At 39.6% G+C, this 288,358-nt stretch overlaps 1 protein-coding gene across 1 annotated transcript; it reads right to left on the bottom strand.

Annotated features, from left to right (window-relative positions):
• Positions 1-179,505: 179,505 nt before the first annotated feature.
• Positions 179,506-288,106, bottom strand: LOC124722955 (RNA-binding protein with serine-rich domain 1-like). Its single transcript, XM_047248121.1, has 9 exons — positions 288,042-288,106; positions 263,876-264,010; positions 254,703-254,909; positions 239,134-239,271; positions 235,624-235,767; positions 215,762-215,923; positions 201,710-201,954; positions 191,796-191,922; positions 179,506-181,670 (listed from the first exon to the last, which is right to left on the bottom strand). The coding sequence occupies exons 1-9, from the start codon at positions 288,089-288,091 to the stop codon at positions 181,532-181,534; spliced, it is 1,347 nt and encodes a 448-aa protein (XP_047104077.1). The 5' UTR covers positions 288,092-288,106; the 3' UTR covers positions 179,506-181,531.
• Between the last annotated feature and the right edge of the window lie 252 nt (positions 288,107-288,358).

The following is a 288,358-nucleotide window of genomic DNA, read 5'->3' as shown; positions in this document are numbered from 1 at the left end:
ACTGGAATAAATACATAACCGGTTAGTGCCAAGTATTCAGCTAGTCTACAATAAATTTGGCATTACATACATACTAGCTTCTCAGAAATTTATCTATGGAATAGAACCAGTTGTCAAGGGGAAATGATTTCAGTTTGTTTCTGAAACTTAAACTATCTGCCAGCAATTTTAAATCACAAGAGAAATGATCCAATCTGTTAATAGTTGCATACTTTGACACTTTCTGTGCAAGAGTTGTGGATAGTGTAGACTATTTTCATTCTCACAAGGGAACCTCCCCATCGCACCCCCCTCAGATTTAGTTATAAGTTGGCACAGTGGATAGGCCTTGAAAAACTGAACGCAGATCAATCAAGAAAACAGGAAGAAGTTGTGCGGAAGTATGAAAAAAATAAGCAAAATATACACCTGAATAGTCTATGCATATGATATGCAACATCAAGGACAGCCTGAGCTCATGAGCGCCGTGGTCCTGTGGTTAGCGTGAGCAACTGCAGTACAAGAGGTCCTTGGTTCAAATCTTCCCTCGAGTGAAAATTTTAATTTTTTATTTTCAGACAATTATTATCTGTCCGTCCGTCCGTCCGATGTGATCACTTTTTTGGGAGTGATTATCACATCCACAAGAAAACCTAAATCGGGCAAGGTAGAAGAATCTTTTTACCCATTCGCCAAGTGTACAAGTTTGGTGGGTCGACAACATATGCCGTCACCAGTGTCGTGTAGAATATATCAGACGTGTTTTCCTGTGGAGGAATCGGTTGGCCTATGACCTTGTGATCAAATGTTTTCGGTTCCCATTGGAGAGGCACGTGCTTTAGTCTACTAATCGCACGGTTTAGCAGTGCAGTCGCAAAACACTGACACTAAACTTATTACAGTGAACAGAGACGTCAATGAACGAACGGACAGTTAATAATTGTCTGAAACTAAAAAATTAAAATTTTCACTCGAGGGAAGACTTGATCCAAGGACCTCTCCTACTGCAGTTGCTCACGCTAGCCACGGGACCACGGCACTCATGGGCGCATATTCTCCGAGATGTTGCTTATCTTAGCATGGACTACTCAGTTTGTATATTTTGCTTATTTTTTTTTCATACTTCCACATGACTTCTTACTGTTTTCTCGATTGATCTGTGTTCAGTTTTTCAAGGCCTATCCACTGTGCCAACTTATAACTAAATCTGAGGGGGGTGCGATGGGGAGGTTCCCTTGTCAGTTTTATATTTATGAATGCTACTATTAATTTTGAACTGTGCCTAAGTCTTCACAAAAAACAGAAGAAAGTAAATGCATTACGAAATCTTCATTTGTACGTCTAATTTTTTAATAGTTGCCTACATGAAGTTCAAGATGGAAACCAGATGATATCCTTGCAACACATTTCTGTGCAATGAATACTTTGTTTCTAAGTATGACATTGCCCCAGAAAATTATTCCATATGACAATGAACTTATACCTGTTAATAGATACTGATATAACAAGTATTTGGGAGTGATGTATTGAAGAGGCACATAAAATTGCAATTTAAAAATAATTTCATTTGTAACAGGAAACAAACTGACACTTTCTGTTGTTACTGATCACTGCATGAAAGACGTGACAGGCAGTAATTGTATGGGCTGACTTCAGTTATGCAGTCCAAAAACAAAACTGCAAATATTGCTGAAACACCAGAGAAAATGCAACTTATGGCTCTTAGGAAATAGAGCCAGCATAGTGAGAGGGGATGAAGAAAAAAATCAATATGCATAGGAGGAAGAGGAAGAAAAGAAAATAAACAGAAAGGGAAGACATGTTTTTCATGGAAATATTCCATCAGATTAAAACCTACAGCTGTGATTTCTGGCACTTGTACAGTAATTATAAGTAGTAAATGTCTGCAAACAAGAACACTTTCAGAGAGGAATTACAATATTTCAGTACTTTATATATATATATATATATATATATATATATATATATATATATATATATATATATATATATATATATATATATATATATATATATATTATTTCACTGTTCACTGTTCACCTGGGTGGTGATCGAGACCAACAATGCACAGGTCTGCGGGGAGGACAGGGGCGAGGTAGAGATGGTCTTGGTTTGGGTGGCATCAGCACCAGAGCAGCTGTTATCTCCTGGCCATCTATCTGCCCTGCAAATTTTAAAATACAATCCACAAATGAATTACACAATTTACAGTCAGTCACATAAATACAGTGATTGACTGTTCTGGCAGTTCATGATAGAATATATTATGCAGTATGAATAAATGCCTACAACACTGGTGTAATATTCTATAATATTTATTATTTGTTACACGAGCCAGTTTTTATCCATCATCAGTCTGTATTACAAATAATAAATAGTATAGAATAATTCCCCAGTGTTACATGTGTTTCATTCATAATCACAAGTAGTACTGATCTAATAACAATTTATGATATAAATGGAATTCAGAATGAAAAAGATGAAAAAAAACAGGAATTGAAGCATTATAAACAGCAACAATTACTAGAGATGATTACTGTAATAACAACAACAATGAAGAGGGAGGAAAAGAAGGGTATATATAGTGTGATGGGATGAAGAAAGACATTAGAAGAAAGAAAAACCTAAGGAAAAAAAGAAATAGAGATAAAAGGAAACCAGAAAAAGAGACGATGATGATAATGACAACAATCATTCATCTTCATCACCACCATCATCATCAGTTGCTGCTAGTGCTGCATAGAGAATTGTCAACTTTTGGACAGCAAGTATATCTATGACACAGCAATGCCAGCTCCTTAGGCATCAGCCCTAGTTCGCAACATAACTTGCATTAGCCACAGCTGCAATTTTGTACTGTGCAGTTAGGTAGATTCATATATAGCTTTCATTAGTAGATATGGCTATAGCTTATGACCCATTGTGGTGTCTTGCTGGAGGAGTTAGCTGTAATCTGGGAGCTGTGTTGGCAATTGCATACTAGCTTAATAAGCAACTGTACCAGTGATGGAGTTGTAGGACTGGTCCCTTGTTGGCACAAATTGACCAATGAGTTTACCATTTATTCTTGTTGCCAGCTTAGTATGTAGAGAAACCCAGTTTAGCAAGCATTTGTGACCATTTCATGGAGAATACTGTAAGCTGAAAATGCCCATAAGGACAGCTCCATATTTGTAATGGATAAGTTCTAGGGACAACCTTCATTTGATACGAGACAGATCCAGCAAGACTTGCCTCTGACAGTCAGACAACAGTCTTTCTTCTGTCAAGATGTGGACAGTCACAGAAGAGACAGACGGGGCTGTTATTTGTTGGTAGTTCAATTGTTAGGCACATAATGGCCCATCTTAGAGTAATAACACAGGAGGGGAATGAATCAAATGTGTTCTTGGTGAGTACCTCAGGCTGAATAGTCCACCAGAGGGAATGGGCCTTCCCAGAAGCAGCTGAGAGAACATGTTACAGTCAGCTATGAATCATTGCCCACATTAATACTAATGACATCCTAGGGCATGTGACCATTCTTGGCACTTTCTGGAGACTGCCATAAGTTGTGATGATAGCTAGCATAAATCACGCAGTGTCAGCACAGCTATAGACATTCACCATAGTTCGGGGGACTCATTTGGGAGCATCTAAGCCAAAGATGGTTGGTTCTCTACAAAGCTCAGCTGTAGAATCCTCAGCCTGTGCCACAGAGTACAGACTAGCCAAGTTATACTGAATAAGTTAAGCATGCACTAAATGCTAAAAAAAGTTACTCTAGTGGTGAAGTGCAGACATTAGGTCTACCAAGCCGAAAATAAATCTGACTGCAGTATCATATGGATAAGACTAAATAGCTTTTGTTGTTATAGATTAATGATCAGATGTTTCAACCATCCACTAGATTCTAATACAATTGTTGTAGAGTCATTTAAAAATAACCTAATCCCAATAACATGAAACACCCTGATCATACGGTAATGATGACTTTCATTTGCCTAGTATCAATTGAGAAAACTGTGCTTGCTATTGATGGTATTGACAAACATTCTCACAAAATAATACTAAACACATTGTTATACAGTTACCTTCATGAATACGTCTGCACCCCACATATGTAAAGGAGCTTCACACGCTCAATATTTATTGTGCAATACTGAGTACTGCACAATAATATTGACTGTGTGAGATCATTGTTAACAGTTTGCGCAATATACTGAAGATGAAAGATGACTACGAAGCTTTAAAGATATTGATACAAAAAAATATATGGTACTTTGAAAAATAAAATTCCTGAGTGATCAGGGAACACCAGATACATTGTTGTCCACAATAGCAGAGGAAACTGAAGACCATGGTATCATGGCAGTAAGCAGACATGTTTATTTGACTTGTAACTTCTCAGAACTGACAGGTAAGATCAGGTTAGCTACCCAGTGAGTGTACATCTTTATTTCTGCTCGAACAGTCCACTGGTATACTGCCGGTTCATAATAGGAGGTGCTAATGATGTTTATGGGAATGAGGGCAAACTTGCCACAAGAGCTCTAAGAAGTACATTACAGAAAATTACAGATGTTAACTTCAACATTGCCAGTATCCCACAAAGACATGATCTTATAGAACAATCACAGTTACTAATAGGAAATTTGAGAAAATCTGCCGAAGCCTCCCAAATGCCACATATGTGGACGTACCATCTACAGAGAGAAGTCATTTTACCAGGCATGGGCTTCACAGAAATAAAATCAGAAAATCATTCATTAGTCGAGAAATCCTTAATGCAGTGAAGGCAGTTAACGACAAGAATAACATGACCATACCACTTCCACCACCAAACACAGCAACTGAAAATTTCCAACAAGAAAATGAAACTGAATCACTGACAACAGGTCCAGCACTAGAATCTCCACTTTCCTCAAAAGCAGCTGAAATAAATGATTCAACTAGGACAGAAGTTTCCAAAGCAGCTTCAGCAGAAGCAGCTACATACTACGCAACTGCATCATTAACAAGAAAAAAACGCCTGATGTGCCAGCAGCCAACGACCTTTCATCAGTATTGGCCCCTCCTCAGTCTTCAACAGTGAAAGACCTTTCACCAGCTTCACCATCATCAGCAATAACATAAGCAAACAGAAGAAGCACAAGAACCAGGAAACTTACAACTCTGCAGGATTTTTGGTACCCGGCCTCGGTTACAAGACTAACATAAGGCAGATACCTTCAGATACGCCAACTTCCAAGTCTAACGTGCAACCAACTCACCTCCACTGTCATCGACAGAAGAATAACTGTGCCACCAGCTCATCTAAAGGATTTTTTAGCATCGGGTCTAAAGGGAAGGACGCCACCAAGATAAGTGAAAACAAATGCCTAACAGTGTTTCACTAAAACATTCAAGCCATAAAGAACAAAGCACAACAGCTAGAAATAGAATCGGAAACTTTTGATAGCCAAATTTTGTGTACTTTTGATAGCCAAATTTTGTGTATCACCGAACACTTGTGCAAAGGGAAGGAAATTGAACACATTGCATTAGCCTCACACGACCTTGCATGTTACTATAGCAGAATCTCAATGAATTGTGGAGGTTCACGTATCTATGTAAAAAAAGGTACACCATTTAAAGTTAGATATGATATTTTAGATCTAGGTGAGGACAAACATTTTGAACTTTCTGCTGTTGAAATAATAGGACATGGCACAGCAAAAAAATTAGTCATATTTTGTGTGTACCGCTCACCCAGTGGAGACATTGATATATTCTTCTCAAAACTGAATCAAAGCTTAGACAAGGTTTCTGGACCAAAAGCAAATGTAATTATCTGTGGTGACTTAAACGTTAATATGATGAAGCCTGATAAGGGTAGCAACATATATGTGAATATGCTAAGCTGTTATGGAATATCTGCCCTTGTTAATTTTCCAACTAGAATAACGAAAGGATCTTCCTCATCTATAGATCATGTAGCTACAGATACTGATAGTAAAAAATGTCATATAGTTGTCCAAAACCTGGGCCCATCAGACCCCTCTGCCAGATCTTAAAAATACTAACAAAGAGATAGAGGGGCTGGCCAGTACTTACCTCAGCTCAGTACAGCCGATATATACACAAAACACAACAGAAAATATACGTTCCTAGCTTTCGGAACAAATGTTCCTTCATCAGGGAGGAGAGAGGGGAAAGAAAGGGAAGAAGGGAAAGTGGATTCCGTTACACACAACCCAGGTTATGAAGCAACAGGGAAAGCCCCTTCAGGAAAGCCTCCTCCATGCGGCCCATGAAGAGGTTGGCATAGGACGGAGCCATCCTGGTTCCCATGGCCGTTCCCCTGATTTGTTTGTAGGTCTTGCCTTCAAAAGTGAAGTAATTATGGGTGAGGATGAAGTCGGTAAATGTGATAAGGAACGAGGTTTTTGGAAGATCTTCGGGTGGGCATTGGGAGAGGTAGTGCTCAAGGGCAGAGAGACCATGGGTATGTGGGATGTTTGTGTAAAGGGATGTAGCATATTCTACTGTAAGTACTGTGCCAGCTTCAAACCAAAGAGGATGCATACAGAAGTAAAGAGGTATACAGTATAAAGATAAACACAACTATGTAGGATGAAAAGATGCATTAATGGCTAAAGAGGAAAGGGAAAGAGGAGAAGACTGAAGAGTAAATGGGAGTGAGGTTGTTTAACGTAGGTTCAGTCCAGGGGGATGGCGGGATGAAAGGATGTGTTGGAGTGCAAGTTCCCATCTCTGCAGTTCAGAGGGACTGGTGTTGGGTGGGAGAAGCCAAATGGCACATACGATGTAGCAGGTTCCTAGGTCCCTAGAATTATGCTGGAGGGCATGCTCCGCTACTGGGTATTGGACATCTCCTAGGCGGACAGTTCGCCTGTGGCCGTTCATGCGCTCAGCCAGTTTAGTTGTTGTCATACCGATGTAAAAGGCTGTGCAGTGCAGGCATGTCAGCTGATAAATGACATGTGTAGTTTCACATGTGGCCCTGCCTTGAATTGTGTATGTTTTACCAGTAGTGGGGCTGGAGTAGGTGGTTGTCGGGGGATGCATGGGGCAGGTTTTGCAGCAGGGTCAGTTACAGGGGTAGGAACCGCTGGGTAGAGAAGGTAGTCTGGGAATATTGTAGGGTTTAACAAGGATGTTACGAAGGTTAGGGGGGTGACGAAAGGCAACTCTGGGTGGTGTGGGGAGAATTTTGTCAAGGGATGATCTCATTTCAGGGATTGACTTGAGAAAGTTATATCCCTGGTGGGGTAATTTGTTGATGTATTCGAGGCCAGGATAATATTGGGTGACAAGGGGGATGCTTCTGTGTGGTCTGGGGGTAGGAACATTGTTGTTGGATGGGGAGGAATGTATTGCTCAGGAGATCTGTTTGTGGACAAGGTCTGCAGGATAGTTGCGGGAGAGGAAAGCACTGGTCAGGTTTGTCCTCACCTAGACCTATTTTAACTTTAATTATTTAATTTCCCTACCCACCAGTTATGCACTATGTACCCTAATCCTATACCACATTATTTACATTCATTCCGGAAACATCGGTATGACAACAACTAAACTGGCTGAGCGCATGAACGGCCACAGGCGAACTGTCCGCCTAGGAGATGTCCAATACCCAGTAGCGGAGCATGCCCTCCAGCATAATTCTAGGGACCTAGGAACCTGCTACACTGTATGTGCCATTTGGCTTCTCCCACCCAACACCAGTCCCTCTGAACTGCAGAGATGGGAACTTGCACTCCAACACATCCTTTCATCCCGCCATCCCCCTGGACTGAACCTACGTTAAACAACCTCACTCCCATTTACTCTTCAGTCTTCTCCTCTTTCCCTTTCCTCTTTAGCCATTAATGCATCTTTTCATCCTACATAGTTGTGTTTATCTTTATATTGTAACCTCTTTACTTCTGTATGCATCCTCTTTGGTTTGAAGCTGGCACAGTACTTACAGTAGAATATCTTTGTCTTCCCTCTGACAACCATGCCTCCATCCTTGCTACCCTCCCTGTTTTCCTTTCCCTGTTGCTTCATAACCTGGGTTGTGAGTAACTGAATCCACTTTCCCTTCTTTTCTTTCTTTCCGCTCTCTCCTCCCTGATGAAGGAACATTTGTTGCGAAAGCTAGGAACGTAAATTTTCGGTTCTGTTTTTTGTGTATCTATTGGCTGTACTGAGCTGAGGTAAGTACTGGCCAGCCCCTCTATCTCTTTGTTAGTATTTGTTTTACATCTTTGTATGAGATTTTCCATTAATCATTTAGATCTTAAAAACTAACAGTCATGTAGAAACTCCTCCTAAACTGTGTACATACAAAAGAATGTTTTCCAAATCAGGACTGTATGAGTTTAAATCCCAGCTAGAATATGAAGATTGGGGGGAGGTCTATGCAGAAACTAATGCAAATCAGAAATTTATCAAGTTCATGTCAATTCTTAAACTCAGATTTGAAGAAATGTTTCCCAAAACTCTTCATCAAATTAAAACTACAAAGAGAAATCAATGGGTGACTACAGGTATCAAAAAATCCTCAGAAAGTATTAGATATATCAACTCCATAAAAAATAATCAATCTAACCAAGAAGTTCTGCAATTCTACAAAAAGTACAGGAAAATATACAGAAAGGTGCTGCTAGCCGCAAAAAAACTTTCAAACAACAAAATATTACTTCAAGCTGGAAACAAGAGCAAAGCAGCCTGGAACATTGTCAAACAGGAAACATCTAACTCTGCTAAAAAGGACCTCAAGTCACATATTAAAAAGAAAGATGTACCAGTAGGTAACGCTAAAAAATTAGATGATTTTGTAAACTCATATTTCAGTAGTATTGCAAAAAAATTACAGCAGAAATTTCCAGATACCTATGATTTGCCTACTCAGAACCAGCCAACAAACTCAATGGTGCTCTTGCCAACTACAGAAAGGGAAGTGGCACTAGTAGTACACCAACTAAAAAATAAAACTTCAGTAGGACTTGATGAAATCTCAGTCTGCGTAATTAAAGAATGTATAGACTCCATAAAGGGCCCATTAACAGACATAATTAATGAATCTTTCGAATCTGGATACTTTCTGGAGTACCTAAAACAAGCAAAAGTTATACCTATCCTTAAAAACGGAGATGGGGAAAATGTAGAGAACTACAGACTGATTTCTATACTGTCTATCATTTCTAAAATAATAGAAATACTAGTCAAAAAGAGACTGCTAAATTACCTGAATAAATATAACCTTCTTTCCAATACCAGTTTGGTTTTAGGCCCGGAAAAGGCACACAATCTGCTATAGCACAGTTCACTAAAGTAATTTTAGATGCACTGGACACAGGTGAAAATGTAAGTGGTATCTTTTTAGACTTGTCAAAGGGCTTTGATACAGATGACCACAAAATCTTACTTCATAAATTAGGGCAAATAGGAGTAAGAGGTGTGACAAAGAAGTGGTTCAAATCATACTTGGAAAACAGAGCTCAACGAGTTGAGATATCACAAGTTTCAAAGAATTCCCTTGTAAAACACCTGTCTGACCCAGAACATGTGAATATAGGCGTCCCACAGGGAAGTGTATTAGGCCCAATATTGTTTCTTATATACATTAACAACTTCCCACAAAGTGTCAGACATGGAGAAAAAATACTTTTTGCTGATGACAGAAACATAGTAATAACAGGTGAAAATCCAACACAACTGTCAGAAAGAGCAAAGGAGGCTCTCAACGAAGTCCACAACTGGTCATTAAAAAATAAAGTAACCCTGAATGTAAACAAAACTAACTATATTAACTTCCAATTGAACAAAAAACACAATACTACTAGAATAAAAGTTAATAATAATGAATTAGAATGTGTAACAAGTACCAAATTCTTAGGGATGAATGTTGAGAGCCAACTGAAATGGATAAACCATGTCAATATTTTGGCAAATAAATTATCCACAGCATGCTATGCTCTTAGAATCCTTGCACCGGTATGCAATAATACTTGTCTTAAAATAACATATTATGGATATCTACACTCAGTCCTCAGCTATGGGATCATGTTTTGGGGAATATACAAACAAACTGTGTTCAAAGTACAAAAAAGAGCCATAAGGACAATAACAAACAGCAACAACAGGGCCCACTGTCTAGAATTATTTAGAAAGCTAGCCATTCTAACTGTTTCTTGTGAGTATATCTTTCAGAACATAATGTTCATTAAGAAAAATCTCAACATGTATAACACAAACAGCCTAATACATGACCATGAAACAAGATCTTGTCACCACCTCCATCTAGATAGAAAGAACAAGGCAAAGACACAAAAAGGTATATTTTATAATGGGATAAAACTGTATAACAAATTACCACAGGAAATTAAAGAAATAAATGAGCACCTCACTTTGAGACAAAAGCCTAAAACCTTCTTAGTAAGTAAAAGTTGTTATACTGTAAAAGAATATTTAACATAGATGTAGATTATTAGCAACATATGACATTATCACCAAAATATGATGTAATTGTAAATGTGTGCATGACTAGTTATAAAAACCACACCAAATATGAGAAAGCTGTTTCACTGTAAATGTAAATGTGTGCTCTTGTATTATAAACTGATGACATCCACACAATATATATTGTTCCACAGATGAATAAATAAATAAATAAAATAATAAATGAAATTAAAACCACAGTGAAAATCTCGTGAAGTCTTATGAGACATGTTGCAGTATCAGTGGCATGCCCATCAATCACATCACACCCCACTTTTCAGTTATGAGTGCTCAGTGAACTTGTAAGGATACCTAGATAATAGTGTCTCCTGCCAAGTATGAAGTCCTGCTGGGGAGTTTCACCTGATTTTAGGCGGCCCATATAATATAACTGTTATGTGTTTCCTTCTTCATGACAATTTTCGGCCACATACTGCTGGTACAACTGAGATGCTCCTATTATGTTTTCAACTGGAAGTGTTTGATTTCCCAGCACACAGCCCAGACTTGGCTCCCTGTGGTTTTCCTCTCTTCACTCATGTGAATCGCTGGCTATGAGGACAGCATTTTGGCACAGACAATGAGCTGCAGACCAGTGTAAAGAATACATAGAAATCACAGGTGGCTGGCTTCTATGACAAGGGCACTGAAAAGTTGGTACCATGCTACCACAAATGTCTAAGTGGGAGTGGTGACTATGTAGAGAAGTAGCTAGAAGGTGTAACTACATTTTGCAAATGAAACATTTTTGATTTTCATTGTGGTTTACATTTCATAAACTATCAGAAGTTGAAAAAAAAGTAGTCCTCAAACAATATTATTGTGTCAATAATACTGAGCAAGTGGGAGCTACTTAAGAAGCATTTTATGCCTCCTGGCTAAAGACAGACATATTTAAGACAGTGTTGACCAATGAGAAAACTATGAGTATTATCGATCATGATTTTATTGGAGAGATGATGGTAGCCAAACATAAAAAGGACATCAAGGTAGTAAAGGGAGTATTTGTGCTTGAAAAAAATTCTTAGCAGACCAACTAAGAACATTTAGTACAAATATGAAAAATGAGGGACAACTGTGGTTAAATATAAGTCTGCATGCTTTTGTGGCCTTTGCCATTGAAACTAGAGTCTTCCAAGTTATAAGGCTACACTATGTTCCTCTTCAACTCTTCTTCTTTGATATTCAGCATTTCAGTCGCACTGCTGGGATCTTCTTCATGAATCTTCATGTGTCCAATAGTTGGCTGAAAACTGATGAAAACTAGTGTGTGTTCACTTATAAAAGGAAGTCTTTTCTCCATTTGTTCCACAGAAGCGTAGTTACTTGGTAAAATTATTGAGTCTACTGGTTTTAGTGTCTACAATGCTGATACAGACTACCAGGCAGAGTCTTTAGTTGTATCTGAGTTAGTACCTTCAGCTTAGTTCCATGTGATGCACCAGTGGTAGGTAAACTGGGCTTACTAGATAGAGTGAGCCATCACAACCAATGTACAACCTCTGGCAAGTGGCTTTTAAGTATCATGCAGCCCACTAACCTATCACTTGCTGTCTATGAAGCTACTGATCATGCATAATAACAGAAAAAGTATAATGACCCAGCATTATTATCCTAGATTACACCTTCAGAATTCTCTCTTGGTACTATGGATTTGGTTCATGACAACTTTTGCTTGTTTCTGGTTTATAGTTCTTTGATCAATTTATGTCATCACTCTACTTGCTAAATGGGCTACCTCACTCTGGCATCTTGTGCTAGTCTTCACCACTTCAGCTTGTGATTTACACAGCATTGCTGTTCTACACAAATGTTTGAGCCATCTTAAACAACGGGCCTTAAGTAATGTAGCATCTACGCCTTATTGTGGATGACACATTTATGATATGGCTGCACAGTAAAAAAGAGCTACAAAGATCCCACATTTTTTTTAAATGACACTCATCCCAAAATCAACTTCACCTTTGAGATAAGAGTGAGGTCGGTATCCAATTCCTTGATGTGTCTGTCTATACAAAACTCGAAAATACTCTGAGGCACATGACATATAGAAAGCTTACCAACACAAATGCACTGATGGTCAACAACTATGATAGTTTTTCCATTTAGAGGATCTTCAAATAAAGTAATATTGCTTATGTAAACAAGCAGAACAAGAACTTTCTAATCAATCTGTTAGGTTACCATTTGTTACAAGAGTTACTGACTACGTAAGGATAATTCTTTTGAAAAATTTTATAAATACAACATTTTTAGTCAGTACAAAATAAGACTTTTTCTGGCCTACAATGGAGGCACCTGATCACCTCCCCTCTGAAAGAGAATTGACATGTTGCTGAAGCAACTGTGTATAGGCAAAACTGGCAGAGCAATAAGAAACAAATTAAAGAGAATGAATGCTATACACATTTAAAACAAATTGTGGATCTACTTTTGCAAAATACCAATGAGAGCTGCAACCGGTGTCTAGATTTTAATAATGTATGACTGCTTGCCAAAGAATATAACATTTATGTCAGCAGACTCAGAGATACAGCTGAGATCAGCAAGAAAGAAAGCAATATGAATGGAGATGTTGGCTTAAGCTTCATGGATTCTTGTCATCATGGAAGGAGTTGCACAGCCATAGTGTGCAACAAATAACAAACAGTTACCAGAAAGCCATCTTGGTAGCATGACAAAAATATTTTGGTACCTATACCTGTTCTCCTTTACTACATGTTATCATAACCTGTCCAGTGATAATGGCTTACCAATAGTAGCTCTTTGGGACAAGTGTAGAAAAACACCTTTTTATAAGTGAACACAATGCTGGTTTTTGTCAGTGGTCAACCAGATGTTGAACACCTGAAGATTCCTGAAAAGACCCCAGCAGGGGGGTCGAAATGTCAGATACTGAAGAAGTTCTAAAAGGAACATGATGTAGAATAATGACCCAGTGGACTTCAACTATAGTTAAAGCTCAAAGATTCATAAACTGTGGCCTAAAAAAATATGTAACAAGCAAAGTAATAAAAGATGCTAAAGAGTCACCTTGACTTAAAGCTACAGGAAGGCGCACGAAATGTGTTACAAATTGTTTCTTTCACAATTTACGATGCACATTAGATATCCCCCTGGGATCTCTACAGCAGTACCAGCAGAGCTTGGAAAAACAAATAAGTTATGAAATGACGTGTAATTCATGATACTGCCGCTAGGAGACTAGTAAGCAGCAATGGCTGACAATGGAAAACTGACGACACAGCAACGATCGGCAATTGTGTTACTTTTTCATGAAACGAAAAGCCTTGTTGTGACTCAGAGGCGTTTTCAACAACAGTTTAACACACGATGGCTCCCTTGCAAGAAGACCATCCACAGGTTGTACAATAAATCTGTGCAGGAAGGAACAGTATTGGAAGTGAAGCAACCTCGGCCTAAGCCTGTTTGTTCGCCGGAGAATATTGAAGCGGTACGAGTTGCTGTACAGAAAAATCCTGAGAAATCGTGTAGAAAGGCAACAGTGCAACTGGGAATATCCAGACGCTCCGTTCAATGCATTCTTAAAAGTGACCTCCATATGTACCCATACAAGATGACCTGTGCACAGAAGCTCACTGAAGAACACAAGCAGCAGAGACTACTGTTTGCTCAGTGAGCGGAGGATAGGGAAGAAACTCTCAACAACGTTTGGTTTTCAGACGAGGCGCATTTTGATTTAGACGGTGTGGTTAACAAACAAAATGTATGCTTTTGGGCCACTGAAAACCCACGAGTGCCTCATGAATGACAACATTATGCTCCGAGGATTACAGCGTTGGCAGCAATTTCCAGTCACGGACTTATTGGACCCTTTTTCTTTGAAGAAACTGTGAACAGCGAGCGTTATTTGAGCATGCTTCACAATAGTTTCATTCCACAGCTTCTTGCTACTGCCATGCCCTTCAACACGCAGTGGTTCATGCAAGATGGAGCAAGGCAACATACTGCAAACACTGTGTTGGAGTTTTTACACCAACATTTCAACATGCAGATCATTTCACTCAGGTTTCCAGGTCGCTTCAATGACAGACAAAATTGGCCCCCCAATAGTCCAGACCTCAATCCATGTGACTTTTTTCTTTGAGGGTACCTAAAGGAAAAAATTTTCCCAAAACATCCACATGATTTAATGGATCTCAGAAGACTTATTCTTCAAGCTTGTAGTGAAATTACGGAAGACGTGTGCTGTAGGGTAATCACTAACTTCAGTTAGGAAACGAAATGGTGGACATATTGAGCATGTGATGAGTTAGAACAAATCTCCATGGATGGCTCTTCATTGTCGTATATGTTCCTTTCAGATTGTATTGACAATAAAGTTTATATTCAAAAACAAAATAGTAACACATTTCATGTGCCACCCTGTACAGTCTGAGAATGTAGCAAAGATAAAGACACCTACAAATGAGAATGTAGTGATACTGATAGAGGAAAGCTAATGGCAATTCATGCAACTGCAAGGGAAGCTATGCGTGAATCCCATAACTTCCACAGTCAGATCCTGATGAAAGATCTATATGAAAAGACTAAGAAGTTCTGCTTCTACATAACATAACTGAATGGACTGAAACATTCCATTCAATAACTTATGGATCAGTCTAGTGTTGAACTGAAGATGTGAGGTGTAAAGATGAAATATTAAGTTACACATTTAAATATCATTCACACATAAGCACACCTTCATACCAATGCGTGACACACTCTCATGCACGCATGCACACACTATTAGAGTTTTAATATAATATGGTATTATTAAGAACATCTCTCTCTCTCTCTCTCTCTCTCTCTCTCTCTCTCTGTGTGTGCGTGTGTGTGTGTGTGTGTGTGTGTGTGTGTGTGTGTGTGTGTGTGTGTGTGTGAGAGAGAGAGAGAGAGAGAGAGAGAGAGAGAGAGAGAGAGAGAGAGAGGGAGAGAGAGAATTTACTTACCACCAAACATATGCTTCATTGCACGTTGAGCTTCAGCCAGCGTTGCATATTCAACATATGCAGACCTCGTACCACAGCCTGGATGCAGTTTATCCATTGGAAATTCCACACTTTTTACATTTCCAAATGCCTTAAATATTTCAAAGATATGCTACCTTGTCACATTCTTTGACAGCTGCCCTATTTGCAGCGTTGTGGGTTTTGGAGTGGATGAGTGCTCTCTACAGTTATGCCTTCCTAGTGACCTGCAATGGCATGTTATCTTAAATAGGTAATCAGAAATTGCAAATGACTTGATTTGCTTTCAGAGTTAAAGATCGACAAAATATCATATTTCATGAAATCATTTTCAAATTTTCTAAAATTTTTCAAAAACCAGTAATGACCCAATATAAGTGCCAACTTGGAATGGATAAAAAAATGACAGTATAAGTCCATGATAATTTTCTAAGGTAAGGAGAAGGAAAATTTGGTTGTTACAGTGACCTGATGGTGGACTGCATGAGAATGTGAGGGGAGACGTTCTCATTGTCAAGGTTCTGGCCGAGTATGTATGAACACTAAAAAGGGGGTCACCATATCTTGTACCAAGCACATCATAACTCCTTCACACCTGCAACTGCCATCTGAAAACCAGTAATGGACTCCCTAAACCATTCCCTGTCATCCTCCACCACTGTTCAGAAACTACAGCAGCCAAACTATGAAATTAATATCCTGTGCATCGACTCCCATTAACACTTCAACACAAACTGCTGCCTCTGGAGTGGTGTTGTGGCCAGGAAGCATGAACTACTGATGAATAGCACTGCATTGTATTCAGCAATGAATTGCAGTTCTGTGCTACCCTGAATGGATGGCATGCATGGCAGCAACTTGGAGAGAAGTCCCATTGTTCCTATGTTTTGGACAGGCACAGCAATGTTAATTCTGGAGTCATGATGTGGGGAGTCTTTGGGATGTAACTTCAGGTTAGTGTGGGTAGTGATTTAGGGGACTCTGATAGCACAACTGTATGTGACAGACATCCTGTGTTCTCATATCTAACCTCTTACGTGACAGTATTGTACTGCCATTTTTCAACAACAGGACAATGCTTCTTGACACATGGCATATATCTCTATGGGCTGTCTGCTGATGCTGAGGTATTCTCATGGTCAGCAAGGTCCCCAGATCTGCTCCTGGTAGAACTTGAGTTAGACCAGCTCAGACATCAACTCAGTATCAGTGCCAGTATCCTGGATATCAAGGATTAGTTACAACCGTTGTGGTTAGCTTGCCTCAGGAGAGGACACAATGGCTTTATGATACCCTCCAAACCCAAATCAGTGCTTACATCCATGCTAGAGATGGTGCAACATCATATTGGTATGTGGGCTTGTACTGCCAAGGTCTGAATAATCTGGACCGATTTTGTAATGCTGAAGTAACATCATATACGCTCTCAACCCATGAAGTTTCATTTCTTTCTTCCTCCTCTTCTGGGTGGTTCACTTTTTTGTCAGGTAGTGAATAGAAGAAAATTTCAAATACAGACAAAAATAACGAAATCTGAAAATGAAAATCAAAGTCTCTTTTACTTTCATTTACAGAATAGAAACATGACTGAATATAAACACATACATCCATGCACTGACTCACAGTCTGAGGAAAATCCTCAGACTCATTCCAAGTTTCCTGACGGTTTGGCACGGTTTGGCCAATTTGTTTGGCAGTATGACTGACTGACAAACTCACACACACACACACACACACACACACACACACACACACACACACACACACAATGAGAAACAGGATGGAGGGAGTGAGGGGTGGTGTGGAATGTGTATGTATTCAAAGACAATAGCAGGACAGGATACAGTAACGATAGAAGGAAGGCAGAGCAGAAAAGTGTAGAAGAAAGATGGAGGACATGGAATAACAGAAAGAATGAAGGAAAGGTTAAAATGTGTGAGTTATGTTGGGTTAAAAAAGTAACTGTCAGAGACTGAGGTGGGCCTAGGGGCAGGAAAGTGGAATGAGTTGGGAGCAGGATAGAAAATGAAGCAACTGTCAGTGCCATGGCCTCTATAATAACCCCAATTCTTTTGGTCTCTCCACCATCAAAAATTACCTCTCCCACTGTTTGACTTACGCCAAACCCACAATCTCCTCCCAAATAACCGTGACTGGCTACATTGTCAATTGCAAGTACTTTATTCATGATATCACCCATCATTCAATTCATAAAATGATCATATGCCAGCCTATTCAATGGATAATTTGAGTACCCTTTCTAGTTACCCAGTACATTACACCTGTCATGTGGATGCCCATGTGTTTCACTTGTAATCTTGGAAAACACCTCTATGATGGCTCCACAAGATCATCCATTCACATCTGACGTGCCTAACATCAGAATATATCCACTGCAACATTTGCCAGCGAACTGACACCAGAAAAATTGCTCACATATAGCATGGCCATCCATGGACGCCACATTTGCAATTATAAGTAGTCCCTCTCCTAGCACACTGAAAGTCTTGGTAAGACCTTTACAGAGTGAAACTTCTCAACCACTCAAATGAATCTTTAATTCCCCCCCCCCAATCCATATTTAGCAGTCCTACCACTTTACAGGACACAAACTGAATCACTGAATACAGATTGCCACTGGAAAAACTGAATAACATTCTCTACCACGGTTTTGACTACATCTTATTGTACCCTGAAATGGAGAATATCCACTCTCATTATCCCCTGTTACCACCCACTTTTCTTAATTAATCAAATGGGAACTCTCCTCATAACATAACTTCCATTCCCATAATCATCATCAGGTGGCAGCTGCTGTGTAGGAGCACAAGAGCACGTGAACACCCTCGCTTTTGATACCTTGTAGATTTATTGGTTATTTTCCTCTGAATGCTGTTAAACATAACATATATGCAGTAATCTGAACTATACTGCACTTAAATCTACCATTCTATGCTACATTGCTACTCAACTAGACTCTGTGAAACTTGGCATCAGGGTCACAAACACAATTTCAGTTGTGCACAATTTAAGGAACTTTAACGCATGCTCAACTGGCATGATGTAATTGCCTTATGGATCAAATATAGACAGATTTGGTAAACAACATGCACAGTTCATGGTGTGTGCAGCGAGGCCTTACCCCTCAACTACAAATTTATGTCAATGCCATTACGTGGTACCACACTGTGGCTGGTGTTTATCATAATTCATTTGGCAATTGATATAAATCCTGTAAGATGGTAGCACACTCCTTAGATATGACAATTCACTCACTATACAGTAAAATTAGATCTGATATTAGTATATGTTATAGTTATACTGACAGAAAAACCTGGTTTGTGGGGTGCTGAATGAGCTATATTACACTAAGTTTTGGATTTTATAACACAGTAATCCTTTCATATTCCTAACAGGAGAGTGCGCCAGTTTAGTGGATTTCTTTTATCTGTAGTCAGGTGACCATGTTGGTAGACATTACTACATTAATTTAATCATTTCCACAAAAAGGCAGTTTGTTTCTCAAGTTGATTGTTTAATGGGTGGGTCACAGTACAAACACAAAACAGTGAATCAGATTCTGTGTGCAGTGTCAAGATGAAATTTGTTGACTCTATTTTATGTGCTAGCAGAAAATTAAATTACCAGAAAAAGTTAGCTGCAAAGGAACTGGAACCTACCAGTCCACATCTGTTGATTGAGAAAGTGACAAAATCAAATAAGTGTGACTACAAGCAAACACTTAACAAAGAAGTGTACAATAAGTTTAAGACATTGTGTGGGTGCAATGTAAGAAATGGAATGTATCGTTTTCCAGGTCTGATTTTCAGCTTGGAAGTTAATTTGTGGGCTGATAGGGATCTTGCACATTTGTCTGAAAAAATAAAAAAAGTACAAAAAGTCCCACTTCATCTACATCTACATCTACATGGATACTCTGCAAATCATACTTCAGTGCATGGTAGAGTGTTCATCAAACCATTTTCACACCAACTCTCTATCATTCCACTCTAGAACAGCATGCAGCAAAAACAAACACCTATATCATTCTGTGAGAGTTCTGATTTCCATTATTGTGTTATGATGATTGTTTCTTCCTATGTAGGGCAGCATCAGCAAAATATTTTTGTATTCCAAGGAGAAAGTTGGTGACTGAAATTTGATGAGACAATCCTGCCACAACGAGAAAAGCCTCTGTTTTAATGATGTCCACCCCAAATCCTGTATCATGTCTGTGACACTCTCTTCCTTATTTTTTCATAACACAAACATGCTGACTTTCTTTGAACCTTCTTAATGTACTCTGTTAATCCTCCCGGTAGCTCAGTGGTCAGCGTGACAGACTGTCAATCCTAAGGGCCCGGGTTCGATTCCCGGCTGGGTCGGAGATTTTCTCTGCTCAGGGACTGGATATTGTGTTGTCATAATCATCATCATTTCATCCCCATTGAAGCGCAAGTCACCGAAGTGGCGTCAAATCGAAAGACTTGCACCCGGTGAACAGTCTACCCATCGGGAGGTCCTAGTCACATGACATTATTATTATTTAATCCTGTGTCATAAGGGTCCCACGACACGCAGCAGTACTCCAAAAGAGAATGGACAAGCGTCACTTAGGCAATCTCTTTAGAAGATCTATTGCATGTTCTAAGTGTTCTGTCAATAAAACACCATCTTTGGTTCACCTTCCCCACAACATTTTCTATGTGTTCTTTCCAATTTAAGTTGTACATAATTGAAATTCATAGGTATTTCATTGAATTTATTGCCTTTAAATTCGATTGATTTATCATGTAATTAAAGTTTAATAGATTCCTTCAAGCAGTCATGTGGCCCAACACGCACTTTCCATTATTGTGGGTCAATTGACAATTTTCACACCGTACAGATGGCTTTTCTAATTGATTTAGCAATTTGTTTTGATCTTTTGATCATTATACTAGACAATAAATGACAGCATCATCTGCAAACAACCTAAGCTAGCTGCTCAGATTGTCTCCTAAATGGTTTATATAGACAGGGAATTTCAGAAGGCCTATGGCACTACCCTGGGGAATGCCAGAAATCATTTCCATCAATTATTAAAAACTCTGACCTTTCTGACAGGACACAACTGAGAAGATATTCCACAAGCATGCAAGGTGATTACAAGCTACTTGTGAGGTATGGTGTCAAAAGCCTTCTGGAAATCTAGAAATATGGTATCAATTTTAAATCACTTGTTGACAGCATTCAACGCCTTGTGTGAGTAAAGAGCTTGTTGTGTTTCCTAAAAATGATGTTTTCCGAATCCATGTTGACTATGTGCCAATAAACTGTTTTCTTTGAGGTAATTCATAATGTTTGAACACAATACATGTTCAAAAATCCTGCTGCATATCGACATTAGTGATATGGGACTGTATTGCCTTTCTTGAATATTAGTGTGACCTGTGCAACTTTCTAGTCTTTGGATACAGATCTTTTGTTGAGCAAGCACTTTGATTGTTAAATATGGAGCTATTGTATCAGCATTCTCTGAAAGGGATGCAACAGATATACACTCTGGACCAGAACACAAGCTTTTATTAAGTTATTTAACTTGCTTCACTACTCTGAGGATATCTACTTCTGTATTACTCACTTCATCTTGTTACGTGAAGGAATCTCAGAAGACTGTGTTTAGAAACATTGCTCAAGCAGCACTGTCATTGACAGAATTGCCATTGCTATTGCACAGAGAAGGCATTGATTGTGTCTTGCCACTAGTATACCTTACATGCCACCAGCATCTCTTTGGATTTTCTCTTAGGTTTTTGAGACAAACCTTTGTTGTGGAAACTATTATAAGCATCTCAGACTGAAGTATGCCCTAAATTTCAAGTTTCTGCAAAAGATTGTCAATCTTGGGGATTTTGCATTTCTTTAAATTTGACATGCTTTCTTCATTGCTTGTGCAACAATGTTCTGAGCTTTTTTGTGTACTATGGGGGATCAGCACTGTGGTTTGTTAATTTATTTGGTATAAATCTCTCAATTGCAGTCAATACCTGATACACACTCACATTGTTAATCTGGAAAAAGTGGAGACTGTTCTCAGGCAGGCATCAAGTGTATTTTTATCTGAGTTTTTGAATAGATATATTTTTCATTCGTATTTTGTGGCTTTGGGAGTTATGGTATTCAGTCTTGCTATGACAAACATAGATTCCCTAATCCCTGTACCCACTTCAATGTTTGTAATTAGCTCAGGATTATTTGTTGTTAAGAGGTCAAGTGTGTTTTCATGACTGTTTACTATTCGAGTGGCCTCATGAAATAATTGCTCTAAACAATTTGTGTTTAGCACATACACAAAAATGCAAACATTGAACATGCTTGGTAAAGTGGACATCAGTACTCTGCTTGACAGTTTATACCATGCAGAGAGTCTGTGAGAGAATCTAATGAGTAAGTGGATAGGAACAGACATATCAATATCCTCTCCATGTTAATAGACTGCAAAAATTTTGCAAGGCGTTTGAATTAGCTTAATGTGATTACGATGAAAGATAAGATTCAGAAAATCTGCGAGTGTTTCATGGGCTTGTAAAATTAAAAAACTGCTCTGTGTTTAACAGTACATCCAAAACAGTTCAAAATGAACTTCTGCACTATATGCTAACTGTATGCAAAGAAATACACTACTGGCCATTAAAATTGCTACACCACGAAGATGACATGCTACAGACGCAAAATTTAACTGACAGGAAGAAGATGCTGTGATATGCAAATGATTAGCTTTTCAGAACATTCACACAAGGTTGGTGCCGGTGGCAACACCTACAATGTGCTGACATGAGGAAAGTCTCCAAGCGATTTCTCATACACAAACAGCAGTTGTCCGGTGTTTCCTGGTGAAACGTTGTTGTGATGCCTCATGCAAGGAGGAGAAATGTGTACCATCATGTTTCCGCCTTTGATAAAGGTCAGATTGTAGCCTATCGCAATTGCGGTTTATCGTATTGCTGCTCACGTTGGTTGAGATCCAATGACTGTGAGCAGAATATGGAATCGGTGGGTTCAGGACGGTAATACGGAACACTGTGCTGGATCCCAACGGCCTCGTATCACTAGCAGTCGAGATGACAGGCATCTTATCTGCATGGGTGTAATGGATCATGCAGCCATGTCTCGATCCCTGAGTCAACAGATGGGGACGTTTGCAAGACAACAACCACCTGCATGAACAGTTCGACGATGTTTGCAGCAGCATGGACTATCAGCTCGGAGACCATGGCTGCAGTTACCCTTGACACTGCATCACAGCAGGAGCCCCTGCGATGGTGTTTTCAATGACGAACCTGGGCGCATGAATGGCAAAACATCATATTTTCGGATGAATCCAGGTACTGTTTACAACATCATGATGGTTGCATCCGTGTTAGGCGACATTGCGGTAAACGCACATTGCAAGCGTGTATTCATCATCGCAATACTGGCGTATCACCCGGCGTGATGGTATGGGGTTCCATTGGTTACATGTCTCGGTCACCTCCTGTTCGCATTGACGGCACTTTGAATAGTGGACGTTACATTTCAGATGTGTTACGACCCGTGGCTCTACCCTTCATTCGATCACTGCGAAACCCTACATTTCAGCAGGATAATGCATAACCGCATGTTGCATGTCCTGTACGGGCCTTTCTGGATACAGAAAATGTTCGACTGCTGCCCTGGCCAACACATTATCCAGATCTCTCACCAATTGAAAATGTCTGGTCAATGGTGGCCAAGCAACTGGCTCATCACAATACACCAGTCACTACTCTTGATGATCTGTGGTATCGTGTTGAAGCTGCATGGGCAGATGTACCTGTACATGCCATCCAAGCTCTGTTTGCCTCCATGCCCAGGTGTATCAAGGCTGTTATTATGGCCAGAGGTGGTTGTTCTGGGTACTGATATCTCAGGATCTATGCAGCCAAATTGCGTGAAAATGTAATCACATGTCAGTTCTAGTATAATATATTTGTCCAATGAATACTCGTTTATCATCTGCAGTTCTTCTTGGTGTAGCAATTTTAATGGCCAGTAGTGTAATAATGTAAGAAATTTTAAGAGTGCATTATTTGGCTATAATTGTGGACAAAACAATGAATGTGTCTACCAGACAACAACTGGTGACTGTGTATAGATATGAATTTTGTGGTTCTGTTGTGGAGATATTTTGAGGCTTTTTTAACGCTGATGCACAGGATGCTGAGATGTTATTTAGGATGATACATTATGAATTGCAAAGGCATATGGATTCATAGAATGAAAAGGTGATCTGACAATGCTGTGACAGTGCTGCTGTTATGAGCGGAGGCATTAACAGTGTTCAGGCAAGGATTAAGCAGGTATATCCTGTGGCTTATTATATCCACTGCTATCCTTATCAACTTAATCTTATCCTGCAAAGAGCTGCATCTATAAACAAATCTGCTAGATATTTTTTCTAAGTTCTCCAGCATTCCAGAGAGAACTTGATGTTACTGTTAAAATTTACTCATAGTTATTGAAGGCACAACTGAGAAAAGAGCTAGATTAACTCTACAGCAGACAAGACTCTCAACAAGCAGGTGGTGTTGTTGAAATGTTGCAGCTTCTACTAGACAACAACTTAGTTCTACACACATTTCCAGAGTTAAGTGAACTAATGAAAATAATTATAAAAACTCCTTTAACAACAGTTAGACCTGGACATTGTTCCCCAACAATGGGAAGGATAAAAGCCTTCCTTCAAAACACAATGACAGAGAATTGGCTTTCAGTATTGGCAATGCCTGCAATTGAGAAAAAGGTTGTGAATGATAGTAAAGACATCAACCATAGAGTGATGAAGACATCTGAGCAACTGAAAAACAGGTACATGGATTTTCTTTAAAAATAGGCAGAATCAGTCATGCTGCAGTACAGTTTTCTCTGTTTAAGATGTACCTTCACTGCAGTGTAATGTATACGAATATTAACTTTTGTGTGGACTATGTGGAAGAACAAGGCATTTCATAAGAAGAAATTATACCATTTTTCATGCTTCAGAAAATGGGACTTGGTGAGTGATAATACTTTAGAAATATTAATATTTGGCTGACAGAATGGAGAGTAGCAAAAGCTTACACATTACTTCATTCTTACTCTAGACACTACTTAGTTATGTACAAAACAACAAACATTCACAAAAACAATGCTTTCTTTTAGCAGACAAATTATGCATGCTACTGTTATTATTGTTATTGGCTGTGGCTGCAGTTGCATAAATTTGTTCATAAGCATAACTGTTACACAGGACATACTGTTTCACACTTTCAAGTTGATCTCAGACTAGTAATTTGTGAATGCCCAAAATGTATACTAATGAGACGCGACTGATCCCCACAGACTAAATTTGGCTGCAGTTGCATAAATTTGTTCATAAGCATAACTGTTACACAGGACATACTGTTTCACACTTTCAAGTTGATCTCAGACTAGTAATTTGTGAATACCCAAAATGTATACTAATGAGACACGACTGATCCTCACAGACTAAATTTGCATTATTACCTGTTCTCAACCTGCCTCCAGGCTCTCTCCTGTTATCACTCCAATCCGTCATCTTGCAACCACTCCAGGCTCACATTTTAATTATTAGTTTTGTACTCCCTCTTTAGTAGCACTTTACCCCTTTTCACTGTACTTTTTTCCTCAATGTTTCTGCTCATCTTTCAGTACCTACCACTTTCTGGTACACACCTATGTGCACCACTCTAACACAATCTTTCCTAATCCATCTCATAATTTGCATCCCTTTTCCAACTAAACACCCTTTTTTCTTGCCATGTCCATATTATACTGTCCAAATACTTACATGTTATACATGGAGTTCAATGTCTTGAATATATTTATAGCCCAAATGGAGTGTTAACATGATGCCCACTGAACCTTACTAAACACAACATGCAGCAAAATGAAGTAGAGGCAAGGAAGACAGGAAACATGACTACTTATCTCAACACCCTAGAAGAAGGAATGCAGTTATAAGTTTTATGTTGCATTACCAAAGGCAAGAATAGAGAAAAATACACTGTCTAGAACAATACAACTGACTCAAGGATGCTGTTCAGTGCCGGAATGGGAAAAACCAACCAGTTAAAACTGACATTCTGAACAACAAATATTTTTTGGTATTTGCTTGGTATCAGATATATGAAGTGTCTATTTTTTTTATTTTTTACAAAATCAAAATATCAATTATCCATAGCAGCAGCACTAAAATTTTTCGTTTTTAAATAAAATATTTTTTAAAAATGGAGTAATTTTTATTCATAGAAATTGTATTGTTTTGAAATATTGTCTTGTTATAAAAATGGGAAAAATGATCAGTGCTATTTTAATAATGCTGACAGAAATGAGTATGAACCATGTGGCACATGAACCAGTACAGCATTTCTGATACAATAACTTCCTGTTGTTTTGTGACGTGGCTTAAGATATGCTTGTATGTGCAGTGTGCAAGATTTGTCCCCACATGGTCTATATGATAATTTCTCACTGTTGTCATCAGACATCCACTGAATTTCAGAATGACACCAACCCCAATCTAGATATATCTTTTCTAATTGATGTAGCAATGAGGTACAGTGCTTCTTATGCTTTACAAGATTGAAGATTTGTCTGTCATTTCTATGAAATAATAAAAGATGCTATAGATGCATGCTCAAAATAAAATGGATCGACAAGGTCACGAACGAAGTGGTTCTGGAAAGAGCAGGTGAGACAAGAAGCTTCTGGAGTTTCGTTGTTAAAAAGAAGAGTGCAATTTACAGGCCATCTATTAAGACATAAAGGACTCCTGAACACAATCATAGAGGGATATGTCGAGGGAAAAAGACCAAGAGGAAGACCACGACTGAGGTACATGGATCAAATCGTGAAAGATGTGGGCTGTAACACTTATAAAGAAATGAAGAGAAAAGCTGAAAGACGCACAGAATGGAGACAAGCTGCCATTGTAGCTGTTGCAAACCAATCCTTGGATTGACCACTACAGAATAAGAAGAAGAGAAGAATAAAAGAGGAAGTAAATTATGGTAACAGTATTATATTACAGACTTAACACAACTCAATCATAGTATACAATAAAAACAGAAAGTATACGATCCACTGCCTCTATCTACATAATATGCCTTTATCTGCTCTTCAATCTCAGTTATCACCCTTCAGCACTGACTATTTGAAATGCCCAAACAGTGGTATGATCTCCAATTACAACATGATTTTTGAGCAGTTTCAAAAAATTAGTATCGATACGAGAATACTGTTGATCTTCTTTTTGTAATATTCAATCATTTACCTCTTTTCAAGAAAAACAGTGAATGGTGAATTCTTTTATTTGCCTATTTAAATTAATATTTTGATCCTATGTATGATGAAACTTGGATAGTCAAAATATTTCATTCTTTGTTTGACTTCTACATTTATTACAGGAAGTAATAGAAACAAAAAAATGAAATTTGGTTATTTCAGAAACCAATTATTCTGGGCTGTTTTAATTGTCAGATTGAACTGGCATGGAAGGAAAAGATATAATCAAAAATCTGTTCATGCATTTTCAGATTTGACTCTGCGGGCAGTAACTATGTTGAGTGTAGAGGTGAACAGTGTTAGTAACAGCCATTTGAGGGTATGATCATGCACCACTGATGAATACGCACTCCTGTTGAACTATTCCAGCCATTTGAATGGGATCCCACTTCAGACTGGGGAAGATGAACAAACATATTGATGGATTGCTACACTTGTTGGGCGCAATGTATCACTGGTGAGTCTGCTTTCAGCAGTGCTCTGTAGACCAGGTTCTGGATGTGTGCATAGTGCAGATACATGTCAAGATCGATGGATTGTGTGAGGCTGGGTGACCACACATCATCCAAGGATGAAATTTGGCCACATGTTGCACCTGTCGTGTCATCAAGGACCACTGGGAAACATTTGCTTGCAGAAAGTGTTGACTAGAGAATGGTATGGTGCTTTGTTGTCTTCAGTGACTATCCCAGGTTCTGTTTGTATGAGAATATGGCTGAGACCAGTTGAGCAGCTTATTCACGAGAGCATTCACCCCCTTCACACAGTCCCACCCCAAGTATCACAGTGTGGTGTGGAGGTCATCACTTACAACTCGCAGTCACATTTGGTGTTTCTGAAGGTTAAAGAAACTGGTGCACACTATACCGCACAGGTTGTTATCACCATGCTATTGCCATTTCTTTGACACAAAAAGGATGTGGGTTTTCAGCAAGAAAACACGTGTTCATATATGGCTGCTATTACACAACACACTCTTTGCACTGTACAGCAACTGCCCTGGCAAGCAAAATCCCAGATCTCTCACCATCTGAACAAGTGTGGGACATGGTGAAGTGACACGTAACTGATTCTCCAGAGCAAGCAACTGCCTCTGCCAAATTACAGCAAAAAGTGCCACATGCTCGGAAGAATCTATCGCAGGATGCCACTTAGTACCCTTGTGATGGTTTTCATGCGAGAATACATGTCTGCATTGCCACCAGAGGGTCTACTCTGTGTATTGATGTGACAGTTTGGGCATCCTTTACTGTGACATATGTGTTACTTTTGGTCTGAATTTGCTATCAGACACGTCTACAATGATATACTACCTTTCACATCACTTGTCAATAAAGTGACCCTGCCCTTGAGGGCATTTTGGATGATGTTGCATTTTTTTCCCACAGAGTATTAAAGACAACAGAAATGGTAATTATGGTTCAGAACAAGTAAAATCTCAACATAAGAATGTTAAAGAGGAAACAGAGTATAGGGCAGGAAGACACATACGAAGAAAGAAAGAAAGAGGAAACTGAAAAATGAAACATATAGCAATGTTAAGGATTTGTTTGTCATTAGATTCACCAACAAAAATGTAAATGTATCTATATACAACCACACAAAGCAGATGTGGGATGGATTTGCGGTACAAAAATGCTTTCACTATATATGATAGCACATGGTTTTAATTGCGTAACTGCTTACAGATTAGTGCTTACAGCTACAGACTGAGCAATTAGGTGCAGAATGGTGTTCTCAGTCTATCATAGTACCTGATACATCACTGGACCTTTGTTGCCAGCTCCCTGCAACGTGAAAGGAGTGTGATGTTCTGAAATTACCACACAATCACCATGTAGGGAGAAACAAAAGATAATTTCATTTTATGAAATCGATTGTGGATCCAGATGGAATAAACCTCATCATGTGTATTGCATCAACAGAATTGTACCCTCTTCTCTTGCCATATGGCAGGGAGTGCCATCAGTCTGGAAGTGTGGCAGCTGCCAGATGAGATGCTGGGTGGGCGGTAATGGTTGCATGCAAGCCCAAGCAATAGTGGCTGGCAATTCAGCACTCAGGTATGTTGATTTACATCAACTGATGGACATGATTTCCTTTTTACCCTTTAACCTGAGGAATCAGTGTAATGACACTCCATTCTATGTGGCCTAGGTAAAGGAGATGCAAAGTCTTATATAATGGACCCCAGGGGGGGGCAAAAAAAAATCATTGTTGTCATATCTTTTAAAACAAAAATGACTCATTTGTTGTGGTGCAAGGTAAGAGAGCAGATGAGATCCACATGCTGGTGTGCAAACTGTGTGTTGGGAGTAAGGAAGTTTCCAAGTGGTGATAGCACATGGGCACATGGTGTGTCATATTGTACTTCTGGCATTTGGTGCCTATCTGGATCCACAACCAATAGTCTTTTAGCACATCGAGCCATTAAAAGTGTTATCACCAGTGCCTTCATAACATGGATGCCTGGAAAACTTAGTCAGTACAAGGATTCAAATACACAATTGCTTAGTGATGAGGTGCGTCAATTGGGGAAAAATTGAGTAGTCGCAAATTTTTGCACAGTACTAGGAACAACATACTAAAAAACCTGACTGGTGAGGTGTGAGCATTGGGATGGGAGTGGGATTCTAGGTCACTTTTTTATGTTTTTCTCAAACAACTCTAAAACTACGGCTTCTAGCAAAAACGTTTCCCTATACACAATTAAACTACATTAAATTTCCTATACATTTTTTCTTTAGGCCTAATAGTTTCTGTATTCAGGAAATGGAAAAAGTACAGATTATTAAAAGTCTTGTTCTAGCAGTGTAAAATTAATATTTATCTTTAAATGAAGTGAGTCAAAACAAATATCAAATACTGAATGTATGCAAGACATCTGAATGCAGTAGAGCCATATTAAGGGATAAATTTTGTTCCAGGGGTGTAACAGGGTGGAGGGGGAAGTTATGGGGGATGAAAGAGCAAGGTAAGGTAGGTTGCCAGATTGTGTTCGTGCACAGCCCTCCTTCACAGGTGTGCAAACTGAAGGTCAAGCATGTGATTCCCCACTCTAACTCCCCCACTATGTCACAAGAAGCAACTACAGGATGTCTCATAATGTTATACAGACACTATACAACATGCCTTTGCAAATCACTGGTGATGCATTGCCTGAACATGACCAGGAAATGTTTATTTTGCACAAAAGGCTTTTACACTACATGGAATGCAGATTTGCATTATTAATAATACTAATGCAAGTAACATACATGGGCAAAAACTATGTAAATCTCTGCACGCTGTTCTATACTGCTAGAGGACAAATTGATTTTTAGTTATACTGTATGGCAGCTGTAGTGTTCTTGCTGAAACGGGAGCTTCCCATACCATAAGTTCTGCTCACTTTTCAGTCTACAAACTAATTATATCTTACCAGCATTTCGTGACCAGTACTCTTATGCGAGTGGACAAAATAACTCCACTGAGCTTGTGTTTATACTTATTTCCTAAGTGTTTAATGAGTAGTGTGATTTCTGTCAGTAACTTACGTAGTGTTGGTGGCAACAGGATTGAATTGGTAAATGTGACACATTGCTGCTGTCTGTTGTTGACAGCTTATTTTAAATCCAAGGAATTGTGTTTACGTCATTTGGTATTGAATTACTGAATGAACGAGAAGTTTCTGCACTTCTCTTACCATTAACTGTGTTGCTTGTAGACTGCATAAATCTTTTCTATTCAGGAATCACTGTCAATTGTAGAAAGGGCTGCACTGAGTCGAGCCACTTACCACACATGTACAGTGTACCTTCAAAGATAGGTGAGAATATATCTGGTGGAGTTGGCCTGATCATATTCAGGTCTAGAACAGAAATCTGCTGCCAAGCATTTCTTGGCTTATGTTGAAATACCTGAAGTTCTATAGCACAAACGTATGTACATTGTTGCTGGATGAATAAACTACTACTACTACTACTACTACTACTACTACTACTACCACTACTACTTATGTTGCAGATTGAGATAATTTAAGCCACTGGACTTCTTGGTATTTTGGCAGAAATGGTGGAGACAATGAAAACAACATTGTCAAATAGAAATTGACAGCATGTTAGACTTGAAAAAAACTCTTCAGTGTGGTAGAGAGTTGACAGCATCAGCTGCTGAGCTTTTTTTTACATAATAGCTCACTTAATAACCACAAATAAGTACTCTATAAACAGATAAATGACTCCACTTTGTAAACACAGTATCAGTGAAAGTATTTTGCTACTCACATTAGACAACTGGACAGAAAATGCTGCCGTCCACTGTGGCCGAGTGGTTCTAGGTGTTTCAGTCCAATACCGTGCTGCTGCTGTGGTCTCAGGTTCGAATCCTACCTTGGACATGGATGCATGTGATGTACTTTGGTTAGGTTTAAGGGACTGATGACCTCAGATGCTAAGTCCCATAGTGCTTAGAGCCATCTGAACAGAAAATGCTGGTGATTTACAGCCTGTGTGTTAAACTGAAAATTGAGCAGCATTCATGGCGAGGAAGGTTGCCTTTCCTGGAACAATGCTACAGCAGCTGTGCAGGATGACAATCTATTTCTCCTCTTGCACAGATTATGCAGAGATTTATGTAGATTCTGTAAATATGCATTACTGCATTAGTGTTATTAGTAACTCAAATCTGCACTCCATGTAGTGTTAACTCATTTTGTGCAAAATAAACACTCCCCAGACATGTCTGTGCACTATTCACTGTGGAGGGCCCATATAACTTTGTGAAACACCCTGTAGTTGATTCTTGTGATGTAGTTGGATAGACAGAGTGGATGGTCACCTACTCGACCTTCATCTTGCACACCTATGAAAGACGGAGCTGTATGAACACGAGCTAGTGACCATCCTTCCTTCACTTTTCTACACCACACATCTCCTCCTCCACCCTGTTACACCTCCAGAACACAATTTATCCCTTAATAGGGCTTTACTGCATTTAGATGTGGTACAGACATTAACATTTGTTTTTAACCTAGTTACTGTTAGAACAATATTTTTAATAATATGTGATTTCTCCATCCCCTGGATGCAGAACCTATGAGTCCTAGAGAAAAAATGTATAGGACCTTTTCTGTAGAAAATTTAAAGTAAGTTAAACTTGTGCTGGGAATCATTTTAGCTATGGTTTTTGATTACTCAAGATAATTATAAAAAAAAAAAAAAAAAAACCTTTAAACCAACCCCCACTCGAACACTCACACCGCACCAGTCTGGATTTTTAATATGTTGTACATAACACTCCTAGCACTGTGATTACATGATTTTTTCCCCTAATTTTCCTTCACTGACTGGACTAATGGTTTTGTCACTGTACACTGCTACACTGGTGTCTGGCGGTGTCACATGCTCCAATTGTACAGCCGAGAGTCCTCAACCTAGGTACTTCTGTTCTGTGTTATCATTGCCAGTTCATTGGAATTTATTCCCTGGAATACTGGGCCATCCCTGGACAGATCACCACCATATTTTCAGCACCAATGAAAGGCAAAATATCAGTTGTGAACTGGGTAACAAAATTCAGTTCAGATGGTTTTAGCTGGATAGGCAGATAGTTGTTCCAGAGCTTCTAAAATAAGAATATCAGTTGTGCATATATGTGCAAAACGTAGCCTTTGACGATAAAACAGAAATAAGTTCTAGCCTCATGGATAGCCAGGAGCTCTGAAAATAGGGTGGTAGCAAAGAGCATTGTTTTTCTGTCAAATTTTTGGAGAAAAATCTATAGTTTCCACTGCGTTCATTGACATTCTACATCTATATCTACATCCATACTCCACAAGGCACCTGAGGGTGTGTGGCGGAGTGTACCTTGAGTACCTCTATCGGTTTTCCCTTGTATTCCAGTCTCGTACTGTTCGTGGAGAGGAAGATTGTTGGTATGCCTCTGTGTGGGCTCTAATCTCTCTGATTTTATCGTCATGGATATATACAGGATGGAGCAATATACTGCTTGACTCCTCAGTGAAGGTATGTTCTCGAAACTTCAACAAAAGTCTGTACCAAGCTACTGAGCGTCTCTCTTGTAGAGTCTTCCACTGGAGTTTATCTATCATTTCTGTAACGCTTTCGCAATTACTAAATGATCCTGTAATGAAACACGCTGCCCTATGTTGGATCTTCTCTATCTCTTCTATCAACCCTATCTAGTATGGATCCCACACCGGTGAGCAGTATTCAAGCAGTGGGCGAACAAGTGTACTGTAACCTACTTCCGTTGTTTTCGGACTGCATTTCCTTAGGACTCTTCCAATGAATCTCAGTCTGGCATCTGCTTTACCGATGATGAATTTTATATGGTCATTCCATTTTAACTCACTCCTAATGCCTACTCCCAGATAATTTATGGAATTAACAGCTTCCAGTTGCTGACCTGCTATATTGTAGCTAAATGATAAAGGATCTTTCTTTCTGTGTATTCGCAGCACATTACACTTGTCTACATTGAGATTCAATTGCCATTCCATGCACCATGTGCCAATTTGTTGCAGATCCTCTTGTATTTCAGTACAATTTTCCATTGTTACAACCTCTCGATATAGTACAGCATCATCCAAAAAAAGCCTCAGTGAACTTCTGATGTTAACCACAAGGTCATTTATATATAATGTGAATAGCAATGGTCCTACAACACTCCCCTGTGGCACACCTGAAATCACTCTTACTTCGGAAGACTTCTCTGCTGCACAACTGCACACACAGGATCGGATGAACCTTTTGAAATGATCACCAACGGTGATTCTGAATCAGGATGGCCAAGCAATGCAACCCACGCCAGATTTGCCTCAGGACCATGTGGAGTGGAACCTGGACTTCACAGCATGAAGTATAAGGCAGCAATAGAAGTTTCTGATGCCTAGGAATCAACAGACTTCTGACACTATCTTTGGGCCCAGGGTGATGTCCCACTCCAGAAGTGGGCATGAACAGGCAGCAGATATTTTGAATTCAATGCAGTTCGCTTCCATAATGCTCTTCATAGGATTCAGTAGTATTCTGTAATCAATGATGCAGAAGAAAACTTCTCAGAGGTGATGTTCATATTCTTCTGTCAAAGATGACACCACCAGCATATTATCAGTGTAGTCTATGCCACTTAGCTCTATTTCATGAAATGTTTGAAATGTCTGAGCAGTGTTGTGCAACACGCACAACATGTAGGGTAACGCAAACACTCCAAATGGTATTGTCATAACCATTTTGTGTTTATCCTTTGGGGCCACTGAAATCTGATTGTAGGCACTGAAACATTCAGTAAAACTGGAAAGATACCAAATGAAATTTCCTGTGTGTCACAATGGACCGAAGTCTCAAAATTGTCTGGTCATTCAGTGCTCTATATTCATGGCATAGCCAACAACCAAGTGAAGCAGCAAAGCTCATGTGCTTTCCAATGACTGTGTTTTTCTTATTTGAACCACCGTGTCAAATTCCAACAAGGTCATTCAAAATTTGTCAGGATCAACATACCATGGTATGCAGAAGACAGTACACTGTTGAATGATGTGGGAGGTCTTACACACAGATGCACGCATGCACACATGCACGTGCACACGGCCACACACACACACACACACACACACACACACACATACATACATACACACAGTGGATGCATAATAGACTAACACCCCATTAAGAGGCAGTCTTGTAAGTGAATGCATGGTCGGATCACTGCACTGAATTAGCTGGCCGGTCATTCCTGCTGAAGTTGTTCAGTCCGGGACACAACAATTCAGCATGTCTAGTTTGAGATCATAGAAGAAAAGAAAACCTGAAATGTGATTATGTGAGTGCATCAGCAATGATAGACCATCATTCGAAAGCTCTCCACAAGCTTACATTCAGATTTTTCACTGGAGATATCTTTTGCTGCAAAGAGATCAAAGATACAGGACTCTGCTATTCACATTTCTGGACCTGGAGTATGGTGAGCTACATTGAATGTTCTGGCTATGGCAGTAACATTTTTCCCAGTCTGGTGAAAGTGAGGATTATACATTGATGGTCATTGAGAAGCAAGACACTCCCTTTCCCTGTGGGCTAACAGTGGGCTTATCCATCCTTCACATTCTCCTAGAGCTTGTTAGCTCTATTTCATACCATATTCACAATAAGGTGCAGCACATTGCTGGCATCATCTGTGTGGAGTACAGGGATGCTGGGCACTTCTGAACTCACCAACAGGCAAAGATGAGACAGGAACTAAGATGGTTTTCTGTCTCTTAGCCACTACTAGTTCAGCAGCTGCTGCAACCATTACATGCATGTGGCTGATAGCTGCCACACAATCTCTTTCTTCCGTCACTTATATCAGTCTGTTGCTTGGTATTTCATGATCATTTTGTTCACTTCAAAGATGATGCCACATTGTGATTATATTTCGTTGTATCCTGGGTTATGCTGTCACCAGCAAAATGCTTCTTGACATAACTGAACCGTAGGGCTCCTCAGTCAGTCCAGAGCATCTCTACTTTGAAAGTTATACAATGCACTTCTGCACCTGGATGCCTTAAACAATGCAGCTGTAGCTGACTAGCATTATCACTGCAGGCAGTCTGTTGTTACTGTGACTGGTCTCACATCTAGTGTCCCGCTTTGTTGTTGGGTTAGCTGCAACCAGGTTTGCTAGCCCAAAGAAAGTTTATCACCATACTGTTTTGGTGATGTCTGCTACCGCTTGTGGTGTTTCTTACGATATCTTGATAAGATTTCAAAGTGGTGCAAAGAGTGGTAACTTGCTTTAAATGTTCAGAAATGTAAAACTATGCAAAAAAAGGTAGCATCCTATGACTATAATATCAGTCCATCCCTGTTATAATCAACCAACTTATCCAAATATCATAGTGTAACACCTTGTGGGAATATGAAATGGAATGATCACAAAGGCTCATTTGTGAGTAAAGCAGGTGGTAGTCTTCTTGTTTAAAGTTAGAATACTAGGTTTGTGCAATCAGTCTACAAAGTAGACTGCTAACAAACCACTCATGCAACCAGTTCTACAAAGTGTGGCAGAACAGACAAAGCAGTTTCTATTACTGGTGGGACTGTTGTGAGTGTAGGCAGTTGCACAAGGTTTGACATTGTTCATTCATTGACCGTATTTCAGTAACCAACATGGTCTGAACCAGTGCACATCATGGTTTTGGCATTCATGCTTATTATGAAAACAACACATCTGTGATAGCTACACAATGAGCTTTACGGCAATAGTTCAACATTCCACGCAACAATGCCATTCCTAATGCAAACACAAATCAGTCCTGGATATGGCAGTTGAACGAAACTGGTAGCACCATAAGAATAGATACACATGGCCAACACAGATTCATCAGAATGCCAGAAAATGTCTAGCAGATGAGAATGTTTCCGAGACACCTCATCTCTTTGAGGCCTGGTGTCGGGTGGACTGCACGGTCACCAGATTTGAGCATTTGTGACTACTTTCTTTGGGGATATCTGAAGGGTAAGGCAATTGGCCAAAACTGGTAGCACACATGGCTAACACAGATCCATCAGAACATCAGAAAATATGCAGTGGGTGAGAACAGCAGTTCAACAATCGCCATAACTTTCTGCTCGACGACATGCTGTTGCATTGGAGATTTCAGACCGCAGTTTGAGAAGGATTCTGCAATGTGATTTGAAGTTCTATCCTTACAAAATAATGATTGCTCAATAATTACACCCAGCAGACTATGCCAACCATCAAAATCTGTGTGAGCAAATGCTTGCTCAGACTCAGATCCCTCTGAGTTCAGCTTTCTTGAGTAGTGACGAGGCACATTTTCATCTTAGTTCGTGTGTGAATAAGCAAAACTTTCACTCCTGGGCTGAAAATAACCCACGAATTATTCATGAAAGACCACAACATTCTCCTAAAGTGACAGTGTGATGCGCCATATCACAACTTGGCGTGGTAGGCACTTACTTTTTTGAGGAAGGAGTGACAGTGAATTCCACATGTTACGTTTCGATGTTGCAAAATTTTCAGCAACCCAGAATGGACGAGATTGTCAAAGAACATCTACTGGGGAACTTGTGGTTCCAACAGAATGGAGCTACTGCTCAGAGAGCTCGAATTTTACTTGATGTTCTCAGAGAAATGTTTCCGGGACACCTCATCTCTTTGAGGGGTGATGTCGGGTGGGATGCGCAGTCACCAGATATGAGCATTTGTGACTAATTTCTTTGGGGTATCTGAAGAAAAAGGTTTTCAAAAGCCGTCCTCACACCCTACCAGTGGATTATCTATGAAGTGAATGGCATACCCAGCAATATGTGTGCAAAAGCTGCTCAAACCTTTAGGGATTGTCTACAACAATTTATTGATGCTAACGGCCGCCATCTTGGGGACTTTATTTTCAAAACTAAATGAATGTAAAATGGTATATTATACTAATTTAGAAAATAAAACATTTTTTCTCTATACATCTAGATTTACTTTTTATTGCTCCTTAAAACTGCTTAGTCAGCTCTGCCGCACCTTGTAGAATATTGCTGAGGTTTGTGGGACCTGTACCAAATAGGACTAACAGATGATATGAAACATATGCAGCAAAGGGCAGCACAAATGGTCTAAGGTTTGTTTGATCCATGGGAGAGTGTTACAGAGATACTGAAGAAACTGATATAAACTATCCTGGGAAAGTCTGTTAGCAAAATTTCAAGAATAGGCTTTAAATGATGACTCTAGGAATATACAACAAACCCCTACATATTGCTTACATAGGGGTTGTGAGGATAAGATCAGAAAAATTACAGTGCACACAGAGACATTCAAAGAACCTAACTTCCTATACTCCATATGTGAATAGAACAGGAAGAAGCCTTAATAATGGGTATAATGTGACATACCCTCTGCCATGCACTTCAAGGTGGTTTGCAGCATATGCATGTAGATGTAGATGTAAGAATGTGGTGACCTCTTCTTGACATACTTGGCCCAGGAGGGATCCTGGCTGCAAATACAGCAGTTGTTTCTGCTCTTGTTGCTCGTGATTATGTAGCTGGTACTGCCATTGCATATCTTACAACTATGCTCTCAGCTGCCCTAAATTTGCAATTCATGATGGAGCGCTAATGTTCACATCTCCTGGGTTGTTGAAGACAGAAACAAATGAGCCACTGTACTGAAAGAACACATCACTCATACCACCACTACTACTCAAATAACTGTACTGTCATCAAAGATAATTAACCTTTTGTAAGCTCAAGTAGAAATAATTGGAGAAGAAGAAAGAGCTCAATCAAGGTTCTCAGTCCACTGCCACATTTAAGTTCAGCAAGTTCAGGTCTTTTTTTCTATATTTAGTTACACAACTTTCGTTCACACAATTCTACTCTCCTAACCTTAGCCTCACAGTGAAATCCAGTCCATTTATTTATTTTTCTCATGTGAGTTTTACATTTAGTTTATTTATGTCAATAGATAATCTTCCTGCTACTGCTCTGTTGCAACACTGTTGTCTTAACCCAAATAGGAAGGAAAATTGTGTTAAGCCACCTGTTGACTATCATGTACATTTTGTTATGTGTGTTTTTTTGTTGCTCATGCCTCATATTTTTCAGGCAGAAATTAAAGGACATAAGCAGCATTTGCCTCAACTCACTTCAGGGCGCCACATAAAAACCACACTCATGTTGCATAGTGTACAAGGGCAACAGTTCTTAACTTAAAATACCAGGACTTGTCTCTCTGTCTCGCACTAAAATGCAGGTCACTTCACTAATTTTCACAAAAATGCAAACACTGGACTCGCAATCGGGAGGATGACGGTTCAATCCCGAGTCCGGCCATCCTGATTTAGGTTTCCCATGATATTCCTGAATCGCTTCAGGCAAATGCTGGGATGGTTCCTTTGAAACGGCACGACTTCCTTCCCCGTCCTTCCCTAATCCGATGAGACCGATGACCTCGCTGTTTGGTCTCTTCCCCAGAAACAACCCAACAACAACAAAAATGCAAAGTTATTTAAAGACAGTAATGCCACTTCCTTGTGTCATATTTTACATTAAATTTTGGTAACTGAATCTGGAACTCTTCATGTAATTCAGCTTGATGTACACTGAAGAGCCAAAGAAAATGGTACATCTGCCTAATATGGTGTAGGGCCCCCATGAGCATGCAGAAGTACCACAACATGACGTGTCATGGACTCGACTAATGTGTGAAGTAGGACTAGAGGGAAATGACACCAGGAATCCTGCAGGGCTGTCGATAAATCTGTAAAAGTACAAGGGGGTGGAGACCTCTTCTGAATAGCATGTTGCAAGGCATCACAGATATGCTCAATAACATTCATGTCAGGGAAGTTTGGTGCCCAGCGGAAGTGTTTAAACTCAGAAGAGTGTTCCTGGGGCCACTCTGTGGCAATTGTGGACGTGTGGGGTGTCACATTGTCTTGCTGAAATTGCCCAATTCTGTCGGAATGCACAATGGAAATGAATGGATGCAGGTGATCAGACAGGATACTTACGTACGTGTCACCGGTCAGAGTCATATCTAGACATATCAGGGATCCCATATCACTCCTATTGCACACGCCCCACACCATTACAGAGCATTCACCAGCTTGAACATTCCCCTGCTGATATGCAGGGTCCATGGATTCATGAGGTTGCGTAAGTCCATCCGCTAGATATTATTTGAAACATGACTTCACTGACCAGGCAACACGTTTCCAGTCATCAACAGTCCAAGGCATAAACCTTTGTGTCACGCAGTCATCAAGGGTACACAAGCGGGACTTCAGCTCCAAGAGCCCATATCAATCATATTTCACTGAATGATTCACATGCTAACACTTTTGATGGTCCAGCATTGAAATCTGCAGCAATTTGCGGAAGTGTTGGATTTCTGTCACTTTGAACAATTCTCTTCAGTCATCATTGGTCCTGTTCTTGCAAAATCTTTTTCCGGCAGCAGCAACGTCGGAGATTTTATGTTTTACTGGATTCCTGATATTCACGATACACTCATGAAATGTCATATAGGAAAAATCCCCATTTCCCCATTTCTCAATACCTCGGAGATGTTGTGTCCCATCGCTCCTGCACTGACTGTAGGACTATGTTGGTCTAAGGCACTGCAGTCATGGACTGTGCGTCTGGTCCTGGCGGAGGTTTGAGTCCTCCCTCGGGCAAAAAAAAAAAAAAAAAAAAAAAAAACGGGAGAGATAGAGAGAAAGACTACGTTCAAGGTCACTTAAATCCTTATAATCTTCCATTGTAACAGCAGTAATCAATCTAACAACTGCACCAGACACTTGTTGCCTTATATAGGTGTTGCCGACTGCAACGCCGTATTCTGTCTGTTCACTTATTTCTCTATTTGAATAAGCATGCCTATACCAGTTTCTTTGGTACTTCAGCATACTCGTATAAATCTGTAATTGCATGACAACGCATTTGTGTCACGAAGTTGGTATTCCATCACTGAAGAAAAATTATGTGCAAAATGTGCTTAATGAAAAGATCAAAAGCAAATCCTTAAATTTCATTTCAAAATTGGTATTATCTTGAACTAAAATTTTATAAAAACTCACAGCAAGTATTCAAGTGTTTCTGAAGGTTTACCTAAATTTAAAACATAGTGGTTAAAAACTTAAAAAGGTAGCTGAATTCCCTTGAAGTTCTATTTATTGTGTAGGTAACAGCATGCTCTTTCTATCTGAAACAACATAACCATTCCTGGCCATTCAACTGTGACACTTATTTCTGTTTGAATTCCAGGCTTCATCAAACAAACAAACATCTGAAGGGGAGTGCTTTGTCGTTTTGAGAAGGAATAATGGAACAACTGAATACAGGCTTGTTGAGTTGAGGCTTTCTGCTGAAAATTCTCATTGTCCAATGTAATTACTGAACTTACAGGAGGAGGAGGAGGAGAGTAACGTCTAACGTCCCATCGACAACGATGTCATTAGAGACGGAGCACAAGCTCGGATTAGGGAGGGATGGAGAAGGAAATCGGCAGTGCCCTTTCAAAGGAACCATCCCGGCATTTTCCTGAAGCAATTTAGGGAAATCACAGGAAACCTAAATCAGGAATGCCAGACTCGGATTTGAACCGTCATCCTCAAGGGCGTACCCAGGATCTGAAATAGGAGGGGGGGGGGGGGGGGCAGGTCATACTAGTCTCAGGAAACAAGGACTTGAGACAACATACAGCACTTCTTATTAAATAAAACAGTAAACCAGTGAAAAACTGCTTTTAATAAACATTTTAAATACAAGAATGCACTTGTACAATCCGAGAAAACATGGCCCCCCGGCCCCTCGCTGGGTACGCCCATGGTCATCCTACCAAATGCGAGACCAATGTGCTAACCAATGTGACACCTCGTTCGGTCTTAACATATACAGAATTTTCCCTCCCCTCTCAACAAAAATGTTTGGCTGTATTCCCATCTGTGCCTCATAAGCAATGTCCAATATGAGTTAAACACAATAATATTTTATTTTTTTTATTTATTTATTTATTTCGTATTCCATTAATCCGTATTGTGATAAATCACAAGGATGTGGAATGAGTCAAGATTACATACAACAGATATAATACACATATATAAAATGACAAAAATGTACCATAAGATTATGAATAAGTTTGTAGGTTAAAATCAAATCAAAGGTATAGCTCAAGTAATATAAAACAATACCTAAAAAGGAAATATAGTACATTTTCCAAATTAAACAAATAATACACATATATAAAATGACAAAAATGTACCATAAGATTATGAATAAGTTTGTAGGTTAAAATCAAATCAAAGGTATAGCTCAAGTAATATAAAACAATACCTAAAAAGGAAATATAGTACATTTTCCAAATTAAACAGTTAATGTGATCTATAGCAAACAAATTTTTATCAGTATAAAAAATCATTGCTTTATCTGTAGATACTCATCAAGAGAATAGAAGGAATTTACCATTAGGTATTCTCTCAATTTACATTTAAAAGTAGGTAAGACATTAATGTGATCTTTAATACCTGATGGAAGGGAGTTGAAAATTTTTGTGGCTGAATAATGAACACCTTTCTGAACAAGACTTAAATGTTTCAGATCCCTGTGTAGATCATTTTTAGACCTAGTATTATGATCATGACATTCACTATTAGTTTTAAAAAGAGATAGGTTGTTAGAAACAAAAATCATCAAAGAAAATATGAATTGAGAGGTAAGTGTTAATATTTGTAACTTATGAAACAGACTTCTGCAAGAATATCTTGGATGAACACCACTCATGATTCTAACAGCTCTCTTCTGTGCAGTAAATATTTTTTTGGCTAAAGGCTTGTTGCCCCAAAATATTATGCCATACGACATGATAGAATGAAAATAACCAAAGTAGGCAGCTTTAGTAGCGTCCTCATCACCAATGGGGTTGATTACACGCAGAGCATAAGTTGCCACACTGAGCCTTCTATGTAGGTCTAAGATATGCTCAGACCAGTTCAGCTTGCCATCAATTAGAATGCCCAAGAACTTAGATGATTCACAGTGTAGTATATTTTGGTTACCACAGTTTAAGTGGCATACTTCATTTTCTTGTTAAGATGTGTGAAATTGCATATACTGAGTTTTCTGAATGTTTAGAGTTAGTCCGTTGCACTTAAACCAGTGTAGGATGTCAACGAGTACAGCATTACATTTATTTTCTAGGTCACTGTTAGTTCGACTTTCAAGCAGAATAGTGGTGTCATCGGCAAAAAGAGTAAATTTACACTTGGTGTCTGTGCAAAGTGGGAGATCATTGATGAAGATAAGGAAAAGCAAAGGTCCTAGGATGGACCCCTGAGGCACACCACACTTTAATGTGCCCCAATCAGAAGAAATGGGACTATCATTGGCACCATTAATTATCACCTTCTGTTTTCTGTTTTGCAGATATGATTCTATCCATCTATCAATGCTACCTCGCAAGCCATAAAAATTAGCCTTATGTAAGAGAATGTTGTGGTCCACACAGTCAAAGGCCTTAGACAAGTCACAAAAAATTCCAATAGGTGACATTTTATTATTTATTGACTCTAAAATTTCATTTGTGAGAGAAAAAATAGCCTGCTCAGTTGATCTACCTTTTTGGAAACCAAACTGGTTTCTGTTGAGTATGTTGTGGCTGTTAAGATGTTCTACAATTCTTGTATACATTAGTTTCTCTAATACTTTTGAGAAACTACTTAGTAGTGATATTGGACGGTAGTTAGATAAATTAGTTTTGTCACCCTTCTTGAAAAGTGGTTTCACAACGGCAAGCTTTAATCTCTCTGGGACAACACCTTGCTGGATAGACTCATTAAAAATGTGACACAGGACTTGACATATGTGGTCACTACAATGCTTCAGTATTTTTGGTGAAATGTTGTCAATACCAGTGGAATTTTTATTTTTTAAGGCCTTGATGGTATTTTTAACTTCAGTAATAGTAACTGGGGCAATACAAATTGGGTCATACGTGTTAGGGTTAGCTCTGTGTAATAAATGCGTAGCAGCATTTAAGGAACCGTTACAACCTACTTGTTCTGCTGCAGTTATGAAGTGATTGTTGAATATGTTGGAAACTGTTACAGGATTATGAATAACCTCATCCTTATAGCTTATCTCTGTGGTATTAACATTCTTGTTACTCTTGCCACACTCTCTCTTTATAACATTCCAAACTGCTTTTATTTTGTTCTCAGATTTATCAATTTCAGACTTAATATACAGGCTCTTGGATTTGTTTATCACCCTTTTTAAAATTTTACAATATAACTTAAAATGAGACCTTTCAAGGGGATCATTTGATACTCTTAGTGAGGCATGTAACTCCCTCTTAGTCCTGCAAGAAATTTTTATACCTCCAGTAATCCATGGTTTACTGGAAGAAACCTCATTGTTCTTTCTGACAGTTTTTTTTTGGGAAAGCCATTTCAAATACAGATATAAATTCATTTAAAAAAAGGTTAAATTTATCATTAACATCTGATGTGCTGTACACTGGCTCCCAATCTATCTGTGACAAATAGTCGTTAAAGGCAGACACAGTTTCAGTGTTTATACATCTATAGGACCTATAGGTGTGGGAGATTTTATTGCACAAACTGATGTTATTTACTTTCAGAAGTTGTCCATCATGGTCAGACAGGCCATAAATTACTTTACTCACACTAGCACTGTTGACTCTATTCTTGTCAATGAAAATATTATCTAGAAGGCTCTTGCAATTTTCTGTAACTCTAGTGGGCCAGGTAACCATCGCAGCCAAGTTGTAAGAATTCATTAAGTGGTCCAGGTCAGTTTTGAGGTTGTTATCAGTTAAGAAGTTGACATTAAAGTCACCTACAATTATTAAATTTCTAGTTTTAGAGAACAATTTGGTCAAAAGAGATTCTAACTTATTCATAAAGATGCAAAACTTCCCTGCTGGAGCTCTGTAAATTGCAAGCACAGTAAGTAACATGTCCTTTGCAGAAATTTCAGTCCCGCAAACTTCAAAATGTTGATCTACACAATACTTACTTAGATCTAAAGATTTATAAATGATTTTACTGTCTATATAAATTACAGCACCACCTTTCTCCTTACTTTTTCTGCAGTAATGAGTAGCTAGATCATACCCATCAAGCTGCAGCCCATCAATTCCAACTGTTACATGATGCTCAGTAAGGCATAAAACATGAGGACGGTCAACAATGTCCATGTCCCCTAAATTTACAGATAAAAACTCTAATTTACTTTTGAGACTTCTGATATTTTGATGAAGAATAATAAGATTCTTATAGCTACCTCTACTGTCCTTCTGCTGGTCTGCTTGTCCATTAACACCGTTAGTCCCCGTTGCACTCAAAACTGTGTTGGATACATTAAGACCTATGTCGCAGCTGGAGATTTGTTCACTAGATGTCGTTGTCGAGGTCGGGTGGGTGCTGGCCATAAAAAATCACTGTTTCTTTTTGGAATTCTTCTTTCTCTCGTAGAAAATCGGGGATTACCTTTTATCCTTGGAGATACTGCATCGGAATTATTTTCCAGTCCTTGAGGTTCTTTGGGTGGAACTTCATCATATGGTATTAATATGTCATTGGCAGTGACAGGGTGAGACACAGCTATACATCTGTTTCTTGTATTCACATTGGTTCCCTGTCTATCTTGGCATGAATTGGTTTCTACAGTACCGGTACAAAATCTGACCTTTCTTGCAGAGCTGGTTGTAAGTGTTTTTACTACATCACACCGTTTCCATGGGTTTGATACTGATGAAGCAATGTTCCTGCACAGTCTGAGCTTTCCTGTTTTGTTCAGGTGTAGTCCATGATTAGTGTAATCAGGCCTTTGCAAGAATAAATTGACATCAATTACTTTCACATTAACAAAATTAGATGACAAATTCATTATATATTCATTAAATCTGTACACTGTTTCGTTGACTTCTGGCTTGTCATAACAGTAGGGAACGGTACATAACAATAGCTTTGTATGATCAAGTGCTGCAGTCAACTTTTCTAAGTCTGGAATAAAGTTGTTTTTCTTCCGAATGTCATTTATTCCTGCAAGGATAATAACTGCATCGTCCAAATTGAAATCACTAGTAAGATCTGATGCCCCTTCAACTACACCACTGAGGCATGCATTTGGTTTAACAACAGATGATGTGTAGTACTTGGGTTTCAAAAATTCATTTAGCAATGATGCACAGTTTCGCCCATGACTGTCCGATAGTAATAAAATCTTATTCGTCTGATAGTAGGTGTACATGGCTTCAGTTCCCATTTGAGGTCAAGATGGTTCTGTGACAGTGCAAAGAGCACCAGATGACAGAAATATAATAGCTGCTGACCCCACATACATGAAATATATACATCATGCTCTGTGCTATTGTTGGGGTGATGTTAGTAAACAAGCAATTCAAATATTATTTAAATATCTATTCAGTCGCATCAAAAGTACAATCAGTTTCTCCATCTCTTCTCCTCTCTATATCCATAAACTTAAGTCACCGTTTCGCATCTGTCTGTATATACAGGCTAGTCTCAGGAATGGCTGTAGAGATTTTGATTCCATTTTTACTAGTAAATACACTAATTTCAAAGGAAGGTTTTTGTGTATAATTTACAAATATTTCGTACAAATCGTCTGAATTATGATGAATTAAATATATGTTGTGAAAACGACGCCATTGTCACCTTGTGAACAGCCATCATAATTCGAGACAGCAGTTGTGCCTCGACAATGCAGCAAGTCCAACCAACTTTGCACATGATGCAGAGTGGTCTAGTGGTAGGTGATGTGGTGGAAAACAGAGATTTGGTAGCCAGTTGGTTTACTTTCTTCACTCTGCTTCTTAACCTAGCTTTCCCCTTTCAGTGATGTGGAGAAATGAAACGAAGCTCAAATTCCACGTTACACAGTAGCTCCCCTTTCCCTGGTTGGACAACTGGTTTGGGACATGCAGGTCACCCAAATGAGTGTAATCTCTTCAGACCAACTGTACAATGAAAAAAAAAGCATGCAAATCCAAAACCCGCGGTTTTCAATTCTTTATCCACAAAGTAAAACTTTTCTGCCAGTCTGCTTCATAATGGGATACAACTCTGCTTCATTTATATTAAGAAAGTTTGGCACCATCACAGCAGATGACTAAACTTCTAGCTTTCTGCTTTCCTAGAATCAAACATAGGTCTGAACACAATTCTTTGCGTGGTGGAGCAAAATAAGCTATATTATTTTGTGTGAGACTTCCAATTTCTACAGAAGACTGGTAAACGATCACCTGATCGGCCCTGCACAAGGCCGCACGTACAGAGACAGAGCTCTCGTGAAAGATAAGTTATTTAGGTTGTAATTAATTGTAGTTGAACACTTTTAACTAATTAAATACGTTCTTTATTGTACTCTTCAAGCTCACCATTAAAAGTTTTTCTCTTATTTGTTTAGTGTTCTAGTAATCGCGAAAAGTTCGTTTGTTTACTTACTGCTGCTTAGGCCTAATCTTTCGAGTGTGCATATTTAGCGTTATACCGCAATTGGAAGTGCACTTGCTGTAGTTTAACTGATTAAATACGTTCATCAGGGTGCCTTTCAAGCTCACCATTAAAGGTTTTTCTTTTATTTGCGTATTGTTCCAGTAATCGCGAAAAGTTCGTTTTGTTTATATTTCCCGGCTTTGCCTTACTTTCCGAATGTGCATACTTAGCGTTATACCGCAATCTTAAGTGCATTTGGTATAGATTAACTAATTAAATTCATTCATTAGTGTGCTCTTCAAGCTTGCCATTAAAGGTTTTTCTTTTATTTAAGTATTCTTCCACTTACCGCAAAAAGTTCGCTTTGGTTACATTCGACTGTTTAGGTCTAATTTTTGATGGTGCATATTTAGCGTTATACCACAAATTTAAGTGCATCTGGCAATAGTTTACTTACATATTAGTTTCCAAAACATATTTAGTGTCCTTTTGCATCTGTATTTAATATATTATCGTTATCACTTAGTAAATCTCTTAACTAATTTCCAAACTACCATGGATACCAAGTGTGTGAGCTGCAGTAGGAAAGTTAGTTCAGGGGTTTTGTGCAGCTGTTGTGACAGGTGGTTTCATTGGGGAAATTGTAGCGGCGTGGGAATTGGGGAAGCAAACGGGACTCTTCCATTCTCTTGCAGGGTTTGCTCAAGAGATACGATTATAGCTGAACAGGAGGAGAAAATTAGAGCCCTTTAGGCTGATTTGGACAGAGTGAGGGAGAAACTGAAGAGGTTAAGGGGGGAGGATGGCAAACAGCGGTGGGAAGTGGTAGCTGGGAACAGGGGCCACAGAAAGAGGACAGTGTCTGACAGTTTCCCAATTGGCGCAACCAATAGATTTGCCTTGCTACCACAGTTAACTAAGGAAGAGGCTCCAGTAGAAGTAGATGTAGTTAAGATGCAACAGAATCTCACTAGGAAACCAACTGTTTCAAAAAAAGTAGAAAGTAAGAGGAAAGTTCTGTTGCTAGGTAGCAGCCATGGAAGAGGTATGGGCCAGATTTTGCAGGAAAAATTAGATGACAGGTACCAGGTCACAAACTTTTTCAAGCCAAGTGCAAGTCTTAGCCACGTGGTAGATGATAAAGGTTCCTTGTGCAAGGGATTCACAAAGCAGGATCATGTAATGATAGTGGGTGGAGTGGGAAACAACATTGATAGGAATCAGGGCTACAGCATTGACTGTGACCTGGTGAAAATAGCCTCGGCAACGACCCATACCATTGTTGGGCTGGCACCTGCTTTTGTGCGGCATGATGAGCCCCAGTTGAACCACTCTGTCAGGAGGGTAAATATGGAGTTGGATCAGTTGTGTAGGGCGGCCATCTGTCACACATTGGATTGGTTCCTGTCGAGGCTATTGATAGGGGGGATTTCACAAGGCATGGCCTACATCTCAATAGGAAAGGGAAGGGTAAACTGGCAGGGTTGTTAGCGAAATCCATAAGGGGGGACAGTCATGGATGTACCTCTTTTTTAGACTAATATCAGTGTCCAATGAGAAGTTCAGGCAGGCAGATGCTAAAGAGGTCCAAAACTCACAAAATTCTCACAACAGGAAAGTAAATAATAATGTTACCATATTTAACCAAAATATTGGTGGATTAAAGAAAAAAGTAGATTCTCACAAAGGTAAAGAAGAAAATAATGTTACCATTTTTCACCAAAATATTCCGGGATTGAGGAATGAAGTAGATGAGCTCCTGGTTTGTTTAGATGACGCTGAATCTGATAATGTAATAGATGTACTATGCCTGTCTGAGCATCACATTGTGTCTGATATGGAAAAGGTTAATATCAGTGGTTATAAACTAGCTGCACATATGAGTAGAGAGAATAATGGGGGGGGGGGGGGGGGGGGGAGTTGCCATATATGTCAAAAGTTATCACTGTGTAGAAAGCTTAGATACAAAAAAGTTTTGTCTAGAGCAACATATAGAAGCATGTGCCTGTCAACTTAAACTGAAGGAGGGCTCTTTTATAATTGTAACAGTATGTAGGTCCCCTTCAGGAAACTTTCATTTATTCCTGGAAAACTTGGATGCCTTGTTGTGCTATCTGTCGGATAGGGGAAAGCAAATTATTATTTGTGGGGACTTCAGTGTTGATTCACTGAAAGAGTGTAATAGGAAGAATGACCTGGAAGTCTTGCTCGGTTCTTTCAATTTGACATCTGTCATTAATTTTCCTACTCAGGTAGTAAAGGACAGCAGCACATTGAAAGATAACACTTTTATAGACCAAGATAGGTTTAAAAACATATATTCTTGTCCAGTTGAGAATGGGCTTTCTGATCATGATGCTCAGCTAGTTACAGTATATGACATTGCTCTTTTCAGTAATTCAAAACTACCCTCTAAAGTTGTGGGTTCAATTAATGACTCAACAATTAGAAATTTTAGAGGAAATCTTCAGCAGTTAGACTGGGATGTGGTGTACAAGGAACCCGATGCTAATTTAAAATATAACTTATTTCATGATACACTTGCAAGAGAATTTGAAAACTGTTTCCCCAAGAAAGTAGTTAAATCTAATTATAAGAAACCATGCAAAAAAACTTGGCTTACTAAAGGAATAAAAATATCTTGTAACCACAAAAGGGAACTGTATCTAACAACAAGAAAGAGTAATGACCCAGAAACAGCCAAATATTATAAAAACTACTGTGCTACATTAAGAAAGGTTATTAAAATGTCCAGAAGCATGTGCATCATGTCTGAGATGAATACCTCTGATAACAAAATCAAAACAATTTGGAATATTATTACAAGGGAGACAGGACAACCAAGAGTACAGGATGACGGCATCACCATCAAAGGGAATGGAAACTTGATAAACAACAAACCGGAAGTCGAAAACATTTTGAATAATCATTTTTTAAATGTTGTAGAGAAAATAGGATCTAAATGTTCATTAGAAGAAGCAAGGCAGTTAATGGAAGAGGCCTTACCCACACCATTTAATACAATTGAAATTCCACCCACCTCTCCTTCTGAAGTTAGGAAGGTAATAAACTCTCTCAAGAATAAAAGCTCACATGGAATTGATGGCATTTCCAGCAGGATAATAAAAGCTTGTTCCCAAGAAATATGTGGGATTCTTAGCTACATATGTAATAGCTCTCTGAAGGGTATTTTCCCAGATAGACTGAAGTATGCGATTGTTAAACCACTGCATAAAAAAGGGGATACATCTAATGTCAACAACTACCGCCCAATCTCTCTTCTGACTGCCTTATCCAAAATTCTTGAAAAAGCAATGTATTGTAGAGTAGCTTCACACCTTTGTAAAAATAAAGTTTTAACAACATGTCAGTTCGGTTTCCAGAAGGGTTTTTCAACGGAAAATGCTATATATACTGTCACTAATGAAATATTAAATGCTCTTAGTAACCAGAAGTCACGCGTTGGGATTTTTTGTGATCTATCAAAGGCTTTTGATTGTGTAAATCATGGAATACTTCTAGATAAGCTCAAGTGCTGTGGTATGAATGGGACAGTGCTCAAATGGTTTAAATCATACCTAACTGGAAGAGTGCAGAAAGTTGAAATAAACAGTTCGTATAATATGCAAAAAAAACTGGGGATTTCTCAAACTGGGAAACAATCAAGAATGGGGTGCCGCAAGGTCCGGTCTTGGGTCCTCTGCTGTTCTTAATATATATTAATGACTTGCCATTCTATATTCACGAAGATGCAAAGCTGGTACATTTTGCCGATAATACAAGTATAGCTATCACATCCGACAGTCAAGAATTAACTGGTGAAATTGTAAACGATGTTTTTCAGAAAATCATTAAGTGGTTCTCTGCAAATGGGCTCTCATTAAACTTTGACAAAACATAGTATATACAGTTCCACACAGTAAATGGAATGACCCCATTAATAAATATAGACTTCGATCAGAAATCGGTAGCTAAGGTAGAATATTCAAAATTTCTAGGTGTATGCATTGATGAGGGGTTGAACTGGAAAAAACACACTGAAGATCTGCTGAAACGTTTGAGTTCAGCTACTTATGCTATTAGGGTCATCGCAAATTTTGGCGATATACATCTGAGTAAATTAGCTTACCACACCTATTTTCATTCTCTGCTTTCGTATGGCATCATATTCTGGGGTAACTCATCATTGAGTAAAACAGTGTTCATTGGACAAAAGCGTGTAGTCAGAATAATTGCTCGAGCTCATCCAAGATCATCCTGCAGACACTTATTTAAAGAGTTAGAAATCTTCACTGTAGCCTCACAATATATATATTCACTTATGAAATTTGTTATTAACAATCTGAATGAATTCAAAAGTAATAGTAGTGTACATGGCTACAACACTAGGAGAAAGGATGATCTTCACTACTCAAGGTTAAATCTAACTTTGGTTCAGAAGGGGATAAATTATGCTGCCACAAAAGTCTTTGGTCACTTACCTAATAGCATCAAAAGTCTGACAGATAGCCATACAGCATTAAAAAGGAAATTAAAAGAATTTCTTAATTGCGACCCCTTCTAGTCATTAGATGAATTTTTGGATATAGTAAGTGAGTAATTTCCCAAGCACCACAAAAAAATGAGTGTCATGTAATATTTTGTCTACTGTAATATCTTGTATAGACACCTTTTATTATCCTGACATGTTCCACATCATTACGAAGTGTCGTATTCATGATCTATGGAACAAGTACTAATCTAATCTAATCTCCACTTGTGAAAACGAAATTTAGGTCCTTTAGAGATAACAAAGACATGGGCTCGATCTTCTTCAATGGGATCCAGAAATTTCTTGCCAGATGAATTCACATGATTTCGAAACACTTCTATAGATGGTCGAGGGACACATTTCGTAATATGATGACAATTTCGTACTGGCAATTTGTGTTTCCCTGAGATTAGCAATTGCAGTTCGCTCTCTTAATTCACTGCAAATGCTTCACACAACAGCAGTGAGATACTCTACTAAATATGATCAACAACGAAATGATAAGCAACCCATGATCAGGGTGTGATGTGAGACATGGTTTGAAATAACCCATAATTTTAACCAGTTGTTTGAGAACAATTGGATATAGAAAAAAATGTGCTAATGTAAAATATGTGGTGTCTTATGTTTTACGCTTCAAGTAAAACCTTTTCTGAAAAATCGCTTCAGCAATGTTGCCTCATTTACATACATTATGTCCTTTCTGCAGCGCAGCAGATGATTCAACTTTCAACTTTCTGCTTGCCATAAACCAAACCTACATGTACACATGATTATTTGCTTAGCACAACGAAGAGGTCTGCCATAAAGGGTCCACGACAAGAAATTGTGGCAATGGGTCCCAACAATGCATCACGTGCTTCACAAGAGGAGTGATACAAAACGAGCTAAACATGTACATTATGCAAGTTTCTTTTCCTTTACTTGTGCCACCTCAGCAAAACCTCTGATACTTACAGATCACTCACACATTATGTACACCCATGATTCGCATACAATATGTACGTTGACTGTAAACGAATTACTTACGGCAAATCACGTTTTCCTTCCATCTTCAGTGACAACAACGCTCCAAGTCTGAAACGGAAGTGACGCTATTTCCCGCCATTTTCATGTTAACGAATGGAGGAATTCACAAGAGATGGCGTGGCGAGAACGCGCTGCTTCGTGGTCTATTTATTTATTTATTTATCCGTTTGTCGCCACGAATGCAGGCGTAGCGGAATGTCATAGTGGTGTGTTGCTGTTTTCATTAGGCTGAACTCATTCGATGTGCCTCAAAAAAGTTAGTTTATATAGATGAACCAAAGCTACATCCACCTCTGTAGAAGGCTTCTCAGTAAAACTCGTACTTTTCGCGTACGAAGTTTGAAACCACTTGTTCGGTAAAAAAAAAAAAAAAAAGGAAGATTTTTCGGCGTCTTATAGTCTCACATCACAGCTGGTTTTATTTCCGGTATTGCCCATAGTTATTGTAATACATCCCAAATAAATAAATCACTGGGCATACTACGAAAAGTTTACGCTGAAGAATTTAGACGCTTGCCAGTTTACGTACTGTGGGTTTTAGAACATAGTTTGCTGCTTACGAAATCTAACTAGTATATCGAGATTGTTTTTAACAGTGGAAGCGGAGCGTCACTACTTCGCATTCCCAAGTAAATAACTGCTATATTTTGAAGTTTGGCCGCTACGATCTATGACGCTCTATACTCTATGATATGGCCGTGCGCTAAGCAGATTTGTGGCTCGTGTTTTTCTTTCGTATATTGTTTATGAAGTCAGTTACATTTTAAGTTAACATTCCATTAAGAGTTATATTCACCTGAGGCAGACAATCGCAGATACTTTATACGTTAATTTTTCTTGTCGACACTAACAGTTTAATTCACGAAACATTTAATAACCGTTTCCGTTCACATAGTGTCGAACAAATGGAGTGTGTTCCAGGGAGCGATGAATAAGAAATGGGATTTTGCTATTGATACAGCTTTTGTATTTTGTCTTCTGGATATTTTATGCTGACCTATTTTATGCTTACGCATTTAGGCTTTCTTGATACAAGCAGTGTATATGAGGTAAATCTCGCCATTTTGCAAATTTTGGAACAGTTATTAACAATTGTTTGTGTTAAGAAATGGTTCAAATGGCTATGAGCACTATGGGACTTAACATCTGAGGTCATCAGTCCTCTAGAACTTAGAACTACTTAAACCTAACTAACCTAAGGACATTACACACACCCATGCCCGAGGCAGGATTCGAGCCTGCGACCGTAGCGGTCGCGCGGTTCCAGACTGATGTTTTTGTTATCTTCGAAATGTAGCACTATCTGTTTATTATTTTCCTGGACAAACACCTTAGAATCTGTGCAATTACAACGTTGTGCTGCCGAAACTCTCTGGTTTTTCTGTGTTACTAATTGCAGGAATCAAAAGCTTATTTTGAGAAAGTACAACACAATGTTTACTGCAATACAAATCCGCATAAGGCGCAGCAGAAGTTACTGAAAAAATTGACGCTATTCCTGTTGCAATTACACTAAACGTGGCAGTTAGCATTACATTTTTTGTCCTCAGTCAATGATTTTTGCAGACAGACGTGCAAATCCGCTATTCACTTGGTACTTAGAAATTCTATTTTTCTGCTGGGGCTATACTGTCACATGTCAAGTAAGTTTTGTTCTTGTCACTTTTATCTGGTAGAATTTTATCAAGCAAGATAAGAAAAACTGTAATATTGTATAGCTACAGATTTCTCTTCTGAGCAACAGTCGGCTTCTTTGCGATGCTTTGACAAATCCACTGTTGCTGAATGTTTTGATTATTTCTTCCCCTTACTGTAGTAGGGTTGTCAGACGAATTGTGTAGCCAGACACACTGTTATTTTGAATGAGCCTCTGAGCAACCTGTGGTCTAATGCGTTATGATCCCTCCAGTTCCATGTTGCACAGAGGCAGTCCGTTGTGTTTGGGGTTAGTAATGATTGGCATCTAGATTTCTGAGAGAAAAGATACTTTATTCCTCTATATAAGGAAAAAATGTCAATCAAATGGAAGGAAACTATGCCCTGTAACGAGGAACTGGAGGGCTACAGAAGTGAAATATTTACGGATGATCAGCTTTTGGAAGTAGTATACTAATGTTTTGAATATATCTCACAAAACCAGCAACATTTACTGTTAGGTTAAAACGAAAATCATACGAAAAATAGGAATTATGATTAAAACATTCCAGTTTCGTTGTTTTTCTCCGGATGATGTCCTTCAACTTGTCTAATGCAATATAGAAACACTTTTGCGACATTCTCTTAAAAAGCTGGAAATGTTTGCGTACATTTTCAGTTCTTTCATTGCGCTCGATTGTGCCATAATTCTTCCCTTTCTTCAGCCACAATGGATGTAGGCCTACACCCATTATCTTGCTCGCTGCTCGACATTTACGAGTTACAAAAGCTCCAGTGCATCAATATTTTCCTCTGATGAAGACTACATAGTCTGATCCATTCGTAGCGTGATCGTCCCCGTCTGTCTGAGCCCCACTTCTGTCTGTATAGCTACCGTCCCATCCACGACACGTCATTGACTCCCCGCCGCCAGGCGGTCGCGCCACACCATTTCTGCGTGACTTAACATAACATTCATAACATCAGACAGTTTCCTGGCGTGCGCTGCTTACATCACGTACGTTATATGAAAGCGGTGATATTCGTTTATTTAACGTTGTTCTCTGAATGTTATTCATTTGTCTACTGCAGTGGCCCGTATAAAAGTCGTGATAAAAATCCGGCACAACCTGTAATATGTATAGACAACCAAAACATTACTGCTGTCAATGAAACTAAATTTCTTGGGATTCATATCCACGAAAATCTTAAATGGAGCACTCACATCACAGCCCTAAATCCAAAACTAGCAAAAATGAGCTATGTAGTAAGAATTCTCTGCAACAATACTAGTGCAGAAACAGTTAGGGCTGTATACTTTGCTCATGTACATTCAATAGTGAAGTACTGTATCATTTTCTGGGGAAATGTACACCAGGCCATAACAGTTTTCAGGAAACAAAAGGCAATTATAAGAATAATGAAACAAGTGAGCAGCAGAAAACCATGCAAACCTTTCTTTAAAGATCTAAAGATCTTACCCCTTCCCTGCATTTATATACTGGAAGTAGTCACGCATGTCAAAAAAAGCGTACTGAGAAAAGAAAACCTTTTTCCTCAAAACAAAAGTGTCCATGATTACAGTACCAGGTCAGACAGTGACATACATGCTAATCATTGTAACACCACATTATGCCAAAAAGGTGTATATCATGCAGGAACAAAACTTTACAACCGATTACCAAGACATATAAAATCTCTTCCTGAACTACAAAGCTTTAAAAAGTCTGTGACATCATACCTTCTGAAAAACTGCTACTATTCAACCTCACAGTATCTTATGCAAGAAAAAATGTAATTTGTATCTTTAATTGTAGAAATAAGTTATAAATATACAGTTTTTCAAAAATTTGTAATTATTAACTGTATAGATCCAATTTGTCATAAAAATTTAAATAATGTATGTTTGACATTTGAAAAAGCAATAGCTAAAAAGGTTTTCTGTCCAATAACCTGTGTACAATATATGTACTGAAAAAGAGATTTATGTGGACAAATAAATAAAGATACTCAATGCTACCCATGCGAAGCCGCTCCTGGTCGCTAGTGTTGTGTAAGTTAAGAAGTAAAAACGCAGTCTCTACCTAAACTAATTAGTCTTCAAGGAGTCAATAAACTTGCTAATAACACTCGTAAATTTTTTTTCATTCACAAGAACAATATAGACTAGACTGTTTCTGGAAAATAATTCGCACCTGAAATCAGATTTAATTTCAGAATTTCTGTACTAGCCTCAGTATTTATGTAATAATGGTTTTTGTAAATGCTTATGGCAGTCTATTTATTATTTGTGCCTCCAAACTTGGCATGTTAACACAACAAGTGTTCCAAGTGCAAATAGCAGTAAAATCTGTCAGTACACGAAGGACTCAAAGATGTAAGTTACACACGAGTAAAGAAAATATTTCCTTCCAGATTTTCTGGGCACTAATGCAGCTTAGGGGGTACATGCGCTGATCACGAGAAAAGTACCTATTTTTGAAGGAAACGCGTATTTCTGAAGATATATGCACGGAATACCAAAAAAATTTTTATTTAAAAAATTATGTGTTACGGTCATATCTGATGCGCTCGTCACCAAAAACGTACATTTTCATATGGATGCAAAAAAAAAAGTCAATTGACTGTCTCAAAAAAAATTTTTTTATCAAAAATGATGTATTGCATATGTATGCACGGAATTTCAAAAACATTTTTTTTTGCAAAAAAGATGGAATTAATAACAAAATTTTCTCAAAAAATAATATTTGTTTATTTTGCACATATATACATTAAAGCTCGAATCACAGATTAGATAAAAACAGCTACCTCAAGTTAATGTGCAGCATTAGGATAGATTGTTGGAACATGTGCAATGAAATTGTGGAATGGATTTTCCCCAAAACGTTGATGCCAGAGAAATTCCTCCAGGTAGTTATTCAGCATAGCACCTATGGGTAAAAAATTCTGTGAAGAAATATATTAAAGTGTCCGAAGCATATTGGCATAGCAACATGAATAAGTTGGTGAAAGCAGACAGTTAATTGATCTTTTTTTTTTTTTGCATCCATATGAAAATAAGTACTTTTTTGGTATTTCATGCATATATATGTTTATATCTTCAGAAATACGTGTTTCCTTCAAAAATAGGTACTTTTCTCGTGATCAGCGCATGTACCCCCTAAACTGCATAAGTGCCATTTTCTGTGACACTTTGCCTTGGAAACCTTACTTCATAAGGGCCGTCAATAGTCGGACAAAAATTTGGTGCTGGTGCACCAATTGCCTTGATAATGCCTTTCCATTTGAGAAATGTCCAGGTAGAACCATTCCCCATGTTTGTCGCTAAAAGTGCCAAGGTTGTCTAGGAAGGACTCCAAGTTATGATTCAAGGAAACGTAGTTGAAGTCACTTGTTACATCCTGTAAGGTGATATGATCTCAGTAGTCTACTGTACTGATTAGCAAGGAGTAGATGGATAGGTTTGGGCATGCCCTCAGTTGTTACAGCTGGGACACTCTTTTCAGTGGGCTTCAACGTTGTCCCTTTGATATTCTCTGAGTTTTTCTCTACATTTTTAAATATGTCTGAAACCAAAATCACCCTGCAAAAAGTATGGTGAATATTAGTAGTAACTAAAAGAAAGAGAGAAAACCAAGGAATGGCATACTCCAGAGTTGGGGCAACTGAAGGATACTGTCATGCTATATTCTGGTCTGTACAAAAAAGTAATTCTGAATTGTATAAAGAATTGTATGCTAAAGCTAAGTATAAGTATAGGCAGGCAATAAATGAACCAAACAAACTACATAATATAGCAAACACTGAAAAGTCCAAAAAGAAATGAAAAAAGCCTGGAGTGTAATCAACTCTATTGCACATATTAAATAAAAAGATGATATTACCATAACTGCAGAAGAATTTAATAAATTTTTCATCCAATCTATTGAAGAGATTAGTAGTACTATAAATAAGCCTCCACTTAGCAGCATGGATAACTGCTTTGAAAAGCCTCCCATGGGCATTTTTACTTTCACAGAATATGTCCAAAGACCATCCTGAAAATAGCTCAGGTTACCATGATCAGTCATGTAACTTGTTGAAAGATGTTATCGACTGTGTAATTTATTCTTTAACTTATTCTGTAAATAAATATCTAATTGATAGAAAGTTCACTGATATGCTAAAAATTTCTAGAGTTGTGCCTATAGACTATATAAAAAAAAGGCGAAAAGATCAGTCCTGATAGTTATGGACCTATATCCATAAACCCTGTATTGTCTAAAATTTTTGAAACAATTATTTACGATCAAGTTAGTATTTACTTGTGTAAATCAAATATAATTAATGATAAACAATTTGGATTCAGAAAAAGTAAATCCACAACTAATGCAAAGGATTTCCCAGTAAAGTTTGTCCTAGATGTGTTCGAGGCTAGGGGCTACGCCCAGGCTACATTCTACGACCTGAGCAGAGCTTTTGTCTACATAGAGCATGATACTTTGTTGAATAAGGTGTTCAGTTATGGTTTTGATGCCAACAGAATAAATTTGTTCAAATCTTTCCTAGAGAACCGCCAACAAGTTGTGTGCATTGGCAGTGAGAAGCCAAATTTGGTTTATGTTAGGTCTGGAGTGTCACAATGGTTAGTGCTCAGACCTTTATTGTTTTTATTAATGATCTGCCTTTATTCACAAATTCTCACACAGTATTATATGCCAACAAACACAAGTTTTCTAAATAAAAGCACCAAAAATACCCTTGCTCATTCTTCATTATACTTTAGAGTGAATGGTTTCCTATTAAATGAAAGTGAAACACAGGTACTTAACTTTAGTGTTGAAGAGATTTCTAACCATCACGAATTAAAAACAGTTAAATTTTGTTGTTCTTATTAACAATTAATTGACCTAAGAACCACACATTAAAAATATATCTGTTAGACTTTCAACAGTTATTTATTAAATTAGAAATTTAAAAAGGTATGTTTCAAATATCTATGTAAGATCAGCATATTTTGCTTTCTTTGAAAGTATCATATCATATGGAATTTTAATGTGGGATAGTAGTTGTCATGCAGATGACATTTTACTCTTTCAGAAGAAAGTAATAGGAATAATATCTGATTCTGATAAAACAGGACACTGTAAATCTCTGTTCATTGAAATGGAATGTCTGACTCTAGTAAACTTGGTCATGTGTATGTTTTACTGTGTCAGAAACAGTGTTTCTAACTTTGTATTGAGAAGTAATGCACGAAGTTATAACACTAGAAATAGAACATGTGAAGACGTGGCACATCACAGATTATCTAAATCACGTAACTCCTACCAAGTCCTTGGACTAAGGATGTTTAACAGGCTAAGAATAGATTTTAAAGAATTGCCTGTAAATATTTTTAAAGCTAAATTGTTAAAGCTACTAGTAAACAATCCTTTTTACATAGTTGAAAAATTTTTTAAAGATGAAAATACTGCTGTCTAACATGTAGTTTCTAGTTTTACCTACTTCATGTAAACTAAATTGTAGGAATAGGATCCAGATTAATTGTGGCCCATGCAGGATCTTAAAACAGCTTTGTGCCTGAAGGACTTTTAGTTTTTCGATCTAGAACTGATGACTATCGTGAGGATATGGGCCACCTACAGTTTCTACAGTGGTTTAAAAATTTGTTGGTCCAGTTTACTGTTCCGACAGTGTTTGTGATGGACAATGCACCACACCATTCCATGATTTTAGATAAAACTCCCACCTCTAGTGGCCGTAAAAAAACTATGGTGCAGTGGTTGCAGGCGAGAGGCATTGCTGCGGACATGAGCATGACAAAGCTGCTGTTAAACTCGTTCGTAAAACAAAATAAGTCTGTGATGCCTAAAATACCTTGTAGATGAAATTGCAAGCAAACGGGTCACTTGGTGATTAGGCTACTGCTTTATCACTGCCATTTTAATCCAACTGAATTGGTTTGGAGTGAAGTCAAGGCATACGTTAGAAGTAACAATAATTCTTTTACTATAACAGCAGTGGAAAGACTGCTACGTGAAGATCTTGCTACTGTAGATGCTACATCATGGAGGAAAAAAGTAGACCCTGTTGCTAAACTCATAAGAGAAGTGCAGATTATAGACAGCATTATAAATGAAAACAGACAGTTAATGATTTCTCTTAATGATGATGAGGATGATGATGATGATGATGATGATGAAGACAACTGTTTTGGAGCTGGTTCTGATGATAGTGGAGGAGAACTGGATGGAACTGCACCGTTGACATTGTAAATTGGTGAGTGTAAATGTATACAGAATTAAATCTTTCTCTCTGCAATCGGATAGACTATGCATGTTTTGCTTTAATTTCTTTCTGTGAGTGTGGATAGCATGTTCTTTGGTATGCTTAGGTTTACATTATTATACAATATTTTATGTGCAGCTATTACAGTAACAACTTGGAACGACTTTTCATAGATATTGTCGTTAACTTCGGGTGTTTTTATTTCCCGGTTTCATATACTATCAAATGCTTAGTCTCTGTCATCATTCTCTCTATTGTTAGAAAAACGTACTTTGTTGTTACGTATAAACGTTGATTGTAGCTTACATTTACAAAACGTATTTCGGAGTTGTGGGTGTGTCCAGTGACAGCTATTCCAACCTCGCAACTGCAATATAGCCAACCATACTGTACATGATCTGTCAAGTAACATGTTTCACCGGACCGGGTATAGGCAACACATCCCAATTAATGATCTATAAACAAATATTCCAGAGACAACAGAGGCTGCTGTCTCTGCCACCATACACACTCTGCATTGTTCGGGTTCAACTAATATTTTTCTGACTTCTTGTAGCTATGATTTCTCAATTTTCATTGCATGAGAATGTAAACCTAGTATCATGAGCAGTAGCATTTCAAGTACTGCATGCTCTGCATACTGAATTCTGTGATTGATTTTCACCATAAGTGAGCCAGGCAAATACTAGTAAGGCAAAAATTTGTTTTGGGCCACCGCATTCCATATACATTAAAAGACATGGTAAAAGTCAAATCAGATTAGTTGGTGTCCCTACAAGTAACTGAACTAGTAAACAGTCAGTCTGTTGCCATTTCAACAGCAGTGCCACCTCAGCTGACTGATCACGAGTTTCAGACCAGCAAGGCTACCAGCCAGCCTGGGCTGACACGAGTGCAGCAACCTGCTTCTGCAGCAGTTCACCACACAGCACCAGAGGCTGCTGTCTCTGCCACCATACACACTCTGCAGATACAGTATCCTGAAATACTAGGTGCAACTTCTGTCAACACCAATACTCACAGACTGAAACCGCCAATGCTGTTATTCACAACTGCAAATGCTGATCCTACATACTCTCGATCACAGCTAACATCATTACAGCATCACATCAACATGGGAATCTCTGACAGTACTAGCTGCAGATCAACTCATATATGACCAGGACACTCCAAGTCATCTTCCGCCTCTGCACAGAAACAGGCTTAAGTTTGAGTTTTTTTTCTATATGCAATATATGTAGAGGGTGAAAGGGGTGGAATGTTGCCTGGCCAGACTGATGGTTAGGCAACTAAAGAGCGTTCACAGATATTTCTGCACAATGAGAGCTCTTGGGAAGTTATTAGCAAGGATGTTAACGAAGAACTATTGCAGTGGTTGAACCATGCCATCCAAGCTGCAGCACACAGTGAGACACTCGTAAGTCTAACTTGTGTACCAGCTGCTTTCAATGAATATTAGTGTCTGCTCCTGTTACACTGCACATTACTTGCTTATATTTACTGGAATTCACTCATGAATTGCTCTTGTGACATTTTCAGCACTTATGGGGTTTTCCTACTTGTTCACTTTGAGTATTCCCACTTGCTGCTCCAGGAACCATTTGTACATGGTTATTCGTAAATACCTCTGGGGTTTCGGAAGACAATTACATGAAAACTACAACATATATAGAAAAATTACATCCATCAATGGATAGAGCATCTCTCCAAATTTTGATTCATACCACACATCCTAGCATAGTTGCAGAGTGCACCAGCAGGGGGCAAGCATGTCAGAAGATGTAGACAAATAATTGGCTCCATAATGTTAAATAAAATTAACTCATGCCTGTAGATAGAGAACCCAATGAGCAGATTTACAAAGCAGGTTGCCATTGTTCCACCTTCCTGGGCACCAGCAGCAGCAAATACAATGGACTGTATGCACATAATGAAACTTCCTGCATCTCAAACAGTGCCCGTATTGTGCACCTGTAGTGTGAGTTACTTGGATAGATACTGTATCCACTTGTGTGTGTGTGTGTGTGTGTGTGTGTGTGTGTGTGTGTGTGTGTGTGTGTGTGTCTGTTTTCTGTATTTCTTACAGTTTTCACACAGTCATCATCCAGATCCGTGTAGGTATTTATGAATAACCCAAGATATTTTACAAATTTATATTCCATTCCAAGGATCCACACATTTTCTGAGACTGGAGTGAACCAAACATACACCAGCCACATAGCATTTCAGATAAATAAAGGGTATTTGACAAAAATAAAAATATATTGTCATGCACTTACAGTTCATGGTCTCTTCAAATGATAACTGAACTTCTTTCTTTACACTACAAAAAAGCATCCTAGTGACATAGTACTGGCAACACTGTATCCACCTCATGAGTAACCCCGTTCTCATATCTCATTTAGTTTACATGGGAAATGTAGTACAATGTTCATGGTAACTTTTGCAATGTATGACTTGTTGTTGTTGTTGTGGTTTTCAGTCCTGAGACTGGTTTGATGCAGTTCTCCATGCTACTCTATCCTGTGCAAGCTTTTTCATCTCCCAGTACCTACTGCAACCTACATCCTTCTGAATCTGCTTAGTGTATTCATCTCTTGGTCTCCCTCTACGATTTTTACCCTCCAGCTGCCCTCCAATACTAAATTGGTGATCCCTTGATGCCTCAGAACATGTCCTACCAACCGATCCCTTCTTCTGGTCAAGTTGTGCCACAAACTTCTCTTCTCCCCAATCCTATTCAATACTTCCTCATTAGTTATGTGATCTACCCATCTAATCTTCAGCATTCTTCTGTAGCACCACATTTCGAAACCTTCTATTCTCTTCTTGTCCAAACTATTTATCGTCCATGTTTCACTTCCATACATGGCTACACTCCATACGAATACTTTCAGAAATGACTTCCTGACACTTAAATCAATACTGGATGTTAACAAATTTCTCTTCTTCAGAAACGCTTTCCTTGCCATTGCCAGCCTACATTTTGTATCCTCTCTACTTCGACCATCATCAGTTATTTTGCTCCCCAAATAGCAAAACTCCTTTACTACTTTAAGTGCCTCATTTCCTAATCTAATTCCCTCAGCATCACCCGACTTAATTAGACTACATTCCATTATCCTTGTTTTGCTTTTGTTGATGTTCATCTTATATCCTCCTTTCAAGACACTGTCCATTCCATTCAACTGCTCTCCCAAGTCCTTTGCTGTCTCTGACAGAATTACAATGTCATCGGCGAACCTCAAAGTTTTTATTCCTTCTCCATGAATTTTAATACCTACTCCGAATTTTTCTTTTGTTTCCTTCACTGCTTGCTCAATATACAGATTGAATAACATTGGAGAGAGACTACAACCATGTCTCACTCCCTTCCCAACCTCTGCTTCCCTTTCGTGTCCCTCGACTCTTATAACTGCCATCTGGTTTCTGTACAAATTGTAAATAGCCTTTCGCTCCCTGTATTTTACCCCTGCCACCTTTAGAATTTGAAAGAGAGTATTCCAGTCAACATTGTCAAAAGCTTTCTCTAAGTCTACAAATGCTAGAAACGTAGGTTTGCCTTTCCTTAATCTTTCTTCTAAGATAAGTCGTAAGGTCAGTATTGCCTCACGTGTTCCAGTGTTTCTATGGAATCCAAATTGATCTTCCCCGAGGTTGGCTTCTACTAGTTTTTCCATTCGTCTGTAAAGAATTCGTGTTAGTATTTTGCAGCTGTGACTTATTAAGCTGATAGTTTGGTAATTTTCACATCTGTCAACACCTGCTTTCTTTGGGATTGGAATTATTATATTCTTCTTGAAGTCTGAGGGTATTTCGCCTGTTTCATACATCTTGCTCACCAGATGGTAGAGTTTTGTCAGGACTGGCTCTCCCACGGCCGTCAGTAGTTCCAATGGAATATTGTCTACTCCGGGGGCCTTGTTTTGACTCAGGTCTTTCAGTGCTCTGTCAAACTCTTCACGCAGTATCATATCTCCCATTTCATCTTCATCTACATCCTCTTCCATTTCCATAATATTGTCCTCAAGTACATCGCCCTTGTATAGACCCTCTATATACTCCTTCCACCTATCTGCTTTCCCTTCTTTGCTTAGAACTGGGTTGCCATCTGAGCTCTTGATATTCATACAAGTCGTTCTCTTATCTCCAAAGGTCTCTTTAATTTTCCTGTAGGCGGTATCTATCTTACCCCTAGTGAGATAGGCCTCTACATCCTTACATTTGTCCTCTAGCCATCCCTGCTTAGCCATTTTGCACTTCCTGTCGATCTCATTTTTGAGACGTTTGTATTCCTATTTGCCTGTTTCACTTACTGCATTTTTATATTTTCTCCTTTCATCAATTAAATTCAATATTTCTTCTGTTACCCAAGGATTTCTACTAGCCCTCGTCTTTTTACCTACTTGATCGTCTGCTGCCTTCACTACTTCACCCCTCAAAGCTACCCATTCTTCTTCTACTGTATTTATTTCCCCCATTCCTGTCAATTGCTCCCTTACGCTCTCCCTGAATCTCTGTACAACCTCTGGTTCTTTTAGTTTATCCAGGTCCCATCTCCTTAAATTCCCACCTTTTTGCAGTTTCTTCAGTTTTAATCTACAGGTCATAACCAATAGATTGTGGTCAGAGTCCACATCTGCCCCTGGAAACGTCTTACAATTTAAAACCTGGTTCCTAAATCTCTGTCTTACCATTATATAATCTATCTGATACCTTTTAGTATCTCCAGGGTTCTTCCATGTATACAACCTTCTTTCATAATTCTTAAACCAAGTGTTAGTTATGATTATGTTGTGCTCTGTGCAAAATTCTACCAGGTGGCTTCCTCTTTCATTTCTGTCCCCCAATCCATATTCACCTACTATGTTTCCTTCTCTCCCTTTTCCTACACTCGAATTCCAGTCACCCATGACTATTAAATTTTCGTCTCCCTTCACAATCTGAATAATTTCTTTTATTTCATCATACATTTCTTCAATTTCTTCGTCATCTGCAGAGCTAGTTGGCACATAAACTTGTACTACAGTAGTAGGTGTGGGCTTCGTATCTATCTTGGCCACAATAATGCATTCACTATGCTGTTTGTAGTAGCTTACCCGCATTCCTATTTTCCTATTCATTATTAAACCTACTCCTGCATTACCCCTATTTGATTTTGTGTTTATAACCCTGTAGTCACCTGACCAGAAGTCTTGTTCCTCCTGCCACCGAACTTCACTAATTCCCACTATATCTAACTTCAACCTATCCATTTCCCTTTTTAAATTTTCTAACCTACCTGCCCGATTAAGGGATCTGACATTCCACGCTCCGATCCGTAGAACGCCAGTTTTCTTTCTCCTGATAACGACATCCTCTTGAGTAGTCCCCGCCCGGAGATCCGAATGGGGGACTATTTTACCTCCGGAATATTTTACCCAAGAGGACGCCATCATCATGTAATCATACAGTAAAGCTGCATGTCCTCGGGAAAAATTACGGCTGTAGTTTCCCCTTGCTTTCAGCCGTTCGCAGTACCAGCACAGCAAGGCCGTTTTGGTTATTGTTGCAAGGCCAGATCAGTCAATCATCCAGACTGTTGCCCTTGCAACTACTGAAAAGGCTGCTGCCCCTCTTCAGGAACCACACGTTTGTCTGGCCTCTCAACAGATACCCCTCCGTTGTGGTTGCACCTACGGTACGGCTATCTGTATCGCTGAGGCACGCAAGCCTCCCCACCAACGGCAAGGTCCATGGTTCATGGGGGGGGATGTATGACTTATAACATCAATAATGCAAGAAATTTTACATCGTAGTGGAAAAGCTTTTATCAGATATGAAAATGGTTGTGAGTAAATTGAAGATAATTGTGCAGCAAGAACAAACACGATTTATGGAACATAGTACTTTATAGAGCAACACATAAGATAAAAGTTGCACATAGTACTAAACACATTGGCTGGACAACAGTAATATAGTGTAAAGAATAGGCTGAGCACTCATTTGCGATCACTTAAATATTGCTATCTCTTTGGTGGTTCACCAGTGCATGCCAGGGGCCCGACCAAGGTGGTCTCTATAAGCAGGCTGTGAACTGTGTAGACATGCGCTTTCTGACATCATGCAAATCATTAGTGAAGGTAAATCACTCCCTTCCAGGGAGTGGGAAAACCACATACATACATAAGAAAACACTAGGCACAGAAAAATGCATGGTACAGAAAAAAAGCACTGGTTCTGAAAAAGCTTTGGTACTGCAGAAAAAAATAAATAAAAATTAAAAAAAGAAACCTCTGATCTCACAAGGCGCTGAGGTAATGAGTAGGGGGTGCAAGTGACAAGGGGGCAGATTGGTGCACTGTTCCCCCCACTCATGAGAGGCTGTAGGACAAGACGGTGGATGGCATCTCCATAGGGGTGTCCTCGTCATGGTCAGCAGTTGGTGATGGAGATATCAGCTGTGGCCTTGGAGATGACAGCCACACGGGACCTAGCAAAGGAGGCAGCGGCAGCTGCGGTGTCAGGTGCAGCAGGGGCTGCTCTGGCAATGACAGTTGACGAGTGGGAGTGGGGTCAGGAAACCAGTAAGCAATCTGTCAGGCAGCGACTGCCTCTGCAGCATGAACCGGACCGTATGTGACACAAGAACAGGCATCGGTGATGGCAGGGGTGGGGGAGGCAGTGAGTCCTCTGGAACAGACCCTGCCAGGCACAGTCACAGTTGGTCAAAGTGATGGGATGACCACACATCAGGAGTGTGGACAATGCATGGGCACTGACTCTGGCAATGCTAGATGACAGCAGGAACCCAGTTCGGCCAGTGGCCGAAACCATGAGCCCAAACAGGCACACCTGGTCAGAACCATCCTGTAACTGGCAATGCCAGTGGGCATGGCATCAGATGCAGCAGGTGAAGGAGGGTCTGTGGTTGGCATCCATGTAGCAGCTATTCTGGGTTCTCATTCCCCCCCCCCCCCCCCCCCCCAAACTGAAACAGTATGAACTGCCAGGTACATTCTTCCACATCTGAGTTTTAAATGTCCAAACCTTGCATTTGGCCTCACCATTAAATTGAGGATGAAACGGTGAAGCTGTGAGATGGCAGACACCACTAGCCCAACAGAAAATTGAAAATTCTTAGCAAACAAACTGGGGGCAGTTATGAGTAACCACGGTATACAGAAGTTCCTCAATTTTAAAATTCTTAGACAGGGCTGAAATAGTGGCCACCACAGATATGGACAGACAGTGTGCCACATAGGGACACTAGCAATAGGCATCCACTACAATGAGCCAATACTGATTTAGGAAGGGCCCAGAAAAATCAGCACATAGAAGCTCTCACAGACGCTGTGGAGTTGGCCAGGGGTAAAAAGATACCCCGAGGACACCTGTTGGTGAACACAGTGAGTGCAATGAGTGATAAGCGGCATAATGTCCCCATATAATCCTGGCCAATCCATGTACTGATGGGCCAAAGTTCAGGTGCGAGAGGTTCCTCAATGACTAGTATGCACAAGCCACAGTACATTACGGTGTAAGGAAATGGGAATCACGACCCAGGGAGCAGTGTACTCTGTAACTAACAAAAGAACTCCATTGAGCATAGAAAGGCGGTGCTGGAGGGAGAAGTAATAATGCAAGGCATGGCCTGGGGGTTTTTCTGGCCAACTGTCCAGCACAAAAGAGATGATAAGTACAGGATCCACAGTGATGGCTGATGCTATTGTAGCACTAGTGATGGAAAAACCATCAACCGTGTTCTGGTTCTCAGTATCTAAATAGGAACAAAGCAAATCATCCTGACTGAATGTTGGGTCATGCCCAATCGGAAGGCAAGGTAAGGCACTGGCATTGGTGTTTGCACTGTCGGCCAGTAATCAATGTGATAATCATAATAGGAGAGGAAGAGAACACATTGATATGCCGGCTAAACCCACTGTGAAGAACAGGTAATTAGGATTGTGGAAAGGGCCAAATTATGTTGGGGTCATTTTCACCTTCTAATTAAATTTTTAAAATTTATTGTAATTTAATAACACATTTACAACCAAAGTGGCACATAGCCGAACCTTTACCAAATGCAACTCTTTCACGGCTGAAGGCCTCCAAACAAGAAATCTTAACAAATCAACAAGATAAAAATACAATTAAAATAGCAAAAAAATAATTTAAAAAAACATCTATCACAGCTAGGTGGAAAGCCTCAAATCAAAGTGGATAGAACAAACATATGAAAGGCGCAATACAAATGGCTGAAGGCCACAATTAAGTTTCAAAATTTTAAAATATATTACCATAATCTTTTAAAGGTGGAAGGCCTCAATGTTTAAGCTTGAAAGATAATTTTAAAAATAAGGTTGCAAGACTGAAAGCCCACAATTAATTTTTCAAAATTTTTAAGAAAAAAGAAAAAAAATTCCATAAACCTTAAATTTTAGGTAGCTGAAAACAGATAATTAACACCGGTGGGAAAGACAATAAAGACAATGGCACTCAGAAGCCTCCAGGGAGGTCGGTCTCCCCTCGTTCACTTAGGCGAGACAGGTGGTGAGCCCAAATACACTTGATCCATCAGAACCCAACCAGGGGACAGCCACGGACCGACTGACACAACGACTTGCTTCCCATCAATCAGTACATGAGAACTCAAACAGAAAAGGCTACAAATGTGATAATCCACAATGGAGTATGTATTAGCTGTCAAAATTACACACCATGTTGGACAGTGACAACAGGTGAGGAAAGGACGCTGCCTGAAATTACGTTAGTGCCCAGGGCAGGTAACCAGAACACTAATGGCCACATGGAAGAAAATTCCACTGGTTCAGGCAAATTATAGCCAACCAAAATAGTTAATTGCACCGCATGGTGCCTAAATTTCAGCAGTAAAAACACTCAGTGTTGCTCACTGGAAAACCTCCCCAACAGCAAACCAATGAAACAAACCACCACAACATGAATGGACGTGTCTTGGGTAATTGAAACCACTGCTCAACTTTGGAACTTTGGCGTCCTGGGTTGGTGAACCACGAAATTCGCAGCGATTGGACAGCTCCACACATGCTCCAACACTGCGCAGGGACTGCCAGCAGACCCAGCCAACTGCACCCTGTGGAGATAAACACCCTCGTCTGCAACAATCAACCAATTCCTCTCAGAATGCCCACAACATCTAAAATAGCCGTCAGTGGACATAACACCAACTACACGCACAAGCTGAGAAACACTAGCACAAAGACCTGAATGATATGCAACAGTAACTAAGCACACACAAAGACAAATCGGGAGTCGATGCACACACACACAGCCAGCTCATGAAAGATGAGTGGGCCAAAACACGTCGTCCAGTCGTCCCGAGTTCGAGTCTCGGTCCAGCACACAGTTTTAATCTGCCAGGAAGTTTCATATCAGTGCACACTCTGCTGCAGAGTGAAAATCTCATTCAGGTTGAGAGAAGCTTGCACATTTCATCAAATGATAAGATGGCTTGTTCTTGTAAAGGCACAAGTTGGCACAACAAAACATGGCAAAAGCAGGAAAGAAAGAAAGCCTTACTCAGGTCTGCATCGCCCACATGAAAAACTTGGAATTGTTGGTGTAACTGTGTCTCGTAGGAGTCCTGATCTTCAGCAAATTTATCATATGCCAGATAGGGTGATGGTTGTAACAACAGGAGAGTTAACTGCCACAAACATGCAGATGCCACTTGACTGGAGCGGTGGAAAGTGCCTGCTGTTGTTCCGTGAAAGCTTGCTGCTGGCCAATGAGACATTGGAGTATTTCTTCCATTGAGATGTTTGTCTGATGACTTAGCACTCACAGTAATGGTAACCTTCGCTCATTACCAAGTCCGTTACAGTGAGAACAAACATGATTTATGGAACATAATACTTTATAGAGCAACACGTATTATACGGATTGTACATAGCACTGAACACATTGATTGGAAACCAGTGATACGATGTAAAGAATAGGCTGAGTATTCATTTTCAGTCACTTAAATAGTGCTGTTTCTTTGGCAGCTCACCAGAGGGCACCAATGGATTGACCCAGGTGGCCTCTGTAAGAGGGCCTATGAATTGCATGAAAATACTCTGAAATTGAACAAGTCATGACTGAAGGTACATCAATAATCTTGCAGAAGCAATTGAATCTCAGTCAGTTAACACTCTTTGTTTGCACTTCATCCCCACCCCTTGATTGGACTGTGCTGTTTGTGTTGTTCCTCCCTTGATTTCTGCCATGCTATATCATGGTACCACTGACCTCGCTGCCTGATCCCCTCCACCAAATCAACCAAACAACCTCAGTTACTTCATATTATGAGGTCTTGACTGAAAGATTGAACAGGTATTGAGTTGCAAAGGAGTTTGTTCCTAATTCAGTGACTGAAGACCAGAAGGAACGTCAGGGGGATGTTAAGTTTGCAGCTGAAACATCACACTGCGCCGGCAAGGGATATGCATGTTAAAAACAAACATAACTATGACAATCCAATCTCAGAGTCAATTCTCTTATGCACATTTCGAATCTTTGCATCAACTTCATACAACCAAACATCATTAGCACGCAAGTGTGCTGAAAAGTTTGCAAGTGGCAATTTTCAAAAAGATACTACTGTTGTGACAAGGCAATTCATGGTTCCTTGTCATGACAATATGCCTGCCTATTCAGCTTTTATTAGTTCATGAGCTTCCTGCCAAAAACCATATGAGTGTCCTGTCAGCCAACCTTACCCCCTTACCTCACTACACCCTACTTTTTCAAGTTTCAGAATTAAATAAAATCTGTGCCAAAAGAATGCCACTGCAATGCAGTTAAAGATATTAAAGAGAATAAATCAAGAACACTGAAGGACTAAAACAAAATAAACTTTACAGGATTCCATGATGAAGTGGAGAAAAAAAAATCACTGGATCAACTATGCTAGTATGAAGAGAGAGAGATGAGGGGATGAAGACCAAACGCCTGAAAATTGAATAACTGTATTATTAAAAAATAAAGTTTGGTATTTTTACTGTCTGCAATACAGGTTACAAATGTCTTAATCAAATTTAACATCAACCACTTTTTTTTTATGTATTAGGGTTCCTTAATTTTAGCCATTTTCTTCTGTTGCAGTATATGATCAGAATACTACTATATAGTCATTTTTCTTGGATTTTCTACTAGTGCAGCTGCTGTGAACTGTGAAACCCTATATTGCACCTTTCTACATCTACATGGGTACTCTGCAAATCACATTCAAGTGCCTGGCAGAGGGTTCATCGAACAATTCCCTATTATTCCAATCTCGTATAGTGCGTGGTGGAAAGAATGAACACCTATATCTTTCTGTACAAGCTTTGATTTCCCTTATTTTATCGTGGTGATCATTCCTCCCTGTGTAGGTCGGTGCCAACAAAATATTTTCGCATTTGGAGGAGAAGGTTGGTGATTGGAATTTTGAAGATTCCGTTGCAATGAAAAACGCCTTTCTTTTAATGAATTCCAGCCCAAATCCTGTATCATTTCTATGACACTCTCTCCCATATTTCATGATAATACAAAATGTACTGCCTTTCTTTGAACTTTTTCGATGTACTCCACCAGTTCTACCTGGTAAGGATCCCACACCGCGCAGCAGTATTCTAAAAGAGGACGGACAAGCATAGTGTAGGCAATCTCCTTAGCAGGTCTGTTACATTTTCTAAGTGTCCTGTCAATAAAACACAGTCTTTGGGTAGCCTTCCCCACAACATTTTCTATGTGTTCCCAGGTAGCTGAAATTAGTAACAGAAGCTAGTGTCTTGGTGTCTGAATTGGACCTAGCCAGTTAGAATCATGGTATTGGAAGAAATTATTCTCACTATGTGTGGCCAATGTATTCAAGAAATTTGCAGGCAGACAATTCCTCATTACTAAATTATGTGTCACTGTCTTGGATTAACTCTGAAACCTCTCCACAGTATCTCATTCATTACATAAGAGCATGTGACACTGGATGGTAATCAGTCTGTCGCAAGGTGATGCTAAACGTGGTGGAACTGAACACCACATGCAAGCATAAGTCATCTCTCACCATCATGAATAATGTATATACATCACAACCCACATATTATAATCTACACAAATCAGTTCTACTTAAAGACAACACTCACATTTGAAGAAGCATAGCCATACTTTCAAAATTTCTGTTAACAGAGTCAAGGAATTTTGGCCACACCCACATTATTTTCTATGCCCACTAACTGGAACTTAATAAACCACTATTTCGCATCATTCAATGAAAAAATTCTCAAATGTGTTACATTACTCCATCATTGCCTGACCAACGTCTCCTACTGTCAAGTATGGCTCAGTACAGCAACTATGGAACAGAATGAATTTTCATTTAGCAGCTGAGTGTAGCTAAGTGTCCACCAATTTGAAACTTCGTAGCAGAGTAAAAGTATGTGTTAGACCAGGACTTGAACCTGAGACCTTTACCTTTCTGGGTAAGTGCTCTACCAACTGAGTTATCTAGGAATGACTCATGACCTGTGCTATATTTCTGCCAGCACCTCATAACCTACCTTCCAAACTTCAAATAAGTTCTCCTTTATATCTTGGAGGAATAGTACTCCTGAAAGAAAGGTTATTGTGGGGACAATTTAGCCTCAGGAAGTTTCAAATCAGTGCACGCTCCACTGCAGAGTGAAAATTTATACTCAAAACAATCCTTAAGACTGTGGCTACACAATGTCTCTGCAATTTCCTTTCCTCCAGGAATACTAGTCTTGCAACGTATGTAGGAGAATTTCTGTGACTTTGGAAGGTAGGAGATGAGGTACTGGCCAAAGTAAAGCTGTGAGGATGGTTTGAGTCATGCTTAGATAGCTCAGTTGGAGAGAAGTTACCCATGAAAGGCAAAGGTCCAAGTTCAAGCTCCAGTCCAGCACACAGTTTCAATCTGGCAGGAAGTCTCAACTACAGAACATTTTATCATGTTTTCTGAATTTCTACTGGTAGAATCAAGGAATTTCGACCACACACACTTTATTTTTTACCCTCACTAACTGGGACCTAGTAAGGTTCTCTGCACTTGATTTTCACCTGAACCTATAAAAATACCCCACACTCTGCCCTCATAGATTGTGACAGACCTCTCTCTACAAGTCAACAAGCAACTTCTTAAGCTTACCTGAGGAATAGATACCTCAACAGTGTGATAAATCCCATTCACAATACAAACAAACTTCACATCATGATTCTTTCTGTCAGTATCACAACAATAAATAGAGTGTTAGCTGGTTTATCACTTGAGAGGGCATGCCATTTCTTTTAATGCAAGCGGGCACGTGGTGTGCTTTGTACATCTGCAAAGAATAGCTGTCTTCACATTACCAAGGTAAACATGTATGACGAAAATCGCAGTTTAATCTTAATTTAATCAAGTAATGATAAAATGAAATTGCATTATGTGAACTATACCACTGTTTAATTTAACGATAATAAAATAAACTTTTATTATGTCACTCTGATGTCACATACAGATGTTACCCCACAGTAATGACACACTTGAGGCATTGAACAGTGCAATTGCCTCTGACCATGGCCAACCACTTATTTGATTGCTGATGATCTTACAGACAACTACTTCATTGCAGGACTGTGCTGCTAGGTCAGAATCTGGGTCAGTTTTCTTTCACCAGTAGTATACTTTTTTTATGTAGCTCACTCTTTATTTTGTATTACTGCTGGTCACTTGGGAATATGACAGCACAACTTAACAGTATGTTAGCTGAGACAATAATGAAAAAATAGTTATGGACTTGCAATTGCAAAACAACAGTGGAACGTTACAAGACAATATTATTTTTGGTTGTCACACTTATAGGGTTATTGTGTCTCCTGCTAGTAAAAATTCCAGCAATCTGAAGTGCAGACCAGAAGCCATCTATTCAGGCACAATTTTATGTATGCTCATACAAACAAGATTCAGCCAGCATTGATTTTTCTGTATTTATGGTGTTTATCTGTAATTTGAGTCCAGTGCTATGTTGAGAAACAGTTATAATACACTCTCCTATGTCACCACTTTTCATGGGGTACTACAGATTACTTAGAAACAAATACAAAACTTTGTTTCAGCAGATGCAAATTCTGACAAATGCATGAAATAACGGGACCGTGTCTTCAAGCAGATAGTTGAAATTGCACTCCTGGAAATTGAAATATGAACACTGTGAATTCATTGTCCCAGGAAGGGGAAACTTTATTGACACATTCCTGGGGTCAGATACATCACATGATCACACTGACAGAACCACAGGCACATAGACACAGGCAACAGAGCATGCACAATCTCGGCACTAGTACAGTGTATATCCACCTTTCGCAGCAATGCAGGCTGCTATTCTCCCATGGAGACGATCGTAGAGATGCTGGATGTAGTCCTGTGGAACGGCTTGCCATGCCATTTCCACCTGGCGCCTCAGTTGGACCAGCGTTCGTGCTGGACGTGCAGACCGCGTGAGACGACGCTTCATCCAGTCCCAAACATGCTCAATGGGGGACAGATCCGGAGATCTTGCTGGCCAGGGTAGTTGACTTACACCTTCTAGAGCACGTTGGGTGGCACGGGATACATGCGGACGTGCATTGTCCTGTTGGAACAGCAAGTTCCCTTGCCGGTCTAGGAATGGTAGAACGATGGGTTCGATGACAGTTTGGATGTACCGTGCACTATTCAGTGTCCCCTCGACGATCACCAGTGGTGTACGGCCAGTGTAGGAGATCGCTCCCCACACCATGATGCCGGATGTTGGCCCTGTGTGCCTCGGTCGTATGCAGTCCTGATTGTGGCGTTCACCTGCACGGCGCCAAACAAGCATACGACCATCATTGGCACCAAGGCAGAAGCGACTCTCATCGCTGAAGACGACACGTCTCCATTCATCCCTCCATTCACGCCTGTCGCGACACCACTGGAGGCGGGCTGCACAATGTTGGGGCGTGAGCGGAAGACGGCCTAACAGTGTGCGGGACCGTAGCCCAGCTTCATGGAGACGGTTGCGAATGGTCCTCGCCGATACCCCAGGAGCAACAGTGTCCCTAATTTGCTGGGAAGTGGCGGTGCGGTCCCCTACGGCACTGCGTAGGATCCTACGGTCTTGGCGTGCATCCGTGCGTCGCTGCAGTCCGGTCCCAGGTCGACGGGCATGTGCACCTTCCGCCGACCACTGGCGACAACATCGATGTACTGTGGAGACCTCACACCCCACGTGTTGAGCAATTCGGCGGTACGTCCACCCGGCCTCCCGCATGCCCACAATACGCCCTCGCTCAAAGTCCGTCAACTGCACATACGGTTCACGTCCACGCTGTCGCGGCATGCTACCAGTGTTAAAGACTGCGATGGAGCTCCGTATGCCACGGCAAACTGGCTGACACTGACGGCGGCAGTGCACAAATGCTGCGCAGCTAGCGCCATTCGACGGCCAACACCGCGGTTCCTGGTGTGTCCGCTGTGCCGTGCGTGTGATCATTGCTTGTACAGCCCTCTCGCAGTGTCCGGAGCAAGTATGGTGGGTCTGACACACCGGTGTCAATGTGTTCTTTTTTCCATTTCCAGGAGTGTAGAAGGTGACTTTACAACTTATATGGTACAAAGCATGTATTAATAATGCATTAATGCAAGGACTTGATGGAAAGAGAATATAAAGTAAGCACTTGAACAGTGATGCAGAAGACAACATAGCATCATTCCTCTGGTCCTATGAGACTCGCCTCCAGCTTTCATACTTCATTCCCTGCCATCTCTGTGAGAGCTGCCCTTCCTAACAAAGATAATGGAGACTACTGCTAGAAGCTTGAAATTTTATCCTAATTTGATGTGATAAATTAATGGAGAACATTTTATTCAATAAATCCAACACAAAATACTTTATGTTTAGAAAGAATCCATGACAGACCTTAGCATGGAAGAAGTATGATGTAGGAAAACAGTTGAAGGACTTGGTCTCTGCCTTTATTTATTTTTTATTTCACTTTTTATCCTTAATGTGTAGAGATAATGGTTAAAACAACAGTACATTTTCTCCTTTCACCATCATTCTGAATTTGAATGGATGTTAATCACAGGTGCATTTCCTCCATATAAAACTTCTGAGGCAGTATGGTAAGCTCTGGGAAGTGCATAGGCCTGCTTATATGCAGAGGAAAACACAATTTTCCAAAACTGTCTCTAAAGAGTCAGTTTCTATGCAAAGTTTGGTGCTGCAGTCAACCATGTGTGCCTACAGTGAAGAATATATCTTATTCATAAGCCATTTTAAGACATAAAGTATTGTGAAGCTAATGAGTTAGACACTCTTTCAAAGTATTCTTTATTCTGCACATGGTGTACATTCCACTGATAAATTTTCTTAATCATCCTCTGTTCATAGTGCATTGTAATGTGTCTCCTCCAAACAGAATATTGTTGGTACACAAGTTCTTCCTCCTCATGCCTGGTTGTTATATGCTAAGGTGCAATACAAAACTTGTAGATGTATGGTCTCACACTGAAACATTACTCCCATTATAAGATATGGTGTACACACTGAGGAGTACATGTTCCCTACACTGACAGGAAATTTGATGCCAATTTCATGTCCTGTATTAAAAGGTTTACTTCCTCCAAATCTGTTGTTAAACTGATCACATGTCATTGAAACATCAGAGCCATTAATGAAACAGGATTTTATATTGTCATGTCTGTCTTCTTTGGTGACAAATGTTTGACATTGGGTGGAGAAGTAGGGTGATGTTTCAATTTGTCAGCATATATTTTCAGTTCCATTTCAGAGTAATCTCCATCAGTTAATGCTCATATGCTAATGATTTCCTGCCTGGTCTCTTCAGATTTTTATTCTTGTTTTGCTGTGGAATTGTATTATTTTTGTTGTAATTCTAGCTACTTGGTAAGGGTTAAACTACCTTGTACATCAAACTATGTGACTCAGTGGCTTCCTTTATTAGCAACCTCTGCTGGAACTGGTTTAGATGTAGCTGCAAACTTATTACATGAGTATCATTCACTTACATTTACACATAGACATGTTTGTGCCAATATCAATTTCCTGAGTTTGCATGACAAGGCTGACTTTTACTAAAGCTTTTAGTAGTGCAATAGCAAATTAAGATGAGAAAACAGGAGGTGGAAAGGCCTTATATTAATTTTTTCTCATATATGATCGTACATGAAACTCTCTTGGTCACTTTGATATCTTGAATTTTGTCTTCTGGAAAAAATAACAAAAAAAAAAGAGGGATTGCATCAGTATTTCACACATAAGTCTGAAGCTCAACTCAATGACCCTGCTTCATTGACATCTGTCCCACATTTTCCACGTGTTTTCTTGCCATTATTCCCTAGTTTGGTGTGACCACATCTTTGACATCAGACTGTGTACAAAAGGTCTTATCTTCTGAATAAATTCAGCTTTGATGTGCTCTGGAAGTATAGGCCAATTGAAGATAAGGATGAAGTTGCCAAGATTCTTGAGCTCACTGTTCACCCTCATGAGATTTTTAAATGCTGATACAACTTCTATTTCCCATTCCTTCTGCAGTTCAGTTGTGCCCAAGTTACGATGGGCATGATAAAATGAGGACAGGGTCCTCTAAGACCTCAGTTCGACGAAACCCTCAGTGATACCTACCCACCTTTATTGAGAATTTTAAAAATCAACCTCTACAGAGACAATCTGTAAAGTAGTCCCAGGCACCTACAGGCAGCCAGCTGGAATCAGTGGTCGAGGATGTGCATGCCTGCAGGCACTTAGGTCTATATTACAGGTTGTTGATGTTTAAAATTCTCAATAAATGTGAACAGGTACCACAAGTTTTTTACCAACCCGGGGGGTCCTAGAGGGACCCTTTGCCATTTTATTCATGTATGTGTCAATGACGCAACACCTCTCCCCTCCCCCAATCCCCACCCCTCCCCATTATCACACCACAGCAGGGATGAAAAAGTATAAACACTGTTTCGTGCTTAGCATCACATCAAATTTGGTCAAATCGTTTTGAACAGCCCCTAGTGTCCACCTGTACCCAACAGCTAAAATTGCGTTCATTCTGCACTCCAAAGGGGTCCAATTACGTTCAATGGGGATGCAGCCTCACAATGTCCTTAGAGAAGCGCTAAAATGGCCGGCAGTGAAGCAGTGTCAAAGATTGTCAAGAATATAGTTCTGTTGCTCATCGCATTGCGAACTGTCATTTCTGATCACAAAATGTGTGGGAATCAACGCCGCAAGTTTGGTGGTTTCACTGACGCCCTTTACACCACTCCCTCAGGCATTTTCACGTCGATTCTGAGCGGCAGTGTGTCTTAAATGTTTTCCTCGTCCATTCATGAGAAAATCGAGTGATTTCAGTGCTGGTCTTCACAGTTCTGACCCTCATCGCAGAGGCGTCAAAAGAAGAGGTGAAATATGAGTAAGAGGGTCTATGACCACCTCCCATGGCGTTGAGCAGAATTGTGGTGAAATTTGGTGCGAATGTGACATCATTAATCCATCTTGCACGTCACATGAATTTCTGAGCTCTGACTTTTTTTCGCATGTGTCGACACCTTGCTGTTTGAATAGTCATCCAACACAAGGGTGACTCCACAGGGAGCCACTCTTTTGTACCATTACAGAGGAAGGCTGTAGCCCCCTTTGAGCCAAATTTGAAGCTTCTGCGTCACAATGTGAGACAGTTGTGGGGTTTCGAAAAAGTTGTCCTTTAATTCTGTTGCGCAGTGTACTATTTTGCCTGGAGAGCCAGCCATCCTATCTTAGAACTGACGTCATTTTATAGCAATTTGCAGCATCCTCGCTATCATGGAAGTTAAACGAAGGCCCCCAAAAACATGACATCCCACCATCACTCTCTGTTATGGTCACCGAGGCATTTTCTGAGTTTATAGTGTAGAGGACTATCGACATTGACCTGTTTACAGCTCAGTAGTTTCAGGTATGCTATCCCCTTACCCAGCCATCATCAACTGAGTACCTGGAGGAAACCTGTATGACAGTAGGACAGTCAGAGTATAAACTTGCAGTGCAGGTCAAAAAATGGTACTCCAAAGGCCCGAGGTCCCATGTTCACCAGTCACGTGCTCACAAGAGAGTTATTAGCCCCCCAAGAAGAGGAAGGAGTGAAGAATTAAAGTAAAATGTGTTACCACTGAACAGTTATTTCTGAGGTTGAAGTTCTAAACGGACATCACAGCAAGATTTGGTGTAAATGTAAATATCATATGTGATGGTAGTTTGAGATATTCCTAGCGGTTCAGCCACCTCAATCAGAGACATTGTTATCTTTTGAAACACATTACGAGCTTTTCTAGTGTGAAATGTGGATGGTGTTTGTCAAGTGCAGCTTTTTGTTTGAGGTGACTGATGAGTGTGCGTAGTGTGTGTCGTCTTCTTTTTGCTGTTGAGGATATCATCTAGTGGCGGCATTTCACCTACATGTCTTGAATAGAGCCAAAGGTACGACCAAGCTTAACATTCACATCCAATGGACAGATCACCATCAACAGTGTATCATGCCATCATTCTGTGATGCATTGTGTGGTTTGAAATTTACCTCAAAATATTGACGGATAGGCCAGTGATCAGGAACTGTGTGTAAACTCATGTCCTCTTTCTGACCAAATGATCTTGAAGAAAAGCATATGCTGGCAGTTTTCACTGGTTCAAGGTCCATCAGACGAATGTATATTAGTGGCTTAGCAGTCTCTGTCAGGTGCAGTGACATGTGATATCGCCACAGCACAAATATTTGGCTGTAAGATATTAGTCAGACAGAACAAAGAGTAACAACATTCTGCTCTTCCATCATTGACGCATATTTATAATAACTACTGTGCTGCTTTCAAGTTGAATTGGCTTTGTAATAACAGTACTAACGTATCTGAGAAATACACACATGAGTTATATTAAATTTAGGGGTCTTATATATATTCCCAAGTATATCCTTAAATGTCAGTAGGAGGGCAGTGGACATTCTGCTCAGGAATCTTGGAACTGATGACTTCACCATCAGTATCACTGACGGTAGTGTACAGCACTCAGGCAGTTGTATCTTAATGACATCAATATCAGCAATCCTGGAATTCTGACATCGCTGCATCCAGACAATTGCACCAAGGCCATGACAGAATCATGGCACTGCCCTGTGAATGTAACCCCCATTATGTGCTGTTCATCCCCCACAGAAACCTCCCCTTCCGCCCCCACACACTCTGGGACACTTATCCACGTCATCTACATTAACTTACATTCCCATACATTTAGATCTAGTTGCCATTCATCACATCAATTAGAAATTTTGTCGAAGTCACCTTCTATCCTCCCACAGTCACTGAACGAAGACACCATCCCTCACACCACAGTATCTTCAGGAAACAGCCGCAGATTGCTGTCTACCCTCTGTAGTAGATCATTTACATATATGTAGAAAATAATAGGGATCCTATTATATTTTTCTAGGACACTCCTGACGAAATCCTTGTCCCTGGTGAACATTCCTCATCAAGGACAACGTGTTGGGTTCTTTTACTTAAGAAGTGGGGGTGAAGCAGATTCCTGCATGTGGTGTCCCTGCATAGGTACTTGAAATAGATTTTCCAGTACTGAACCGAGCATCAGCATTCCAGAGGTACAAGCAAATGATGTCATCTGTTGTAAATAGGCCTTTCTTTAGGCCAAAGTTAACTATACTGACTTTTAATATAGAGGGAGTGTCATCTCCCAAACAAGAGCTTTTGGGTGAATTCTGCCAAACAAACTGCTGCGATGTTCTGTGCCTACAAGAAACCCACAGAGACGATCAAATGTGTCGCCCCAAAATACCTGGAATGAGACTTGTTGCTGAAAGACCTCATAAACAATATGGAAGTGCCTTACTTGTAAGACCTGACCTCCACATTATGCTTTCATCCATCTCTGAACACAATGATATTGAAATACTCAAAGTAGAACTTGATAACTGCATTGTATCGTCTATCTACAAACAACCTAATACGAAGTTCTCTTTTGTAACCCCTGAGAACTTCAACAAACACCAAACCAAGTTTGTAGTTGGAGACTTCAACAGTCACAGTACAGTTTGGGGCTACTCACAAGATGACGACAAGGGGGAAGAAGTGCTGAGATGGTCTGACACTTTCCAACTAACTCTCATCCACAATAGTAAACTCCCCGCATCTTTCAACAGTGGACGTTGGAAACGTGGATATAATCCAGATCTAATATTCGCAAGTGAGCACATAGGGCAACAGTGTGTTAAGACAGTTTGCTACCCTGTACCCAATTCTCAACACCGCCCTGTGATGTGCCAAGTTACTGCAGTATCCCAACCGAGAACAGTTCCATTCTGCAGAAGATACAACTTCTGTAAGGCTAACTGGGAGCTTTTTTAGTACCAACCTGGATAAAATTGTAACTGATCTCCAGGCAACGTCAGAAAACTACGATAAGTTTGTGGATGGAGTGAAGAAGGTATCACGGTCATCTATGCCACAGGGCTGCAGAACACAACACCTCAACAGATTAACAACCCAGTCGGCAGCCCTAATGAATAAATACCTGTCGCTCTTTGAACAAGGTCCATTCAATGAGCAAACCATCTTGGCTGGTCAAGAAGTAATGTCTTCCATAGCAGAAAACAAAAGAGAAAGATGGAGGAAACAGATCTTTCAATTAGTAGCCAGAAGGCCTGGAAACTGCTGAGAAAACTAAATAACGGTCCAACCAAACATGCCAATCATGCTAACATCACTCCAAAGGAAATTGCTACACAGATTCTTGAGAATGCTAAACCAAGATCTCCTATCAAAAAATCGGACTTCAAATTAGAGATTGAGAAACAATCTCAGAATAATAACCTGACTAGACCATTCAACCTAGGTGAATTAGAAGAAGCCATTCACAAATGCAGAAATGGCAAGGCAGCAGGATTATATGACATTTGTGTAGAACAAATTAAACATTTTGGCACCGCAACCATAGACTGGCTGTTAAACTTGTATAACCACTGTCTGGCTTTTTTCAAGATCCCGAAATTATGGCGCAAGGCACGCGCGATTGCGATACTAAAACCTGGAGTCACCAACCAATCTGAAGATCTACAGGCCAATATCTCTCCTTTGCCATCTCTAAAAGATCCTAGAGGGAATGATTCTTCACCGCTTAACTGTGGCAGTTGATCCACTTCTTATCTCGCAGCAAGCTGGCTTTAGACCAGGCAAGAACTGCACCTCACAAATCCTTTATCTTTCTCAGTTCATAGAAGATGGCTTTGAGCAGAGAAAGATAACAGATGTAGCTTTTGTTGCTCTTGCTGGCCAGGGCAGTCGGTTTGAAGATGTAGAGATAATGCTTACACACAGTCTACAACAGCTTGGTACTTACTATGAAAAGAATCAACTCGCACCCAATCCTAAGAAAACGTAAGTGTGTTCATTCCAACTGAAACATAAACAAGCTGACAGGAAACTTGAAATATTCTGGAATGGAGCTACACTAGAATATTGTTCCCACCCCAGGTATTTGGGTGTCACTCTCGACCGTACACTGCCTTCTTCGGAAACTGGCGGGATCGAACTGAGGTACACATCCACAAGCATTAAGAACAACAGCTCTTGCCTTATGCTACCCTGCAGGAGAGTATGCTAGCCCAGTATGGTACAATTCAGTACATGCAAAGCAGGTTGATGTAGCCTTATATGACAGCTGTAGGATTGTTACAGGCTGCCTAAGGTCAACCCCCATGGATAAAGTTCAATGTCTCGCTGGGATTGCTCCATGTGACATCAGAAGAGAGGTCGCCACTTTGGACATCAACCTGCGAAGCCAAGACTAAAGTCCAGGAAGAGTTTCCTAACAACTTCATAGTCCTTAGAAGGATCAGCTGCAGCTACCTGACTCACCATGTGGAAAGAAAGATGCCAACACCTGTCAAACTAGATGACACCACAAGAATCCCTGCGACCTGGACACATGGAGAAGTGGGTCATCTGGAAATCCTTGAACAGACTACAGACCGAAGTCGTAAGATCAAGGGACAATCTCCTTAAATGGAAATTCCAACTGCCAAATGACAACACAACACTGTGCAAATGCAGTGAATTGTAGACAACCTGGCATCTCTTCAAATGTAACTTATGCCCAACCAGCTGTAGCATGAAGGACTTATCGTCTGCAGCACCCAATGCTATCAAAGTTGCCCAAATCTGGGTGAATACTGTATAGTTTTCTTTATATGTATTGTTCATTTTAGTGTACCTCTGACACTAATAAAGGAAGACTTAAGAAGTGTTTGAGCTACTCAAATATCTGTCAACCTATTTCATATGCTCATAGTTTTTGTTAACTGCCTGCATTGGGGCACCATCTCAAATCCTTTTCGGAAATCTATAAGTATAGAATCTGTCTACTGCACTTCGTCCATAATTCTCAGTATGTCATATAAGAAAAGAACAAGATGAGTTAGGCATGGGCGATGCTTTCTAAAACCGTGCTGATTCATGGACAGAAGCTTTTCCATCTCAAGGAAATTTATTATATTTGAACTGAGAATATATTCAAGAATTCTACAGCAAACCGATGTTAAGGATTTTGGGCTGTAATTTGTGGGTCCATTCTTTTACCCTTCTTATATACAAGAGTCACTTGCACCGTTTCCCAATCACTTGGGACTTTGCGCAGGGCGAGACATTCGTGATAAATGAGAGCTAAATAAGAGGTCAATACAGCAGAGTACCCTTCTAAACCCTAACTGGGATTCCATACAGAACTGGTGACTTATTTGTTTTCATTCTTTCAATTGTTTCTCTACACCATTGATCCCTATTACTATGTCGTCCGTGTGCGAGGTGCCGGGGCTAGCAGTGTATTTAACACTAAATTCTAGAATCTACATATGTAAATGATGCTCTAAGCCCCCCCTATACTAACTCCGACTTTTGCTGTTGCACAAGGATTAAAAAATATACACGAACTGACTGTAATCAACCCTGCAAGTGGAGTAGAAAAGAGTTTGGCACCTGCAATAATTTAATTTGATAAATAAGTTAAATAAAGGAAGATTTCATTAACGTAGTGAGAAATGATGGGTTGCTCTACCGATTAACAGAATGAAAGTTCTGTTCAAAATAACAATATGATTTATTAAGACTAAACACAAAATAATAAACAAAAACACATGAAACATTTATAATACATCAAATTGGCTCAAATTGGATACTCAAACAAACGCTGTGAAGGTGAAGTTGTCCCTAAACTAGATTGTGAGGTTTATGACGAAGTGGTATGTGGAGCCAATTCCTTGCCACTCAAATCTTAAGAGAGACACACAGCTAACCCAACATTAATTGCTGCTACTCAAGACAGAACAAAGTTAGAAAAAGACGAACAGGCGCGCTCTGCTGAGCTCTGATTGTCACCTAGGAAAATCCCTATCTGCCGGTGCTGCGGACATACATTACCAAACTGTCTTCTTAACTGCCAGAACACGATCTGGCGTACCGGAGGCGATGGCTGGTTGCTTCGACGTCCTCGACCGAAAAGGCGAGAGCCGACTGCCCTGAGCACCCGTACAGGCAGAACACAGAACATTCCCGCCCCCACGACAGTGGCCGTGGTTAAACGTTCCAATCAGCAACTCGAAAACCGGCGGAAAATTCCACTCCATTGCCGGAGCACTACCATTCCAACAATGGAGATTCTTGGCGCCAATTTCTGCGCTGATTTTGCTACGTCACGGAGCTATGCCCTGAGTAAGCCAATCACAGTTACTATTTTGCAGAAAGCGCGGAAATTTTCCCACCACAACTGCCTGGGTACACAAGTCATTCCCACGCCTCGCTGGTAGCCCGCCAGAAAGTGTTTTTGCTAAGTTTCTGCGAAGTAGCGGAACCTCTAGCCCAGCCGCTACTTCAGGCCCCTCCGGGCGTGTCTTTTGACAATGTCGGCGTCTGGAAAGCATTCACTCGACTCCCTCACACTCGTCGGCTTAACGCTCTCGAGATCCGCAGAGCCCGCCTGTCACCGGACCACCTGGGTGACGAGAGACGCTGCGTGGGAAGTCAGCGTGTGAAGGAATAGCAACTTTTCACCGCATGCAATTAGAGACGAAAATCATAAGATAGAAATATGAGAGGGGGCTCATGCCACCTCTCACATGCAATGGTCAAACGACAGTCTGTTTGTACGATTTCCTGTGTAAATGTCTTCTTACATGCGAAATGTAAAACTTAGGCTTTCCTTTTCCTATGTCCTACTGCCACACTAGACTGCTCAACGAACGACTGGATAGAACCTGCTTAGCGATTTTAAATAGGACCAGAATTTTCTCGGGTTCTCGCCCAGATCTTTTGCTATGGTATGACGTTGGTGGTTGTATGCTTCACCTCTAGATCTTTTTATAGAAGCACGAATCTGTACTAACCTTCGCTGTCGTCATCTGCTCGTTTTCTTTTGAAACGAGAAAGCTATCGCTGCCCGTACATACATCTAGATCTCATGTGTTCAATTGACGAGGTGATTGCGTTGAGCAAAGAAGACTTCAGCAAGCCTATTTTTTTGTAAACGTCTATTGGAGAAATGTGCTTACAGCTTTCTTCATCGAGAATGGAAAGGCATGATAACGGAGGAGCGTATAACTGCAGACGAGAGGAACATTGCCCAACATATTATGGCAGTGCAATGGAATGGTAAGAAGAAGCACTACTGCGTTGGGTCCATCAATACAATTGTTGAATTTGTTGGAATTGTGTACCATTAATAAAATATCTGTCCAGTTTCCCACCATGCAAGAAGTTGTTGTCGGCTGTGGTGGAAATACCCGTCAGTAAGTACGTATTTTGTTATTATTACAGCGCCAAATTCAGTATTCCGAGTTCCACAGTGTCAATAGTGCACCAACAATACCAAATTTCAGGCATTACCTTTCACCATAGACAACAAAGTGGCTGACGGCCTCCTCTTAAAGACTGAGAGCATACAAGATTTGCGTAGAGTTGTCAGTGCTAACAGACAAGCAGCACTGTGTGAAATAATCTCAGAAACCAATATAGGATGTACAATGAACGTATATGTTAGTGTAGTATGATCTCGCGTTAATGAGCTGTTACAGCAGATGACCAACATGAGTGCCTTCACTAAGAGCATGACACCACCTGCAGCTCCTCTCCTGAGCTGGTGACCAAATCGGTTGGAAGCTAGACGACTCGAAAACCGTGACCTGGTCAGATGAGTCCCGATTTCTGTTGGTAAGGGCCGATGATAGGGTTCAAGTATGGCACAGACCCCATGAAGTCATGAACCCAAATTGTCAACAAGTCATTGTGCAAGCTGGTAGTGGCTACATAATGGTGTGGGTTGTGTTTACACGGAATGGACTGGGTCCTCTGGTCCAACTGAACTAATCATTGACTAGAAATGGTTATCTTTGGCTACGTGGAGACCATTTGCAACCGTTCATGGACTTTATCTTCCCAAACAATGATGTATTATGTCACCAGACCATAACTGTTGACGGTTAGTTTGAAGCACATTCTGGACAATTCGAGTGAGTGATCTGGCCACCCAAATTGCCTGACATGCATCCAATATAACATTTATGGGATATAATCGAGGGACGAGTTCATTTACAAATTCCTTCACTGGCAACACTTTCACAATTATGGAGGCTGTAGAGGCAGCATGGCTCAGTATTTCTACAGTGGACAACCAACGACTTGTCGAGTTCACACCACTTCAAGTTGCTGCATTATGCCGGGCAAAAGGAGGTCCGAAACAGTATTAGTAGGTTTTGTAACCCTGTTGTAAAATGTTATGACTTACTGCAAATAGCAATGGTAGCCATATGTTGGAGTACTGCACTACGGGACACACGAAAAATTTGTTTATAAAGCTTCATTCACATCTGGATCTGCTTAAAAATGATGGTTACATTGCATCTAATGTGGTGGACAGCTAGCAACATAACAATCGTTTGCAGAGTTTAAAACCGATGGAATAACAGCTTTTAATCGTAATTCGTTAGCAAAAATACTTAACTTAAAGTTCTGCATGTCTGTATGGCGATGGTACAGCCTGTTGCAATGTTCCAATGGGGACACCAATCATTTAATACGTGATTTCATGTACAAATCTCATCTGCAAACTGCCCTTCTCCTACCCTACATGCTCTGTACTGGCAGGCCGAAGCTTACACAAAGGACTTAGCGCGAATGTTGATGGCCGACTATGCCCAGACCTGCTTCTGTGCAATAGTGCATGCACTGCAAGAACGCACATGCCATCTCCCAATTGTACGAAAGCCATGACATGACTCCAGTTTCCAAAATTAGGCATATGTGGGACGGTGACAGGCTAGGTCTTGCAAAAAGTACCAACGCATGATGTTACTTCATGTTGCAGCCAGCCTGCCACTGGTGCATGTCCATGTAATTTTTGGAGCTGAAGTCACACCACAGCGACTGCGTTGAGAAATTGCAAATGGCTTCTCACAGTACATGCAATATCGCGTGAAAGCAGGCCTGGGCTTCGTCGGCCATCGACACTCATACTAAACACATTGTGAGCACTCCAGCTGCCAATGTACAGCATGGAGACTAGAAAAAAGGGTACACATTCCAAATTGCATACATGCTATCAAATCACATATTAAAAAGGTGGCATACTACTGTATACACAGAGGGTCTCCATTCAGATATGGCAGCAAGTGGTCATGGATAGTTTCCACTTCCAAAGTCGTACAGCCATGTACAACGATAAGTTATCAATTTTTGCAAACGAATTACCGTTAAAAGCTGTTATTCCATCGGTTTTAAACTCTGAAAGGGGTTGTTTCATTGAAACATGTACAACAACTAATCCGCCACATTTAGATGCAGTGTAACCATTCTTTTTTTAAGCAGATAGAGATCTAAAATTTTAGGAAGAATTCTGTAATTGGAGCACAGCGATCGGTATAAAATGCTAAAAATCATATAAAAACTTATTCAATCGCGTTTTCAGATTTTTTTTTTAAATTTGTTAGCCTCCAGTTTCGGCCGTTTCCTCAGACCATCTTCAGGCTTTTTACCGCTACAATACAGTAATAATACGCATTCAATATAGATGGATGTAAATGTAGCTATATGGCTAAACAACGTCTAAAATATGAGCTAGAAAGTACGATGTTATGCCCACTATGGGTGCTGGTGGCGGTACATGGAGCGAGACCCATAGAAGTATGGTTATAACTGCTGAATAAGGCCATTGCAATAAATATGTGGACATCATTTCGCTTGATCTCACAAAGAATTTCAAGGCTGTCGGCTACGCCTTCACTATTTGTACATGATTGTACACTGAAGAGCCAAAGAAACTGGTACACGTGCCTAACACTGTGTAGGGTCCGAGTAAGCACGCAGAAGTGCCACAACATGACGTGCCATGGACTCTACTAATGTCTGAAGTAGTGCTGGAGGAGATTGACACCACGAATTCTGCAGGGCTGTCCATAAATCCGCAAGAGTACGTGGAAGTGGAGATCTTTTCTGAACAGCGCGTTGCAAGGCATCCCAGATATGCTCAAAATCTTCATGTCTGGGGAGTCTGGTGGCCAGCAGAGGTGATTAAACTTCGAAGAGTGTTCCTGGAGCCACTCTGCTTACATGTCACCTGTCCAAGTCGTATATAGATGGATCAGGGTTTCCATATCACTCCAACTGCACATGCCCCACACCATTACAGAGCCCCCACCAGCTTGAACAGTCCCCTGCTGACATACAGGTTCCATGGATTCATGAGGTTGTCTCCAAACCCATACACATTTATCCGCCAGATACAATTTGAAATGGGACTTGTCTGACCAGGCAACATGTTTCTCGTCATCAACAATCCAATGTCGGTGTTGACGGGGCCAGACGAGGTGCGAAGCTTTGTGTCGTGCACTCCTCAGGGGTACACGAGTGTGCCTTCAGCTCCGAAAACCCATACTGACGATGTTTCGTTGAATGGTTCGCATGTTGACTCTTGTTGATGGCCCAACATTGAAATCTGCAGCAGTTTGTGGAAGGGTTGCACTTTTGTCACATTGAACGATTCTCTTCAATCGTGGTTGGTCCTGTCCTTGCAGTATCTTTTTCCAGCCATAGTGATGTTGGATAGTTGATATTTTACCGAATTCCTGATATTCACAGTTAACTTGCGAAATGGTCATGTCGGAAAATCCCTATTTCATTGCTACCTCGGAGAGGCTATGTCTCACTGCTCGTGTGCCGACTATAACACCATGTTCAAACTCACTTAAATCTTGATAACCTGCCATTGTAGCAGCAGTAACCGATCTGACAATTGTGCTAGACACTTGTTGTCTTATATAGGCACTGGTGACCGCAGCACCGTATTCTGCCTGTTTACATATCTCTGTATTTGAATCTACATGTCTATACCAGTTTCTTTGGCGCTTCAGTGTATAAACAGACTTTGCTATGATGACTGTCTTGATGGTTACTGCTCGTTGTAATGTCTTGTCTGCTTGGCCTTAAGCCTAATTACTAACCTAAGATACATATCTAGCATTTTTTGTATTAAGTGCTTTTAACTTTTTTGTAATGTTTTGTTTGTTCTTGTAACTTTTTTGGTTTTTTTATACATATAATCATAGTTAATGTACTTAGTAACTAACTTATGTGCTTTAACGGGCGTGATCGTTCTTGTTTACTTTATATTTGTCGGACGACAGCGATCATTTTCGCTGTTAGGCTACAGTCACAGTGGCTCCAACATCGGTGGATTCCGCAGACGACCGACATCGCCCAGAGACGGCAGAACTTTTCAAATCAGTACGCTACTACGTGCACTGTCACACGATAGCCGATCCTATCTCCTGAACATACAGACTTCGGACGATAATCAGTGAAATTCGGAGCAGTTTGTTTTCTTCGGACAAATCGACTGATGTTCTCGCACACGAAATGTGGAGCGCGAGAAACCGGTAAGCATAGTAAAAGAAAGAGAGTTTGAGGCATTCTGAGAATAAAAATATTGTCGCAGAAGAAGCTGAGTAATACAGTCACTGGATTATAGTGATTGTGATACTAGACTGTTTCAAGGCGGGCCATGGGTTCAAAACTCAACTGTACTGTAAAACTTTAATTTCTATATTCGGTTCGAGTACATTCTAAAAGTATAGAAGTATCCACAAATGTCAAGAATCATTTACTGTATGTGTGCTGGCTGGAGGCAGTTCGCTCCGAGCTCTTGTATGTGCAAGTGCTGAATAAACCTTCATTAAGTAAAGTTAGTGTTCGTCATTCATCTATTTACACCTTCTTCTACGTGACATTATTCTGGTGGAGGCGATGGGTATTGGAACTTGTGATAGCGCACATTATCGACGACACAGTGGCTCCCATCAGACCACGACAGAGCCGCCGTTTACGTGGCGAGAAACTCGAGCTAGAGCCATATTCAACAGATCGCAGTCTATCGGAGACAGAAGAAGAAGAGGACGTTACGATGACAGCAATTGTGTGCCACCACATGAGGCATCCTTCTGGATTCTCTGGTACCGATGACCAAGATCCAAACAAGTGGCTGAAATATATGAGCACATAGCCAAATTTAACAAATGGGATGACACCCTGTGTTTGGCTAACATATTTTTCTATTTGTAGGGCACTGCCAAGTAATGGTATGAGAACAACCAGTAGAAGTTTACAAGCTGGGCAGTATTCCAGACGGAACTGCATAAGTATTTCGGCGACACACTACGACAGAAGTGCAAGGCTGACGATAAATTAAAGTGCAGGGCACAGCGTCCACGAGAAACTACAGCAACCTACATTCAAGACGTCTTGGAGCTGTGGAAAATAGTGGCACCTAGGATAAAGGGGGAAGATACGGTTGCACATCACATGAAGGGTGTTGCTGAGGACATGTATCAAGCCCTACTCCTGAAGGAGCTTTCGACAGCAGACGACTGCATGAAATGGTGCCAGCATATCGAGACAATGCATCAAAAAGAATTACACGCAAGAAGTTTGAACGGCTTCCAAACATCATATCGATGTCTGTGATGGGGGAAGCAACTGATTTCACAAGTGTTCTTTGTCAGATGGTGAGAGAGGCACAGTAGTTCAGAAGGCACTTAGATTGCACTGCGTGCACAAAACCGATACATTCCAACAGGTCATAAGGGAGGAAGTGGAACAGACATTGAACCCAATCTCTCGTTCTTCATTTCCCTTTAAAAAGGTGAAAAAGTTGAGAGCCAGGCAAAGTTATGTTCCTACAATGACGTATGAGGGACCTGTTTTGGCACCAAGGAAGACTGACGTCTGGAGGACCCAGGATAACCAACCAGTATGTTTCCACTGCGGATGTCCGAAACATGTCGTGCGCTATTGTCGAGAAAGGCGGCGGGTGACGCCCGCGCCAGAAGACAGCAGACCAATCTTAGCCAACGCCAACTCCGGGATGACGAAGATGAACAAGAAGATGTGGGTGCAGGACGACGTAGGTCATCATCGCCGCAAGCTGGAGAGGACGCTCCCCAACACGCTGATCAAGAGACCATCGCCGTTTAGAAGCTCAAACCGATCACCCAACCGCCGCAACCTGGAAAACTAAAGGGTGCGACCTTCCTTGGAGTTGAGGCTGCCGAAGAGAAAAATCCTCTGTGGTCGATCACTACAAAAATTATAGGAAACTATGTCGATATCCTCATGGATGACCTACCACCCCAAGCTCTTGTGGACTCTGTAGCATCATATTCAGTCACTTCAGAGAAATACCAGCGCCAGTTGCAGAAAACCATAATCGCCGACAGCAAAACATCTCTGCTGAAGGTGGCTAATGGGAAATATGTAAAAGCTGCATGAAGATGTACCATTCGTATGGGTATAAGTGGCCATACACCGCCCTTAGAATTCATCGTCTTACAAGAGTGTAGTCATGACGTCATTTGCGGATGGGACTTTTTGAAAGCTTCTCAGGCAATTATACAAGTGGTCGCCTGAAGATTATGCTAGATGAGATGACATGCTGCGGACAGGGAGATGCGCATCCTTGTGTGTGGAGACTATGTGTGCTGGATGAAGTGATCATTCCTGCACTCAGCACTAGAAAGGAAACTGTCATGTGTCATGCCAAGCATCAACCAATGGATCTTGTAGAGGAATGTAAAAGAATCATACCACTGAAGAATAACTTGGTTATCCCAGCCTTGCTGTTAATTGCAGAACAGCTGAGCATCATAGAAATCTTCCATGCTGGGTCTGTGGGCGAAATTAGCGCTACCGCTATGAGACAAGATCTTCTAGCTCAACTATCACCAGATCTCACTAAGGAACAACAGAAGAAACTACTTGCCATTCTTCAAGACTTCTCTGAATGCTTCAATCCACAGGTGAAGAGCAAATTAGACAAATCGACAGTGAAGCACCGGATTAGAACTGGAAACCATCAATCATTAAGCCAGAGAGCATACCACGTGTCAGCAATGGAACATCGAATAATTCACAACGATGTAGAGAAAATGATGAAGAATGACATCATTCAGCCTTAACAGAGCCCATGGTTGTTACCAGTGGTCCTCGTCAGGGAGAAGGATGCAGTTGGCGCTTTTGTGTTGATTACAGGAAGCTTAATAAGATAATTAAAAAGGACGTTGACCCCCTTTCACGAACAGACGATACTCTAGATTGTCTGAAGGGGGCTAAGTTGTTCTCAATGATGGACAAGTACTAGGGATACTGGCAAATTGAAGTAGATGAGGCTGATCGTGAGGAAACTGCATTCATCAACCCTGAGGGCATGTATGAGTTTAAGGTAATGCCATTGGGTGTATGTAATGCACCAGCAACTTTTGAACTTTTGAACTTCTAAGTCTCCTGAAGTGGACGATGTGCCTTTGTTATTTAGATGACATTATAGTGTCCTCAGAGACATTTGGCGAACATGTAAAAAGACTGAGGGGCATTCTTAAGTGTCTCCAACAAGCCAGACTGAACTTAATCCAAGAAAGTGTCTCTCTGGAGCAAAAGAAATCAAAATATTTGGAACCTTGTGTCAAAGGAAGGTGTGCGGCCAGACCCAGATGGTGAGATCAGTAGAATAATTTTGCCAGTTCTAGATCACTAGCTCAATATTTCATTTTTACAATATATTAAAATAATTTAAACGATTTTAAAACGTTAACTAAATACCTAATTTTTACAATAATACAACTAAATAGAATAAACACATAATTTCTAACCTTATTATTTCATTCACGACGTGATTTTAACAAAATGCCATATATTAGTTAACAGAAGTAAGTCATTTAAAAAAAAATTATGCTGTCAACATAAGTAAAATAATTAAAATGTATTAGTTTACAGAAAGTATAATATTTTAAAAATTTTACATTGTGAAGGTGAGTAAACAATTGAAATGTTTTAGTTAAGAAAGTACATTATTTTAAACATTTTAGATTGTAAAAGTAAGTAAGCAATTAAAGTGAATTACTTAACAAAAAGTCCATTATTGTCAAAATTTTGCATTGTTTATGTAAGTAAATAAATAAAATAAATTAGTTAACAAAGATAAATTGTATTAAAATTTTCAGTTTTTATTTTTTCTATCTTTGTTAAAATCTTTCAGAAATGTATATCAGCATGAAGTTAACACTTTTATAATTTTTTAAATTTTTTCATTCATTTATAGAGAGACAAACGTTAATAATTAAAAATTTTCAGTAAGTAATCTATGTTCTGCATCATATATAATATTCTTTGAACCATACATAATTATATAATCAAGTGTATTATTTGTAATTTTATCATTAAAAGTTTCACAAAGTTTCATATTTGGTTTTTGTGTAGTTATAACATTCTTTCTATGCATTATATTGCTTACATAAATTGGGTAATTAGTTATAAAACTAAATGGGTTAATATCAATATCTGTTTTTAGTAAAGTTGTTGTTTTAAAATCTAGAAATGCATTGTATGCTCTTAGAATATTATTTGGTGGATTAATATTCCACATTTCTTGAGGAAAAACTTCACTATACTATTTTTTAAATATATCTTCTAAAGTTTAACATGATCAAATAATGATGAATCAACTAATTTATTATTTTTACCATTTCTTTGAAATAAAAAAAAAAACAAAATATAACATAACAAATTCTGAAGAGTTATAATAACTTATTATATCTAGATCACAATTGTTTATACCAGTTAATCCAGCAACTTCTACTCTTTGAGGTTCATAAAAGGAAATAAGAATTTTAGGATTTTTAAAATATTTTCACCTTGCTCATGTTCATAATTTGGTTCATATTTAACAACAGGTACACGAATTTCCTCAGATTCTATAACTATGTTACCTTCATTTGGAAGTGTATCATTTATTTCAACACAAGCATCATTTTTATCAAACCAATGTAGAATTGCATCTCCAGAAGATGAATTACCTGTAAAAACTACAGTTAAGTTTCCTTCAAACATAATCTCTTTATAATCTTAAAAAAAAATCCACCAAGCATTGACAATGAATCTTATTTTTCCTGTATTAAGAATATGCCCTTATAAACTTATTTCGTCAGTAACAGATGAAGTTAAAATAGTAAAACTGTTGATGAAATAAAAGGATATTCAATTCTAAATAATATATTTTTTCTCTTTTTATTGTTTTAAAGTCAAACAATTTAGTTACATAATCGTCAATTAATTTTTGTTTGAATTTTCATCATAAGTTGGATATTTTGTACCATCATTTCTGATAATACTAAAATTAATGTATAATTGTGCATGATTTGGATTAAACCAATCATCACCAATATTTATTTCAATGTCTTTATCTTTGTCAGGAACATTTAAATTATTTTTAGTTTTTTCATTAACAGGAAATGAACAAAACTGTAACTTTCAATTATATTCATGATTTATTAAGGAAAAAATTTATTAAGATATTTCTAAAATAAGTATTACAGTAACACACTGAAAGTCAATTAAATTCTCATTTCCATCTGTTACAATACCTTATAAATCTTGAATTGTATTAAAAATAGGTAAATATATAGGATGATTTGGTTAATAAATTATTGGTCCACCAAACTCTGCATTATGTTTAAATGAAAAAATAACATTAGTTTCTTTATGAAAATGATCATTATGTTTTACATACATTCCACCAGCAAGATTAAAATTTATATTTATAAATTCAAAAGGAATTAATTTGGGAACTCCTTTAGCTACAACTATTTCATTGGCTTGAACAACTTGATTATGAAAAGCAAGTAAACTTCCAATACTATCTGCTATATCCATATCCAATATTTGATCAGTTCCAATAAAAATTCTGTTTAAAATTTCATCTGCTCTAATGTGTATATTGTTTTTTTTTCAAATGTAAAAGTTTTTCTAATTTCTTAAACTATATTGACCTACAGGAATTTCTATTGTTTCTCCATTACAATAAAGTTTATAATTTTCTGTTGTAATATTTGGTGTTAAAGAAGTTGAATAAAAACCAACTAATGAATCATTAGTATAATTATCATGTATTGGAACAGTTTATCGTTTTCTAAATATAAAAGATTTGTCACTAAGTAGAAATCACATACTCTTTTACTGCTGATAAATTATTAATAAATGAAAAATTATAAATAAGTGAAAAAATATGAATAAATGAAAAATTATTAATAAATGAAAACAAATATTTATAAATGAAAAATATTATTAATTTCAAAAAAAAATGAACCAAACAGATAGGGAACCACAAGTAAGACTTCCAGAAAGTAAGTTAAAAAACAATTATGGTAAACATTTACCATATACTAATATATGCAATATAATTGTAACAATTGGTTGTGGACAAACCACATTATTGATTGAAAATTATATTTTAGCTCCAGGATGGTAAAATTGGAACAAAATTAAACATTTGTATGTTTATTCAAAAAGTTTAGAGCAACCAAAATATCAAGAATTTATAGAAATATGTAAAAAAATTGAAGATAAAATTAAGAAACAAATCGATAGATCTATTGAAAATAATGAAGAAATTATTCCATTAGATAAATTTAAAGATAATTCAGATGTTGTATTTCATGACTTTATTCTAGAAAATCAAGATATTGTTAGAAATATTTTTACTAGTGGTAGACACAAAGGTATATATTGTGTTTATTTAGCTCAATCTTATTCAAAAATACCAAAACACTTAGTTATAGACCACTTAAATTATTTAAATATTTTTAGACAATATGATAAAAAATTTAAATAATATTTACCATCAGTTTGTTGGTGGAGGTATAAAGTTTGGTAATCTTAAAGAATTGTGTAGAAAATTTTGAAGGGATGAATTTGGGTTTTTAACAATAGATATGTCTAGTAATCCAAATGAGGGTAACTTTAGAAATAAAATACAACATATATTAACAACATAAACATTAAACATAAACATTAAACAAAAACATTAAACATTAAGCATTAACTCTAACATTAACATTAACTTAAACATTAACTTTAACTTTAACATCAACTTTAACATTAAACATAAACAAAAATGTAAAAATTAACATAAACACAAACATAAATATAAATATTAACATAAATATAATCATAAACATAAACATAAATATAAACATTAAACATAAACATTAAACATTAAAAATAAACATACACATAATTAACGTTTTTCTTCATTAATAAATGTTTGAAAAGTATGATGAAAAATTTGTTAAACAAGCTAAACAAAGTAGAAAGAAATTTGAAGAACTAAAAGAACAATTTAAGCTTTGGAAAAAGCAACCAAGAACAGAATATGAGAAATATATAAAGTTAGATCACCTTGTTAGTGATGCTATTGAAGGTTTAGGTGGTAATGTTTTACAAGCAATTGAAGAAAATAGAGAAGTTGAAAAAAAAGATTCCATATCATCATATAGAAGATTTTGAAGATTTATTACCAATTAAAAAATTAACAGTTTGGTCTGACGATATTTCTGGAAAATATGATTATACAGTAAGTGAAACAGAAATTAAAGATACATTTAATAAATACCAAGAAGAAAAAAAGTAAAAAGATGATTCTTCAGATATTTGTTCTCCTGAAAAACAACAAGTAGGTGAAGGTTTAGTTAAAAAATATACACATAAATCAATCGATTATGTTTGGATGAATGATGTTAGACAATTAGTTGATAGATTAGCTGTAATTCATGGTGAAGAACTAGCTGGAAATAAAAAATATCACAATGAAATAGTATTGCACAAATGTTAACAAATAAGTTTACTGATTTTATAATAGATAATCTGAAAAGGTGTTCTATATTTAATTAGATTTTTAAATTATCTGCCACATACATTTTGGGAAAGTGATAAATATGGAAAAAGATTAGTAAATCCTTTAATTAACGAACAACCATTTGAAATGCATCCTCCAGTTTATAAATTTTGTGGTCCAGGTACAAAAGTAGAAGAGAGATTAGCTAAAGGTGATAAAGGTATAAATCCATTAGATTAAGCTTGTAAAAAACATGATTTTGCTTACACAGATAATAAAGATTTATAAAAAAAGACATATAGCTGATAAAGAACTTGAGTTAGCTGCTAAAGATAGAATGTATGCAAATCATGCTTCATTTTGTGAAAAAGTTGCAGCAACAGCTGTTAAAGGAATAATGTATGGAAAAAAATTAGGTATGGGAATTAATGTTGACACTGATGAAAATGGTTGGGGATTACAGAAATCTTTATACCAGGGCCAGCGAAACGATGCTCAGTGTGCAGACGTGCGAAAGTGCTGCACATGTGGGCACGTGTGCGACAGCGAGCAACAGCAACATCTGCTATTAGACATGTGTCCTAGATCAACGGCGGCGGCTCCACTTCCCTGTTTAAGTGGTACAAGCAAGAGCGCAACATACCCAGTCTCGTTTATCTCTGGTGACCGTAACCTTAACAGAGAAGTACTGAGAAATGGCAAGTACTGTAAAAAAGCAAAGTACAGGAGATCTATGTTCTCAGTCGTTTAAAAATGACTGGGAACTGCAATTCTTTTTTGTAGCTGTTGGCGAAAACTCACAGTGTTTGCTGTGCCGCCAAAGAATAGGCGGCCAGCGTAAGTTTTCAATTGAATGACATTACAATACATATCACAAAGACGAGTGAAGTGTACTCAACAGTGAAGAACGGCAAGCCAAATTAAATATCATTAAGAAAATGGATGAGACACATCAACTCTATTTTACTGTATGCCAAAGTAACTGATACTTCTTGAACTCTTAGTTTCTTGTGTTACATTTATGTTTATTTTACTGTACACTGTACAATGTAATGCTTCCAATTTTCCAGAATGACAACCACACTAAATCTTCACTCCGAGCAAGGTTAAAAATCACATTAAGAATTGCACAATCTGGGACACCCTTTTCTGAAGGGGAGTTTGTGAAAGGGTGTCTGATTGGCGCTGCAGAACTTGTGTGTCCCACGAATGTTAGCAGGTTTCAAGAAATAAATCTATCCAAACGAACAGTGACAAGACGTATCAGTGTTATGGCCGGCGATGTGCACAGCAGCTAATAAATAAGGCTAAAGAATGTTGCTTTCTCTGTTGTACTCAATGATGCAACAGATCTTACAGATACAGTACAGGTTGTGATATACATATGAGGTGTTGATAACGCACTTTGTGTAACAGAAGACGTTTTGGACCTAGTACCTTTGAAAGGGACTACTACAGTCGCAGACTTTCTACAAGCTGTCGAGCAAGCGATTGATGGTGTTGGTGTGAACTGAAATCGGTTAATCTCACAGACCACAGATGGAGCACCATCAAGGCAAGGCCATCAGAGAGGACTCATAGCACGGATGCGCAAAAAGCTACATTGCACAGACGAGACGTTGTATGGAATTCACCGCATTCTGCATCGAGAGGCGCTTTGTGCGAAATCAGTAACGTTAGTAAACATCATGAAAATTTTTGGGTGTACTGTAAACTATCTGAAGACACATGGGCTTACGCATCGCCAGTTTCGGCGGTTCTTGGAGGAATTAGGAGCAGAGTATGGCCACATACCTTGCTATACCGAAGTATGCTGGCTCAGTCAAGGTAAAATCCAGAAAATATTTTTTGATTTACGCTTGGTCATAGTAACATTCTTACATGAGAAGGGAAAAAGTGAATCTATGTTGGAAGTTCCTTGCTGGATATCAGACCTTGCATTCCTTGTGGACATTACAACTCACATAAGCAGCCTGAACGTCTGTTTGCAAGGTGAAAATAATTTAATTTCTGACATGTTGGAAAAAGTAAATGCCTTTGAAAAGAAGCTTGCGCTTTGGGACAGCCAGCTATTGACAGAAAACACTGCACATTTCTTGACTCATGGACTGGTCCATGAAACTGCTAGATTTCAAGAATACGTGTCAATTATTGTAAAAATTAAGGATCAATTTTGAGCATGATTTGCAGATGTTACGAGTTTGTCTCCTGTCATTCGCCTCTTTGCTCGACCATTCCTATCGTCAGTTGAAGATGCTCCAAATGATTTACAGATGGAACTGATCGACCTACATTGCAATACAAAAGTAAATGACAAGTTCTTTGCAGTGCGAAGTACAAAAGATTTCTATGAAAATTTTTTACAACAAGAATTTCCACGCCTGCACCGAGAAGCCGCAAGCATTATGTCCTTGTTCGGGACGACATACGTTTGTGAAAGGATTTTCTTGGTGATGAAAATGAATAAATCAAGGTTTCGGTCAAGCATAAATGATGAAAATCTTCACAACTGCTTGTGTTTGTCAATGAACAGTGCTTTTGTGCCTGATATTAATTATATCATTTCTCATGACCAGTATAAACGTGTTTGGATTTATTCCTTTCATAATTAAAAATTATTGTTTACTAACTGTGTCTTATTGCCTCATTCTGCTCCATGTTACATTATTATCAGGAAAATTGGTCATTAAACCGATTGTTCCAATGTACAATTACATTTAGGGGTATTTTTTTAATGTGTGAGAGGCTATGCTTAGCTGAAGTCGATAAAACATAACATTCATTATGCAGATTTGAGACAGAACTGATGATATATATAGCAATAATGGTATTGAAATAACAGGTGATCATTGAGAGGTCTGCAGTTACCATTCTGTTCAGAGGTCAGTGAGACAGGAATTATGTGGGTGTAACTAAGGGCACAGAGAATTAGTTATAGGAAACCTTGCATTAATTTAATGTTATGTGAAATCATGAATAAGGTTTGTTGGAAGTATCTAAGTGCTGTCTTTCTTAAATACTAGATCAAAAACATTATGCGTATTTACATGCTGTCAGTCAAGCTGCATTAATAGAAACCCACTTTTCTTAACTGTATTACTTGTACTACTGGGATAAACTGTTAACATAAAAGTAGACGTCTCAATGAGTTGACTGTGACAGTATTTTAAATATTTAATACATCAAATACCTTCCCATGGTTGGCTTGCAAACTGTGGAAAGAACACTAGAATGTGACAGTACAGAGTATCCCAGCAAGTGGATAAAGTGACATCTATGTCTAGAAACAAGCACTACATGAATGCTAATGGCTGTGGAGTGTACGCTGTGACCCAGAAGTTGCATATGTGCAGGAGCACTGCATGCATGCAGAATTTCTGGCTGGCCCTGCTTTATACATTTTTAACTATATAAAAAATCTTTATAAATTTTTAAACTATATAAAAAATCTTTATAAATTTTAATTAATATAAAAATACTTAAAAAACTTAAACTATAAAAATAAATCTTTATTAAATTTTTAACTATGTAAATTAATAACTTTACAAGAGATTATACTTTGCTACCCAGTGGTAAAACTAAACCAAAGTCAACTAAATTCAAGTTAAATAATGAACAATCAAATGCAATTGAAACATTTGTAACAGATGTTCAGAAAAGGGGAAAAGAAAGAAAAGTTGGTGGAAATTTACTTGCCTCATTAGCTCATCCTGTTGTTAAAAAAATTATTGAATATTTTACAAAAAAGAAAGATGGTAAAGGATTAACATAACTTTTAGATGGATTTTTACCATTATTATTAGCTGCATTGCCATATTTCCCAACAATTGTTTCATTAGCTGGAGGATCTGCAGCAATTTCAAATGCAATATTAAAGAAAAAGAAAACTGATAAAAAATTAGAAGAAATGGAGGAAAATGATCAATGAAAACAAAAAAATTCAAAAAGTAATTGTTAAATATACTAATGTATTAAGTAACTTTGATGTAGAAAAACTAACTAAACAATTAAAAATTAAACACTTTCATGGTGTATACATGATTGATCAATTAGTAAATAAACCTTTAAAAATTGAATGAGGTTTAGTAAATTTAGATACATCGGACAATCCTGGTACCCATTCGATTTATTATAAAAATAATGATAAAAAATTTGTTTTTGATTCATTTGGTGGTAATATACCAAAACAATTAGATAACTATTTAGGAAAAACTGAACTACACTACAATGCAGAAAGAATACTAAATTTTGATGATGTAATAATTGCTCATTTATGTTTATTTGTTTTTAAATTGCTTTTTGAGAATTATAATTTGTATGACAATTTAGATTTAATAAATGGACATCTTTAGAATTAAGATACATTTAACTAAACAGACTGAACAAGTACTTAACACACCTAAATTCAATTTGGAAAAAATTGAAAAAAATTAGAAATATTATTAAACAACTTGAATCACCAATGGGTCTAAAGATAACTAATGCCATTAAACAATTTCAAAACAATTTTATGATATTTTTAAAAATTACTTAAGTTTATATTGGTTTTAAAAATAGAAGACTTGCTGACATAAATGATGCAATTGATGCAAAAGATGATGTTACTAGACAATACTTAGAAAAGAAATATGTTACAAAACCTGAATACACAAGCATTTTTCCTTAGTTCAATAATAATTATATCAAAATGCAGTAGAAAATGCTTTTTCAGATTATTACTCAAAAACAGAGATAACTTCATATTTAAATAAGATAAATAATCTTAAAGATAAAGTAAATGATAAATAAATAATTGAATTTACTTTTGTAACAGGTTGGGAACAAAAAATTTTCAATTTTGAATATGATTTTGTACTTAAAACGATTATCGCTGTTAGTAGCAATATAAATAGAGATTTAAACTTTTATGATTTTGAAATAACACTAAGTGAAGCTGATAAGCTATATCAAATAAATAATAATAATCAATCAATAATGGTACACAAAACAAAAATTATAACTGTAACATTGAAAGATTCTGTTAAAACTGCTCCTGTGGGTGTAAATATAACTTAATTTGGTGAAGTAATTTAAAATTTAGTAAACATTTTGTCTATATAAATGATTAAATACACTTCACATTTAGTTCTTAAAGATGACCATATTTATTGTTTACAGTTTAAAAAGTTTACTGAAACACATAATCCACATAGAGTAACGTCGAAAAATGGAAGATAAAGAATCATATATACTTGGACAATTTGTAAATCTAAAAGAAGCAAATTCATTAAAAAAATAGTAAATAGTGATTGTTTAAATACTATTCATGAAAGAATAATTAATGAATTACATAAACCAATGAGAAAGAATTTTAAAAGAAGAAATGTGGTTTCTTTACTATAGATGATTTATGGCAAGCTGATCTAGTTGAAATGGATTCTCATAATTTAGAAGGAATTTAAAAAATAAATAATGGTTGCAAATATTTATTAACAATGATTGATGTTGTTTCAATATATGCATATACTGTTCCTATTAAAGATATAGAAGGTACAAATATAGTGGATGATTTTCAAAAAAATTTATAATTAGAAAGTCAAATATTTTACAGACAGATAATGGTAAAGAATTCTATAACAAAGATTTTAAGGAATTAATGAAAAAATACAACATTAATCGTTATTCAACTTTTTCAGTAGTTTCTGTCTTTGAAAGTATTAACGGAACACTTAGAGAAAAAATGTGGAAGAAATTTGCTGTACAAGGGAAAATATACTTAGTTAAATTTAGTTAAAAATCTAATTTATGAATACAACAATACAAAAAGTTCTATAATAAATGCAAAACCAATAGAAGTTAGTGAAAGAAATTTATAAATAAGTAACATTATATCTAATGAAAATGATAAATTTAAAAAAAGGTGATAAAGATAGCATTAGTAAATTTAAAAATCTTTTTGTAAAATGATATACAACTAATCCATCAACAGAAATATATGAAACTGAAGGTGATATATATTCTAATCCAATTACATGTAAATTATAAGATATAAAAGGAAATTTTTATAAACAAGAAGTACAGAAACCAAAATATCCAGTTGTATAATTAGTTGAAAAAGTTTTAAGAAAGTAAGGTAATAAATGTTATATTAAATGGCTATTTTTTGATAATTAACACAACAGTTGGATAAATAAATATAATCTAATTTTGTAAACAACCAGTTTACTATTTTGTTTAACAATCGAATAGTTTTTAAATGAGACTGAACTATTTCCATCAAATTTTTAATTTGAACATCTTTTGATTTAATTATTATATCTTTTACTTTTATTCTTCCATCTTTTACTTTAATACTTTCATCTTTCATTTTAATTCTATAATCTTTCATTTTAATTATTTCATTGTTTAATGTTTGTAGTTTCTGTATACAAAAATCTTTATGGTTTATTTGATCTTTGAAAAAGTTTCCATTTATACAGAAAAATTTTATCTATAATAATTTTTATTAATTTTATATATATTAAATTTTATTACTTTTTAGTAACTTATAATGACCATATGGTATTGTATCTGTTTTATTTTCTAATGGATATCTTTTATTATCATAAGGCCTTAGTTCTTTTCTGTTTACTTGAACTGTATATATTTCATGTCGTTCACTTTTAATTAAACTAATTTTTTTGTTCTGTTCTATCTTGTTAAACAAACAATCTTTGTAATCTACTGAACATTTTTTTGTTTTTAAAAACACGTTTCTTAATTCCTTTAGACTTTTTTCTATGTTGTCACCAACCGTATAAATATACATTTTTGTTCTTAAACCACAAAAATCTTCAATTACTTTTCCATTATATTGATCTTACACTTTACCAACAACTTTTTTGTTTACTTGCAACTATTATTTATATTATCTGGTGGATAATCACTAGTATCAAAATAATCAATCATTGAATTTAAATCTTCATTGAAATCTTCAGTTTTAGTATTGTAAATATAACTAACTGTATATTGATAATATTTCAATTTTTTCATTAAGTTTCATACCTCTATAGAAAATTATACATTAATTCTTCAGATAAATCAAGTATACTTAATTCAACATAAATTGGTTTATCGAATAGAATTTTAGTATTACACATATAGAAAGCAACAATACTTTACTATTTGAAACTAATTTTTTATATTGTCTGTTTCTTATATTCTTCATTGTTTTACCAGAATTATTCATTAACTTACAGAAATCATTTTGAAAATTACTTGTAGCTTTTGTTCTTAACTTTGTGTTAAAATCTATACACTTCTTTAACCAATTAGATTCTATAAATTTTAAAATTTTATATATTTTTGTAATTTGCATTCTTAGAGATAAATATTTTTTAAGATTTCTATAATGTACTATATAATTAAGTTTTTTGTCCAAATTGGTTATTAATTTACCTTCATTTGACATGGAACAAGGTTTGATTCAGGAGCTAATGGTAAAGCTTTATGTAACTCGTGTAGTTATTTTGGATATTCTAAATCCACTTCAAATTAAATAACAATTTTCACAATTTCAGAAGTCACATTTTCACAATTGTTTGAAATTTCATTTATTTTTGTACAATTAAAATCATGTGGTTCAAAACATGAAAATCCACCATATGGTAATTATTGGTTCATAGCATAATCATCTAAGTTATTTGAATCTAGATGTTATATAATTTGATATTTCTTTATTATTAAAATTTTTTTAACATTTATTATTTGCTTTTACTACATTGTGAAATACCTCCTCTTATTTCTTTTTCATCATTAAAGCATATCATAATTAAATAATAATTCAAGTTCTCGTTAGTAATTTTTAACATTGCCTCCCAAGATAAACCTGGTGCTGTAAAATTCCAAGATGGATGTAGATTATATGTTTGTATACATGTTTTCCTAAAATTTTCAAAAACATCACTTGGCAGTTTCAAAATATAAATCATGATAACACCAAGATTTTCTTATTGAATTTTTCGCAATCTAATTTTGCATGTACACAATCTTCATCAGTAATGTTACAATCATTTAATTTATTTTAAAAATTTTCTTTAGTTGGTAAATGTATTTCTTCAATTTTTTTCCGAGAATTCATATAATCACATCGATCGACACCTTTTCTAGTTGAATAATTCTTTTGAAAAATACGTTGTAACCTTTTAAATGATTTTTCTTTACATTTGTTGAAAGTATATCAAGTGAAGGAGCCATAACTTTAAATGTATCAACAAATCTCCTTTTTTATTCTTTGTATGTTTAACAAAACCAATGTATTTATTTCATTGTTTGGTATTAGTCATGTTTCTTTATTATCATAACTAAGTTCTTTTACAAAAAATGTGTAACATAACCAGATAAATTATGGAAGTAAATAGGTACAAAATCAGGTTGTAGTTTCAGGTTACAGTTATTAACAATGGAGCAATATATTTTCGAGTTAGATTATCATGATGATGTACATTTTTATTACTTTTGTATAACGATATTTACAAAATGTACAAACTTTAGAATTATTATGTTTTTTCTTTTCTTCAAATAATAGTGGTTTCGTTTCAGGATAATTTTTTCCACTTTCTTCTACTTCTTGTTTTATACATGCAATAAATTTTTATGAGTATTTGGTCCCCTATGAAAAACGGTATCCTTATAATTTGTATATATGTATTTTATGTGGTAAGAAAATACATGTAGTTAATGTTTTTGATTTTGCAATATATATGGATTTTCTGGAATGGGTTCACAATAGTCGATATTTAAAAGTAAACTTTCAGGATCGACGTAAATAACTAATGGAACTTTTTGTATATATTGATAATTTTTAAAATATACACATGTTCCTTTATTTGGTATTTCTATTTTTAGTTAATCAATTTGGTATACGATTATCTAATTTTTCTTTACTATTGAAATTTAGTAAACATAAATCTCAAATACATTTTTCTTTTTCATGTATACTGATTTGACTAGAAACATGTCTAGATAAATTTTTTATGTAACTATAGTGTGAATTATTATCTTTCTTGAAAGAAAGTAGATTTACATTTTTCACTTTTTACATTTTGATATTTTTAATGTATAAACTTATATTTTTCATCATCATCACCAACAAATGAATAAACATTAATATATACATTAATTATATTTTCTATTTTTGGAATATGATCAAATAATACAGAAAATTGAATACTTTCACTTTTTTATCAAGATCCAGACCAACAACTTATTATTTTCAGATTCTTTCAGCATTTTTATCTACAGGATACAAAGCTTATTTTATAGACCAAAAAAAGCACTTTTGATAATTATTTTTCATATTAACACATGCTTTTTTTATTTTTTATTTTATCTGTTAATTATATGTAATATGATCCTTTTAGTGGGATAAATTTATTAATTACCAGTTGTTAACCAATTATTCTATTTAATGACCATACTGATACTTGAGCTTGAAAATTAGATTTTTTCAAAAATATTACTTTTACCTTGATTAAATTTTGTACTAAAATTTTTTTCTGTTATAATGGTATAATTTCGTAGTAGTTGTCCAAATTCTTGAACTTTTCATTTATTTCAATCTTTTGCAGTTTATATACACAATGTAAATTAAATTTTATCTTTAAACCTTGAAGTACTTTCAAATGGTCTTTAACCATTTTAATAATTTTTGTTTTTACTGCAGTTAAGAAATGATTAGGATCAAGTATATCTATACTATTTTCAGAATTTATAGTTTGTAATCTGTTTTCAAATGCTTTTTCAACTAAATTATCTTTAATAGTATTTCTGTCTCTTGGTTTTATTTTACAAATATATTTGTAGAGAATGGAAATATTCTTGTTATGGTTTATCTTCTTTAGTTAGAAAAACATAATCAAAATTATAATAGGCTAACTTTTTCCAAAGATATTCACTTATTTCAGCAACAGCTGTAGCAGTCTTAGAACTGTATTCAGGTGTATAATTTCTAACAATAATTGTATGATTATCAATTACTTCAGATATATAAAATCTAACAACATTTGTATGATTTTTACCTACTATAGTTATATAATTTTAAACACAATTTTTAAAGTTTCGCTTATTTCAGGTGTAAAATTTCTAACAATACTTGGTAACTGTTTCCAAAAATTACAACTTACTTCAGACGTATTATTTTTAGCAAAATTTGTATTATATTCACTTACATCATATGTATAATTTCTAACATTATTTGGTAACTGTTACCAAAAATTATCACTTACTGTAGATTTATTATTTTTTACAATATTTCTATTGTTTTCACTTACTTCAGTTGTACAATATTTAAGTATATTTGTATTTTTCACTTACTTCATGTGTATAATTTCTAACAATATTTGTATGAATTTCACTTACTTCACATCTATTATTTGTAGCAATAATTGAACTTTTTCTACTAATAAATGTAATTAAATCAGCATAATGACAATTTGAATATCATTGTAAATTACTTACTTTACAAAATACATGAAGACTAGCAAGAGTTAAATGTTGTAGTGATAAGCAATGTATGTTTCCATTTTTCTCTTTTATTTATTAAAGAAAAATTCATTAGATAGGTAAAAAATGTTTTTTAACAAAATGGTACTCATTTAATAGAGGGATAAGGATTATTATTTAACAGGTAATTAATCAAATAGAGGATTAGTTTATTATTTAGTGTACTATTTAGTTTAACAATCAATTAGTTTTTGAACAATTAGTTTTTTAAAAGAATTAGTTTATTATTTAGTTTAACAAATTAATTAGTTTTAATAATTTATTTAATTAATCTTGACAACTTTTACATTTTATTACTTAAACAAATAGGACAATCAATATCTTTTACTGATTGCTCATTTAGTTCATAAGTTTCTTTTAGTTTAGTTTCCATTTTATTTAGGTTTTCCATTTATATGAAATAACTTTTATTATATTTATAAAAAATAGAGGAGTATAATTTTCGATGTTTCATGTAGCTATAAGTTCAAAATTACAATTTTTAAAAATATGTCCTATACAAACTATAAATTTATTTTTGTAAAACTAATAAAATTTTTTTCTATATAAATGGAAACCACTTCAATCAAGAAGCTCAGCAATGTAAGTATTTCTCAAGAAATTATAAAAGTAAATTAGCTAGAGATAAATCATTTATATATTTTTATGAACCATGAATATTTAAATGCTTGATATGGAGAAGAACTTTGTCTAGGACTCAATAATGATTTTAAAGTTATTTTACCAAAGAGATATTCTAGATTAATTGATGATTTTCATTTTGAAATAATTAAAAAAGGACAAATGAAATTGAAATATAAAGGAATGGAGAAACTAAAAAATAGAAATAATGAATTTCATGATTTAGAGTTCACAATTTAAAATTTTTAAAAATTTACTTTTGTTTTAACTAATACATTTTATTATTATTTTTTAATCACATTGTAAATTTTTATAATTTACCTTTGTTAACTAATACAGTTTAATTAATTTACTTACATTCAGAATGTGATTTTTAAAATTAATGTACTTTGTTAACCAATACATTTTATTTAATTTACTTACATTCACAGTGTAATTTATTAAAACTAACATACTTTTGTTAACTATTACATAGTATTTTGTTAAAATCACATTGTAGATGAAATAATAAAGTTAGAAATCACTTGTTTTTTGTTTTTGTTGTATTATTGTATAAATTAGGTGTTTAGTCAACCTTTTAAAATCGGTTAAGTTATTTTAACGTAACGAAATATAAAATATTGAGCTAGTGAGCTAGAATCGGCAAAATTATTCTACTGAGATCTATAACGGAATTTGCTATTCCTAAGGGTATTAGAGATGTAAGAAGCTTCCTCGGATTATGTTCTTATTACCATCATTTTATCAAAGACTTTTCTATTAAAGCCAGAGCACTCCAAGAGTCGTTAAAAGCTGATGCTAAATTTATCTGGGGTGGTGGTCAACACGATTCTTTCAATGCGCTGGAAAAAGCTCTGACGACCGACTCTGGGCTGGGTCTGTATGATGAGAGAACACCTACAGAAACACACACAGATGCCAGTGGGTATGGGATCGGTGCTGTTCTGGTGCAAATTCTGGGTGGAAAAGAGAAGGTTATAGCATATGCTTCTAGGACACTGAGAAAAGCCAAGAGAAACTACTCAATTACAGAAAGAGAACGTCTTGTTGTGATCTGGACCATGTGCAAATTTCGACAGTATGTCTATGAATGGCCATTTGCAGTTGTTACAGCCCATCATTCACTTTGTTGGTTGACAGGTCTTGAGGATCCAACAGGACGAAAAGCAAGATGGGCACTACATCTTCAAGAGTACGACATTACCATAGTGTACAAAAGTGGAAGAAAACACCAAGATGCTGACTGTCTCTCAAGATACCCTGTGCAAGACCATGCTCTTAGATGTTCTACAGAAATTCCATGTTACACTTGAGGCCGGACATTTAGGATTTATTTAGACATACGATAGGATACACAAGAGATTTTTCTGGCCAGGTTTATTTGGAAGTGTCCGTCACTATGTGTCGCACTGTCGATAGTGCCAGAGGAGAAAGGCAGTTCCTCAGAAATCACCCAGACGGCTCATACCAATTCGACCAGCCGAAACACCTTTCCAGGGTGTTGGGATTGACCTCCTCGGACGATTTCCAACGTCTGCTAGCGGCAATAGATGGATTATTGTTTGCACTGATTATCTGACACGCTATGCCATTAAAAGAGCCGTGTAAATTGACGAAGCATTCGAGGTAGCCAAATTCATTATAGAAGAATTTTTCCTGGTGCATGGCCATGAGGCGACGACAACAATGGACGCTGTGTTTCTGTTCCATCCTGATGACGTAGACGACGATTATATCGGCCAGGTGTTAACCAGAGATGAGGAAGCTCTGCAGTTAGCTCCACTCCGTACACTGCAGGCTCAAGGAAACGATCGTCGAAGGTATGATGATGTGAGCCACCACCCTGTTGTCTACCAGCCTGGTGACCCCATCTGGATCTTCACTCCTGTTCGGAAGGTTGGTCTCTCTGAGAAGGTTCTCAGACGCTGCTTTTGACTTTATATGGCTGTAAGACAGTTGTCTGATGTTACTTACGATCTTGAAGATTTCGACTCCAACACGACGAAAGATCAGAGATATGTTCCACATCCTTTAAATGAAGTCCTATAAGTATCTTGCATCCCTGGGGAAATTCGAAGCTCCAGTGACAGGCAACAAGTGGAAAGGTGATGAAGAGCGTAGTGGCAAGGGAAGTTCAAGAAGATCACCACCAGGGCGAACATCAGTCATCGGGAGTTGGAGTATGGAGGACCGATGATTCGTTTCCAAACTAGGACAACGTTACACCAAGACACTGATCTGTTAAGGAGTGTGCAATGTCACAGAAGAAGCAGAGCAGCACAGTCACTGTAGGGTAGTGGTTATGATACTAGTACGTTGCGTGGCGAGTCGTGAGTTTAAAACTCACCTGCACTGCAAGATTTTAATTTCTATATTCGGTTCGAGTACATTATAGAAGTAGAGAAGTATCCACAAATGTCAAGAATTACTGTACTAGAATGTTCTGTAACTGTATATATACCGTATGTGTTCTGGCCAGAGGCAGTTCGGTCCTCGCTCTTGTATGTGCAAGTGCTGAATAAAACTTCATTAAGTGGAGTTAGCGTTCGTCATCCATCTAATTACACCTTCTACGTGACTATATCATAATTGGGATGTAGATCGGAATCTAAGGACTGAAATCGCAGGTTTATTCGGAACCTCAAAGAGGCAAGATCATTACTGAAAATTTTAGGAATAGATTATAACCTCAAATTTTAATTTGTTCAAGGGAAGATGGTGGCGTGGCTTATATGCTTACAGCTGCTGCACTGGATGATTTTTTTGGTAGGCTGTCATTAGTTGTCTACAAATTATTATTACTGCTTACTGGCGTTATATGCCAGTAGGGTAGTGATACTGTTAATATGATGTGGTTCAAGGTATGAGAGTGCATAGTACTCGCCATGTTCTTTAGGAGACAGGAAAGCTTTTTCAAGTGTGGGATTACAAACTGGAGAAGTAATTTGTTCAAGTGACAAGGATGGCTTATCTTTTGCTTAAATTTACTGTAGTGGATTGTGGTAGGTGTCCAATCAGACAAATTATTACTAGTGCTAACTGGTGTTGACTTTATGACAGTACAGTTGTGCTTCTGTTACATGAAGTGGTTTGCAAATGTGGTGTCCATATGTGTTTCCACTTTTTAGTGCTTTGGGTGTTCAGGGTATCTTACACTAAATTTTATATTTGTCTTTCTCACGTATATTGAAAGACAGTCATTGAAGGTTACTTGACGCATGCCTGCACAATGTTAAATAAACTCAGCAAAACGGATTTCGGGTAGAGGTGTCATAAGGATCTATTAAAAAACCCAATTGTCACATTAAAGATGCAGTTATGGTTAAAGTAAGTAGTGACTGACACTTTGATATTTGAAATCTGCCAATTACATAATCCTAACAATTAGGGCTATAACATGTTCTGAAAAGTACAGTTTCGAAGTTTTTGTGTGATACGTTAGATGTTATTTACAATGCTCTAAATCTAATATTTTCACTCTTGCGCCTCTATACCTGTTCCAGAAATTTTTTATTTTTTCTATACCAAATTCTGAAGCTGTGCAAATGCACTAAATGACTCTGTAATATTGATTTTCTTTATTAAAAGCAACACTCAAACTGAAATAATACTGCCACCAGGAATATTGTTACTTGTCAATACTACATAAATTATCAATATTTTTAGAATAAAGTGAGCTATTTTGAAATCACAAATCTATCTTTCATTAATTAGATAATACTTGCTTCCTTAAATGCAAATTTTATCCATGCATGACATAACAGAAACACGTACTTTCACCACGTAAATTATCCATTATGTGCTCATAACTTCGTTCGCAAAAACTTTACAGACCGAAGTCGCACATCCTGCCATTGTAGCATAATAAAGCACACTCTGAACAGCGTGTTTTGGAGAGATCATTAGTGCAGCTTATCACTGAAACTACATATTTTCGAAATAGGCCTACACGTGTATAAATATGAAAAATATCAGTTACGGCCTGCTACTTTCTAACGTGGTAGTCCCTTCTGACTCTAATCGCTGGTGTGAGAAGGAAAATGATGTCACAAAGCATTTTTAACTTTTATGGCACTGTGTTTTTCCTTTCATCTCGTATATTCGTTAAACATGTCTGGTAATTCCAGTAACTGAGGACAGAGTGTACAGTACTCACCATGTTCGTTTCGAAACAGATGCAGCTCATTTACATGCATCATATAATAGTAAAAGACTCACTGCAGCACTTGTCTCCAAGCACACTCGTCGTGGTATCCCTCCGTCCCTGGAGGTAAAAATATAACCTACTTCATACATAAAATATACTCTAACATATCCTAACTTTACCTAACCTAACCTCCTACATCCCGTCAAAAACTGACGAATGACATCAGATGCACTGTAACCAAGCTGTTGATCGATGTTAGCGTGTGACCTCTGTCGACAGCTTCTGACGATCTTTGTTGGAGCCACTCTGACTGCAGCCTTAGTGTGTGATGGTGGTGAAGAATCCTCACTCTGGTGGCGTACTTATGACTAACTTAATACTATGATGGACATGAGCATTCTTGTTTGCTTTACATTGTTCGGACAAAGACACCCAGTCTTGATGACAGTGATGAAAAAGGGCTTAAGAGTTGGTAGAGTGTGTGTAGTTTTCTCAGGGCCTTCTCTTGCAGCTCCTCAATGTGCAGATGCCAGATGAGACTCCTATCTAACATAACACCCAGGTAATTCGCCATTTTGGTCCAGCGAACTGGTGTCCCCCTTACCTCGATGGGTTGAATGTTGGGTGGAAGCGGCCTCCTGCATATGGCTACTACTTGGGTTTTTGTGAGGTTAAATGATAGGCGCCCTTTCGTTGCCCACTCACATAAAGCATTGGCAGCCCATTTCTCTGAAGATCTGCAGCGTTCATACTGTGATAATATATCATGATATCGCCCACATAGAATTCTAGATAGATTCTCTCAACCCTAGGTGGGTCTGCTGTATAAAAGGCATGAGTAGCGGTCCTAGAACGCTACCCTATGGGGCTCCTGCCCTGATGTGCCTTATAGTTGACATCCCATCCGGCGTCTGTACCTGGAATGTTCGATCTTTTAGATAGTTCTTCAATAGAACTATATGTGACATGGGGCTGCTCTGTCTAATAGTTTATGCAATAGTCCCTAATGCGACATGCAGTCAAATGCATGGGATACGTCTAGGAATACGAAGCCAAAGAATTCCCGACGGTCTATGGTCCTGAATGCTTCTTTGATGAGCCGGAGAAGTTGATGTGTAGTGGCACTGTTTCATCAGAAGACGGGTTGTTCATCTAGTAGGTAGTAGATGCTCAGCCTGCACATGTTGAAGTAATCTTTTGATATACACTCTTTCGAGTGTCTTGGACATGGCTGGAAGCAATCTTATGGGTCGATAGCTGGATGGGTCGCACTGGTCTTTTCTGGCTTTAGGTATGACGACCACCTTGGCATGTTTTCACACTAGGGGTTAGTCGCCAGTCTTCAGAATAGCGCTGAAGGCAGTAGTCAGTAATGGGGTGACTGTCGGCAGCATCTGCTTTATCAGCTGGTTATGCAGTAGGTCCAGTCCACCAATCTTCCTTGTGTCTAGGGCTTGGAGTTGCTTGGTGACTTCCTTCTTTGTGATAGGTGTAACGTGGTCGTCCACTGCATGGGTTTCCAGGAACCTGGGTAGTCTGTCAGTTACTAGGGTGATGTGGGTCCTGTCCACAGCATCGCTGACTTTCGTAAAGTTCTTGGCAAACAGGTCCGCCAGTGCATTAGCCTTGATGTCTGGTTTGTTTATGAAGTCGTTTCCCACTTGGAATGGGGGCAGGGATTTGCTGTCGTCTTTTCAGTAAGCTCACAACGGCCTTGCCGCAGTGGATACACCGTTTCCCGTGAGATCACCGAAGTTTAGCGCTGTTGGGCGTGGCCGGTACTTTGATGGGTGACCATCCAGCCGCCATGCGCTGCTGCCATTTTTTGGGGTGCACTCAATCTCGTGATGCCAATTGAGGAGCTACTCGACCAAATAGTAGCGGCTTCGGTCAAGAATACCATAATAACGACCAGGAGAGCAGTGTGCTGACCCCACACCCCTCCTATCTGCATCCTCCTCAGAGGATGACACGGCGGTCGGATGGTCCCAGTAGGCCACTCGTGACCTGAAGTCGGAGTGCTTTTTTTCAGTAAGCACTTCGTCATTTTCCAGGCGTACTGGTCCTCCAGTTGTAGTGAGCTGATCTTGTCTGCCCACACTTGATTCCTGTATTGCTAGACAGCTACTCTGACTTCACATTGGAGTCTATTGGCCTGGCGCTTGGTAGCTGGATTCCTGTTGGCTTGCCATTCACTGAATATATGGTTCTTCTTCCGAATTGATGTAAGGCTGGCTTGGGGGGATCTGGTGTAGATTGTCCCACTGGTGTGATTTGGGCCTATGTGGTGTTGCTGCAGCTGCTGCTTCTAGTGCATTTGATATTAGGTGGAGGAGTGTGGCTTCTGCTCCTGCTGATTGTGGATTAGAGATGTCTTGGATGTTTTGGACAATCTGTATTGGATACGCCTGCCAATTGATGCCATGCATGTCAAGTTTTGGTTTCACAAGGTCGGAATGCGCTGTCTAAGTCCAGGTCAAATATTTCGAGGTCATGGTACAAAGATAGTTCTCTTCTTATTTGTGGCTGTCATGACAGTGTGTGGGATGCCTTTCAACAGCGCTATGTCCAGTATATCATGCTGTTCTCTGTCGTGGAAGTTAGTTGGTTCATGTGATCCTACAATGATAGTGACATTCCTTTCTCTCACTCATAAGAGTCGCCAGGCGTCTGTATTAGTGAGACGACTGTTCCAGTTTGTATGTTTGACGTTTAGGTCGCCAGAAATAAAAAGGTTTCCTTCTTGTGACAGGAGTGTCTCGAAAACTGCTTCTTCTAGTGAGCATCCAGGTGGTCTATATGCAGCAATGAACTTGATGGTTGTCCTCAAGGTCTGTACTGTGATGGCTTCTACTGTTTTCAGGGCAGGAAGTGGCAGTAGTTAATGCCTCACGGAGCTCGTCATGTAGATTGCTGTGCTTCCACCTACAGTAGGTCTGTCTGTTTGGTAGCAGCTTTAGTTGGATGCTCTGATGTGGATGTCTGGTTTTAGCCAGGTCTCAGCGTCGGGGCACACATCGATGCTTTCTTCTTGAAGGAAGTGACAGAACTCGCCTTCTTGGCCGCGGATGCCTTTGGCGTTTCGGGTACATATGGTCATTTCGTACCTAGCAGCCATACTGGGCGTAGAAGGTGGCTGTTGGCATTGGCTGGACGACGATCTTAATGGCAGCTGCAATCTGCTGTGAAACGGTGGCCATTATGGACTAGATGGCTTCAGCAATGGCTGTGGTCATCATTTCTATCGTGGCACTAAGGAAGGAGTTGTCAAGTGTCAGCTGGCTAGGATTGAGTCTCTTTCAGGGTGCCTGGGATGGTGCATGTGCGCCACTAGAGCGATGCTGTGTTGCGGCAGCGACAGGAGGTGGTGGTGCTGTGCTATGGGGGACCCTGGTGATTCTTCTGTGGTGAAGGGGGGGGGGAGGGGAAGTCTCTGTTTCCTGGCGTGTTCTTGCATGTTGCACTCGGTTTGTGGGTGGCTGGCGCTGGCTGGCAAGCCAGTCATCCCTCTTCTGTTTGTGGCTGCAGCAGCATAGCTGAGTACCTGGTTTCCGTGTTGCACCACATGGTCTTTGATTTTTTTGCATCCAATGTAGCTGGCTGGGTTGTGTTAGGAGCAGCAGACGCAGGTGCGTGACATTGCCTCGTATTTTCTGCACTCCTTGTGAGAGTGGTTTACTGAACATTTAATGCACTTCTCTTCCATTGTGCAGTACCTTGCTGAATGATTAAGGCCCTGGCATCTGTAGCAGAGCGTGGGGCATCTCTTACCATGAGGGTCTTCGAATGTTATGTCAATGTTGACAATTGTCTTCATTGTTAGCAGCTTACAGTTTGCTGGTGTGCTCGCCATGACTACCGTAAATACTAGGGTGTCATCGTACATTTTTGGTGACTTCATCTTCGATATTGTCCTGGTTACTACTTGAATGCCTGCTGTTCTTCTCACTGGTCATCACAGCTAAAGTTGAATGGGAGGCTTCTAGTGACTTTCTGAATGGGCTTGTCTGTAGACCACATCTAGTATCCCAAATTGCATCTCTTGAGCTCGTCTGTGACTTTTGTGTAGTCGTCAATGGTGTGTGTGTGTGTGTGTGTGTGTGTGTGTGTGTGTGTGTGTGTGTGTGTAGCCTGTAGCAGTTTCTCCGTGAGACTCAGAAATGAAAAGGGTTGCTGACAAGGCCCTTGATAGTTAGTAGGACACTCTTGTGTTCTTCCTTGCACTCTATAAAATTGGGGAGGGGGGGAGAAGTCTGGCTTTTTGGGGGTTCGGGTACTGCCATGGTTTCTGTCGTTAGTCGTGGCTGCGTCAGTGTTTGCGAAGGAGTCGTTTGTGGCCTCACTTTGGTTAGTGGCAATGTGTCTAGTGGGTGCAGTACAAGCGGCTAAGAAGAATCCATCGTCATCTGAATGAGTTTTCCGTGCTCTTTTCCCTAATGTAGAAGTTGGGGGTGGGGGAGGGGGGTGAACTTGCAGTGGCAGAGGTGTTAGTCTTTCTCTTTGTAGAAATACGGTCTTCCTGCATTGGGGTGACTGGCCTTGAGGTACCTTGGACAAGATTAGTTAAGAATTGGAGGGCTTTACTTGTGGCTAGAGTTGCGTTGGATCTCCCAGGGGCTGTGCTGTTGGTTTCGAGCTCCAGGTCAGTTTCCCCTGCTACATTGAGTGCAGTCAGGAGTTCTTGGTTTTCCATCTGGCCATCGGTATGTGGTGATTAGTTCCTGCTACTCATAGTGTGGAAGTGTGGCCATAGAAGATAGGGCCAGCCTTTGCTCAGTGACTGCGGGCTTGTCCAGTGACTGCAGGCTTGTCCCACCTGAAGGGGGCGTGGTTCACGCTTTCCCTACTCTAAAAGTCCCTAGGTGCGACTAAATTATCCCTGGAGAATTTAGTGCGCAAGTGATGAAAGTTTGTACAGAAGCACGACAGTTTTCGTGCTAGCGACACTTGACAATTTTGCTTTTTCATAGGATCGCTGGGAAATCACAGTGGTGACGATGTCTCGATGTTCTAGGGGAGAACGCATTGCTCGTCGGGTGGCGAGAGAGGTCTCGGCGTTTTCTTCGCCAAGAGCGGCCCAGGAGTGCACACTCCGCCGTCTGGATTGCTTCTGTGTGGCAGTCTTTTTTTTTCACTTTTCATTCCCATCCCTGAGGGGATAGGCGGGCTGTGTGAGGGCTTGCATTACCGTTTTCAGCCTTTTGCTGTACAAATTCATTTCATTTATTGATTATTTCAGTTTTTTTGCAAAAATGTATTTGATCATATTTACAGTATAGAGTATGAAACAATATAAAAGAATATAAAATAAAATAAAAATAAAATAAAATTTTAAGTCATATTGAAATTCAGTGTAAGTTTTATACATTATAGAATATTTTTCATCATGATTACTCCATAAATCCTACTTGAATACATTAGAATACAATAAAGTTAGTAGCATACGATAAAAAAACAGTACAATAAGATACAGTATGTAAAATGCGTAAGGTGCAGTTCAGTAATTTACGGTTTATGCTTTGAGGCGACTGTTGTTTCTGCTATTATTTAGTTTGTTGTTGCCTCATTTTATGTGTGTGAGTGGTGGTGGTGTTGTTTTATGTTACTACTTAGGTGATTTATTCATTTATTAATTACATGTGTAAATATGTGTATTGATAGGTATACTTTAACATTAACATTAACAGTGCCACTTTTCTTTATATTGTCCGCTATAGGTGGGAGACGAGGATGGTTTGATAATGTACAATTGATTTGATTTGATTGTTCAATTGAATTTAGAGAGCAGTTGTCAATTAAGTGTTCCGGGTGCTCTCCTGTTTACATCAGATCTTCCAATCACCTTAGGGAGATGACTTTCGTGGTAGTGGTGAACAATTGCGTAATTTTTATGCCCATGCTACGTTTTATGTCTAACTTACTTCTGCTGTTCAGAAGTTGCGTATTGTATCGTTGTGAGCTGAGGCGCTGAGATGTGGAAACGTGCCGTTATCTCGCTGGCCGCCCCAGCTTATGTCCAGCGCAATGCGCTGATTCGCCGGCCACCGCAATCTCCAGATACTGCGGTACTTATCACAGCGTCGTGGCCGCTAGGCGGGCGCTCCCTCCCCCCTCACACCCGGCGTGAAAGGGGAATCCGGCGAATCAGCGCACTGCGCTGGACATAAGCTGGGGCAGCCAGCGAGATAACGGCACGTCTCCACACCTCAGCGTCTCAGCTAACGACGATACAATACGCGACCAAATAAGGCAGCTATGGACGAACGCGAATTCTTTACAGACGAATGGAAAAACTGGTAGAAGCCGACCTCGGGAAAGATCAGTTTGGATTCCGTAGATATGTTGGGCCACGTGAGGCAATACTGACCCTAAGACTTATCTTAGAAGAAAGATTAAGGAAAGGTAAACCTACGTTTCTAGCATTTGTAGACTTAGAGGAAGCTTTTAACAATGTTGACTGGAATACTCTCTTTCAAATTCTGAAGGTGGCAGGGGTAAAACACAGGGAGCGAAAGGCTATTTACAATTTGTACAGAAAGCAGATGGCAGTTATAAGAGTCGAGGGACATGAAAGGGAAGCAGTGGTTGGGAAGGGAGTGAGACAGGGTTGTAGCCTCTCCCCGATGCTATTCGATCTGTATGTTGAGAAAGCAGTAAAGGAAACGAAAGAAAACTTCGGAGTAGGTATTAAAATCCATGGTGAAGAAATAAAAACTTTGAGGTCTGCCGATGACATTGCAATTCTGTCAGAGACAGCAAAGGACTTGGAAGAGCAGTTGAACGGAATGGACAGTGTCTTGAATGGAGGGTATAAGATGAACATCAACATTTCTATGTGCTCACTGCAGCAGAGACAACTGTATTTGGTTGACTTGCCAGTATCGATAGTTGCACTGCAGCGAGGACCATCACAGTATTGCCGTCAATGTTAACTATCACTAAACATAGCTCTTGATTTCTTTATTATAACGAAAAGCCATGCTAAAATAAACCATCAAAAACTTCAAAAAAGTATCTTTCTCTGAAATCAAACTGTCCATTCAACAGCGATAGTGGTTATTTTTCAAATATGCATAAATTTCCATTTCCTCAAGGGTATTAAGTAGCAGTTCCTTAGGTGCGTTATGAAGGATCCTCAAGCTGAATGCTTACTCGGCGTCAAAGGCTGAAATCAAGAGCTATGTTTAGTGATAATTGACGTTGACAACAATACTAGCTAAGAAGATTATGACTGTATATATTACTGTACAATAGTTACACCCATGGATGCCCCCTCCAATCTAATGTTAACGAAACATTAAGCATTTTAATAATTTTGATATATACTACAGATTTTTACCAACTGATTCCTATAACAGTTATTTACTATTTTACTAATGTAATTGACAAGTATTTTACAGATGCTAAACGTGCTTCTTTCATTTACATGCTGTGACCAGTTACAATGGTGAAAACTGTTATTTAATTGTTATATTTTTGGAGAACTTCACTTTCAAGTCATTGCCCACCGATTTATTTATAATACCAATGTACCATTTTATTATAAACATATTTCGTTAATACTAAATAATACATAGAGATTTTGAAGACAGTATTGTCCAAGTTTATAACCAGAATCTTTGACAGTAATGTGCGATTCATGCAAATGATCGCTTAAGTGGTTTATTCTGACCACTGGAGGCCACATTGTGGCAGTTTGCCTTCGCTACTACCGTCGAGCAAAACTAATGCATGAATATCTACTTCCAAAACACCAGACTTTCACTGTCTCCTCAGCGTTCCGTCCCCTGCCATGGTGTGGCCTCGCTGCAGTGAAACTATCATACTGCCGAACCATTGCTACAGCAACCAAATACAGTTGTGTCTGCTGCAGCGAGTACATACAAACGCCCACAGGGGGTAGTCTGCACACAATAGCGATAACAGCATGCCTGTCATTTTGTTTCTTTTACTGAAATCAATTACGACAGGATAGACACGTAAAATTTTTTAATGTAATTTATGTATTTATTGTTATATCTATTTTTCTTATAAATTCCACTAAACCAATCAATGTAGTACATCTCACGCATGATTGGTCATCAGTGATGTAATACTGTAGGTGATGGGCGGAGCTTACAGTATATAACACGGGTCTGCGACATAAAAATTGTTTCAAATTTATTAAATGATTTTTATAGTGATTTCAGGAAAAATAGTGAAAAAATTCCATCACGTACAGTTATTTAACTAACTGCTTGTCTAGTTTTGGCTCTTTTCGACATTTCAGCACTCTAGTGAGTTTGAATTTTAGTTTTTAGGATCTCCATAAACTGTTATTTAGCCGTTTTTGTACTAATTATACGCAGAATAAAGAATAATTAGGAGAAACCAGCAGTATTTTCACGTCAGTACCTGTCTGTCGTGCTGCCCTTCCCCGCCATCACCAAGCAGTGAGTTTCTGCTATTGTCCTTCAGTTCACAGTACCTCTTCACTCTGTGCTGTTCACGTGTTGTTGTTACTAGTGCTTCAAAGTAGTGACTGTTTTCTTGTGTTGTGAAGTTGTTTTATGGACAACGGACAATGGCTACCAGAGGATGTATAAACTCGCCAGATTGCTTCTGCTACATTTGTGATAACTATGCCGTTAAAATGCAACAGAGAAACATTTCCGATTTTGTTGAAAAAGTATACTTCGCCTATTTTGGTATAAAGTTAGGCGTTCAAGATAAGCCTTGGCCCCACACAAAGTTTGTTCAGCGTGTGTTGAAGAACTTAGGCAATGGTTTCAAAGTGAAAAGCAGTCCTTACGTTTTGGAATACCAATATTTTGGAGGGAGCCCAAAAATCGTAGTGATGACTGCTATTTTTTTTACTTGCAACGCACGAGGTTTCAATTTGAAAAACAAAAAGGATCTTTCTCACCCTAACATTCAATCAGCCATTCGCCCTGTTCCTCATGGACAATGATGAGTGGAGACTTCTTATTGATTCTTCAAAAAGAAGCTTTAAAGCAGTACTTCTACACAATGGCAATAAGTATGCTTCTATACCAGTTGGACACTCGGTTCAATTAAAAGAATGTTACGAAAACCTTGAACTGGTTTTAAGCAAACTCTGCTATTCAGACCACAAATGTACACTATGTGGTGATTCGAAAGTGATTTCAATGCTGCTTCGACAACAAAGTGGCTATACAAATTTCCCTTGCTTTCTATGTGAATGGGACAGTAGAGACAGAAAGCAACAGTACATAAAAAAGCTTGGCCTTTGAGAAAAACCTTACAGGTATGGGTTAAAAATGTTGAGAGGAAAAGCCCTGTGGATCCCAAAAAGGTGTTACTTCCACCACTTCACATTAAGTTGGGTCTGATGAAACAATTTAAGGCATTGCCAAAAGAAGAGGAGTCTTTCAGATATCTTTGTGGACAGTTTCCTTGTTTATCCGAGGCAAAGCTAAAGGAAGGAATCTTTGTCGGACCAGACATTAGAAAACTAATGACAGATCCCAACTTTGCGGACAAAATGGAAACAAAAGAAAAGGCAGCATGGACATTTTTTAAATTAGTTGTTACCGGTTTCCTAGGAAACAAAAGAGATCCAAACTGCAAGAGAATTGTCGCAGACATGCTCGACAACTTTGAGAAGCTGGGCTGTAACATGAGCATTAAAGTTCATTTCCTGCACTCACATCTTGACTACTTCCCTGCAAACCTTGGTGATATAAGTGAAGAGCAGGGTGAAAGATTCCACCAAGACATCAAAGAAATGGAAAGATGAAATCAAGGAAGATGGAACGCCAACTTGATAGCGGACTACTGCAGGATGATAAAAAGAGATGATCCTCAACGAGTCCACAGCCAGAAAAGCAATAAAAAAACCTTCCACAAAAATCGAAAGCGTTATTATAAGGACTTACGAGCTTATAGAGAAATGGAAGTGTACTGGAAATGTAGTTTAGAACATGATTTATAAATAAAATAAAATTTTATAACGTTGGAAAAAATGTGATAAATTGCTTAAATTTTGTTATTTTGCCCAAAAATACTCCCTTTTTTGTGAGAAAACCTGACGTGATAGAAAAAAATGGATTGCATTTTTGAAATCAGCGCTGGAAAGTACATACAAGTAAGTTATCAAATTTCAAACAACTTTCAAAAAATATTTTTTTGCAGACCTGTGTAATCTCGTCCAAATTTGCCTCATTCAGCAGTAACAGCAGTACTTGTACGGATCTCGCTCCATCTGTCGCCACCAGCAGCCATAATGTGTACGCTACTGGCCATTAAAATTGCTACACCAAGAAGAAATGCAGATGATAAACGGGTATTCATTGGAAAAATATATTATACTAAAACTGACATGTGATTACATTTTCACACAATTTGGGTGCATAGATCATGAGAAATCAGTGCCCAGAACAACCACCTGTGGCCGTAATAACGGCCTTGATACGAAGCTCAAACAGAGCTTGGATGGCGTGTACAGGTAAAGCTGCCCACGCAGCTTCAACACGAGACCACAGTTCATCAAGAGTACTGACTGGCGTATTGTGACGAGCCAGTTGCTAGGCCACCATTGACCAGACGTTTTCAAATGGTGAGAGATCTGGAGAATGTGCTGGCCAGGGCAGCAGTCGAACATTTTCTGTATCCACAAAGGCCCGTACAGGACCTGCAACATGCGGTCGTGCATTATCCTGCTGAAATGCAGGGTTTCGGAGGGATCGAATGAAGGGTAGAGCCACGGGTCGTAACACGTCTGAAATGTAACGTCCACTGTTCAAAGTGCCGTCAATGCGAACAAGAGGTGACCGAGACGTGTAATCAATGGCACCCCACACCATCACACCGGGTGATACGCCAGTATGGCGATGACGAATACACCCTTCCAATGTGCATTCACCGCGATGTCGCCAAACACGGATGCGACAATCATGATGCTGTAAACAGAACCTGGGTTCATCCGAAAAAATGACGTTTTGCCATTAGTGCACCCAGTTTCGTCGTTGAGTTCACCATCGCAGGCGCTCCTGTCTGTGATGCAGCGTCAAGGGTAACCGTAGCCGTGGTCTCCGAGCTGATAGTCCATGCTGCTGCAAACGTCGTCAAACTGTTCGTGCCGATGGTTGTTGTCTTCCAAACGTCCCCATCTGTTGACTCAGGGATCGAGACGTGGCTGCACGATTCGTTACAGCCATTCGGATAAGATGCCTGTCATCTCGACTGCTAGTGATACGAGGCCGTTGCGATCCAGCACGGCGTTCCGTACTACCCTCCTGAACCCACCGATTCCATATTCTGCCAATAGTCATTGGATCTCGACCAACGCGAGCAGCAATGTCGCGATACGATAAACCGCAATCGCGATAGGCTACAATCCGACCTTTATCAAAGTCGGAAACGTGATGGTACGCATTTCTTCTTCTTACACGAGGCATCACAACAACGTTTCACCTGGCAACGCCGGTCAACTGCTGTTTGTGTATGACAAATCGGTTGGAAACTTTAATGATCAGTAGTGTAATTAGTCTATACCTACCTTGTATTTTAGAAAAAATTACTTTATGACTGTTTTCCGGGTTGCTTCTCAACCTAAGTCTTGAAACTTAGTTAGCTTAATTAATCTACTTCGTCATTCTGTCCTGGTTGAATACACTACTTACATTACTTATTGCTAGTTTATATCCACTCCACAGGTATCTGATGGATGGTGGCCGCTTCTGAATGAGCTATCTTGTGCTTTACACAAAAGTAAGTTGCACAAATGAACACTAGAACCAATATAATGCTTGTCGTTGATACACTGAAAATAATTGTATTTTGTCTACGTTTCTCGGTATATTGTATCACTTGTTGCAATATTTGATTGACTGAAATTTGTGCATTTTCCGAAGTTAATAATTCGTCTACGGATTGTAGCAATGTAGATTCCAAGGTATTATTGTAGCGAAGTAGAATCCAAGGTATTGTTAATAAAGGTTAGGTTTTGTTTAGGTAATATATGTGTTGCTTCCTCCGGTCAATACAGTTTTGGTTCGGATACGTTAATGATTGTTGTGCTCGTGATGGGAGCTGGAAGGTGAAATTGTCTTCCTGCTATTATACATCATAATTACTGTTTCTGGTGTAAATATGGAGTAAATCCAGTGATTTCCAGTTTTCTGAAACTTTATCTGAGGGGCTACAACTTTTTTTTCTTGCGCTCTACTGCTTCCATTTTCCGTAAGAGTAACTCCATTTTACGTGGCTAGTTGCTCGTTTGAATCACCCTTGTTGGACAAATAATATTTTCTCCAATGCACTCCTTTAAATCTGCTATAGACATAATAAAATGGGCATCTCTCCGTCTAGAAACTAACAATACTTTGTGAGTTTGTATACGTATCCATCTTCTAATTGTATTCCATTTAATGGGATATGGATGTACCGCGTAACACTGGCATACCTACCACCGAAAATTGTATTTCAATGTGCAGGCAGACCTGATCAGTATCCGCTCTTGCATCAGATATGCGATAAAATAAAGCTACATTCTTATTGGTTATAGGCACTACTTTTTGTAGTCCTTCTGGAAAATCTCTTTGTGCTTTCTGTAATGTCATCAAAATTTGCTGTGGATTTAATAAAGTTGCCCTCATTTGCCCACGAGTAGCGTGATGAACTGTTTCATGCAACGTTTTGACCTCAGTCCTTCGTCTGCTGTCTGCAAAGGTTTATAACAATGTGGCTACTACCACCGGGTCGACAGAAGCGTCCGATCCCACGCGTCGGCTTTGACCCGTGACGTAAGGGTGTTGTCGTGTGTGACGTCATGACGGCGCGGAGTTTGGTTTGAGTGTGGCTGTCTCCAGTTCTGTTTTATCTTTTTTTATTTACTTTTCTGATCTGTTCGTTCTATCTCGTGAGATTTTTTTTTAAATTTAAAAACACTTATTACTTATTTTAATTATCTGTTTCCTCCAATTTCTGTTTTAGTTTATTATACTTATCTTTCTGATCTGTTCGTTTCTATCCCGTGAGATTTTTTTAAAAAAAGACAAAAAACACTAATCAGCTACTGAAGCATCTTCTATGGGTTGCAGGGGTTACGACCCCTGGGGAGGTGGGTGGGTATTCATGCGTGGCTGTCTTCACTTACACGTTGTAGCTACGCAAGGCGTCTAAATTTGTTTATATTTAGTTTTCCCTCCACCCAAAACACCCCATTTCCCGCGCTTGTCCCGTTAGTGTCATTAGGCTTCTTGTGGAAAGTGTGTGTGTTTGTTTTTGTTTCCGCCATATTTGTGACGTCATGGGTCAAAGCAGACGGGTGGGATCGGACGCTTCCGTATTTCCACCACCTTCTCATCTAGTTTGCTTAGCCGGGTTTGTATATTCTCTAGACCACTATTTAATACATTCCTTGTGTTCTGCGCATATTATTCTGATTCTATCGTTAAGTTCCGTACTGTTTTAGTAAGGTTGAATACACCCTGTTCCATGTTTCCTATGCGTGTTGTGGGCCAATCTACTTTTCTTTTTGTATATAAAATACTAACACGAATTCTTTACAGACGAATGGAAAAACTAGCAGAAGCCAACCTCGGGGAAGATCAGTTTGGATTCCGTAGAAACACTGGAACACGTGAGGCAATACTGACCTTACGACTTATCTTAGAAGAAAGATTAAGGAAAGGCAAACCTACGTTTCTAGCATTTGTAGACTTAGAGAAAGCTTTTGACAATGTTGACTGGAATACTCTCTTTCAAATTCTAAAGGTGGCAGGGGTAAAATACAGGGAGCGAAAGGCTATTTACAATTTGTACAGAAACCAGATGGCAGTTATAAGAGTCGAGGGACATGAAAGGGAAGCAGTTGTTGGGAAGGGAGTAAGACAGGGTTGTAGCCTCTCCCCGATGTTGTTCAATCTGTATATTGAGCAAGCAGTAAAGGAAACAAAAGAAAAATTCGGAGTAGGTATTAAAATTCATGGAGAAGAAATAAAAACTTTGAGGTTCGCCGATGACATTGTAATTCTGTCAGAGACAGCAAAGGACTTGGAAGAGCAGTTGAATGGAATGGACAGTGTCTTGAAAGGAGGATATAAGATGAACATCAACAAAAGCAAAACAAGGATAATGGAATGTAGTCTAATTAAGTCGGGTGATGCTGAGGGAGTTAGATTAGGAAATGAGGCACTTAAAGTAGTAAAGGAGTTTTGCTATTTGGGGAGCAAAATAACTGATGATGGTCGAAGTAGAGAGGATATAAAATATAGGCTGGCAATGGCAAGGAAAGCGTTTCTGAAGAAGAGAAATTTGTTAACATCCAGTATTGATTTAAGTGTCAGGAAGTCATTTCTGAAAGTATTCGTATGGAGTGTAGCCATGTATGGAAGTGAAACATGGACGATAAATAGTTTGGACAAGAAGAGAATAGAAGCTTTCGAAATGTGGTGCTACAGAAGAATGCTGAAGATTAGATGGGTAGATCACATAACTAATGAGGAAGTATTGAATAGGATTGGGGAGAAGAGAAGTTTGTGGCACAACTTGACCAGAAGAAGGGATCGGTTGGTAGGACATGTTCTGAGGCATCAAGGGATCACCAATTTAGTATTGGAGGGCAGCGTGGAGGGTAAAAATCGTAGAGGGAGACCAAGAGATGAATACACTAAGCAGATTCAGAAGGATGTAGGTTGCAGTAGGTACTGGGAGATGAAAAAGCTTGCACGGGATAGAGTAGCATGGAGAGCTGCATCAAACCAGTCTCAGGACTGAAGACCACAACAACAACAACATATTCCGCTAACTACTGTACATCTCCAAGCATGATGTTTGAATTTTTTATATCTTCATTATCCGCTGTTACAAAAAGTTTTTAATAGTATCTCTCCTGCATCTAACCCAATCTCGTTTTTTATATACAAGTATTAGCGTTCTTCGTGCTACGTCTGTCAACTGTTGCAACTGAGGCCTCAGTTTCTCAGACGAGAGCTTTAATTTCTGATACTCGTTCTGCACATGTTCCAATAATCCTTCTTTCTCTGCTCCTTGTTGTAACGCTATAAACCTATCATGTAGTCTTCGTTGGTCATTCCTTACTTCCCAAATACTGAATGTAAATGCAACCGTCCGCCTGTGACTTGTTAGCAGAATATCTGATTGCCAGGAAAATAAAATTCCATTGTACAGAGGCTGATTCCATATCACATCTCCTTTGCTATGGTATGACAGTACTACACTCAGGAAAAGGTTTCCAAATAAGGTTGGTACGCCACCTGATAGAAAGTACCGGCCGTGGTGGCCAAGCGGTTAAAAGGCGCTACAGTCTGGAACCGCGGGACCGCTACGGTCGCAGGTTCGAATCCTGCCTCGGGCATGGATGTGTGTGATGTCCTTAGGTTAGTTAGGTTTAAGTAGTTCTAAGTTCTAGGGGACTGATGACCTTAGAAGTTAAGTCCCATAGTGCTCAGAGCCATTTTTAGAAAAGGAAGTACTGTCAATTCGCTCCCTACTTTATACAAGTACATAAGCACAGAACATGACAAATAAAGAAAATTAAGACTAACCTAAGTATCCAACAGATACCATTCGTGCATTTACATGAAATTTATGGCATTTCCTAAGCATAAGTGCATAAGGTCCGTTTCTGTTATGTTCCTTTTTCTTTGGTAATTCCTCTTTTCCGCAATGGTTGAAGGAATCTGTGGCAATGCATCAATTTTGACTCTACTTGCATGGATTATAGAAATTCTAATTGGCAACTGCAATTTTATGTTGACTGGTGAAGTCATTTCAATAACTTGGTAAGGTTGGTTGATTGGTTGATTTGAGGGAGAGGACCAAACAGCGAGGTCATCAGTCCCATTGGATTAGCGAAGGATGGGGAAGGAAGTGGGCTGTACCTTTCAAAGGAACTATCCCAGCATTTGCCTGAAGCGATTTGGTTTGGTTAGGTCCGTGACATTTCTTTAAAAATTTTTCGTTTTGCCTTTTGTGGTATACAGTTTAGCAAATAATACCTACTGTCCTATTCTGTATTGTGGCAGTTTGCTCGTCCTTTGACCAATATGTTCTTGCTTCTCTAAAGCTTTTGTGTTAGCAAGGTTTACCCTTTGCCAAATTTCTCTCAACGTCTTTGCAAAATTTTTCACTAGTTCACCCCATGAACCCAGTTTATATTGAAATACATCAAAAGGTGATGGCATTTTCCACCCATATATTACCACCTGTGGTGAGAGGCAAGTTCCGATATGATCTTTTGAATTCTATGCACAGACGACAAAAGTTAAATATATGTCCCAATCTGAATGCTTTGCGTTTCCGTAAACGCTTAACATTTTGGATAAAGTACAGTGAACCCATTCTGTCTGTCCATTCGCTTGAGGATGGGATGGACTGTTATGTAACTCCTTAATTTTCAGTATACGACATAACTGTTTCATTAATTCGGATACAAAATTGGTACCCTGGTTTGTAATAACGGTTTCTGGCTGGCCAAATTTCAGTAACCAGTTGTTTACCATGACCTTCTAATCTCCAAGCGTGAAAAATGATCTAACACCGTAAGCACATATTTATTACCTGCTTGTATTCTACTAAAAGGTCCTAAAACATGCAATTCTAACATACAAAATGGTTTGTAGCTTCTGGTAGTCTTTCTAAGTGAATTTTCTGATGACTCCAATGTGCTCTTGCGCAGACAGGATGCAGTTCTTTTACATACTGTTCGACGTCACTATGACACGTTTTCTACCAAAATCTTTCAGCTACACATCTATCAATCGTTGTTTCCCCTGTGACTTGATAAGATGTGGTCATTTGCTTGACGTAATTCTTCCACTCTCAGTGCTGCAATAATTACAACACGACGTCCGCACTTTGTTGATTGCATAGCAAGCCTTCTCACATTTTCAAACTGAGGTTGCGTTTGAAACAATTGACACTCACTGTCAGTTAATTGTGCCGTCATCCAAACTTCCTGCCTTCCACCTACTGCTTGTAAAACTGCTTCTTCCTACTTAGCGTATCTGCATTTGTGTCTTTGACTCCTGTCTTATGAACAACTTCATAGTCGAAGTCACTTAATTTTTATGTCCATCTCGTTGATCGATTTATGGATATTTCAACCCTAATAACCATTTTAAAGTCGCATGGACTTTGATTACTTTGAATTTCCGACCATACAAATAACAACGAAAATAAGAGATTCCATAAGAAACTGCTAAAAGTTCTTTTTCAGTTGCCAGATAATTAGTTTCAGCCTTATTCAATTGTCTGGAAGCATATGTCACCGGATGTTCTGTCCCATCAACATACTGTCTTAAAATACAGCACAAAGCATTGTTGGATGTATCAAACGAAAGTATGAATTCCTGTTCAAAGTCGGGGAATATTAAAACAGACTCTTATATTTATACCTGCTCGACTTTCTCGAATGCTTCTTGACACTGTTGTCCACTGAAAACTAACGCCTTGTCGTAGTACCGTAGTTAATGGCTGTGTAATTTCCGCGAACCCCTTCACGAACAATTGCATAATCCAATAAACGACTGTAATTATTTAGTGGTTTACGGCATGGGAAAATCACGTACGGTGGAAGTAAGTCGAGGATTTCTCTTTACTCCGTCTTGGCTGATGTTATGCCCAGGATAACTTACTTGTGTCTGAGAAAAATGGTATTCCTCCACAGTAACTGCAAGATGTGCTGCCTTCAGTCTACAAAATGCTTCGTCTTAGACGTTTAACATGATCGTCTATCGTTATCGAGTAGACAATTACATCATCATCGTATACCATACAGATTCTTGGTTTTAATCCATGAAGTACCCCCATTAATAGGCGTTGGAATGTAGCCAGAGCCTTTTTCAATCCAAAAGGCATTCTTCGATACTGAAAATGACACGAATGTGTTGTGAAAGCTGTCTTGGGCCCGTCATCAGGAAACGCTTCCAGTTGGTGATAACCATTTCTATGATCAATCGCTGAAAAATATTTACATCTTCCTACGTTTTCTAATGTATTCGCAATGTTCGGGATCGGATAAGCATCTGTTGCGGTTCGTATGCTCAAGTAACAATAGCCATAACAGAGTCAATATGTTCGAGTACCGTGATCACACTATTTCGCTACAATAACAGTACTTACTGACCAAGTACTATCACTATGCTTGACAATACCCTCACGAAATTGTTGATCTATACATTCATCTACTCGTGACTATAGATATTTCGCTATTCTGTTTGGATTCCTATAGAGTGGTGCATATCGCCTGTTAGTATACGGTGTTGTGTGGTAGAGTTGCTGCTAATGGACCATCTGAATTAAATAAATCGTAATATCCAAACAACAAAGTTTCTATGGCTTCCTATTCATTGTCTTTCAAGTGACGAACCTTGACACGTAGTACAGCCGCAGTGACGGTTTCTTTGATGCTTTGATCACCTCGTGATCCATCGATGTTCTCATCCTCGAGTATCTCTAAACTTTCTATTTAAACCTTTTGGGAGATTCACTTCATGAGCCTCAAAGTTATCCAAGCTTAACAGAATCATTAGTTCCCCATTAACGTTGGTTAAGCGCACAACGCAACTGCGTATAACACAATGCGTTTCACCTAATGCTTCATTGTTCTGCAGTGGTTCAACCACACATAATCTCTGCTGTGGCGCTTCGGCATCTACAGATACCCAAACTAAATTCCCTGTACCAGCGGATACTTTGTCATGCGTAATTATCCATTTAACAATATGCATTAGGTGAGTATGTGCCAAGCAAGATCGTAAGAGATGGAAAACAGCCACCGTGGTACAACAACCGAGTTAGAAAACTGCTGCAAACATAAAAATAGTCAAAGCCTTGCAGACAAACAAAAATTACACGATGCGAAATGAAGTGTGCGGTGGGCTATGCAAGAGGCGTTCAATGAACTCGAAAGTAAAGTTCTATGTACTTACTTGGCAGACCAGGGTTCCCAGGTAGATGCCGTGTTTCTTGACTTCCGCAAGGCGTTTCATACAGTTCCCCACAGTCGTTTAATGAACAAAGTAAGAACATATGGACTATCAGACCAGTTGTGTGATTGGATTGAAGAGTTCCTAGATAACAGAACGCGGCATGTCATTCTCAATGCAGAGAAGTCTTCCGAAGTAAAAGTGATTTCAGGTATGCCGCAGGGGAGTGTTGTAGGACCGTTGCTATTCACAATATACGTAAATGAAATTGTGGATAACATTGGAAGTTCACTGAAGCTTTTTGCGGATGGTGCTGTAGTATATCGAGAGGTTGTAACAATGGAAAATTGTACTGAAATGCAGGAGGATCTGCAACGAATTGACGCATGGTGCAGGGAATGGCAATTGAATCTCAATGTAGACAAGTGTAATGTGCTGCGAATACATAGAAAGAAAATCCTTTATAATTTAGCTACAATATAGCACTTCAGCAACTGGAAACAGTTAATTCCATAAATTATCTGGGAGTAGGCATTATGAGTGATTTAAAATGGAATCACCATATAAAATTAATTGTCGGTAAAGCAGATGCCAGACTGAGATTCATTGGAAGAATCCTAAGGAAATGCAATCCGAAAACAAAGGAAGTAGGTTACAGTACACTTGTTCGCCCACTGCTTGAATACTGCTCACCAGTGTGGGATCCGTACCAGGTAGGGTTGATAGAAGAGATAGAGAAGATCCAACGGAGAGCAGCGCGCTTCGTTACAGGATCGTTTAGTAATCACGAAAGCGTTACGGAGATGATAGATAAACTCCAGTGGAAGACTCTGCAAGAGAGACGCTCAGTAGCTCGGTACGAGCTTTTGTTGAAGTTTCGAGAACATACCTTCACCAAGGAGTCAAGCAGTATATTGCTCCATCCTACGTACATCACGCGAAGAGACCACGAGGATAAAATCAGAGAGATTAGAGCCCACACAGAGGCATACCGACAATCTTTCTTTCCACGGACAATACGAGACTGGAATAGAAGGGAGAACCGATAGAAGTACTCAAAGTACCCTCCGCTTGCGGAGTGTGGATGTAGATGTAGATGTAATGTACGTGTACGCAACTCAGTTGGTGACACCTGATCAATTGGTATACCGTGCGTCATTGAAACATTTACAGTTATTGGACCCATCAGAAACAAGTTTCCACCAAGTTCAACTGTACGCTGAGAAAGATTAATTTTTGCATGATGCCTATCCAGGAAGTCAAGTCCGAGAATCGTGGAATATCCTTGCACCACATTTGGCAATACTTCAATATGCTCACACAACTCTATAGTTCCAACCCTAGAAACGAGCTGTGTTGACCCCAATGATACCAAATCATTATCTCCCACTCCTACACACGAGGTCTATACTAATCACAGGTACATGTGCAATGGTTTCAACTAAAAATTTACTTTCTTCTCCATTTACAAAGCCAATCAAACAACAATCCGTATCTGCATTAGTGTCTGCAGTACTCTGACTTAGTGGGAGTGTTTTCCAACGGACGAAACACCTGCGTTTACGTTTAATGCTTTCCGTTGCTTGCTTCCATTACTCTTCTACCTAGTCTCCCACTCGTTTATCTTGTGGGCAAAACGCCCACATCGGTAACATTACGGTTGGTTGCATTGCACCTGCAAATGCCCTTTCTTCCCACAACGATAACAATGTTTTTCAGAACCAAAATTCGCAATCATTGCGTACTCGAGTAGCAATATCTACACTACTGGCCATTAAAATTGCTACACCAAGAAGGAATGCAGATGATAAACAGGTATTCATTGGACAAATATGTTATACTAGAACTGACATGTGATTACATTTTCACACAATTTGGGTTCATAGATCCTGAGAAATCAGTACCCAGAAGAACCACTTCTGGCCGGAATAACGGCCTTCATACGCCTGGGCATTGAGTCAAACAGAGCTTGGATAGCGTGTACAGGTAAAGCTGCCCATGCAGCTTCAAAACGACACCGCAGTTCATCAAGAGTAGTGACTGGCCTATTGCGACGAGCCAGTTGCTCGGCCACCATTGACCAGACGTTTTCAGTTGGTGAGAGATTTGGAGAATGTGCTGGCCAGGGCAGCAGTCGAACATTTTCTGTATCCAGAAAGGCCCGTACAGGGCCTGCAACATGCGGTCGTGCATTATCCTGCTGAAATGTAGGGTTTCGCAGCGATCGAATGAAGGGCAGAGCCACGGGTCGTAACAGATCTGAAATGTAACGTCCACTGTTCAAAGTGCCGTCAATGCAAACAAGAGGTGACCGAGACGTGTAACCATTGGCACCCCATACCATCACGCCGGGTGATACGCCAGTATGGCGATGACGAATACACGATTCCAATGAGTGTTCACCGCGATGTCACCAAACACGGATACGATCATCATGATGCTGTAAACAGAACCTGGATTCATCCGGAAAAATGACGTTTTGCCATTCGTGCACCCAGGTTCGTCGTTGAGTACACCATCGCAGGGGCTCCCGCCTGTGATGCAGCGTCAAGGGTAACCGCAGCCACGGTGTCCGAGCGGATAGTCCATGCAGCTGCAAACGTCGTCGAACTGTTCGTGCAGATGATTGTTGTCTTGCAAACGTCCCCACTATCTGTTACAGCCATGCGAATAAGATGCCTGTCATCTCGACTGCTAGTGATACGAGGCCGTTGGGATCCAGCACGGCGTTCCGTATTATCCTCCTGAACCCACCGATTCCATATTCTGCTAACAGTCATTGGATCTCCACCAACGCGAGCAGCAATGTCGCGATACGATAAACCGTAATCGCGATAGGCTACAATCCGACCTTTATCAAAGTCGGAAACGTGATGGTACGCATTTGTCCTCCTTACACAAGAGATCACAACAACGTTTCACCAGGCAACGCCGGTCAACTGCTGTTTGTGTATGAGAAATCAGTTGGAAACTTTCCTCATGTCAGCACGTTGTAGGTGTCGCCACCGGCTCCAACCTTGTGTGAATGCTCTGAAAAGCTAATGATTTGCATATCACAACATCTTCTTCATGTCGGTTAAATTTCACGTCTGTAGCACGTCATCTTCGTGGTGTAGCAATTTTAATGGCCAGTAGTGTATGTACTAATTCTTGAATCTTGTCCGTGTCCATATTACAACTATACACAATGACCAACGTTCTCTCACAGCTAGCTAAGGTGCGTGCGAGGCGACGATTATCACTGTTGAAGACTAGAGCACAGTGCGACATATTGAGGTGCAATTCGAAGTGAGTCCCCTTCTGAGGTACTGAGTTTGAGAGACTGCGACAGCTCGGTTGGCGGCAGCCTATATGTACGCTGCCCAGGGAGTGTTATCAGCACGTAGCCTAGGGACATGTCTTTGTCTTCTCTTGTCATAGGCGCGCTTTCTTCAGCGCCTGCTAGAGGCGACCAGCGTGCTGGCAAATGCGTATTCCAGCACATTCCTGCCCCCCCCATCGTCTTCCCACCCCCCCCCCCAAAAAAAACGCGCACCGTGTCGTGTACCGGAGATGCGAAAGACAGCTAGGGGGGAGGGGGGGCGGGAAGGCAGGAAGCTGACCGTAGAGATGAACTGGAAGCCGTAGCTGTGGAGGAATGCATACTCCCGGCCTTACCCCGCCATCTGGCTTTGCGAGAGCAGATGAACGTCCTCCAGGAAACACCCAGGATACACATCCAGTCCTGAGGGTGTCTCCTGGAGCAATGACGGCGAAGGCGATGGAGGGTCCAGGTCCATCGAGTCGGAGAGTGGCGATGGCGGAGGCGAGGGCGCGACGTCCATTCGTCCTGGGATGCCGTGGTGGCAACAGCTGGCGGCTGTAAAGGCCGTGTGGTCCTGTGAGGCCGAGAACCTGGGGGAAGAAAAACAGCAGAATCACAGGCAAGCGACAAACGCGAATTTGATTCTGGTGACGGCGCTGCAAACCATCGGGATCTCAATTAGCTACATACAGGGCTAATACAAATGATTGAAGCGATTTCATAAATTCACTGTAGCTCCTTTCATTGACATATGGTCATGACACACTACAGATACGTAGAAAAACTCATAAAGTTTTGTTCGGCTGAAGCCGCACTTCAGGTTTCTGCCGCCAGAGCGCTCGAGAGCGCAGTGAGACAAAACGGCGACAGGAGCCCAGAAAGCGTATGTCGCGCTTGAAATGCACTCACATCAGTCAGTCATAACAGTGCAACGACACTTCAGGACGAAGTTCAACAAAGATCCACCAACTGCTAACTCCATTCGGCGATGGTATGCGCAGTTTAAAGCTTCTGGATGCCTCTGTAAGGGGAAATCAACGTGTCGGCCTGCAGTGAGCGAAGAAACGGTTGAACGCGTGCGGGCAAGTTTCACGCGTAGCCCGCGGAAGTCGACGAATAAAGCAAGCAGGGAGCTAAACGTACCACAGCCGACGGTTTGGAAAATCTTACGGGAAAGGCTAGAGCAGAAGCCTTACCGTTTACAATTGATACAAGCCCTGACACCCGATGAAAAAGTCAAACGCTTTGAATTTTCGGCGCGGTTGCAACAGCTCATGGAAGAGGATGCGTTCAGTGCGAAACTTGTTTTCAGTGATGAAGCAACATTTTTTCTTAATGGTGAAGTGAACAGACACAATGGGCGAATCTGGGCGGTAGAGAATCCTCACGCATTCGTGCAACAAATTCGCAATTCACCAAAAGTTAACGTGTTTTGTGCAATCTCACGGTTTAAAGTTTACGGCCCCTTTTTCTTCTGCGAAAAAAACGTTACAGGACACGTGTATCTGGACATGCTGGAAAATTGGCTCATGCCACAACTGGAGACCGACAGCGCCGACTTCATCTTTCAACAGGATGGTGCTCCACCGCACTTCCATCACGATGTTCGGCATTTCTTAAACAGGAGATTGCAAAACCGATGGATCGATCGTGGTGGAGATCACGATCAGCAATTCATGTCATGGCCTCCACGCTCTCCAGACTTAACCCCATGAGATTTCTTTCTGTGGGGTTATGTGAAAGATTCAGTGTTTAAACCTCCTCTACCAAGAAACGTGCCAGAACTGCGAGCTCGCATCAACGATGCTTTCGAACTCATTGATGGGGACATGCTGCGCCGAGTGTGGGAGGAACTTGATTATCGGCTTGATGTCTGCCGAATCACTAAAGGGGCACATATCGAACATTTGTGAATGCCTAAAAAACTTTTTGAGTTTTTGTATGTGTGTGCAAAGCATTGTGAAAATATCTCAAATAATAAAGTTATTGTAGAGCTGTAAAATCGCTTCAATCATTTGTAATAACCCCGTATATGTGCCAGTGCACTTCTGGATCTCGCCTCGCTCCCAACGCTGACGTCGGCCAAAAACTCTGTAAAGAACAGGATGACTAGGTGCAAAGCGATACTTGCAGACCATCGGCGACGCCAGATGCTGCTGTGGGTGGAACAAGTGACGCAGCGTCCGATGACGGTGGCCATACTTAAGTTCCGCCGAAGGTGGTCCGTTGCGTGGGTGGGCCTGTTCCGTGTGCAGGAGGTGCGAAGCTTGGTCATCTGTTGTTTAAAAGTGCGTACGAAGCGTTCTGCTGCTCCATTGGACTGGGGCTAAAACGGAACGCTTGTTAGATGACGAATGCCATTTCGTTCACAAAACTGTTCAAAGTCATGTGACATAAACTGAAGTCTGTTGTCCATAACAATGACTTCAGGCAAACCTTCAATGCAAAAAAATTGAGAACAACACTTGAATCGCACTACGTGAAGCGGTAGAGTTCATAAGCACAGCAAATGGAAACTTGCTAAACGAGTCTACCACGATAAGCCGACGAGTGTTCCAGAATGGTCCTGCAAAGTCAATGGGCATTCGTTGCCGTGGCGATTGAGTCTTAGGCCAAGCTGTGAATGTCTGACGGAGCTGACTGGTTGTCCGTGCATTCGCGACTCTGTAACGTCATCTGTTCAATACGGGCGTCCATACCCTGCCAAGTACAGTGCCGTCACACTAACAGTTTAGTGCGAACAATTCCTTAATGTCCCTGGTAAAGCAGTTAAAATGGTTCAAATGGCTCTGAGCACTATGGGACTCAACATCTTAGGTCATAAGTCCCCTAGAACTTAGAACTACTTAAACCTAACTAACCTAAGGACATCACACACATCCATGCCCGAGGCAGGATTCGAACCTGCGACCGTATCAGTCCCGCGGTTCCGGACTGCGCGCCTAGAACCACTAGACCACCGCGGCCGGCTTTCTGTAATTCAGTGGACAAGATTGCAGAAATTAAGAGTCCTGCTCATCGATCTAGCAACAAGATTCGTAGAGAGGAATCAAAATCAAATCAGAGTCGGGGCCGATCGGAAGGCGAGAAAGGGAGTCAGCATTGCCATGCCTTGCCGTAGGTCTATACACAATTTCGTACAGATACTGGGATAGAAGCAAAGCCCAGTGCTGCAATTTTTGAGCGGTACGTGTAGGAACCGGCTTTGACTGATGAAACAAGGACTGCAAAGGCTTGTGATCTGTCACTAAATAGAACTTGCGACCAAACTGATAGTGATGGAATTTTGTCACACCATACAGAGTAGCGAGAGCCTCTTCCTCAATTTGTGAATAAGTGCACTGAGTTTGAGTTAACAACTTTGAAGCGAAAACAAGAGGTCTGCCTTGTGCACCAATACTGTGCGAAAGCACGGCGCCGATTCCGTAAGATGAAGCGTCTACTTGCAAAATCACTGGTTTGGCAGGATCAGAATGTACTAAACATCTGTCACTGTGCAAGGCATTTTTGAGTTTCTGAAATACGGCGTGACACTTTTTCGCCCACGTGAGAGGCACATTTTTCCGACGCCAGCGATGCAGTGGAGCCGCGATCTGCGAAGCGTTCGGAATGAAACGAATATAGGAGGAGGAACAAGCAGGTCACGGATTGCAAGCAAATGAGATTGGAAGGTGTGCCCACGCTGACTATGACATGACCTAAGTACTGTAGTTCTGTCTGAAAAGAGTCACTTTTAGAGACGACACGAGTCCTGTATCTGACAACACTCGCAGAAGAGTACGCAAATTGGCAATGTGTTTCCCTGGCGTGCCACCTGAGACGACGATATCGTCACTTGAGCAGTCAGCTGTTCCAAATAGTGTTGAAAAATAGCGGGTACGGAGGCACTGCCGAAGGGCAAACGCAAATACTTGAACACTCCTAAGTATGTATTAACAACAAACACTTTCTGTGATTCTTCATCTAGTGGTATTTGCAAATAAGCATCACGCAAATCGATCCTAGGAAAGTAACTGCCTGCGGCAAGCCTGTCCTCAGGGCAAGGCAATAAATAAGTGTAAATTATTGTATGTGGATTGACAGTAGTTTTGAAGTCCACACAAACGCAAATGCGACCAGAAGACTCGGGCATCAAAGCCAATGGACTTTCCCACTGAATAGCTTCTATTGGTGGCCGAGCGGTTCTAGGCGCTTCAGTCTGGAACCGCGCGACTGCTACGGTCGCAGGTTCGAATCCTGCCTCGGGCATGGATGTGTGTGATGTCCTTAGGTTAGTTAGGTTTAAGTAGTTCTAAGTTCTAGGTGAATGATGACCTCAGATGTTAAGTCCCATAGTGCTCAGAGCCATTTGAACCATTTTTTTTTTTTTTGCTTCTATTGGAGCAACCACACCATTGTCTTTTAATTCTTTTAATTCACTGACTACTCTGTCTCGTAAAGTAATGGGAACGGGCTGAGCCCGGAAAAACTTAGGCTGTGCATTGTCTTTCAGGTTAATGTGCGCTGCGAAATTATTAGCTTTTCCAAGTCCACCAGGAAATTCCTTAAGAAAACTAGCTACACTGTCTTCTGGATTAAAAGCAGTCACTGAAGGTACATTGTTTTGGATGCTAAGGCTAAACAAGTCAAACGAACCTATTGTTGTTGTTGTGGTCTTCAGTCCTGAGACTGGTTTGATGCAGCTCTCCATGCTACTCTATCCTGTGCAAGCTTTTTCATTTCCCAGTACCTACTGCAACCTACATCCTTCTGAATCTGCTTAGTGTATTCATCTCTTGGTCTCCCTCTACGATTTTTACCCTCCACGCTGCCCTCCAATACTAAATTGGTGATCCCTTGATGCCTCAGAACATGTCCTACCAACCGATCCCTTCTTCTGGTCAAGTTGTGCCACAAACTTCTCTTCTCCCCAATCCTATTCAATACTTCCTCATTAGTTATGTGATCTACCCATCTAATCTTCAGCATTCTTCTGTAGCACCACATTTCGAAAGCTTCTATTCTCTTCTTGTCCAAACTATTTATCGTCCATGTTTCACTTCCGTACATGGCTACACTCCATACAAATACTTTCAGAAACGACTTCCTGACACTTCAATCAATACTGGATGTTAACAAATTTCTCTTCTTGAGAAACGCTTTCCTTGCCATTGCCAGCCTACATTTTATATCCTCTCTACTTCGACCATCATCAGTTATTTTGCTCCCCAAATAGCAAAACTCCTTTACTACTTTAAGTGCCTCATTTCCTAATCTAATTCCCTCAGCATCACCCGACTTAATTAGACTACATTCCATTATCCTTGTTTTGCTTTTGTTGATGTTCATCTTATATCCTCCTTTCAAGACACTGTCCATTCCATTCAACTGCTCTTGCAAGTCCTTTGCTGTCTCTGACAGAATTACAATGTCATCGGCGAACCTAAGCCAAAAATATTTTCACTGTCTCTTCATTTCAACACAGTAAATTTCACTGTCCTAGTGTGAGATTTGTAAGTGGCAGTCAAACTACACTGTCCGAGTACTGCGATTTCCTGTCCGTTTCATGCAGTGAAGTGCGTGCTAGATTTTGTCAGGCGTGGAGAGCCTAACCGTTCTTACGTGGCACGATGAAGCAAAGTTACAGATGCACTTGTGTTCAGTTGAAAGTCAACACGACGGCCAGCAATTTGAAGTGTTACAAATAGTTTACTGGAAGGGTGTCGCAATGCACAGGGGCGAGATGGGGGCACAACCTTACTTGAATTACTGCTAGAACCTGTAGTCGGGTTTGAAAATACTGCATTCACAGAATGTGCATGAGATCTGTTGTTGTGAGAGCGGGTAGAATTGGTGTTCTTCTGCCGTTGCAAGCAAACTGCCTGGACATGGCCTTTCTTTCCACATGAGTAACATGTCGCGTTTGCGCGGTGGGCAATCTTGACGCTTATGGCTAGCAAAACAGCGAGGGCAAGACTTCACTAGATTTACAGGCTTGGCTACTTGTTTCCTAGGCTGTCTGCGCATCTGTGTGCGCGCTCATAAGGCGGCAGTGTGGTGCGGTCGCAGCCAAGAGGCGACTCGACCTGACAAATCGGGACCTGATCAAACTTATCGGCGGCTACGGCGCAGGAATCGAATTTTTCTAATATTTGCAACACTTGATGGGGCGAAGGATCTGGATACTTAAGAGTCTAGTCTCTAATTCTGATTAGATTAGATTAGATTAATACTTGTTCCATAGATCATGAATACGGCACTTCGTAATGATGTGGAACGTGTCAGGTTAATAAAAGATGTCTGTACAAGATATTACATTCCACAAAATATTGCATGACACTAATGTTTAAGTTGGTTTTTTTTTCCCTCCCTTAATTTATATCTAAAAATTCAGCCAATGAGTAGAAGGAGTTGTCATCTAGAAATTCTTTTAATTTATTTTTAAATGTTGGTTGGCTATCTGTCAGGCTTTTGATACTGTTTGGTAGATGACCAAAGATTTTTGTGGCAGCATCATTTACCCCTTTCTGTGCCAAAGTCAGATTTAACCCTGCATAGTGAAGATCATCCTTTCTCCTGGTGTTATAGCTATGCACACTGCTATTACTTTTGAACTGGGTTGGATTATTAACAACAAAGGACTGCTATCCGGGACATTGTATTTGATCGCATCACGGATCATCGTATCACTATAAAAGTTGCGACAACCACACTTTAATTTACACTTCCTAGTGAGATCCTGTAATTCGGTATATCACTGACGGTATGTATGTTCCGGCTTTTTCTTGTTGTTGTTGTGGTCTTCAGTCCAGAGACTGGTTTGATGCTGCTCTCCATGCTTCTCTATCCTGTGCAAGCTTCTTCATCTACCAGTACCTACTGCAACCTACATCCTTCTGAACCTGTTTAGAGTATTCATCTCTTGGTCTCCTTCGACGATTTTTAGCCTCCGCGCTGCCCTCCAGTACTAAATTGGTGATCCCTTGATGCCTCAGAATATGTCCTACCAACCGATCCCTTCTTCTAGTCAAGTTGTACCACAAACTTTTCTTCCCCCCAATTCTATTCAATACCTCCTCATTAGTTATGTGATCTACCCATCTAATCATCAGAATTCCTCTGTAGCACCACATTTCGAAAGCTTCTATTTTCTTTTTGTCTAAACTATTTATCGTGCCGGCCTGTGTGGCCGAGAGGTTCTAGGCGCTACAGTCTGGAACCGCGCGACCGCAGGTTCGAATCCTACCTCGAGCATGGATGTGTGTAATGTCTTTAGGTTAGTTAGGTTTAAGTAGTTCTAGGGGACTGATGACCTCAGATGTTGAGTCCCATAGTGCTCAGAGCCATTTGAACCAAATTTGAACTATTTATCGTCCACGTTTCACTTCCATACATGGATACACTCCATACAAATACTTTCAGAAAAGACTTCCTGACACTTAAATCTATACTCGGTGTTAACAAATTTCTCTTCTTCAGAAACGCTTTCCTTGCCATTGCCAGTCTACATTTTATATCCTCTCTACTTCGACCATCATCAGTTATTTTGCTCCCTAAATAGCAAAACTCATTTACTACTTTAAGCGTCTCATTTCCTAATCTAATACCCTCAGCATCACCCGATTTAATTCGACTACATTTCATTATCCTCGTTTTGCTTTTGTTGATGTTCATCTTATATCCTCCTTTCAAGACACTGTCCATTCCGTTCAGTTGCTCTTCCAGGTCCTTTGCTGTCTCTGACAGAATTACAATGTCATCGGCGAACCTCAAAGTTTTAATTTCTTCTCCATGGATTTTAATTCCTACTCCGAATTTTTCTTTTGTTTCCTTTACTCTTTGCTCAATAGACAGATTGAATAACATAAGGGGCCGGCCGCGGTGGCCGTGCGGTTCTAGACGCTGCAGTCCGGAACCGCGGGACTGCTACGGTCGCATTTTCGAATCCTGCCTCGGGCATGGATGTGTGTGATGTCCTTAGGTTAGTTAGATTTAAGTAGTTCTAAGTTCTAGGGGACTGATGATCTAAGATGTTAAGTCCCATAGTGCTCAGTGCCATTTGAATAACATAAGGGATAGGCTACAAACCCTGTCTCACTCCCTTCCCCAACCACTGCTTCCCTTTCATGCCCCTCGGCTCCTATAACTGCCATCTGGTTTCTGTACAAATTGTAAATAGCCTTTCGCTCCCTGTATTTTACCCCTGCCACCTTCAGAATTTGAAAGAGTATTCCAGACATTATTGTCAAAAGCTTCCTCTAAGTCTACAAACGCTAGAAACGTACATTTTCTTAAGGCAAAAAATCTTAAAATCTGGTTGCCGTGACCCGAATGTCCTCCCGAATGTACTGTTCGTAATACTGACTTATTGCACTTACTAGTTCATCATAGAGTGCGCCGGGAGACGACGTAGGGAAGAATTTTTGAATTAAGTGAAACACAGGAGTTCCCGCGACGATAATGAGATTTCACAGTACCTCGAGTACGATGGACTTGACAGTGGGCCTGGAAATGGGTGAGATATTCGAGCTATTCCTCTTCTTTTCCATCAAAGTGCCGAAACGATGGAATGTTGTTTGGTAGCACTTGCTGGATCGATTGGCTGGGCGGCCGACGCAGCTTGTGTGATAAGCAATTGCTGTACAGTAGACAGCAGTGTGGCGATTTTCTGGTTCTGAAACTGAAAACTCCAATTTAGTTCCAGAGCAGAAGCAGTGTGCGGCCGAGGTGCATAGGGTGGAGGGGACGGGATAGCCATTCTAACGCTAACAAATTACAGCAAAGTATGAAAAGACAAATAGAAAAGCACTGTGCGAAGCCTCTGAAAAGAGAAATAGGTTAGTTCTGCAGCTCCCCTCGTGTAATAATGCAACAACCAGAACAAATTGGTAACGACAGTTCCCCTGCAGCAACATAGAAAACATGAAAAGCAAGCAAAACTTGTTGATCAGACCCATCGCCATTTGTTGTGCCTATTGTGCCCTCTTGTAATGTTTTGTGATTCCTGGCTGGATGAGGAGAGGGTAGTGTGATAGGTGGGTGGCCGGTTTCCTCGCACAACACAATATGCACACGTGGTTAAAATACACTTTATTACAGGAACCAATCGAGTACTTAACTTCAGTGATGTCCAGTCTGAAGTTCTGTGGTTAACAGCTATCAAATATGTACTAATTCTTGAATCTTGTCCGTGTCCATATCACAACTACAGGGTGGTCCATTGATCGCGACCAGGCCAAATATCTCACGAAACAAGCGTCAAACGAAAAAACTACTAAGAACGAAACTTGTCTAGCTTGAAGGGGGAAACCAGACGGCGCTATGGTTGACCCGCTAGATGTTGCTGCCATAGGTCAAAGGGATATCAACTGCGTTTTTTTAAATAGAAACCTCCATTTTTATTACATATTCGTGTAGTACGTAAATAAATATGAATGTTTTTGTTGGACCACTTTTTTTCGCTTTATGGTAGATGGCGCTGTAATAGTCACAAACGTGTATGTACGTGGTATCACCTAACATTCCGCCAGTGCGGGCGGTATTTGCTTCGTGATAGTCCATGTTGGCTGCAGCAAGTTCCACGCCAAATACCGTGGTCGGTGAATGTACAGTGTGGAGTTCTGGAGGACAGAATTACTGTATAAGCCGCTATTTCATCGAAGAAAATCTTAATGGTAGGAAGTACACCACATTCCTGCAAGAAACATTAGGTCTGCTATTGGAAGAAATACCTTTAGGAACAAGGAACAGAATGTGGTTCAACATGACGGGTGTCTGGCACATTTTTCGCTGATGGCTAGAAATGAGTTGCAGAGACAATTCCCAAATCGTTGGATTGGACGCGGAGGAGATTTGCCACATCAGCTGATTGTTACAAGGCTCTACTGCAGTAAGGTCAACAGGTAGCATTTTATAAACTGCAAGTATGTGTGCTGTTATTGGTTGATAAGGTTGAAAATTAAAAAAAATTCTATATGTACACAAGGTGAACATTAATCAAACTGACAAACAGCAGGGACGTATTTATGACTGTAAATGGAGGAAAAAAGGTCCTATGAATATGAGTTCAGAAATGGACAGTGTATCTGCAACAACAATAAATCGTCTGTGAACACAGTATACAGCTGTGTCGCATCGACATCACAACAGGTGTTTGAAGTGGCCTCCATGGGGTTGCAGGTGATAGTGATAGTAGCGGTTGTCATGCAGGAGGCACATAATCGTACTTTGGCTTACACCATGTTGGCAGACCATTTTCCTTGAGCTTGTATTAGGGTTCATCTCAATATCCTGTAGAATCCGGTCTTCGAATCTGGTGTACGCACAGTCTGCTGTCTTCCTGCACGTTCGTTGTTTCTGAAAGAACCTATGATCACACAAACACCCAAAAAGGATTGGAAATGTTGTCTGATGTGGTTGCTGTCTGTAAGGCTGTCTGCTCGGCTGTATACATACACCATCTCAGCTATTACCCGATAAGAATACCAGACCAATCTGCTGATTACTGCATCAATCACACAACCTGCAGCACATAAGGAACACACAGCACATGGTCAGAGCAATTCATCAGCGCCACCTACCGTGCCAACAGTTCATTTCCAGACACATGCTCATAGGATCTCTTTTTCTCCATTTCCAGCCAGAAATCTGCAAGACAACAACCATCTGCACGAACAGTTCGACGACGTTTGCAGCAGCATGGACTATCAGCTCGGAGACCATGGCTGCGGTTACCCTTGACGCTGCATCACAGACAGGAGAGCCTAAGATAGTGTACTCAACAATGAACCTGGGTGCACGAATGGTAAACGTCATTTTTTCGGATGAATCTAGGTTCTGTTTACAGCGTTGTGATGGTCGCATCCGTGTTTGGCGACATCGCGGTGAACGCACATTGGAAGCGTGTATTCGTCATCGCCGTACTGGTGTCACCCGGCGTGATGGTATGGGGTGCCATTGGTTACACGTCTAGGTCACCACTTGTTCGCATTGACGGCACTTTGAACAGTGGACGTTACATTTCAGATGCGTTACGAACCGTGGCTCTACCCTTCATTCGATCCATGCGAAACCCTACATTTCAGCAGGAAAATGCACGACCGCATGTTGCAGGTCCTGTACGGGCCTTTCTGGATCTAGAAAATGTTCGACTGCTGCCCTGGCCAGCACATTCTCCAGATCTCTCACCAATTTAAATCGTCTGGTCAATGGTGGCCTGGCAACTGGCTCGTCAGAATACGCCAGTCACTACTCTTGATGGACTGTGATATCGTGCTGAAACTGCATGGTCAGCTGTACCTGTACACGAAATCCAAGCTCTGTTTGACTCAATGCCCAGGCGTATCAAGGCCGTTATTACGGCCAGAGGTGGTTGTTCTGGGTATTGATTTCTCAGGATCTACGCGCCCAAATTGCGTGAAAATGTAATCACGTATCATTTCTGGTACAATATATTTGTCCAATGAATACCCGTTTATCATCTGCATTTCTTCTTGGTGTAGCAATTTTAATGGCTAGTAGTGTAATAACAAAGCCCTGAGATAACGACACACACAAATAATAATAGTAATAATAATAATAAGAATAATTAGGGATGGACAAAATACTTCCTGATAGTTATCTACAGCACATCTCACAACCACTTTTTGCACAGTGAAAGACTGGACAGACATTAAAAAAGATATACAATCCCAGCAAATGCAACGTGTTGTGTTGACAAATCCAATAAAGTAATGCGTCTTCTTGTCATTCTGGTGCATTGCCATTATTTGTTGGCCAATATTCTTCTTGTGTGCAGTCATACACTCTTCTGTTATCATGCCTTTCCATAAGCACATTTCTCTGACAGATCTGTACAACAAATACACTTGTCAAACTCTTCTTTGCTCAATGCAAGCATCTAGTCAGTTGAAAACATGAGACTAGAAGTATATACAGACAACAAAGAAGTGCAATTGAATTACAAAAATTAAAATTGTTCTATGAGCGGATGGGTTGAGCTTTCATGTAACTGGCAGACAGCGCAATGATGTCGACAAGCACTGCCACAAAGTGTGGGAGCACCAGTGATGCTGGGAGCCAGGGGTTTTACGGGGGGCAGACAGCACAGGGTGGAGGCAGCCTTCATAGTGGTATGATATGATGTCATGTCCAGATGTGGTCATGTCAGAATATCAGGAATGCTAATGTTGATGTCACCAAAATATAAAAGGCACAAGTGCCTGAGCACCAGATGCTGGTGTCAGTGATTCCAGGAATGCTGGTGCTGACATCATCCATTCCTGAAATCCTGGCCAGAATGCCCACTGCCCTCCTGCTAACATCATCCAGATACTCCGAGTGAAAATGTGCACCGTACCGGGATTCGAGCCTGGGGTCTGCTGCTTACTAGGAAGGTGCGTTAACAACTGTGCCATCCAGGACACAGCGTTATCGCAACTCGGCATGCCACATGACCGATTCACATTCCCACCAAGTGCCACCTATCCACGGTCCCTGTCCATCATACTCCTGTTCGCTACTCTGAGATTCCCACAGGAGGTCGGACATATTTGTGCATCCACATTGAAGAAGGTGGATCCGTTGCCCAGCTAGGCATATCAATTATATGAATTCATTGTGTCTGTTCTTTCGAACATATCTGAAAGAACAGGTACCATACAGAATCCACAGCTGTAAAACATTATATGTAAATTGAAGGGGATCGCTGCTGTCAGTTGCAGTGGGACATTACGCGGAATTAGCGGCGATGAGCGAAAATGTGTGCTGGACCAGGATTGGACCTGGGATCTCCGGCTTGCTAGGGAGGTGCGTTAACTCCTATGTCATCCAGGACACAGTGTTATCGTAACTGCGCGGACCATCTCAAAATGCATTACGGCCGACACACATTCCCGCAGTGGTTAATACACCTGCCTAATAAGCAGGAGATCGCGGGTTCGAATTCAGGCCCGGTACACATTATCGCTCGTCGCCGCTAATTCCGCATGATGTCCAGCTACAGCTGACAGCAGTGATTCCCTTTAATTTACACTACTGGCCATTAAAATTGCTACACCACGAAGATGACGTGCTACAGACGCGAAATTTAACCGACAGGAAGAAGATGCTGTGATATGCAAACGATTAGCTTTTCAGAGCATTCACACAAGGTTGGCGTCGGTGGCGACTCCTACAACGTGCTGACATGAGGAAAGTTTCCAACCGATTTCTCATATACAAACAGCAGTTGACCGACGTTGCCTGGTGAAACGTTGTTGTGATGCCTCGTGTAAGGAGGAGAAATGCGTACCATCCACGTTTTCGACTTTGATAAAGGTCGGATTGCAGCCTATCGCGATTGCGGTTTATCGTATCGCGACATTGCTGCTCGTGTTGGTCGAGATCCAATGACTGTTAGCAGAATATGGAATCGGTGGGTTCAGGAGGGTAATACGGAACGCCGTGCTGGATCCCAACGGCCTCGTATCACTAGCAGTCGAGATGACAGACATCTTATCTGCATAGCTCTAACGGATCGTGCAGCCACGTCTCGATCCCTGAGTCAACAGAAGGGGACGTTTGCAAGACAACAACCATCTGCACGAACAGTTCGACGACGTTTGCAGCAGCATGGACTATCAGCTCGGAGACCATGGCTGCGGTTACCCTTGACGCTGCATCACATACGGGAGCGCCTGCGATGGTATACTCAACGACGAACCTGGGAGCACGAATGGCAAAACGTCATTTTTTCGGATGAATCTAGGTTCTGTTTACAGCGTTGTGATGGTCGCATCCGTGTTTGGCGACATCGCGGTGAACACACATTGGAAGCGTCTATTCGTCATCGCCATACTGGCGTATCACCTGGCGTGATGGTATGGGGTGCCATTGGTTACACGTCTCGGTCACCTCTTGTTCGCACTGACCGCACTTTGAACAGTGGACGTTACATTTCAGATGCGTTACGACCCTTGGCTCTACCCTTCATTCGATACTGATTTCAGCAGGATAATGCACGACCGCATGTTGCAGGTCCTGTACAGGCCTTTGTGGATACAGAAAATGTTCGACTGCTGCCCTGGCCAGCACATTCTCCAGATCTCTCACCAATTTAAATCGTCTGATCAACAGTGGCCTGGCAACTGGCTCGTCAGAATACGCCAGTCACTACTCTTGATGGACTGTGATATCGTGTTGAAGCTGCATGGTCAGCTGTACCTGTACACGAAATCCAAGCTCTGTTTGACTCAATGGCCAGGCGTATCAAGGCCGTTATTACTGCCAGAGGTGGTTGTTCTGGGTATTGATTTCTCAGGATCTACGCGCCCAAATTGCGTGAAAATGTAATCACGTATCATTTCTGGTACAATATATTTGTCCAATGAATACCCGTTTATCATCTGCATTTCTTGTTGGTGTAGCAAATTTAATGGCCAGTAGTGAGTCAGGGTGAGTCAGGAGGAAAGGTACATGCCTTCAAAGGTGATACTAGTGGTAATTCTGAACAAAAAATTCCTAAACCAATCAAAACAACTAGGAACGAGAAACGTGTAGCGTCGTCGTTACTAACCGCGTCAGTACGCGGTTCACTTGCGCGTGGTGCAGTAGTTTACCTCTAGTCTCCGTTCAATTCAATTCAATTGGCTCTGAGCACTATGGGACTTAACATTTGAGGTCATCAGTCCCCTAGAGCTTAGAACTACTTAAACCTAACTAACCTAAGGACATCACACACATCCTTTCCCGAGGCAGGATTCGAACCTGCGACCGCAGCGGTCTCGCGGTTCCAGACTGAAGCGCCTAGAACCGCTCGGCCACATCGGCCAGCTCTTGTCTCAGTCCGACAGTGCTTGTCGTAGTACACGGTACGACAGTGTTGTTATGTGAACAACGAATACAGTTTTGTGTAGTGAAAATGCCACGGATTTTCGCACATGCAGAGTATGCTGACATGTTTTGTCTATGGTTTCTCCAATGGGAATTCCAGAGCTGCTGTGCGAGAATACCAACAACGATTTCCGAATCGCAGAGTACCAGATAGGAGGGTGTTTAGCAGGGTGTTTCACGGATTGCGTAAATGTTGTCCCTGAACATTCCGTACAACAAACTCTTAATGAAGTTGAGAACATTCTTCAAGTAGTGGAACGCAACCCTACTACTAGCTCTAGAAGAACTGCTGCCCAACTTGGTATTCCACAAACACAAGTGATATGCACAGTACACGAGCCCTTTCATCAGCAGAGTGTACAACATCTGCACGAAGGAGATGCTGTTGCCCAGCAAGAATTCTGTCAATGGATCATTGCCAATGAGTGATTAATTCCACGTATTCTGTTCACTGATAAGTCAACATTTGCCCGTAACCGAATCGACAACATTCGCAACTCTCATGTATGGGCAAATGAAAATGTGCACGCTACTGTGGAAACGAATTTTCAACTACGTGTTTCAGTCAACGTGTGCTGTGGTATTATTGATGACGAACTCATCGGTCCATTGTTTTAGTTAATCGTGTTACTGGGACACGGTATCTTGAGTTTCTTCAAAGTGTGGCCAGAGTACGTGGGGAATATCCCTTTGGCAACACGAGATCGTATGTACTTTCAGCGTGACGTAACTCCTACACAATCTGTACGGCCAGTGACACAGTATCTCAACACAACGTATCCTGGTCGTTGGATCGGCCACTGTGGAGTCATTGCTTGGTCACCGAGGTCATCCGATATTACCCCATTGGATTACTGTTTGTGGGGGAGGCTGAAGAGCGACGTGTACAAGCGCAGATTGGACACAAGAGAGGAACTTCTCACTCGTATTTTATGTGCTTGTGCCCAGGTAAAGGAATGCAAAACTGAGCTCCGATCGGCGACGCAACACCTGTCTATAAGAGCAGCAACATGCATTGAAGTTGACGGTGGACTATTTGAACATCTTCTGTGAGCAAACGTACACAATTAACCAAACCATAACATAACAGTATCTTAATTTACCGTCACCTGCACCTTTCCCGATCCTAGGTGTTTTCATTGGTTTACCCAGAGACGGTTAAGAAAAGGGCACGTTTATTGAAAGTTTTTTGTTCAGAATCACCAGTAGTATCACTTGTCAAAGCATGTACCTTTCCTCTTGACTCACCTTGTATAATGCTTCACATCTGCGGATTCTGCATGGTATCTGTTCTTTCGGATATGTCCGAAGAACAGACACAGCACATTCATATAAACTTCTAGATAGTTTGAAGCCTGTGCGGTTGCATATACCCACAGATATATCTGTGCAGATATGCAATAGTATTTATTTTGTCGTTACAAGTTAAGGGACAATTATCATTTTTGTTTTAACCTGGAACGGGTAGATCTATTGTTGACATCTGCTAGGGCTAAAGATGGCATGTCGCCATTTTATTTATTCCTGATTTTGAACGCAATCACGCCTGCATCCTGTTTCAGTCGTATCAGCAGATTGCTTACTTCTGTGTCACGCTTGTTTCTTTTACACTAACAGAGGTTACTTACGTACAGAAAGATGACACAAAGCCACCTGAAGGCATTTTTGAAATACTCTATCCTCTGACATCTGCACTTCATGATCTGATTCGTTTACATCCCCACTTACGACTCAAATAATGTACATCTGAAATCAGTGAATCTATCAATGTCTCTCTTAAATATACACTGCTGGTCTTTCAAATTGTCACACCACTATGATGGAACATAATTGACAGATGTTAGGATTTTTCTGGAGTACCGCAAATACTCTGATGTGAAACACTGAAGCATAAAAGTAACTTTCACATGAGGTGTCACCGCCGAGTACACTGAAGGGCCAAAGAAACTGGTATAGGCATGCACATTCAAATACAGAGATATGTAAACAGGTAGAATACGGCGCTGCGATCGGCAACGCCTACATAAGACAACAAGTGTCTCGCGCAGTTGTTATATCGTTACTGCTGCTACGATGGCAGGCTATCAAGATTTACGTGAGTTGGAATGTGGTGTTATAGTTGACCACAAGCGTTGGGACACAGCATCTCCGAGGTAGCGATGAAGTGGGAATTTTCCTGTACGACCATTTCAAGAGTGTACCGTGAATATCAGCAATCCGGTAAAACATCAAATCTCTGACAACACTGCGGCTGAAAAAAGGTACTGCAAGAACGGGGCCATCGAGGAACAAAGAGAATCATTCGACGTGACAGAAGTGCAACCCTTCTGCAAATTGCTGCAGATTTCAATGTTGGGCCATCAACATGTGTCAGCGTGCGAACCATTCAACGAAACATTATCGATATAGGCTTTTGGAACCGAAGGCCCACTCACGTACCCTTGATGACTGCACGACACAAAGCTTTTCACCTCGCCTGGGCCCATCAACACCAACATCAGACTGTTGATGACTAGAAACAAGTTGCCTGGTCAGATGAGTCTCGTTTCAAATTGTATCTAGTGGTTGGATGTGTATGGGTATGGAGACAACCTCATGAATCCATGGACCCTGCATGTCAGCAGGGGACTGTTCAAGCCGATGAAGGTTCTGTAATGGTGTGGGGCATGTGCAGTTGGAGTGATATGGAACCCGTGATATATCTAGATATGACTCTGACAGGTGACACATACGTAAGCATCCTGTCTGATCACCTGCATCCATTCATTATCCACAGTGCATTCCGACCGACTTGGGCAGTTCCAGAAGGACAATGTGAGACCCCACACGTCCAGAATTGCTACAGAATCGCTCCAGGAACACTCTTCTGAGTTTAAACACTTCCGTTGGCCACCAAATTCTCCAAACATGAATATTATTGAGAATATCTGGGATGCCTTGCAACGCGCTGTTCAGAAGAGATCTCCACCCCTCATACTCTTACAGATTCATTGTGTCAGTTCCCTCAAGCACTAGTTCAGACATTAGCTGAATCCATGCCACGTAGCGTTGCTGCATTTCTGTGTGCTTGCTGGGGCCCTACACGATATTAGGCAGGTGTACCAGTGTCTTTGGCTCTTCAGTGTAACATAGCTCATTGAAACTTGGACCATACATAGAAAGAATTGCCACAATATGGTATAGTATAGGATAGGGTAGTATAGTTTAGTATAGTGCAGGGTGTTTCAAAAAGGACTTTACAGCTTTAAAAATTCGTATAAATTTGTTGAAAGAAGATATAGAGTTGGGTTTAGTGTCATTTTGTAGCGAAACACATCAAATGTTTTTCCTTTAAAGTAAAGATGTTGTATGTGGCCTCCGTTAGTAATCCTGTGCACATCCCATCGAAAGTCAGTTTCTTCCCAGACTCGCTGTAGCATTGCAGGTGCAACTTGCTCAGTGGAGGCGTAAATTCTTGCTCTAAGTTCAGGTAGAGAAGCCAGCACAGGAGGTACAAACACGATATCCTAGATGAACTCCCATTAAAAAAATCGAGTTGTGTCAGGTCTGGGGAACGTGGGGGCTATGCATCACGGCCAGTCCACTGACATGGAAAGCGGTCACTGAGAAAATCCCAGACGTCAGCCAGGTAGTGGGATGGTGCACCAGCTTTCATGAAGCAAACAAACATTTCGTTCTTGGCAGTTCTCATCGATCTGTGGTATCAAATATTGTTGTAACATATCCAGGTACACTATCCCGTTGATGGTTCTCTAACGTAAAAAAAGGGGCCGTACACTTTGTTCTTGCTCAATGCACAAAAAACGTTTGGTTTAGGGCTATCACGAACATGTTACAATGTTTGATACGTATTTTCACTGCCCAAAATCCCACAATTATATGTGTTAACCTTGGCACTTAAGTAAAAAGTCGACTCGTCAGAAAAGATGATTTTGTCCAAGAAATGTTCATCCTCGTGTAATCGATTTAACATATCCGCACAAAAGTTCTTGCAAGCAATTTTATCAGTGTCTTTTATTGCTTGTATGATCGTCAGTCTGTACGGTTTCAAATGCAAACCGTTTCTTAACACACGCCAAACAGTTGTATGTGGATTTGCAGTTCGGAAGATGATCGCCGGGTCGATTTCGTAGGGCTGTTGACAAAATGTTGTCTTACTCGCTCAACAACGTCATTAGATGTGCTTGGACGACCTGATGAGTTCCCATGTCTTACCGAGCACCCTACTTCTGCAAAACGTTTATGCAACTCATAAATTGTAGACCTACTAGGAGGAACTTAAGCATACTTGGTGCGGAAATTACGCTGACCTGTTGTCGCCGGCTTTGATTCTTCAAACCAAAACACACAGCAAGCACGCTAGGGTCCAGTAAAGGCAGACATGTTTAACCCAACTGCCACTAGCGTGGTGCAATTCGGCACTAGCGAAGTACGCGAGACAAAACTTGATGTATGTCTCTACAAATTGACACTACAATCACCTCTGTAGGTACTATGAATTAATTTATATGAATTTTCAAAGTTGTAAAGTCCTTTTTGAAACACCCTGTATAATATAGTACAGTACAGTACAGAATGTAACTGAAAGAAATATGCTATGAGATGAAAAGAAATTACAGTCTTACTCAAAGACAATAATTACACTGAAGTCACTGCGACTTATCATAGACCCATTCCAAAAGACAGGATAAGGTTTGTAATAGGGTGTATGAGCACCACATATGGAAATGCATAGTCTGCACCCTTCTCTCATGCTGACCATAAGATTGGTAAAGAGTTCTTGTGGTAAGGTGTTCAATTCCTCCACCAGCGCTGTTGACAGGTGCTGAATGGTCATTGGTGTATATGCACGTACTGCAATACTTCTGCCCAACACATCCCCCACGTGGTCAATGGGATTTAAGCCGGGACAGGAAATCTGCCAAATATCCTTTCATTCCAATAGCTCCTCCAACTATGCAGTTTGAAGCGGTCATGCACTGTCAGATATAAAAATTATGTCCGAGCCAAATGCACCCCTAAGAAGACGCACATTGGGAAAGAGTACAGTGTTACAATAAAAAGAATATATCCACAGAGGCAAAGATAAGCCACTATAAGGCAACAGCGAGGAATGCAGTATTGTACGCTTCTGAGACGATGACACTAGGAAGAAATGGGGCAGAACAAATAGAAGAAGGAGAGAGAAAAATACTGAGAAAAATGCTAGGTTCCAAAAGAGGTGGAGAGAGGTGGATGCGAAGACCTAGGGAAGAGTTGTACCGAAACATGAGAACAATATCTGGGGAAATCAGACTCAAAAGGGCAAGGTTTGCTGGACATGTAGTTAGGATGAATATGGACAGAATGATGAAGCGAGTGTGGGAAACAACAGAGAGGACAAGGGGAAAGACAGGAACCAAGTGGGTTGTTGAACTTCGGATGGACTGGTTGGAATTGGGGATCAAGGTTGAAGGAAAGGAAAATTGGAGGAACAAATATACACTGAGCAATATGCCAGAGACCAACGACAGAGAAGAATACAGGAAAAGATTAGAGTGTCACCAGTGGAGCCGACAGGAGAAAAGGACACTGAAGATCTCGGAAGAAGAGCAGGAGAGAAGAAGAGAAAAAATGAAGAGGTTCTGGGAGAAGAAAAGGAAAATGCAGTCCACGAAGCGGCTACCCGTGGTCCTACTGAGGCCATAACATAAGAAGAAGAACAAGAAGAAGACTGTTGACTGGTGTGTGTACAAGATTTTGTGATCAGTGCACCCATGCAACATCATGTCTCCCTGCGCCATAACACCTGGACATCCAAACGATCATGTTTTACTATGTTCCTGTGCGTGGATAACACACCCTCGTATGGCGAGAGGTGGTAACACATAAAGCAACCAGGAACACTGTCAAACGTGATTGCTTTGGTATGGTGTGGAAAGACATGGTGTTGCTTCAATCAACATTATTGCGACATTTTATTCCTTCCCCATGTGTGTCTTTTCAAGGGTACATTAGGCTTCGACTTAATTTGTATGGATGTCAATGTGCGACCGCATCAAACTGCACAGCTGAACCAGATCTTGAAATGAGAGAATATCCAGCGAATGGTCTAGCCTGACTGTTCCTCTGATTTGGATCCTACCAGGCATATGTGTGATGCGTTAGGGAGATGTACTGCAGCATGTGTACATCCACCAACGACCATCCAGCACTTGTCAACTGTGGTGGAGGAGTGGAACAACTTACCAAATGTACTCCTTACCAACCTTGAGGCCATCACAGGAACACGCATTGCCATCTTTCTTGGTATGGTCCAAGTTTCACCAAGCTACATTACTTGGCATTTGTCCTATAGTTTTGCACACCAGTCTAAGTGTGATAGGGCTATCAGTGTTAACCATATACATGGTGTTAGGGATGTTTATTCATGACTGAGGACAATGTACTGAACAACATTACATCAGTATTTACTTCATTTGCAGACTAATAATTATAGTTGTTAGGAGTAGTATGTTTCTACGTTGGTTATTGCCTCTGGGCAGCAGATCAGCTGTTGAAGTGTGGACACGTGGGCACAGAACAGTTAGTCTATACTAACAGGTATAGCCCACTTAGAGGTGCAGTTATGACCATGCAGGAAACATCAAGCGGTAAATTGTGTGATGTGTTTATGGGAAGACTGTTCAATGCAGAGAAAAAAAGTAACACACTGATGCGTGTGAATATTAAAGTACCAGTGATCACAGCATCTGCATTTGTACCTCTAATATCCTGTATATTAATGATCTAGTGGATAACATTGTAGCATCCGTGACACTATTCATGGAAAATGTTGTTGTCTACAAGAAGGATGCAGTGGCATAAGACTGTAACAAAATGCAAGATCTGCAGCAGATCGACCAGTGATGCTACAAATGATAGTTAAACCTGAAAGTAAATGAAGTAACAAAGTGCACATTAATAGGGGAAGTTATCCACGACTGTCCAATTACACTATATGTGAAAAGTGACTGGAAGTGGTAACTACCGTAGAACAGCTAGGAGCAGCCATCTGGAGCGATGTAAAGTGATATGACCATGTGAAGATGGACTGTAATGAACGTGATAAGTATTCCTGGATATGCAAATATTTAGTATAAGAGTCGATCAGAAAGCTTCTGTTCAGAGGCCATACAGTCCAGAATTGGTATGCCAGCCAGGCAAAATGGCTGTGAGCATTGAGGCAATCATCTCATCGCTGCGCCAAGTTGTGCCTGTGACAAATGACCGTGTCTTGCTACATGAAGAAGTCCGTAATATGCCATCTGCATATCCTCGTTCGACAGGATCCGTCGACGCTTCAAGGCCTTTTGGCGTAACTTCTGTGTTATGATATTTGTGATATCAGGAGGTGTGTTATCATGAAGCAACAGCAACCCTTTGTCACAGTTTTTCCAGATGTTTCATCTTAATTGCACGCTGTAATTTCTCCAGCATTGCGCAGAACTGTTCTCCAGTGATGGAGACCCCAGGTTCCTTGAAACTAATAATTGATGAGGCTGGCCTCTCACTTCGCCCTGCGCCTTGTTTTGAATTGCAACCAGCACAGATCTGGGCGCACCATTCCACAATGGTGGTTTTCGACAGACGTGCAGCCCCGTACACATCATTCTCGGACGGATGTCATCCGATGTTTGTTCTTTGGCAGCCAAGAAAAGAATAACAGCATGTTGGACCTCTTTGGATGCATTTGGTAACAAGGTCGTCATAGATCACGTTTCCACATCTATCACATGCTCATCGAAAAGAAATGAATGCCACATTAATCCCTTGTCTATGTGTCAGTGCCTATATACCCGTATTGGAGACACATTACGTTGCATATACGCCGCAATCATGCTCTCAAACGGAAAATTTTTGATTGCCCCTTATATTTCAGTGCAGCCACACAAATTTGGTAGGAGTAAGGCCATTTACATTCTGTGTTATGCAGTGGTTTTCTCATTCACAAATCTTATTTGGGTGCTCTGCCTCTGCTCTGCCTCATTAACAAGGTGAAACACCTACCAGCAAGTGTCCAACAACTGCAAGATCAGGTCCTATTGAAACTATGGTTTACCATTCCGTAATATTCTTAGTCGCTTCAGTCGGGATCCCACAGCAGTCATTCAAGTACGGAATCAGTGGAGTCAGGAGAGCCACATTGAATGTCATGCAATAGCTCAACTATCCCATGGGACTAGAGCCCTAGAGGACAGATATTTTATTCGCTCAGCCACACAGGATTGTGCGGCCACGTCATGCACCTTGAAACAGGAAAGTGGCTCGTTTCCAGTAAGACAAGTATCTATATGGACAGAGCACCAACATCTCGATCACCACAGACTGTCGACATGGCATTCATTGTTGCGGCTTCCTTGATGTTGCAGCAAAGAGAGGAGCACACATGAGTTCCAAGTGTGCATCCAGCATCACAATTGATGTATCCATATGTGGACACTCCAAGAAAAGTGGATTTGCCATATTGCATTCATCAGCGTCATATAGCCTAGCTCATGGCGTGATAGTATGGGGCACCACTGGCTACGATCACCTCTGGCTCACATAGCCGGAAATCTGGACAGCGAGTATTACAAAAATGGTTCAAATGGCTCTTAGCACTATGGGACTTAACTTCTGAGGTCATCAGTCCCCTAGAACTTAGAACTACTTAAACCTAACTAATCTAAGGACATAACACACATCCATACCTGAGGCAGGATTCGAACCTGCGACTGTAGGCCGGCCGGTGTGGCTGTGCGGTTCTAAGCGCGTCAGTTTGGAACCGCGCGACCGCTACGGTCGCAGGTTCGAATCCTGCCTCGGGCATGGATGTGTGTGATGTCCTTAGGTTAGTTAGGTTTAAGTAGTTCTAAGTTCTAGGGGACTCATGACCTCAGTAGTTAAGTCCCATAGTGCTCAGAGCCATTTGAACCATTTTGCGACTGTAGCAGTCGCGCGATTCCAGACTGTAGCGCCTAGAACCGCTCGGCCACCCGGGTTGGCTGGCGAGTATTACATTTGACATGTTAAGGCCAGTGGACTTTGCCTACCTCCAGGGTCTCTGACATGCTGTCTTTCAACAAGATAGTACAAGAGTGGATGTTGTCCATGTTGTCCTGACCTAACTTGATATAGAGTGTATTTGACTGTTGCCCTTGCCAGTACATTCAACGGATCATTTGACCACTGAAAGTATTTGTTCATGTCAGGCACTGAAATATGATTTGCAGAGTATCCATGTAGATGTATACCCGGCCAGTGAAACATGTCACTTGACAGCTCGCATGCAGTTGGTTATACTGCTATTGCGAGGTTGCGATAGCTGCCACTGCACACGCTCACAACTCCGAAGTGCGTTTTGTAAATGTAAGCTACAATCGACGTTTATACGTAAGTACAACAAAGTACGTTTTTCTAACAATGGAGAGAACGAAGACGGAAACTAAGCGTTTGATATTACATGAAACCGGGAAATAACAACACACAAAGTTAAAGACAATATCTATGAAAAGTCGTTCTAAATTGTTACCTTAATAGCTAAATGTAAAACGTCACATAATAATGTAATCCTAGGCATACTAAAGAACACGCTATCCACACACATAGAAAGAAATAAAGCAAAATACGCATAGCCTACTCGATTGCAGAGAGAAAGAATTAATTCTGTATACATTTACACCACCAGTGTAAGTGGCGCAATTCCATCCAGTTCTCCTTCACTATCGTTGGAATCGGCTCAAAACCGTTGTCTTCATCGCCATCATTATCATCATCAAGAGAAATCATTAATTGTTTGTTTTCATTTATAATCAGGTCTATAGCTTGTGCTTCTCTTATGAGTTTAGCAACATGGTCTGCTTTCTTCCTCCATAAGGTAGCGTCTACAGTAGCAAGACCTTCACGTAGCAGCCTTTCCACTTCTGTTATAGTAAAAAGTCTTGTTGTTACTTCTAATGTACGACTGACTTCACTCCAAACCAATTCAGTTGGATTAAAATGGCAGTGATAAGGCTGTAGCCTAATTACCAAGTGACCCTGCTCGCTTGCAATTTCATCCACAACGCATTTAGGCGTCACAGACTTATTTTGCTTTTACGAGCGAGTATAACAACAGCTTTGTCATGCTCATGTCCACAGCAATGTCTCTCGCCTACAACTAGTGCACCATAGTTTCTTTACGGTCACTAGTGCTGGGAGTTTTATCTAAAATCACAGAATTGTACAGTGCGCTATCCACCACAAACACTGTCAGAACACTAAACTGGAGCAACCAATTTTTAAACCACTGCAGAAACCTTGGGTGGTCCATATCCTCATGATAGTGACTGGTTTTTCTTGGTCGAAAAACTAAAAGTCCTTCAGCCACAAAAGCCGTTTCAAGATCCTGCACGGCCCACAATTAATCTAGATCCTCTTCCTGTTGGTTGTGACCACTGCCGGTCGGAGTATCATCTGTTCAGCATTTCTCAACTGATTCTCCAGCGTTGACCAAGGTTTCGTCTAACCATATGACTGAGTGTATGTCCATCAACCAATTTTGTGTAAGAAAATGGTGCAAGCTGCAACGACGTGAACTTTTTCGAGTAACAGTTTTCATCCGTCTAACTTTTTAAAGTGGAAGCCCATACTTTTAAACACCACCTTAAGTGACGTTTTCCCACCTGGGAAAAGTTCACTCTCTTTTAAAGAAATTAGCAACTTCGCTATTGTGGGGTGTTCTTTCTTTCTGTAATATCCGTATATGTGCCGACGAATTGCATCGGATTGTAAAGAATCAATATCTGTAACAGGACAAGGCTGCTTTTTTTTCTTTCCAGGGGTACTTATAAACACACTGTTTTCCCCACAGGGGCGCTCTTTCACATTGTTTACTTCAGTGGCTTGTAAGTCTTGAAATAGCACCCCTTTTCTTATACCGGTAACTGTTCTTTGACTGAGTGCTAGAGCTTTCGAAGTACATTCTAAAACTTTATCGGCGGGAATCGACACATGCCCATGAACAGAAACAAGCTGTTTTTCTTGCTCGTAAAGCTCACGCGTCCCCCCCCCCCCCCCCCCCCCCCCTCCACCGCTCAAAGCAATTCCAGAGCCTCACTATTTAATGGCACTCTACGGCACAACGGATTGTCGCTTGGTGAACGACGTCATTTTGGTGACATTGTTTCATAAACACAAACTGTAGTCGAGGCAGTAACACAACACAACACAAAAGCAGGCGGTCGCGCATTAACATACAATGTTTACACGGAAGCCAGCAATGTGGTAGCATCGATGCTGGAACTGGCTTTTGTTCGGTCCTGTTATTGGTTCAGAAGACGCAGTGCCTCGCGTTCCTCACTTGTTTGTCAGTTATATTGCCAACTTTATGGCGCTTGGGGGAGTGACATGTTTCAGCGGCCCGGGTATAGATGTAGATATAGATGCGCTGCACACCACTACACACCAGCTGATATGATTGAAGACCTCTAGCCTAGAGTTAAATAGAAACTCAGTTTGACTCAATGCCGAACCACATTAGATCTATTGCTCCTACCCGCAACTTGAAATTTCTCATGTATACCCCAAATCACCTCCAAATTTAATCATGTATTCCTTCTATTATATTGTATATGCAAAATAATTAAACTTTCGTTATCTGTTATCCTTTCACTTCATTAATTACTACAGAATGTAGTGTCTCACATAACATACCAAGTACATGACATGCTATGTTGTAACAAAATGTAATATTGCTTAGCATCAATGTTTTTAGTCAGTGGAATGTAAATTGTGATGTCTTACTTCAGCAGCTGAAAACTGAGACCAGGAACAATGCTGTCATCAGAGCTTTGGCACATCGAACATGTTAAAATGGTTCACACAATTTTAATACTCATGTCTATAGATAAAAGAATTGTAGATGCAAATATGGCATTTGAGGGTGCAAATCTAGTTTTTCTTGACCACACTAATCTTTACAGATGGTTCAGTAAACAGATGACACACCTAAGCATATCATCAGTCTGAGTGAGAATCGTTTTGTTCCTCTAGCTGTCAAAATATGGCCTCCACATAAATTGGGTCATCAGTGTAAATTCCCACAATAATAACATTAAAGCCACAATATGCCAACTAGTGGTGCATATCTTCTGGGGAACTCCTGTTTTAGAAGCTAACTATAGTTTTCTAAGTGTGATGTATACACACATCAGAAAAAGTTTTGCATCACCCCAGTTCCCAGAACTCCTGAAAACAAGTGTTGACTGTGGATATTGTGTCACAGACACAGTCCCTTTGACTGTTAAGAGATGTGACTAAACCCACCCAAAGATATAAACAACCATGCATGAGCAGTGCCTATTAGACGGAGGGGGTACAGCCGATCAATTCCAGTCATTCCACCAGGAAGGAGGTACAGGGCTCATGTTGTCTGTAGTTCAACCATGCCTAAATGGTCAATACCACAGTTCGATCGCATCTGCATTGTTACTTTGTGCCAGAAACGGCTCTCAACAAGGGAAGTGTCCAGGTGTCTCAGAGTGAACCAAAGCGATGTTGTTTGGACATGGAGGAGATACAGAGAGACAGGAATTGTGGGTGACATACCTCGCTCAGGCTGCCCAAGGGCTACTACTGCAGTGTACGACCACTACCTATGGATTACGGCCCCGAGGAACTCTGACAGTAACGCCACCATGTTGAATAATGCTTTTCGTGCAGCCACAGGACGCCGTGTTATGACTCAAACTGTGTGCAGTATGTTGCATGATGCGCAGCTTCACTCCCAACGTCCATGGTGAGGTCCATCTTTGCAGCCACGACACCATGCAGCACGGCTGAGATGGGCCCAACAACATGCCAAATGGACCACTCAGGATTGGCATCACATTCTCTTCACTGATGAGTGTCGCATAAGCCTTCAACCAAACAATTGTCAGAGACGTGTCTGGAGGCAACCCAGTCAGGCTGAATGCTTTAGACACACTGCCCAGAAAGTGCAGCAAGGTGGAGGTTCCTTGCTGTTTTGGAAGCCGATGAGGGCTTCCTCAGGTGACGCTGTTTGCATAGCTTCCCATATTTGCATCTTAAGTGTCTGCATCTGAATTAGACACTGAGTGGAAAGTGGAGGTAATCGAGTAGTCTGTTTGTTGCACTGACGGGTTGTTTTGGGCCCATTGTTTTGTGCAGTTGTGTGGGATGTGACCTCTGTGCCAAAAATTGAGGCCTATGTCTGATCTTAGCTGTCACTGAGAAGAGCATGCTGACCACAAGCAGCCACATCACTCATCAATAAGAGCCCACAAATTCTATTCTGAGTTCTATCTCATGGTTGTTGAGTGTTGAAAACTGAGTCAAGGCCAACTGCTTGTGTGTGCAGACATGACAGGTCCAATTGGCACAGTACTACTGCATAAATTCCAGGCCAGTACACACATAGATTCACAAGTGTTTTTATTCTTTACATCTCCTAGTATGATTTTTAAGCAACTGTAAAATACAGTAGTGGACTGAGGCAGAATGACTAGGAATTTTTTATTTCTGCCGACATAAGTATGACATCATCAGTAGCACTGAGTCGATGGCATAGGTAACTTCTGTACTGAAAATCGGTGTCTTTTTGTAGGTGTTCTGGCCATTTCTACTGTATCAGCAACGTTACCCAACTGAGTGCTGTGCCCTGTGCTGCTGCAATGGCTACCTCATATCCCCTCATTTCCCTGCTCTTCAAGGATTTTATTGAGGATATGGAGCAATGCAATATCAGTTAACTGGAGTGGAACAATATCTTCGAGCTTCCCCTTCATGTCAGAATTACCAGGAATGTTCTTAATTAACTTCATATTGAGCTCCTTACTTTCTGTGTGGTCCAAATGACTGTCAGGCATTCCGATAGGAAGGTGGGCTAGCATGTATGTCATCACATTTTCTTTGCCAGCTATGTATTTCATGGTGTAATCAAATTCTTGAAGACAAAGCGCTCAGTGCAGTAGCCTAACATTTAGATGCCAACAGCTATTTAGGAACGTTAGGGCCCAATGGTCAGTCACCAGCATAACTTGATGACCTAGAAGGTACAGTTAGGGTTGCCAAGTTGCACATTTTTCCTGTATTATTATGTATTTTTACTGTTGATTTAGCCTTACGTTTTTCATTTCCCTGTACAGCACTTTCTTCCATTTTTTAATATTTGTCACTGGCATATCATAGAATCCAACATAATTCTTACTATAAATAAAAATGCACATTAATTTTATTATATATGTTATTATTACCATTCACATACAGATTTTAGGGTGGTCTATGTTTAGCTTAGTACTTCTGAAGATCACTCAATATCACAATTGATAGTGTTGTCGATATACTTAATTTCTGATTCTGATGTTAAACACATGTTTGTAAACTTCATTGCAGTGATAATTTCTTGAAACCATACAACATACATCCTAGTTTTTGTAATTTTCTTTTGTTTGAGAATCGTAGTGAGTTCACCAGCAAAGAAGAAACACTGCAAGGAACAGCAGTACAGTCACATATACTTAAAGAAATGAGAAGATACTTTCACATGGTCTGGTTCAGTTTCTGGTAAACATATTTTTGTACATTGTGCAGGAAGGAATTCAGCATTTCACAGGTGGGCAGTTTGATCTCGAGCAACATGCCCAGTACAAAGGACTTCTGTTACAGGAGAAAGCAAGTAGTCAAAACCATGAAAGTGTGTAAATGTTTTGTGAACACTAATAAATCTGAAGCCAATGTTGTCGCAGCTTATGAGTTACTTTCGTATCACACAGTCAAACATAACCTGAGTTATGCAAGTTTGGATTTTATGTATATTGGCAGGTTCAGAAACAGCTGTAAAACCTGCCTGTGGCAAGATGAAGGCAGAAATGTTAGTGACAAATTTGTCGACACCTAAAAGTATCAGTGATTTTGTTAATATTCTTAAATCTCCTGAAAGTAGTAAGTTTTTCTCAGTAGCAGCAGATGCTTCCAACAAAAGCAACAACAAGATGTTTCCAATTTGTGTAAGATACTTTGAAGTGTTATCAGGCATACAAAACAAATTGTTGACACAGACTGAACAGTCTGATGGATCTTCAAATGCAGTGACAAAAGTAATGGTTGATAGTCTGGAGAGCCATTCTCTAAATGTTAATAATTTAACAGCATATAGTGCTGACAATGTTAATGGTCTATAATCATTTCTCTGTATCATCTTAAAGACATGAGGAACTGAAATCATTTATTGAATTTATGGATTTTGTGTGGTCTGAGATATTAAGGCATGTGCCAACAAGATGGCTGTCCGTAATTTCTGCCATTAACAGATTGATTGAGTACTGGCCAGCTATAAGGAGCTATTTCAAGAGCATTGATGTCTGTCCAAAGCAACTTGCATCAGTATTTTTAGCTGAAACCCAGAGAAAGGAATTATCCTGAAATATATTTACATTTTGTGCCAAATATAGGAGGTCAAATGCAACCAGTATCTTTATCAAAATACCCAGAAAAAAGGGAGTTAAGTATTATTGAATCATGTAACAATCTGTGTCTGATCTGTAAGAAGATCACACAAAGAAAAACCTATAAATTCTGTGGGAGTGAAACCAAGAAATTAATGAGAGATGTTTCATCAAAATCCCTTAATAAGACTTCATGTGAATTTGATTGTTTCTATGACACATTGTTGAAATATCTAGAAACCTATTATGATCTCTCAGATAGTAATAAGTATGCAAGGTTGAAACCTCTTTCTTTGAAGGAGGAAATACAATATTGTGTCTTTGAACTTGCAGTGGAAATACTCAACCTACAAGATCAAGTCAACCTGGATCAGATATATGAAGAATTTTGTGAGGTGAGAGATAACTTTACTCACTGTCTCTCGATGGATGGTGATGATGTGCCGAAGTGGGTGAAATTCTTTATACTAGTGCCTCAACAAAAAGTGACAAATCTCTCTCGGCTCATATGAATTATACTAAGTGCACCAAGTTCAAATGCATTTGTGGAATGAGTGTTTTTGATGATGAAGAACAATTGGACTGATGTAAGGAACAGGTGTTCACCAGAACTCATAAAATCAGAGCTTCAAATTGTAATAAATTTTGACATACACAGCAAAGACTTTTTTAAATGACTAAAGAATGATAGTACATTACTAGATGAAGCTAAATTACTTTCAAAATACCTTGGTGATATGAAGAAATAGGGTTTAAGACGTAAATGTGATTTTTGATTGAAAATGGCATTTAATAAAAATATGAATGCCTGTTTCATTACAAAATATGTCAATGAAAAATCTTACTTTTTTGTGAAGAAAGTGGCAACCCTAGGTACAGTTGTAATCAATGCTCTTAGTTGTCACTGGCTTTTGGGTGTAGGGAGTTGACGCATCACCTCCAGATTCTCCTCACCAGCTCACATTCCAGTCAAACTCGGGACATAACCAAGGAACTTAACTCCCTGACGCGCAAAGAGGCATTTCTCCAGACAGAGATTCATGCCAGCACAAGACACCACCTGCAATACTTCTCCCAGAGTATTGTAGCACTCTGCAAAATTCTGAGATGATATTATAATGTCATCTACAAAGAGAGTGACTGCCTAGCAATTCAGGACAGAATCCTGCATGTGGATGAAGGTCACAACACTTAAATTCAATCCGAATGGAAGCACAGTGTACTCATAACTCTGGTTGTTTACTAAGAAAGCTATATATTTCCTGGATTCCTCAAATAATGGAATCTGCTAATAAGACGTGGTCAAGTCTATAGTAGTAAAGTATTTTGCAACTGCCTGGTCAGGCCAGTCCTGCTTGGTAACAAATATAATACTGAGATGATGAGCATCCAGAACCAATCATATTCCAGTCCCTTACTTTTTCACAAAGAGTACAGCATTATTATAGGTGCTGTTGGAATGGTTGATTACACCCCATCCCAACATCCTGTTTATTTTGTCTTCAATTGCCTCGTGCATCACTGGTGGGAATCTGATAAGGTGTAAATGTTCTGTCCTGGTTTTATTTGTAAATGTCAGCTGTATGATGATAGAATCTCCCTGGGCAGTTTTGGAAATCAGACATGAACGGGGCTATTGAGTGGAACAGCTTGTCCCACTGCTCAGGAACAAGGCGGCAGCTTTTGAAGATTGCCTCCCACAGTACCTGCTGCTCACAAGATCGTGCACCATTGTCCTCATAAATGTGTCCTGGGGTGCAAGTCCCTCTCCCTACCTGGCCCAATGTGCACTCCAGCTCTGTTGTTTTCACTGATTTTATCCCAGGCTGGCCCTCACATATGAAAACCGAAGTTTTACCTGTCATCCATTCACACTTACGGAAACAAGCTCTTCATGTCAGTCTGTTACTGCTTGTATGTTACCAAATCAGTCTGAAATGAGAAGGGCCGGAACAGACACTTCTGGCACCACAAGGGCAGGTTGACAAAATATTGTCTCACCAGCTCCCAGTTTCAACAGAACTTGCTTATTTATTGGTTTTGATCAGCTGCCAGTCACATAATGAATACAGAGTGTGGTCACTGGGAATGCCAGTAAGTGAACTCTCCTGCTTACCGATGAGAAAACTGTCTTGGAAATAGGTATCACAATTGCAGCCAAATCCATAAGAATTTCAAAATATCATAATTCTACTTGTTGGCTTTGATAAATACATTTGGAGGACATCTGTTCCTTTGCCAGAAAGACTACTAATGAATACTGTGGACAACTCACCTTCCTTCCTGTTTCAGCTGACACATCCAGTGGGAGTGTCTGAATACTGCTTAGGCATTTGCCGCCTCGACATCAGCACTTTGTTCTGCCAGAGTAAAAATTGGTTCTCTTGCTGTAAGTGTAATAGCATTGTTACTATGAATTTGTTGCCAACTCCATTTTTTGTACTCTGGGTGGCCTGCTTCACAATTATGTGGTTCCTCTGGGTGTCTGGCTGACAACTTTTAGGTGGCAGATTGTCTTGTGCTGGCCGTGAAGGGTTTTGAGAATGGAGTTAGCCATAGCCAAAGGACTGCTCTTGTGGTGCTCATGAACTAATCACTGTCAAATGTCTTTTCTTTCTGTCTGCTTGGAATTCGTCCATGGCAGAAAGGGCTTCGAGTGAATTCCTGATAGTCAAGGCAGGCACCATCAAGAATTACCTTCAAGCCCACTCAGGCATTCTGTGATAGATTAACAAGATTAACTGTTACATTTCTACAGGGGGCTCTAACTGGTGGAAACTGAAAATTTGCTGCAGAAAAACTCACGCGAAGTGCCTCCGTTGGAATTATAAACTGGTTCTGTCATCAGAATTCTCCTCGCTAATTGCTGTTGAACACTATTCTAGGATCTATATGTACATCTACATACTCCACAAGCCACCGTATGTTATATGGCAGTGTGTACTACGTTCCACTGCTAGTCATTCTCTTTCCTGTTCCATTTGCAAACAGAGCAAGGGGAAAATGGCTAAAAGCCTCAGTATGAGCCCTGACTTCTTGCATCTTATCTTCTTGATCCTTACATGAAATATATGTTGGCGGCAGTAGAATCATTCTGCAGTCGGCCTCAGCTGCCAGTTCTTGAAATTTCCACAACAGTGCCTCACAAAAAGAGCATTGTCTTCCCACCAGGGATACCCATTTTAGTTCATGAAGCATCTCAGTAATACTTGCATGTTGATAGAACTTGCTGGTAACAAATCTAGCAGCATGCCTCTGAACTGCTTTGATGTATTCCTTTAATCCAACCTGGTGGGGAAACCAAACAATTGAACAGTACTCAAGAATGGGTCTCATTAGCATTCTATATGCCATCTCCTTTATAGCCGAGCTACACTTTCCCAAAGTTGTCCCAATAAAACCATTGAGCACTTGCCTTCCCTACTACCAACTTGGTCATTCCATTTCATATCGTTTTGCAATGTTATGTCTAGATATTTGACTGATGTGATGGTGTTCAGCAGCATCCTACTAACACTGTATTCAAATGTTACAGGACAGTTTTTCCTAAACATCAGCATTAACTTACATTTTCTTGCATTTAAAGCTAGCTGCTATTCATTACAGCTACTATAAATTCTGAATCATCTTGTGTACTTGTACAGTCACTCAATGACGACACCTTCCCATACATCACAGCATTATCACCAAACAGCCGTAAATTGAGCAATATTGAGTGAGGAAAAGTTGAGTCAATTTGAGGAAGCTGTTACAGTGCCTGCCTGTCATGTCCTAGCACAAGTGAGCCTCAGATGTGAGGTAACAGCCAAATGAGTTAATTTGTTGTCTTTACAGTAGGAGATATAAGTTGGCTAAATCTCTGAAGTTGCTGACGTAATCAACCGGATGTCTGGTGAAAGTTAATTGCTCAAATTTCTCCCATGAAGGCATTAGTAAATGGGTTGGAATTTGCATAGCAAGCAGAATTTTGGCTATAGGTATGTGAGATGCTTCTCACAGGAGCCAGTCTGTCATTCGGAAGTGAGGAAGCAGCTGTGGTGAATGAAAAGGACCTCTCTTCTTTTTCTTCTTCGCTTAACTCCTAGGGAGGCGATGGCTGAGGGCACAGGCTATGTTCGAGGACTAACTGCTCAGCCGAGTTTGGGGCACGGCATTCTGCAGGAAATGGTTCACTGATTTGGTCCCTCAGGATAGTGTTGGCACAGATCAAAAGCGCTTCTCCCCTAGGCACATGATTAGCATGGGCTACCAACAGCCTATCATTTATTGCTGCATAGAGGTTCTCAGGTTCTACACCTAACTATTTAATTGACTGAATATTTTCTCACTTAGCACTTGACACTGGTTTTTGAGTTTATTACAGTAAGAACATGATAATCCAGCAGGCTTCAGAAATTTTCTCATATTTTTTAGCACAGTATGGTTGACAGTACAATTGAAATCATTTGACATTGCACTTCGTCAGTAACAATTATTGTCTGCCTCACTGAGCTGTTATATACTTGGCAAGATAAGCCAGTTGCAGTGTTAGCTTTGTGCTAGTATCAACAATTCTTCACTCACTAAACCTAAATTTATAGTACACGCATTCACATCAGTCTTGTGCAGTTTTATTTAATAGTTATTTAATAAAGCCATTGTACTGCATCAATATTCAGTCACTTATACAACAGTCAAATAGACTACAGCATAGTAAAAAGTTCTTACATACAGCCAAAATGTTTTCCAAACAGAGCAAAAGTGCACCTAAAATGGCAGAACGCAAACATCTGCACACTGACAATCTACCAGAAACAGGACATCAAAAGAAAATAGGGGGGGAAAAAGGGAGAACTGAAAAAATATTATGAGTGGATTTAATATCGCATCTTTAACTATGTATGTTGTGACTCGCCGATCTTTCAAAGTGCTGCCGCGCAGTTACATGTGTCCTCTACGTGCGGCGCTGTCTGCCAGCCATGCAGCAGCAGCACCACCTAAGCGGCCAGCCAGACAGCGGCCGCTAGACTTGGACTCAGTAATGATTTGACTGTTAAAGTGTACACACGTCTTACTCTGTTTACTTGATCTGTGACTTTCATGTATTGCATCTTCCTTGAAATATATTTGTTCAACTTGAAGTTATTACAATATACAATATTAAAAAAGAAAATAATAGCTAGAAAAGTTTGTGTCACAATGTGCTTCAGTCATATGTCTAGATGTTAGACAACTTTAATTAGAAACTGTAGATGAAGTTTTGTACAAGTGGTTCAGTGTTAGGAGGGCAGAGGAAAAGCCAATAAGGGGACTATGTTAGTTGAAAAGAACAAATTTTTTCACAAGGAATTACATCTGCCCACAGATGATGTTCTTTCATTCTCGAATGGATGGCATCATAATTTCAAAATTTGTCATGTTTGTGTACATTAAAACTATAGGCTTTGTTCCATTATTTTTTAAAAACTAGATTTTCAAAAATGACCTTCATAATCCAGTCTTGACAGATCGCAGAGCATGCCGTATCATCAAGGTCCTACTGTACTTTCTACTTCTTCCACTAAATCTAGGACTGACTGTAAGTTTTCTTCTGTTTCTTCAATTCTAGTTTACACAGTTGTAGGCTGCAGAGTTCGTTCCATCACTATCTCTTGAAATGTGCCTATCTGTCCATGAAAGATTTCAAGAGCACCTGTTTTTTGTCTGCCCCGTCAGCTACTTCATTCACTTACTTATCAAAAACTTTTGAGCTTACTATTTAACTCGGTTACAGCGTCTGCATTTTCTGGTGACATTCTGTCCAACAGCTGGCCATGGGCTTTTAGATTTTCATCCAAAAAATTTGTTAGTGAACTAATTTGACTTTGTATTCCTACTTTCTGTGAATCAAGTATCTTATTAGTATGATCGATTTGAGAATCTAATTTCTGAGACACATTTTCAATGGAGCTAGCCATCTGAGACAACATCATCTGGAAGGAATCAAGGCTGTCACTAGTGACCGACTGCAAAGCACAACTTGCCTGTGTGGGAGACACAATAAGTGGTGTATAAGTGGTGTGTTTGGCATCGTGATGGCTGTGGCATTGACGACTTCAGCAGAGGTGGATGGATTAGTGACAGAGGCAGCAGCACTAGTTGTGGGGACATCGTCAATCGCAACTACAGGTGCTGCAGCAGGTGGTGGCTCTGTTATGCAACACTGTGCCCCCCCCCTCCTGTTATGGCTAGTTGACCATCACCATGTAATTCTTGCAGTGCCAGTCTATTCCCCCCCCCCCCCTCCCATCCCTCCCTCCGGCCTTAACTCTTCTCTCATAATTATACCTTAATTCTTTACACAATGATAAATCTCCCCCCCCCCCCCCCAAAAAAAAAAAAAGTTCTATAGTGATAGTGTCCTCTTTGCACGATCGCCAGAAGAATTTGTTTAATCTTACAGGAATTCAGCAGGAGGTGCGGGTGTGTGTGTGTGTGGGGGGGGGGTCATAAACTTTGCCTCAATAAAAGATACAGAAAATTTAACACAGAGAGAGATTCTGAAAGCAGAACAGAACAGGATACTCTTAACTGAGGGTAGCCTGCACTGTCATAAACACATTCACAAATGGACATATAGAAAGACCCTGGAACTAGAACTACACAAGATTAACTGAGACACATCAGAGAGAGAATATTGAACTAGTGATCCAATCCGAGCGGCATTACCAAACTCTGTCCAAAGTACTGCACAGTTAAATTTTACTGCAGCACGGCTGAGCAAGCTTGTAACAAAAATGCAGTTGGGGGCTAGATGGCAGTTGGTGGTCCTTCCAAGATGATGATGCAGAATGAGCTGGAGCAGCGGCAGTCAGGGGTTATGTTAACTGGCCAGCACTTCATACTAGTGTGCCTATGGCTGAAAACAGTAGTTCTAGTGCAAACTTACTGGGTGGTCAAGTGGCTATCTCCCACCTGCTGGACCATAAAAATGGCCACTTCCTCTTTCCTCCATGTGTTTCCTAATTTGGTGTAGGTTAGGTTAGGTTAGTGTTTTTTAACGTCCCGTCGACAACGAGGTCATTAGAGACGGAGCACAAGCTCGGGTTAGGGAAGGATGGGGAAGGAAATCGGCCGTGCCCTTTCAAAGGAACCATCCCAGCATTTGCCTGAAACGATTTAGGGAAATCACGGAAAACCTAATAATTTGGTGTAGAATTAGCCATTGGAACAGAGAGCTTTTCTGTATTCGTGTGCATATCACGACCAAAACACATTCTATATAAAATGGCCGCTGCCATACTCAACAGCTTATTAGTTCCTCTCACAATGAAGGCAGCCAAAATCTGTTTATGTATATCATTTCCTTTGTATGTGGGGAATTACTATTATGTTTCTTTCCTTTCCATAACTATTTTGATCCTTTAATTTGTGGATGAATTTTAAGGAACATTGAAATAAAATTGAGACATTATTTATGGATACAGCTGTGGTTTGTTTCTCATTGAAAGGTCCCAAATCTGTCACCTAATTTAATATTCACTGATGACTTCTTTACTCATCGTTTGTTTCAGGCCTTGTGTGGCCACCCGAGCACATGTCACGGCATGTGGCATTCTTGGGGAGGGTTCGTAACAAAATCAGTTATAACTTCAATGGTTATTACACTGAAAAGTGTTACATGGTTCAAATGGCTCTAAGCACTATGGGACATAACATCTGAGGTCATCAGTCTCCTAGACTTTGAACTACTTAAACCTAACTAACCTAAGGACATCACACACACAGCCATGCCTGAGGCAGGATTCGAACCTGCAACCGTAGCAGCAGCGCGGTTCCAGCCTGAATTGCCTAGAACCGCTCAGCCACAGCAGCCGCCCGTCGCATGTTAAAATGATTTAACATTATAGTAAATTAATGCAATGGTAAACAAAAAAATAAGTTTAATATTTAACATTGGGCAAGATGTTACAAAAAAACTGTTACCAGAGTTCAATTGACACCCCAATACTCAGGAAATAATCAGTAATTACAGAAGTTGTAACTTTAGGAAGAAATCAAGAATATAGCAGACTATACTGTATTAAAATGTGGTCAAGATCAGCCTCAATGTTATTAGTCTATGAAATGTGATTTATGAGGACCAAATTTGGCTAACAAAAATTCATGCCATGCGCAAGCCTAACATCAGAGCTCCAGTGTACCACGCAGGTTAAAGTTGTTTACAATATTTTAATATCTGCAGGTAAAACACTTGCAGATGCCTTGAGGATAGAGTTTTTCTTATCTATTCAAATCTCCCTGTAATGGTGTGCTCTAACTTCCAGTATTTGAAACAAGCATGTTTTAAAATGCGATTGTAGGCTTTCTCGGTGTACTCCATTGATGAACTCTTCTTGGGTGATCAGCCGAGTGGTGGCGTCGCCTTGTCACAATGTTTCGTACCCATCATCCTCAAGCGAGGATGAGAGGTATGAAACTCATCAAAATGTTGCGACAAGACGATTCCACCACTCGGCTAATCACCCGAGAAGAGTCCATGAAAGTGTTTTTGTTATATGGCCTTACTTTAAGTATGATAAATCCTGCTCTCATGTAGTTACACAAAACAGAAAAGTTAAAGTAAATGCAGTAGGTTTTGCTAATGCACGATTTGTGTGTCCAATTAAGTTAAGTGCTTCAGTGAATCTTCCATTTATCCACATCATGTTTTAAGTCCCATAGTATGAGTATCTCTAATACATCTTTACTTTAGCTAAGGGTGTCATGCAATCCAAATACAGTGAAGTATTCTGTCCAGTTGCTTGCTTTTAGAAAGTTGGTAGCTGGCTGTATGCTGCCTGAGCCAAAGGGTCTCATTACAGAGACTGTACACACATTTTGCTCACCCAAGCATTTCTTTAATGATTTTTCTGGATGTAGAATGATGGCACTTTCTCAAAAGTAATGTCTTCCTGTTTTATTACAATAAATGTATTCTGACATGCCCTGTTACAGTTTGTTACCTTCACCTTACATGTTGTCTTATCTGTAGGGCTAACCTCTTGTGTTCCTTTGGTAATAGGCTGTTGGTACTATCCACCAATTCAACCTAATATTGCAGAATGTAATTCGGTCGTCAGTTGCAAATAGATTTCTGTTTCCATTTATCAGTTCCAATAATTTAATTTGTCACTTTCAGAGGCCTTCTGAAGATTACAAGTTAATTTGTCAAAATTGGTAAAGTGAAATAAAAATATACACCTATCAAAAAAAGTTAAACATACAATTGGTTCTCATATCTTGAAATGTGATAGACGTTGTAAACTGTATTTTTTGATAAGACAGAATATAACACAAAGGAAAACTACACAATATGTTCTCTTTGAACCAATTATGAAATGAAAAGTAACATTATTTGAAAAAAACAAAAAAGTTGAAATGTCCCATAATATAAAAAAAAAACATAAAACGGCGTGTTCAGTGCACTGTTCAATAATGCGTAGGTCATCCATGAGCCCTCAGGCACTCTTGAAAGTGATGAGGCACGTCAGTACCAACTCGTTGCAGAACTCTTGAGACATATTGTCCCACCCCTCAATGGCAGCATTCCTGTGAGCTTCAATCATTAGTGGAAGATGTCGACAACTAGAAATCGCTCTTTTGAGCAAGCCCGATGCATGCCTATGCAATTCATAGCCAGTGAGCATGCTGGCCAATCCCACATCCTCTGTCAGATGCTCTCTCTCTCTCTCTCTCTCTCTCTCTCTCTCTCTCTGTGAGCAAGATGCGGTCGGGCGTTATCATCCTGTAGAGTGAACCCTTCCCCTACAGTCTCTGCAAAACCACTGACTGTGGGTTGGAGAATGTTGTTTCCTACACTGCAGTAGTCATGTTGCCTTCAATCGGAATGAGTGACGTGCGGCGGCCATGTATGATACCTGCCCAGAATACGATTGAGCCACTGGATTGTTGTTAATGTTCCACAGTCATCGAGGGATGACTGCATTCTCCTGTTTGGCTCCATATGTGAACAAATTTGTCATCAGGGTGCAAGTTTATTCACACTTAAAATCTGTGAACAGCATTTTGGTGCATTGGTCTCATGTCCAACGTTCAAGTGCTCTAGCCCATCTTACCTGAGCACCCCTGTGATGTGGACGAAGTGGTGGAGCCTTGAGAGGTCTTCAGCTGTACAACCCCCATCATGAAGTCTGTTGTGAACAGTTTGAGTACTTACGACAACCCCTGTGGCTTCTCAAAGCTTGTGGCACAGAGTAGTCTCTGTCTTTGTAATATTTGGAACATCATCTTGTCTCATGTTTTGTCCCATCAATGTGATGATTTTGATACGGTCTGCCATTGGCAGCCTGTTCTGAGGGATTGTGCTGCATTACCAGACACACAGCAACTGTGCATTCAGAAGAACTTAGCTCTGGTGTACTGTATTATTTACAAGCCATGATTGCATGGCCCCTGATGAGTCGAGGGGCAATGATGAAAGAGTTCGCATTATGTACACAGTCACTTAAACATAAAAGGAATGTCCATGGAGCTTATTCGTGGGTAATTTGGAAATATGATTAACTTTTTTTGATGAGTGTATGTGCAATTGTTGGCAGAATTTTTATTCTGAAATACACACTACAGTTGCTGAAAAATAACAGCTACGAAAAAAATAATAATCAACCTAATACGTTGAAAGTGCTTGTATGGGAATTAGCAACAGTCATTTTGTCCCCACAAATAGTATGGTAAATGAATGGCAGCCTACTCTGAACACTAGCCTTCTGCAAAAGCCTAATACAACTGGAGTGTGGCAGTTGGGCCAAAAGTTGCCCACTATTGAGTGTTATCCTCAACAGCCCTTCACAGTTTTGACATGTTACTCAGTATGATTCCTTTACAGAAGTTTGTGTCATCCTCACAATCCAAGTCTTTAAACCACAATCATGTTCCCCATGAAATGTCCTAGTAATATAATAAACAGTATTCACAGAAGTGTTTCCAGAGATTTTGTTTGAGCTTTCTTTAATAGAGAAGTGGTTGTGCTGGTCAGCCCCCATTTTGGGAACACCTGGTGTGTCAAATATCTACACCACCATCACGTACTATCTTCCCTGAGGTGCTCACCATTTAGTTCTGCCATAGAGACGTGAGAAAACAATGATATTACCAAATTCCCTACCTCTCCCCCCCCCCCCCCCAAAAAAAAACACCTCAATGCAACAGCCCAGCAGCCCTCAGTAAGCCAATTTTTAGAAAATGATGTTGAACAATACACAATCTACTGAAAGATGTTTTGCAGTACTACTTTTATGTCACTTTTTTTCCAAATAACTTCATCAAAGTCAGTGGAACTATTTGTTCTCCAAAACCATTCAGTAATCCATTCTTTCCATATTTCTTCTGCCAGTTGGGAAGATTAATTGCCCCGTGCTTACAAAAACTCGTTTAGTCACACCTTCACCAATGTAAACAAAGAAAAATCAAAGAGGGCAGCTAGAGAGAGTGCACTAGAATCTTGGAGCTAACTGCAGCTAAGTAGAACAAATTTTTGACTAATCTGCTGAGGTGTTGTCACAAAGAAGGAACCAATCATCAGGTTTCAATTGAAGTGTGTGTGAAATTTCAGGTAGCAAATGTTCCCAATACAATTTCTTTTTTATTTCTATTTTGAGAACTAAACACTGTGTAAGTTTCAACATCACCTTTGCAGTAAGGAAAACCATCACCATTCTCTTTTTGAAGGACTAGGATTTAAGACAGTGATAGGTGCACCATCATTTTCAAATCATTACATCTTTGTTTGAAAATTGGTTAGAATGTCATAGTAACAATGTTTTTAGCCAGGTAGTGATAGGACTTTTTGCAAAAAAAACACACTATTATCTCAATGTATTCCCATTTCACATCAGTGCATTTCATCCAACATTGTTCAGTAAGTAGATGCAATACTTGCAAAGCGATTCTACAAGTCTGCAAAATACAAATCTACTGATGGCATCCATAAACTCTTCATTTGATTAAAAAAGTTTTCCAGTTATAAATTTCTTTAGAAATGTGTAATAGGAGGGAAGTCAATGGGTGGAGATTCTGGTGGATATTCTAATTTGTAGTTCAAACTCTTTTTTAACTTCCCCATTCCCAAGGTATGCTTGTGGGTGGAAGACCTGTAACATGTTCAGCTTTTATTTTTGTACCGTTTGCAAGCTACTCAATAAAAAGATCCTTTTTGTATCCCAAAAATACTCCCCATAACTTGCTTTGTCTTTTTTGGCGCTGCAAATGCAAAACCCTTTGTCCAGCAGCTTCAAGAAGCTATTCTGAGACTAGGTACCTGTTATCTCAAGCAAAGGGCTGCTCCATACAAATAAAATACCTCCCTGATAATTACAGAGCCACTTCCACAATTAACACAGTCACATACAGCCATTCTTTCCATGTTGGAAATAAATTTTTAGTCGCAATCCACGACACACACCAACATTCAAAGCTAATCATAAATATATCTTTAAGATATTATATGGTGATGCATCTGAAAGATCAACTACTTCATTTACAAGAGTGGCTTTAATGTATTTATGGCCCACTTCCGCCATTTCATTAGAGATTACGCACACAGGATGAGACAGGCACTAAAGTCTGACTGAACATTAGTCTAGACCCAAACAGTTGCTCTCTTCTGTAACTGAATCCATGTGATTTAGGGGTGCCCAAAGTTACTTTAGCTGTAACATGCAATGTGAGATTGAAATGGTCTTGCCTAGCAAGAAACACCTGTCTGGTGATGTTACAGTGGTGATGCCTACCAACTCAGATAATCAACTTCCTTACATTAAATTCCCAAGTCACTATGAACTTGTTAAAGATTAAAATTATGGTTCTGTTGGGGCTACCAGTTACTTGACAAAAACCCTAGGAAATGTTGAATTGAGCAAAAATCTACATTCCAGACAAATTATTTAGCAGACAGTGATTAATTTGAAGTGGAAACAAATGAGTTTCTTGCAGTTAGAAAAATAAATTTTATTGGCACATAATTACTTATAGCAGGCCTGTTCAGGTGGTGGCTATGCAAGCAACTGAGCACATGCTTGCTCACTGCCTGGGAAGTGAGTGCTTGAGATAAAATGAGGTGTGAGATGTTACTGCTGTATAGTGCAGGGGAAGTGTGCTGTCTTCAGAGGACTGGCCACGGGTTAGGTTTGTCGTAGCCTTGAAAAGCGGATATACTTACTGCACAGTGCCCCTAACCCAGACACAGTGGAGAGAAGTTCATTTTAAATTCATTAAAGACAGCATTATGGCTGGTTTAGGAAGTTCAAAGTGAAGGTCAGGTACACCAACATCAACTTACAACCTATCAGGGCAGGATGTCTAGCTACAGACAGAGCTTATAAAGCTACAGGGAGACAGGTAGTTGCTAGATAGGTTTCATGACAAAACAGAACTTCCGGTGTTGTATTGTTGACACTAGTATATACTCAGCAGCTTGCCATCTGCATAGGATGGATGTAAATTTTATTTAATCAATTATTAGCTTTTATAATGTCAGTTCTTCAGCAATTAAAAGTAATCTAAGTTTCATTTCATTGTTATTTCTCATCAATCTCAATAGTTTTATAAAATAATTTTGGCATGAAAGGCATTAATTAGCCACTGTGATGTAATGCATCTCCATAGAACTAACATTAGCAGCTGCAGAACAGATTCGTTAACAACAGTATTTCATGCTGAGCTGCCTTGTTCTGATACCTCCATCCCCTCCCACCACTTTTATTCACCATGAACCAGTTGGTTGCTCACAGCTGAGTCATAAGGGTGAGTCAGCCTGCAAGTGCAGATTGGTGAACAGGCCTGCCTGATAGCACCGGTATTTGCATAGAAGTACAAAACCTAAAATGAGCAACCCTGTGAGAAGCAAATGTTAAGCTTTAGAAAAAAAATTAGTAATACATGAATAAATGCTTTGGGATAATATTCATGGGACTTGGCATGTAACATACTAACAGACTGACTGTAAACTGAGAGTTATGTTGTACCCGGCATTCTGGTCTCTGGAGTCAGCTACAGGAACTATGACGCATGTCAATACAAAAACACTCTTATTCAAAAACACACAGTCAGTAGGTCATGGATGTTGGAAACAAGTACAACAAAAATGTAAGTGTCTTGGAAATTAATTTTCATTTCCACAGTGAGAATAAGCTCACATACATTTACATATGTTGTTGTAGAAACAAAATTTTAAAATGTTATTACTAATTGTAATACAAACAAAATTTTTGTATTTATGACAGACCTTGAAACATCACAAAATGCAATGGATTGGTCTTACACAACAAAGTGGGAAATAGAGGTGTGATGCTCTGTGTATGTACACTTTGAGAAGTGGGTATGGCATCTAAATAAAGAAACCCAAATTCTGCATGACTGGCACTTTATCTTGAATCACTGCCTGGTACTGAATGGTTTGAAATGCATTCTGAGCAAGTGAAGATTAAGTCTTTCACAGCTTGAATACATCTAACTTGCTGCAGTTCGTCAGTAAATACACACATTTTTTACACATTCCTTGCTACTTATCGAAACCTACAACTGAGCTTTATTCATTTAAACAAAATCCATTTTTTAATTGAATGCATAAATTTTCTTCATTCCATTATATGACATAAAACTGAAACATAAACTGAACTGCAGTATATTACCTACGTAGCATAAAGTATGAACTGTGCATTAATACAGTACTTCAAGTATCACACACAATTTGCTAATTTGTTATTTTCCCTTTTTAGTATTAGCAAAATATTACAGTTTAGTGCAAATACATAACCACATTATGCCACAGCCCTCAAGTCAATGTGCATTGATCATACAGGCAGCTGACATTTACTTTATTTTATTTGGATGGCACTATGCATTTAGGGCACATTAAACCACAATTTTCAGTCATGTGAGTTGCTTATGATACTCATTCTTTTGTCCCTTCCCTGAAAAGCAATTCTCGGAAAATTCCAGCACACAGAGGAGGGATGAAAAGATTTATGTTTTCCATTTTTAGAATTTCATTTTCAGTTCTGGAAAAATAAGTTTACTGTAGGATTATCATCACACATTTCATTTAAATATAAATTAAAAACATCACAAACACAATCAAATTCTAAAAATAAATAAGACTGTAAGAAACACATTATTTCTACAGAACACTGGACATATTCATAACCCTACGGTTATAATCACATTCAGTAACTGGACACTGATTTGACACGAACAACAATTATGTAGCAAGTGGACACTGGTTTGACACGAACAACAATTGTACAGGCAGGTAACTTTAAATGAATCCTCATGCTTCCTCACATTTATTACTTTCTTTATATATGACAGTAATTTACAACCACTGAAACAATAAATTATCTGATTGTGCTGTTCACTCCAACAATCATGAAAATCCCACTAGTAAGATATTACCTACGTGCAAAAAGTTATAGCATAATTCCAATACATGGGCCTTAAAATAGATCTTCAATACACTTTGGTTTCCTAAATGTACTCTGCAACATCAATGATAAGATGCAAAAAAAAATTCAGAAAGTATACATACAATTACAGGCAAGCCTTTCATCTCACTTCATTCACAAATTGGAATGAAAGCTGATGAAATTTGTACTATGTACCCATTTAACATGTACTAGATGGAGACTTTGAAATGGCAGCAAATGGAAACGAGCTAATGTGGGTGAAAATGTTCTAACATACACCAGTAACTTTTTGAAATGCATGCGCCATGCATTTCTGAAGTCTCACTTCAGATTCTACGAGAAATCAAACACTAATCGTGATTACATTATTCAGTCACAAATTGTACAGTCCTTATTCTAGCCAACCACTTCTCACGTTGATGTGATCTGAAATAGTTACCAACACAGGATCATTATCTGATAAGTTATCCATGTATTTTTAAACTTACTCTTCCTCTCAATGATAGAATCTCCTAACCTTTAAATGCTTTCCGAATTTTACTACCAACACTAATTTCTATTGCTCTAAAAATCATTTGCACCCACAAACTGGTTTCCACCAGAATAAGCTTTTTAGCCTCCTGTCATTGCTTCAGTTTCATGCAACAATCAATTTGGCAATTATGTTTTGGCCTGTTTCCTGTCATTCCCAGTTTTTGGCAAAAGCATCTCCTTGATAGTATTATTTTTTTCTCCTAAATACTGAAAGTGTCCCAACAATCTACACATGTAACACATTATGTACACCAAGAGTTTCTTTACAAACAAAATCAGTGTGAACTACTGGAGCTTGAATAACTGTACCGCCTGCGACGAATAGGTGTTCGAGAACGAGATCTGGAGCGGTAAGGTCGCCGACGAGGTGGACTTCTCCGGCGTGGCGGTGGAGGAGGTGAACGACGCCGATACCTGTGACACAATGATACAATATAACTGTAGCTTTTGTTTTTATTTAGAATAAGTATAATATTAAAGCTCATATAGGGTAGATCAACACATGTTGTAAAAAGATCATCCATTATGGCCTCATTTAAAATTAGAAGGAAGAGGTGGAGAAAAAGAAGAAATTTTCTCAACATGGCATTGCTCACCAAGTACACTCTTGACTCAACAAGATTCGATTTTTTATCTAATCGAATGGAGGCGATGACATCTACAGTGACTATTTCTTCCTACCGAATCAAATTTTCAAGTTAAGGAACAGGAATAAACCATTTGGGACTAAATAACATAAATAAATTTATGTAAAACAGATTTTAACCTCAATTGATGTATCTGCCCTGTTGTGAAAATGCAAATTCTGGTGTGTGTGTCTCTCTCTCTCTCTCTCTCTCAAAGAAACAACTGCTCTTTCAGACTATCTTATAATGAACCACAGTATAGTCCAGTTACGACTTATTCGCCAACATCATGCCTTGGGAAATCTAGAAAGCAACTCCTTTTTTTCTACTCAACAAACAAGTCTTTTCCCATGGTACTGATGTTGTTTGGTTTCTGGGCAGTTAAAATGGATCCAAGTTTCACACATGGTTATGAATTTGCCCAAAATATTGCTAGGAATTGAAGTAAAACGTTACAAATCTTTGTTCTGAAATGTTGTTCTACATCCCAATTTAGGTTGATCAATCACCAATAATGTGGCATCTGATAAGGACATGATTTTTCCACATCCATTCTTTTCATGAAGAAATCATTCACCTTACCTTTTTTTTACTTCTGTACCCACATTTAAACTGATTAAACCAGAAAAACAAGGTCAGTGAAATAAAAGTGGTCTGAGAAGAGTTTCCAATATTTTGTGGCAATGTAATCTAAATAGCACTATGAGAATTAGAAAACTACATGAAACGAGTACAAACTCCAGAAAAAATGCTTAAATAGAAGATACACTGCACAAAAGTCTAACAAAGTTACAACAACAATTAGCTGTGCCATGGGTATTGAAGAGATTGTTATGTCAAAACACCATCAAAACGATTCTTCAGCTTTATCATTGCATGTTTTCTGTTGGTGCACAGCTTAAAGCTTCCAGACCAACCTGTGTGTGGCCATTTCTGACAGAAGTTACTGACTGAAATGGTATCAGGACATCTGGTTTGTCAGTTTACATTTCTTCACATGAGACTTGGCTTAGACTGTTTGGGTACACTGATTCACAGTACAAGCAACATTCTGCCTCAGAAAATTATAATCAGACTGTTGAGCAGCAACTGCATACCAGTATTGTTAAGACTAGTGTTTGGTATACTATTTGTGTGCCAGCTGTGTTCTGGCCACCCCTTAAATAGTCTCAATACCAGGTCTCACTCCAACTGATTGTATTGATAAGTTAAAATATGTACCAGATTGGGATTCCAACCCAGATCCCTGCTTTTTACAGGTCGTGAGCTACCAATGACAACACCTGAACATGGTTTCAGGACTGACCAAAAGCTTCAACTTGTCACAAGCTCTTCCTCCTGAGGCAGCAGATAAACAAAACTTCCAGCAGATGCTCGTCTCACAGCATTGTGGGAGAGTTTCTGCAGAGTTTGGAAGAAACGGTGAGTGTAAAAAAGCAAGCTGGAACCATTCACTTGTTCTTCTTCCATTCCTAATAACAATAATAATAATAACAATAATGTATTTTTCCCTTTACTTCATCTCATTCTTTAATTTTGAATAATGCATATAAGATAATTACTTAAAACAGTTAATCTCTCATTGAAGTTGAAATCCATAGTGTTTTATTGTTCATAAGATGATTTCATGATAGCTGAAGGTATGAACCTGATTTACACAAAAATAATTTTTATGAGTAAATATTCTTAAATTGAAGGTCCGTATAAATATATACAGAGAGCTAGAAAGTAACTATGAATGCAGCAATATACCTCATCTGAATGCCCTTCAGTTTCTGTTTTCAGTAAAAACCATTTTTTCTTCAAAAACTTTCTATGTCAAAAGTTATTCATAGTTAAAGTTTTCATCTTCTAGACGGTCCCACTTTTAACAAGTGCAGTTTCCACCTAGTCTTGTAACCCTTATTTTTCTGATAACAAAAATGTCCACTTTCATCAGGAGACCTTGTGAGATCGATCTAGAAAATTACATATTATGGTCCATTTTTGGTGGTAACTGGGAATTCCCTTGGGAGTATACATAGTGTTCAACAAATAGTACATACAATTTTGTCAATTTTACAGTTACCCATTTCATAGTTAAGCCAGATTACTTCCTGCATCACAGCAACTCTATTTCAACTTCTTTTGCTAGCATTCTTGTAATAAAGTAAAACCTAATAGCAAATTTCAATAATTATTCATAAGCTCTTCTAAAAAGTAGGAGTGCTGGACAATTAACCAGGCAGTCCCTGTATAGTTATCAACACGCAAACAACAGAAAGTTAGTCCGTGAGTAAGGTTCATTTTGGTAATACCACTGTGCTGTGAATAGCTACATGAATTTTTCTTCGTGTTGTGTTTTTGTCAGGAGTTTATACAAAAAATATACTAGAAATATGCTGCTGCTATATACATTACCTTAGAAAAGCTTTTCACCAAAATAACACACGTGTCAATACAAGTGTAAAAGCATCAGGTTAATTAGTGCAATGTTGCATCCATCAATTCATACTTATTATTAACCAAAAATTAAAGCAAGACACTGGACACTAAAAGTCCAGTTACCGAGGGAAAGCAATCAAAGGTGAAGCACACCACAGAAGCAGCTTGTGAAAAGCTGAATCAGCTTGGGAGGTGTGTCTGGATGGCGTAATTATTACCTTACAACAAAAGAATTAAATTTCTCAGTCTAATTTAGTTTTAATAGATACAGATGTAAAACTCTTGAAATGAAAATGATTGATATTAGCAGAAAACTTGTTTCTCTTCATCTTTCTTCAAGTTTATACTTACTCATGTTAATATTATTATTCTTTTTTTTAAATACAAAAACAGCATAAACTTTTTTAAGCTTGGACACATGCACTATGTCAACAGCGCAGCTCCCAGAAAGCAACTAAAAAATAATTACTGATTGTTGCTCATAGACACAAATGCACTCATCAGAGCATATGCAGAATATGTTGTGCAAGTTTTTGCAGATCCTTCTTTTTTAACATTACTGAAACACTGTCAGTGATGTACATTTTCCTACGATCAGGCCCAGTTTAAGGCCCAAGCAATACACGCCGTCGCTTGGTGCATCAATCTGAGAGGGATTCCAGAGGTGCCATAACATTATGATTTCTACACAGCATGTAATTAGTAGTGGCTGCTTGGTGCCCATGATGTATAAACCATATGATTCATGCAGGGTCACTGAACGAAACCTAGAAAAGTTTATTGTGAATCAAGTCCTTGTAGGCAGCAGGGAGAAAAAATGACCCACTTGACAGTCACCAACAATTTCAACATCCTTACATTTCTGTTGATGTACGGGATGACTCAAAAGTCCGTTAACATTTGAAAATTGAATATGTCATGGAATAATGTAGGTAGGGAGGTAAAAATTGATGCACATGCTTGAAATGACATGGTGTTTTATTGAAATTTTTAAAAAAATGTGCACAAAATGACCAACAGATGGCACTTTATATGATACAAACGCAATAATTAGCATAACAATTGATTTTTAGCACAGATGATGTTCTTTATAACAAATGCTCCACATGTTGACCACCATTCATCAACAGTACCTTTAGTTGAGGGACAATGTTGTGAACAGCATATCGACAGGTATGGTTAGTAACTGCCATCAAATATTCCCTTTCAGAATCCCTAATGAGGTTGGGTGATCGCAGTAAGACTTCAGGTAAACCCACAGCCAATAATCGCACAGATTGAGTTCTGGGGACCTGGGAGGCCAGTATGATGGCAGTGGTGACTCAGCATGTGATCCTCAACAAAAGACGTGGGCAAGAGATCTTTCAACACACGTAGCGATATGGGGTGGAGTGCAATCCTGCATAAAAGTCGTACCTTCCCGCAGGTGTTTATAGGTCAGGCTAGGGATGATGTGATTCCGTAACATACTGGCATACTACCTTGCACCCTCATGCTGACAGTTTGGAAAGCACCACGCCACATTTCCCCAAAGAAAGCAACATCTGTTGGCCAGTTTTTCCACTCTTTTTTGGTTTCAATAACATCCCATGTCATTTCAGACATTATTCCGTGAATTAGTGTGTTTTCAAATATTAACGGACTTTTGAGTCACTCTATATAGCCTGAATTGAACCATGAGGATTTAACCTATGCACAAAATATTGTGGCAGAGCATGCATGTGTAGGAGCAAGCAAAGGGTATTCTGGGCATTTGTTACAAGTTTTCTTCAAGAACAAATAATTTTCGGACATACGTTTACATGGACTTCTCTTACAAGGAACTCAAAGAGTGCAAGGTTGCAAGTTCAGTCTCTAGTAAGGGTCATTTGAAAGTGTTGTGTTAACAATTATGACAGGAGAAATATTAGCTGCTAATGACTCACCACGTGCATCAGGAGGGTGTGACAGAAAATGAGTGTCCGGGAGATGCAGAGATCACCCTCCTATGGGACGTACGTATTACCATTTCACAAAATGGACATGTGAAACAGGTAAATTTTGTAGCTGAAGCATTGAAGCTTTATTTTGGCACAACAAATTGTAGAAACATTTGTGTGTGAAACTAACCATTATCCTGCAGATTTTATTCAGAAACAGACTGATATCCAACAGTGTTCTAGGCTTTGTAACTTGGTAGATGTTGATGCAGATGACCTTTATGTTTTTTCTTGGCACTGCAGATGTTGATAGAAATTATTCAGAAGCCATCCATAAAAATATTATTTTAGCATGCATCCACTTTTTAACATGCCACTTTTTACCGGGCTATGCACTAAGACAAATCTGAACTACTTTGTATATTCCTTCATTTTGTAACGAGGAACTGCATGCATTTGAGGGAAACAAAAGATTGTTCAAGTTGGCTTAATCATTCAGCACTTGAACGATACATTTAAAAATTCATACGGCATGGGAGAAATCATGTCTGTGGATGAACCTAGAGATCTGTGAATCATCCACAGGATATTTGTGGCAATTTGTTATTTATACAGCAGTTCCACAGAGATGGAAACAAAATTTCTTTCTGTAGTTACCCTGAAAACAAGTCAGGTTGAAATAAAACTTCTTGACATAATTGATGGTTACAACGTCTATGTCTGAAGGACATTATATTGTGAAGGTTCAGATACTGAATAAACACAGACATTGTAACCATCAATGATGTATCCATGACTCAATGGGCTAAAATGATGATACAATATTTGTCTCCCACTGCAGGAATCACAAATTGTGTGAGCATAAGTGTTGTGTCTATGTGACATACGGAAGTTTGGATTGGTCATGAAATTGGGCTTGAATAGCTGAAGTGGTTAAGGCGACCCCTGGCGTAAAGCAGAAAATCTGGATCCAGCACAAATTTTCATGAGTTGCAAACAGCTGACATCAGTGATAGCCACAGAATATGAATCTGTTTCATAATAAAACTTGTCAAGCCTCTTTTCAACTTAGGCCATATGCTCTGGATGGGCAATTACTACAACAGCATGCATTTGTGTCACTTTATGAAGAAAGAGGTATAAATGTAGCTGACACACTTCGACTGAGTAGTAAGAATGTACCTGGTGTCTTGAAAAATGCAATACTCGATAAAGTTGAACGCATGGGGAGTTCCTATTGGCCTGACAGCAAGAGAGATCTTTACTTTAGAATTTCTTGCTCGCATGGAAGTGGACAATGATTGGCAGTGGAAGATTTTGTGGACAGACAAAGCCCACTTCCATCTGACAGGATAAGTCAATACGCAGAATTGTGGAATATGGCAACGAAAAATCCACACGCAAATCAACCAGTACCACTTCATCCTGACAAGATCACAGTGTGGTGCGGTTTACAGCATCATTTATTATAGGGCCAAATTTTTTCGAAGAGAGACATGCTTCCGGTCCTGTTACCTGTACCGTCACTGGTAAGCACAATGAGTGTCTTTTGCGCAACCACGTCATTCGAGCTCTCCAACAGTGCGGAAGTGTGGAGGGGATCATTTTTATGCAAGATGGCGCACCTCCGCACATTGCAAATCCAGTTAAGCAGTTGCTAAAGCACCATTTCGGAAATGCTAGAATTATCAGCCACCATTTCCCTACAGCCTGGCCGTCCCGATGATCACCTGATCTTAATTTGTGTGGGGTTGGGTTGTTTGGGGAAGGAGACCAGACAGCGAGGTCATCGGTCTCATCGGATTAGGGAAGGACGGGAAAGGAAGTCGGCCATGCCCATTGAAAGGAACCATCCCGGCATTGGCCTGGAGCGATTTAGGGAAATCACGGAAAACCTAAATCAGGATGACCGGACGCGGAATTGAACCGTCGTCCTCCTGAATGCGAGTCCAGTGTCTAACCACTGCGCCACCTCGCTCGGTTTAATTTGTGTGACTTCTGGCTGTGGGGCTATCAGAAAGATGTTGTGTTCAGTATTCTGATTGCAAACTTAGCTGCATTGAAGGCACACAATACACAACACAGTCTAAACATGACCCCGGAAACACTTCGATCATGTTGTTTCTCGATTTCACCTTGTTGCAGAAAACGGTGGACAGCATATCGAACATGATTTGCACCAGTCACATGGAAATTAATAATCCAATTTGATTTTGATTAATATTTCTTATGCGGTTTTTGGCTTCAGCACAATTAAAAACCAACGTCAGTGATGCTTTTTATGCAGTTTTTGGTCTCAGGACAATTAAAAACCGATTTTTCCCATCCGATGTGATATGACCTTGCCATGGTGGATGGGCTTTCGTAACTAAGGCCACATCCTACAAGTGACAGAAACGACCAACAGCGCACGACAGCTTCAGGCAACAAAACACAACCACAGGTATAGTTACGGAAGTGTCCTACGTGAGCGACATCTATGTCACTGCCTGTCTCCCGCTGCAACTGGCGACATTTGAATTCAAACGTATTTGAACCTTGTTGCTGTAGCACATGTGACTGAGAGCGACAGCCACGGGTCTTCTCGGCAAAGCAATGGAGCGGATGCGACGGCAGCTATGAAATACTTATCATCCGATTTTAAGAAAACAAATTTGAATCTTCTGCATCTTATAGCTTGATATCTTTAAACAATAAAGGGCTGAATTTATTTTCAAATTTGCAGAGGTAAAATCACATTGCGTAGACTTTCCGTATAGTTCATTTAAGGCCATACATTATTGCATATGAAATGTAACTAATACATCTAAATTGTATTTAAAGCTGAGACCGGAATGACATCTCTTTTCATTCTTGAGACATTGGTTGTTGTATCGACAGACCTTTCCTGCGCTTCAGGAATCAAGTGGTAGTAAAAATCGTCGCATCTCATAAATGGTTCAAGATATCGAAACAACGATTTTTGAAGATGACAGCATGCAGAAAGGACTATTTTATCATATGATTAACACTTGATACATTTTTGTAAATGTGTGAGTAGAGCAAAAACAAGACTCTTCATAAATTACACCATGAGGTTTTGTCCAAATTTTCATAGCCAACCAAAGGGAGAGAAACAGGTAAACGAAGTACCAAAGTGACCAGTGTGAGGTCTAGTTTTGCATGAAAATATTTAACTGCTTGAAAGTAATCAGGGTAATTAATGAAAGCTTAATTAATGAGTTGAGGAAGAATTGAGATATTTCTCGAAAAGCTGCTGCCAAGTAAATGAAGTGTCAAAAATTTCATCTGTTCAAGGCAATTAAAAAGATACATTGGTGCGGTATTTAAATGTCAAAAAGGCTTCCTTCGAATCAAGCACATTAGGAAAGCAAACAAGGTGTCAGTAAGATCACGCTTTCTTAAAAAAAAAACACCAAGGAAATCAGTCAAATATTTTATGAAATGATTTGTGAAAAAGAAATAAGTAGATTAGAGAAACGTTATTTGTGTCTTTGAATTATGCTCGAAATCATGAACAGAAAATGAGGTGCACCAAATGTTTCCATAATATTTTTCATTTCATACTTTTAGACAAATCATTACACCAAACGTTTGCCTTTCTTTTCTAAAATTTTGTATGCCTTACTTTTACAGACTATTTAGATTAATTGAAACGCTTGGCCTTAATACTGACTGCTGATGAATTAGAGTTCGCAACATCAAATGTCTGTAAAATTTCATGGTTCACTGAATTTATTAAGAATTTAATTTGTGTGATATACTGGGATAGGTGTGTAAACACTTAAAGTTCTTTGGCAAGACCTCAAAAATATACTTAGCAATGCAGTGCAAACAGTATTCATAAAACTTAGTATACAGAATTGTAACTGTGTCAGTTAAAATGTATGTAGAACCCAGGATCGAACCGAGGAACCTTTTGGAGCACGTCATCTCCCACTGCAATGCTACCGCTACACCACACCTACACATTATTTTCGATTGTCAATTTGTGTATCTATGTGTATATGTAGGGTAGTTAGTCAAGTAGTCAGTCATTCTTCCGCATTTATTGGCTGATCATGTAAAAAACATTCATATTTAATTTATTGATGAGGTAAGTCAAATGCTCCTCTGCTCATTCATGTGTATTCGAAGAATTTGTCTGGTGTTCTTCATAGTTGATGATATTTATGAAATTCTCCATGGAGATTCCTCCCTTTGTAAATTTCATGAACAGCATTTTCGCTTTATTTTCTTAAGTAAACCTAATTTTGCAGCCTTACTCTCCAGCTACAGTATTCCACAGTTTGGGGGTGCCGTTTTATAGAAACAGCTGGTGGGCTTTAAGCAGCCAGCACGCAGGACACCCAAGCTTTTCACCCGGTGCTGCTGCTTGTCACTGGAGTGTCGCGCATCCAGAAGTTGCTTGCTGTTGGTTGCTTCTGACGCTCGTGTAGGACACGGCCTAACAGTATAAAACCTGTACACCCATGCACACTGAGTAGTACAGCTTGTTTAATGTCAAACACACACCTTAGGCATTGTTGTACGGTTCATTTGTCATTTGTAGTCAACCACTATTAAATTATGATGCTTGCAGCATCATCTATTGCTACATTTTGTAACTATTTATTTTTCTTCTGCCATATGTTTTCCCCCTTCTCCAATGATATTCTGTTGCAATCTGACGTCATTCTACCAGTGGTGTTGCAGTTTGAAAGTTTAACTTTAATTATAATCACCCTGTATACAAATGTGTGAAATATGTCAAATATATTGCAAAGCGTTTGATGTGTGTATGTGGGCAAAAAGTCACAAGAGAAGTGATGAAATACGTTTAGGGTTACAAACTTTGATACTTTCTGTGCAAGTGTAAGGTTAAATTGTGGATAGTGTACGCTATTTTCATTCCTAGTGTTATACTTATGAATGCTACTATTAGTTTCAAACCATACCTGATTCTTCACAACAAGCATAAGAAAGTCAATGTCTTATGAAATTGTCATTTGTACGCCTAATTTTTTAATAGTTGCTTGGACACCTGGTGATGCCCTTACAACACATTTCTGTGCAGTGATTACTTTCTGCACATGTGTGAAATTGTCCCAAAAAATTATTCCATATGACAAAGAATGGAATTATGCGTAGCAAGCTAATTATCTAACACTTTGATCACATAAATCAGCAATTAAGCACAGAGAAAATGTTGATGAAGATCTATAAATTATAGACTATAATAAATGACTTCTATTCAAGTTCTGATCCATATACACACCCAAAAACTTTGAACAGTCAGTTTTATATATTTCCTTTTCCTCATGCAGTATTGTTATTGTTGATTATATATAGTGAGAAGGGTTGAATAAAGAAATCAATACGCAAAGGGGAAAAAGAAAACGAACAGAAAGGGAAAGAGTTATTTTTTCATGGAAATATTCCATTACATTAGAACCTACAGCTGTGATTTCTGGCACTTGTATAATACATTAATTGTAAATACTGAATTTCTACATACAATAACGCTTCCAGAGAACAATTACAACATTTCAGTAGTTGTTATATACATTACGTCACTGTTCAATGTTCACCTTGGTGGTGTACGAGGCCAACGATGCACAGGTCTGCGGGGAGGAGGACTGCGACGAGGTGGAGGTGGTCTTGGTTTGGGTGGCATCAGCACCAGAGCAGCAGTGATCTCCTGGCCATCTATCTGACCTGTAAATTTTAAAATATAATCCCAAGATGAATTACATAATTTACAAACAAGCACAGAAATGTTATTGATCTGATAACAATCTATGTTTTAAATACAATTCAGAATGAAAAATGATGAAATAGAGTAGCAGAAATTGAAGCATTATACACAGCAACAATTGCTACAGATGGTTACTGCAATGATAACGATGGAGGAGGAGGAGGACAATAGATATAAGTGAGATGGGACAAAAAAAATAAATCACCAAAGAAAAAATGGAGAAGACAAGAAAAGAAAACAGAAACAGAAAAAATGATGAAGACAACAACCGTTCATCTCCATCACCACCATCATCAGCTTCTTCTGCTGCACATAGAGTGCTGCGTTATCGCCTTTTGGACAGCAAGCATGTGTGTGATACAGCAATACCAGTTCTTGAGGCATCCGTTCTAATTAGCAGCATAACTTGCAGTAGCTGCACCTGCAAGTCTGGGCTGTACAGTTAGTTGTTCTGCTTGGATCTAAACATCACCTAGCTTTTTACTTGAATATTCTACTTCCTTTTGTCTTTGCAAGAGCTACGTTCACATTTAGTTTTCAAAAGTACACATGGCTACGGCTTGTGACCTGCTGCGGTATCTTGCTGGAGGAGTTAGCTGCTATCTGGAAGCTGAGTTGGCAACTACCTACCAGCTTAATAAGCCCAATGTGAATTGTACTGGTGATGGAGTGGTAGGACTAGTCCTCTCTCGGCATGCCAGTTATTTCTGTTATCAGTTTAGTCTGCAAGAGAACCCCAATTTAACAAGCAGTTGTCTGAAACTTCCTGACAAATTAAAACTCTGTGCTGGACCGAGACTCGAACTCAGGACATGTACTGGCAGAATTGAAGCTGTGAGGATGGGTCATGAGTCATGCTTGGGTAGCTCAGTTGGTAGGGCACTTGCCCGTGAAAGGTAAAGGTCTGAGTTTGATTCTCAGTCTGGCACACAGTTTTAATCTGTCAGGAAGTTTCATATCAGTGCACACTCCACTGCAGAGTGAAAATCTGATTCTTCAAGCAGTTATTTGATGGTGAATGGTGGACTGTGCCCAGACCCATGACCATTTCATGGGGAATGTTATAAGTGGTAAATAGCTAAAAGAACAGCCTTGTATTTATAATAAAAAATTTCAGGGACTGCCTTCAGTTGAAGGGTCAGAGGAAAAAAAATCAGGTAAGTCACTTTTTTTTTTAAAATTGAGTTATTGCTACAGTTCAATTCAGACTAATTATACACTGCTGTTGCGAGGGAAAACAACCTCACATGTTCAGAGATATTAGCATTCAATGTTTTGCTGTAAGGGAAAAGAACCAGGTGAGTCAATTTTTCAGGGGAAAGAAACAGGCAAGTCAGTTGTGACTCATCCAGCCACAGCAGCGTAGAGCAAACAATTCTTATGTAAAATCTCTCCCATCATCCCCCCTCCCAGTCAATTGGAGGCACAGAAAAAACAAAAAGGTGGCTACTTGCATAGTTTGCAAAAAATGGAGTCCTGCCAAATATAGCAACCAATGCCATTTACTTTAAGCACCAACATTTGATATATTTGTTCAATAGCCATGTTCTTTTTCACTTCACCACTCGTGCCTTGAATGAGGACACTGAAGAGTGTGTCATAGGAAGACTGGTCAATATTCAGGGATATTACAGGAACAATCATTTGAAGTAAAAAGGTCTAGTAAATATGGGCTCTAAAATGCATACTTTAAGGGCTATAAGAACTTGTTCAGTAGAAGAGATTTGTTTTACAATAGCAAAGATGAACAGGTGCTAAATGACTCTTAAGCTATGCCTTTTACAGCTCATGCTTATTGCACTTTCTTGGTGTGAATGTCGTCAGATCCTTGAGTATAGACAATTTCTCCTGGGACATCCTGTATACTTGTAATTCTGCTGGATGGTCAAAATAAAAATTTCATAATGTTTCCATCCATTCGTTATGTAACTGTCAATGAAATTAATGGCCTGAAGATGACAATTACATCCCCTGTGTGTGGCCCTAGAAACACCTCAAGATTTCTAAGAGCAGATAGAAGAATCGAGATGTAAGCCATCTCCTTTGACTGTGGTCATTGTTAATCAAGAAAAGGAAAACACTGTTTGACTCCAAGTTTGGTGCAAAATGCCCTTTCAAAACACATCTTATTACCATAATATCATCTGAATCCAGCCACTGTAAGAATGCTGAAATATCAAACAACTTATTACAGAAAAATGCAAAATGACATCATAGGGACACTATGACGATGTCAACTAGAAGACAGGCTGTCTGAACTACCGATATCTCTTTATAATGGTATGTAACTGCAGAATTCCTTACTTACCTATTCTACATCAGCTCTGCAGTTATCTTCTGTTCGAAGTAATCTAATGTCAACAATTCTGATCTTTTTTCTAGATCTCCTCCCAATTTCCAACCTAAAATGTAAAGATTTGCAAAACCTGATGAAGTTTTGCCATCCTGGTGCTATGGAATTCTTCAGTCATCTGCTCCACAGCTACATATAGGTGATGTGAGTACTATCGCTGCTTTATCACAAGCAAGAATTTCTTTACTCATGATTATTATGGAATTATTGCTTGGTTTACGTGTTTCTTTCCTCTTACAGAGTGACATTGACTGCATTTTGAGAAATTACTTCATTCTAGGAACACTCCAAATGCCAGTAACCCTATTTCCACATTTGATGCCCGCAGGATGTTTAATGTAGGAAACAAAAGTGCCACAAGTTCTTATACAATGATGTAATCACAGTTCAAACATTAAAATTGCCTTTTCTCAAGTTTCATAAAAATTGACTTCCCTGGTTCCTTCAGTGGCCCTTCCATTGGTAATGAGACAGACCTAGCAGGCCTTGCCTCTAAAGGTGCAATACTGAATACCGCACAATAAATTTGACTGACTGAGATTGGTATTGACGATTTGCACAATATAATGAAAACGACTGCAGAGCTTTAAAAATATTTATAGAGGGTGCTCTAAAATTCCCATCACAAACTTCTAGGACTTGTAGAGGGAACTAAGGAGATAATATTTTAAATTGGAAACCACATCCAGAAACGTACCATTTCCACACTACGACTATTTGGAAATGTGTTGGTAACGCGGCCACTTTTACAAGTAATTCATTAGTTATGGCCCAGAACATCACTTGTTTTATAATTTCACTCATTGATAATCAAAGAAACAAAAAGGAAACTTAATCAGTTTTCGCAAGCACTATTGTTTACAGCTAAAATTTTTTGGTCATTTTCAAAGGAGAGTTAGCACTCTGATCCACTACGAGGTAGGTTCAATGTGGCAATCACTAAGTTCAATGCACACATTGTATCTATGAATGATAATCTGGTACACACCATCTATCACACCTGGTGTCTGCACAATCTGTCCTGCAGTGACCACAAACTCATGCCACCAGATCTTCTTCTGTCTCTACAGGAGTCTTATAAACCAAACTTTCCATTCAACCCCACAGGAAAAAGTCCAGTGGAGTCAAATCCAGTGATCATGGAGGCTATGCAACTGGGCCACATCAGCCTATCCATATCTTTGTCTGAATCGTTGGTTCAGATGTTTCTGAACACGATGTGAAATGCGAGTGGATGCACTGTCATGCTGAAACCACCTGTCTTGACAGACATTCAATAGCACAAAATCCAACAAAATGCTCAGTACTTGTTGTAGGAAGGCCAAGTAGATGTTACCCATAAGCTTAGGTCAAAGCATGTACGGTCCATTACCTGGCCATACAGAATACGTGCCTACACAATGATACCAAATCTGTGTGGTAATCAATGGACATGAATGGCATGTGGGTTTTCATCTGCTTAGACCTGGCTGTTTCCAGACTTTAGAACACAATCCCTAGTAAATTTACATTCATGTGTGAAGAGAATGTGTCAAGGAAATACTACAGGCTCATTGAAGCAGCAGCGCAGAAACTGCATACAAAACTCAACACGTGGTGCAAAATCGGATGGCATTAGTGACTGTATCTTTTGGAGGTGGTATGGATGTAATTTTTGCTCATGCAGAACATACCAAATGGTGCTGGGACCGACATCAACTGCACATGTAATTGTTCATGTATCATTGATGCATTCTCTTCTACTTAATGCAGTACGGCCTCTTCCAATTCAGATGTGGGGGCATCTGCTTGGAGCACCACAGTCACAATTGCTGACAGTGAAGGTATCCCATTCTCAAAGCTGTTGTGTAATTTTGGTGAAAAGAGTACGCAGCAGAGTTTGATGTTGTGGATAATGATCTTGATAAAGGTGACGAGTAGCTCTTCCAATACCATTAGCTTCACCGTACCAAGCGATCATGTTGGTGTAGTGCGCAAATGTGTATTCAACCATGTTGCACTAACACTCACAGACACGTGAATGAGGCTCAAACCAGGTCAGAATGGTACCACAAACATCAAATGACGTCAGCTAATCCACAGTAAGTGACACCCTCACCCCATGACTACCCTGTTTTATTCTTCATACCTACCTTGTGAACATGGTTCAAATGGCTCTGAGCACTATGGGACTTAACATCTAAGGTCATCAGTCCCCTAGAACTTAGAACTACTTAAACCTAACTAACCTAAGGACATCACACAACACCCACTCATCATGAGGCAGAGAAAATCCCTGACCCCGCCGGGAATCGAACCCGGGAACCCGGACGCGGGAAGCGAGAATGCTACCGCACGACCACGAGCTGCGGACTTGTGAACATGTTTTGAAATGGCTGTAACACTGAAATTGTACGTTACTGGACATGGGTTCCCAGTCCCCTCTACAAGTCCTAGAAGTTTGTAAGGGGAAATTTAGAGCACCCTGCATAAAAGCACCATGCTGTACTTTGAAAAATGAAATACCTGAGTGATCAGGAAACACCAGATACCTCATTGTCCACAACAGCAGAGGAAACTGAATATCATGGCAGTAAACAGACATGGTTATTTTACTTCTAAGTTCTCAGAACTGACAAATAACATCAGGTCGGCTACCCATTGAGCGTACATGTTTATTTTTCTTGCAGAAGTTTTCAGAGTACAGACATAAGATCATGCAGGCTTTCTATCACTAATTAGTATATAACAGTTTTATTCCATCTGGAACAGTTGCTACATTAGCGAAATACATAGAACACACCACACGTAAATTACACAGTTCACTTATTTAGTTTGTAAATAGTTGTTGTCAAGATTTGCAAATTTATGCTGCTTGACTTGCATCTTTTCAGATTTGTTTCTTCGCCCATTCTGCATAATTTCTGCTCATGTTTGGCAAGGCAAGCAGTTCAATCACAATACATACAAGTTCCACATTGCTGAGTGCCAATATGTTCACTATGATGGCACAGTTCTGACTGATGCTTCCAGACATAAGAAGATAATTTCTTTTCAACCTCCAATCAGTCGAGAAATTAAAACTACAATGAAAATACTGTCAAAGCTTTGTGGAGTTGTGTTGTGCAATAGCTCTAGTATACCTGTCAACCGTGTCACGTCACAGCTTTCAGTTGTGGCTGCAAAGTGAACACATAAAGATACCTAGAAAATAGTCTCTCCTGTCACATGTGAAGTCTTCTTGAGGTGTTTCGTCTGATTTCATGCAGCCCACATAATGCAACTGTCCTGAGTTTACTGTTTCATGAGCATTTCCAGCCACATATTGCAGGTAAAACAAAGACACTCCTGTAGTGTTTTTGACAAGAAGTGTTTGGTTACCAACCACACAGACTGGATATGGCTTCCTGTGATTTTCATCTCTTTTGCTCACATGAATTGCTGGCTATGAGGACATAATTTTGACACAGACAGTGAGCTACAGACCAGCAAAGGAAATTGGTGGAAATAACAGGTGGCTGCCAACAAAGACACTCCTGTAGTGTTTTTGACAGGAAGTGTTTGGTTACCAACCACGCAGACTGGATATGGCTTCCTGTGATTTTCATCTCTTTTGCTCACATGAACTGCTGGCTATGAGGACATAATTTTGGCACAGACAGTGAGCTACAGACCAGCAAAGGAAATTGGTGGAAATAACAGGCAGCTGCCTTCTATGATAAGTGTATTGGAAAGTTGGTACCACACTACAACAAATGTCCAGATCAGACTGGCAACTGTGTACAGAAGCAGATAGAAGATGTAGCTAAATCTTTCAAATAAAATAAAATAAAAAATTATTTTCACTGTGGTTTCCATTTCACAAACAATCAGAAGAAAAAAAATAGCCCTCATGCAATATTATTGTTGCAATAATATTGAGCATGAAAGAGCCACTTAAGAAACATTTCATGCCTCCTGGCTAAAAACAAGACTACAACTTTAAGAGAGTGTTACCATCTGCATCTGTTAGGATTGACGGAGGGCATAGAAAAAGTGCTAAGAAGAGCAGCTCATTTTGTATTGTCATGAAATAGGGGAGAGAGTGCCATGCATAAGATATGCAAAATGGGATGTCAATCATTAAAACAGAGGCATTTCTCGTCGCAGCAGTGTCTTCTTATGAAATTTCAATCAACAACTTTCTCCTCAGACCATGAAAATATTTTGTTGGTGCCCTCCTACATAGAGAGAAATGATCTTCATGATAAAATAAGAGAAATTGGCACTCACACAGGAAGATTTAAGTGACTGTCTTCCCCCATATTCTGTTCGAGAGTGGAACGGTACAAAAATATGAGGGGTGTTCAATAAGTAATGCAACACTTTTTTTCTGAAAGCAGGTTGTTTTTATTCAGGATTCCAATACACCATATTATTCTCCACTCTTTTCACTACAAAACCCTATTTTTCAACATAATTTCTGTTCAATGTGACGGCCTTACACCACCTTACTGGGAGGCCCTGTATGTCTGCATGGTAATACTCTATTGGTCAACAACGGAGCCAACAGCTTGCTGCATTAATAACTTGCTTCTGACGGAGTGCATCCTTCATTGGGCCAAACAGATTTAAGTCGGAAGATGTGAGATCCGGGCTGCAGGTTGGATAAGGAAGAACAGTGATACGAAGTTTTGTGAGCTCCTCTCAGTTGCGTAAACTTGTGTGAGTCATTGCACTGTCACAGAGAAGAAGTAGTTTGTTTGCATTTTTGTGAGGACAAACATGCTGAAGTTGTTTCTGCAATTTCCTGAGGGTAGCACAATACACTTCTGAGTTAATTGTTGCTCCAGGAGAGCAAACATCAAATACAATAACACCTTCAGAGTCCCAGGAGACTGTTGTCACGGTTTTACCAACTGAGGGTGCGGTTTTGAACTTTTTCTTCGGAAGAAAGGTGGTGTAGACGTCACAACACAGACTGCCATTTTGTTTCCGGTTTGAAGTGATGAATCCATGTTTCATCGCCTGTGAAGTTGCTCAGTAAAAAATTGTCATTGTTAGCCTTGTAATGTGCAAACAATTCTGCACAGATGGTCCTTTGTTGCTCTTTATGGTCTTCTGTTTAAAACCGAGCAAGGTGGCGCAGTGGCTAGCACACTGGACTTGCATTTGGGAGGACGACGGTTCAATCCCGTGTCCGGCCATCCAGATTTAGGTTTTCCGTGATTTCCTTAAATCGTTCCAGACAAATGCCGGGATGGTTCCTTTGAAAGGGCACGGCCGACTTCCTTCCCCGTCCTTCCCTAATCCAATGAGACCGATGACCTTGCTGTCTGGTCTCCTCCTCCAAACAACCCCAACTCTTCTGTTCGGCAGCAAGGAACTCAGCAGGCACACACCTTTGAGTACCCCAATAGGTGGACGAGTGTGTCAGTACTACCAAGAGATGTCCAGCTGTGCAATGAGGGTTTGATTGTGATGCATCGATCGCTTCGAATGAGTGTATCTGCACGTTCCAACATAGCACGAGCCACCCAGTATGCGGAAGATCAGACAGGTTTGCATGATCTTGTTGTGATGATGACAGACTCCTCACACAATGACTCACTGTGCTTTTCTTCACTGCGAGGCCACCATAGACATTCTGCAAGCACCTATGAATATCTGCGATCCTCTGGATTTCCACTGAAAGAAACTCAATGACAGCTCTTTGCTTAGAATGCACCTGCATTACAGATGCAATTTTGAAAAAATACATTTTTCAGTTAATACAAAATATGACTTTTCTCTAACCTACAATAGAAGCACCTGGTCACCTCCCCACTGTAGGAGTCTATGAAGTGACACATGGCTGTGCCAGACTGTGTATAGCAGTGGTAGTCAACCTGGTACCTACTGCCCACTAATGGCATTCCAGCTTTCAGGGTATGTGGTAGGCAGTTAAAGATACTTTCTTTACGTTTCCATAAAATTTTGATATAAAGTATTTGGTATGTAATTATTATATGCTTTAACTAGCTGCAACTTCTCTTTATAAATTTTATAATGTAAAGTTACTCCCCTACTTTAAAAGACACCATTACTATAGAACTGGGCGGTAGGTATGAAAGATTAACTACCCCTAGTGTATAAGCAAAACTGGGAGAACAATTTAAAAAATTATGAAAGACAATGAATGCTATATGTGATTAAAACAAAAAGTATATCTACTGTTGTCAAATACCAACAAGAGCTGCAACCAGGGTCCAGATTTTAATAACGTATGAATGCTTGCTAAAGAATACAACATTTATAGAAGGAAAGTCAGAGATGCAGCTGAGATCTGTAAGAATGAATATAATTTGAATAGAGGTGACAGCTATAGGCTTTCAGATTCATAGAAAGTAATTACCCAGCCACAGTATGCAAAGAATAACACAGCCACAGTGTGCAAAGAATAACAAACAGTTACCAGGAAGCAATCTTGGTAGCATGACAAAAATATTTTTGTAAACATACCTGTTCTCCTTTACCATGAGTTATAACAACTTATCCAATGATGATGGCTTACCAATAGTAGCTCTTTGGAACAAGTGTAGAAAATATTCTTTTATAAGTGAGCAAAACACTGGTTTTCATCAGTCACAGGCCAACAACTGAAGATTCCTGAGAAAGACCCCAAAAGTGGGGTCAAAACATTGGCTATCGAAGAATTTTGAAGAGGAACATGATGTGGTGTAATGATCCTGAGGACTTTACCTTCATCTATGGTTAAAGCTCAAAGACATCATAACTACATTTGGAGAATGTTGCAAAGACCAAGACAGCTACAAATGAGAATGTAGTGGTACTGACAGAGAAGTCTTAATGGAAATTCATGCATCTGTAAGAAAAGCTATGCCTGAACCCAACGACTTCCACAGTCAGATCCTGATGAAAGATCTAACAGAAAACACTTAGAAGTTCTATTTCTACATAAAACTAATGAACAGACTGACACTTTCCATCCAGTTTCTTGTGTTAGTCTGCTGTTGAATATGTGAAATGTAAAGATGAATTATTACAGTATACATTTACATTATATTCACACATGAGGTGTGAATACCAATGTGTGTCACGCACGCGCACACACACACACACACACACACACACACACTATATATATATATATATATATATATATATATATACGAGATATGTAAATAATCATCCTTGGTACTGAAAAACAGTTATGACTACTTTAAGTGAACAAGGCACCAGGTCTTGATGGAATTACTGTTAGATTTTTAATATACTGTGGTATTACCAACTCTCTCTCTCTCTCTCTCTCTCTCTCTCTCTCTCTCTCTCTCTGTGTGTGTGTGTGTGTGTGTGTGTGTGTGTGTGTGTGTGAGAGAGAGAGAGAGAGAGAGAGAGAGAGAGAGAGAGAGAGAGAGAGAGAGAAGTTTACTTACCACCAACCATATGCTTCATTGCACTTTCAGCCTCAGCAGGTGTTGCATATTCAACATATGCAAACCCCCTACCACATCCGGGGTGCAGTCTATCCATTGGAAATTCCACACTTTTTACATTTCCAAACGCCTGAAATATTTCATAGATATGCTCCCTTGTCACATTTCTTGTAAGTCGACCAATATGCAGCTTCGTGGGTTTTGGAGTAGGTGAGCGCTCTCTACGTTTACGTCTTCCTGGTGACCTGCAAAGGCATATAATCTCAAATAGGTAAACAGAAATTGCAAGTGGCCCCTGATTCAATTTCAAAGTTAATCATTAGCAAAATATTATATTTTCATGAAAACAGTTGCTAAAACTGATTACAGGGGAAAGGAAGAATAAAAGAACACACAATGAAAATGGAAGAACTTTGTGGTTTGACTGATTCATTCAATAACATGGTAATACAAAGTTCAAATTTCACTGTAGTATTATACTGCATTTGAGGCTTGTACTCAGAATTACTGCTTCTGTTTTCCTATATGCCTAATTTTTCCACAATCTCATTAGCAATATAATGATCTGAATATAGACCTCAGTGGCCAGAGAGAGTGGTCATGTGTTTCTGAGTTGTGCTTATATGAAGATGTGTTTTCTACTTTAGAAGAAGGTCTTTCGACAAAAAGCTCAAATGTATAACAGTCTTTTTGTTGTGCTTTTCTTTGACCAACATCTACTCTATATTGTGAGTAGTGACCTATCCTTTTCATAATATTGTTCTTATACCATCCTGGATTTTCCACTGTTTGATACACAATTTAATAAAGGAGACTGTGTAAATTTGTGATAAAAATGACAAACATATGGGTGGAAGAAAATCATTTGCATTTTGCAAAAAGTGGATTTATATGTGCTGCCAGACAAAAAAGAAGTGAAGCACCCAAATGACATGGTCGAATATCACTGTAACTTTACAGGTAGAACGGCCACACAGAGAATTAGCATTGTTCGTGTTTAGTGCCATTATCACATTTGGTAGCGTATAGAAAGGGCACGAATGGCATCAGATGTCAGGGGAGTGATCACTGTGAAAGACGTGGAGATGCTGCGGATTCGTACAAGACAGAATATGAAAGGTGCCTCATTATGAGTCTCCATTCGGCTGACTGGTTGAATTATGCAATACCCAGATTTGTCGAGCATTCAGATGTGACAGTGGTCCATTGTTGGGCTGTACGAAAACATGAGGGCCGACACACTCATTGTCAATGTTCTGGTCGATTATGTCTGAGCACCACAAAGGAGGATCACCAGACTGTGCAAAAGCACATTGCAACCCCTTCACACCTGCAAATGCCATCCGAGAACCACTAATGGACTCCCTGCAACATTCTGTGTCATCCCACACAATTGTTCAGAGATTAGCAACAACCTGACCAGACATGCACAGGCTGCTGTTAATGCCTCTACACAGTGACTGGATACGGAGTTGTGCCAAGACCAGAAAGCATGGACTGCTGACAAATGACATCGCACTGTGTTCAGTGATGAATCGCAGTTCTGCCCTACCTTGGATAAACACCTTTGGCAAGCATGGTGGCAACATGGAGAGAAGTCTCATCCTTTCAATGTTTCAGAGAGGCACAGCGAAGTTACTTCTCAAGTCACGGTGTGGGGAGCCTTCAGGTATGACTTCAGGTCACTGCAGTTAGTGACTGAGGGAGTTCTGATGGCACAACAGTATGTCACGAACATCCTGTATCCTCACGTGTTACTTCTTGTGTGACTGAATTGTGGTGCCATTTTTCAACAGGATAATGTTCGTCTACACATGGCACTTGTCTCAATAGCTAGGTATACACATCAGAGTTATTCAGTCTCAGAGAGATTTTGCGAGTAATATATGTCATGAAAACAGCACTGAGTCAGCTCACAGACAGTGTCCAAGAGTTGCCAATGAAAAGCAACAAACATGTAAATGGACAAAAGGGGACAAAAAAAACCACAGAAACGCAAGAAATGGGATGAGGAGATTAAAACAACAAAGCAGATTACCATGGCTGGCTGACCTTGAGAATAAAAAAGGAGAAGCCAGCCAACTATGGGAGGCACCAACTTGGACACGAAAAGTACAGAGCAACAGGAAATTCTGGATAAAATCAGGAGCAGGCATCGGAGACCCCACCCGTATAATGTGCCAAGGACATGATGTCGCCATGTGCTGTCATACGCTTTGCGTGGATAAAAAAAAAGACAGCAACCAGGTGTCGGCATCTAGAAAAGGCTGTGCGGGTGGCAGACTTGAGGGACACAAGATTATCAGTGGCAGAGCGATCCTGGTGGAAGTCGCCCTGACAGGGATCCAGTAGGCCTCGTGACTCCAGGACCCAACCCAACTGCCAACACACCATACGTTTCAGCAGCTTACAAAAAAACGTTTGTGAGGCTGATGGGCCAATAGCTATCCACATCAAGCAGATTTCTGCCAGTTTTGAGCACCGGAACAATGGTGCTCTCCCACCATTGTAATGGAAAGACACCATCACACCAGATCCGGTTGAAGATGACGAGGAGATGGCACTTGTAGTCAGATGAGATATGTTTAGTCATCTGACTGTGGATCTGATCCAGCCCAGGAGCTGTGTTGGGGCAATGTGCAAGTGCACTGAGGAGCTCCCACTCCATAAATGGGGTGTTATAGGGTTCACTGTGGCATGTAGTGAACGAGAGGACTTTCCTTTCCATCCGCCGTTTGTGGGTGCGAAAGGCTGGGGGATAGTTCTCCAACGCAGAGGTTCGAGCATAGTGCTCAGCAAAGTGCTTCGCAATCACGTTTGCATCGGCCCATAGCACACCATTGATGGTAATGACGGGCACACTTGTTGGGATCTTTTTTTTTTTTTTTTTGTGGTTTGGTTTTAGGGCGCAAAACTTCTATGGTCATTAGCGCCCAAAGTTGTTGGGATCTGGTAACCTAAAAGACATCTGATCTTTGTCCAGACTTGGGAAAATGATGTATGGCACCCAATGGTCGACACATACCTCTCCCAACACTCCTGTTTCCGTTGTTTTATAACCTGGCGTACACAGATACGGAAACGCTTAGAGGCTATTAGATTTTCTAGGGAAGGGTGTCGCTTATGTTGCTCTAGAACTTGCTGCCGCTCTGTAATTGCCTCAGTGACTTCCGGAAACCACCAATGGACTGTCTTTCGCTGGGGGCACCCTAAACAGTGAAGCGAGAGATAGTGTTTGCTCCCCCAGAAACGATTGTGGTAGTCACCTGCTCAACCATCACATCAATGTTACCATGTGGGGCAGAGTCAGTGGTGACATCAGAAGTGAAAGTTTCCTAGTACGCATTGTTTAAAGCCCATCTGGGCAGGTGTCCATGGGCCTGACGCCGGGCAGTGACAGGAAGATGGGGAAGTGATCACTACCACACAGGTCGTCATGTGGCCTCCAGTGGATAGATGGGAGAAGTCCTGGGCTGCAAATTGATAAATCAATGGCCGAGTAACTACCTCGAGCCACACTGAAATGTGTGGCAACCCCAGTATTTAAGAGGCAGCAGTCGAACTGAGACAATAAAGTTTTGACATTTTTGCCTCGGCCAGTAAGCACGGTGTCACCCCACAAGGGGTTATGGGCGTTAAAATCTCCCAAAAGTAGGAAAGGTTTAGGGAGTTGATTAATCAGTGCAGCTAATACATTCAGGGGTACTGCACCATCTGGAGGAAGATATACATTGCAGACAGTTATTTCCTGTGATGTTCGCATTCTGGGATCCACAGCTTCAACGGGGGTTTGAAGGGGCACAGGTTCACTACAAACTGAGTTTAGGACATAAACACAAACTCCACCTGACACTCAATTATACAAGGGTGAGTCAAATGACAACCTTAAATTTGTAATAACAAATCAAAATTTTGTCCCATTATCCTGTAAGATGGTATGCGTGCTACAAACAGCATGCAGAATGGCCTGTAGGTGGCAGCATAGTGCAGATGCACACATACTGTTGCAGTATCAGTATAAAGATGGCCACCCCACTTGTCACTTGCACCAGGGAAGAACAGCATTCTGTTATTTGGTTTTTGCTTAGTGAAGGTGTGAAACCTATTGAAATTCATCGACGAATGAAGGTTCAGTACGGTGATGCATGTTTGTCACAGCAGCAAGCCTATGAATGGAGTAAGAGGTTCGCAAATGGTGTGACTTCAGTGGAAGATGCTCCTCGTCCTGGTCAGGCACAACGAGTTGTGACTCCACAGAACATTGCTGCAATTGAAGCCATAGTGAAGGAAAACCACCGAGTGACACTGAATGACATTGCAGCATGTTTACAGATTAGTCATGGGTCACACATTGTGCATTATGTGCTCCAGTTTCACAAAGTGTCTGCAAGATGGATGCCATGGCAGCTGACTCCTGAAATGAGAGAACGATGTGTTGATTCTTGTGAAAAACTTCTTTGGTGCTTTGATCGAGAAGGTGATGGCTTCCTTGCAAGAATTGTTACTGGGGACGAAACCTGGGTTCACTTCCACCAACTGGAAACGAAGTGAGCGAGCAAGGAATGGCACCATTCCTCATCACCAAAACCAAAGAAGTTTCGAACAGAACCATCAGCAGGTAAGGTTAGGCTGACACTCTTTTGGGATGAAAAAGGTGTCATTTTGGAGCATTACATGCCTAGAGTGACCACTGTCACCAGTGCATCATACACAGATCTCCTAAAAAATCACCTGCGGCCTGGAATCAAATCAAAGCGACATGCATCGCTGTCAGCAGGTGTCCTTTTGCAACATGACAATGCAAGGCCTCACACTGCCCGTACAACAGTAGTAACAATCACAAATCTGCATTTTGAGTGTCTTCCTCATCCACCATAGTCACCAGACTTTGCCCCAAGTGATTTCCATTATGTTTGGACCACTCCAAGACACAATGGGAGGAAAGAAGTTCCGTTCTGGTGAAGAGGTATGCCATGCGATGCATGAGTGGTTGCGCGGACTACCAAAAGAACTTTTTTCTAAAGAAATTTATGCACTTTGTACGTGCTCGAGGACTTACATTGAGCGTGAGGGAAATTATTTTGAAAAGTGATACAGCTTTGTACCACTTCTGCACAATGAATAATATTTAAAAAAATATTTAAGGTTTTCATTTGACTCACCCTTGTAGTCGCTATGGTTCCTGTAATATCCCTTATAGCCACAGAGGGCAGAGAACTGCTTTGCTGGGGACCAGGTTTCCTGGAGGGCAATGCAGAAAGCAGGTGTAAAGCTTAACAGTTGCCGTAGCTCAACCAGGCGGTGGAAAAAACTGCTGCAATTCCACTGGAGGATGACATCATTGAGAGACTGGGAAGGCATGGAACATTCAATGAGGCAGTTTATGCCTCAAGGTCACCTGCTACTACCGACTTTTTGCCTGAGCAGTCTATATCCATTGTGTCTGAGAGTCCGGCGAGATCCAGGTCCTCAGTGGATGCCAGAATCTACACCCCATCCTCAGATGCAGAGCTTGTAGGTAGTTGTGGTGTGGATGCCACCACAAGTTCCGTGTTCTTAGGGGCCTTCTTTTTCGATTTGTCATGCTGTTCCTTGGGTTTCCCTGGCTTTCACTGAATCAGTCTCCAGGACTGAGGATGAACATGAAGCCCTACAACCAGCTGCTTTTGGGCTCTTCAGCTGCTGGCAGGTGTCATCTTTCCCACTAGCAGAAATCTGGGAAGGGAGTGAACCAAGGGACCCCTTCCTAGCGAGAGAGGGGCTGAAGAAGCCTTACAATTCTCTGGCTCAGAAGTGGGGACTGAAATCCCCAATGGTTGGGGGGCAGGGGGGGGGGGCGGTATTGCTCCCAAAGTAGGTGGTGCGGAAGCAACAGGGATGGAAGTGCCCCCATCATCAAGGGGGCAGATGTAGTCTCCCGGTTCTGATAGGTGATAGGAATTCGAGGAACTGATGGGGCGAGAACTGTTCTCGTAGCGCCAGTGTACGAGGTGGTCATACCCACAGGATGTATGCGCTCAAATTTCCTCTTAGCTTCAGTGTAGGTCAGTCGATCCAGGGTCTTATATTCCATGATTTTCCTCTCTTTCTGTAAACTCCTGCAGTCTGGCAAGCAAGGTGAATGATGCTCTCCGCAGTTGACACAGATGGGAGGTGGGGCGCATGGAGTATTGGGATGTGATGGACATCCCCAATCTCGACAGGTGGAGCTGGAAGTACAGCGGGAAGACATATGGCCAAACTTCCAGCACTTAAAGCACCACATCGGGGGAGGGATGTAAGGCTCGACATCACATTGGTAGACCATCATCTTGACCTTCTCGAGCAATGTGTCACCCTTGAAGGCCAACATGAAGGCACCAGTGGCAACATGGTTATCCCTCGGAACCCGATGGATGCGCCAGACGAAATGAACACCTCCCCACTCTAAATTGGTGCACAGCTCATCGTCAGACTACAAAGAAGGTCACTGTGGAATATAATACCCTGGACCATATTTAAGTCTTATGAGGCATGATGGTAACAGGAACATCCCCCAAATTGCCACTACTGAGTAATGCCTGTGACTGGGCAGCAGATGCTGTTTTTATCAAAACTGATCCAGAGCCATTTTGGACAAGTCCTTCACCTCCTCAAACTTGTCCTCCAAATGCTCCACAAAAAACTGAGGCTTCATGGATATGAAAGATTCCCCATCAACTCTCGTACATATGAGGTACCGGGGCGAATAAGCTTCACAGCCATCCTTAGCCTTGTGTTTCTCCCATGGTGTGGCCAGAAAGGGAATGACTTGGGGGTCATATTTCTTAGCATTAAAGTTAGACTTTTCCCACTTAGAGACTGCTGGCGGCGGACCACCAGCAAGAGATGACGTATTAGGCTTCATGGCGTGTCATCTGCCCTGGTGCCACCCATTACAACCAGGGGCCCTCCACACGGGTGTCACCTAGCCACAGCAAAGGCGACCTGGGAGGATGCCCATTGCCGGGAGTCCCGATGCCCCAGAGTGATGAGCATCTACTCCTTGGCCTACGTGGGGAGTTAGCAGCAGGCATCAGCACAGTGATCCTTGTGTTGTCAGAGGGCTACAACCAACAGGGTACGTGTCGGCCCCACCACAATGGACTGGCTACTGTGCTGGATATGAGGTATGAAGAAGTCCATGGTCATCCTCAGCACAGAAAGTGACACTGCATAGTTCGTGGTGGAAAACGCACCCAGGAAGGTGTCCTCGCCCAAGAGATGGAGAATGGGCAGGACTGCAATGCAACGACGAGAAAGTGGGCTAAAGATCTCAATGCACGATGGATACGATGCACCATGTAAGGCATCCTTCCCCAATTGGCTCACTCTTCGGAAAAATTTTGAAAAATGGAGGTCAAACCCTACAGGGAACCATCACATAATGGCCGAAATGTGAGAGACTCCTTTTAGTCACCTCTTACATCAGGCAGGAATACCTTGGGGCTATTCTTACCCCTGGACCCACAGGGGGGAGGGGGGGGGGGTTACTTCAAGTAATACAGCTGTATCTACAATTCTATATGATATAGTATTTATGGATTATATTATTATATGGGTGTTGAAGAACAGACTTTCAGGAATTTATGGTTCCTTAAATCAATACCAGTAAATACATCCAAATAAATGTATGTCCGGAAATGCTTCATTTATCAGATATCCGTCATATTTGACTTTTGCACAACAGAAAAATCCAGGATGGAATAATGACAATATTATGGAAAGGGTAGAATGCTGCTCAATACATAGTGGAGATGTTGAAATGCAGACAGGCACAACAAAAAGACTGCTAAACAAGTAAGCTTTTGGCCAAAAGGCCCTCTTCTGAAATAGATAGATAAATATAAATACACACACACACACACACACACACACACACACACACACACACACATATGACCAATGTCTCTGCACGCCGAGGCCAGACTGCAAGCAACACAGAAGAAAGCTTTTGGCTGAAAACTTACTTGTTTAGTAGTCTTTTTGTTCTGCCTGTCTGGGACGGAACACCTCCACTACATGGTGAATCCTTTTCATAATATTGTCACTATATGACTTTTGAACGTCTATGGGTATCAAGATAAAATTGATGTCACATTATTTCATCGTAACTGTTATTTTCCAAACATTAAAAAGTATATATGTAGCTGATGCTAGAAATATTATTGTCACAAGCAGTCTGTCTTTAAGATTAACCGATTTACACATAATAGTCAATAGACTGGCAATTTTTGGGCCAATTATAAAGCATATTTCTTCCATCTTCACTACTGTCATTCTTGTAAAATTTTGATATTGTTGTAGTTTTTCCATCACAAGCTCTACAATGAGATTCTTGCTAGGTCCAAAATCATCCCACCACCTAATCTGCTCTCTTATTCAACATGAATACAGTTACTTTTTTTTTTTTCTCTGCCACACTAAGTATTAAAAATGCAGCTGCAAGCCGAAGTTCTTCAATCGCTACCTCTCCCTTCACGCACAGAACTATGACAGAGAAATCTCGTGGAGAGTGATATCTCAGCTTTCACAGATACTGTCACCCTGCTGTGTGTAAATGTTTCCAACATCTGCCCTCACAAGACACTTAGACTCTTACAGAAGTTATTCACTGTCAGCAAAAATTTACTCCTAGTGTAAAAAATTCTGCAATTAGTGTCTGAGAGTACTAAACTGTCTGAGAGAAAAAAACTTTCACGTATATTCCAGCCCTTTGAACTGTCTGCCTGATGTTGAGGTACTCTCGTGATCAACAAGATACCCAGATTCGTTCCCAGTAGAATGTGGGTTAGGCCAGCTCGGATGCCAACTTCGTCACAGTGCCAATATGCACGATGTCACAGAACAGTTAAAACAGTTGCATTCAGCTTCATGAGAGGGTACAATGGCTTTATAACACCCTTCCCAACCCCATCAGTGCTTGTATCCAGGCCAGAGATGGTGGAACATCACTGATATGTGGACTTGTACTGCCAGGTTCTGCATAGGTACAATGGCTTTATAACACCCTTCCCAACCACATCAGTGCTTGTATCCAGGCCAGAGATGGTAGAACATCACTGATATGTGGACTTGTACTGCCAGGTTCTGCATAAATCTGATCCAATTTTTTAATTGCTGAAATAACATCACACACTCTCTCAACCCATGAAGTTTCATTCAGTTTCTCCCTCCTCTTCTGGGTGCAACCCGCCCGCCCGCCCCCCCCCCCCCCCCCCCCCCCCCCCCGGCAGTGAATAAAAACTCAAAAACAGAGAAAAATAATTAAAACTGAAAATCAAAACCAAAGTCTGCTCTTTTTCACTGACAGAAGAGAAACATGACTGAATATAAACATATACATCCATGCACTGACTTGCAGTTTGCGAAAAATCATCAGACTCATTCCAAATTCCCCGGAGCTTTGAGCAGTATGAGTGTCTGCCTGAATAGCTTCCTGACATTCACAGGGTAGTTTTTATGGCAGTACAACTGACTGACTGACTGACTGACACACACACACACACACACACACACACACACACACAAACAAAACATGTGCGCGTGAGAAACAGCATGCGCGGAGGGTGGTGCGGTGTGGAACGTGTGTATTCAAAGACAGTAGCAGCCACTTATGTAGAGAACACGACAGGATAATTTTAGAAGGCAGGCAGAGAAGGAAAGTGTAGAAGAAAGGTGGAATAACAGGAAGAGTTAAGGAAAGGTTAAAATGATTAAGCTAAGGTGGGGTAAAAGAAGGACTGTTGGAGGCTGAGGTTGGTCTAGGAGCAGGAAGGTATGGAGTAGGATACGGAATGGAGGAACTGTCAACACCACAGTCTCTACAGCAACTGCTCCAATCCTCCTTATCACTCCACCATTGAATATTACCTCTCCCACTATCTGACGGACTCCAAAGCCACAATCTCCTCCCCATAACTATGATGGCTATATCCCCAACCGCAACTACTTTATTCAAGTTATCACTTATAATTAAAATCCATGATATGATCGCATGCCAACCTGCGCAATGGACATTTTTAGTACCCGTTCTAGTTACTCAGAATATTAAACCCATCATGTGGATCAGATATACTGAAACTATCTTTCTAATCTGGACCCAAGGCAAGGACACAGTATTCTCATTCATTCAGAGCCTTAACATCCCCATCTTACCCATCTGAACGAATTAATCATCTTGGATCAACACCTCTGTGATGGCTCCACAAGAACATCTGTTCACATCTGACCTGACAAACACCACCAATACTTCCACTGCAACAGTTGCCAACCAATTTACAACAGAAGAATCCCTCAGAAACAATATGGCTACCCGATGGTGACACATTTCCAATCAACTGAATCTCTAATTCCTCCTCCCCTCCCCTTATCACTTTACACTTAATCACTGAAAACAGGTCGCCATTAGAAAAACTGAATAACATTCTCTACCATGGCTTTGACAAACTCTTACTGTAACCTGAAATGGGAAATATCCACCCCCACAAGCCTCGCTCTCCTCCCTTCCCAAACTGATATTTAGCCACCTGCCATCTAAATTTCCGTCCCAAATACAGGGTTACCTGTGAAACCTGCCACATTATATTCTAACTTTGCTGCGATCACTGCACAGCACTCTATATGATGACCAGAAAAGAACTCTGTATGATGACCATAAAAGAACTACCCATCCAAATGAGTATCCATTACCAGACAGTTGCCAATGGTCAAACAGACCAACCAGTTGCTGAGCATAATGCACAATACAATGCGGCTTAGTTCAATAATGACTTCATATGCTGTGCCTTCTGGATCCTTCCCCGATAATGGCCACTTTTCTTAATTAATCAAATGGGAACTCTCCCCATAACATAACTTCCATTCCAATAATCCTCACAGACTAAATCTGCATTAGTACCCCTTCACTACCTGCTTTCAGCCTCTCTCCTGTTATCACCCCAATCCACATTCTGTCCCCACTCTAGGCTCACATTTTAGCTACTAGTTTTGTACTCTGCACTAACTTACTAGTTTTACCCATTACTTAGCACTTTACCTCTCTCTTGTACTTCAGATGTTCCCCCTTCCCACTATACCTTTTCTTCAGTGTGTCTGCTAGTCTTCATTTACTTGCCACACCTATATGTTCCACTCCAGCACAATCTTTCCTATTCCATCCCACAATTCTCATTCCTTTTCCTACTCGACACCCCTTTTCCTTACTACAGCCACATTATAGTAACCCAATACTTATGTGTTATACAGAGAGTTTAATATCTTGAGTACATTTATAGCTCAAATGGAGTGTTAACATGATGCCCGCTGAATCTTAATAACCTAAGGTCAGTTCTTTATCAAATGGAAATGAAATTGTTAACTCACTGAATAAGACTGACATAGATATAGAGTGATATAGAGAGATATAGAGTGATGGCCAAGAATATTGTGTTCCTGTCAACTTTTTGGAGAAAAATCTATGGGTTCCAACCCTGACATGCTGATGCAGAACTGCACACACAGAATGGGACGTACCATAAAAAAGATCGCCAATGGGGATCCTGCATCAGGATGGCTGAGCACTGTAACCATGCTAAATTTGCCTCTTGAAGATGGTTATTCCATGTGATAGGTGTGGGTTACAAATTGTGGTGTCACCTACAATTGTGTGGAATAGCATCTGGACTTCAGCAGGATGAGGTATAAGAGACCAATAGAAGTTTATGATGCCTAGGTATTGACACAGTTCTCACAGTCTCATTGGGCCCAGAGATTATCTCAGGGTGACGTTCCATTCAAGAGGTAGGCATGTGTCGGCAGCAGATCTCTTGAACCCAACAAAGATCACTTCTGTAGCACCAATAATGCCTTTGGTGGGACTCAGTAGTATTTTATAGTCAATGCTGGGGCAGAAAACGTTTTGAAGATAACTTTGCTGTTCTTCTGGGAATGATACCGGCACATCATCAATGCACTCTACGCCCCTTGGCATGTGCAGTGTTGTGCAACACATACAAAATGTAGAGGAATGCAAACACTCCAAACAGTATTCAGGAGGCCGTTTTGTGTATATTCTCTGGGGTCAATGATATCTGGTTAGAGACCTCGGATGGTTCAGTGCAACTGTAAAGATGTGTGAAATCTTCTGTGTGTCACAATGAGTAGGGGGTTGGAATTGTCTTGAGCACTTAGTACTCTATAATCAGCATGACCGAGAACCAACTGGATTCCTTGTCAACAATGACTGTGCTGTTCTTATCTTAAACTATGTTGAATTACACCGATGTCATCCAAAGTTTGTTGGAATCAAGATGCCACAGTTGAGAGAAGACAGGAATGCTCCATATATGGGGTTCTGTTGAATGGTGTGGGACATCTGACAAGACACAGCTATTCAGGTCATAGAAGAACAGAAAATCTAGGAATAAATGGGTGAGTGATGTCAGTAATGATAAACCATCACTTGAAAGCTCTCCACAAGCTTAGGTTCAGATTTAATGTCACCCAAGCCTCAGATTGCTAAAGGTGCCATGGTCACTTGCCAATTTGCTGTTGTTGGTGGGCATGCCCTTCAGCCACAGCACAGGGTACTGTCACTCACATTTCTGGACCAAGAATATAGCAAGCTACATTGAATGCTTATTGCAGTAACATTTTTCCCAGTCTGGTATGGGTGAGGATTATGCACTGCTGGACAATGAGAAGCATTGCACTCCCTTTCTCTGTGTGCTATGGGTGAGCTTATCCATCATTTACATGCTCCAGAGCTTGTTTAACTCTATTTCACATGATATTGACAATAAGGCATTGCAGGTATCACCTCTGTGGAGCATAGGGATGTGGGGAACTTCTGAACCCACCAACAGGTGAAGGTGAGACAGAAATTAACATGGTTTTCTGTCTCCCAGCTCCTGCTTGTTCAGCAGCTTGCAACCATTAAATGTGTGTAGGTGATAGCAACCACACAATCTCTTCCTTCAGTCACTTGCACTGGTCTGTTGTTTGGTGTTTCTCAATCATGTTGCTGCTACTTTAAGGGTGGTGCCACAATGTGACTATATTTGATTGTAGCCTGGGATATGCTGTCAGCAGCAAAATGATTCTAGACATAACTGGACCATAGGGCTGGCCAGTCAGTCCAGAGCAACTGTACTTTGAAAGCTATCAATGCACCTCTGCACCTGGATGCCATGAACAACGCAGCTGTGGCTGACTGACCTTATCACTACAGGCAGGAAGTGGTTGACTCATGCAGCCAGTTGTTACAGTGGCTGGTATTGCATCTAGTATATTGTTTTGTTGCTGAGTTAGCTGCAATAAGAACTGCTACCCTGAAGGCAGTTTATCGTCATAATGCTCCAGTGATGCCTGCTTGCTGCCACTTCTCGTAATATTTTTTGTGGAATGCACCAACCTCCACCTGGTGCAGATGCACTTGTTCCAAGAGGAATTCTTGCAGCAGATACAGCAATTATTTCTGCTCTTGCAGCTGGTGATTATACAGCTGATAATGCTATCGCATATGTTATAGCTGTGCTCTCAGCTGCTCCAAATTTGGGGTTCATGATGGCGGGCCACCGACCTTCACATCTCAAAGATTGTTGGTGCTCATGTTGTATGCTTGCAAAGTTATCATTCTTGTATCGGGATTACCACTTGGTGAGGAATAAACACACTTTCAAATGCAGTTTCATTTGCAAAGTAGCACTTACGATTACGGTGTGGCCAGGTGACCAGCAAGGTACAGACTGCTGTTCGTAAAACAGGTAATCTTCCATAGTGCCTTGTAAATTCCTGTCTCAATGTTGCTGGTTTGCCAGAGTAGAATTGCAACCAAACACTTGTCACAAAAATAAAAATCAAATATCTACAAAATTTAAAGCAATAAGCATAATCTGCCAAAACTTTTGAAGTCAATTTGAAGTATAACTTCAAAAGCAAATTGCAGTGGGCTCTCACACCCTATTCTGAACTGTCAAAAAGATATACATAAATACTGAATTTATGATTATCAGGAAGAAAGAAGGAAAAATTTGTAAGCAAATAGTAGCTTACCTTGAACGAACAACAGTTCTCATTTTTGGTTGAGGCTTTCTCCTGTCTTCCCTTTGTCTCACCTTGACTCTCTCCTTTACATTTTCTTTTGTCTTCTGTCTCATTTTCAGTCTCTCTTTCATCTTCCGCACAGCCTCAACATTGCGAGGGGCACTCCGATTTCTGAAACAAATTTCACATAAAAGTTGAAGACAGACATACATGTGCTGTTGTAATGGGGAATACTTATCTGCACACCTCCTATCACCACCGCTACTCAAATAACAGTACAGTAAAATCCCAAATTAATGAACCCACTTTTAAGGATATCCCAATTTTAAGGAATATTTCTGTCTATCTCGGCAAAACTCTCATAACAACAATACAATATTAGTTTTCCCCACTTTTAACAAACCTCGCTTTAAGAAAAATCTGCTTTTAAGGAATAAACATGAAACACTCCACAAACTGAAATCCAAATTTTATTTAATTTCTAACACGTTCAAGTGAGTTTCTGATTTCTTTCCATTTTATTTCACACAGGTCATATTTTTTTGTCATGTGATGCAGCAAATGGCAATCGATTCAACCAGCTGACACATACATACATCATAGTCTATAACTCTACTTCCATTGTAGCAATACTGGGAGACGTATTGAAAGAATCTGAAATCATTGATGTCACAGTCACTGAGTCCAAGAAGCGCGCAAAGTGTAGTTGTTTACTAAAGTATTGAAGTTATCAATTTTACTTTTGTCGAGTTATGGCCTGCAAACATTGAAAGCTTACAGTACAGTAAAAGCTGATGATCATCTGCATCATCAATGACAATCTTAACATAAATATTTTCAAGATGATGAAGAAATAAGATTTAGCACCGTCTAAATGTGCACCATATTCAAAATCAAGGACATGTTCTTAAATGCCAAAGCTAACTATCCCTATGGATCCAAAAAGGAGGAACATTCGTATCTCTACATTCAGTGATGTGGAAAATATTCTTCTAATGTAGTTTCAAGGACTGAGGAGTGGAAGCATTCCTGTAGGCAGAAACATACTGCAAGAGAAGGTTTCTAAAATCGCTCTGAAGATTGACATAGAAACTTTCAGTGCACTGAACAGCTGGTTGAATCGTTTTAAAAAACATCATAATCTGTTGTTTCAAAGTGTAAGTGGAGAGAGAGGCTCTGGTCAAAGAAACTGTAAACTGTTGGGATAACATTACATTGCCATCATACAGGGCTATGAGCCAAGATACATTTTCAGCATATATGAAACTGGCGCAAGGCTTTTCATTTGATGCCACTTTGGCACCTTGCATGTCGATGTTGATGATGCTGATGATGATATCAACACAACACCCAGTCCCTGAGCAGATAAAATCTCCAACCTATCTGGGAATCGAACCTAGGCTCCCTGCATAGCAGTCAGTCAGGCTGACCACTCAGCTACGGATGTGGACATGGGAGAAAAATACCACAGAGGTAAAAATTAAAAAAAAAAAAAAGACAATGACACTATTCTGTGTAAAAAGTGATGGAAGTGAAAGACTGCCTGACTATTAATTCCCAGATGTTTACAAACCATAAAAATGCTACTTTGTTCTTATGGGTACAACAGCATACCCTGGAGATGCCAGAGATCTTTACAACTTCTTCACCCATTTGGATGCCAAGATTGGTGCAGCACGAAGAAATTGGACTTATTATTCACCCATGTACTGTACATCCCAAGGAAACATAATTTCTGAGGAATGTAAATATTGAGTTCCTCCAAACTTCACAAGTCATCTGCAGCCTCTGTACCTGTGCTTTATACTCTGTTAAAGCCAAATACAGAGTAGTAGTTGGAAAGAAGTCAATTTCGTCCACTGAGAAGAAGGAAGTGATGAGACTCAGCCTTGTGCAGATTATGTGTATGTCTGTTGCTGCCTGGAATTCTGTAGCAGAACAGACAGTTAAACTGTTTCACAAATGGTGGCGATGGTAAATCGGCTGTTGCAGAAGATATTGTTCCAGGAGAAGCGTGGAGTAGTAAAATTAATATTTCTGAAAACGCAATATTCCAGGACACAGTTGTGATGATGAAGCACTGACTTCTATACCTGAGACTGATACAAGTGAAATGTTGATGAAGGAACACAGGTAGGAGCTGGAGTTCACAATGAGGAAGAAGAAGAAAAAAAGGAGGGCATTGCATCAAGTTTCACTGTTGCTGAGCACGGAACTGATAGTGTCAGGAATTTTTTTCCCTCTCTTAATGTAGATGTATGAATTCTAATTTACACCAACCAGATGGAGCGAAAACTTCTTTCAGCACTATATGATATAACGACAGAACAAACAAGATGACTTGATGTTTAAAAAAATAAAGGATGTGTTATCTGAAAAGTGTTATAAATGTATATTTACTGCATTTAAATTTGTAGCACAGGATGCTGGTAATTTTGTAATGAAATACCTCTAATATCACCTACACATGTTTGACTTATGACTTTGGGTTGCCCTTTCCATGTACTCTACTGGGCAAAACCCCCTTTTTAAGAAAACCCCTAATTTAGGAAAAAATATTTTGGTCTCCAGAGATTCATTAAAAAGGGGTTTTACTGTACTTTCATAAAAAATGTCTTAACCTTATGTAAGCTGAAGTACAGATAATCAGAGAGAGCTTAATCAATAGGTAACACTCTCAGTTCAGTGCTACATTTAAGTACAGCAAGTTCATGTTTTTTCTACTTTTAGTTACACAACTTTTGTTTCACATAATTCTGCTTTCCTTGCATTAATCCCACAGTGAAGTCTAGTCCACTTATATATTTTTCTTGTGTGAATTTTACATTTATTTTATTTATATGGATGAATGATCTTGTTGCTGTTCCTGTTGCAACACTGTTATCTTAACCTAAGATATCTACATCTACATAGATACTCTGCAACCTACCATACGGTACGTGGTAGGGGCTACCCTGTACCACTATAATCATTTCCTTCCCTGTTCCACTCACAAATAGAGCGAGGGAAAAACAGCTGTCTATATGCCTCCAAATGAGACCCAATCTCTTGTATGTTATCTTCGTGGTTCTTAATGTGCAATGTATATTGGCGACAATAGAATTGTTTGATAGTCAGTTTTAAATTTCGGTTCTCTAAATTTTCTCAGTAGTGTTTTCGAAAAGAACATCACATTCCCTCCAGGGATTCCAATCTGAGCTCCCGAAGCATCTCCATAACACGTGTTGTTCAAACCTACCAGTATCAAATTTAGACGCCCACCTCTGAACTGCCTCAATGTCTTCCTTTAATCGAACCTGATACAGATCCCAAACTCTTTAGCAGTCTCAAGAGTAGGTCGCACTAGAATCCTATATGAGGTCCCCTTTACAGATGAACCACTCTAACCTCAAATTCTCCCAATAAACTGAAATCGACCACTCCCCTTCCCTACCACAGTCCTTACATGCTCATTCCATTTCATATCGCTTTACAGCGTCACACCCAGATATTTAAATGACATGACTGAGTCAAGCAGGACACTACTAATCTATATCCTAACATTACGGGTTTGTTTTTCCTACTCATCCACATTAACTTACATTTTTCTATGTTTAGAGCTAGCTGCCACCAACTAGAAATTTTGTCTAAGTCATCTTATATCCTCCTACAGTCACTCAACGATGACACCATCCCACATACCACAGTATCTTCAGCAAACAGTATATTTCTGTGACACTCCTGACGAAACCCTCGTCTCTGATGAACACTCGCCGACAAGGACAACATACTGCATTCTATAACCTAAAAAGTCTTTGAGCCACTCACATACCTGTGAACCTTTTCCATAGGAATGTGCCTTTTTTAACAACCTGCAATGCAGCACTGTGTCAAATGCTTTCTGGAAATCTAGAAATATGGAATCTGCTCATTGCACTACATCTATAGTGTTTGTTTGTGTTTCTATCGACCTGCCAGCACTTTCGTATGGTAAGTCACATCATCTTTGTTTTTAAATATACATCTATAGTTTGGCGTATATCATGTGAGAAAAGGGCAAGTTGAGTTTCACAAGAGCAATGCTTTCTATAACCACACTGATTTGTGGACATAAGCTTCTCAGTCTCAAGAAAACTTATTATATTCAAACAGAGAACATGTTCATGGATTCTGCAGAAAATCGAAATTAGGGATATTGGTCTGTAATTTCGTGGGTCCATTCTTTTATCCTTCTTATACACAAGAGTCATCTGCTCTTCTTCCCAGTCGCTTGGGACTTTGGCGTTGGGCGAGAGATCCATGATAAATGCAAGCTAAGTAAGGGGTCAATGCTGTAGAGTACTCATTCTAAAACCAAATTGGGATTCCATCTGGACCTCACCTTATTTGCTTTCAAATCTTTCCGTTGTTTCTCTACACCAGGGATGCTTATTACTATGTCGACCATAAAGGAATCTGTCCGATAGTCAAATGCCAGTATATTTGTATAATTCTTCTGTGAGAACAATTTTTTGAATGTAAAATTTAAAATCTCAGTCCGTTTTGCTACCTTTAACTGCCATTCCAGTCTGGTCAACAAGGGAAGGGATGGAAGCGTTGGACTCATTTAGTGATTTTACATAGTATCAGGATTTTCTCAGATTCTATGCCAGATCTTTTGCTAAGGTACGACGGTGATAGTTGTTGTATGCTTCATCTTTCCACAGAAGCATGAATCTCTACTATCTTTTGCTTGTCATCATTTGTGTGTTCCCTTTTGAACCAAGAGCGCTATAGCCCCTGTTTCCTCCACATTTTCCAAATTTCATTATTAAACTATGGTGGGTCTTCCCCATCCTTAATCCACTTACTAAGCAAATAATTCTTCAGACCATGATTTACAATCTGCTTAAACTTTGGCCATATTTCCTCTATGTCAATCTTACTGGAACTAAGTGATGTCAAATCACTAAGTGAGATGCTTACAACTGCTTATATGCTCTTTGTAGCAGGAACGCTCTCCTAGCCTTCTTGACTGATTTATTAACTCTTGTAACCATAGTTGCTATAATGACATCACGATTGCTAATTCCCGATTTATACTGACGCTGCCAATAAGGTTTGGCCTATTTGTAACTACAAGTCTAATACATTTCCCTTGTGTGTGAGCTGTTGAATCAGCTGCTCAAGATAGTTTTCAGTAAACATGTCCAAAAGTACTTCACATGAAGGTCTGTTTGTACCCCCTGCAATGAATCCATAGACATCCTAATCTATACCCAGTAGGTTTAAGTCACCTCCAACTAGTACTGCACAATCTGCATATTTATGTGCTACTGACTTTTTTTGAATGACTGTCGAACTGTTGGAGGTATAGGGTGGCCAGTAAAAACATCCAACAATTAACTTGGTTTCACCTATACTTGGTATACGCGAGCAGATAATTTCACTGTCACACACAACTTCGACTTCAATAGAGACAATTTTTTTGTCCACTGCAGTGAACACTACCCCCCTCCCATGGCCTCTAATCTGTTTATCCGATATACGTTCCATGACTCGCTAAATATCTCAGAGCTTTCCACTTCGGGTTTCAGCCAGTACTTGGTCCCAACAATAATCTCAGTGTGAGAACTTTCCTGGAGGGCAATAAATTAGGGAATTTTGTTACGAATACTTCAACAATTTATTGACAAAATTTTGACAGTCGGAGTGTTTTTACTCAGAATACAGTCAGACTTCCCTTGCTGTGCATCAACTGGCATGTGTTCATCAATGTACCTCAAACTACTACCTAGCCTACAAAACCCTCATGTGCACTCCACAAGTACTCTGTTACCCAAGTAGCAGCTTCCTTTGTGTAGTACACCTACCTAGCGGACAGACAAGACCATCGCTGAGTCGATGAAGCCTTTGGTTGAGACCCTCCACACAGCTCCAAACAAAAGGATCCTTATCAATTATGGGAACCATGCTGCAAACTGTAAGCTCTGCTTGCACCCCGCATGTGAGTCCAGGCACCTGTATGAACTGAGGATGGCCGCAGAATCCATGTGACAGATGTCACTGGTGCCGACATGAGCCAAAACTTGCAAATGACTGCACCCTGCACACTCGATAGCCACAGGTTTGGCTGCCTCCACACCTCGGATGAGGCATTTGTGTCAGGAAGACACTGAAGAAAAATTATGGGATAATATACTTAATGAAAAGATGGAAAGTAAATCAAAATTGTTATTTTCTTACACTAAGATTTTATAAAAACCCATAGCAAGTATTCAAGTGTTCTTGAAGGTTTACCTAAATATAAAATATAATGATCAAAAATGTAAAACAACAGCTGAATTCAACTGTAAGTTCTGTTTGTTAAGCAGGTAACAGCATGCTGTGAGCATCTGAAGCAACATAGCCAGTCCTGACAATGTAACTGTGAGACCGACTTCTGTTTGGACTCCCGGTTTCATCAAACACACAAACATTCCTATTGCCTGATTTAATTACTTAACTTACAGAATTTTCCCTCCCATATCAACAAAAATGTTTGGCTGGATTCCCATCTCCATCTCACACACAACGTGCAATACCAGTGAAACACAATAACAGAGAACAAAATTTTTACAAGTTTCTCTGACAGAGGGTGTAAATGACTTTAGTTGCCATTTGAGGTTAAGATGGTTCTGTGACATTGCGAAGAGCTCCAGGTCTCAGAAATATAATAGCTACTAACCCTACTTACATTAAATACATGCATCAAGCCCTGCACTATCTTGGAATGACATTAGTAAGAGACACTGAAATATTATTTAAATATCTTTTCAATCGCATCAACTGTACAATCAATTTCACCATCTTTTCTCTCTGTATATATAAACTGAAGTAGCCTTTTCGCTTCAATCTGTATGTGCTAATCTAGAAGTTCCTGTAGGGATTTTGATTCGGTTTTCACAAATAGATGCACTGATTCAAGAGGTAAGTTTCTGTATGTAATTCATAAATGTTTTGTACAAATCGCCTTAATTATGATGAATTAAAGTTGTGTTGTGAAAATGATGCCATTACCACCACGTCATAACTCAAGAGAGCAGCAATGCTTCGAGAACACAGCATATGGATGTAACTTGGTATCTGATGTGGTGGTCTAGTGGTAGAGCATGTGGGAAACCAAAAGGTTATGGGACTTTATCACAGATGGGTCACTTTTTTTCACTCTGCTTTTTAACTTAGTGTTCCCCTCTTAACGATGCGGAGATTTGTCAGAAATGAAATGTGCCTCAGGTTCCACATCACACTGTAGCTCCCCTTTCCCCAGTTGGAAAACTGGTTGGCGGCATGCAAGTCACTTAAGTGATGTCCAAATGATTGCAACTGTTTCAGAACAAATGCATAGGAGAAAAAAAGAAGTGAATTCATAATATGAGGCTGGTTTGAAAAGTTCTCGGAATGGAATAGAAAAAAGTACTTACATCACTGAAACTTTTTTTTTATTTTTCAATGTAGTCTCCTTGTAGATTAATGCACTTGGTCCAATGTTCCAGTTCCTCCAGGCCTACAAAATTGCTGTCAACTCCGGCTATCAATTCCTCATTTGAAGTGAATCTTCATCCATCAAGAAAAATTTTCAGTTTTGGGAAGAGATGAAAGTGTGACGGAGCCATATCAGGTGAATAAGGTAGATGTGGCAACAATTCATACCTTGGTTTGTGTAATTTTGCCATGGCGACGGCACATTTTTGCAGGCGTGAACTGTCTTGATGGAAGATGTTCTTCCTTGCTAAACCAGGCCTTTTTTCATGTATCTTTTGTTGCAGTTTGTCCAGGGGATTAGCATAGTATTCTTCAGTAATTTTTTGTGCAGTGGGGAGATAATCTACAAACAGAAGCCCCTTCGCATCTCAGAACACTGATGCCACGACCTTTCCCGCCGAAGGAATTGTCTTTGGTTTCTTTGATGGCAGAGAATCAGCAAGTTTCCACTGTTTTGGCTGTTGTTTTGCCTCTGAGGCTTAGTAGTGCACCCAAGTTTCATATGTGGTCACAAACCAGAGCAAACAATCTTGTTCGTTTCTCCTAAACAGGGCCAAACATTGTTCTGATATGTCCATTCTCATGCGTTTTTGATCCAGCATCAAGAGTTGTGGCACCCATCTTGTAGATAAGTTTTTCATTTCTAATTCTTCAGTTAAAATGTGATATACCCTTTCAGATGACATCTGGCAAGCATGAGCAATTTCAAGCACTTTCAACTGGCAATCCTCCATGACCATTTTGTGCAATTTTGCAAAGATTTCTGGAGTAGTGACATATCACTGCGTGGATCATCATCTAAGCTCTCCTGACCAAATTTAAATTCATTTGTCCACTTGACAACAGCTGAACATGAAGGAGCAGAGTCCCCCAGTGTAATTTGGAAATAGGCATGAATGTCCTTTGCTTTCATACTTTTCTGTACGAAGTATTTAATCACTGCTCAAATCTCAATTTTTTCCATTTTCACAAATCACTACACGGGAACAACAACAGGGCCACGTTACCACCACAGCTCTCCTCCGAGCGCACTGACATGGCACATCTTTACAGGCAACAGTCCAATGAATGTTGTTGTTGTTGTGGTCTTCAGTCCTGAGACTGGTTTGATGCAGCTCTCCATGCTACTCTATCCTGTGCAAGCTGCTTCATCTCCTAGTAACTACTGCAACCTAAATCCTTCTGAATCTGCTTAGTGTATTCATCTCTTGGTCTCCCTCTACGATTTTTACCCTCCACGCTGCCCTCCAATACTAAATTGGTGATCCCTTGATGCCTCAGAACATGTCCTACCAACCGATCCCTTCTACTAGTCAAGTTGTGCCACAAATTTCTCTTCTCCCCAATCCTATTCAATACCTCCTCATTAGTTATGTGATCTACCCATCTAATCTTCAGCATTCTTCTGTAGCACCACATTTAAAAAGCTTCTATTCTCTTCTTGTCCAAAATATTTATCGTCCATGTTTCACTTCCATACATGGCTACACTCCATACAAATACTTTCAGAAACGACTTCCTGACATTTAAATCTATACTCGACGTTAACAAATTTCTCTCCTTCAGAAACGCTTTCCTTACCATTGCCAGTCTACATTTTATATCCTCTCTACTTCGACCATCATCAGTTATTTTGCTCCCCAAATAGCAAAACTCCTTTACTACTTTAAGTGTCTCATTTCCTAATCTAATTCCCTCAGCATCACCCGACTTTATTCGACTACATTCCATTATCCTCGTTTTACTTTTGTTGATGTTCATCTTCTATCCTCCTTTCAAGACACTGTCCATTCCGTTCAACTGCTCTTCCAAGTCCTTTGCTGTCTCTGACAGAATTACAATGTCATCGGCGAACCTCAATGTTTTTATTTCTTCTCCATGGATTTTAATACCTACTCCGAATTTTTCTTTTGTTTCCTTCACTGCTTGCTCAATATACAGATTGAATAACATCAGGGACAGGCTACAACTCTGTCTCACTCCCTTCCCAACCATTGCTTCCCTTTCATGTCCTTCGACTCTTATAACTGCCATCTGGTTTCTGTACAAGTTGTAAATAGCCTTTCGATCCCTGTATTTTACCCCTGCCACCTTTAGAATTTGAAAGAGAGTATTCCAGTCAACATTGTCAAAAGCTTTCTCTAAGTCTACAAATGCTAGAAACGTAGGTTTGCCTTTCCTTAATCTAGCTTCTAAGATAAGTCGTAGGGTCAATATTGCCTCACGTGTTCCTATATTTCTACGGAAGCCAAACTGATCTTCCCCGAGGTCGGCTTCTACTAGTTTTTCCATTCGTCTGTAAAGAATTCGTGTTAGTATTTTGCAGCCGTGACTTATTAAACTGATAGTTCGGTAATTTTCACATCTATCAACACCTGCTTTTTTTGGGATTGGAATTATTATATTCTTCTTGAAGTCTGAGGGTATTTCGCCTGTCTCATATATCTTGCTCACCAGATGGTAGAGTTCTGTCAGGACTGGCTCTCCCAAGGCTGTCAGTAGTTCTAATGGAATGTTGTCTACTCCCGGGGCCTTGTTTCGACTCAGGTCTCTCAGTGCTCTGTCAAACTCTTCACGCAGTATCATATCTCCCATTTCATCTTCATCTACATCCTCTTCATTTTCCATAATATTGTCCTCAAGTACATCGCCCTTGTATAGACCCTCTATATACTCCTTCCACCTTTCTGCTTTCCCTTCTTTGCTTAGAACTGGGTTTCCATCTGAGCTCTTGATATTCATACAAGTGGTTCTCTTTTCTCCAAAGGTCTCTTTAATTTTCCTGTAGGCAGTATCTATCTTACCCCTGGTGAGACAAGCCTCTACATCCTTACATTTGTCCTCTAGCCATCCCTGCTTAGCCATTTTGCACTTCCTGTCGATCTCATTTTTGAGACGTTTGTATTCCTTTTTGCCTGCTTCATTTACTGCATTTTTATATTTTCTCCTTTGATCAATTAAGTTCAATATTTCTTCTGTTACCCAAGGATTTCTACTAGCCCTTGTCTTTTTACCCACTTGATCCTCTGCTGCCTTCACTACTTCATCCCTCAAAGCTACCCATTCTTCTTCTACTGTATTTCTTTCCCACATTCCTGTCAATTGTTCCCTTATGCTCTCCTTGAAACTCTGTACAACCTCTGGTTCTTTCAGTTTATCCAGGTCCCATCTCCTTAAATTCCCACCTTTTTGGAGTTTCTTCAGTTTTAATCTACTGTTCATAACCAATAGATTGTGGTCAGAGTCCACATCTGCCCCTGGAAACGTCTTACAATTTAAAACCTGGTTCCTAAATCTCTGTATTACCATTATATAATCTATCTGAAACCTGTCAGTATCTCCAGGCTTCTTCCATGTATACAACCTTCTTTTATGATTCTTGAACCAAGTGTTAGCTATCATTAAGTTGTGCTCTGTGTAAAATTCTACCAGACGGCTTCCTCTTTCATTTCTTCCCCCCAATCCATATTCACCTACTACGTTTCCTTCTCTTCCTTTTCCTACTACCGAATTCCAGTCACCCGTGACTATTAAATTTTCGTCTCCCTTCACTATCTGAATAATTTCTTTTATTTCATCATACATTTCTTCAATTTCTTCGTCATCTGCAGAGCTAGTTAGCATATAAACTTGTACTACTGTGGTAGGCGTGGGCTTCGTGTCTATCTTGGCCACAATAATGCGTTCACTATGCTGTTTGTAGTAGCTTACCTGCACTCCTATTTTTTTATTCATTATTAAACCTACTCCTGCATTCCCCCATTTTGATTTCGTATTTATAACCCTGTATTCGCCTGACCAAAAGTCTTGTTCCTCCTGCCACCTAACTTCACTAATTCCCACTATATCTAACTTTAACCTATCCATTTCCCTTTTTAAATTTTCTAACCTACCTGCCCGATTAAGGGATCTGACATTCCACGCTCCGATCCGTAGAACGCCAGTTTTCTTTCTCCTGATAACGACGTCCTCCTGAGTAGTCCCCGCCCGGAGATCCGAATGGGGGACTATTTTACCTCCGGAATATTTTACCCAAGAGGACGCCATCATCATTTAACCATACAGTAAAGCTGCATGCCCTCGGGAAAAATTATGGCTGTAGTTTCCCCTTGCTTTCAGCCGTTCGCAGTACCAGCACAGCAAGGCCGTTTTGGTTAGTGTTACAAGGCCAGATCAGTCAATCATCCAGACTGTTGCCCCTGCAACTACTGAAAAGGCTGCTGCCCCTCTTCAGGAACCACACGTTTGTCTGGCCTCTCAACAGATACCCCTCCGTTGTGGTTGCACCTGCGGTACGGCTATCTGTATCGCTGAGGCACGCAAGCCTCCCCACCAACGGCAAGGTCCAGGTTCCAATGAATATCACATGAAAAATTTGTTGTGCTAGCGTTGACCTCCCGTGGTGATTCTGAGAACTTTTCAAACCACCCTTGTATGTAGTGTTTTATGTTTTACACTTCAAGTAAAGCATTTTCTGAAAAACTACTTAAGCAACTTTGCTTTGTTTACATACATTATGTTCTTTCAGCAGTGCAGGAGGTAACTCAGCTTTCAATTTTCTGTTTTCAATGAATCAAACCTAGATGTGGACACAATTATTTGCTTGGCACAGCGAAGATGTTTACCATAGAGTCCATGACAAAGAATTGTGGCAATGAGTCTCAAGAATGCATCACAGTGATTACTACGCTTCAAAGAGGAGAGCTGTAACTTGACCTAAACACATACATCATGCTAGTTTTTCTCTTATTTTCTTCTCTTATTTGTGCCACCTCAGCCAACCTCCAATACATACAGAATCCCTCACAAAAACATATACCCAGGACTTGCATACAATATTTACAATGGTTGTAAAAATACTATTTACATCACGATGTGCTCCCATCATTTCCACGAGACGTCACTCCACATGTCAGTTCAATATGGGCACACAACATTCATGTCTCCAGACAACTTTCCTGGCATGCACTGCTTACATCACACAAGTTATATGAGTGTTGATATTCATTTATTTAATGTTGTTCTCTGAATTTTATTCATAACTTTATGCAGTGGCCTGTAAACAAGCCATCTTGGTGAAGAAACTTAATGCTAACTGTGCGAAGCCAGGCCAGGTTGCTAATACTGTGTAAGCTAAGAAATAATCATTCAATCTCTACCAAAACTAATTAGCCTTATTGGAGTCAACAAACTTCCTAACCACAATGGTCAATTAAAATTTTTTAAGAACAATATACACTGTTTCTGGAACATAATTCGGTCCTGAATCCAGAGCAAATTTCAGAATTTCTGTACTGGCCTCAGTTATCATGTAATATTTGTTTTTGTAAATGCTTATGGCAGTCTACATATTATTTGCACCTGGCAAAATGACATGCTAGCATAGCAACTGACAAACAAAAACTAAACAGAGCCTGAATTAGTGTAAGGAGTGCTATGGATGAAGAATTCAATGAATTCACAGATAATCAACTTCAAAGAAAATCCTAAGAAGTTTTGGTCTTATGGTAAATCAGTATACACATCAAAGGCATCTGTCCAGACACACTGTGACCATAATGGCACTGAAACAGAGAATGACACAGGGGTGCTGAAATACTATATGTCTTTTTCCAAAAATGTTTCACAAAAAAAGATTAAATCGTTACACAAATGACAAATAGACAGGTACTGAAATAAGTCACTAAGGGATAAGAAAAGCAACAGAAATCACTCAACAGAGGAAAGGTCACTGGACCTGACGGGATGCCAATTCGATTCTACAGAGAGTATGCAAAACAACTTGCCCCTCTTCTAGCAGCAGTTTACCACAGGTCACTCAAGGGTGAAGCGTTCCTAGTGATTGGGAAAAAGCACAGCTCAAATGCATTTACAAGTATGGTCATCAAACAGAGGCTCAAAACTATTTGCCTATGTCTTTGACGTCGATCTATTGTACAATTTTGGAACATTTTTTATGCTGGCATATTATGACATTTCTGGAGATGGAAAATCTTCTCTATAGGAATCAACATGAATTCCAAAAACAACCAACATGTGAAATCCAGCTCACTCTGTTCGTCCACAAGGCCCGTGAAGCAGTAGATACAGGCACCCAGGTAGCTGCTGTGTTCTTTGACTTCCAGAAGGCATTCAATACAGTTCTGCACTCTGTATAATGGACAAAATATAATCATACATGATACCACACCAACTGTGTGATTGGACTGAAGAGTTTCTAGCAAACAAAACACAGCATGTCATTCTGAACAGAGAGAAGTCTTCAGAAGTAAAAGTAACTTTGGATGTGCCCCAATGGAGTGTAATAGGACCATTACTTTTCACAATATATATATGCAAATGACCTAGTAGATAACTTTGTATACAAAGAAGTCATAATGCTAGAAATTGTATCAAAACACAGAAACACCAGCAGAAGATCAACATTTGGTGCAGGGAATGGCAGCTGACCCTCAAAATAAAAATAAAAAAATGTAACATATTCTGAATACATTGCCAGAAAGATCCTTTACTTTATAATTACAGAACAACAGAACACATGATTTCAAAACAATCACTGGAAGCAGAGAAGATCCAAAGAGCAGCAGCATATTTTGTTACAGGGTCATTAACCCTTTTGCTGCTGTGGGTGTATATACACATCCTGTTATGCAGTTTCCTAGGTGTTGTGGACATGTATACATGAGCCACCCGGGTTTTCCTACAGTGCTATGAATGTCATAATGCAGGGCTTCACAACATACGTGCTCGTGGAGCAAGCTGTGAACAGCAAGGCACGAGCACGGAGCAGCGCGAGCACGCTACCCCCACTACCGGACCAGAGCAGAGAGTGGGGAGAGTGGGGAGAGGCACATGGGGCACACAACAGCTGCCGCCAGGCAATGTAAATCCGCGGCCACCTGCAGGGATATCACTCACGAATTATTACTGTGACAATTGAAACAAATAAAAGAGAATGTACACGTGCCACATAATTTTATTAGCTTAGTGTATGCCTCTACATTTGTACTAATTTGTGAACTGTTACACAATAAAAGGTGTCACTGAAGTGTGGGATTCTCGGTTATCATGTACTTTTTGCCCTTTACAATTGCGTCTATGTTCGGAGTAATTGTTCTTGTGCATTGTAGGTGCAGCGTGCAGTTTAAATTTCGATCAGACAATGCGTTTCACAGGCACGTCTTGTTACATTTCATTGCAGAGAACAGTTGTTCACAAACATACGTGGAACTGAACATTGATATTATTGTAGTCACCAGTTTGTGCAAACGAGGAAATCTATCCTGAGGGAAGTGTCTGTAAAATTCCAAAATGTTTTTCTTGTTCTGAAATTTGTCTCTGTATTCTCTGTCACACTGCAGGTCAATAATTTCTAGTTGCAGCTCAGGAGGAATCTCTTCAATATTTGCTGAATATGGAGAGGAGAACAGATCAAAATCAGTGTCTGGTGCTGTCAGACCTTGAAAGCGTTGATCAAATTCTTCCTTAAGGGCAACTAAACTATGTGAATAACGTTCACAGTCTTTGTGAACATCTTGCATGGATGATAATTTAGGAAAGTGAGCTAGATTTCCTGTTTCCAACTGACTCACCCAAAGTGTCAATTTCATTTTAAAAGCTCGTATTCGATCTATGAAATGAGTAATTAGCAGATCTTTACCTTGTAGTGAAATGTTCAAAGCATGGCTAGTTAAATCTGCTAAGAACGCGAGATCACATATCCATGAAGGCTCTTTCAATTCAGGAACACACATGTTATTTATTTCCATGAACATATTTATCTCATCTAATAGGCAAAAAAATCGATTTAATAATTCGCCACGACTAAGCCAGCGGACCTCGCTGTAATAAGGCAGGCTACCATACTGCCTTTCTACATCCTCAAGAAAGCTTTTAAATTGCCTGTGTTGTAGCCCATGTGTCCTTATATAACTGGTTGTACGAACAACAACATTCATCACATTTTTTAGAGTGATACTCTTTGCATGTAAGTTTTCCTGGTGGATCACACAGTGAACGCCCCTTACTTCATTGGTCAGTTTTTGCTTTTTCTCCTTCAACAGCTCAACGAAACCTGATTTTTTCCCTGTCATCTCTGGTGCACTGTCTGTAGACACTGAAACTAAAGAATTCCACGACAATCCTATATGTTCAACACTTTCTTCAACACTACTTAAAATATCACCTCTGGTTGTAGTGTTCTTGATGGCTACTACATCGAGGAGCTCCTCCCTCACCTGAAGATCTCTATTAATACCTCTAATAAATATGGCAAGCTGCACTGTTCCAGTGATATCAAAACTTTCGTCCAGAGCTAGAGAATACGCCATAAAGTCTTTACAGATATTTGCAAGCTGGCTCTGGACGTCGTCTGCCATGTCCTGTATGCGACGCATAATGGTCATGTTAGATAATGGCACAATCTGAAACTGTTCAACTTGAGATGGACACAAATGTTCCGCGGCAACTACCAAACATTCTTTTATTAAATCGCCATCAGTGAAGGGGCGCAGAGATTTTGTAACTCACTCTGAGAGCGGCCTCAGTTGATTTTTCTTCGTCGTCCAGATTTGCTTCGGATAGCTTCCTTTTAGGTTTAATAACTTCCTGTGCACGATCCGGTCCATCACATTTTCCACTTCCGTAGTCTTTCGCGTGGCACGACATATAACGTCGCTGCAAATTAAATTTCCTAAAAGAATTCAGCGTTTTGTGACATACTAAACATTTTGCAACACCATCTTTTTCTGTAAACAGATACAATTTCTCCCAATGGGGATTGAACTGCGAAAGCATGGTTGGGGTTACACAACGGTGACTTGACATGATTCTTAACCAGCGAAGTGACTGTTAGAGCTGATCGTAGTACCTTAAACGTACAAAGTCGGTGCGAATTCAATAGGCACGCTGCGGCCCTATTCAAACGTGCGTGCGCATTTCCCCTCCCTCCCTACTCCGCGACCTTGCACCTGCTCGCGAGCATGTGCCTGAGCAGACGTGAGTACTCGCGCTCAAAACCGGCCAGTTGTTAAGCCCTGTCATAATGCATCCTGAGAAGCTGACCTCTCACTGTTGCGTACGAGCTACTTTCTTATAATGGTGAATAAAAGAGTTTCGAGTATTTTTCATACAATATATATGCCTCTTGTGTTTCATCATTTAAAAAACAAAAGAATTTAAAAAAAATTAAGAAACCTCATTTCAATATCTTGAATCATTAAGAGCTATCATTCTACTCTCAATTTTAAATAAAATTTTATGTCTTCTCTACATTTCATTCACTGCAATATATGAGCTGCAATCAACCACACACAAAGTTGACACAATTACTTTTTACCTATTTGTCGTCTTTAAAATTTTGCACAATGTTTTACTGAATTTTACACAACACAGTAACTATGGGATATTACGAAAAGAAATTTAGTCCTTCATCAAGCGAAGATATCAGACAGTAAGATGTGCAAAAATCAATTTTTTTCATCTAATAGTTTTTGAAAAAATGAATGATAAGTATTTTATATTGGCTGGAACACCATCTCTCCACACAGGCACCAGCAATTGGCGAGCAGTACAGCCATAATGAAAGCTGCCTCAGTGTGGAGTGCAACGAACATGTCTGCAGCAGCAAAATTCTTAATTAAGCAAGAACACATCAAGGAGATGCTCAGTTAGCTTTATTGGCAAACACTACAAGAGAAGTATCCTGCATTACAGTACTGTCTAGTGTTAAAATACCAAGAGCATACATTTCTGGAAGAGTCAACCAATATAATGTTTGCTCTTACAGGCAACTGGCGAAAAGACTACCAAGATATAATTAGAGATATTTGAGCCCACAGAGGCTTACCAGCAACCGCTCTTCCTGGAAACCATATACAAGTGAAATAGGAAAAAGGGGAAATGACAGTAGTACATAAAGTACCCTCTGCCACACAACATTAAGGTGGCTTGCAGATGACAGATGTAGATGTAGGTACATTGTATGGTCCACTGGTTTCCTAAAATCATGGAAACAGCAATGGAAAAGTGCCATGATACTTTTAATCAACCTGTCAGAGATACACCAACCTTAAACATGAACTTCAGTTTGTGAGACTTCACTACAAGAGGATTAGTTTTCTATTTCTTTTTTTTCCAATTTCAGTATTAACTCTCCAAATATGCACAAAATGAGCTTCCTGCCAACAAGGTCTTTGTTGTTTTTTACTATTTCTGCAGGTATAAGGTGTTAACTCCTGAATCAACAGACAACACAAAATTCCACAAGAAACAACCCACAGCCACGTGTAGTAACTGTTAAAACTCCCAATACTGAGATACAAGAGACAAGGTGTGATATTGTGTGTTTAAGCATGACTCATGGGCAATGGTGCCAGATTATCTTCATTTCCTGAACTGAAGACCATGTGTGGAAATTCCTTGCACATATTTTGATGATTTTTCAGTGATTAAATCTGTAGAATATTTAAATAAAGCTAAAGAAGAAGAATAAGCATGCAGCATTTTCAAGTATTTTAACTGATACTGAGGAACACATGACAAGAAAACTGAGACCAATAGCCAAAAATTGATTTCATTTTCAAATTCAGCATCCACACGTTAACAAAGAATATCATTCACATTCTTTGCAACAAAAATGTTGCTGATCACTGTAACCTGAAGCTATATTGTATTTTAACTGATGATAATGAACATGCACTTTTGGGAGTGGGACTCTCAATTATTTTCTGCCTCTTTTGATGTGATGTGAGAAACATTATGTCTGTAATCATCATTTTGTAATGACAATGTGGTTGTTTCCACAGCTCATTTTTACACTGGTATGAAGCCAGAAGTATTAATTCACAGGGCTCCCAGCATCCAGCATAAGGAGGCATCAGCTGTTTCAGATATTGTGTGCCTGAGCACCAAGTCATGAAGAGTGTGACTGCTATTACGTGCTCACTGGTAAAAGTCCATTTGAATCAAGTTCTCGGAACCAAGAGCAAAGTGACCCCACAAGTAAACAAACATATGAAAACATGAAAAGTACATAGTATATTGAGTGATTATGATATGGCATCTATCATTGTGTACACAGTCTTCAAAATTCAGTCTGTCCAACTGTTATAAGAAATGGAAATGAATGTTTGGTGTCATTGGCCGGGAGGCCCCTTGTGGGGCAGGTCCGGCTGCCTTGGTGCAGGTCTTATTACATTTAACACCACTTTGGGTGACCTGTGTGCCGGATGGGGATGAAATGACAATGAAGACAACACAACACCCAGTCCGCGAGCGGAGAAAATCTCCGACCCAGCGGGGAATCGAACCCGGGCCCGTAGGTCGGCAATCCGTCACGCTGACCTCTCAGCTATTGGGGTGGATGTTATAAGAAATGTAATGTTATAAGTATTATCCTACTGACTACAGCCATATGACATGGATCATATTATAGAAGGGCGTTGGTGCTAAAGGTTGCTATTGTGAAATGTCTGTAAAATTGCAATTTCCAACACAAAGTTCTACCAGCTAGAAATATTAAAATAATTTTGTCCAGAATAAATCTTTCATTCTACAGCATAATGAATACTAAACTGCCTGAAAGACAGAAGTTCTCTGTCATTGAGACAAACCAAAACCCCCATCTTTCACAAGTAATGCTGTGACTGACTGGTCTATCCAGACTTACCTCAAGCCTTGACTGAAAACTTCCATATACCAGTACCTCTCCCCAATGTTCAAAGTTTCATAGCGGTTCTCCTGCTTACCTTGCTGGACTCCTTTTTCCTAGGGGCATTAGTCCAACAACGTATCCAGGAGTGTGGCACACAGTTTTAAACTTCCAGGAGATGTCAGTTATATTTTTACCTTTGCCTGGTCTTGAAATTCACAAGCAAAGTCCTCTTTCAATACACATAAGAAATTAGTCAGCTTGTTATGTGTTATACCGAAACCTCCCATCATTAAGGAGGTTAAAGGTTGGTTTGAACACCACAATACCTAACCGTGTATGGTCCCACTGGAGGTTATTTATACCCTTGCCTTCCTCAAACCTTTCAACTGACTTACCCAGACAGTTGTACGAAGGACTATAGTTTAATGTTGACTCCAAGTCATGGTGGAAGTTGGTACTTTTCACACACACTAGTGTTTGCCAGAGGTGAATAAAAACAGTAAGTGACAGAAAAAAATCCAAGAACCAACTGAGGACTGAAGAACCAAGGAACTGTAGAATGACACCCACTAAGCCACTGAGCAACACCTGAACAGAAGTAAGCATATGAAATACTCATTACTTACTACATACTGCGAGAATGAGAATCATTATATTATGCTTCATAAATAGCACTACTCTTTCAAAACAATACCTACATACAAAACCTCCACTATAACCAGTAACAATTACATACTTGCGCTTCACTTGTGCTCTTGAATCGGAGCTCGATGATGAACTGGAACTACTTGAAGATGAACTTGATCTTGAAGAAGTACCTGATGTCGAAGTACGAGAATCACTTGAATCACTTGAAGACCCAGAACTACTCTCTGATGAACTTTAAAAAAAAAGAAAGAAATGTAATTAGTTAACAAAAAATGGTGTCACATGCAAACTTAGAGGAAAACTATAAAAATGTGAGTAATGGAAAAAACTGATAAATTTAATAAGCAAAATATCTTACCCCCCTGTAGTATACACTGCAAACAGTATATTTTATAAACAATATGAGATTATTAAGGTGCGAGGGGTGAGAGAAGCAGGAGGGCGAGAGGGGCGGGAGGGGCGGGAGGGCGAGAGGGGCGGGAGGGCGAGAGAGGCGGGAGGGCCAGAGGGGCGAGAGGGGCGGGAGGGCGAGAGGGGCTGGGGGCGGGAGGGCGAGAGGGGCTGGGGGGCGGGAGGCAAGAGGGGCGGGGGGGGGGCAAGAGGGGCGGGAGGGGTGGGAGGGTGAAAGGGGCGGGAGGCCAAGAGATGCCAAAGAGGCGGTTACCGTCGTCGCTGGGGGCGCAGTGTACCTGTGTATCGCAGTTTGATGGCGATTGATATTGACTTGGCTGGTCAGTTTAATAAACAGCAATTGATTGTAGGTCCAAATGTTTTTCGTGGACTCCATCTGAACTTCACGTGTGATGTACAAGCAGTGTTTGGAGGTAGTACCTGGCTTACACTTGCTGTTGTATGGGGCAATCAAGCAGATTATGGTGGCCTTGAAGCATTTCCAGATGCTAATATTTTGGCTTGGAAGACATGGAGTATTGCTGAGACTACAGGACTGTTGGCTAAACGGCCTTATGGTACTCTTGTTCCAAGCATGCCATTTGTTTTGACTACGAGAAGGAAGAAGAAGTTAAATGCTGATGAGTACCTCTTTTTATGGGCGAAAGTCAGCAACGGCAATTGTAAAATAAAGATCAACGGTGATTGTATGAGGCGGGAGGCCAAGAGATGCGAAAGAGGTGGGAGGCCGAGAGATGCGGAAGAGGCAGGAAGACGAGAGAAGTGGGAGGGCAAGAGAAATGGGAGGGCGAGAAAAGCGGGAGAGCCAGAAAGGGGAGGGGGGGAGGATGAGAGAGAGAGAGAGAGAGAGAGAGAGAGAGAGAGAGAGAGATGACAGCTCTGAAGATGCCGGCACTGTTGATGTTTAGTGGGTTTGATCTGGCTGATATGAATAGAGGTATAGATGAGGCAATTACACAGGTGGGGGGGACTATAGTTCAAAATAGGAGCCACCTGAAAGCTAGCAAACTTTTCAGTCTTGTTTGTGCACTTTGATGACTCAATGTCTCTACCATTTCATGAGTTGTTAACTTTACTACTACATTAATTAATTTAAATAAGATAGTGAAAGTAAAAGCATTTCACACCAGACATATTGGAAAGGCTGTTAATGACCTTACACTCACTGCTTTGTAATTTCCAGACATGAAACACCCTGAACTTTTAATGACATGGAATTTCTGTAAATCCAGGTATTTTTATTTCACACACTTTAAGTAGCTCTTCATCACCACATAATACCAAAATGACTGCACCATCACAGTGACAATCTTGTTGAAGAGTTAAATGTACAGTTCTAAAATTCTAGGTTGTAGACAACAGCTTTACATTATCAGTGCAATGAGTGACAGAACAAAATCCAAGTATCTGGTAATGTTTTTCATTAACTGCATAAACATAAGATTCAATTTTAATGTACAGTAATTTTCTGCTAATGAATGTGGAGATAGATGTCACGTCTCAGTATGTGAACACAGGCTTTTTCAGTTTCTTACTTCAATAACAAATTGGGAAATGCTATGGAGCAGGGAACTTCTCCATAGAGAACCAAACTCCACCAAAAAATTGATACTGATAGCATTAGTCTCTCTTTTGTATTGTGCACAGGGATGTGGAAGATTAGATGCATCCGTCACCAACTGCTCATTTGCTATTCAACTCCTGTGCATATCTGCAACCTCACAATCTTTTTTTCTGGCTGTGTCTCATGTTCCTGTTCCTAAAAGAAATTTCCTATATCTCTGCAAAGTGATCCTTAGAAATTACACCTACAAAAGGAACATTTTAACAGAGATGGCCCAAGATGCCAGTGCATTTAAAGGTGCAATTGATCACTGGTTGTCCTTATTTGTGAAACATTTTACACAATATATTTTGAACTGTTAAACAAAATCATAAGATGCCTAACTTTTCCAGTGTTCTGTACACTCATTAGATGTATATCCACCATTTTCATTGCAGTCAAAGCTATACTTAATTGGCAGTGGACATAGCTGATGAATGATTTCATTGAGTCACATAAGGCATAAAGAGCTTAAATATTCTACATACTTCTGTTAACAACACTGAGTAGTGTGCTCAGATTTTTCTGGAAAAAAATGGTTCAAATGGCTCTGAGCACTATGGGACTTAACATCTGAGGTCATCAGTCCCTTAGAACTACTTAAACCTAACTAACCTAAGGACATCACACACATCCATGCCCCAGGCAGGATTCGAACCTGCGACCGTAGTGGTCGCGCGGTTCCAGACTGAAGTGCCTAGAACCGCATGGCCACACTGGCCGGCTAGTTTTTTCTGGACTGCTTCATAATATTAACATTCAGTTAATAAAAGGTCAAAATATCTACAATGAGACATGATACAAACCACATTTACTGGTGCCCAAATAATTGTAAATATTTAACACTATATCATGCTTACAGTAATAAAATAATTTTTCAAACTATTATTTCCTATTATTTAATTTCTCATAAAAATCACTTTTCATCTCTTTCCACAACATACTAAGTCTCATAATAGTATTTTTCACTGTATCAACAGATTACTTTTTGATTTGTGTACATGCATATGTATTGATCGTGGAATCATTAAATATTTGCTATTATCACAAAAGCAATAATAAAATTTCACTATCACCATATGTTTTATGCAGTGATTAGTCATGAAATACCTCACACAACACACAATCAAAGCACTATGATGATCTGATTACCTCATTTCTGTTATTAAGTTTTTCATTCAATAAATATCAAATCAGAATGCAAATGTCTAATAGTTTAGTGACAGAATGAAATATCAGGTTCCAAGATAAAGTATTTTGTAGATAACAAATGAAAAATATGAGAGGGTATAAATAAAATAGTAATATTATAGTGGCACAAGATTTTTAGAAAGCAGTAATGTTAAGTAATTACTGCCATGTGTCATAGTTAGATCACTCTCTCAGTCACTGTGGGGAAATCTCTTACCAACAACATAGCCATATGATTACAATAATCTGTATTCTGGAACATTAAATAGATACAACATTTGTTCTAATGGCTGGTAAATTTAAACAATACACTTACATCTGAGAAAACAAGAAATTAGGAATATTATACAAATAATAAAAGGCTTACTAAGATAAATTATACTGATTTTCTACCTTCTGCTACTGCTACTACTATCACTTGATGAAGAATCACCTCTCTTTCTTGTATCTCGTACCCTAATAATTTTCTTTCTAATTCTTGCTGTTGCTCGAGCTGGCTCAGGTTCAATTCTCTTTTTGATTCTGGAAGACCTACAATACAAGAGCTATATTAATGTATTGTGAGTGAATGGTACACAAGTATAGTATATACAAGATGTTTTGACACACGCACACGTGCAACCCCCCCCCCCCCCCCCTCCCCAAACACACGCACACAAAAACAAGGGCGTGTGTCCATGCATGTGAATGGATAAGCCATCCAACTTAAAACTGCAACCACACCTCCCACAATGTCATGTAGAGTACAGAACAGCTGGTAAACCAGTTTCTGCACTCTTGTCATGATATAAAACACAGTCAATCGAATTATGGCATACCAAAATTTGTACACTGCAAGCACAACAAATTATGGGATCCTCTCTTCAGAGAGAAAACCTGTACCCAGTCCAGAAGCAAGTAATGGATTCTTTGCCACATCTTTACGGCAGGGAGGAGTTATGCAACAGCCAGATATTCTCAGTTTCACTGAGCAGAAATGTTTGTCCCCCACTTTCGACCATTCTCGTTCCCATCACTGAATGGTTTTGTCCCTGAACAGTTACGTGATTGTAATTAGGAGGTCTTTAAATTGTGCAACTGCAGATAAAATGCAGTCCAACCTAGCTGTTGTTTCTGCCAGTTTGTTGCCCTGAATTTTCCCACATTCTGCTACCCAGTAGAATATCATCTCCTTCCCTATGTGTTGTTCCTGAATAGACTGGACTGGTTTTTCTACAAGTATATGCACTGTATATCTTCCAATATACTCAGGGAGGCTGAGCATATAACAAATTTTGTAGCTCAAATATGTATCATTCGTTTCAGTGCCATCAGGATGTTACACTACATCATATTTGGTTAATTCATTCAGTGAGCTGCCTTGAGAGCATGACTGGGGCAAATTAAAGACAAATCTAAGATGTCCTTTTGCACAGACCTGTCTGCATAGGACTGTGTGCAGTTGTGATTCTGATATAAAAAGATGTACTTACTTAAAAGTAGTTTCAGTTAAAATTAAAGTAATTTGGGGCACTGTACACTGAACAGACTCCTATTTTTTTTTTTGTTTTTTTTTTTTGTTTTTTAATACCTATGCCACATGCCTTTAATATTTGTTGAGTGATATTCGCATATTAAATAAATTAACTGCCTCAATGATGATGATAACAACAACAAATATGAGGAATACATAAACATGTGTGTTGAACCAAATTGTTACAGCTAATAAGCACATGACGTTCCTTAAATTCATGCACTAGCAAACAGCTTTGATCTACACAAATTCCTGTTTCTCTCCTTTGTAGTTAGGAAATGAAGTTGTAAAAACTTTTATTACCAATATGTGTGCTCTTCAAATACAAGGTTTTTATCAGGCTTATTTCTCTCATGTGCCATAGGGTTGAGAACTGTAGGGTTCCCCTAAATAGGTCACGTGTGCATTACACATCAGAGGCTGCTACTCACGTAGCTGACTGTGTGTGGGATGCACAATTAGATTAAGCAACTCTCCATCCAATCCAGATAACGATAGCTGTAGGAAAGAAATGCCTCCCACAGGTGAGAGTATTAAAATCGTAAAACTGCTGAAGCATTTGCAACAAAATGCCAGAGTTTCAAGCGCGGATGAAAAGCAGTGAAGCTCATATAATACTAGGTACAGAAAGCTGGTTGAAACCTGAAATTGTCAGCAGTGAGGGTTTTGGTGAAAATTTAGGTGTATATAAAAAGGATAGGCAAATGGGAAATGGAGGTGGTGTATTTGTCGCAACTGACATGAAACTCAAATTCACTGAGGTAGAAATTGAAGCTGCATGTGAGATTGTTTGGGCAAGACACAGTTTCAAGGGTGGGTATAAAATGATAACTGTATCTTCTATCATCCACCAAACCAATCTCCTGATGTACTTTGGAAAAAACCTCAGTTCACTTATGGATGTGTCAACAATGATTACCAAAGTACAAAGGACAACCAAAACAAGCAGAAAGATATATATGTTCAGTAAACTAAATAAAAAATCAGTAGTGTCATATCTCACTCAGGAATTTGAAACTTCCAGCAGAGGGCAGGAGCACGTAGAGTAACTCTGGCTCCAGTTTAAAAGAATAGTTGACAATGCACTGGATAGGTATGTACCCAGTAGAACATTTCATAATGGGAGGGAACCTCCATGGTATACAGTCACTGTAAAGAAACTTCTATAGAAACAGAGATTACTGCATAATAGGTGTAAAAGCATAGGGCTATACATAGAAAGATTCTAAATGAAACACATTTGGCTATCAAGAGAGCAATGCGTGATGCCTTCAGTGATTACCATAGCAGAATATTGTCACGTGATCTTTCACAAAATCCAAAGAAATTCTGGCCATATGAAAAGACTGTCGGTGGTACCAAAGTTAGTGCCCAGCCCTAGTGAATGAGACAGAAACTGAAATTAAGGGTAGCAAAGCAAAAGCTGAAATGCTTAACTCGATTTCCAAATGTTCCTTTACAAAGTAAAACCCAAGAGAATTGCCCAATTTATTCCTCATACCACTAAAAAGATGACTGAAATAAATATTAGTGTCAGTGGTGTTGAGAAATAGCAGACAGCGTTAAAACTGAACAGAGCTCCATGCCCCGAAGGAATCCCTGTCAGATTGTATACTGAATTTGTTGCTGAGTTAGCCCCTCTTCTAACTTATAATCTATTGTAGAACCCTCAAATAAAATACTGTGCCCAGTTCTTGGAAAAAGGTACAGGTCACACCCATCTACAAGAAAGGTAGTAGAAGTGATCCACAAAACTACCGTCCAGTATCCCTGATATCGATTTGTTGTAGAATCTTAGAACATATTCTGAACTGAAACATAATGAAGTATCTTGCACAGAATGATCTCTTCAATGCCAACCATCATGGATTTCAAAAACATCAATCATGTGGAACCCAACTCGCACCATTCTCACATGGCATATTGAAAGCTTTGAATCAAGGCAACCAAGTAGATGTAGTATTTATTCTTGATTTCCAAAAAGCATTTGACTCAGTACTGCACCTATGCTTACTGCTGAAAGTACTATCAGATGGAGTGTCAAGTGAAATTTGTGACTGGATTGAGGACTCTTTGGTACGGAGGAAGAAGCATATTATCTTAAATGGAGAGTAATCATCGGATGTAGAAGTAACTTCAGATGCGCCCCAAGGAAGTGTGTTAGGACCCTTGCTGTTCATATTGTATATTAATGACCTTGTAGACAATAACAATAATAAAATCAACCTTTTTGCAGATGGTGCAGTTATCTATAATGAAGTACTATCTGAAAGAAGATGCATAAATATTCAGTCAAATATTGATAAGATTTCAAAGTGGTGCAGAGACTGGCAATTTGCTTTAAATGTTCAGAAATGTAAAATTTTGCACTTCACAACTTGCTCCAAATGTTCAGAAATGTAAAATTTACCTAAGTGTAATACTCTGTAGGGATATGAAGTCGAATGATCACATAGGTTCATGGGTAAAGCAGGTGATAAGACTTCGGTTTATTGGTAGAATACTGGGGAAGTGCAATCAGTCTACAAAGGAGATTACTTACAAATTATTCATGTAAGCAGTTCTAGAATACTGCTCAAGTGGGTGGAACCCATACCAAATAGGACTAACTGGGGTACTGAACATATACAGACAAGTGCACCACGAATGTACACATGTTTGTTTAATCCGTGGGAAGTGTCACAGGGATACTGAAGGAACAGAATTGGAAGACTCTTGAAGATAGATGTAAACTATCCCGGGACAATCTATTAACAAAGTTTCAAGAACCAGCTTTAAATAATTTCCCTAGGAATATACTACAACACCCTATGTATCACTCATATAGGGATCATGAGGATAAGATTACAATAATTACTGCATGCACAGAGGTATTCAAACAGTCATCCTTCCTGTGCTTCATCTGTGAATGGAACAGGAAGAAACCCTAATAACTGCCACAATATGACATGCCCTCTGCCAAGCTCCTCATGGTGGTTTGCAGATTATAGATGCAGAAATAGATGGCTATTCTAGAAGGCTGTGTGGAACATAAAAAACTGATGTGTTAACACATCAATCAAAAGTTTATGAATTAAGGCAAATGAGATTCATTACTTCTCAGTGTTTTTCTATGGAATAAAAGTTATTAAAGAAACTCAACATGTCTGAAGTAAACTGGACTTATATCTGAGAGGAGCTGGGTTCAAATACCCATCCAGACATGGCAGTTTAGGTTTCCCTAGTTTCTTCAGAATGATAGAATGGTTTCAACAACAAATTATAGCCAATCCTTGCCTTAAATTTTGTTCAAGCAGGTTAAGACTCCTTGTTGTATGAGGATAAGTCAATGATTATCTGCAGTTTTGCTCTAACTGTCTTTAGGTTGGCTCTACGACTTCGTGCACTCACCGGCCACTAGATGGCACTGTTGTTTTCACCTGTGGTAGGTTGTAGCATTACCACATCAGTCCACTTTGTACTGTCACAACCTAAAGATGGCCGTGTCACACACTGTTTGCACCAGACAGCATTCTGTATCTGTTCTTTGGGGTCTGAAAGTGTACCAGGAGCAACAAGTCATAGAAGACTTTCAGCACAATACACGGACAAAGTTTTGTCACAGCAAAGTGCTCACCAGTAGACTGAACAGTTCAAAAGTAGCCAAATAAGCATGAAAAATGACAGAAGAGCGGATCTTCGTGCTACAACCATAATTGATGGCATTACTGAACAAGTCCGTGCCTTGATTCTGAATAACAGACAAGTGGCTGTTGATGATGTGGCAAACTATATGCAGCTTTGATCCACTTGTAGACGTATGAAGGGGCCGTTGATTAGGCTCTGAGCAACAGGTGAAGGAAGTGGTGCACACGTGGCTTGCTGAGCAAACACAACTTCCCCCCCCTCTCCCCAGAGGGTATCGATTGCAGATACTTATTGATTAAACTTCATATAATGACACTGATAAATCAACACAAAATCTCTTGATAATTCCAATAAATTTCAGAACTAAGTGCCTTTGATGACACATTTGATTAAATTTAATGATGGATATATCAGAGAGGCGTATTTACTGTGATATGAATTATTGTTTTGTACGTAGTTTCTTTTTTCCATCAGGCTCTTCATTCAGAATACTAGAACTTATCAAGAGAAAGCTGTCTAGAGGTCACTTTATCAGCTTTCTCTTTCAAGTGGCCGATGGTCTTGCTCTATCAGTTATTTTTGTATATTTGTGAACTTTGCAATTATGTTACCTTATTTTCTTGTTTTAATAAACACTTAAAAGTTTATCCTGTAACAGAACGTACAAGATAAATGCAGTAGACATTTCACCCACTTCCCAGAACTGTAAATGTCAGTTTTCCCTCATATTCATTACTCTTAAGTCATTGTTCTTCTATCTTGATGACACTGTATCTCACCATGCAAAACAATAGTGGCTGAATATCACAGCTGAATCAAGACAGACTCACTCCTATTTTCCTCCACCCTAGAAATACAGCAAAGAGACCAGAATTAAAACAAAATATTCAAAATAGAACCCACTGAATTTAAAAACAGGAAACTGCATCTTTATATTGTGATTATTCACAGTAATTTAGAAAATTTCAGTTCCCTTTAGATATAAAATACTATACATACGCAACATAATCAAGAAATGAGTCACAAAAAAAAAAAAAAACTAACAATGAACACTTTTCTGAAATGGTTAAAAAAAGGAAACTCTGATCATGACAACATCATTAAAAAAATATGGTGCACTTAGAACAAATAAGTTAATACTGAATCGAAATCAATTATAATCAACACAATATCTTATGCATCGATGTTCGTCTAGTTTATTCATTAAAAGAAAAACATTCTGGAACTTACTGTACACATGAATATTGTGGCTCGCTGTACGTAGCTGCTGTGCTTCAAGCATCAGGATGCAGACTCATCAACATTTTCTGATCCATAATGGGTGAAGTAGCCGCTCAATTACAAGCCTTTAGTACTGCATAACTGATAACGATTGTTTCTGATGAATTTACAAAGTCATCTGTCGTACTACTTCTAGACATGAAGTTACAATAATCTAAGGAAACAACTTCCATAAGTTTTATTTATTTTATTTATGTATGTATGAACAATAAATAATTGTTCCGTGGGACCAAATTAAGGAGAAGTCTGCATGGTCATGGAACGAGTCAATACATGAAATTATAATACGATATTAGAAACAGATAAAATGAAATATAAAAAAACATATTTAGGTGACAAGTCGTAAGCTTAAATGAAGAAAATCAACAATGTAGCACTGGAATTTGCTTAATTTTTTAGCTCTTCCAGGAGCTCCTTGACAGAATAGAAGGAGTGAGCCATGAGGAAACTCTTCAGTTTAGACTTAAAAGAATTTGGGCTACTGCTAAGATTTTTGAGTTCTTGTGGTAGCTTATTGAAAATGGATGCAGCAGAATACTGCACTCCTTTCTGCACAAGAGTCAAGGAAGTGCATTCTACATGTAGATTTGATTTCTGCCTAGTATTAACTGAGTGAAAGCTGCTAACTCTTGGAAATAGGCTAATATTGCTAACAACAAACTACATTAAAGAAAATATATACTTTGAGGGCAATGTCAGAATTCCCAGATTTTTGAATAGGGGTCGACAAGAGGTTCTCGAACTTACACCACATATAGCTCGAACAGCCCGTTTTTGAGCCAAAAATACCCTTTTTGAATCAGAAGAATTATCCCAAAAAATAATACCATATGACATAAGCGTATGAAAATATGCGAAGTAGACTACTTTTCGTGTTGAAGTGTCACTTATTTCAGATACTGTTCTAATGGTGTTTTCCACAAGCCACGAACTTATTTCATGAACTACATTATTTGTTACTGTTTCAATATTACACACAAGATCCTTCACTATCAAGCTGGTGTCATCAGCAAACAGAAATATTTTTGAATCACCTGTAATACTAGAAGGCATATCATTTATATAAATAAGAAACAGCAGTGGCCCCAGCACCAACCCTTGGGGAACGCCCCACTTAACAGTGCCCCATTGGGACTGAACATCACTACCACTCTCAATATTGCGGAGAATTACCCTCTGCTTTCTGTTCTTAAAGTAAGAGGCGAACCAATTGTAAGCTGCTCCCCTTACTCCATAATGGTCCAACTTCTGCAGTAATATTTTGTGGTCAACACAGTCAAAAGCCTTCGTTAAATCAAAGAAAACACCTAGCGTTCGCAACCTTTTATTTAATCCGTCCAAAACCTCACAGAGAAAAGAGAATTTAGCATTTTCAGTTGTTAAACCATTTCTAAAACCAAACTGAACATTTGACAGCAAATTATGTGAATTTAAATGCTCCAGTAACCTTGTATATACAACCTTCTCGATAACTTTAGCAAACACCGATGGCATAGAAATAGGTCTAAAATTGTCAACATTATCAATGTCTCCCTTTTTATAAAGTGGCTTCACTACCGAGTACTTTAATCGGTCAGGAAACCGACCACTCCTAAAGGAAAAGTTACAGATATGGCTGAGAACTGGGCTAACATACATAGAACAATACTTCAGTATTCTGCTAGATACCCCGTCATATCCATGAGAGTTCTTGGTCTTTAGTGATTTAATTATTAACTCAATCTCCCTCTTGTCAGTATCATGGAGGAGCATTTCAGGTAACAGTCTCGGAACACTTTTTTCTAAGAGCGCTATATGATTCCCTGTTGGGACTAGGTTTCTATTTAGTTCACCTGCTATATTCAGAAAGTGATTATTGAATAATGTACATATATGCGACTTATCAGTAACACGGACATTCCCACTACGCACTGATTCTATAGCCTCGACCTGTCTCTGCAGACCAGCAACTTCCTTTATGACTGACCATATGGTTTTAATTTTATCCTGAGACTTAGCTATTCTATCTGCATACCACATACTTTTTGCCTTCCTAATAACATTTTTAAGCACCTTACAATACTGTTTGTAATGGGCTGCTGCATTTAGATTTTGACTGTTTCTAACGTTTTGATATAATTGCCACTTTGTTCTACAAGATATTCTTATCCCTCTAGTCAGCCACCCAGGCTGCCTTTTTGTGCTAGTATCCTGTTTTAAACGTTCTAACGGAAAGCAACTTTCAAAGAGCATGAGAAAAGTCTTGAGAAAAGCATTATATTTATCGTCTACTGTATCAGCGCTATAAACATCTTGCCACTCTTGTTCCTTTATAAGGTTTACAAAGGTCTCTACAGCAACTGGATCAGCTTTCCTGAACAGCTGATGACTATATTTAACACGTGTTGCAGCACAAAAATCTTTTACAGTTAAAATTTGTGCATCATGATCTGAAAGGCCATTCACCTTTTTGCTAACAGAATGCCCTTCTAGTAATGAGGAATGAACAAAACCAAGACCAAGAACAAAGACCAAGAACTCTCATGGATATGACGGGGTATCTAGCAGAATCCACACTGATAATTTCTCAGGCAACATAAGTGCCAAGAATTATACGAATAACCTGAAACTACAGAACCAAACAAAAAGTTGAGAGTACTAAATAACTGACAGTCTACCATGTGGTATTTTCTGACTTTATATGCTCCTACAAACATTTACTGGATATAATTATTTAGTGCTCTGGTGTGTCTACTTAACTCCCAACAACTATTTACAAATGTACAGGTATGCACAGTAATCACAACAAAGGTACCATAGCTGAGTGAGCTGGTTGGACTTACATAAATCATAGACAAAATATATTTATTGCCATGTCCTACCCTTTCCTAACATGATCACAAAGTGCATGGTAGATCCCAGTCAGTTTCTTACTTATTTACATCTGACATCAGGCTGACCGTGCCAACGTGTTCTCCATTCCATCACCTGGTACTCATTTCCAGAAATAAGTTCCTGCTATTTACAGTTATTTTCTACAAAGATATTTCTATGGCAAAGACTAAGAAAGGAAGGAAGGAAAGAGAGAGAGAGAGAGAGAGAGAGAGAGAGAGAGAGAGAGAGAGACTTCAGTCCCTCAATGTCACTATGGAAAACTAACCATAACTTACCAAGGTTAGATAATGAGCTTAGATAGCTTAGCTCCTACTACAGGGTGTCCAGTGAAGGAGTCCCCAATTTCAAAATTAAATGTCTCAAAAACAAAAAGTAGTCAGCTTCTGAGGCCAATCCATCCCTGCACCAGTAAATTTACAATAATACTGTGCAATGACTCTATTCCCACAGTATTCATCACCAAAGTGAAGCACATGTTTGGTGCAATGTGGTCTCGTCCATCTTGTATGAACCACTTGGTGTGTGTGGTAGATCCTCCAGTGCAAGCTGTGGGTCGACAAACTGTTCCAAAATTGCAGCTTCACATTCATTAGTGATCATTTCTTATACGAGACAAGAGCCAATAAAGCCTCTGCTGCATACCACATTCCAAACCCTAACTTTGGGAGAATACAGTGGTTTCACTTCGCACAAAGGGGGATTTTCAGAACCCCAAAACCGCCAGTTTTATGTATTCACGATTCCATTCAGGTGGAAGTGTGTTTCATCTGTGAACCAGATGCAGCCAACATCCAATCCTTGGTTATCAATCACTGTGAGAAACTGGTTCACACCCTCTGTCACACAGGTTGTACATGTATGGACTGATGGCTTTGGATTTTGAATGGACACACGTGTAGTCTCTGTCTCAGTATTTTATGCATGCTGGAATACTTCAAATAAGTCTCTGCTGCAATTCTTTGAATGGATTTCCTTGGATTTTGCTGATTAATTCCAGAAACCATGTTGAAATTTTCACAAGTAACTACAGTTTGCCTAGGGCCAGCATTCCCCACTAGATCATCAGCCATGCTGTCGGTCTCGTTTGATTTGGCGAAGAGCTTGTGAACCGTTTTTGCATTGGGTCCTTTTGGAACATTAAATCGTGTTTGAAAACTGCATCTTGTTGCTATAGGGCTGTGTTCTAACTGGAATACCAAGGAAATTGACAAGATGGAATTTCCTACCTGTGAACTGGAATACCATAGGTTAGAACACTGCAGCATGGTGGTGGCCACTCATCTGTAAAGTTAGTTTGTTCACAGCCATACCCATGCTGTTCTGTGTGTGGTTGTAGTCAAGTCAGTGTACAATGTGGCTACCTTCACAGGTGCCCAACATCACCTTTTCTGAACTGCACACATGGAAACCCTCCCTGCTACGAGGGTAATCCCAAAAGTAAGGTCTCCTATTTTTTTTATAAGTACATAGACCTACCTGTTTATTTCTACAATGGTTTACAACAGTTTACAGCTTGAACATTTAGCTATTTTTTGACATAATCACCATTTCTGTCGATGCATTTTTGTAGATGCTGTAGCAGTTTTTGTATGCCCATGTCATATCAGCTCACCATCATGCTGTTCAGAAAGTTGCGAACCTCTTCTTTCACCTAGTCGTTGGAGCTGAATTGCTGGGACCACAATTAACGCTGACAGGTACTGTGAGTCTCTGAAAAAACTCAAATGCACAATTTAGAACTGGAGAAGAGGAATGTTGAGCAAGGGCGCACACATGCTCCATGACAATGCTCGCCCAAACATTGCTCGGCAAACCATTGCTCTCCTGCAACAGTTTCAGTGGAACATAATCACCCACCCACTATAGTCCTGACTTGGCACCCAGGGACCATCAGCTATTCCCCAGGTTAAAAGAACATTTGGCCGGAAAGCGATTGAGGAGCAGCGACAAGGTGAAAGAAGAGGTTTGTAACTTTCTGAACAGCATAGCGGGGAGCTGGTATGACATGGGCATACAAAAACTGCCACAGCGTCTACAAAAATGCATCGACATAAATGGTGATTATGTCGAAAAATAGCTGAATGTTCAAGATGTAAACTGATATAAACCATTGTATAAATAAACAGGTCAATGTACTTATAAAAAAATAGGAGACCTTAATTTTGGGATTACCCTCGTACATATCCCTCATTTCTGTAATACTCTATGTCTCAATCTGCATTAGTCCCTTCCCCCTATGTACCTCCACACACTCCCATACTCCCTGTTTGGAAACTCTCTATATTTCCTTATCTGTTTCTCCTACTATACATTTTTCTCCTTGTACTCTTCCTTTATCTCTGAAAATTCCTTCCAACAATCCCCTAATCTGCCCCTTCATGCAAGACTATGCTGTCCATGACAGGTTGAAAATTTCTGTTACTCTGAATACATCTACATCTACACGGTTACTCTGCAATTCACACTTAAGTGCTGGGCAGAGGGTACATCGAACCATTTTCATACTTACTTCTCTACCAGTCCACTCTCGAATGGTGCATGAGAAAAAGGAACACCTAAATCTTTCTGTTCGAGCTCTGATTTCTCTTATTTTATTATGATGATCAATTCTCCCTACTTAGGTGGGTGTCAACAAAATATTTTCACATTTGGAAGAGAAAGTTGTTGATTAACATTTTGTAAATAGATCTCCTCACAAAGAAAACCACCTTTGATCCAGTGACTGCCACCCCAACTCGTGTATCATATCAGTGACACTCTCACCCCTAATGCGCGATAACACGAAACGAGCTGCCCTTCTTTGCACTTTTTCGAGGTCCTCCGTCAATCCTGCCTGGAAAGGATCCTACACCGTGCAGCAATATTCTAGCAGAGGACAGACAAGTGTAATGTAGGCTGTCTCTTTAGTGGGTTTGTCACATCTTCTAAGTGTCCTGCCAACAAAGTGGTGTCTTTGTTTCCCACAATATTATCTATGTGTCCTTTCCAATTTAAGTTGCTCATAATTGTAATTCCTAGGTATTTAGTTTTGTGTGATTTATTGTATACCCAAAATTTATTGGATTTCTTTTAGTACACATGTGGATGACCTCGCACTTTTCTTTGTTTGGTGCCAATTGCCACTTTTCGCACCATACAGAAATTCTCTTTAGATCATTCGGTAATTGGAATCGATTGCCTGATGATTTTACTAGACGGTAAATTACAACATCATCTGCAAACAATCTAAGGGAGCTGGTCAGATTATCCTCAATAAATAACAATCTACCTTTTAAACAAAAGAAAAGTGACTAAAACAGCATAAAAATAGTACAGACAACAGCAAATACTGTGAAAGACTATCCACAAAATATTAATAGAAATCCACTAGCTCATGCGAGTTTAATGCAGCAAAAAAAAAAAAAAAAAAAAAAACAGAGAGAGAGAGAGAGAGAGAGAGAGAGAAAGTGATTACAATACATTAATCTCATCTGCAAACTCATTGATTTCACTGCTACAGTTTCACAATGGTCATGTCCATAATAGTGGATAATTTTAAAAACAGCCAAAGTCATAATGTTAACAGATATTATCTGATATAACAGTGCATACTATCCTATTCTTGGGTGAAACACATTGATGAAGTAGTGATGGGCATCACCAATTGTTTTGGCTCTTCTCAGAGTATGCTCTGTCATTGTGCCAAGTGGATTTCAATGTATACAAAGACTGCAGGCAATACCTGGTTGCCCACTCCTGGTTATACCATCCTTCAACCACTTTACATAGTTGCTCATGGCAGTAGCACACAAACAGCTGACCAGCTTTACCATTTCTAAGATACTTGTTCCCAAGCACCATGCCAACACAATCTGCCCTTTTTCAGGTCACACATGTCAGCGGTTTTCCCCATTTGCAGCCCACAACATCACTAGAATGTTTTTCTCACTCATCTCTGCTCCACTTATACAGGATCTCTCTCTTATGAGTTGCCAGGCACTTTTTCCCTGGTGTTTCGGCAGATATCTGTGATTTTGGTTTTCATATGTAAAGCTGGAATAATACCAAATAACTACTGCACCGTGTGTACTTTCCTTACCGTCCACATGCCTCCAACACCACCATGTGGCACATTCAGTCTTGCAGTAGGCAGTGGTCATAATGTTTTGGTTCATGTACATGTGTGTGTGTGTGTGTGTGTGTGTGTGTGTGTGTGTGAGAGAGAGAGAGAGAGAGAGAGAGAGAGAGAGAGAGAGAGAGAGTTGATCTGAAGATGAGTAGATCTAGACGAATATTCTTTTTTTTTTTTTTTTTTTTTTTTTAATTTGAAGAACATGGTACTTTACTAGGTATAATCCTATTGGGGGTGGTATGTCACTGCTTTCCTCTGACCTCTGACTGACTTACCCTGTCACTTACAGGAGGACCTACAGTTCAATGTGAATCACAGACTGTGCTGCAACTAGACATTTATCACATTAAAAAGTCATTGCCAGACAGAAAAGGGGTGTTAAGTCACACTAAAATTCCAAGAATCAGCTGGGGATCAAACCCTGGATCTTTGTAATTATAGTTTAGCACTTACCCTTTGAGCCTCAGAGTACAAAAATTGCATGATTACATATGTTGTGTTCAATAATGTAATGCCTGGACAAAAAGTTTACAGAGAAAAACTACAACAAGTACATGATGAGCTTCAACGAACAAAATTAGTATTAAAATAAGCCTATTCATGAAATAATTTATTTATTTTGTATATTGTGTGCCACAATATGCATATACAAAAAAGAGGATATAAAATAATCAGATCAACATTCAACCAAAATTAAAATATTAATGAAAAGCACCAGTAAGTAGAAGTGAAATAGTTGCGCCACAGAAACAGATGAGTGGAACTGCAAAACTTCAGGCAAGCAGGGTGTTCCCAATACCTCTTGTTAATAACAATACAAAAAGTGATTCATCTGCCTCTATCCCCTCAAGTCACCATACATATCCTTCCTTCCTGTATACAACATGCCACTATCCCCAGCAGCACCTGTGGGAAATTCTCTTGCTGTTCCTTCTCCTCACCCCAACTCTTCCACATTTATAGCATCCACGACATCTATGACAATTACTCAGCTCAGTTAGATCAGGGAAAAATAAAAGAGAGATTAGCTGTGTGTGAGCATTTCCTGGCAAAGAATTTTACTTCGGAAACACAGCTAGTGTCCAGTACCTGGTTTATACATCTGCCTAATGCCCAAAACTTCCTATCCTCACTGTATTGTGTAAGTAAACACTTCCTAACTTTTGCATTCAGTTTTATTAGTTCAAAACATCGAATGGAAATAAAGAGTGAATGATATGGCACAAAATACCCTATAATTGGGGAAGAAGAATGAGTTAAATGTTTGCACATGATGGCAAACACTATTTTCTTGTTATTATGATACTTTGGTGTGATGATAAATTATGACAACCTACCTAGAACCATGTATCATCCACATATCAGCAATCCAACATGGCCACACTGTTATGAGATGTCAGCAGCAGTGTTGTTGCATCAGCATACATGCTGGATGCAACGCACACTGTTCAACATTGTTATGAAGGTAGGAAATGTACTGAGGGACTGGATGTCCCATTCCCTGTCTCCCCACAAGTGATCAATGACAGGTCTAGTGACTTTGGTGGCCACTCCAGAAGCTGAAAGTCTGGATTGCATCTGTCAAACCATTCCTGCCCTTTCAAAAGACGTCTTCATCCTTCAGCAGAAAACAATGTACTTCCTGTATACAACAGGTCCACAAGAAGATAAAAAAGGAACAGAAAACTGGTGGGTTCCTCTATAACTACGAGAGGACCAAATTGTTAAAATAAAAGCTGGGCACACCACGCAAGCACCAGCGCCAACCTGCACTGTGGACACAGTATGCAGCAAAACTGTAGCTTCATGCAGATAATAAAAAAGATGCACATGGCCATCCACTGTGTCAAAAAGGAAACTGGCTCCTCAGATAACCAACAGAATTCTTGTTGCAGTCAGAAGAATTATCCCAGCACTTTTCTTAATTGATTTAGGGAAACCACAGAAAAACTAAATCAGGATGGCCAAATGTATATTTGAACCACATCTTCCCAAATGTGAATCCAGTGTGCTCACCACCACCTTGGTCAGTCATAATGGATATGTAATGAGGCCACCCACAGTTGTTCAAAAGACTGCACATAACACTTACCAAACATGTCAGGGGTACACCTTGACTATCAACCCTTCACTGTCTTCTACAGTTACGGTGACTACCATTTTTCTGTGTTCACAGCATAGCAACAATCAATCCTATAGGTCTTCAAAATTGTTTATTCATCAGATACCTACACATTCTTTCATGTACTCATCTTGCTCTAACATATTGCTAGGCTGGCTCTTTAGTTATTCACCAAACATTGTTGTCATACAACTAAGTTTGCCGAGGCTGGAAAAATACAATTCAGCATTTACTCTGCATATTTCTTTGCGTACGAATGTATACCAGTTTCCCCATTTATACAAAAAAGACCTCTGAAGGTGAAATAAGTGATATTACTTATAATTCTCGGTAGGACCAACAGCTGTAATGTAAATTACAGATGAATGCATAACATACAAATACGGAAGTTATGTATTTACGGAATAACTGCAGGAAATAACATAACATTATACCTTTTGCCACTGCTACTGGTACTGCTGCTGCTACTGCTGCTGCTGCTGCTACTACTGCTGCTGCTGCTACTGCTGCTGCTACTGCTTTCACCAGATGAAACATCTTTATCTTTCTTTCCTTCTTGAGCTTTACTAGCTTTATCTTTATCTGAACCAGATGCAGATTCAGAGCCACCATCTTCCCCCTTCCCACTTTCTGCAGTCTTCCTATAACAAAAAAATATTTTCATTAAACGCACAAAACTAAAATCTCCTTCAGCAGCATGTATCGATAAACAAATTACAAAAACTGGATGTACCTGATAATTAAATTGCACGGGCCACAAATGCAAATGACAATTTCACTCTTACATACACTGCACGTTGTAAATAGTGACAGATATAATGGCAGATAGAGCCCAATTAGCAAGTGGAAAAAAGAACAAAGTCAGCAGAATCAAAACACTGCCAGAAAATATGAGAGAAATATAATTTTTATACAGATGGTAAAGATATATTACACGTATTCCTCCATCAAAATCTGTAAATATGCAGCTGGGCAACAGTGGTTGTGATGATTCATTCTCCACTCAGGTGCATTTGGCATTTCTGCACTGGTTCTTGTGCACATCGTACATGTTATAATGACTTTTACGGTACTGAATTCTTCGAAATATCCATTACACTCAGTGACACAGTTTCTGCAGGAAGAAGAAGAGAGACCGCTGGATATCTATGGTAAGTACTTGTCCATTATGAGACCATCAAAAGGCAATGGTGTTGTGTCAAGTTTTTGTTGTAGGTATGACAGTAGAGTATGAAAAATACACGGTCAGAGCCTCTCTCTGGTTTGTGATGTCCTGCTCTACATGACTGAAGAACAAATTTGCCGAAAGGAGCACACTGTAACAAGGCAACTACATTTTCATTTGACACAGTATACAGAGGCTAACACTACAATTTGGCATTTGTAGTGTTTCTGTTCAACGGGAGTCCCAAAGGCAACAAAATAATGCATGTGACTAAATAATGATGTTCCAAGTGCCCTCTGCAGGTGCCACTGTAGATGCAGAAGATACATCACACTTACTGGTCTACAAGTCACCAATAATGCAAATGGATGAGCCAGAGTTCTGTCCAAGGACCAAAAAATTTACAACTCAGTGAGACAAGAGTCCTGCAAAACCCAGGAATACATCAGAACACTAATCATTACTATGGAATTTTTTAGAGGGAACATTTTTTTCATAGCATGGGGAAAGAGACAGCGACTCAAAAGCAACATAAATTGTTAACAAATAATTCAATTGGCAGGACTCAAAATCTAAACTGGCTGTTCAAAAATAAGAAAATTTCTAGTGCAGATGTTTTTAGAATTCTCAGTAACAGTGTGAGTGAGTGTGTGTGTGTGTGGGGGGGGGGGGGGGGGAGGAGGGGGGGAGGGAGGAGATTTCAGTACCATCAAAGTGGAGGAACACTTTGCTGCTGTGCTGTAATTCAAGTAAGATACTTAAAATTTTTGCTGGAAGCTTGCTCAAGACTTAAGTCACATGTGTAAACAATGACAACCAAACTCATTGCTGTTAGATGCCTAGTTCACTTTGGCTGCTTACTCCATGTAAGCAACAACCTCCACCCACACACACTACCGTCTCAAACATGCAGTGTGAAAAATCACAAGAAACCCAATGACAGCACTCCGGTCACTATGCATTAAGGTTTTCCAGTCAAAGTCTGCCTGACAATAATCTGTTTGTTTCAGAGCCATAAATAACTAACACCCAGGAAAGCCATCCTGAACTTATCATGAACAGAATGATCATATTACAGTTTTAATTTTCATTTGTGGCAGAAAAATGTTAGCTGTTTTTAGTTTTAACTAATTTTATAAAGAGTGACTACATTCAATCTAGCCCTGTTCTAAACTGAATAGTTCATTTAGAAATGAAAGCAATTATAATGTATTTTAATTACATTTCTGCAGCTGGTAAACTTAAGCCTAATCCTTAAGCTTCAAGTACTGCAATTTGTTGCACTTAGGTGCACTACTTGTAATTAATAAATGTAAGTTTTAGCAACCCTGTCGACCGCAAAAATGGATAACATGGATGTATCAATATGTATAACGTCGCCCATGTCTAGCAAGGGCACCTAGTGGTTGCCGGTCAGACACTTGCATTTCCATAACAGACAAATATAAGGTTGCCTGACGGTGGTCTCTGTTACTCAACTTTCCTTTACCAGTGAGCTCCGACCACCATGACTGTCTACCGGGACTGAATCAACTCTATGTGCATAATACTTCAACTTTTGAAATCCAACAACACATTAATGGTTTGCCAAATGTTCTCTTAAGAAAACAAAAGCAAAAATTTGCTTGGATATTAGGAATGGTCATAACAACAAATATAGCACTCTGGGGAGGGAAGAATTAATTTCTAGTGTAAGTTTCTAAAGTAAATATTTGGTTTTTACTTTCACACATGCTCCCTAACATGGGGACTGTACGAACTTCTCTCCACCGATTTGATTCATATTGACAGTGTGTGTAGGGCACAACTAGGAGGTGAACATAGGTAAAGGGAACATGCAACTCTCAAATCTTTTAAGAAAACAGTATTTGAAAATTTTAGGCATTCTTATATACTTTTTATGGTTGCTAGAATTCAAGGAGTCGGTGGCCAGGCAAGTAAGTGCTTTGTTTCACAAGCATGAGGTCTCTGGAAAGAATTTCGCTGCTGACACTTCTAGTTCTTTTTATTTTTTTGTTTTTGTTCATTCCCAGATAATTCTAACAACAGATTTATTATTTTCATAACCGTATCCTAAAACAGATAAATGTTTGGCAAGGAGACTGGAAGTAAGATGACATTACACACTCTGTCAAATCAGTACAATCATTTTATTTATATTATTGTATCTACATTTGTGACAAGTATAAAGTGTAACCTACAGCACACTGCTCGAATTAGAATGATACTAATTGTAGAAATGGAAAACAATAATTACTGTGACATACAGTACACATAATAAATTCTTAAATTGTGCATGTGTATGATTCTTTCAATGTCTCTATTGAAAAACTAATTTAGTTTACATACATAAACACTTACCACTCATCACACAATTTCACAGCATACCACACACAATGTCTATCGTTAGAATAATATGTGAATGAAAAAAAAAAAAGTACCAACAGAGAGACTCAATCCAAAGAACTCCAAAGAACTCCAAAGAACAAGATTCTATCCAAAGATTCCTTGAATACTAGCAACAATATAAAGTATACAAGCACGCCTAAAATGTTCAAACTTGATTTTCTCAAAAACAGTTGAGAGTTACATCTTCCTGTTTAAATATGTTGAAGCCCCAGTTGTGCCCTACTCACCCCATCAATATGAATCAAATCAGTGAGTGGATGTTTATACAGTCCCCCTGTAAGCACCAAATACAAATAATGGATACTACCATAGACAGTAATCAAACCAAATAAAAACATTATTAGCCCAAGACGGTATTCAGCAGGGCTCCCAAGAGAATCTACACTATGTGATCAAAAGTATCCGGACACCCCCAAAAACATATGTTTTTCACATTAGGTGCATTCTGCTGCCACCTGCTGCCAGTTACTCCATATCAGTGACCTCAGCAGTCATTAGACATCATGAGAGAGCAGAATGGGGCACTCCGCTGAACTCACAGACTTCAAATGTGGTCAGGTGATTGGGTGTCACTTGTGTCATATGTCTGTACACGAAATTTCTACACTCCTAAACATCCCTAGGTCCACTGTATCTGATGCGATAGTGAAGTGGAAACATGAAGGGACACGTACAGCACAAAAGGGTATAGGTCAAACTCGTCTGTTGACGGACAGAGACTGCTGACAGTTGAAGAGGGTCGTAATATGTAATAGGCAGACATGTATACAGACCATCAAACAGGAATTCCAAACTGCATCAGGACCCACTGCAAGTACTATGACAGTTAGGCGGGAGGTGAGAAAACTTGGATTTTGTGGTTGAGTGGCAGCTCATGAGCCACACATCATGCCAGTAAATGCCAAATGACACCTCGCTTGTTGTAAGGAGCATAAACATTGGACAATTGAACAGTGGAAAAACACTGTGTGGAGAGATGAATCACAGTACACAATGTGACAATCCAATGGTAGGGTGTGAGTATGGTGAATGTCCGGTAAACACCACCTGCCAGCGTGTGTAGTACCAACAGTAAAATTTGGAGGCACTGGTGTTAAGGTGTGGTCGTGTTTTTCATGGAGGGAGCTTGCACCCCTTGTTGTTTTGCATGGCACTATCACAGCACAGGCCTACATTGATGTTTTAAGTACCTTCTTGCTTCCCACTGTTGAAGAGCAATTCGGGGATGGCGATGGCATCTCTGAACATGATTGAGCACCTGTTCATAATGCATGGCCTGTGGCAGAGTGGTTACACGACAATAGCATCCCTGTAATGGACTAGCCTGCACAGAGCAATGACCTGAATCCTATAGAACACCTCTGGGATGTTTTGGAATGCTGATTTCATGCCAGGCCTCACTGAATGACATTGATACCTCTCCTCAGTGCAGCACTCTGTGAAAAATGGGCTGCCATTCCCTAAGAAACCTTCCAGCACCTGATTGAACGTATGCCTGTGAGAGTGGAAACTGTCATCAAGGCTAAGGGTAGGCCAACACCGTATTTAATTCCAGCATTACCGATGGAGGGCATCACGAACTTGTAAGTCATTTTCAGCCTGGTGTCCGGATACTTTTGATCACATAGTGTATGTAGGAATAGAAATTCATTACAATATAACAATAGCTGCAATAATTACTGTTTATAAACAAGAATATATGAATGATGCAAATTTTCTGCATAATTATGAGCGTGGTACTGAATCCATCCACAAAACTGGAAGTCATACTATTAAGTACATTCTGAACTGGAGGCATGCTCATACAGCAAATTGATCTCACATGAGCATGATGAACAAAATATACTTCAATTAGAATGCAATACACATCCATTTTGCTTTCAAATTAATTCATCAATAATTGCATCCTAAATCGAGTCCTGTTGTGAAGGCATTTTTTTCACCCATTTCAATTATAATTTCTCCACTTAACATTTAAAATTACAATATTTAAATTACGGAGCAAAGTACTACTGTCCCTTTTCACTGATAGAGTAGTTCTACTTTCACTGAGTTTTGTTCTAGGAATCAACCACAATGATCAATGGCTGCTAATGATCTTTCATTAATAAGATCCAGATCAAGATACTTAGCAAACTTCAGGTAGTCTATCCTTAACATTTTATAAATGTTTCTGACACTGCACATCAAAATTTGGTGACAGTAGCAAATGATTCATTACTGACTGCTTGAATTGCTCAGCTTTTCCTGGAAGCACCAGATGCATTTGTCTGTACAAGAAACTAGATGTGGAAATGTCATTATTTCCAGTATATGATCATAGAATGTCATTCTTAAACTATCAACTTCAGTCAATAATGAATATACTCAGAACTCAATCATAAAGAATATGCTAAGCGAACTACAGGCATTCTTGAATTACACGACAAGCCCGTCTTTTGGCTTTAACCACACCATGCAGTGGTTTTGGATGCACCTTACCTGTCAAGTTTTTCAATGATGCACAGCTGACACTGCATATTTTTTTATGGTGGTACCATTTTGACTCAAGTCTGGATTTTATTCACATTCTATTTTTTCTGAGAATATTCAGATCCGATATTAGTCATTATTGACTTAAGCTGATAGTCTGAGGACAATATTTTGTGGTCACAAACTGGAAATGAAGAAAGACATGCACACCTCCTGTCTCAATATATGTAAATGCAACTGTTGCAGCTCATTTAACTAGATCATTTTGTTAATTCTTTTGTTTTTTTTAATAATTTCAGAGATGACAGGAAGATTATTTTGCTGACAAGCCATTATTTTTTCACCTATTTATTGACTTAGTAACAAAGTATTTAATGCCCTACACTTGCATTAACCTGTTATTAGTCAGTTTGATGAACATAGTTGTCAAACAAGGTACTTGTTTTAAAATACAGGAATACTAGTGCCCGAAGTTGATTAAACCTGTGCTTCCTATTATCATACCTTATTAGCCCATTTTTCTATTCATTAATAAATTTACATTCTCAAACTCTGGAATATATCTTGTAATGATACTTACTTTTCTTCATTATCTCTTTTCTGTGAAAATTGAATAATTTTTTTGTTGTAATCAGTAACAGTCACATCTTCCAAGCTCAATATCTTTCGACGCAATAGCTAGTAGTATGTTTCAACTGCTCTAGAAGATAAGCAATGTTACTTGGATGGAACTGACCGCATTACAGAAAGTCACATCATCTTGTCAGTTCCACAGACATTGTAAGAATCACCGCAAAATTAAAAGGTCAAATAGCTGCATACAGTAGCAGTGAATCCACACATGGAGAAAACTATTCTGGAAGTTCTTTCAATTAATTTCTCCTTCAGTGTTTTTATACACATCAATGAGAAATGCAAGTTTCATCCTTCAGTAATTGGCCAAGGAGTAATTTTAACTATTAATGTTTGAATATGTTTTCTGTGGCACTAATTAAAGAAACATTTCATTTAAGAGAATAAGTGACTAATTAATAAATTACCATTTGCTATGATGTTTTTTTGCTTGTTGGAAAACTTCCTTTAAAAAAATGAACATTCAAACTTCCTGACACATTAATACTGTATGGTTCAATGGTACTAACTAACAGTTATGAGTCTGCTTCTGGCACATACACAATGTGATAAAAGGTATCCGGACACCTGGCTGAAAATGACTTACAAGTTTGTGGCACCGTCCATCAGTAACGCTGGAATTCAATATGGTGTTGGCCCACCCTTAGCCTCGATGACAGTTTTCACTCTCGCAGGCATACATTCAATCAGGTGCTGGAAGGTTTCTTGGGGTATGGCAGCCCATTCTTCACGGAGTGCAGCACTGAGGAGAGGTACTGATGTCAGTCGGTGAGGCCTGGCATGAAGTCAGCATTCCAAAACATCCCAAAGGTGTTCTATAGGATTCAGGTCAGGACCCTGTGCAGGCCAGTCCATTACAAGGATGTTATTGTCGTGTAATCACTCCGCCACAGGCCGTGCGTTATGAACAGGTGCTCAATCATGGTGGGAGATGCTATCGCCGTCCCCAAATTGCTCTTCAACAGTGAGAAGCAAGAAGGTACTTAAAACATCAATGTAGGCCTGTGCTGTGAAAGCGCCATGCAAAACAACACAACCAAACACGACCACACCGCAACACCACCACCTCCGAATTTTACTGTTGTGTGCAACATTGGCTCGGTTTCAAATAGTGCAGTTTATGACGTAAGTCATGGCTTGTAGAAAATAAACTAATGCTAAATCAAATTAAGACTTAGTTTTTACAGTTTCTAACACACAATTCAACAAAACCTGACATTTTAATGTCCCAGAATGGGCATATGGTTAGTGAAACAGAACAGTTCAAATTTCTAGGTGTTCGGATACATAGCAAACTGTCGTGGAAAGCTCATGTTTAGGATCTTGTTCAAAGACTTAATGCTGCCATTTTTACTATTCAAATGGTATCTGAAGTAAGTAATCATTTGACATGAAAATTAGTCTACTTTGCTTATTTTCATTCGCTTATGTTGTATGCTATTATATTGAGTCTGGGTATTATGACATTGGCATCTCAATATATTTATTCCTTACTGTCATTTCTTGTTAACAGTATTAGCTTATTCCCAAGAACAAGCAGCTTTCACTCAGTTAATACTCGGCAGAAATCAAACCTGCATTTGGATCAGACTTCCTTAACTCTTGTGCAGAAAGGTGTGCAGTATACTGCTGCATCCATTTTCAATAAGCTACCACTAGAATTCAAAAATCTTAGCAGTAATCCACGCACTTTCAAATCAAAACTGAAGAGTTTCCTCATGGGTCACTCCTTCTATTCTGTCGAGGAGTTCCTTGAAAAATTAAGCTGATTCTTGTTGTATTGTAGATTGCGTTTACTTAAACATATGGATTGACTTTTTTCGGATTCATAAATATTTTATTTTTACCTGTTATAAATTTTATGTTGTAACATCATGTACTGACATGTTCCATGACCTTGGAGATTTGCTCCTCATTTTGGTCCTACAAGAGTTGACGTATAAATAAATACACACGCTGGCAGATGATGTTCACTGTGCATTCTCCATACCCACACCCTGCCACTGGATCGCCACATTGTGTACTGTGATTCATCGCTCCACACAACATTTCTCCACAGTCCAACTGTCCAATATTTACACTCCTTACACCAAGCAAGGCTCGTTTGGCATTTACAGGCATGATGTGTGGTTTATGAGCAGCCGCTCGACCATGAAATCCAAGTTTTCTCACCTCCCACCTAACTGTCATAGTACTTGCAGTGGATCCTAATTCAGTTTGGAATTCGTGTGTGATGGTCTGGATACATGTCTGATTATTACACATTATGACCCTCTTCAACTGTCAGCGGTCTCTGTCAGTCAACAGACGAGGTCGCCCTGTACGCTTTTGTGCTGTGTGTGTCCCTTTACATTTTCACTTCACTATCACATCGGAAACAGTGGACCTAGGGATGTTTGGGAGTGTAGAAATCTCGTGTACAGATGTATGACACAAGTGACACCCAATCACCTGACCACATATGAAGTCCGTGAATTCTGCAGAGTGCTCCATTCTGCTGTCTCACAATGTCTGATGACTACTGAGATCACTGATATGGAGTTCCTGGCAGTAGGTGGCAGCACAATGCACCTAATACGAAAAACAAATGTTTTTGGGGGTATCCAGATACTCTTGATCACATAGTGTAGTTTTCATCTCTCAGGGGAGATTGTTACAGCATAAACTCCACTGCAGAGTGAAAGACTCATTCCAGAAGTAAAGAATGCTTTGTAATGTGTTCTGGAACAGGGCTGCATTGTTCAGTTTCTTATCTCTTTAAGATATGCTTTAGAAGTACTATAAGAGTAAATTGTACATATGTTTCATGTGCATTACATGCCTGTAAGGAGTGGTGATTTAAATATTTGACTGCACACGCTGAGCTAGTGACTGTTATTGTATGTATTTTACCACTACACTACACTAGTTTGAAAATCTTACACTTACCTCTTGCTAGATTTACTTTCTTCACTTGAAGAACTTGATTTTTTATTTTCTTGTTCAGGTTTGCTGGTTTTTGTCTTCTGTGGGCTCCCTGAGTCTGACTCTGAATTTCCCTGCTTCTTTTCTGTAGTGCTTGTCCTGTATATCATAAATAAATAAATAAATAAATATACCTATGTAAATAATTGCCATAAACAAGGAGAAATACAAAAATATTTAATTTTATTTTCTTTTGTTTCGGGTCAGTGTACAAGGCATGTTATTTTAAGTCTAGTGATGATCCAATTCAACAACCCAGTACTTTGTACAAGTGACACAATTTTACTGGTATTCAAGATGGGTGGGTTTAAACCTTCAGCAGCTGCCCAGATTTAGATTCTCCAAAATAACTTCATGTGACTCAAGTTGCTTGGATGAAAGGTGCTGACTTCAGTTTCATTTGCAGTAAGTTCTATTACTCTGCTGCTGCTGTGGGGCATCCAATACAGGAAATGATATCCTTATAGTGTGGTTTCTGTGGTCTATATGTCTGTGGATTGAGATTTCAGGGTTGCTACATCACCATAATGCAAGAACTTTCTGAAAGCAGTGGACAGAATACCTTTAGTGAAAAGATACAAAAGAAATGAGGCATAAAATGAGCTTTGTCACAGATCATCATTTAATCTGCAAGGTCTTCTCCTCTTTTCAACATGATGTAGTATAATTAGTATTTGCCTAGTATTTTATTGAGCAGGGACACTTGAGTCTACATAGGCCCATTTCCTTTCAGCCATATCTTCAGATCTTTTCAGTCTACAAAACAAAACAATAAGACTTGTTAGGGCCTTCATTGGATTGCAGCAATTTCTATTGCATCTGAATCCTGCCTGTTCTATTGGAATGTGTCAAAATGCTGTAGGACATTCTGTTACTGGCCACTCTTTCTAGTGGTAAAATAAATTCATTTTCATTCTTTATTTGGATATTGTCCTAAATCAGGTAGGATTCAACACAGAGTCAAAGAACATATTGTGCCACTCACATACATACTGCATAATGACCATGATGCTCAAACTTTGAATTCATTAAGGTACATAAAAGCTTTACCAAATCCTGAAAAAGTGGACCCCATACTAGACAGTATAAATTATAGGGAAAGGAAAAATGAACATTAAGATATATAAGGGCAGTTGTTCTTCCTGCAGTCCATCTTTGAATGGAACAGGAAGAAGGGCAACTAATGATATTAGTATAATACAATTTCTCCATAGATGTTTTACTTGACCATGTTATTACATTTTTAATCTGAAAATATCTTTTTCTTTCCAGGTATTTCATATCTCTCTCTCTCTCTCTCTCTCTCTCTCTCTCTCTCTCTCTCTCTCTCTCTCTCTCTCTCTTTGTGTGTGTGTGTGTGTGTGTGTGTGTGTAGCAGTTTTCTGAAGGAGTGGAGGAGACCAAAAAAACCTGTATGTAGTTTGTGTGAAAGTCTACGGCATAAGTGGAGAAACATTTAATCTCCACAACTATTTAAAACAATACCACAAAGCTACAGGAGAATGCTGACAATTAGATGGGTTGACTGGATAGCTAATGAGGAGATAACTGAATTGAGTAGATCAGAAAAATTTATTCAACAATTTACACTGAACCCTGATTACAGCAACTAGGTTCAAGTGGATATAAGTTGCAGTAGCAATACAGAGACAAAGAGGCATGGAGAGCTACATCAAATCAGTATTCAGGCAGAACACTGCAACAACAGGCGTAAAACAACACCCCCAACAGAGAGTATCCAAATGCAAAATCACTGGGCCCATTCAAGAGACTTTCACATTGTTGCATTATCTAAAGCTAAAACACTACAAAATTATATTAAATGGAACAGACATGTAAAATCGGCAGTGGGGACAACTTATAATAACACTTAAATTTGTTGTAGATCAATGCTCCAACATGTTCATGTCGTTTTTTTCCATTAGAAGTGACTCCTCCCTCCCTCCCTCCCTCCCTCCCTCCCTCCCCCCCCCCCTCCCCTCCCCTCACCTCCCCTACACTACACTAACCCGGCGAGTTCATACAGTGGTTAAGACTCTCATTCTACAAAAGCAAATTCAATTCCACATCTAGCCATGCCAATTCAAGTTTTGTGAAGTTTCCTTAAGTCACTTTTAATGGAATCTGGAAAGGTTCCTCAAAAATTCTGTGGTCATTTCCTTCCCAGATATTTGTCCAATTTGGCTATTGCTTCTACTATAATGACCCTGCTGTCTATGAGATTTTAAACTCTTCTTTTTCTGTTGGCTCGCAGTTTTTCTTCTTTTAATGTCTTCACACATTTGGAACCATGTCAGAGAATTCTCAGTTATCTATTGTGACTGAAAGACTTCAAATGATTGTTAATGATGCGTTATTTAACTCTATATGCACTGAAAATTCTGTACATGTTCAGTAGTGCTGAACTGTGATGTTGGTTTTGGCTTCTATTACGGGAGTTACAATACACTTGTTTAAACATACTGTTTGTGATTTCCCACAGACTGATTTGCAGACTAAAGAACAGTTTTTCAAAATGTTTAAAATTTGAGGAAAATTGTATGCTTCCCAGTCTTCTCATGTTACATGCAAGAAATATTTTTTCTTACATTATTTATATTCAACAAAATGTGCTGAAACAGTAACACATTGACATTTTTCAACAAGGTTTTATAAGTAGCACAAGAAGACTACCTACATGTCTCAATATTTCAGAAACTGAGATGGCAAATACCACAAAACAAAATCATGTTTCTCTCTTCCTTCATCACCTTCCCTCTCTCAATTTCATGTCAATGACATACAGGATCTACTGAACTCGTAACAGTGCCATGTGACTTGAGTTTTTAAACTAGTCAAATAAAAGCAGTAACTTGCTTCTGTTAACACTTTTCACAGCAGCAATCACATTTACACAGACTGGAAAAACAATAGGCATAAATTTCCAGATTTGCTTCTATATTAATGTGAGACTGAAACGAGCAGTGATATGATAACATGCTATATTTCTTTTGAACAAATAGCACCAAACTTTTTTTTATGGGGGGTTGAAAAAAAATGGAGCGGATGGGGAGGGAGGGCAGGCTGTTACTTTGGCCACACTGAATGTAATGAGCTTTTGGCATTATGAAGTTTCTCACCATTCTAGCAGATGTGAGCCAACTTCTCACATCACTAATCAGTGACATGTACACAGTAATATCATTGTGCGCTCATACTAATACAAAGACTTCATATAACTAAGCTTTTATGTATGGGATAGTATGATGATGAAGCCTGTAGCATAAAAGTGATTACATGAACTACTGCAAGGAGCCATGGTTGTTCCTGTCCTTGTAAGATAACAGAAACATCTACATATATTTCCCTAGGGTTACAAAAATACACTTCTAATAACAACACAATGTTCAAAAATGTATTTTGAACTTAAATAAATCCGTTCCCTGATGACTATATAAGCACACAGTACAAAAACTTTTTCACCCCCAGGAGATATCAGCCTAATTCCATGTAATATGGCCTCAATTCAAGGACAAAGAGTTTCCAGAAATCTCTTCCGGTATGCCACAACCAGTTGACACCACTTATTGCCGACTAGATCCTGTACGGCTACCATAGTAGCCACTGAAGTGTTTAATTCACATGCCAAAAAGTAAACCACAGACCAAAGACTCACAGCCATTTGCACTAAAATCACTTCTGTCAGCACCGCAACTCTACCATGATGACCACCAGTATGGGGGCAGCGGGCCACTGCCTGCTATGTCACCAGTCCTCCACCTTCCGACAACACTGGGAGATGGAGTACGGAGCATGCCATCACAGCACGAGGGGCTTGTGTGGGTGGTCAAGCACAAAGGCTGGCAGGGGAGGTCTCTTCGTGAAGGCCGTAGCTGGCTGACACTGCACTCCGTCAGCAATCCTGGGCATTAACAATACTTGAGGCAGTGGAATTCCTCAGCCAAGTTGCCACCATCATGTACTGGGCTGTGGCAGGTTGCAATAACAAAGAGCACAGAGTATTTGCAGACTGTTTCTCTAGCCCTCCCAGGCATCCATCCAACCACACCCACAACTGGTGTCAACATAACATTCCTAACAGTCCCAGATATTTTCCATGAGACTAAGATCATATGTTTTGTTGGCCCATTTGAAGTGCGATTGGTTGCCCAAATGTTTGTCAGGCCTAAAATGTATGTGATCTGCGCTATGAACAAGGCTGTTGTAAACTTAGAAGAAGGGAGTGTGCACAGCTCACTCATCATTATTAAGATGTAGAGGAAAGGGCAACACTTGGTAAAAAAGATTTTGAAATAGACATCCTGGTTCACATCCATGATAACCTAAATAGGTAGGCCCAAGTCACAATACAAAAATAACTCTTAAACTTCACAGTACCACCTCTACATCCAAACACAATAGCTCCATTCTGACATTCTGTAACACTTAACATCAACTCATCTTACTATGTTAAGTTCACACAAGTGACTAGCACATATGCATCACTTCACAGTAATGGGTCACACGAGTGGCTTGTGCGACACAATTGAGTATAAATCACACTGATGAACATTCTCCTTTACAACTATTAAGTTGGGCACACCTTGATTACATTTATTGGGCTTCTCTAATGACATTTCTATCAAAATTTGTGATTTGTTCATGCTTTTTCACTTTGCTTATTTCTACTCCTTGTCTCGGGGACCATTCACAAAGAGACTTTTGCTAAAAGTTATTACGAGCAATCAAACTTTTTATATTTGTTACAAAGAAACATGAATTCAGAACTTTAAAAATTTGTACAACAGGTTTGCCGCCATCAATATGAGGAATGTCACAAACAGCAATTTGCACTAACACAGCAAACCTACAATTACAACGCCACATTTTCATAGCAAACAAACTTCAGAGTTTTCACACTATAAAACATCAGAGGACAATGACATTTATTTTGAAGACTTCTACACCATTCCTCCAATCACAAGATATCAGCCAGAACATTATGACCACCTAGCTAATAGCCAATATTGTCCACCTTTGGCACAGATATCAGTGGTGTCACATCCTGACATGGAAGCAATGACGTCTTGGTAGATTACTGGAAGGAGCTGGCACCACATCTGCACACACAAGTCACCTAATTTCCATAAATTCTGAGAAAAAGGGGGGGGGGGGAGGCATGAGCTCTGATGCCATGTTCAATTACATCCCAGATGTGTTCGATCAGGTTCAGGTCTGACAAGTTGGGGGGCCAACACTTCAATTGGAACTCACCACTGTGTTCCTAAAACCACTCCAATATACTCCTGGCCTTGTGACATGACACATTATCTTGTTGAAAAATGCAACTGCCGTCGGGAAACACTATCATCATGAAGGGTTGTACGTCGTCCGCAACCAGTGTACAATACTCCTTGGGTATCATGGTGCCTGGCACAGGATCCACTAGATCCATGGATGCTCATGTAAATGTTCCCCATAACATAATGGAGCCGCCATCAGCTTGTCTTCTTCCCACATTACAGGTGTCAAGAAGCTATTTACCTAGAAAAAAACAGACTCATGACCTCCCACCGGCATGACAAAGAAGGTATCGGGATTCATCAGACAATGCAATGCTCTGCCACTACACCAACATCCACTGCCCATTTCAGTTGTAGGTGCCAATGTTGTGGTGTCAACATTGGCAATGTATGGGTCATTGGCTGCAGAGGCCCATTGTTAGGAGTGTTCATTGCACTGTGGTTTCAGACACACTTGTACTCTGCCCAGCATTAAAGTCTGACGTTAGTTCCGCCATATCTCACAACTTGTCCTGTTTTACCAGTTTGCCCAGTCTACGATGTCTGACATCTGTAATGAAGGGTGGCTGCCCAACACTACATCGTCTGGAGGTGGTTGCACCTTGGTTTCGTTATGTGTTGAAGACACTCACCATAGCGCTCCTTGAACACCAAACAAGTCGTGCAATTTCCGAAATGCTCATGCAAAGCCACCGGGCCTTCACAATCTGCCCTCAGTCAAATTCAGATAGATCGCACACCTTCCCCATTCTACACATGGACAGCATTCTCATAGACACTACATGCACTGTGCATGTGTCTGACTAGCTGTCATTCCTCACCAGGGGACGCTGCTATCGCCTGAATGGGTTTATATCGATAGTAGGTTGGTGGACATAATATTCATAAATAGGTTGGTGGTCACAATATTTTAATATCCATAATAATATCAGTGTGTCTAGAAGTACTATGCTCTTTGATTTTATCTTGGTCTGATTATCATATTTTCTGCCTTTTTGCATGAACTACATGAGCTGGTGGATCCTCTTAGACTGACTTTACACGAAAATATGTGATACATTTTTTGCCTATTATGCCACCACCAAATGCAATGTGGTGGTCACAAACTTGTAGTATAATCATAGACAGAAGCATTATGTTCATTCTCATCTCCCGTGAGTACTTAACCTACAGGATTGAGCCAACATTAAATCATACCTAGATATCAAGAGTGCTCAGTTCTGTATGTACTCACAAATTATAGATGTGTTAGACCGTTTTGAGCGAGATAATGAAGAACGTAGTATGGCAAACCCAACTTACAGGACAGGGTGGACATTGGAGAATGGCAATCTGACAACCAATCAATGTCACAATACTCATTAAAGTAAGCAGAGCTCATAATGAGCCACGAGGAAGAAACACGGGCACACAGTGTAATACACACTACACCCATGTTGCCTTCACATACGTGACAGATGTGACTGCCTACACTGAAATAAGGAATTTGGGCAATGGTACCACCAGGTTACCTCCTAAGTGTACACTATAGTCTCTTGCAGTGGCATTAAATTGGTTCCAGCAGCATTGTTCCATAAATTAATATTATTGGAATTACATGGAGTCCTGAAATGGACCAAGCACAGAAATGAATAGCAGAACTGATGATAGGTTGGCTATCCCTACCATTCCAAGTGAGCACTGAACATCAGTATCATTGCTGAACTGGAAATCATTCTACCTAATTTCCTATATTTGCAGCCAGTGCAACTAATTTATTAACACACACTAGGCAACAAATTCCAATTAAAGGCTTGTAACCAAATGTTTGACAGACCATCTTCTCTAGTAATACTGTGTTCAGTAAGTTTTTTAACGATTTGTCAATTTTGTGTACACGAGAACATAAACCTAGTATCATCAGTAATAGCATTTCAAGTATTGCATGCTCTATGTACAGAATTCTATGCTTCATTTTCACCAGAAGTGAGCCAGGCAAATATTCGCAAAGCCAAAATTGTTTCACGGCAACCCTAGTCCATATACATTAAAAGACATAGTAAAAGCCAATTTAGATTAGTTGGTATCCCTAGAAATAATTGAACAAGTGAACTGTCAGTCTCTTGGCCACTTCAACATTACTGATTAAAAAAAAAATCAAATGAGAATTGATATGTGACTGTGTGGTACTTTTATCATCATCATCGTCAACACACAGGGAGTCTTTGATTCACACGTAATTTCATTTCTCAAGGTAATATAAACTGTTTGTTAAATTAAAAGGGAGTGTGTGTTTTTCTAAAATCAGTCTCTTGGATACCTTCATGCAGATGCCAAAAGGATGAACAATCCAAGCAGCTCGCAGTAATTAACACTCCATTTTACCTCTACAGATATTAGTGGTCACCATTTGGAGTGTCCAGTTTTCACAACAGTTCATAGAATTATTCATACAAAATATTCAGTCATGTGTGATTTAGTTAGATGACCTTTTTCTCATGGGAAAAATGTGGCAACACCATGTGAAGAACCAAGGTCTTTTCTTCATTTACATATATAGTTCAATTACTGGAAAAGGTAATGCAAAAACTGCACCACTGTGCACTTTGTCATTGTAAAGACAATTATGAAATCACTAAATATGAAATTCACAACAAGTAAACATTCCTGGGCAATAATCTCATTCTCCCAGAAGGATATGGAAGCCATGAACACTTACAACTTCTTGATAGAAGCAGTGGAACTTGCACAAGCCACAGATAATATCTCTTTCTCACACAGTTTTCAAATGCTGATGGCCATATCACATAACCTCCTCTTATCATAATGTATTTCAAATTCTTTCTTATTATGGCACTATTACTGCTCATTAATGGCATCAATTTATCAAGCACAGAATATGTTTGCTTGCATTTGCTATTCCACTACTTGTGAGCAAACAGGTTTGAACAATACTGCATACTAGTCATTGGCAGATATCACGAACAGAAATTCTGGCCAGACATTGCAAATACTGGAACAAAATACATTCTGAAATTAATAACGTAGTAAAAGCATGCCCAGAATGGACAAGGCAGGCAGGCAGTCTGTGCTGCCCAAGTTTATTTAGTCCTATGATTGACGAGCACCAAACCTTGGAAACATTTACACTGAGGCTTTACCAACATCTTTTTGAAGATCACTTAACTAACTGTAATTAACTTGCTCTTCAACTATTCTTTCATGGTGCAAATGGTGTTCATCATTGCAGAAGCAACAATTGATACTAAAATATTTTTTGTTTCTCTGGAATGTGCACCTCAACAATAGTAACCCACAATGGGTCACAGTTTGCACTGAAACTACTCTCAAAATTTTGGCCTGGAATTGACATTTATTTTTTCCAAAGAGCTGAGTTTCAACCACTGTCAAATAGAGGGGCAAAGATTTTTAAAAATTCAATGTTAAGAGTGGTTCAACCTTCCACCCCAACGTTCTTTCTCAGTGTTCATCAGGTGACACCCAACAGGTGAGAAGACACTAGAAGAAAGTATACCATGGATGGTGCACAGCACTCCATTGCACCTTATACATCCAACTCTGCAACCTCCATAAGATAAAGTCCACACCTGGCATACTAGTCTGGGATTGCAGTGTCCAGGCACACCAGGTGCAACTTCTGTCAGCACCAATGCCTATGGACTGAGACCACCAACACTGTTATTCACTGCTGCAGAAGCTGATTCTCCACACCCTCCAGCACAGCCAAGATCACATCGAGATGGGAGTCTCTGACAACACTAGTTCTAGAAGATGAACACCTGTATGAGCAGGCACTCCAAGTCATCCTCCCCTCTGCATAGAAACAGGCTCAAATTTGAGTTTTTTGCCCATATGCAATATATGTAGGGGGTGAAAAAGATGGAACATTGCCTGGTCAGACAACTAAAGAGTGTTCACAGATATTACTGCAGAATGAGGGCTCTTGGGAACTTCTTAGCAACAATGCGAATGAAGAACTATCACAGTGGTTAATGTACTGCCACCCAAGCTGACACACACAGTTACTGAGACACTTGTGTACCAGCTGCTTTCAACGAACATTAGTGTCTGCTGCTATTACACTGCACTTTCCTGGATTGTTTCATGGGTTTCATTCGCAGACTGCTCTAAGGACATGTCTGCAGCACTTGTGTGGTGTTCCCCCTTGTTCACTTCGTGTATTCCTGCTTATCGTTACAGGAATCATTTATACAAGGTTATTCGTAAGTACCTGTGGGGTTCCAGAAGGAAACTGCATGAAAACTACAAAACATACAGAAAAATTGCACATAGCAGTGGATAAGGGATCTCTCCACCTTTTAAGTTGTCTACACAGTGTGGTGCAATTGCAGAGTGTACCATTAGGGGCCAGGTGTGTCAGAACATCTAGTTAAATCATCTACTCCATATTGTCAAAACAAATTAGTTCACACCTGTACATACAGAACCCAAAAAACAAATTTTCAAAAGTGGGCTGCCTTTTTTCCGCCTTCCCAGACACCAGCAGCAGCAACTACAATGGATTGCATGTACATACTGACACTTCACACATCACAAACAGTGGCCATACTGTGCACCTGTAACATGAGTTAAAAACTTGAAGAGATGCTGTATCTACTGCCATGTGTCTATTTTCTGTATGTGTTGTAGTTTTCATGCAGTCATCTTCTGAAACCCTGGAAGCACTTATGAATAACTCCCTACTTTGTATGGCAAAAGAAGAGCTGTGACAGCTGGCAGGGCCATTGACAATTTTCAACTGTGTAGCTGAAAGACTGAAGACAATGACTGCCTACAGAGCTATGGCAACAATGATGTGTTGTATGGTGTAACTATAGTACATCTGGTCATACTAAATGAATTACTGGTGACTTCAACAATTCACGCTGCTTTCCCTACCATTGAACCTCCTCCATGAGTTCACAAAAAAGAGCACTGTCCAAATCAGTTTCTTTTCCTGCCATTTAAAACATAATTGAATATTAAATACGGGCATACAAATTTTCTGTAGTATTTTATTCGTGGAAATGTTTCAGCTTGGTATACATACTCAAGTAGTAGTTAAATGGCCACCTAGGGACTTTTGTCAGAGTACTTATTTTGCTAAATAGAAACATGCTCAAACATAAACAACAAGTAATTCATGCAGAAGAGCTCAATCTGTGACAAACATATCTGGAGCTTAATAATAAAAGGTGAATGAATTTACTGTGCTTGCTGTTAAGTTTAATTTTGTTGCTTGTAAGTCACAAACATTGTAACCAATTACCCTATTTGACAGTAGTGTATTACAACATGTAATAGCATTACATTGGTTATATATTAACCTGAAGGAATCTGTCATGCCAATAACCACTTCCTTCAATAAGCTGGCCTAACACTGAATCGCAGATGTTCTTGCAGCTTATCATTCGGGCTCTGCTGTCCTCTACCAAGCAGCAATCATATACTTTGTTTGTGTAGCATATCCAGTGCTGTAGAGAAATTTCCCAGATTGTTCATATTATATTTTTACCAATTACATCCATTACAGCACTTGAATCACTTCCACCTCCAATGAGCTAGACATTGGTGGATAGTCAAATTCTAATCTTCCATCCTTCTGAATCACCCTTGGCTGAGTGAAAGGAACATGGTGCATTACCAATGACAGACTTCCCAGAACATGATTTGGCACACACCCAGTGCATAAAAAAGAGCACAAGGTATTTTCCCAAAACACACAGAACATCTTTTCACAGAACTTTCTTTCAAAAAACATTTTTCAAGTTCATATTCCATTCCAAGGATCCACACAATACCTGACACTGAAATGAATCAAACATACACCAACCACCCAACGATTCAGACAAATAAAGATTATTTGACAAAAATAAAATTATGTTAGCATACACTTACAGTATGGTGTCTCTTCAAACAATAACTGAACTTTTTTCTTCACATGACAACAAAGTCTCGTAATGATATAGTATTGGCAACACGGTCTCAATCTCCCGAATAACTGAACTTTTTCTACACATGACAACAAAGTCATGTAAAGACATAGTACTGGCAATACTGTATCAATCTCCTGAGTAGTCCTATTGCTCATATCTCACGTAGTTTGCGAGTGAAAGGTAGTACAACATTTATGGTGATTTTTGTAATGTATGATTTAGGACATTTTGCCACACATTCAGGATGGTGAATAAACTGAAGGTAACATCTTTGCAGTAGTGATTGGAATCTTAGTTGGTTCTTATTATGATGTTTTGACTAAAAAATTAAACATGTAATTAATTGCAGAAGACTGAAGAGCAGAAAGAACATCAAGTGATGTTTGCAATGAACTTCTTCAGCAAACTAAGGATACGAAACATTAACGCAAAACATCGACACAAGACATGAGTGTTAGATTTGCAGTTACATAACAGTGGGTTAGCAAAGAATTTCCAAGTTCGAAACAATCATAATAATCACAATTCAATAGCAAAGTCAATTTTTCTTATGCACATTTCAAATTTTTTTGACAATTTCATACAATCAAAGATCATTAGCATGCAAGTGTGTTGAAAAGGTTACAAAGTGCAATCTGCAAAACGAGACCACCATTGTGGCAAGGCAACTCATTGATTTCTTATCACAACAATATGCCAGCTGGCTCAGCCTTTTATCAGTACTAGTCCCACAAGGATGCCACTTCAACACATTTAAAGATATTCGCGAGAGCAAGTCAAGAACACTGAAGGACTTAACCAAAATAAGTTTATAGGACTCCAATGTTGGTTGTGTTGGGGAAGGAGACCAGACAGCGAGGTCATCGGTCTCATCGGATTAGGGAAGGACAGGGAAGGAAGTCGGTCGTGCCCTTTGAAAGGAACCATCCCGGCATTTGCCTGCAGCGATTTAGGGAAATCACGGAAAACCTAAATCAGGATGGCCGGACGCGGGATTGAACCGTCGTCCTCCCGAATGCGAGTCCAGTATCTAACCACTGCGCCACCTCGCTCGGTTATAGGACTCCAAGATGAAGTGGAAACATCACTGTGTCAAGTACGCAAAGTAGTAATACTAGTAGTAGTAGTAGTAGTAGTAGGAGTAGGAGGAGGAGAAGTAGGGAGACAACTGTGAGATTAGGTGAGGGGACAAAGACTAAGCATCTTAAAGATGAATAAATGTATTATTAAAAAATATCTTTGGTATTTTTATTGATCTCATCAACAATAACAGGTACAAATTCTTAGTCAAATTTAAACATCAATCACATTTTTTTCCAAATTACAGATCCTTAATTTATGCCATTTCCTTCTGTTGCAACATACAGTCTGAATACTAGTAAGTAGTGTACTAATGCAGCTGTCGCAAACTGTGAAACCTTATATTGTAACTTTCTTGGTAGCTGTCATTAGTAACATAAGCTAGTGTATTGGTGCTTGAATTGGAGATAGCCGGTTAGAATCATGGTATTGGAAGAAATTTTTGTCACTGTGTGTGGCCAATGTATGCAAGAAAGTTGCAGAAAGGCAATTCCTCATTACTAAAAAATGTGCCACTGTCTTGGATTAACTCTGAAACCTCTCCACAGTATCTCATTCATTATGTAAGAGCACGTGACACTGGATGGTAATCAGTCTGCCAGAAGGTGATGTTAAAATTGGTGAAATTCAAGAGTAATACAACACCACACCCTACATATTATAATCTACACAAACAAGTTCTACTTAAAGACAACACCCAACTTTAGAAAAGCAAAGCTGCCCAACATATGCAAGTAATGACGTCGTTATTGATTCTGGTCACTTAACCTCTTACAGGATTTTCCAGCCAACAATGCCATGCAACACTTACCTACAATTATTTTGAAAAATTCTAAAACTCATTTTGGTGAAATTTAGACCATAAACAATACCAGATAGGTGACTTAAGAAGTACATCTTTTATGTATCTTGCTTGTCAGTTGTAGTATGTACCATGTGATTATTGGCCTAACTTCTAAATTAATATTTTCAATTGATTTGTTAGTCATGAGTCTTATTTTTATTTGACAGCAAGAATAACATGTTGCTCATCTATATTTCTACAATGCACAGATCGAGATCAAAAATAGGAAGGATCTATCTCATTAAAATCCGGCTGGGTGTATAGCTGTGTCATCTCACGACATAGTCTTTGCCCCGAGGAAAGCTGCTACAGTCCAACCAAAACATTGGTTACTACAGTGTTTCAGAATTTTATATGATGATGTGATAGTGCAACCAGAAGGGTTTTAATTAGATTGACACTAGCCTAGATATTTATGAAGGAAATCATACTTGTGTGTGCACTTGTCTTGGTTAACACTGCAAAGGGCTGTTCACAAAGATTGAATTGTAGTGCTGGATCCATTAGTTGTACGATAATCTTGAAAGTCTTCACATGGATGGTTTTGAATGCAGTCATTATATTGTAAGAAACACTGCACCAAAATAGCTGCAGATCATGGTCACTCATGTGTCAACAGTAACACCTCAGATGTCATTACAACCAAATGCAACACATTTTGTTTCAATTTCGAAAAATACTTGCCATGCAATGAAAACACAATGTGATTGCAGACAGAATGTGTATAGTGCTGTTTCCACATGAAACTTGATTGACTTAGTGCCAAGAGTGAGCTCAGGGTAACTACTCGTACATCATTATAGTTTTTTATGTTAGCCATTGTAATTGTTAAGATGATTAGCTAGTGCACATAAAAGCATTTGGCTAAGAACAGGAGGAAAACAAAACAAAATCCAGCCAAGTAAATACACATTCCATTGCAACTGTAGCTATACCCTCTCTCCTCCCCGTTGCACACATTTTCCAGAGGAGCTCCCTGCAGGAGCAGGTTGTGTAGGGCAGTAATTTCATTTTTTCACAGAAATCGAGTGAAAATGATACAACATTCCTGCAGAATATTCGTACTAGTGTAGAATTTGTGCCTAGAATGATTCAATTTTCCAGGCCTGAAACTTGGCAATGAATCAAGTTCATTTATAAGAAACCATGATATCCTCGAGAATGGTCTACATTTTGAAATATTTACTAAAGCTGTAGCGGAGCTCGGGTCGAATGATATTTCTTCATTTTCCTTGTCAGAAGCTTCAGATTCAGAGGTTGTGTTACTACTATTACTTCGTCTGTTTGTCCTGAAATGATTTGGCAAATCAGGTGAAATAAAATAAAAATATAACTATCACTATAAAAAAAGAAGATTCTTGCAAAGTATGAATGCAGTAAATCTTCTCCACTGTCTTGTAGCATCAATCCGCAATGTGTCCACCGCATTTTGGAAGACATGTCATCTCCTTCCACTTTCTGGCCAGAAGACGGATGAAGAACACATGAGTTACAAAATGTCATGGACAAAATGCAGATAGTGCAGCAAGAAATCTGACAAGATTTTATTGCACTGTGTACGATACTCTACACAGTTATTTAGCTAGGTGGTTGTAATGCTATGTATAGCAACTTGCTCATTACAGTCAACGATACAGTGTAATTCAATATCCTCATGCAGTAGCCAGATGACTATCATGATCTATAAATTTGAAACCTATTAATTAGCAACAATTTTGCATGATTAAATGGAAAAATTCTCAAATGTTTTGCACTATTCCATCAATGCCTGACCAATATCTCCCAGTGCTGTCGGGGACCAACTACGGTTCAGTACAGCAGCTACGAAATAGATTGAATTTTCACTCAGCAGTTGAGTGTCCACTGATTTGAAACTTCCTGTCAGAGTGAAACTATGTGCCAGACCGGGACTTGCATCTGAGACCTTTACCTTTCTGGATAAGTGCTCTACCAACTGATATCCAGGACTGACCCATGACCCGTGATATCCTTTGGCCACTACCTCATATCCTACCTTCCAAACTTCACATAAGTTCTCCTTTACATCTTGGAGGAATAGTACTCCTGGAAGGAAGGATATTGTGGAAACAATTTAGCCACAGGAAGTTACAAATCAGTGCACATTCCACTGTGGACTGAAAATTTATACGTGAAACAGTCCCCCAGACTGTGGCTCCAGCATGTCTCTGCAATAGCCTTTCTTCCAGAAATACTAAGCCTGCAAGGCATGTAGGAGAATTTCTGTGAAGTTTGCAAGGTAGGAGATGAGGTACTGGCCAAAGTAAAACTTTGAGGATGCACTGACAGTCATGCTTGGATAGCTCAGTCGGTACAGCACTTACCTGCGAAAGGCAAAGTTCCAAGGTTCAAGTCCCGGACCTGCACAGTTTTAATCTGCTAGGAAATCTCAACTACAGAACATTTACCATGTTTTCTGAATTTCTATTGATATGGTCAAGGAATTTCAGTGACACGCACACATTATTTTTTACCCTCACTAAATGGAACCTAATAAGGTTCTCTGCACTTGATTTTCATCTGAACCTATAAAAATACCTTGCACTCTGTCCTGATGGCAGGCAACTTCTTAAGCTGACCTGAGGTGTTTTGAATAGATACCTCAGCAGTGTGACAAATCCCATTCGCAGTGCAAATAAACTTACCATCATCATTCTGTCTATCAATGTTACAATCGTAAGAAGTGTATCTGCTGGTTTAAACTGTCTCTCCTGCCAGAACAAATTCCAGTAATCTGAAGAGCAGACCAGAAGCCATCTATTCAGGCACAGTTTCGTGTGTCCTTGTATTAAAAAAAAAAAGGGTTTAGAGTGTTTAGCCAGCATCGATTCTTTTCATATTTATGACGTTTACCTGCGATTTAAGTTCAGTGTTATATTGAGAAACAGTTATAATACACTATTCCACTTACAATATGTGATCAAAAGTATCTGGACACCCCCAAAAACACACGTTTTCAAATTAGGTGCGTTGTGCTGCCACCTACTGCCAGGTACACCAAATCAGTAGACATTAGACATCGTGAGAGAGCACAATGGTATGCTCCGCGGAACTCACGGACTTCGAACATGGTCTGGTGATTCGGTGTCATACGTCTGAAGGTGAGATTTCCACACTCTTTATCATCTCTAGGTCCACTGCTTCCAATGTGATAGTGAAGTGGAAACGTGAAGGAACAAGTATTGCACAAAAGCGTACAGGCCGACCTCGTCTGTTGACTGACAGACCGCCGACAGTTGAAGCATAATGTGTAATAGGGAGACACCTATCCAGGTCATCACACAGGAATTCCAAACAGCATCAGGATCCACTGCAAGTACTATGACAGTTAGGCAGGACGTGAAAAAACTTGGATTTCATAGTTGAGCAGCTGTTCATAAGCCATAATCAAACTGCCAAATGCCAAACGACGCCCTCTTGGTGTAAGGAGTGTAAGCATTGGACGACTGAACATTGAAAAACCATTGCGTGGAGTGACGAATCACGGTACACAATGTGGTGATCCAATGGCATGGTGTGGGTATGGCGAAAGCCTGGTGAATGTGTATAGTGCCAACAGTAAAATTCGGAGGCGGAGGTGTTACGGTGTGGTCAGGTTTTTATGGAGGGGGCTTACACCCTTTGTTGTTTTGTGTGGCACTATCACAGCACAGGCCTATATTGACGTTTTAAGCTACTTCTTGGTTCTTGAAGGGCAATTCGGGGATGGCAATTGCATCTGTCAACACGATCAAGCAACTGTTCATAATCCATGGCCTGTGGCAGAGTGGTTACATGACAATAACATTCCTGTAATGGACTGGCCTGCACAGATTCCTGACCTGAATCCTATAGAACACCCTTGGGATGTTTTGGAATGCCAACTTCACGCCAGGCCTCACCGGCCAACATTGATACCTCTCCTCAGTGCAGCACTCCGTGATGAATGGGCTGCCATCCCCCACGAAACATTCCAGCACCTGACTGAACGTATGCCTGTGAGAGTGGAAGCTGTCATCAAGGCTAAGGGTGGGCCAACACCATATTGAATCTCAGCATTACTGATGGAGGGTGCCACGAACTCTTAAGTCATTTTCAGCCAGGTGTCCAGATACTTTTGATCACATAGTGTAGCTATCATGACAGTTTTATGAGATACTACAAATTACTTACAAATGGGTACAAAATCATTTCAGCAGATGCAAATTCTGGCAAATGCTTAAAATAACTGGGATTCTGTCATCAAGGAGGCAGTAGAAATCAGAACGTGAGTTAACAATTTATATGGTACAGGGTATGCATTAAGAATGCATTAACGTGAGGACTTGATAAATATAATAAAGAAAGAATTTGAACTGTGATGCAGTAGACACCATAACATTGTTGGTGCCAGTACAATCTCTGATCACATGGGACACCCCTAAAGCTTTCATAGATAATTCCTGCCATCTCTGTGACAGCAGTGTTTCCTAACAAAGATAATGGAGACAACTGCTGGAAGCTTGAGATTTTATCCTAATTTGATGTGATAAATTAATTGAGTACTTTTTATTCAATAAATCCATTACAAAATACTCAATGATTAGAAAGAAATCCATGACAGTCATTAGCATGGAAGAAGTACGATACAGGACAGCTGTCAAAGGACTTAGTCTCTGACTTTATTTCACTTTCTTCCTTAATCTGAAGAGATCTTAAGGAGGGTTTAAAGCAACGGTGCATTTTTTCTCCTTTCACCTTTATCCTGAATTTGAAGGGATGTAAAGCAATAAATGACAGGTGCATTTTCCCCATATTGACCTTCTGAGGCAGGATGGTGAGCTCTGGGAAATGCTTACTTACGTGTAGGATACCATTTTCCAAGACTGTCTCTAAAGCATAAATTTCCATGTAAAATTTGGTGCTGCTGTCAACTGTGTCTGACTATAGTAAAGGATATAGCTTAGTCATAAACCATTTTAAGGAATAAAAAGTACTGCGACACTAGGGAAAAGTTTTCTTTATTCTGTACATGGTGTACAAAGTGTAGCTAATTTTCTTAATTATCCTTTCTTCATAGTGCATTGTAATGTGTCCGATTCTTACATGCACACACTGCAATATGAAACATCTGACACTCTAAACACTCCAAAACGTTTAGCTGTAGCGCCTCACACTGAAACATTTTTTTTGTAATAAGATATGATGTATGCACTGATGAGGACATGTTCCCTCCATTGACAGGAACTTTTCATTCTCATTTGTTGTCGAGAAGTTTGATATCAATTTATATTCAGAACAGATATTTTATATGATTTTGCTATTTTATATTCAACAACTAGAAAACATGTTGCATAGCTCCTTTAGTTTGTATGAGGAATCATCTCCTCATAGGGGACAGTCACTATCAAGACACGAGATTTCATCTAGTGTTCCTTTTACAAACAAATTATCAACCTTAACACTGATAAACCAGAAATAATTATTTTGTCAATGATGAAATAATAACAATAATAATAATCTAGTTCACTTCGTACATGCAAAATAATGTTTTCTATATGTGAACAACCTCTAAACTCTGTTTAATCAAAGAGTATACAATTCATTATGAAGCAGAATCAACTTTGCCAGTGGCAATGGAGCACACGAAAAATGCTGCGAGTAAAACAGTGTAACGACATTACAGTGCAAACAGCATATTTCATATGTACTTTACTTCCTCTTTCACTGCTTCTTTATCTCCATATACTCTCTAAAATTGTCAAATTAACTAACCTTGTATATTTTCCCCCTAATAATTTCTGATGGTATGTTTTGCCAGCACAATTACACACAAAGCATATACTTTGCAAAAATATGCAGTAGAGATAAAACCATATTTGTCCCTCCAGAGATCTTAGAGGAAAAAGTTTCTCTTAACTTTGATACTGGCTCACCCTAAGTTGTGTGTTTACTTTTTTCTGAAGCCTGTCATTTTAACAATAGATCACACCTGAAAACCAGAGTATACAGATGTGAAACAAATTTCCAATTCATTTCCATGCGATCTCACATTTTGTGAACAGCAGAGTTAATTAAAAGCAATGACTTCCAGCTAACTTCTGAAGAAAATGGTTGTCAACTGCTTATTTCACTGATTAAAAAATCTCTTATTCTTACATCCCACTTTTGATGCAATTAGTTCTGAAAGGCAGTAAGAATTGTCTGTACCATACACACTCCTACAGTGTAGGCCATACCAAAATTTGAGGGCTCTGTCACAAATAACGCTGTGCCTAATTTTGAAATGAAGCAGCTCTCAAAATTACATCATGTCTCCTTCAGCAACTGAATCACACAGAGTTATTCTACACCAGCCAATATGTAGCTTCCTTTGTCAACACACACTTTGCAGTACTTTACAAAGTTCATACCAGCTACCTCAATTGGTTGAGTATGGCCATATAGTAATGAAATCCGATCTAGAGTTATGATTTTTTAATGTTAACCCTTTAATGCATACTGTAGCTGATAAGCTACAGACCTCATTTCTTCGATTTATTCCATATGGAGAAACATTTTCGATCAAATTCGTTATGTAGCTAAGTGTATACACTCCGCTGCAGTTTCTAGTAGTTCTTCATAGTGATCATAGATGGCAGGACGAGCTGAAGCAGTTCGACAGTGAGCTGTGTGGACATACAGCCAAGTGTGTGTTTTGGCGGAAAGTTGAGGTGTGTTTTTGGTGTTTGTGCACTGATTTCTGGGTTTGAAAATTACTTTTTCATTTTGAAAACTTAAGTAGATATGGTGTAAACAGTTAATTCGAGTGTCTTTGCGATAGATTTGAAATGAGGCTTGTTTTTGTGTATGTAGCTTATCAGCTACATTTTTCATTTACTGCATTTCAGGCGCTGACATAAAAATGTCTCGAAAGAGTCAAGAAGAAATGCTTATGGAATGGTTAGAGATTCCACTAAGCAGTGATGACGATCTTGAGTGTTTCTCTGACGATTCCATTCAAGATGAGACATATGTTGCTCCAGAATCTGTTGATTGTGATAGTGACAGTAGTGACGAAGAAAGTCAAGTACCAGTAATTAGGACTGAAGATGTTTCTGGAACAAGACAATCTGATGTTATAATGAAGGAATCGACGTCACAGTTGTCTGATAATGCTCTGAAACTGCCATGCAGCAGCAAAAATGTTACCAAAAACAGCAGGAGTGTGGTTTGGAAAGATAAACAGTTGATTATTCCCGAACTGCAGTCAAAATTTCATGGCAATACTTCGTTACCAGAAGAAGTAATAAACTTAAATACTCCATACCAATTCTTCAAACATATATTTCCATCTAAATTGTTTGATCTAATTATCGAAGAGTCTCATAGATACAGTGTGCAGTGTAATCCTGATAGACCAATAGATTTATCCTGTGATGACATAAAAAAATTTATAGGCATCTGTCTCGTAATGTCAATAGTTCATGTACCTAATACGAGGGATTACTGGGGAGAAGTTACTGGTACTCATCTGATCAAGACAACAATGACAGTGAATCAGTATGAGCAAATACGTAAGTTTCTTCACTTCAATGACAACAGTGCAATGATACCCAGGGGTGAAAAAGGTCATGATAGACTCTTCAAGATAAGACCCATAATAGAATTGATGAGATCTCGGTTTCAAACAATACCTGTTGAGGAGTGTGTTTCTGTTGATGAACAGATATGTTCAACAAAGGCTAGAAGTTATTTGAAACAATACATGCCAAACAAGCCTCATAAATATGGATACAAATTATTTGTTATTAGTGGCATATCTGGTTATGCCTACAATTTTGAGATTTTCACTGGAGATGAAAATGAACCAGAAAAAAGAGTGACTGGGGAGGAAGACTTGGGAGCAAGTGCAAATGTTGTAGTTCGACTCAGTAGGATACTACCAAGAAATATGAACCACAAACTGTGACAATTATTACACAAGTCTGCCACTGCTTGTATGGTTACATAAACAAGGAATTTACTCACTTGGGACAGTCAGAAGAAACAGAGTGCCAGACTGCAAGCTCCCTTCAGAAGCTGAGCCGAAGAAAATGGCACGAGGTGCATCAGTAGAGCACGTCGCAACAGTGGATGGTGTCAACGTATCAAATGTAGTGTGGAAAGATAACAAGAGTGTGATGTTGCTTTCTACACTTGCTGGACAGCAGCCTATTCATGAAGCAGGGAGGTATGACAAAAAAATAAAGTCAAGAATAACAATACCTTGTCCACAAATAATTAAGCTCTACAATAAACATATGGGAGGTGTTGACCTTCTTGACAGCATAATGGGTCGACATAAAATTCTTGTGAAAAGTCGAAAATGGTATATAAGATTGTTTCACCATCTCCTGGACATGGGAGTAGTCAATTCCTGGCTGTTGTATAGGAGAGTAGCAGAAACCAAAGGGATTAGGAGAACTATGAAACTCTCCGAATTTCGAATGGAAATTGCTCACTGTTTGTGTCGCTCAGGTCAAACTTCAGCAAAACGTGGAAGGCCAGGTAATGAACTCGAAAACCAAATACAAGCTAAGAAGACAAAGGGGCCCACAGCACATGTACCTCCACAAGATGTAAGGCTGGATCAAGTAGGTCACCTGCCTTCGTACTTGCAAGTGAGACAGAGGTGCAAAATGCCAGGATGCAAGGGATTTTCCTGGGTTCAGTGTAATAAATGTGCAGTTGCATTGTGTTTGCACAAACAAAAGAACTGTTTTCAAACTTTTCATATAAAGTGATTATCACATGCTTGGGTACAAACCTGTTGGAACTAGATACCTTATTGTTCATATATAAAAGTGTATAAAATATACAATAAATGGTCAATATTTACAACATTAATGTCCTATTTATTATTTTAGGATTTTTCCCTTCCTATACAAAGTATTTAATCATAATCAACAATTAAATTACGAGAGATTTGGTCAAAATTGAGGGAGCAAAATAAGCACATTTATTGTGGCTCGTAAGGTGTTAACTCAAAATGTAGCTGATCAGCTACAAAGCGATTTTCAACAATAGTGCTTTGTTAATTTAATTTTAAAAAATTTTCAATATTTTTTTTCGAAATGTAGGCACTATAAACTAAACAGTAATTTTTACAGCTTGAAATAAAAAATCATGCATTTAAGGGTTAAACTCCATTGAAGAACAGCTGTGTAAATTGCCTGAGTGTTGCCACTGAAGCACCATAACAAAGTATATGAAACACTGGCTTTATCAAGCTTTGCATTTTCCACAATATAATAAATTATTGTGCACATGACCCACGAAGGAGCAGCAAACATACTGAAGCAAGTAAAACAGTGAACATAAACCACAAAAACATCACAAGTTTTCCTCTTGAGACTAATGCCACATTATTTACACCTGGGAGGTAGGTACAATACTACTGATATCCCATTACTGTGGCTACAGATTTTGATTTGGTTTTAGGAAGTCTAACAATATCCTACAATTATAGGTTCAAAGAGCATAACAAATTTATTTGGCATCAGGAATCAGGTACCTTAGGGAATACAGAAACTAAAAGACAAAACAATTTAAAGAAAGTTAAAATTTATTTTTCATCACTGAAACTTATGAACAGTATGTAAAACACGAAAGAAAGAAAGAAAAAAAACAACATAAAAGTTTGTTTATTCCTACTTTCCGACAAACATTCTACAGTTCACTATCTCCAAAGTGAAAAGGTGATTCTGCCAATATATTTCAATAACAACACGCAAATGAAAACTAGAAATAATGTGCATTCATGTTATCAACTGATTAGTTGAATTCTGGTTCATGGCATCACACACAGCTTATCATCATAACAATGACAACTGCATACAACTGTAACACATGAGAATTACAGACCTATGAGACGGTGAAAAAGCTATACACTAACAAAGATCTTCTTTACGCACTTTATTTGCGAAACTTTGTACTCGTGTTGGTACATTCGTAACTCGACTTTAAAATGTCGAAAATCTGCTTTAGACAATATCATAGTTTATAATTATTTCCTTCTACATTCTCCACAAAGTATCGTTTAAGTATTTCACACAATCAAATCTCCAGGGTCTGGTGCTTAATGTGAGTCACTACTAATGTGAAGTTCTTAGGTTCTATTCCCAAAAGCTGCCTAAGATTACAGTGTGTTGAAAAAAATCTGAAACTGTGATTAGTCTTTCCGTCACGACACAAAATGAGAGTTTGTTTAAGGCAGAAAATCAACGAAACTATCAAACAAACCGGTGAGGTGGCATCAAATACAAAGGGGCATAGTGCGTATCACATCATTTACTGCTATTACAATTACTCGCGCACTTTCTTACGCTAACACAAACACGCATTACTGTAACTCACTATTTCTCCAGGAAACTGTATACTTTCTTACATTTCACTTGATTACGTATTTGGTTGATAACTGAACTATTCGTTGTTGCTTGCCGGGTTGTGGACACCACAAACAATTTCTCTGTGCCTATCTTCTTCCCTTATAAATATAAATTCGAGGATACAGCTAATGACCACTCGAATTTAACTAAACAACACCTGGAAACTATAAAAAAAAGAAATAATAGGGCATATTATCTGCCAATTAATGTTGCTTTGTCGCTTGTGATATGCGTCCAAACAAATCATTTCGCATGTTACTTGTTTACTTCCCTGACATACGATATGTAAACATGAGTTCTAATAACAAGACAAAGAAAAATACGCTTTCAAATACACACAAATGAACACCAAAATTTCCTAATTCTTTTATCAAAACTATACGACGAGGAAACAGAGATTCCTACACCATCTACTGTGATTTAACGATCAGACCATAACATAAAAACACGCGTGTGCAAAAAAAACCAAAGCAGCTCTAACAGCATAGAACATTCTGTACATACACCTAAATACAGAACCAATCCTACATCAACAAGTTATGTCTCTAAACTCATATTCAGACATGAATGACATCATGCATGTCACGATATATACACACTTACATTTTGTTTACGGTATTTGATTCTCCACTCATTGCTTCCCTCCACTTCATGCAACATCAAAGCACTTTTAACCATCCAAAGATCTTCAACATTTTGTAGGAACACCGTGTGATAGATCTCAATAAGTCGCATACTTTTCAAGATTTCCATCTTCTAACTATAATATGACATTCCGTCGATGGAAACCTTTATATTTGAAAAGCATTCGATCGTTTTATTCTGATCTTTTTATTTAACAGTGGAGTCCAACCACGCTTTCACATAGCTTGTGACACTGAATAAGATCAACACCTATCTCTTTTCATTTTTCCGGTTAT

This window comes from Schistocerca piceifrons, chromosome X (genome assembly GCF_021461385.2).
Source record: "Schistocerca piceifrons isolate TAMUIC-IGC-003096 chromosome X, iqSchPice1.1, whole genome shotgun sequence".
NCBI lineage: Eukaryota > Metazoa > Arthropoda > Insecta > Orthoptera > Acrididae > Schistocerca > Schistocerca piceifrons.
This window is presented reverse-complemented; position numbering and strand designations above follow the sequence as displayed.

Coding starts and splice junctions, on each gene's coding strand:
- LOC124722955 (XM_047248121.1), bottom strand. CDS start 288,091: ATGAAGTGGAGGGAAGCAATGAGTGGAGAATCAAATACCGTAAACAAA. Junction 254,910..263,875: donor GAAAGTAAATCTAGCAAGAG/GTAAGTGTAAGA, acceptor TTTTTGTTATAG/GAAGACTGCAGAAAGTGGGA. Junction 181,671..191,795: donor TGGCCTCGTACACCACCAAG/GTGAACATTGAA, acceptor ATTGTGTCACAG/GTATCGGCGTCGTTCACCTC.